Below are 288358 nucleotides of genomic sequence, written 5' to 3' on the forward strand. Positions count from 1 at the left end.
CAAAACTGTTCAGAAAAGCAATTACTAATTTTTAAGGTTTTGTCTTAGGCTTACTTTTCAAACACATAAATCCTATCTTCCTATGGAGGGGTAATTTGAAATAAATAAATAAAACTTCCTTGTCCCTAGGTTTATCTACAATATAAACTGCTTTTGGAGGCGAAAACAAACACAATGCAGAAAATGTCTCCGGAATTTTTTCTAACCTGAGAATTGTTTTCAACTAAGAAAGGACACATAATTGTTGAACTGTGATTCTTTGGTTTTCATCAGAAATGTCACCAGCACAAAGGAGGAAAAGGCCCCTAAGAAGGCTTAATTTCCAGTTTTCTTCAAAATTTAGCTGCATGCCATAGACAAAGCATATCTTTACCAGCATCCTTGTCTGACTTTAGTTGGAATAGATTATGTAATGTTTTATCATTTTTTGTTTGACCTGAAGAGTGTATGATACAGTTTTGTGAAACCATGATATATTCACTTGAGTTAACAACAAAGTAGCTCTTCTATAGCTTCTGTACTAGTTGTCTATTTCAAGCTAGGAGAAGTTTGGCATCCCTGTTCCTGGAATAGCAGAAAGCATAACATGACACGAGAAAATCTGATGCTCTAGTTTCACAACTCCATCTTTCATTTACTCGTCCATTCATTCCTGAGTGCCTATTTTAAGAACTTTAGTATTAAAATCTAAACAATGAGGATTTCTACCATAAAAATGCTTGATTTTTCCAAATTAATCAATCCTAGACTTAAGCATTTATCTGGCAATGTATGGCTAACTTCTAAATCTAACATACCTGCATGTAGGACACAAATCTCCACCTATGTCTCATGCATACAAGTACATTCGCCATATGCATACACATCAACTGGCAGACTTAGATGTTATCTGGTCTTAAGTCATCTGTTCTCTTGGATTTTTATATCTGTTGTCTGGCTTACTCAGGGATTTGTATTCCTTTCTTTAAATAATTTATCTTTTAGAGTTATTTTTCTATTTGGAAAGCTTTCCCCTCTCCCAGGTACAGTGATGTCTGTTATCAGTGAAGGCTGTTCATCATTGCTTCAAAAGTGTGCACTGGGCTGCACCAGACTTTCATCTTTCTATGCATAGATTTTTAAAATAATGCATGCATGTTTCTCTCCTTAAGGTTGCTCTATTAAGCCTTTCCTTGCTGGTAACTTAATTATTTGTGATTTTTTTTTTTTACTTAGTCCTACCAGGATCTTAAAAAACAGAGAAGAAAATGAAAAGGATTATTTATGTATCAGTGCCAACTTTGATGATAAAAAATAGTAATAAACTTTTGGGATAAATTCTAAAAACTATTTTAAGGAAGAAGTGTGCACCTAACATAAATATCTATCCGAGGATCATCATTTGTATAAGTTTTTATTGTAAATTTAATATATATTCCTTTAAAAGTCAAACCATATAGAATTATTGAATGCAAAGTTCTCCGTTTACCATACCCCTCATTTTTCAGGGGTATAACACTGCTAAAGGTTTGGTATATGTCCTTCTAGACAATTTCTACAAATATACGAATAAGTATGTATGCATATGTGTTAATATATGTGTCATTTTTATACCAATAGAATAATAATATTCTTACTGTGCTGTGACTCCTTTTCATTTTATTATATTTTGGTAGATACTTTCCATCAGAGCTTAATAGAGTTACCTCATTCTTTTGTAACTTAGTACATAGTCCATTGTAAGACAACACACTTGCACATCTGTCGAATGGACATCAAGGTCATTTTAACTGCCAGCACTAACCATGCGTCAGTGAAGACCATCTTGGATATACTTTTGTCACCTTGCATAAACACTTCTATAAGCTTTTAAATTTGGTTTTTACAAGATATTTGTACTAAAATTTGTAATGCACTTTCAGGAAATGGGATCATAGAAACAATGCATTTGAGACTTTTTTTGGACAAACTGAAAGATTGTACAGCAGTGCGTAATTTTAGCAAAAGTCTATTTTGAAGGATAATTTCCTCCATGCTTGATTATCCGAATGAATATCCTACCAGACCTTAAAAAAATCTTTTTTCCAATAAAAATAAAATGTGATGTGATATCTCTCAGATAATGTGAGAAAGATGAATCAATTTTGGGATTGCCTGATTTTAAAACCTGAGGTATAAATAACACTCCAGCCAAGCTGGTGATGCCTGCCACAGTTTGGAAATGCTTCCCGTGTTCGTGTGTGTTATTCCCCAAGGAACTTAATTATGCCATTCTGAAAAACAGAAACGATAGCTGGTAAACAAAATCACAAACTCAAGCCATAGAAAAATTAAATCAGATTGTATGGGACTTGGTGGGATGACACAAAATGGAGTCCAGCAGTTCCCTGGGGATTTCGGTGTGTGTGCTGAAAGAAGGAAAAGACTTAAACTTTGGCATCTTTTTGCTGTCGCACTGATCTTCTATTGATAGGTGCTGCTGTCTCTTAAGAGGAGAACAAACAGGAAAAAAATCAAATGTAATTAAACACCAGTCAGGTTTGCTTCAACATATCTTCAGCTGTGCTTTCTCTACTGTAGTGTTAACATTCATTAGTACCTGTGAGGAAATGTGTTGCTATGTACACCAAATCATCCCTTAAATCCTATGGCCCTTTAAGGCTCTTCCATCCTGCCACCCCAATGTATGACCCAGTGCTCTGGTAAAAATACATATAGACTGGTGAGTGTTTCCAGACCCTGGTGTCTATCCTTGGGTTCATTTTTCTTCACAACTCTGCTGTTCTACCTACTTCTCCCACAAAAAGAGAGAGGAGGGAGAGAAGAACCCACTGTCAGGTGCAGAGCCTTAGCACTCTTCCCTGAACTTTGTTAATTCACACAATAGTTCCTGAAATGCGCTTTTTGAAATGTTTAATTATTAGGAAATTAGTGGCCTAAATAAACTCCAATTGAGGTATTTTTTGAAGTAGAAAAAAAATACTAAAAGTCATCTTAGATTTTAGTTTTATAAGCAAGATGCATATATGCCTTAATGTGAATCTTCACATTGAAGTGTATGTTCATACTTCCATATTTGTAACTGAAATTTACCAGGTCTTGAAAATAATTTTGCCTGTGGTTAGCTTTATTTTAAGTTACTATCTGTCATAAATACAGCCTTAAAATTCCATAATGCACTTTGAAATACTTGTGCCATCTAAGTAATTCAACAGCAGAATCAAAGCAGGTGACATACATAAATTTGTATACATGTATTTCAGTGGAGAGAGGACTAACAGTGTTAGCAAATACAAAATACAGTGCTGCACCGCATAATGACATCTGTCTACACCCTACTGAATATGCAATGGTAGCTGCCACATGACAGGTGCATGAAGTGCTTGCTGTACGAGCTACGTTTGTAAAGACAGACTCTGTGCTATCCGCACAGTGACAGAATTGTCTGATGATGCATAGCTTAGAACATACCCCCTTTGTTGAGCAACACATAACCATATGTCATTCTAGATTCAGAGGCAATCAGGAGCTAAAAATTTTAAATACATAAAATATATCTGGAAGATTCAGTGTCTAAAATTATGATACTCTGAAAAATTTCTATAAGAAGCTCAAAAATAGCAAATAATGCTTAAATGCTGTGTTTTAATCTGGACACAATATCCATTTAAAATATTCAGTTAATTTATATTGCATAGTCCATTCATTCTTTAAACTATGGTTCCCTTGCTAGAGACATAAATCAAAATATAAAGTCACATTTTAAAATATATATATATCCACAATGAGTACTCTGATAAAACTGAAATCGTGTTATAGAAGCATTAAAATATGGTCTAAAAAGCTAGGATCCCAAATTTGGGGTAGTAATTAAGATTGTGAAATGTTACCTTTTGAATAGAAACTAATGATATAAACCTTTAAGAAAGAAATACTACAAATAATCTGTAGACAGTCTGGTTTTTGAGAGCAAAGCCAAGTGCTTTGTGGAACTTCTTTTTTATACACTCTTTTAAAGTCAGAACTTTAATTATTACAAGTCCAAGAACTGGAAAGTGACACTATTGTAGTTGTGTACCTAGAAAACGAACTGAAGCCTTAATATAGGACATTCCTTACAGAACGCTAGACACAGTGCTAAATTTAGAAGCAGGTAATTATGCACATTACAGGCCATACTTTTTGCTGAAGAAATGGGGCTGACTGTTTTAAGAAGAACACTATGGACTTAAAGAGCAATAAGTTATTCTTTTAAATATCAAGCATTGCCAATGCCTTTTTCTTTTTCTGTTTTCCATATACTTCATTAAGTATATTTAACTCTGAACCCTTTAAATTATATACATTAATTTGGAAAATGTTTTTCAATTCCATGCCATGTTTTTCTCCCTTGTTTTGTCATCATTATTGTTATTTGTAAAGGGATCCTACATGTTTTAACATTAAATTCTTATTTTCTTAGAGATTTCTGAATTATCACACTTTTTTGCTTCTACAGTCTTTTGGCCTAGTGTAGATAGGTTGCTTCCCCATGTTCTCCTTTGAACTGAAATTTAGGTACTGAAGGAACTCCACCCTTTAGCTCTAGCAATGAGCATACAAGTGACTTAATTACCTTGATTTATTTTATGTGTTGACTGAAACAGATCAGGATTTCCTGCATGCTTTTCCCTCTTGCTAATACCTGGTGGAGAATACTGCCTTATTCTCTGTTTTAAAAAAAAAATGTTCAATGAACATGGAGCTTGGATCCTCTAAAGTCAAGCATCAGAAACTGCTTTACAGATATCATAAGATCAGTACTGTGCTTGCATACAAGTTGATTACAAAGCATGTATGGACATTCATCCAACCTGACCCCAGGTGACTCACCTGGGTTATGGTTAGAGTTTAGGGCCATGGTTAAAGCAAGAAAGAAGCCATGTAGCTTGGACTTTGGGGTGGATTTACAGGAAGTAACATTTGTATATGTGACTCAACGATGGATTCATAGCTGAAAACATTATTAAAGTTTTTTGATATTCTAAGGTAGAACATACTGAATCTAGCAATCTTAAAGAAACCATGTATCATTTGCAAATTTTAACTCTCATTGATACCATTTAGATATAAGCTACACTCAAGATACAATTAGTAAAGGAATAGCCAAACTTCAAACCTGGGTTTTATAGGGCTCAGAACTTTCAGACCCTGCCTTATGGCTTGCAAGCTGTGCTGTCAATTGTTGATTCTCCGTAAATCTCTGATATATGCACATCAAGCCCCTGCAAGAGAAATACTCTCGATAATTCAAATTCTTTTAAAAATGACATTCTTCATTCATATTATTTCCTCTCATCAAAATGTTTTCATGTTTCTTTTAAGCAAATAGTAACTAAATATTTGATATATCTAAAATTTTTAGTCTATAGAATATTAGCATGTTTCATATTTCTTATAAAAAAAATCCAGGATAATGTATCATGACATTTCCATCAAAAGACTACAAAAACTTTTACTAAAGACCTTTTCTAAAAGTTCCATTTGGGCAAGCCCTTAATTGCTTGCTTTTATTATTGATCATTTTTATAACAATCAAAATTTTGTGGATGGTAGTAAGAAACAACAAACCAACTTTATATTTCTTATGAAACCTAGAGGTAGTCATTGATTTGCATATATAAAAAATATATGCACATATATTTTAATGACATCTACCTAATCAAGGACAATATCACACATTTTAAAAAATTAAAGTTTATTCATAATCTTATTGCTTTTGGAAGTAATTATTAACAGCATAATGAATAATAAAGTTCTTTTAAAACAGCCAATAATTTGGGGTAGAGGAAATAAATTCAGTGGCATTAAAATGTTACTAAGTTATATTAATACATTATTAAGACCTGAGAGTTGTGTTGGTTCTACTTTAAACAAAAGTGACTGTAAAACACATGAAACATGTTTGTAACTGTTGCAAAACTACTGGACAAATCATTAGCATTCTTTTTTCAGAATACAGGATGCTAAAAAATTAGATGTGTAAAAATGTTATTTATATTAAGAAATTGTAATTCTAAAGAATAATTTTTACCTTCTACTTAAATATCAAAATATACCCCATGTGTTCTTAATAAGAAATGAAAAGAAAATTCTTAAATTTGGAGTTAAAATGTTTCAGTTTGTACCAGATCTTGCCCATTTCACTGTATTATATATTTTTATTTTCTGTAAAATTTGTAGCTTTTACCAAATAGTATACATCACAATGCCTTTCATGCTTAAAATGAGCCCAGCTGAAAGTTGTTTTTTTTTTTTTACTTTTCAATAAGAGAAAATAATGTAATTTTATTTTAAAATTTTTTCGGTATTTCCTTAGAAATACTGTTAGCTTTGATATTCAGAAAACTATTTGATCATAACCATTTTTAATATATTTTTAACAAGAGGCACATAGAAATAAAATAACAAAATAAATAACTTATGCAGAAATCTGTGAAAAGGAAAAAAGAAAGCAAAATGAAACTGTTGGAAAATAAAGGAATATTTAAGAGACCTAGTTTCCTATATTTTTAGCACAATCAACTTCTTACTCCCAAATCATTATTTCTTGCTGTTGGGACCATGAGTTATGCTTTAACATACTATATAATTTCCTCACGACTTTGGTGTTTATTCACAGATTTACTGAAGAAATTTGTGCATAAAAGCCAGGGAAAGTGGGCCGATTGTCTTTTCCCAAAAGCACTAATATATAGTCCCTTGAACTCTCCATATGGTGCTTTGTGTGATGAGTATATTGCATATGTTATTAGTGCCTTATTTTTTTCACTTGACTTTATTTCTTATTTAAAAAGCCATATTTGTGAGTGTTCTTTGGTCCTTCTATTTAAACTGCTAATGAGACAGTATATCTTTAGGTATGTGTAGAAACTGTATTTGTTACCTTAATCTTATCATACAATGTTTAGAATAGCAGATTAGTCAATGTATTTTTCTGGAATTTGCTTTTAAGCCAAAGTATAAAATATTATACAGCAGAAATTAAAGCCATTGAAATTGAATTGTATTTTTAAAACCACACACGGATGCACATCCCAGGATACCGATTAAATGGGGTACAGGAGTTGGAGTGACATTGGCTCCAGTTGGGATAAATTAGCATTAAAAAGAAAAGTGAGTATGTGGTATTTTAGAAATTTGATCTTCTGGATCTTGTTTTGACAACATCTGATCAGCAGTGTGCTTGCATCCAAATGCTGGATAACCGTGATGATCACTGCGGCTGGTGTGCTGCGTTCATAGTGAACTTCATGGACATCAAGCCATTCTGCGTAATATGTTATTGTGCTCTTATGGGTCTGTGCCTTTGTTCTGCTTTATACAAAATGCTGATTTTGTTGTGTTCTTCATGTGCCATAGTATATACTTCTCCTGATGAACGTATGATGTCCCATTAAAATAAACCAAGTGCTTGGAAAAGGCAATAGACACAGGTTGTATGTGCAAAATATGTGTAAATATTTGACAAGGAAAAAATTGAAAAAGAATCTTCCTGCCAACAAATAGGTCCTGCTGGACGGGACCTAGAACTTAACAGATTTTTTTTTAAGTACTGAAATTTTAAAAAGTTATTACCTCAAAAATTATTGGTGGATATGTGTCAGGGCACTGCTCCTTTGTAGTAACTACAGTCTCACTTGCTGCCGGTGATAAAAACAACCAAAGTTTCAGATCAGACAGATTTGGGGGACAAGTTTTTTTTTTTTAATGGCAACATGGTGATATTTTGGAGTCAATTTTAGGACTTTAAGTAATGTCCCTATGCCCTTTTGTTGTGGTTTGGTTTTTATTTTGATTGGCCACTTTAGAATGGGAGCAGTTTTATTATGCGATCAGATCTCATGAAGAATATAAAGACATTCACTCTACTGGATGAGAACTATAACGGGAATCAAAGTATTTTGGTTATGACCGTCTGAGCTGTTGTATGGATAACTGTGGAGTACTGTTTACCAAATGAGATGTGTGCAATACATCGTGCAACGTCATCTAGCAATGCCTAATAAAAATTTTTAAAAGAGAAGACTCTTGACTTCTGTTCTAAGAGATTTGAAAATTAAATAAATTAAAGGTAAAACTTAACAACACCAAGACCACTGTGCAAAAATCAACATGAAATCTTTAAGGGGACTTCTGCACTGGAACATAGGGGTAGAAAAGCGATATTGAACAAATATTCATTAGTGCACTTTGGGGAACGGAGATGACACAGAAGGGTGAAAGTTAGCCCAAGCACTCTGCATCCAGCATGATACAGAACAAATGGTGAAGAGGAGGGCTGGACCAGGACAGGAAAAATAGAAACCAGTATTGTCACATATATTCCTGCTCTGGAATCCAACAATTATTTTCCTAGTCAATCTCCCGGGCAGGAAAAAAATAACCTTTGTTAACCAAAGGATATGTACAAGAATCACCATGGCAGTGAAATGGCAAAATATATAGTGGATTCATACAATGGAATGCTGTAGAGCAATAATACTGTAGAGCAATAAATCCATTAAAAATGGATTTATAAATTACAGGCTAGTCCATATAAATAGGTGGTTGAATATCATATTATATTTGTATATGATTATTTTTAAAAACAGAACTAATCAGTGTGTGAGAAGTACAAATAGTAGTTACTTTTTTAATTGAAAATTGTTGACTGAGAAAGCAATAAGGAGTTTTTCTGATATAATAAAAATATTGTATCGGTCAGTATGTATACATATACAAGCTTAATGTTACACATGTGAACTTATCTTGACTACACTCTTATACCACTGTTTTGAAACTTAGTGGAGAATCTGACACAGTGGAGAATGACTAAGCCTCTGCCTGCAGGGCTGGCATCCCATGTGGGCACTGGTTTGAGTCCTGGATGGTCCAAGGCCTTGAACTCCTGCACCCACATAAGATTCGAAGGAAGGTCCTGGATCTTGTCTTCAGACTAGCCCTGTTGGCTACTGTGACCATTAAGAGGGTAAACTAGCAGATGAAATATTCCTTCTCTGTCTCTCTCTTTCTCTTCTCTCTCTCCTCTCTAATTCTGCCTTCCCAATAAAAATAAATTTTAAAAAACTTAATGTGGCAAAATATGTAATTTGGTAACTCGGAAAATAAAAATAATCCTAGATGAAAATAAACATATAAATTGAATATGGTATGTACTTGAACTATAAAATTAGCCCTTTTCTTACATTCGTATGCTACCTTTCTTGAATTATTAAAATATTTTGGAAACAATACTTTTCAAATGCTATATATTCTAGCTGTTTGTAGTTTCTTGCTGTTAGTAGACTCACTGAGCATTCTTGAGTATAGATCTTGGCATACATTTTTAGAAATGGAATTGCAGGATCAAAGAATGCAGCAATTCTGAGGCACATACTCATATAACAATACAATTTAAACTTGATACAATTTATATTCACCTTTTAACTTCGATGTTCTGGGTCTCAGGATGGGGCGTCACATGCTGGGATCCCAGACAACAGCCACCAAGTGCACGTGGTGAGCTGTCCCCGGGCCTGCCTGGGCTCCTGGGGCTGCTCCCTTCTGGGTAAGTACACCCAGGGGGGAGGTCTCAGTGACTGGGCAGGTCTGGGGCCCACCCGCCACCCTCATTGGGTGGTGAATGGGATTGGGGAGGGACGCGACCTTGGGCCTGGAAGCTTAAACTTCCAGCAGCCTCCCAGCTGCTGGTGGGTCTCAGGACAGGGTGTCTCATGCCTGGATCCCAGATGACAGCCACCATGTGCACGTGGTGAGCTGTCCGGGGGCGGCCAGTGCACCATTTGGTACCAGGCTAAGCCTGCTGGCCACCCAGCTGGGGAGCTCTAGGGTTTTGGTTCTTTGAATCGCTGCTTAGGTAGTTAGTTTGAACCCACTGTGCTTCCACGATGTGAGGCAATTGTAAAGATCTGCAATGACAGCAACTCTTCCTTGGAAGAACTTGTAATCACTGAAAAATGCTGACCACTAAATACCAGTCCATGCAAAAGCTATGGCTCGGGGCTTGTCCTTCAGAATCATATCCTGTTACCTTACATGATGGTGGATCAGGAGAAGGGTCACATTAAGCAGGGTCATTACATTAACTAGCACGAGACCCATAACCAGGGGCAGATTCTTGAGGGATGTGTGGGCCAAACCCTGAGGAAATTCTAGCCCCACTGGTTAGCTCAAGAGATGGGGTGGTGATGGACTAAACTAGGTGTGACCAAAAACCTGCCCTGAATCACAGGTAAAAGGAACCCCAACAGTCTGGACTGGTCAGGGCAGCAGCAACCAAATGCGCATCCTGAATAGGGTGTGGGGTGGGTCGGGCTGCAATGTTCACCAGCTCATACAAAAGGACAAATGGAAGGCAAGATTGTGCTGGGCACTGGCCTAAAACCCAATGGCATGTATGAGAACTAGGTCTTGGAGTGGATTAAGTGGAAGAACTTGGGAAACTCCCTTGGCAAGTCATAGCTCCCGCTGGTGAACATGTGGTCCAGACCGGGGAGTTGGTCAAGCTAGGCAAAGTAGCTCCAACAGCTGGCTAATGTGTCAATTGGTAATGGAACAGGGTGGACCAGGCACAACTGAGCAAACCTTAGCCCACAAGCAAAACTAGAGACCAGGAGGGAGCACAGGTCATACTGAGCTAGGCTCTTGTACCTACTGGTCTGCATGAGCCAGAAACATTAAGCCACAGTGTCTAAGGCGAGGTCAGGACAGGTGAAGGACTGAACCAAGCTGATTCAGAACAACCACTGTCATGCGCGTGATTTATGGGTGGGAACAGGCCTGGTTGGGGAGCTAAGGAGACAACCCTAGCTGGGTTAAGGTTCCCACCAAGGGGCGTGTGGGCTGGAATGGGGGTTGCGTTCTGAATGGGACACAGTTGTAGTCTCCCTTGGCACAAGTGTGGACTGGGATTGGATGCACCGAGCCGGACCAGACTCCAACACCCTCTGGTGTCCTGGAGGACCAGGGTAGATGTGGGATGGACTAGGCAAGGTCTCAAGCCCTACTGAGCCATGGGTGAGCCATATGTGGGTATGGACGAGCCATGGCTGGGCTGAAACATCCAACAGCAAGGACCAGTTTGAGTTGAAGTTCAGTCAGGAAAAGCCACTGCTCCTGCTAAGACAGGAGGTGAACTGAGTAGGGCTGGCTCACAGACCCACTGGTATGCGCAAAATCTGGCATTGGGAGAGGTTCTGATGGAGGAGCCTGGGCAACTCCTCTGGCAGGACACAGAACTGGCAGGTAAGCGCAAGAAATATGATGGGAAACAGCCCAGAACAGGCCAAGGAAAGTTACTCATGGGCATACATCTGGCAGGGATCAGAAGACGAGGCTGAATCTGTTCACATCATCCACTGGCAAATACAGGCACCAGAACAGTGTGGGTTGAGTTGGGTTTAGTTGCAACAAAAACTAGTGCACAATACGGAATGCCAAGGTGAGGTTGCCTGTGCCAGAAGTGAACACAGCACCCAAGCAGCAAGCGTGAGAACAAGGAAGGGAGGGGGAAGAGCCAGCAGGGGAATAGGGGGTGTGGTTCCATTGCTGGGCAGCTACTCCCTCCTGCTGGAGAGCATGAGCTGGGATGGGGGCAGACCAGACTAGGCAGGGCTACAACACTTGTATGCCTCATGTGGACTAGATCAGGGAAAAGCCAGGCTGGGCTGATTATTCCTACTGGTGCAAACAAAATTAGAGTGGGTGAGGGTGGTTTGGGCTTAGCCACAGCATCAGCTGGCAGAAGCTGGCACTGGGGACTAGTTCTGTCAAGTCAAACCACAGAACTATCTGGAGAGTGCATAATCCAGGAGTGGGAGAGGCCTGGGAGGGAAATAGTGGGCTCCTCCCTCTTGGGTCACCACTTCTACGGGAGGGCATGAAAACCAGGACAGGGGCTGGGGTGGAATGGGGTATGGGACAGACTGGATTACTGCTACACATACTGGCAAACCAGGGTAGGGGGAGGGCTTGGTGGGGGTTATTGTGGGTCGCTCCAACTAGGTTGCAGCTCCCACTGGTTTATGTGAGGGCCAAGAATGTGCTGGGCAGCACCAGGCTGGACTGCAACACCCATTGGTTCCAGTGGAAGTCAGGGCTGAAAACAGAATCAACCTAACAATCGCAACCACTAGCTGATCAGGGCCATGGACTGAGCCGGGCCCTGTACCTGTTAGTACATACAAGAATCTCGTCTGAGAACACCTCAGACAAAGTTTCTTTGGAGATTTCCCAAATCGAAATGCTGGACTCAGAACCCTAACGAAGAAAAGACAGAAGACAGAACAGGTCAATCAACCATCTCAGCTATTTGTTGGAATCAAACGGAGACTCTATGATGGACTATGTCAATCAGTGGATTCTTCAAAGACCTCATAGTGCTTGGAGTGGCAAGATTGGCAGCGATTCATAACTGGTGAACTCTCAAAACCACTTGAGCAAAAACCTCAGAGCATACCCTACATGTGGGACCTTGGGGAGGGTGGGAAATTGGGTGGGGCTTCTCCCTTAATGCCCCCCTTTAAACATGAAGGAAACAATATGGAAATAATAATAGTCTTGCCCACTTTCCTATAGCCCTTGAACCCTTTACCCTAATTAACTATGTAAAAATTGTCAAAAATATAATTTAAAAAATCAATGTTCTACATTTAATCCTCACCAAAGCTATTTATTGAATTTTACTAATTTGACAATCAAAGAATGTTATCCATTCTTCTTTTAATCATGATTATAATTGGCCATAGATGTAGCTAAACTTCTGTTCTCTAAATTTCCATTCAATTCATTTACATTTAGGTCCTTCCATTGTAATAAACTGGCATAGACACACAAGTCCCAAGTATTTATACCCAAATGCAAAAATGGTAAGCATACCTTAATATGGCTGTTGTTGCCCCCCCCACACACACACTATACTAGAGATGCATTTAACTTAAACATTTCAGCACTAATATGTGGCAAGACTTATGCTGCAGCATAAACATGAGCTTGGAATCAGGAATCTTCTGTTTATTCTAGCAATTAGTTTCCAGTGCCTTCCCCACTGAGTAGGCTGAATGTCATCGTGGCATCTGACAATGTTTTGCAAGTTACACATCCCTCATTTTCAACCAATTGAAACGCCTTTTAGATAACTAGAAGAGTCTATTAAAGGTGGGTCAGTTTCCATGGGTACCTGCTGGAGGGATGTGGATTCTTCCTCACCCTTGCCTTATACTCCACATAATATTTTTAAGTATCTATTTCCTCCCTTAAGATTTATTTTTATTTTTATTAGAAATACATATCAGATTCATGCAGAAAAGGAGAGACAGAAAGATCTTCTTTCCACTAGTTCACTACAACAGTGGAGCTGAGCTGATCCAAAGCTAGGAGTCAGTAGCTTCTTCCAGGTCTTCCACACAGGCTCAAGGGTCCCAAGATTTTAGGCCATCTTCTATTGATTTCCCAGGCTACAGTCAGAAGGATAGATGGAAAGTTGAGCAGCCAGGACATGAACTGGCACCCATGTTAGATCCTGGCACTTGCAAGGCGAGGCTTTGGTCATTGAGCCAGGGCTCTAAATTTCTGTTTGAACAATACACTATTAGGAGTCTACAGTTAAAAGTTAAGTGATTAAATTATTAAGGATATAACTTAATACAGGTCAGATTTTGATCCAGATCACAGCTGAGGTGTATGGATAAAGTAGGTCAGAACACAGTGCTGTGGCTATGAGCCCAATCTTTAACTCCAGCTCTGCCCCTTCCAGGGAGTGTAATCCTGGGAAGTTCCTTAATTCCCTGTGACTCAGTGTAGTCAGTGTGTACCTCCAAGGATAGTGGTGAGGGATAACCAAGCTTTAATATATATGTCAGTGCTTGTACTTAAAGCTTTCAGTAAATATTGTCCCTTTGTATTGTCAGTGACCATTTCATTATGAACTTGTTGATTGACACAGAAAGATTCACTGATGTCAGTCAGCATTGCTGGAGAAGCTAGCCTGACAGCTTGTGTATCCAACCTTAAGTCAGGGATGGGATGGGAAACATGCCATAAGAAAAAATTATTTCACTGGTTAGGTTGACCCAGACACTTCAGGATTAGCATGTTGGTTAAATGTAAAAGTTTCCTCCAGAATCCATTACCATGCCACTTAACATCTACTTTGTTTTGTTTTGTTCTCTGAGTAAATCTCTTTTACTCCCCACCTCCATTTATGCAGTTGGAAGTCATCATGTTTTCTCATATCTCACCCCATCAGGAAAACCAATTGGTTGAGAGAACAACACCTGAATTAAGTTAAGCCAATTCAATCATTCCATTCATAGAGATGAGAGAAAGCTTGTCTCTGTCTCCTTATCATGATGTAGGTGTGAAATGGGAGCTCCCAAAAGTTGATGATGACATTGAGAAAAGATGGCTATGTGGCTAGAAAGATGTGTCTACAAGCCAAGGGATGTCACAGAACAGCAGCTAACACCAAGAAACGGAAGAGTCAAGAAAAGTTTCCCCTTCTTTCTGTCAGAAGGAGTATGGCTTTGCCAACACTATGGGTCCAGAAGCAGGAGGCTATAGTTCCTACCTGAATGAAGCTATGTCATACCTGAGGCCCCACTGTAACTCTTTCTGTAGTGAACCAAGAGTTTATTTCCTTTTCTCATCAGCCACACAAGTTTCTGTTTTCCAGAAAGGGCCTAGTCTCACCAATGCAGCCACGGACGGTCACAGCCCACCATGAGACTTCCCCACATCTCCTCACAGCGGGCATCCACTGGCAGAGAATGCTTGCTGTTTTTACATCCAACAAATACATCGTCAGGAAGTACCGTGGGCCAGATATGTTCTATGTCCTGGTGATCTAGAAGTGACAAAAGGACAGAAAATACCTTGGGGAGCTTGGGTGTTAAGGGAGGAAACAGTTAAATAAGCTAAATATGGAAATTATAGAACAAAGGAGAAAAATAGTGCAGGAAGGGTATGTGTAGTGGAGTCGGGAGTTTGGCAATCTGGGCTACTGGAAAGGTGAAAGCTGAGTAAAGTCAGGGAGCCACATGGGGCGGGTTTGATGAGCTGGGATAAGAGCATTTTAGGCCTCTGCAGCCATAAGGGCCCAGAGGTAAGATTCTAAGAGTAGCTGGAATAGAAGGCGAGAGTAGCATGGACACGTAAGGGCTCTGAACAGCACGTGTAGGTGAATAATTGGAGTAACACTCAGCTTGGATGAGATAAGTCCACTGAACGTTATTGGCAAAGGAGCCCCTGTCTGGGTCAGAACAGGATCACTTTGGCTGTGGTAGTGTGATTAGAGTAGGGCAAGTCAGGGTCAGAAGCAGGAGACTAGCGAGGGGCCACTACAAGAATCAAGGGTGATCCTGTGAGGACTTGGAGCAAGGCATTGGTAGTAGGAACAGAAAGAACTTGTTGGATTTAAAGATAGAAACAATGGGGGGGGAGGGGCTGGCATGGTGGCACAGCATGCTAACCCGTCACTTGTGGTGCTGGCATCCTGTTCATGTCCTGGCTGTTCCACTTCTGATTTGGCTCCCTGCTAATGACGCAGGAAGGCAGCAGAAAATTGCACAAGGCTTTGGGCTTATGCACTCATGAAGGAGGGCTGCCAGTGGATGCCCGCTGTGAGGAGACATGGGGAAACCTTATGGTGGGCTATGACCATCCGTGGCTGCATTGGTGAGATTAGGCCATTTCTGGAAAACTCTCGACTCCCAGCTTTGAACCAGCCCAGCTCTGGCCATATCAGCCATGTGGGGAGCAAAGAGCAGATGGAAGAGCTCAAGTTCACTACTGGTTAAACTTGTATCAAATGAGCAAGAGACCAAAGAAAGGTGCCAGAGGACAAACTGAATAATAGTATTATTTCATACAACTGACTTGTAAGGTTCATGTTTGTGTCCAGAACTAGAATTTCAGACAGAATACAGTTCAGTTTGAAACAGGCTTTATTGGGAGCACTCTCAGGCAAGGTTCACTGCTCCAAGACAAACAGTGGGCCAGAGAAATAGTGCTTGGGTTGTGGGGAGGAGATGGCAGAGAGGTGTGTGTGATGTGAGATAGAGATGTGTGTGTGTGTGTGTGTGTGTGTGTGTGTGTGTGTGTGTGTGTGTGTGTGTGATGGACTGCTTCCTGGTGGGAGACAGCCCGGGCTACCTCCACACGGCAGGGTGACCCTGAGGGAAATGGCCACCCAGGGTACACAGCACTGGGCTTTTATACATTTCAGGTGTGAGGGATGGGGAGAGGTGTCAGCACCTCAGTTTGCACACGCTTGTGGCCTTGACACATCATCATGGCAGGTATTGATTTTCTGCATGGACTCGGCATTTGAAACATTTCTGGAGGAGAAGGCTTGACCTCAGCAGACAGCACTGAGGCTGGTGACGCTCCCTTCTGTTGCTGGTGACCGGAGGGAGGCAAAAAGGAGAGACAGCACCAGGACCCAGTCTGCCGCTTGGTGTTCCAATGTCACCAGGTGCTCCTGCCTGTGGTAAGCTTACTTATCCCCTGATGCACTCAGCTCCTTCGGGAGTTGCTTCTGCTTTGGCTAACATGACTCACTCCTCATCTTCTAAAGTGAAACCAAATCATTTCCTTGGTCACAGCCATTATTTTCCTGTGTACTAACTCAACAAATAACTACCAAATACCTAGAAAACTACCAGACGCCCGTTCCAGCATGGGTCCTTGGAAGAGCAAGGGTAAAGTTCAGCCTAGGGACAGGCAGAAAAGGGAAGTGGAGGCACTGAATAAGTTCCTCTAGCCACTGCATGGCTATGCTCAGGATTTAAAAGGGCAAAAAATAGTGGTGCAGAAAAAAGAAATGTTAGTTATTTCTTCATGATCTAAATATTTTAAACGTTTATTTTAACATCTTTTTGAAAGCTAGATTGAGAGATCAGCCTTGATTCATGGGTTTACCCGCCCCGCCTTCCCCTCCCCACCACAGCCTGAGCTGGACCCATCAAAATCTCAGAACCCTTGGGCCCAGCGCGGTGGCGCAAGTGGTTAAAGGTTCTCGCTTTGCACGCCCGGGATCCCATATGGGCGCCGGTTCTAATCCCAGCAGCCCCGCTTCCCTTCCAGCTCCCTGCCTGTGGCCTGGGAAAGCAGTCGAGGACGGCCCAAAGCTTTGGGACCCTGCACCCGCGTGGGAGACCCGGAAGAGGCTCCTGGCTTCGGATCGGCATAGTATCGGCCCATTGATCTCACTTGGGGAGTGAATCATCGGACGGAAGATCTTCCTCTCTGTCTCTCCTCTCTGTATATCCACCTTTCCAATAAAAAAAATAATAAAAATAAATCTTTAAAAAAAAAATATCAGAACCCAGTTTCCCACCTGGTCTCCCCCGTGGGTGTCAGGGCCTTCAAGTACCTGAGCCATCATCTGCTTCCTGCCAGGATGGATGCATTAGCAGAAAGGGCAGAAGCAGAGTAGCTGGGACTTCAACCAGCACTACGATATGTGACGTGGGCATCTGATGCAGTGGTTTAAGCCACTGGACCACAGTGCCTGCTCCTGCTGATCAAAATATGTTAATGGGCTTCTGGCACTTAGATCTTTGTCTCCAGAGAGATGTCTCTGAGCCACTGGCCATCAGAGGGTTGTTGTACCTCATGCCTGCCTTGAGTCCCAATGCAGGAAGTGGGGTGCGACTGTGACACAGCATGAAGTATGCTTTGTGGGCACCCACTGCCCCTCCTTTGCTGCCACACGTCTGTCACTGAACGGCTAGTCAAGTGGTCTTCACTATCTGTGTGCTTCAAAGGCTACAGTTTTTCCTTTTTAACTGAGGAGGTGAATTTCTAATTAAGTTAATTTTGGTGGAGAGGTTCGAAAGTAGTTACCTGAAGTGCCCTTAATTATGTATCGCATGGCCCAGCGCTCATTTCATGGTTCTGGCTGGAACACTTTCAACCACTCCTTAAAGGCAACTGAAAAAAAGGAAAAACAGGAGGAGATAAAAGAGAGGTGAGAAAGAGTAAAATAGAAGAAAGGGAAAGTGAAGCAGATGGGAAAGAGGAATGTGCAGAGACCAGGGAAGGCCCTGAGTGGGGCGGGGACGGAAGGGAGCAGCACGGGTTTGCAGAGGTCCCAGGGGACTGTGTCCCTGCTGTGCCTGAGGAAAAAGAAAATAGTAGGCCAGAGTTGGAAACCACTCTGGTTCGAACCCCAAAGGCAGGTTTCCTTCCACTACCTTGAGGTTTTGGGACCTGCCTTAAACCATTAGAAGGAAGCTGATTCAGCAGCTTCGTCCTTGTGCCACGGGCTGGGAGGGGCAAGGCTGAGCCCCAAGTCGTAAGCCCAGGGTCGTGGGGTTAGATTGCTCCCAAGAGTTGTTCCTCTAATTGACTAGAGGATTATAGGCAAGTTGTAGCCTCTGCAATTTAGACAGGACGTTGAGAATCAGGGAATAAAGACACATGAGGACCTGTTACTGTAATTGAATCATGCAGGGTATCCAAAGGCTCGTATGCAATGCCCGTTATTATTTTCTCCCCAAAATTTCATTTATAGAAATTCACTTCATATTATTTAATGTTAGTTATGCTTTGTGTTTTCTTCCTGTGTAATAAGAAATATCCAACATGAGCACTTACAAGGTCAGATTCCATCCTTGGTCTAGTGGAGAGGGTACTATATAAAGGTCAGGACAAACGGATTCCTGTCCTGAATGCTTCCACTCATTTATTCTGTGATATTGGCTTTGCCACATAACTTCTCAGACCTTAATTTTCGATGAAGGAATGAAAAGACAATCCTTAAATGCCTTCCCAGTTCTTAAATTCAGCTGTGAGTAACATTTTCAAGAGTTAAACTACAAGCTGTAACATTTCTCCTGTTAAACCACACTATTTTTGTGTAAGGTGATCCTCTACCGCCTGCTCCTGCTAACTCCTACTTCTCCTCCATCCTCAGTGTTTCCTGTAGGATGCTTCCCACCTGTACCACCTAGCACACATCACTCTGGCCCTCTGTGATAAGCACTCAACAAATCACTCTTGAGCAGTGTACCTGGATTAGCTTTCTAAGGTTGCCATGGTAATGCATCTCTAACCAGACGACTGAGAAAAAAAGGAGTTTGGTCTACCAATTCTGGAGGGCTGGCGTTTGAAAGTCAAGTGTTCACATGATTGGCTCCTTCCGCAGGCTTTTAAGCAGAAATGATTTTAGGCTTGTCTCCTGGCTTCTTATTGAGTACCAGTGATCCTCGGCATCCCCCAGTGTAAAACTTCATTTTGTTCAGTCCTTGGATTCAAGATTTGCCTTCTTCCACAATATGATCCTTTTGTGGGCTCCCCACATTCACATGCTAACATCCAGAGTCTTACAAGTGGCTGTATTTGAAGGTAGGATCTTCAAACAGGTGACCCAATATGAGCAGTGGCCTTACCACAGAAACACATGGAGGGAAGACTAGGCTAAGACACGGCCAGAAGATGGCTATGTTTAAGCCCAGGAGAGAGGCCTCAGAAGAAAGCAAACCTGCCAGCACCTTGATTTAGAACTTCTAACTTTCAGAACTGAGTGAAAAGACTTCCTAACATTTAACCTTGTAATCTGCACTTCTTGCTTTGTTAGCCTAACTGTAGCAAACCTACATAAAATTTTAAACGTATTTTCAAATAAAATCACATTGTAAGGTACAGATAAAAAGGGTAGGAGACAAACATCATTCACCTTGAGGAGGACTTTTCAGTTTCTTTTTCCAATCTGCCTGTTCCTCCTCCGCAGGGATAATGGCCCTAACTGCCATTGACTATGTGATCTACAAGGGGGAAGACATAAAAACTGAAACAAAAAAAAAAAAAAAAAGCGGGGGGTGGGGGAGAGGAAGGAAACAGTGGGAAAGAAGGAAGGCTTTCTCCTTCCTTAACTTCTTTGTTTTAATAACATCTTTCAACACAAGATACCATTGTTCTCAGCCACAAGGTTTCTTCAAGCTGTCTCTGACTTCCTGCCTGCTTGCATGTGCTTTGGTACACAGAAGGAAGGAACAACACAGGAGAACAACAGGAGGACATCCTGTGGCATCCCACTGGGGTGGAGATTATCACCTTGGAGTACCAGGGTGAATTCAGCACGTGCACTTAAATTCTAATTTCAAATATATGACTGGTAAGTTTTAATTGTCACATACACATACAATACTTCATACTTTATATACTAAACACAATAGAAAGAACACAGACTTTAGAAACTGAACTCATAAAATTCAGTCTGTACTTTTTACTTTTTACCTAACTTCCCAGAAACTCAGATGACTCATCTATAAAGCCAATGAGACTGTGGAGAATTGTGTTTGAAATGCTCCTCTTATGTTGCGCCACAGTGACTAAAACAGTGTCTTGAGCACTGGAAGTCAGTTGAAGAGATGAAAGAACAGTCGCCTGTCCTCTGCAGTTGGAATTCCCAGCAGGATTAGGGCATTTTGCAGCCATCCTTGCATCCTTACGATAGCAGGAGCCACAAAATAGGCCACAGGACACTCCAGGGAACGTGTCACCTGTGTGGGATATCCTACTCCACATACCATGACCCCCGGAAGAACAATTTCCTAGAACTGGAATCAGATTTTCACTTTCATCAGCACAGATTTTTATGAAATCAACTGATGATAGGAAAAAAAAAAACTTATAAATTAACTGGCTTGTGGCTATTGCCTTTAAGATATAAAAATCATTGTAAAAGAGAAGGTATTTTTCTTAATGCTATTTCTGTAACTCGGGATTTCGTTGTTGACATGCATTTGTAATCCAAACGCTGGCATAAATAAGGAGGTTCGGGGTGGTGCAATGACAGTGTTTTGGGAATCTAAGAGCCTGGGTTCAACTGTGTGCTTCTGAGTGCACTGACCTTGAACCAGGTGCTCCACTCGGGGCAGTGAGATTACCTTCCCTGGATGATACATGGAACCAACTCTTCTACACATTGTGAGACACTTTTGAATAGTAACATGCAATATAATCAAATTAGAACAATCTATTTTATAATTTTACTAAAATGGTGCTTTAACAGCTACATACTGGGAATGAATAGATTACAGAGATTGTTCATGTAGTATGCCCAAAGGAATATTCAATGAAGGGAGAGTCCCTGTTTCCCACCCTCAACTTCCTGTTCACTTCCATCAGCTAAATCCCTCTTCTACTATAGAATGCTATTGACAACCACGGGGTCGTCATAGTGACTCCAAATTAATATACTTCCTCGACTGGACATTAATTTAACAGAGAATAAACACATGTTAACCAGCCAACTTAGAAACTTGCGGCCAACTTAGATATTATTTCATATTTGAAGACTTGTTGGGACTTTGTGTTTCTCTTACCTATCTACTACTTAAATTGGGCACAGGAAGAGCTCCTGTGAGCAGGAGGGAGGTAAGATAAGTTTCCCCCCAACCCAGAGGCACAGAGGCCCTTTCACTGCCCTGAAATAGATCTCCCATTGAGCTTCTGTTTATCTCCTCTAGCCATAAAAAGCAGCTGCCTCTGCAGGGAAGCTTGACGGCTGCAATTAACCAAAGGAGGCCAGAAGGCAGAGGCCAGCAAGGCTGCTCCAGGCCTGGGGGAGTCCTGGTGCCAGCTGCTGGCCATGACCACTCAGTCTTCTCCCAGGGAAAGCCTGTGGACTGAACACTGCGCGGTCACTGTGAGCTTCCTTGTAGCCATCAGAGCTCGGGGGATCAGTGTATTGTTCTCAGAGTTGCTTCGTAATAACTATTTACTAAATATCCACCATGTGGCAACACACTGATGACATTTTCTCCAATAAGAGCAGTTTTTAAAAGACTCCAAAGATGCAGTTGTTTTCATCTTGTTATTTTGTGTTCAAACTTTGCTAGCTCTTAGGCTAACATTAATTATAAGAATATGAAGAGTGCAGGATCTGCCTTCTTTTGCTCCACTGGAGGCAATAAGAGGTTTCTGTTGGAACTCTTCACACATTATTGTTAACAATTAGGAGGTCATTAGGAGGCAGCTTCAACTATCTCTCATATTTTAAGTAAGAGCCCTTAAGAACATAACGCTCATTGCTTATCTTCTGTACAGACAAAATAATAAAGGCCTGGAAAGTTGCAATAATCTTACTCATTAGGAATGAATCTAGGAACAGAACTGAAAGTAGAAAGGGCAACCAAGTGAAACATCCATTCAGTGGCCATTTTGACCTAACTCGGTGCTGTTACCTTTAAAGAAATCTTATTCAAAGGCCCCAATCTCCAATCCAAAGCTTTAAAAAAATAATAGTAAATATTTACTTATTTGAGGGAAGAGACAGACAGCCAGGCAGAGAGGTCTTTTATCTACATCCCGAATGCCCTCAATGCTGGGGCTGGGAATTCAATACAGGTTCCTCCCGTGAGTGGCTGCGACCCAAGGACTTGGGGCATTCTGCTGCCCCTCAAGATTCAGCAGGAGATTAGAATCAGGAGTTGGAGCTGGGGCTCAAACCCAGGGACTCCAGAATGGGATGCAGACAACTGAACTGCCATCTGCACGTGAGGTCAAAAACCCACTCATGGCACAAACAGTGCTCTTCGCACAGTACTTTATTCCTTCTACCTAAAAATTGGTTTTATAAGACAAAAATAACTGTCCTTGAGGAATTCAGGCTCTGCAAGGTAGTGTAACTACCACTCTCGTCCCCCAGTCTCACACAGCACATCACCCAGAGTAAACAAACAAACAAAAAGCAAAGGATAAAAAAGGAATGAAAAAAGGAAATCTCAACAGAAAAATTGAAACTACTGAAAAAGCAGCCCATGGGCCAGCATGGTCGTACTGCGGGTTAAGCTACCATCTGTGACACTGGCATCCCACATGAGCACTGGTACAAGTCCCGGCTGTTCCATTTCTGATTTAACTCTCTGCTAGTGTGCCTAGAAAGGCAATGGAAGTCCTTGGGCACCCCTGCACCCCTGCACCCCTGAAGGGGACCCCAATGGAGCTCTGGGCTCTCTGCTTCTGGCCCAGTCCCAACTGTTGCAGCCTTCTGAGGAATGAACCGGTGACTGGAAGATCACTCTGCTCCCTCTCATTCTGTAACTGTTTTTCAAAGAAATACTAAGTACATCCTTGTAATAAGAGCAACCTAATAAAAAAAAATTGAAATTGAAAAACATAAAATCTCTAAAATTAAATTTCCATTGAATGACTCAAGACTGATGGAAATAACAGAGAAACACATCAATAAACTTGAAGACCAATCAATAAAAATTATCCTTTCAGAAGAACAGAAAGAAAAGGTCATAGGAGAATAAATAGAATGTTGAGCGTATTTAGCACTACAAAAGAAATTCTAACATATGGCTAAATCCCAGAGAGAAATCAAGAGAAGGATTAAAAGGGGGCATGAGGGAGCTTTCTGGAAAGATATTCCTTAATTGAAGTAGTGACTTATATGTAAGTGGAAACTCATCCAATTGTACATTTCAAGTTAAACACAACCGTACTTCAATGTGTATTAAAATATTTAGAAATTCACATCATTCACAAAAGGAAAAAATAAGCTTAGCGTGAGTTTGATTTTCTTCTTGAGCCTTTCTGCATTTTCTGAATTGTCACGCGCATGACCTTTCTCGGCTGCTAACCTCTGAATTTTAGGAATGAGTTTATTCCTTTCTGTATGTTTTAAAGGTTCATGCGCAGGGCTTTCCTTTGGTGTTTCAATGCTTTGTTTCAGTTATGGGAGTTTGACACCACAGTTTGAGCCGCCCTCTGAGACCCATGGGCCCAATACTGAATGGGCTCTCACATCCTCTTCCAATCCAGTTTTTTGTTTGTGTGGCTGGGTGGTAGCAGGGGATGGCTTAAATACATGAGCCCCTGCCACCCGTGCAGGAGCCCTGCATGGAGATTCTGGCTCATGTCCTCAGCCTGGCCTCGGTTATTGAGAACATTCGGAAAGCGACGCACCAGGTGGAAGGTCTAGCCCTCCAGCTTTCTTTTGCTGTTGTCCTCACTCTTCCTGCTTTATCATTCTGCATTTCAAACAAATAAAAATAAATTTAAGAAAAATTCTGTTTAAAAATTAGTAAAATTTATGTTTATTTTTCTAAACAAATAACCTAATTAAATGTATTTTTCATTTTATTGTGTATTTTTTAAGATTTATTTTATTTTTATTGGAAAGTCAGATCTACAAAGGGAAGAAAAGACAAAGAGAAAGCTCTTCCATCCCCTGGTTCACTCCCCACGTGGACACAACAGCCAGAGCTGAGCTATCTGAAGCCAGAAGCGTCTTCCAGGTCTCCCACATGGGTGGAGGGTCCCAAGGCTTTGGGCTGTCCTCGACTGCATTCCCAGGCCACAAGCAGGGAGTTGGATGGGAAGTGGGGCAGTTGGGATACGAACCGGTGTCCATGTGGGATTCAGGGGCAGATGCAAGGCGACATTTTAGCCACTAGGCTATAGTGCCAGATCCTTAGTGTGTATTTGACTTTCTATGCTATGGTATACTTTTGTTACTCAATGATTTTCTTATTTTATTTGAAAAAGTGACAGGGAGAGGGACTGACAGAGCAGGAGCTCCTTCACAAGTTGGTTCACTCCTGAAATATCCAAAATGGCTAGAAGCAGGCCAGCTGAAGTCAGGGGTCAGGCACTGCATGCGGTTTCCCCATGCTCGCATGAGGAGTGCAAGGACTTGAACCTGCATCCACTATCTACCCAGGCACACTGGTAGAAAGTTAGAGTCCAAGGAAATTCGAAGCAGAGATGCGAGTGTCCCAAGCAATTGCTTGACTCGCTGTACCACAATGACCAAGCCCAAATTTTCTTCGTTTGATGGAACCCTTTTGAATTTTATCTCTTAACTATCTTTTGCTTTATTAGAAGTTACAACCTAAGCCAATTAATCTTCATTTGGAATTAAACTAAAAGGAGAGCAATTTAAATATTTGTACACAAAAATGTAGCCATGACTCATTCGATGTTGCTGGTAGTAATTCCATTTCATCCAATTGTCGTCATTATGCACTCACAGCAAATGCCTGGCTCCCAGAAGACCAGAACCTAGGATTAGTTCTTACTGAATGTTGATAGTTTATTTGCAGACATGAATCCAAGAAACAGAAATGAGGGTCTGGAACAGTCACACAGCAAATGAGGGCAGGGGCAGACAATGACACAGCAAAAGGGAGACAAAGACAACGCAAAGGGAACAGACCCACCCATGGATGTCTGAATCATGTCAAGGACAGAAAGGGAAGTACTGACCCATCCATCGAGGACTGCTCTAGGGAACACTCAGCCCCTTCAAGGTCCCTCTGTCTACATGAATGCCGAAGGCTTAAAGTCTCCACAGGGCGTGCCATGAAGCCAGGGCAGAGCCAGACATGGGAGGAAACTGCTGCCAGACTGTGCTGCTTGGGCATGCCTGAAGCAGGGGGACAGGTCAAAGAAAAGCGACACAGCTGCGGAGGGGCATCTGTGCAGAGGTGCAGGAATAAGTGTCTCAACAGGAAGTTTCCTAAACATTTTAGGCCAGAAAAAATATGTCAACCTCCTTGGCACAGACACACAGAGACGTACAGGGGCACCATTTCCCCAAGCGCTTCTGAGAGCTGGCTTCCACCTGTTTGCCAGTTACGTTCATCTCTTCCAGACTCTGTGTCCATAAAGTCAAGCGAATAATTGCACATCAGCAAAGACAGTTTCTGTTTTTGCTCCAGAAATTGGCAAACTCCACAAACCATAGGGTTTGGACCTTGGATTCTGGGGAAGGAAGTTGAAGTAACAAAGACCTGATTGGCTGGCACACCATTACGTGAGTGTGTGAATGTGTCTAATGATGCCCGCATGTACCTGCACAGACGTATGTGACCCAGGTGTAACCTACTTACAAATGAAATTTCGCTAAAGTAAGTGATAAAAATAATTAATTTTTTTTCTGAATACCAAACGTAAAATTATCTGTGGGCAACTTTTTTGAAGAAATAGACACAAACTCTGAACACAGTGTTAAAGCTACCTCCTCTCAACTGGTGTATCAGACAGGATGGAAAACAGGGGCTGGTGTTGCGGTGTAACAGGTAAAAGCTGCTGCCCCAGCACTGGCATCGATATGCGTGCTATTTCAAGTCCTGTCTGCTCCGCTTTCAACCCAGCTCCCTGCTACTGCTCCTGAGAGAGCAGCAGAAGGGGGCCCAATCCTTGGGCCTCTACCCTCACCTGGGAGGCCAGAAGAAGCTCCTGACTCCCAGCTTCGGCTCAGCTCTGCTCTGTTTGCGACCATTTGGAAAGTGAGCCAGCGGATGGAATATCTCTCTCTCTGCAACTCTGTATTTCAAATAAATGAAATAAACCTTAAAAAAAACGAGGAAAAGAAACGACAAAGAATTGATTATATTATAATTGTTACCAATTGTGAGAGGGCAAACATCATAACTGATGTTTATGTCAGAATGTGAGCCTACCTGGAGATAGGGTCCTTAAGGAGATGACGCCATCACTAACACCCTAGGGGCAGGGACCTAATAGGGACCTAATCCAATGCGACAGGTGACCTCACGGAAAGGTGCAGAGAGACACACAGGGAAGACCATGTGGAAACGCCAGCCAGGAAGAGGCTGTGTAGTGACCAAGTCAGCTGGGCAAGGCGCTTGCGCCAACTATGGTCACACTTGGGTCACCAGAGTTTGAAATCTGAATGCCTGGGTTTGAGTCCAGCTCGGCTCTGAGTTCCAACTTCCTTTTAACATGCATCTTGAGAGGCTCGGTGATAGCTTGGGCACTGGAGTCTTTGCATGTGGAGAACAGATTCAGTTCCTGACACCTGGCATGTGCCTGGCTTGCCACTGGCTGCTGGGGGCATTTGGAGAGAGGGGCAGTGGGCAGGAAACCTCTCTTGTTGTCTTTCCCCCTTTATGCGTATGCTTTTTTTTTTTCTCTCTCTCTGTCCCTGTCTTTCAAATAACAAAGCATGAATATTTTAAAAACAAAAACAAAGCCTGCACAAAGCTGCCAACATCTTGATCTTGAACCTCTGGTCTCCCACACGGCTAGAAAATAACTTTCTGCTGTTGCAGCCGCATAGACTGTCATACTTTGTTTCAGCAACCTTGGGAACTCCAAAGGCAGTATGGTGGGAGTTAGCATGGAATAGGAAGCCAGGAGGTTTTCTGAGGACTCCAGGCCTGTCCCCACGTCAGGCCTGGGAAGGGACAGCAGCTCTGGGCCACCCTGGTGAGAAGGCTTGGACGCACTGCTGCATCCACAATTGACTGGACACACAAAGGAAACTCAGCAGGCATTTAAAGATGACACCCACAGCGCAAGCAGCCCAGCCTTGCAAATCCCTCATTACACACACACACACACACACTCACACCTTTTACAGTTCAAACAGTGAAAAATTTTGGCCTAAATTCTAACTTAATTGCAATTTAGAACATCCCTCCAATTTGCATGATCTACCCTATAACTTAGGAGCCACGGCTTTGACCAATTGAGGGGACCACCTGGGGGAAGATGGAAGAGTTTGTTCAAGAGCCAAGAACATACTAGAGGGAGGTTCGGCCTGCTGTTGCCACCTCCCTTGTGTAATTACTTCTGCAGTGAGGGGCCATGGCCATTCTCTCTCCCTGAGAACTTACTAGGAATGCGAGTATTCTAATATGTGATTGTTACTGTATTTTATATTGCATGGTATCTCTCCTGTAATACACACTGAACTACAGTCCGCCTGTGGTGAACACTCCAGGGAGACACACTGACAGCTCAACCAGGAAGTTACCTGGGACAGTTGAAGCGCAGTGGCCTAAGCCGCTAACTCAGGCTTCGCATGTAAGTGCCTGGGAAAGCAAGAGAAGATGGCTCAAGCACTTGGCCCTAGGCACCCACATGGTAGACCATGAAGGGGATCCAGGCTTCAGAACAGCTCTGATCATTACTGCCATTTAGGGAGGGAACCAGCAGAGGGCAGATCGTTTTGTATCTGCTTTTTCCTTTCTATTTCTGTGTCACTTTCAATCAACAAACTAACTCATAAAAACAGATATTACTAGATCCATAATAATTTTTAATTGCCCTGAAATCCTTCGTTAGCCATCTTTTTTTGCCATCCTTCCCTCTGTCACCCACTTCTTCTCTCTTGTACCCACTCCCTTTCTTTTATCTTTCAAAGAGCACTGCCATGGTCCTGACAGGAAAAAGTATAATATTTGCCATTTCTGAAATGCCCCAGATCCCTGTAGGCAACAATGGCTTTGTGTTTGAACTTATTCTTAACTATTAGAAGTCAATTCATTATATCATGACAGTAGAATACAGTGGAGAATTTAGGTCTAGTGATTTATTCTCTTCAAGTGTACATAATAAAGAAACTTTACTTACCAGATATAGAGGACATCAACCTTATAGAAAGGAAAGTGTAATGAACTTCCAACATTTCTAACAATACTTTTATGACCTACATGCTATTAGCCTTTCCAACATTAACATCACACTGTTATATGCCTAATGTAATGAATGCGTTAGAAGCTGTATATAATGCACGTGAGGAGTGGCAGGAATAGATAAGGAAAAAGAATTCGAGGTCCTTGAAAGGTTGGTTGTCTTAGGGGCTGGCATGATGGATCAACTGGTTAATCCTTCACCCGTAAGTGCCAGCATCCCATACGGTGTTGGCACGTGTGCCAGCTGCTCCACTTCTGATCCAGCTTACTGCTTATGACCAAGGAAAGCAGAGGAGGATGGTGCAAGTCCTAGGGCCACTGCACCCACATGGAAGGCCTAGAGGAAGCTCCTGGCTCCTAACTTCAGACTGCCTCAGCTCCAGAAGTCGTACAGCCATTTGAGGAGGAAATAAGTGGATGGAAAATCTTTCTGTCTGTCTTCTTCTCTCTGTAAATCTTATCTGCCTTTCCAATAAAAATAAATAGACCTTTAAAAAAAGAGAGAAAAGAAAGGTTGTTTCCATGAAATCATAGGCTTTTGTTTTAGAAAGGATTTTTTTCCATCAATAATTGCCTTACCATGTGGTCTTGAACCAATTAGACAATCTCTCTAAGCCTCAATTTCTCCATCTTCAAATAGGTGATGCAAAACAATCTAATTCTAGGGTTTATACAAATTATAACTGAGATAATCTATAGCAAATCTTTATCACATTGCATGGAACAATGCTAGATGCAAAAAAAAATCAAATCAAAACAAAGCACTAACAGTTATTATCTGAAATAATCTCATATATAATGTGAAGATAATTGCTCATTTTAAGGCATATTGCGAAGAATAAATGAGTTTATGCATGCAAACTGCCTAGCAAAATGCTTAGAACAAAATAGATAATCAAGAAATGACAGCTATTATCATCATTAGATTTAGCACTGGAATAAGGTCATCTTTTTACAGCTTTCTGTTTTCATTGCTTGTGGTTTGGCGCCCTCTAGTGTGCATATTGGATACTGCCGTTCAGTCCTTTCCTGTTACGCCATCTCCAAATGAGCGGTTTTCTATTTCATATCTCCATTAAATGGACTTACTTCTTACGGTAAAGTCATTTTTATTTGTCACGCCAATTTTCCAACTTTCTGATAAATGGAAAATCAGTATTTTAAAATAAACATTAAATTCATATAACTATTCATACAGAAAATCTATGTTGAATATCAACCAGAATCATTTCTCATATAGCACTTTAGTTCACTTATTTTATATCAACAGATTCAGTGTTAGGAAGCATCGAGGAAAGTGCTTTTTTTTTTAAAAAATCATCTTCAAGGGTCACAGGAAATTGATTTGATGTACAAGGGAACAAAAAAACTTTCCCAAAATAAGTTAAGTGACCCATAAATGCAAAGAATGGAAGAAACACTCCCCTCAACAGGGAAGCTCAAAGTTGATCCCAAATGCTGGGACCCAGGGCTGAGCAGAATGGCCTGTGGTCAGTGGGAAGCGGACAGTGCTTCTGCCTGAAAAGTCCATGGGATTTTCATAACTGTCTCTCTTCACTCCAGAAATAGGTATAATTGTGTGATGTTACACCTAAGAGTGTGTGCGACTGTTTGTATGTTTGAGTTTTGGAAATGCTGGTTTAAAATAAGCAAAACCGAGCACGGTGCGATAGTGTAGCAGTTGAAGACCTCGCCTTGCATGCTTCAGGATCCCATATGGTTGCCAGTTCTAACCCCAGCGGCCCTACTTCCCGTCCAGCTCCCTGCCTGTGGCCCGGGAAAGCAGTCGAGGACGGCCCAAAGCTTTGGGACCCTGCACCCGTGCAGGAGACCTGGAAGAGGTTCCTGGCTTCGGATCGGCATAGCACCGGCCGTTGCGCTCACTTGGGGAGTGAATCATCGGATGGAAGATCTTCCTCTCTGTCTCTCCTGTCTGTATATCCGCAAATAATAATAAAATAAAATAAAATAAAATAAAATAAATCTTAAAAAAAAAAGAAATTCCGCAGTCAACAGACTTAAGAAGATAGAGTTAACATAGCTAATCATTATAAAAATTAAAAACATAGATAAAGTAGAGCTGAGTTTCCACCACAGCAGCTGCTATCACACTGGGAAATCCTGAGGCGGAGCAGCAAGCAGATGGCTCAATGTCTTTGATATTGCAACCATTTCCTTTTAAAGCCATGTTGGACTTATTTTCTATATTTATTTCCTTAGTAGTACAAACAATATCAGGCATACAAAATTTTGAGAAATGCTCACCAGGCTACGGAAAGCTCTTGATTTTAATTTACCAAAAAAAAAAGAAACATGATTGGGTTGGGTTTTAGACAGTCCCTGTGTGTTGTGGCGACTTTGTGTAAAGGGAAATGACACCAGAGGGCGCCACGTGTGTCCCACGATGCTCGCTCATCTGGAGTGCAAGGCAGGGAAGGCTCAAAGTCCCTGTGGGCATTGTAGATTTAAAACTATGAGTGCTAAAAATGGAATAAAGGCATTACAAAGGCATCTTTTTTTTTAAAGATTTATTTTTATTATTTTTTCATTGGAAAGGCGGATGTACAGAGAGGAGAGACAGAGACGAAGATCTTCCGTCCAATGATTCACTCCCCAAGTGAGCGCAACGGCCGGTGCTATGCCAATCCGAAGCCAGGAGCCTCTTGCGGGTCTCCCACGCGGGTGAAGGGTCCCAAAGCTTTGGGCCGTCCTCGACTGCTTTCCCGGGCCACAGGCAGGGAGCTGGAAGGGAAGCGGGGCTGCCGGGATTAGAACCGGCGTCCATATGGGATCCCGGGCGTGCAAGGCGAGGACCTTTAACCACTTGCGCCACCGCGCCGGGCCCGTACAAAGGCATCTTTTTAAAGAGACTCCTTAAATCAAGTATGGTCCTTGTAGGAAAAAATAACAGCCCGTGGAACAAAAAGAAGTGACAGACTTCATAGAAAGAGACAGACATGATCCTGTCCCTGGCAGGTAGGTCCCTAGGGGCTTAAGATGCTGCTTGGAGGCCTGCATCCCGTACAGGAGGGCCTGGGTTGGAGTCCCAGCTCCGCTCCTGACCCCCGCTTCCTGCTAATGAGCACCCTGGGAAGCAGTAGCTGACAGTGACCCAAGTATCTCAAATCCTGCCACTCCCCTGGGACACCTGCCAGGGATCTGGTCTCCAAGTTTTGATCTGGTCCACCCCCCTCTATTCTAGTCATCTGGGGAGTGAACCAGAGGTTGAGAGCTCTCTGTCTCTTTAATAAATAAAATGAAAAATACATATAAAAATCACATGCCATGCAAAAATTAGTATAATGTGAAACAAATTTAAGAAAGAAAAAATAATTGCGCAATGATAGAATAAAAAATATAAATGATAAAAATGGTAATACCTAGAATTATGGCAAATACAAGCCAGTGAATAGAGTCTTAAGTTCTCTAATATTCTCCGGCTGCTTTTACTGAAAATGACCAGATCTAGGTGGAGCAGTGTACTTTATGAAAGCGGAAGTCCATTGTGAATCGTGCCATTGTGAGTCATTAAAATCTACGTGTGTGAGCACAGCATAAGCTTCTGGCACACAAGTAGGGACAGGAGGAATGAGCAAAAGATAGAAGAGAAAGGAAAACATCTTGAATACATAGAGGAACAAAAGAGGAAGAAGAAAGGGTTACGGAACACAGACTTGCAAAGGCAGCTTCATGGAGCCTGTGAGCCCAGACTGGTTTTAAGCCTTGGATTTGGCATGCTTGTTACTCTCATTTGACAGCTCTGTGGAATAACTCTGTTTTCTCTTGACTGAAGTGGTTTAAACTGTCACAGCACCGCAGAGTTCCTGCAGATTGTCAGCTTGTCTTTGCTTTCTGCATTTTCCTAGTGACTGCTTTAAATTGTTGACCTAGCTCACCGATGCAACAACTCACTTTTTCTTCTCATTGGAAGAAAAAAACAAAAAACAACAACAACGAAAAAAACAAGGTGATGAGTTATCCAGTATCGTTAGATCTTCAGGTGAAGCATCCTGAGCTGCAAAGTAAATAAGAGAAAGTCTTTTTTAAAAATATTTTTTCAGTTTTTTCTATCTAAATGGTATGTTTTTTTATTTCAGGTGAATGCAGTCCATGAAACACAGTATTAGTTTCTACTTTACTCAGTATTTTGTGGAGTGAGTGAGCTGAAATGGTAATTTTCTAATTTATTTTTAAACTTTTAAAAATTTGTGTTTACAAGATTTTATTTATTTTTATTGGGAAGTCAGATATACAGAGAAGATGTCCCAACTGCTGATTCGATCTGCTAGTGACCACAATGGCCGGAGCTGCGCCGATCCGAAGCCAGGGGCCTCCTCGTGTCTCTCATGCGGGTGCAGGACCCAAGGCTTTGGGCCGTCCTCAACTGCTTCCCCAGGCCACAGGCAGGGAGCTGGAAGGGAAGTGGAGCTGCCAGGAGGATTTTAGCCACTAGGTTACCGTGCCAGGCCCTAATTTATTTTTTATTTTTGATCTGACATTTTTATTTTACATTATGGCAAAAAAACTTAATGCTCAAGTAAACAGTTCAATGAATAAAATGTTAAAATATCATAGCTAAGCAGAGTAACAGGCAAGGGTGTAAGCACTAATGATAACAAAAGGATAATTAGCTTTTAAAGTAATCACAATATCATCAAAACTACCGTATTTCATGATTCTTAGTCATTTGTTTGACAAAGATTTAAAGCAACATTTGAGAAAATACAGTATTTGCAAACCTAATACACACAGACGTTTCTTTTAGTAATTAAGAAGTTTTGGTTCCTACATTGAGGGAGGATTGTGGTATTTGCGCACACACATGCATCTCACATTTTCTTTTTTCGTTGGATTTCTTTATGAACACTTTGATTCCATATTGTAGCTATTGTGAATAGTCTTGCTTTGTAAGTAAGTTGGTACTGATATCTCTTTGATAGAATTTGTTCATGTCTATTGGGTATATACACAAAGATGAGATCACATGACAAGTCTATTTCTAGTCATTCAAAGAAATCTTCATTTTTTTTTCTACAGTGTATGCACAAATTTACATTCTCACTAACAGTATTTATGAGACCCCCTTTTGGGGGTCTGTGCAGTGGCGTTATGGACTAAGCTGCTGCCTATAGTGCTGGTGTGTCATATAAACACTAGTTTGAGTACAGGCACCTTAACTTCTGATCCAGCTCCCTGCTAAAGGCCTGGATGCATGGCCAGGTCTCCCAAGGGTTAACTCCACAGCTTAGCTTGTTTCTCTAGGGTTAACAGGATGGGCAATCTTGGCCTGATACATTTAGCCCCTGGCTTGACCACAAGTTCCCTCTTCCCTGCTTCCCCTTTTTTAAGATGCCCCCAGGGGAGCTTAGGAGTTGCTTGAGCATTGGGAAAGTACCGGGAGGAGCTAAGCAGACTATAAAAATGCAAACCAACTTTGAATAAACGACATTCTCTTTACAAGAATGACCCACTGTGTGTTGTCTTTTTTGTAACCCTAGTCCCTCCGCTTGGCTTGACTTGGGGTACACAGCAACACAAGCATTGCTGACACCTGGGAAAGCAACAGAGGATGGCCCACATCCTTGGGTCCATGCTGCTTGCAGGGATGACCCAGATGTCTCCTGACTGGAGCCTGGCCCAGCCCTAGCAGTTGTGGCAATTTGTGGAGTAAACTAGGAAAGGAAGATCTTTTAAATAAATAACTATTAAAATAAAAAAGAGCTCCCCCCTCTTTTTTTTTTTTACATCTTTATGAGTATTAGTTACTCTCTGTCTTTCGGATAATAGCCATTCTGCTAGGAGTAAGGTGACATCTCATTATGGTTTGCATTTCCTAATTGGTTACTCATAATGAGCTTTTTATCATACATTTGTTAGTTGTATTTCTTCTTTTCAAAATTGCCTGTTGAGATCCTTGGTCCATTTCCTAACTGGACTGGTTGTTTTTAAATCCCCTGCTAGATATGTAGCTTGAAAATATTTATTGACTTCAATTTGATACCTCTTTCATCTTGTTTCCTTCGCTTTGTAGAATCTCCTGAGTTTGACATGGAAAGAGGGAGATGCAAAGTGAGAAATCTTTCATCTGCTGGCTCACTCTCCAATAGCTGCAATGGGTAAGAATGGGCCAGTCTTAAGCCAGGAGCTGGACGTGTCTTCCTAGTGTTCCATGTGGATGTGATGTCCAACCACTTCGGTCATCTTCCACTGCTTTCCCCCATTCCCAGAAAATTAACAGAAAGTTGGATTGGAAATAGAACAACCAGAACTCGAATTGACTCCCATGTGGAGCCAGCATTGCAGACAGGGGCTTTACTCACTCTACCACAATGCCATCCCCAATAGTAATTTTTAACTGTTCTCTGTGATGATGCTCTGGCCTGATTACTAACGGGCTGGGGAGCTTAATCTGGTTCCATCTCCCAGAGTTCTGATTAACCAGTAACCTAAGCTAGTTACTTAACCTGAGCCACTTTCTTTGTTTTTACAAAGAACGTTAATGCCTATCTCCATGGAGATTTCATCAGCGCATATTTCCATCATAAAGCAAGGAGCATCTGTATTTCTTCTGTTTTCCTTGAGTTTTTACTCCCTAGCAACTCCTTCCCTTTTCATTTTAAATTTTTATTTACTTACAGGAAAGGCAGAGTTGCACGTGTGGGAGAGAAACCTTCCATCTGCTGGTTTACTTCCCAAGTGGCTGCAACAATCAGGGCTGGACTAGGCCAAAGACAAGGCCAGGAGCTTCATCCAGTTCTCCCCTATGGGTGTGGGAACCCAACCACGAGGCTTGTCTTCTGTACTTTCCCAGGCACAACAATAGGGAGCTGTCACTCCGAGTGGATGCCTGTCCTCTTTACCCATGATCAGCTCAGCCTAAATCAAGATTTAAATTTGATTACCATTGCTTTTTCCAAAGTCTAGGAAATGCAGAAGAAAAATTAGGAATAAGAAAGCCTTGTATTGATGAGCTTGAGTTTACCAAATGAGATGATATACTAGATTAGAACTAATTAAGAATGTAAATATTTTCAAATTGTTGAAAGTGTTAAGCATACTTTATAAATAAAGAGATGAGACTAACAATAGCAACTGCTGTGGTATGGATATCAGCTTGAGCTCCTTTGTAAGGCCTGTGAGTTAATATGGTCCCCAAAGTATTAGGTTAATGATGGACATGAATTGCCGGAGTCCAGCTCCAGCTGAGCTCGGAGCTCGAGAAGGGTGTGTGGAGTCGGCGATAAAGACACAGACATTGTCACTTGGTGCCTTCTTGCTGCTTTTTTTGCTCAAGAAGAAGCTGTCCTTTTTATTTACTTAGACACATCACAAGCCTCTGCACAAATGTTTGATTTTTTTTTATCTTTAACTTTACAACTAAGACAGCATGCACAGATGTTCAATTAATTTTTACTTCATGGTCAACCAGGTGCTCTTAAAGATAATTCTGTAAGTTATTATAATCAGTTTCTTTAAAGCAAGCTGTTATTTATTCTTCAGAAGTAGCCATTAGGTGACAGCCAGAACTCCAAGGCCAAGGCACAGATGGTTGCCTACTAATCAGTAAAACATTCCTACTACATTTTATTTTCACAACTTATCTATCACTTAACGGGAGAAACACATCAAAAGAGAAAAAACATAAGGATCTAAGACAAAAAGTTGCAAACATTAAATCCCCCTACAACTGCAGGCTCTACAACTTCATAAGCAATCAAACAATAATCAAAAGTATATCTCTGTGATGTTAATAGAATCACCCTATATTTCCTCTAGTTAAAAAAATTATGAAAGTGGCTAAAACAGCTACATTTTCTATGCTCTAAAGAGTTGCAAGGACAGGCTAACCTTTAAGGTCGCTGTAACTATATTTTTTGCCATAGCAGTTTCCACTCATACTCCCATCATTTCCATTATTTTGTAAGATTCTTATCAAGCCGTTTCCCCGAAGGCATGCTGTATGTCTGGGCCAGATTTCAGGGCAATGGGTAGGTACAGAATAAGGTGTCCAGAAACGACTTGAGTTTAATTGTATTCCTGTGCGCAGTTAAAGGCCCAAGACATTATCAATAACATTAACTCTCAAGCACACGTTGGTGGCAAAAGCCATCTCACAGGGGCAAGCAATGCCTCAATAGATTACAGAATTCTTAGTGGGGTGTTTGAGTGTCCATGCAAACAGGGGGCGAGACTGTGTCAAGGTGGTCAGAGAGAAATCTGCCGGGCCCTGCCAAACAACTGGAAGCTTCCCGGGCCCTGCCAAGTAGGGAGCTGTTCTCTTCGCACCTTTGTGTCATCCACACCTACTGCACGGACCCCAGCAATTAGTGACTAGTAGATTACAGGTAGCAACTTTATGCAGTTATTATGTCTAAAAATCGGACTTTTAAGAAATGATTGGATTAGAAAAAATAGAAATTTACAGTGCTATGAAGTTAAATGACATGTTACTAGATATGACAGTCTCCATTACACAGCTACCATACATTCCCTTAAATGAAAAGCCACAAAACAAACTCATTTAAGGGGATGTACAGAAGCTGTGAAATGATGACTAACATCCGGATGTGAGGATGCAGGGTGGTATGCATTTCTGTTTCCAGACAAAGATGGACTTATAATGAAACTGTTTACTATGTCTTGACAATAGGATGCTAGACTCTCTGCCATTGTCCATGCCCGCAAGGATGAACATATGACTGAGTGTGAAGAACTATATGTTAGTAATGATACAGGAACTAGCTGGGGGGGAGGGAGTTGGGGAGGGGATAAAGAAATATGGAACTGTATCACAAAATGATAGCAATAATAATAAAATGTAAAACAAAAAGAAATGATTGGATTGAATTGGATGAGATTGTCAGGGTGAAGTCCCATAATCACACCGCAGACAACAAATGTGCCTCCTTTGCCTTCCGCCTCCTGGCTTCGCATGGGGCCTTTCCTCACTCCCTGACCTCACCAGATGGCCAAGCAATGGAGATCACCAGATCTTGGGCTAGAAAGTTCAAAATTGCAAGCTCAAGTGAACCCCATATCTCATAAGGAGTTTCGTCTTCCGTTTTTGATTGTGGTAATGAAATCTAACACATTAAAGGAAATAGGAAGACAGATGTAAATCATGAGCAGACAGGTAAGGCATTTTAGAAGCACATCCAAGTTCTTATTTTCATTCCAAGAGAAATAAAAAAGAAAAATGCTTAGAACTTCAAAGATGAGATATCAAATGGGAGAAGGTAAAAAGGTATTCAAATAACTGAGCCACAGAAGCAGGCTGTGGGAGGGGCTCAGCTCTGACTCCGGGGTGAGGTTGAAATTATTTTTCCAAGAGTGTACCCACACCAACTGATGACCAGGTGAGCTTGGGGACTGAATTGCCTCCACTGGCATGATTCAAAAATCCACAAGCCTAGATCTAGTTTACAGTGGATATTCAGTTGCCAGATAGAAGGAAGAGCACATTTTTGTAGGATGAATACATTTTTCCTTCCATACCACAGACATGCTACACAAAGAGTTTCTGAAAACTTGAAATCAATGTGGAAAAGTCACATGACATGAAAACGACATTACTTATCAAAAATGAACACAATCAGTAGCTTCTATCAGAATGATCAGACAGAATACAATTATATCTGTACACAATTAAAGAAATTAAAGGAAGAAATAAGTCATGATGTTGGTAGGCAGAATAAAGACCCTTGATAGATATGTGTATCTTAACATCTCTATCAAAGTGCAGCAGACCGTCACGATGGATATGCACAGTCTGAGACGGCATGAGACCCAACTGAGCCCTCTGGAAACAGACTCTCCTAGGGCCTTCTGTGTGCAAGGCGGCTGTGGGCGTGGCTGCAGGCCTCAGGTGCAGGTGTCCTTCTAAGACAATGAGCTCACGGGTGGGTGTGGGCCTGGAGGAATCCTCTTCTTCTCCCTCTGGTGCGTGGTGATGTCCTGGTAGTCTCAGCGGCTAGTCAGCAGTGGCAATAGGGATGTGAATTGATACCCAGACTAAGAAAATAAAAGCTGCTGGGAAGATATCCACAGGGCTCCTCTTCCTTTTGCAGAGAGGAAACCATCCCCCACTCTGCCTTTGTTTTATAATTGTGTATTTTGTGTCTCTGCCCTTTTCCAGTTGCTTATGGTTTCTGGCTTCATCCTGGTTTGTGGTGGGCAGGTCACAGTACAATGGTGCCTTCTATGGGGAAAAGAGAGGAGATTGCACATGGATTAAAATTTTGAAATGACATTGTTTTAGGATTAGTCATGTGGGTCTGAAAGCGTCATAAAAGTGCCACAGAGGGCTTTGACACAGATAGGCAGAAAGGAAGAAAAAGGAAATATGATCACACAGGTCAAAATGTTGAATGCTGGCCTCCACCTGACTCAAGTCAAAGAAAGAATCTTCCAGAAAGCCTCTCGGGGGACTGCAGCTCTATCAACAGCTTGATTGTAGCTTGGTGATGACTTCCAGCTTCTCCCCAAAAGTACTGTTGGAGATTCCTGGTGGGAAAATCCACAAGGTTTGTGCCAACATGCCACGACAGCTAAAGAGAAGTAGCAGAATGAAGAAGCAGAAGACAATGAAAGATTGTCGTCCTGGAGCTGAATAACAAAATGTTCTTTCAGAAGCCAATACAAAAGAAATTTATCAGATATATTTTAATATGGAGTGAAATGTTCAGAGATCTAAGATGCTAAAAAAGTGAGGCTTTTTAAAAAATATGGTTACAAAGCCTTGCATGGTAGCTCAGTGTCTAAAGACCTCACCTTGCATGTGCCAGGATCCCATAGGAACACCAGTTCTAATCCCAGCAGCCCTGCTTCCCATCTAGCTCCCTGCTTGTGGCCTATGGAAAGCAGTTGAGGATAGCCCAAAGCTTTGGGATCCAGTACCCACACAGGAGAACTGGAAGAGGCTTCTGGCTCCTGGCTTTGGATCAGCTCAATGCCGGGCGTTGCAGCATTTGGGGACTGAATCAGCAGAAGATCTTCCTCTTTGTCTCTCTTCCTCTTTGTATATCTGACTTTGCAATAGAAATAAATATGTCTTCTTTTTTAAATACAGTTACAGTGGCCTATGCATTGTGATATAGCAGGTTAAGCCTCTGCCTCTTATGCCAACGTGCCGTATGTATATCAGTTTCTGTCCCAGCTGCTTTTCTTTTGTTCCAGCTCCCTGCTAATTTGTCTAGGAGAATAACAGAAGATGGTCTGCATACTTGGGTCCCTACGACTTAAGTAGGAGACCTGGATGAAGTTCCTGGCTCCTCGCTTTGGCCTGGCTCAACCCTGCCCATTGCTGCCACTTGGGGAGTGAACCAGCAAATTGGAATATCTCTTTTTCTTTCTCTCTCTCTCTCCCAGTCTCTCCATCTCTGTGTAACTTTGCTTTTTAGATAAATAAATAAATTCCTATCTTAACAGTCACTAAGTATGATTGAAGTGAACAATTAGGCATTGTGTTCGTTAATGAGAACCTCAACTTTCCGTAAGTTTATCCATAGATTCTGTGTCATTTTGATAAAAATTCTAGCAATGTTTTGTAGAATTTGTCTTTGTATTGAATATAAAAGGATAAAGAGTTATGTATGGCCAAGACATACTTGAGTAAATGAAGAAGGGGTGATGTCTGTGAGAAAACAGCAGCATTAGTACAGAACTTTGTTGAATAAGACGTTGTAGTATTGACTGATGGGTAAGGAAACTGACATGGAACCGAATTGATATTTCATAAATAAATGAGCATATGCAAATGAGACATGGAACAGTCATTGCAAATCTTTGGCAAAATGTACTACTAATAAAAGTACACTGGGACATTATAGGGGAAAAATGCACTACTTCCTCACAGTGTAAAGTAATAAAATTCAATTAAATTCAAGGAAATTTTTATTGAAACATCAAAGACAAGATATTAAGAACTTCAGATGAAAATTGCCCAAGAATATACTTGTAACTCCAGAGTAATGAATGCCTTGCCTTACACAAAAGCACAAAAATAAATGAAAGCTAAACAGCTTGCCCTATAAAAACTTGAATCCCTTCCTGTCACAAATAGGAGTAAAGAAAAGCCACAAAATGGAAAAAATGTTGGCAGCACACATAACTGACAGAAGGTTAGTATATAGAACATGTAAATAACTCTCAAAAGGCAACCGTCCAATAAAACCGATATAATAGAAAAGTGGCTAACAGAGAGAAAGGGGAAAAGAAGAGAAGCAGAATGGTCAAGAATGCCATAAAAAGACCCTCAGTCTCATAAAATGCTTTTATCTGGACAAGTCTGTGACTTTTCTGTGCAGTCTCTTATTCAAAACTTTAATAACAGTACTTGGCAAATTGAAATTTATAGGGCTTAAACAATTTTCCAGTTTTAAAACATTTCTTTTTTATAGTTATTAGCTATGGCTTTATGTTTCCCTTTTCCACAATATGTTGATCTATTGGGCAATACATAGTCTTTCAAAATCACATTTAAATGAGCTCATTCTACTTTATAGCCTGCAAAAATCTAAAGTTATTGTTATATATTTATTCACATTCCTAGCAAAACTGACTTTCTGAGCCCTAATAAGCCAAAGCTGAACTGCCAGATCCAGTCCTTGAATTTGGGGAACAACCTCACAGTAATACAGTGGTACTGGCCTATGGCTCAGTTTTTATGATTATTTGTATTGTATAGCATGTTTCTGTAAAAATTCTGTAAAAAAAATTCTGTAAAAATTTAGACTACTTCACGGTAGAATTTTTACTTTGACGATTTAGCAAGTGACTATTGCAGCCCCTGAGCAGTTCTTTGCCTCTAACTGTGGATCTTGCAAGAGCCGCCACCAGAATCACTACCACTACATAACACTAAAGTCCATTGAACACAGCAGCCCTCGACTCCCCAAAAAGCCATGCAGGCACTCCAAAACGCATCTCAGAATAAGCAAGTGCAAAATTTTCTAAGGAATGAGGAAAAAAAAGTGATCAGCTGCAAGGGAAGGTCAAGGGAAGAGACCTTGACCTTTTTATTCAGACTCTTTTGCACCGCCCCAGGAGTTGTTTCCATTATCCCTGCCTTATCCTATCCTATTTTGCCCTAACCTTAGTTGATAACATTTGTTTTTCCTTCTTTCCTTAGTGCTAATGAAAGAACAAAACTTTTTTTAAAGGAATGTCACAAAATCTAAGCATCAAAGATATCACAAAATAGACCAGAGACATACAAGCAGCCTGAAAGTGACATTTTGTGAAGGACATGTTTTGGCAGTTTAAAAAAGCAAATGCTAATCATGAAATGGCTGCTGCGGCCCTGGAGTTCCTAATTCCTAGTATATGAGATTATTTGTTTCAAGTCATCATTTCCCAGCCTGAAAGCCTATAAAAAACAACATCTGACAGATCCTCTAGTCAAAAAAGTAATTGGGAAAGACTACTGGCCACTTGAGGTCAAGTGTAGCCCTAGGCGGAACTGTTGTGGTCCCATTCAGTCCCCAAAAGAGACAGTGATGTCTGCCTGCATCCCTTGTTGGGTTTCCTCCTGATGCTTCAAGCCTCCTGTATTTCTTCATCTTGTGTTTCCTTGATGAGTCTGATCAGATCTTCCAAGTTCCTGGTTCCTTAGGAGAGAAGTTCAAGATCAATTGCTCAGGTGCAGAGGGAATGCAGAGCTGAAAACAGCGAGTCATGCAGCAAGCTCTGTTACGAGCAAACCAAAACACAACCTGCACAACCACAGAGGAGAGCATGATCATAGATGCTGACACTCTCCAGAAATGAGGGGTTTGTCTGATGGCAAAATAACTAACTTGAACTGAGCTGCTTATTGCTGGAAGGCCAACTTAGCAGAGATGAGAGCTGATGCGAGGAAACTAGGTTTATGTCAGGAGATTAAGAGAGAAGGCATCTTTGTCTTAAAAAGGCCTCCCCTCATTTCCTGGTTAGCAGAACTTCGTCTCTCCTGTCTCTAAATCTGCCTTTGCAACAAAAATAAATAAATCATTAAAAAAAAAAAAAAAAAAAAGAATTCCAGTCTCTTACGACAATTTGTTAAGATTAGCTTGTGCCCATTTGAGTGGTGGGGCATTGAATCCAACATTTGGCAGTCAGCAGTGTGTGAGTATAATACCTGATCAAGCGATGTTTCCTTCTGCTACAAGTTCAGGCAAATTTCTTCCTTATCAGAGGCCTCAAAATTCTAGCCATTTTTCTGCAGTGAGACACAGGAATTTTTTTTCCTTTAAAATTTATTTATTTTTAATAAATAAATAATTTGGAAAGGCAGAGTTAAAAGAGAGACAAGCAGAAAGATCTTTTTTTTTTTTTTAATATTTTTTTTTTTTTTATTGGAAAGGCGGATATACAGAGAGGAAGATCTTCTGTCCGATGATTCACTCCCCAAGTGAGCGCAACGGCTGGAGCTGAGCCAATCCAAAGTCAGGAGCCTCTTCCAGGTCTCCCACTCGGGTGCAGGGTCCCAAAGCTTTGGGCCATCCTCGACTGCTTTCCCAGGCCACAGGCAGGGAGTTGGATGGGAAGTGGGGCAGTTGGGATACGAACCGGTGTCCATGTGGGATCCCGGGCGTGCAAGGTGAGGACCTTAACCACTACGTTACCATACTGGGCCCAAGCATAAAGATCTTGCAGGCACTGTTTCATTCCCGAAATGGCTGCAATGGCTGGAGCTGAGCTGATCTGAAGCTGGAAGCCTGGAGTGTCTTCTCTGCCGGTTCTCCCAGGCAGGTGAAGGGTCCTAAACTTTTGGGCCATCCTCTACTGTCTTCCCACGCCACAAGCAGGAAGCTGGTTCAGAAGTGGAGCAGCTGGGACACAAGCCGGCACCCATATGGGATCCTAGCACTTGCGATGTGAGCAATTAGCCATTGAGACAGTCACCAACCCCAAGACACTGGAATTGTTAAGAAAGCATTGTCTATTGAGTTAAGCATGGGTCTTAACTAGGCATCAAGTCAGAAGTTAGCTTCTGTTCAGCAAAATGTGAAGAGGAGAGGAAATACATTGACTTTAGTTACCTGTTGACTAAGGAAATGTGGTGCTAGAGTCTCTTACTGAACTTATACTGGTTCTAAGCCTTTCAGAACTTATCTGCAATTTGAGCTTGCCTGCATTCTGTAGCTAAGGACTGCAGTCTGAACAGGCTTTCACCATCCCCTCCCAACTCATGCAAGAAATTTAAATCCTAATGTCTTACTAGATTAATGATTAATAGATTAGAGGTTTAACTCAATTATGAAGTCTGGAGGTGAGGACTTTGGAAAGTGACTGGATTGAATTAAATTGCTAGAGGTCAAACCAGTGATGGAATCTGCAGAGCACTGTTAAGGGGAGACCGCAGGAAGGGTAGGGATGAGGGTCCTCCCTGTGTGTCTCTGTTCCCTGGCTCAGCATGCAACTGTTGGCTGCACAGGTTCCACCATTGCTGGTCTCTGCTACCTGCCAGACTAATGCAGTTACCTGATCTGACTCTGTCATCTTCAAACCCTAAGCAAAGTGGGACTTCTTCCTTCGTGAGTTGCTCTTCTCTGGTCATTTAATTAGCTTAATGGAAAGTTGGCTAACGCACTAACCCATAAAACATTCCCTTGAATCTCCCCAGAGGAGACGGATTTCAACCAAGCCACCTGTTTTGTTTACTGGTCAACCATGCAAAGAAAGCCTTTCTCTTTTCAAAACACCTGTGTCACAGATTAGATTTGGGCAAATCAGCAACACATGTTTTTTATCTGGCAACAGCAGAACTTCTAATACTTTTCCTCGTGCAGAGTTGCAGAGCAATATCCTTGCCTGTCAGTCTCCCTTCCATTGTTTCTCCTCGCTCTCCTCTCTTCCCGCTAAGCAAAGCCCCTCTTGGGCCTTTCTTGGACAATGGCATCTTTCAGGAAACAGATGAGAAAAGACGGATGACAGCAGAAGGAAGAAGAGAGCTCCAAGAAAAGCTCCTTGTGGAAGTGAGGGGAAATCTTTCCAAGCCTGCCTCGCTCACAATACACTCTTACACTCTAGACAGTTCTGTAGCATCAGGAGTATTCATTTCCAGTTCACCTTCCCTTGTCTCTGATCTAGCTTCCCACTAACATACTTGAAAACGCAGGCGATTATGACCTAGTGCTGCTGCCACCACTGGGAGACTCAGATGAGTTCCTGGGCCAACCCTGGCTATTTCAGTCATTTGGGAGATTGAACCAGTACATAGAAGATTCTATCTTTCTCTGTCATTTTGTTTTTCAAACAAATAAAAATTTTCTTACAGAAGAAACTCAGGGACAAGCCTGAAAATCACAAATAGTGAGCAACAAGTATTTTCTGAGAAAGGAAAGACGCATGCTCAACAGAGTGGGGTCTACTAGAAGAGTGAACCCATCTCTGAGTGTGTTTAACGTTGTGTGGCTCCCATAATGAAAGGAAAGCTATGTTCTAATAGGCAGGAAGAATATTCAGGCTTTTTTCTGGGAAGTAGGTGGAGATTTTCTGGAATCTATTTCCTGGTCCTTTTTGCTCCTTGAATGGGCAGATGTTACCAAGCATGGTAGCTGGTTCGTGTGTCACTTAGCCTGCTAACATATGATAATAAGCCATGGGTCAATCTAGTGAGCCTTGCCCTAAGCTGGTGTGAGAATGGCCCTCATGTCAGGTTGGGGGTTGGGGGAGGGGGTCTGTTTATCTTCAGAGCAAGAGTAAGTCTTTTGGTAATAAGGGCTCAAATGCTTCCTCACTGGCTCAACTTCTTTCCCCTCCTTCCTGTCTCAATATTCCTGAACATTCCACGGGATACTATAGCAATAGCAAAATCTAACAAAAACGGTCAATAATGCTGAAATTCTGAAACCCCGCCCTAAAAACCTTAGAAAGCTAATGCATGTCAAGTGCATTTTAGAGAATGATAATTTAAAATTAATATGCTTGTTTATTTAAGGATGCATTTATGTATTTGAAAGGCAGAGTTACAGAGAGAAAAAGAGGGAGATGAGAGAGAGAGGTCTTCCATCTGCTGGTTCACTCTGCAAATGACTGATCCGAGGCCAGGAACCAGGAGCTTCCAGGTCTTCTACATTGGTGCATGTGCCCATGGATTGGAACATATTACACTGCTTTCTCAGGCACAACAGCAGAGAGCTGGATCATAAAATGGACCAGCATGGACTTGAACTAGTATCCTCAGCACTTAGATTTCTATTGTCCACAAGAAGGACCCTGACTGAGTTCTACACACCTAGCTCTGACCTTTCCAAGTCCCACCCATTGCAGGCATTCGAGGAATGAAGCAACAGATAGGAGATCTGTCTCTCTTACTCTGCCTCTCAAATACAATAAATAGACACTTGCACAAAATAATTCACACCAAAACTCACAAAATCTGAAGGAGTAAGCCTGAGTAGATAAAAGCCTGCATATCTGGGAGATACTTTCTCCAAAGAAGGAAATTGTATCCATTTGTGCTTTCCTACAATGTCAGATTTATAAGTACAATACATAGATATAAATCAATGATGGCAAACAAGACAGGGTAGCCAGTGATGTCCATCACTCAGAAGAAGTGATAAGGAGAGGGAGGAATACTAGGGTGGAGTCTACCATCCAGGAATCTCTGGCACTTAGGCAGGTGAATATCAAGGTCTTGGAGGTTGCTGTCCCCTCACACCAACTTATAGACTCAGGGAAAGTGTTTCGCAGCAACTTAAAGATGAGCTCCCACACACCAGTGTTACCTTTATTTTGAGTGGAGTTCTGTGAACTTTTGTGCCATCAGCAATCTCATTTAAGTCGTTCTTTTTTTTTTTTTTAAAGATTTATTTATTTTATTGGAAAGGCAGATATACAGAGAGGAGGAGGAGAGACAGAGAGGGAGATCTTCCATCCAATGGATTTGAGGCCAGGAGCCAGGAGCTTCTGCTGGGTCTCCCACGTGGGTGCAGGGTCCCAAAGTTTTGAGCCGTCCTGGACTGCTTTCCCAGGCCACAAGCAGGGAGCTGGGTGGGAAAGGGGGCCGTTGGGATTAGAGCCAGTGCCCATATGGGAGCCCGGCGTGTTCAAGCTGAGGACTTAAGCCACTGAGCTATCACGCTGGGCCCCCGTTAGGTCATTCTTAATACTGAGTCTAGGTTATGTATGTGCTTGATTGAGAAGATCTTCATTGATGTTATTTCGCTTAGCCAGAGCTACTTCGTTTTATGTTTCAAAATGGAGTCACTTTGGTCAACCTGTAATTATGCTTCTGTAATATGCCTTTTCATACTGAAAAAAGAAAGCACCTTGATGTCTTGAGTCTCTAAACGTTCTGACATCTATGTACAATTCAGTTATTCGGGGAGTACATATAGTGATTTCTGGTAGAACTTACACAGAAAACAGAAAGACCCACACATGTTCACTGAGCCTTGTGACAGCATTTTGTGGGGCATGCGTCATTTTGTCAAAAAGAATGTTTTGAAAAAGACATGAAATGTTTTCATTTCTCCCAGCAGGTGTTTGTCTTGTTTTGTTTTTTTAAGCAGGAGTCATAGTAGTCTTCTTTCAGACAACTCAGCCAGATTCATTTTCATTAGTTGTTGTAATGAGAATAGTGTTAGTTTTATATGTGATCAGTAGGACTTAGACTTCCCAACACCGAAGTAAAGCTCTTTTCCCCTCCTCTCAGTACTGCTTGGACAACGTGTGTGATAGAGGAAGCGTTGTGACTGAACTACCCTGAGTTTTAGAGTGCTAGTACATTCTCTCTCTTTTAAGTAATAGCTACTCTTGGCCAAGCACATGGGGTGGAGGTTGAGAGGAATAAAAACTATTCTGAAAGGCTCCCTGGTATATGGATAAAGTTGAACTTGCTTCCCAAGGCCCTGGTGGATCCTAGCTGCAAATCACTGCTGAAGGCCATTTCATCTTTGGCTTTCTGTTCAGAAGTCTCAAAAGGATTGCAGCTTTCTTGTCTCTCTTGGGCTCCACAACCAATGCTTTGGCTAGTAGACTCTACTTTTCAGTCCTCCAAAGAGCTGGGAATTTATAGGAAGGGCAGATAACTTCTGGTTCTTTGTAACCAAGCAACATCTCTCCATTCCTTTTTGCTCTGCTTAGCAGTTTAATGTGGGCAGGGTTAGGTTTAGTCAGTCCCGTGGCTAGGTAGAGGCCTAGCATAGCCACTAACCCTCCATATGTGTACCCCTATGCTCTCCATGCACAATTCTGTTGCACTGCTTTCTTCCCATGGATTCAGGAGGTACAATCTCCTTCGGCCTTCTAGGGCTGTTGAATCCCTAGCCAGCTTTCTCTAACTTTCATATCTCACATAGGATTCATGGAAATTCCTAGATGTTTTCCTACGCCATTTGAAGAGGGGGGAACCTCAAAGTGACAGTGCACAATAATTCTGTCCCTAATATTTCCAGATCTTATCAAAGTTCCCAATATAACAGCAAGGGCTAGGTCTTTTTTTGCTTTGGCGGATTGGGGAAGAGTGGGAAATAAAGACAGATTCATGTCAAATCTCTCTTTCAATTTTCTCCATTTTCATCATGTCTCTTCTCATCTCAACTCCCCTGCAATTAGGAGCAAAAGTCCAGGTTCTATCATCTCACATTTCTTTTTAATTATTTCCTATTTACTGGGTGACAACTCTTGAATTTAAAAGCTGAGAATTTGGTACTTTTCATCTTTGCTGTAGACAGTTTCTAAATCAGTTATTCTCAGTCTTAGGACCACATCAGTGTTACCTAGTTGACTTTCAACCAAACTAATTAAATTCAAAACTCATTCATGTAGTGATGATGCACCGGGCAGCTAGGAGCCATTGGTGCAAATCCCAACAGGACAGGATGGAAAGAACATCTCAGTTAGCATCTTGTTTAGCATCCTGCTACCAGGAACAGGGATGAGGGGAAGCTTGTTTTAGGTGACATAGCTAATAATTTTTCTAGTGCGAATCTACTGGAGTACCAAAGTCCAAAGCCTCTTCCAAAGTTTCTGTAAGGCCCCATGACCAGAGGGCATACTTTCTGTGTCCTTTCTTATTCCATCCTTTCATTTTTTGCATGCTGGCCAATTCCCAAGGGCTACCCTCAACACAGAACATGACACGTGACCTGGAGCTGCTTTAGACAAAGACTGTAGACAACACTGTTCCTTTAGACACTAAAGGGGTCTAGTGAGTTCTCACCTGTGCAGGAAGATCAGCTTTTGAGTGAATCTGAAGCCACTGATTTGGCCAAACCCAAGCTGCTTGAGGAGGAGCTATAGAGATCAAGAACAGGGGGATAAAGGTGGCTGTTGGAGAACCCTCTAAAGGATTCAAGCTAATTTACCATCGTACGTGGTCAGGGAAAGGAAGGATCCAAAATTTCAAACCTTCCTTTTATAATATGTTTGCTTCAGTATAATCTCCCTTGGCTAAGGCATTGTTGGGAGCCTATCCAAACTGACCTAATTCCTTTATCCTCCCAGATTCAGCAAACATCCTCAAAGATAAAGTCCTTATTTCTTCTAGCCAATCTGAAGGATGCCTTACTCAGTGTGCTCAATGGCTGGGCTTACCTCTGGCATAGCACTGGCCACACTGCTAAACAATCTGTTTCTCATCAGATCATGAGCTTTCCGCATAAAAAAAAAAAATCTCCTTTTAACTGTACCCTTAACATCACGCACAGCCCCTGGGACATAATACACACAGAAGATGTTCATTATCCATGAATGAACACTAGCATCTTATTATTTTAATAATAAAAAAAGGCATTAAAGGGGTTGAGGCTTAATATTTATGAATCAGAAAAATGAGTCAGTGGAGATGAAGGTTAGATGACTCAAACTAGAACGTCATCAACTATTTTTGGTTCATTTCAACAGCCAGGAGTCAGTCCTAACTTGATGTTTAATTTCTGGGCTGGTGATGACCAGAACAACTGCACAGACTGTAAAAATGGTTCACTTATTCATGGGTGACTTTGGACATGCCTGGTCACCACCACTGAAAGTTATCTAAAAGACCTTGGTGTTCTGTAGGGCAACGGATGGCATCTTGAACAGAATTAAAAACAGCAACTTGGTTATACAAGTGCCAGGGAACCATGAGTATTTCTTGTTTTAAGGGAAAGTGTAAGAGTTCACCATTTATTAGTCTATACTTCGACAGTAACTGAAGCATGGATAAAATATAACCTACTGGATAGTTCATTGTTAATTCAATAGATCTTTCCTGTGTTGTGAATTCGTATGAGATCCTTTGATAGAACTTAGAGGAGGCTCAATACAACACCAATAGTCAACTCCAACAAGGTTTATCATCCAGGTTAAGAAAGAAAAAGAAAATAAAAGAATCCACAGAGTGTCAACCTATTTAAGTATATTTAAGCTATTTAAATGTAGACAAATACTACTACATTACAGAATGTTACTTTAAAAAACTGTAGAAAAATAAATCAAATATGCTTAGATTGGTTCAAAAAATACTGAAATGCATGAATGGTTGTTTCAGAATACATATTTCCTATGAGCTTTGTAAAGGTCTCTCATTTTTTTTACAGGTGACATTTGAGCGGATGTTAAGAAAAAGTATGATCTGAAATAGTTACAGAAGGAAAGAAGTGAGTCAGCAGCTGATGATTCTTTTTCCCCCCTATAGATTCTTTATTTAAAAGACAAAGAGAAAAAACAGTGAGAAATATCTTCCATCTGCTAGTCTTGTCCACTCTCTAAATGCTCACAGAAGCCAGTGCTAGACTAGCCCAAAGATAGCAGCCAGGGACTCTATCGTAGACTGCCCCCCATGTGGCAGGGGCCCAAGCAGTTGGGCCATCAAGCAGTGTCTTCCCAGGACACAGGAAGCAGAAGGGCCCTCGTGCAGTGACTTCCCAGGACACAGGAAGCAGAAGGGCCCTCGTGCAGTGACTTCCCAGGACACAGGAAGCAGAAGGGCCCTCGTGCAGTGACTTCCCAGGACACAGGAAGCAGAAGGGCCATCATGCAGTGTCTTCCCAGGACACAGGAAGCAGAAGGGCCCTCTTGCAGTGTCTTCCCAGGACACCAGCACAAAGCTGGATAGGAAGCAGAAGGCTGGAATTGAAGTAGCCCTGTCATCTGGAATTTGACTGTCCTGCATGATGATTTAGCCTGTTGTACCACATTGCCTAGCACTGAACTGGTAATTCTTACTCCTTGCCATGCTTGCCTCATCCTTCAACACTCTCTAAGGCAAACATCCTCAAAGAAACCTTCTTTTATCTCTTGTTGCCAGTCTGAGGTAGGTAAATATAGGGAAGTGTTGGAACAGGGCTGGGGTTTCTCTGAAAACATGACTGCCTCATTAAACCACGAGTATGGCATGAGGGTCCTGAATTTAAAAAATGTATGTATGATAAAAATGTGTGCATATATGTATTAAAACATCATATATTAATATTACTGTTATATACTTACATAAAACTATTGATATGTACTTGTGGAAAGTGGGTGGTATAAAAAAATCTGTCTACATTTTAAAACAACTTTTCACCAAACTTAATTTCTTAATTCCATTTTTTTTCCCACTAACTAATTCATTTTGTTTGTTTGGGTGGTGTTTGAAAAGCAAAGTCAGCCCACTACAGCCGGGCGTGGGCCAGGCCCACAGCAGGGCATGGAGCATAATGGAGGCCTTCTCCATGAGTGATAAGTACCTGACAACTCCTTCAGCATCACCTACAGCCTCCTAAGGTGCATGGAGCAGGCAGTGCAGGAAAAGCAGAGACCAAGTGGCATATTAGCCATGGCGCTGAATGTTTGCCCTACATGAAAATGTGATTGTAACCCCCAAATTAATACTGTGTTTTCATTGTGATTGGAAGATTTGAACCAAGCTCCCAAAGACGCATGAGATTTTGACTAAGTTCCAACACAGTGGCTTTGCCTTCTTGTTTCAGCTTCAATGCTACAAACAAGGACCCCTTTTCCAGCCTATGGACTTTTTGTGTGTGCCTTGGGAATTCTGTGTGTAAAATTTCTCCAACCATAAGGTTGTAGTGCTGTCTGGTGTTCATCGGTGCAAGACGGCTATGATGGGACTCAGAAAATGTGTGTGTTAAATCATCTGAAACTTTAGTATCCGTTCTGGCGCTCAATGTCACTGAATGAAAATATGCACAAAAACGGTGTATTTAAAAGGTTGTATACATAAACCAAGATAAAGTATTGATCACTTGTCAAGTGTTGGGGCAAGGTTTGAAGGAACTCTTTTTCCCCCCCCGAGGAGCAATGGTGCAGCCTTGTAAACTCACGCCTTTCTCCTCTCTCCCAGGGAGTTAATCCCTGTCATGCTCACCTGTGCGCCGCCGACACGCCCTGGGTCGGGCATTTAGAGGGTTGGACCTGGACGCCTTCCGCCTTGCAGAGCGGCCGGCAGGTGGCGTCTTCCAGAGCTGTGCAGGCCAGGTGGACTGGATGAGGAGGAGGTAACCAGAAACTGCCAGCGGTGTCCGCCTCCGGTCGCGCTTGCAGTCCACGCTACCGCGGCAACACGGGCGTCTGGAGAGGGCGCCCGCGGCAGGGCCAGCTGCGTCCCGAGCCTCGGCACTGCTGGCGTCTGCCCCGCGTCCCCGCTGCACTCAGTTCGAAGTCGGCCACCATGGAGGCGCAGGCACAAGGTGAGTGGTCGCCGACCGCCTTGGGAGGGTTGCGTGCTGAGGAGAGCTTTGAGGCGGCTTTCCTGCCTCACCTAATTTAGCTCTCCCAAAGGCAGGCTTGGTTTCCGTCTCGTGCAAAACTCCCGCTACTGTCCGCGCCTTCGGGATTAACGGATGCTCTCCAAACTCAGGGTTTGCTGTAGGATTGGGGATCTGTTAAGTGGAGAGGCCCCTGGGCAAGGCAATGCGCCTGCGGAATGCCCTGGCCCGTTCGGCAGCCAATCACTCTCCCACCCCCTTCAGTTCCCCTTACAATCCTCTCCCCCACGTCACCTCCCCAACCTAGTAGGTGGCACGCAGGACCTGTTGTTCCAGGTCTAAGATCGGTTTCGCTCCCTTTGCCTCCCGGGGTCGGAGGGAGGGAGTGCGACTCCTGTTGTCCGGGGGTCGTGGGGTCTCTGTCCCCATCGCCCAAGTAGGCCGATTAGAGGGACGCACCCAGGTGGTGGCTCAGCTGGAGACCCAGGGGACTCTGGGCCAAGCGAGGGGCTTCCTGCCGGAACTGGCCTTCGGAGGCTCCTGGAGCGTCCCGGGCCCCCTGACCTGCGGCGGATCAACACGTGTGCCTCCCTCTCCTGCGAACCGACCGGGAGTCACCTCTGCCTTCCCTTAAGGCGTGTGGGGGGAAACTTGGCTGTAGTCTGGCTGTCCGGCTCGGCCTTCCGAGGCAGGGGAGCCCCGCGGTGCTTTCAGGAAGGGCAGTCTGCAATGCACGGCTCACACTTTAGTCCAAGGTTTGGGGTAGGAGAGGGGAGAGAACGGGAGCGAATGGATCGAGGAAAGTGGCCTGGGAGGGTGGTGGTGGTGGAGCTGAAGGAGGGTAGGAAAGAAATAATTTCGGGACCACGGGGGCAGCGCCAGGGTTCAGCCTTTAAAGCAACCTCCGCTTCTTAACTGTAGAAAATTCTGCCATGCCATTTGAAGGGAATAAAAGCCTGCTCGAGAGGTTCCCGATCCTTTGCGCTCGCCCTCTAGGGACGGAAATGCCCTTGAATGAGGGGGGGCTCCGAGCCTGCCTGGGCCTGAAGTCACCCAACAGGTTTGACGCCAGAATTGTCTTGATCTGTACAGCGGGAACCCTGTAGTCCAAACTATCAGCCAACATCCTTCCCAGAAAGTTGCTGCTTCCAACATATTTTTCTTTTCCCATTATCGAAATACGGAAGGGAACATTCCAAGGTGGGTGGGTGGGGGGTGTTGAAGAAAAAGTTACTCAATGTTTGTTAAACCTTGGTAAGAAAGACTTGGTTCAGCATCAGCACCAAGAGCCTGGGGACCTGCGCAGATCGGGCTGCCAAGGAGCGGGACGAGGTGACTAGAGGAAAAATTACCAGGAGAAAAGAGCAGGAGAAGGAGCTTTCTGACTTGATCGACCCAGCAGGATTCTACCGAGGACAGGCCTTCAGGAGTCATCTGGGAGGTGGCGGTGGGTGAGGTGCCTGAGGAGCTGCTGGGGATGACGCCAGCTGGCCACATTAACTTTGCGGGCTTCTCTTCTGAGACAGGATTTAGCAGGAGCAGATTGGCCCAAGAGAAGCTTCAAAAACCTGGCTCACCTTGGGCCAAGCGAACTGTCTTGTTCTTGGCCAAGTTCAGAAGCGAAGGTTGGCTTCCATGTGTTTGCGTTTGCACGGAAGCGGGTGTGACCAGCGCTGGAGCTGTCATTCTGGCTTCTGGTTGAGATTTGGAGATTCTTATAGATGGGCCCTAGATGACCCCATTGTACCCATGAAATTGGCCGCTGTGAGGCTTTGGCATGGGCATATTTGAAAGTGTTTTTGGTGATTGTATTACCCAATGCAATCGGAAGAGAATTGTAGCAGACAGGAAACATTCATGCAAATTTCTGAATTCATCCAAAGCTGTAGTTTGCAAACCACTGCTGTCATTGCTCTACTGCTCAGATGTGCTTAACAAATATTCCAGTGTTTTCCTTTGCTGAGTACTGTGCTAGAAGAACAGACTTGATTTTTCCTTGATAAAATTTACCATGGAGGAAAAGAGACGTTTAATTTGGTAGCTCCTTGATGAACAACATTGCTGGTGGCCTTGATATGCATATTGGAGCCTGGAAAGTTTGGGTCACATGGGTGAGAATCACAGTAGCTAAAGTTATTATATTCCTGCCTCTGATTTTTGTGCCATAGATGCATTAGTGTTTCTGGTGCAATTATTTTCTATAGCATTTATTTGTTTGTTTTATATTAAAGACAAAGAGACAAAGACATATAGGCAAGAACTCCCATGCACTGGTTTGTGGCCCAAGTGGCTGCAATGGCCATAGCAAGCCATAGTTGGGAGGCAGGCTCTCAGCCCAGGTTTCCTGTGTGGGCTGGCAGGAACTCCATCCCTCCAGCCATCACTGTCACCTCAGAGGGTTTATTAACAGGAGCCACAGGCAGGGAACCACCCCAGGAGTCCCAGTGTGGCCTTGTGGGTGTGCTAACTAGCGTCTCTTCAAGTGCTAGGTCAATGCCCACCCCCGACTCACATGTGTTGACTCACTTCATTGGCACAGCAGTCTCAGGAATTGGTTAGTGTTCTCTTTCCCATTCTAGAGAGAGGAAACTCGCAAGGAGAGAGTCCTTGTTTACAGCAAAGATAGGCAGTGGCTAGCAGAGCTGTCTGCAGCTACCCCATCGTCAGTCAAGTCCTATTGCTTTCAGACCGAACCCACTTGTCTGCGTGCCTTTCCAGCTGCCCTTGTGCAGGTGCTCCTTCTCTGACTGCAGGGAACTTTGGTGGTGAAAGGAGCAACCACAGACATATGGAAAGAAGAAAAGTGAATGGGCATCAGGGATTTTCAGGTGAAAAACTAACGAATTGTGGATTAGAAAGAAGGAGAGCAGAATCAGGAATGACAGATTCTAAGTTATGTCCTGCCAAATGGAGGACATCTTCATTTTCTAAGTACTTGAAATAATTGATTTTCAAACTTTTTAGTTGTTGTTATTGAGACAGCAGATATATCAAAGAATTTCATGAGAAATCTTTTCCCAAACTGTCTTATGATGAAGGGAAATCTTTCTACTTGGAATGGTCTCTTGGTTAAATGCCTGTTAAGATTCTAAGATAATCCATTGATTTACAAAGTAGAAGCCTCCACTGTTTATGGTGGCTCAGCAGGGGCAGCCATCCACTCAGTTCTGAGGGTCAACACCACTACTACATAATGTACAGTTAACCATGGACTGTGCTGCTAGGCTATGATGTTGGATTAGTTAGCTGCATTAAATGTGTGTTCTCTGTATGATACTTATTATAAGGGTGTGTGTGTGTGTATTTCCATCATAAAACAAAGAACGTCTTGCAAGAGGGAACTTGGTCAGGAGTGCAACATTTTCTTGAAATATATATTTCTTAATGAAATATATTAAGATAAAAATGTCTAGATCCTTTTATGCTTAAACAATATTTACATATTTGAAAAGCAGAGTGACTTCACTCACCAAATGCCTAAAACAACAGGACTGAAACAGGCTGGCACTAGGAACCAGGAATTCCAGCCTGGCCTCCCAGGAGGGTGGCAGAGACTCAAGCACTTTGTTTATCCTCTGTTGCTTTTCCAGGCACGTTGGCAGGAAGCTGGATCAGCAGCAGTGCTGAGAACTCAAACAGGCATCTTTGATATGGGATGCAGGCATTACTCACTGCTGGGGTCCGTGCAGTGGATGCGGGAGACACGGAGGTGTAAAGAGTATTGGTCCACTGCAGGCAGGGCCGCAAGGAATTTCCTACTGTATGGCAGGGCCCGGCGAATGTCTCTACTGCCACCTGAATGCAGCTCCACCTTCCTTTACATGGACACCGGACCACCCTACGGAAGAATTCTATTCCATTCAGGCATTGTTTGCTGCTGTGAAGTTAGCTTTTTACTCAATGTGAGCTTGGAGGTTAATGTCAAAAATGTTAATTTACATTTTATATTTTATATTGTGATTAAGTACAATCATATTTTTAAAAAATACTTATTTTATTTTAGTTGAAAATGCAGATTTACAGAGAGAAGGAGAGACAAAGATCTTCCATCTGAAATTCACTCTCCAAGCGACCACAACAACCAGAACTGAGCCTATCCAAAGCCAGGAGTCAGGAGCTTTTATTAGGTCTCCCACCCAGGTGCAGGGTTCCCAAGGCTTTGGGCCGTCCTCCACTGCTTTCCCAGGCCACAAGCAGGGAACTGGATGGGAAGTGGACCAGGCAGGACACAAACCAGCGCCCATATGGGATCCTGTTGCGTGCAAGGCAAAAACTTAGCCACTGAGCCATTTCACCAGGCCCTTGAGTGTGATCCTAAATCTTAAAATATGGAAGCTATATATTTTAATACATGATTTTAAGAATGTCCATAAGACTTCACACTATTTTATAAACCAACCCTTATACACTCTTGTTTTTCCTCTGAGTAAAAGATTCAAAAGTAGGTAATGGTGTATATATTAGATGAAGTAATCCATTTGCACCAATATCATGTTATTGTTGCAATTAAAATTCATATATAAATGATATACATTATCATATGTTGGAACCTGTTTTGAATTGCCTTCCTTAATATATACCTTGTTTTCATAATTCTCTGCATAGGCGGAATCTGGAAAAATTCTTAAATCCACTAAATTTATTTGTAAAATAAGATTCCACTTCTTTGACCTATGATAAGATTTTCTACTTAGATACAGTAACAAATACTCTAGAAAATATCTACTTGCTAACTATTTCAGCAAATTTTGTTGGTCACTGTGATGGGAGTAAATATTTAATAATCACTTAATATTGGGAGGCAGCAGAGTTTAGTGGTTAAAATTGTAGGATTAAAGTAAATTACCTCATTTTTTTTCATGTATCAGCATTGGTATGACCATTCAGAAGTCATTGATCTCTCTGGGTCTTCGTTTTTCTGTCTATTAAGTAAAGATAACAATAGCTCTAGGGCCCAGCATGGTAGCCTAGTGGCCGAGGTTCTCACCTTGCATCCACTAGGATCCCATATGGCTGCCAGTTCATGTTCCAGCAGCTCCTCTTTCCATTCAGCTCTCTGCTTGTGGCCTGGGAAAGGAGTAGAAGATGGCCCAAAGCCTTGGGACCCTATACCCATGTGGGAGACCTGGAAGAAGCTCCTGGTTCCTGGCTTTGAATCGGTTCAGCTCTGGTTGTTGCAGCTGTTTGGAGAGTGAACTGCAGATTGAAAATTTTTTGTCTCTTCTTGTCTCTGTAAATCTGCCATTCCAATAAATGTAAATAAATCCTTCTTTTACATTTTACTTCTTTTTGTTATTATCACTTTATGATACAGTACCATGGACTGTGGGATTTCCCTTATTATTATTGTATTTTTTTCTCTACCTGGAGTAAGGGGAGAGAAAGAGGAAGAAGCAACACCCAGCGTTCCACCCATCCCAGGTCCCCGATGTGGGACATGCACAGAGGGTCTTATCCTACATTTTTAAAGAAAATTAATTATTTGAAATATGAGTGACAAAGAGGGAAAAACACATTTACAGAGAGAGAGAGAATGAAGCAATGAGAATCTCCCCTCTGCTGATTCACTCTGCAAATGCTTGTAAAAGCTAGATTTAGGCCAGACTGAAGTCCAGAATCAGAAATGCCATATGAATTTCCACTGGATTTCTCACATGGTGTCAAGAACCAAGTGTTTGGACCATCATCTGCTAACTCCCAAGCACATTAGCAGAAAGCTGGATCAAAAGTTGGGAGCAGCTAGGACTTGAACCGAGTACTCTGATGAGGCATATGGGTACAGTGACTCCCATATCTGGAGAAGGATGTAGGCCCAGTGACCCCCATACTGGAGTCACTGGATTGGAGTCCTGATTCTGCTTCCAGACCAGTTTCTGCTAGTGTGTACCCAAGGAGGCATCAAATGATGCGTTCAGTAGCTGAGTCCACACCACGTATGCAGGAGCTATGGTCCTCTGGCTGTTGTTCCAAGCCTTATTAGGTGAATGAGTGGATAAAGGTCTCTCTCAAAAAAAAAAAAATTGTTGGTTTTTCAACAAAAAGAACAATGAGAGACTTGTCCTTAACTTACTGTAACAATTTCAGTTAAATTCTCAGCATTTCTAGTGGCAAATGAAAAAAGAGGATTCCTGCTCATGTGGTGCTGACATAGACGCAAATGCTATTGCTGCTTCTTGGAATGCCCCCAGCAGTACCTTGAAGCCACTATTGAATTAATTGAGTTAATGGTGTGGTAGAGAATATATAAAAGATGGACCCCCATGAATGAATTTGCAAAATGTTATTTTACTTTTCATTGTATACTTAAGATGTAAATTGTACATTATTTAAGAGATGCATGAAATTAAGACTCATTAATCCATGGGGAAAGAAGCAGATCATTTCAATGAATTTGAATTGTTATAAAGAAAACTTTCCATCTTCAAGCACAAATGAAGCCTAGTTTCTTACAATGTGAATCATTTGAAAGTATTGGGTTTTGATACAGAGGAAGTGAAATTCCCAGAATAAAGCCACAACTCTCCAAGAATATTCTTAGTCATCAACATGTTGTTTCTTTCTTAAAAGGCAAAAATCTGGTACTTTGCTCTACTCTGACAATGTATCATAAGCTGAATATGCATGTGGATTACCACATCTCCAAACTTACATGTATTATTGGTATCTTACACAAACTACGTTTTCTGTGATAAGTATCTAAAATACAGAAGTTTTTCAGTCCCTTGGGATGCAGTTCAAAAATAAATAACAAACTTGGATGGGGAGAAATCTAGATCTCTAAGTTTTAAAATTTCTGGCTATTGGATAGCTGAGATTTTCGACTGGCTTTTCTCCCTTACAGCAGCGTGTCTGACTTCTTTAAGAGCTAGGATGGGTCACTAGGTCAGTGTAGTTCTTGGCTCCTGTCGTTCAAAATCTTAATATGCCAGCGCTGTGACTCGGAGTTCCAGGCTTTTAAACTCCCCACGAAGACTGTTTATGGTGAATGCAGGACACTGACATAAGATGGTAACAGTGAGGGAGGCTGGCTGTGAGATACCTGGGAACTCTTTGTTCTACCTCATGATTTTTGTTTTGTAAACTTAAAACTATTAAAAAATGAAACATAAAAAGAAAGATTAGGATCTTATAAGTATTGTGGGAAGAGGAAAACCTTTACCTTTACCCTTTCAGATTAATATCCTAGGGGATTATGAATTAAACGGACAACCAAAGAGATGAAAAGAAGGGGCATACTGATTTATTTATTTTTAAAGTTCACTTGCATGAGGGTATCACAGAAAGAAGTGAACACCCTAAGGAGAAATGAAATTTGAGAGGCTTATGTACCGTTTTAACAGGGAAATGGGAAAGAAAGAAAAGGACAGTCTTGGGAGAGCAAATGACTTTTGCTTTTAAAGATAAATAGGCCTGTAGGAGAACAGATAGGGAGATGAGATATTGTGTAACCCTATCTAGAAGTGAGAGCTGCTCCCTGGAGGGGATTTGTGACAACTGAGTGCTTTGGGAAGGTTCTGCTTTTGGATAGATAAGGGGTTTTTAAAACTCACATGGCCTCAGCTCTGAATAAGTCTTAGAGCAAAGTGACATAATTTGAAGTGGTACATCCTGTCTCTTTTCAGCACTCACTACTGTCTCATACTTCAGCCAGTCTTTGAGGGCATTATTGATGAGAAAAATAGCTCTGTTATCAGTGTCTTCTTGTGGGTCTGGCACAGCATCTATGATCTGTAAGAAGCTACTCCTTGAGGTCCTCAGAGTCTGTTCTTCAATTTTCACTGAGTATTAATATTCAGTAGTGAGGAGCTATTTAGGAAAGAAGAGATGTATTTATTTTGGCTTGTAGTTTTGGAGGCTCACAGTCAAAGATTGGGTGTACCCCTTGGTTCAGCCAGGAAGCAAAGAGGCAGGAACACTCTCTTGTCAGAGTAGTTAGTGAAGTCAGCCCCCAGTGACCTAAGCATCTTTCATGAGACCCACATCCCAGAATGTAAGTGGATCAACCCCCACACTTAATTCATCATTCATCAACATCACTACCTTGGATAAGGTTTGGGGGTTTAAATATCTGCATGAGGGGGAGCTAAATCATGTTCAAACTACACACACTGTGACAATATAGAGTATGTATAGAGATGAACATGCAGAAGTTTTTTTGAAATGTGGTTTTGATGTCTGCAAAAGCAAAACACATGCATGCACAATGTGAGAGGGCTGTCAGCTAAAGACCGATGGCTGCTGACGTCAGGCAGTGCTTGATACAGACACTTCACAGAATGTGTTGGACATAGAAGAGTCCCAGCCTCTGGCTCCTCCTTTCCAGACATTACTTTGGCATCCATGAGCAGAGAAAGCCCTGTACTCAAAAAAAGTAACTTTATACATTTGAAAAGCAAATCTTAACTTAACGAAGATGAAAAGGAAGGAAGAGGGAGGGGTAAAAAGGATAGAGGAAGAAAGAAAGCAAAATGAACACCAGCAATGGGTCAAGTAATAACTTGTTTAGGTCTAATATCTCATATTTTTGATATTTGCTGTTAAATATGCTTGTTTTCAATACCCAAGCATTTATACTAAAATACAAAACAACCATATTATGAAGGTTTGACTGTAGGAAGAGAAAGAACTTGGCGCCACTGTTGTGTTTGACTCTTTACCTGTCACAAGGAACTCAGATCCTCCCATCACATGATACTTTGAGATCCACCATGAGAGGGGGCCCCCTCCAGCACCCTCCTGTTTTCTCTGTTGCCTGCACCTGCACCTGCTTAAGCAGAGATAGCCTCCATTTAGACTTACTTGTTTGTTTGTTTGTTTCCTTATGTCTTTACCATGACTAGACAAAAGTCAATGTTTGGTTCAATGTGCAAGAGCTTGCGATATCTTCTATAGATATGATAGTTCCATGTAAACCCTTCTAATGTGAGCTCCATTGGATCTGGAGGAAGGGACGATTAGCTCTTGCTTGTGTGTTCTCTCTCCCTGTCTCTGTCTTTTTTATATCAAATCCAGTTGTCAGTCCTCATTTTTGTTGACTTGCTGCATTGCTTGATACAGGGGCCCACTGTCTTCTAGAGGCCTTTGCTTACTTGGTTTCCAGGACACAGTACTCTCCATTTTTCCTTCCTCCTCATCATCCTTCACAGTCTCTTCTCGTCATGGCTGGCATGCCCCAGGGAGCAGTCCTTCTCTTGCTTCTGTTTTCTGTGTGTTCCCCCTCTTAGTAATCTTTTTGTGGCTCAGAGTTTTTTATTTGATCCAAGGGCCAGTGACCCACAAATTCACTTTTCTGACATGGAGCTTGTCCCTCAAATTCAGGCTTCCCTGTTGATATGTCTCTACGAGTCTTAGTACACTTTTCTAGGCTAGCAAGTCTAGACCTTGTTTCTCCTAACTCTCGGCTTCATCCCCAGATCGGTCCATGGCAAATCCATTACAAATTCAGACGCCCCAAACCCAATCCCTGAGGCTTTGTTTTGCCCCTTTCCATTATATATATATCTTATTTCTAGTGTATCACAAGAGCTCTATTCTCCATACATATCTAGAGCTGAACAATTTTCCATTGCTTCTGTTGGTAGTTGCTAGGAGCCAGGCTGTTACCATCTCTCACCTGAATTACAGTGGAGATTTACTGACAGCCTTGATCTTGGCCCTGGTCTAACTTCAGTTCAGTTTCCCCCTTTAGTTACTAGACTGACCTCAATGACGATGTGTCATGCCACTGTTCACTATTTGGAATTCTTCAGGCCCTCCTTGGCATGCTCACAATAAAAGGCAATGTCTTTATAAAGGTCTACAAAGACTCCGATCATCTTTTCTCATCCTTCCCCATTGTCCTAATGTAACCTCCCAGTGCTCTCTCCCTCAGTTTCTTCTGCACAGCCTTTGAATTTATTATACCTCTGGTTCACAAACTCTTTCTGTCTTTCTGTTGCTAAAAACCTCCTTTGGTTCTTCACTCATTTTGCTCTTTAGTATTGTTCTTAGACCTGACAACTAGACACCTGTTCAATCATTTTCTCAAGTTTCTGCATGATTTTTCTGTGGCCTCTTTTCTCAAGGATGTTTGTGTAGTGTTTAGTCTTGGAGGAGTGAGACTGTCTAGGAAAATTTGCCTTCTCCCCATGTCTACTACAGATCTTATGTTGGGTAGATTTGCTAGCAGACCCTATACAAATCATTGTTTCCTAATGTCAGTGTATTCTCAAGTGACTCATCCTGTTGCATAAACAGGCAACACTTGGCCCCACCCTTCTTTTTTTTTTTTTTAAAGATTTATTTTTATTATTTTTTTTATTGGAAAGGTGGATATACAGAGAGGAAAGACAGAGAGGAAGATCTTCCGTCCGATGATTCACTCCCCAAGTGAGCGCAACAGCCGATGCTATGCCGATCCGAAGCCAGGAGCCTCTTCCGGGTCTCCCACGCGGGTGCAGGATCCCAAAGCTTTGGGCCGTCCTGGACTGCTTTCCCGGGCCACAGGCAGGGAGCTGGAAGGGAAGCGGGGCTGCTGGGATAGAACTGGCGCCCATATGGGATCCCGGGGTGTGCAAGGCGAGGACCTTAACCACTGAGCCACTGCGCTAGGCCCGGCCCCACCCTTCTTAAGTAGGACTCAGGGAGCTGGAGCAGGAATGTTACTCTGGCTTCTGCTGTTAGTAGCTGTGATAGATGCTGTTCCACCTATAAACCAGGAGCTTCTGTCAGTATCCATGAAATGGACAGGCTAATTTGTTGGCTTCCAAGTAAGTAAAGCCTGTCCCTTTACAATCCCTACCCTTGTCCTGGAATTTTGGCTTTGTGGGCTCCACTGTGGCCTCTTCTGGCTGAACTTTGTTCCCAAGCCCACCTGAAACAGTTCCTGGGGACTTCAAACTCCAGAATTTCTTGCCCAAATAGCCCTGAGGATGTTGCCATGCTTACCTGAGCCTTCCATGAACAGGCCATGCTGCTAAGAATATATTTCTAATTCCAAGAACTGGCTGCTTTGGGGTCAGCAGTGGGAGTTGCTTGAACAGAGCAGCTGTGATGTTAGTTGTTAGCTGCACGAAGCCAGCAGCTTCACACTGCAACTTGATAGAAATGCAAATTCTTAGTCTCCACCCTAGAGCTATCACATCAGAAACACTGGGCATGGGATATGTATATATTTTTTTAAAGATTTATTTTATTTTTATTACAAAGTCAGATATACAGAGAAGAGGAGAGGTAGAGAGGAAGTGGAGCTGCCGGGATTAGAACCGGCAGACCATATGGAATCCCGGCACATTCAAGGCGAGGACCTTAGCCACTAGGCCACACCATCGGGCCCGGGCTATGTGTATTTTAACTTACCTTCCAGATGATTCTGATGTGCATTCATGTTTGTAGATTATGACATCAACTCATGGGCTAGACTGCCTGGGAAATATGCCCATATCATTACTGGTGACAGACACTAAGGTGACCCCCCCAGTGGGTTCTGACTTTTGTTCTTCACCTCTCTCTCTCTAATCCCCTCCCCTAGAGTATGGACAATACTTATAACTTGGTTCCTACCAATTGAATATGACAAATATGACGTGTGTGAGTTCCTTAATTCTGTTACATTAATAAGTTTCCCTGATAGCAGACATAAGCCTCTACAGACCTCTACTATCTGTCTACAGACCTCTGCAGATGGATGAAGGAGGCAGCATGTGGGAGGAGAGGAACCACATGCAGAGGAACCACAAGCAGCTTTTAGAACAAGGGGTGTTGGGTCCCTGGAAAGCAACAACAACAAAAATGTGCTTCAGGCCTGTAGCTGTCAGGGAATGAGTTCTGCCAATCTTCCCCCAGTCAAACCTGTAGATGAGCTTGTTGCCTTGCTGCCTGAGTCCTTGTGAGACCCTGCGTACAGGATCCAGCCAAGCTGGGTATAGATTTGTGACCCAAGGCAGCTCTGATACAATAACATGTGTGTTGCCTTAAGCAGAGAACTTGGTGGCATCTATTATGCAAACAGTGTATTTGGGGGGGCGAACGGATGTCTGTGCAGGAAGAGAGAAGGACTGTATATCTTTGTGTATTTGCTTTGGGTTCTGCAAATGTTAATAAGAGTTGTATCCTGGTGCCTCTATCTGAAATTGTACACTGCTCCCTCTCCAGCACCCAGAGATACTATTTACTTTCCCTGCTTTTTTGTCATTTTTTTTTTAGCAGCCATTGCTTTGATATTTTATGAATATCAACAGATTCTACATTTATAGGCTATGCATTTCCATATCTAACATGCTAATTCATTTTGCTCGGTATCTCTTCTCTTCCTCCTAAATGTAAGTTCTGTGAGACAAATGTGTTGCACACCGGCTTGTTGCCAGCATCTCGGGCAGGGCTTGACCCCTAGTAGGGGTCCAGTCAGTTAGTGGCCTGGTCCTTCTGGGAGCCTGTGGATTCCTGCCTGAGAAATGCTCCACTGAAATGAACAGGCTCTTCCTGCTGTCTTTGCTCAGTATCAGATAATTGCATGAGTAGTAAATATAAATGTGAAAGATTATTAAGGAGTTAAGTAAAAGAAAAAGGAATGATTTCATTTCCTGGTCCTCTTCCATAAAAAGGACTAAGTTGACTCTGGGTTTGCTGTTCTTAGCACAAGTGTTACCGCTGAATGTTAGTAAGTAGTTCTCCTCCAGACCCAGGGCAGCCTGGCTGCTGTTCGTGAGGATGTGCCAGCCCCTGCTCCCAGAGAAACCCAGGAGGAAGAAAGAGTCTGGCTTCCCTGGTCAGCTCTGCCTCATCTGCCTCTTTCATTTCCCTTAGTCATTTAAGCCAAAGAACTTCCACTTTCAATCAGGGCTTTGGGTGTCCTCCCCAAAAGAAATCTGGGTTATTGTTTTTATTGTTCTCCACCATCCCTCAGACCCTTTTTGGAGACAAGATGATGCAGAGCACGTCCTGGCCTGGAAGTGACGAGGCCTGGGTTCTAATCTTGGCCTTTTTCATAGTCTGTCATTTGTCCTCTGGGTACTCCTTTGGCTCCCCTTTGTCACTAACCTCTACCTGAGAGAAGTGGATCACATGACCTTCAAGGTTCTGCCTAGCTCCTTAAGGCGCTTGTTCAAATTCCTCCAACACATGTTGCTTTTTAAATATGCATGTGTGTATTGTACACATTATGAAACTGTGTTTGCTTCCGTTTCCTGTGTGCAAAGTTGGCAGACATCTTGAATCTCTTCATTATCTAATGTAATTCCTGAAATTCCACCTGGGATACTCATCTTCAATTGGAGATGCATAAATAACCACGGAAGTCTTTCTCCCATCCTAGATATCTGGTCATGTGGGAGAAAGGAGGAAGAAAATAGAAGAGAGCAAAATAAAGGTACTGTCCTAGAGGGGAGACTCTTGGCCTAATGGTGACGCATGGCAGTTGTACCAAGATTTGGATTCATTTCCCAGTTTTGTCACTTCCTAGCTATGTGACCTTCACCTTACCTGGGCTTGCTTTTGTTATCTACCAAATCGTGAAAAAGGGTGTTGTGATGATTGAGTGACATGTTATGTGAAGTGCTTATGACAGTGACTAGGAACTCCTATGAGAATGAAAAAGAAAGGTGGGTCATTTATTAATTTCTCACAGAATATGCATTGAGCATACCCTATGCCAGGCTCTGAACTGGGTGTTAGGGGAACAGATACAAAGCAGAGTCCTTCCTTGGTGAGCTTACCACCCTATTGCTGTCAAAGCAGTTATGTGTGAAATTACTGTGCTTTGGACTTGTACATACTACCTAGCACAAGGCTAAAAATGGCTTTCTGGAGCTCAGGGAAGATGAGTAGGTGGAAGATAGAAATAAATGCATAGTAACTTGCTGAAATTTGGACATCTGGCCCACATGCAAAATTTTTTCCTGATGCATAAACTTTACCTACAAGAAGCACACTGAAATCCTGCTAACAAGACGATGGAAGTTTTAAACGGTTGCTGCTTTGATCCATCCTTATTTAGTAGGGTGAAAGGGATAATAATTTGTATATTCAGAAATAGAAAGCAGTGTTCATTGTTGGCTTGAATTTTGAGGAAGGACTGCTCCATGTTTTGCTTGTTTTTCCATTGCATTTCACAATAATTTAATAAAGTGACAGAAGAAAATGACAGCTGTACTTTTCTTTTTAGTTAGCAGATCCAATTTCTTAATATTTCTTATAAATTTCTAAAGTACAGGTTTGCAGAGGAATACAGAGGAATGCAGAGCTAGTGGAAAAAGGCTTGGCATGGCAAACTTTAGACCTCTTGGTGTCTGCCCATTGCTTAGCAGTATTCCAAGTTAGAGTGTTTTGAAAAGCTTCTAATTACAAGTGGAGGTTTCAAGTCTAGCTATTTCAAATATTTTATAGGATAAAGCACAAATGAAAAACTTCCTGTATGTGTGTGGATACATATGTACATGTATAATATAGGTGTGTGTATGTGTTCTTATCACTATCCCCTTTATTCTGTTTTTCTTCATTAAAACTATGGCATTTTATACTCTGCACACTTACTTCTTCTCTTTTTCTTCCAGCTAGCTTTTATGCTACTTGCCAGAAGACAATTACGTGGTACTAATGGGTTCTTATGTTCCACAACATAATATGATGCCCACACTTCCCAATAATGTATTACATGTTGTTTTTAAACACGGAATATAAGACCTAATGGGATCCAAATATTACCCCAAAAAAAAAAAAAAGAGGAAATGGGAAGGCTGATTGCCTGATTTGATCAGTTTATGCCACAGATCTGTTGAAATATTGAATCTACTCCATGAATGTATAAGTAGTTAAGTGGAAATCAAAAATTATTTGAAAAAAAATAGAGAAAGGCAAGAAGAGAAGTGTCCCTGAGGGAACAGACTTAGATTATTTTCTTTATTGTTGTATTCTGAATTTCTAGACCAAAGAGTCATTCATGGAAAAAACTTCATAAATAACCGGGAAAGAATTGGCTAAATGACTAAGTGAATGAGTAGCATTGAATTGATATAGTGTCATAAGTAATTCTGGCAGAGTAATAGGGGAATTACATTTCAATTTTTTATGAGAGATGAATAGTTTCTTACAATTGATTTAAGAATTTCTAAAATTAAAGAATTTGCTAGAATGTTAGCAGGAATTTTCAGTACTCTTCCATCGTAATCAAGATGCCTGGAGGCTGAGGTGAGAAACTTGGGCAAGAGATGCTGGTAATGATGTTTCCCAGGGAAATGCCAGAAACCAGCTCCTGTATCCCTGGTGGTATTTTTAGTAAATTTTCAATACATTTGAAATATTGATGAGCATCAAGGCATTCAGTGACCTTTCTGTGGATATTTTCAGCTTTGTTGAGGATTTTAGGCAGAGAAAATTGCCTAAAGAAATATTAGATTGAGTGGGGATTCTTCTGTTTCATAGAATTCAGGATGGATTCTGTAAAATGATATTTGCGCTATCAGTGGTTTATACGGTGACTGTGGTAATGTCCTTTGACGTAGCTGCATTCCTTCATTCTGCAGACCATTCAGCTTGAACACACTGTATTCCAGGCATCTCTCATGGTTTTTGTTTTGCTTCCTGCAGTTTGGACACAACTTCCCTGTCACTTACCTGATCGATCTTGGCTCCCTAGGAGGGCACTGAACATTGGGAGTGTGACAGGTAGATGGAGCAATAAGTAGGCAGAGTCGCATTATGGGAATGAGGAAAAGGGGGGGTCTCTTTAAAAGAGTACAAAATGGGGTCTGGCATGGTGCTGAAATAGGCACCTAAAAACCACCAGCATCCAATATGGATGCTGGATCATGTCTTGGCTGCTCCACTTCAGAACCACTCCCCTGCCTGGGAAACCAAGGAGGATGGCCGAAGTTCTTGTGACCCTGCGCCCACTAGGGAGACCCAGAAGAAGCTCCTGACTCCTGGCCCTGCATCAAATCGGTTCAGGCCATTGAGGTCATTTGGGGAGTGAACTAGTGGGTGGAAGATCTTTCCTCTCTGTCTCCTTTTCTCTATGAATTTGCCTTCCCAATAAAACTAAGTGTACAAAATGCTTGCTTCTGTGTGGGAGGTACCTTCAGGAAGACAAAATTGCCTTCCCATCCTTCTGAGGTTATAGCTTATCCAAAGAAATGGAACAAGTTATCAGTCACACCCTTCTGATGGCTTTTTGTTTTATCAGGAACAAGCCAGACAGGTTACAGTTCTGGCCCTCTGATAGGCTCTGTCCCCGCCTTCTTGTTGATGGTTAGCTGCTGTTCTGCTCACTGTACCAGTGCTTAAACAACACAACTCCACCATTTTCTCAGGTCTGTTCTCTCTTAGAGCACCCACCTGATACTACAGCAGACTCTTTCTATCTTCAGTGAATCTTTCTTTTCTCACTGTCATTGTTCACATAAAAATTCCTTTGTGTGAGACAAGAATGGAAATCACTTTCTTTTGCCTTGAACTCTCTGTAACAAGAAGTCAAGCAGTGTCTTAGCTCAGATTCTTCATTATCACTGCAGTCTGTAAAGCATGATGGATTACCTAAGGAGATCCTTTTCACATATTGTTTAAGGCAGTATAGTGAGCCTCAAAGACATAACATCAAGTTCTCCCTGCCCCTTGATTGTAGACCAGAGACTGGAGATCTCCAAGCATCATTTTTACTAAGAACCACTATCTGAATACTAGTTTCCCTAACCGGTACTAGTTAAACATTTATTTTACAGATCTCTCAAAAAATAGATGCCTTCCATTTCAATTTAGCTATTCTGGTAATTTGAATTATGCCATGGTTTTATTTTCATAAATGCTAATAATATTAGAGTGCATCTCCTGTTTTCCTAGGATAGTTTTAATGAGGCTGAATGTACTTTATTTCTTTTTTGGGTTGCTGGGACTCACCAACTACTGGCTGTTTCAGTAGGGCTGGCCTTCTATAGTTGGAGGGTTATGGGATGTTTTGTGGGGCGCAAGAATGGGGAGAAATGGAAGAGTGGGATAGCTTCTCCAAAGCATTTTTGACTTTGGTAGGTTCTGCTTTGGGAGAGGGCTGGCCTAGATGGTTGGAAAGGATGCAGTGGGCAGAATAGCGTAGCATGAGGCCCAAGTTGAGCTGGTCTTCAGGAATGCAGGTGCCAGTCCCAGGTACAGGTGGGGATTCTCTATTTACTGTCCCACAATCATAAGGCCAAGGCTTGTGTCCTTACTTCTTCAGAGACAGAGAGAAAAAAAGAGGTAGTTTGTCTCATCCAGTAGGACAGTCAACGGGGTCGCAACCAACCTAGGACAAGAGACATGAAGAACGGATAGCAAGACAGGTTGTCTGATCAAGCTCAGTTTATTGATTTTAATTGAGGGTTTTCATATTCTTCAGTAACTAAGGCTCAGGGAGGAAAGGAGAAACTGGGATGCAAGCCATGATCTCAAGACCGATTGTTCTTGAGCAGCCACCATATCAACAATAGTAACCAACATATCAACAATAGTGTAGGTAACCAGTAACAGGATGTCTGCAGGTACAGCATAAGTCACATTCTGAAACAGTTGCTACAAACAATTGAAGCTAAGTGTGTGATTAGTTTCATAATTTCTTTCCCAAGCGTCTAGCCAGCCGGGGTTTTCCACTGGCCCATAGTTCTATATTCAAAATGGCTTCAGTGTGGCTCTAGTACATAGCTCCTGACAGTAGTTTCCATCTACTTATTCATTCCCCAAATGGCCTCAATGGCCAAGGTTGGGCCAGGCTGAAGCAAGGAGCTGGTGCAGGGCCCAAGGACTTGTGATATTACCTGCTGCTTTCCTTTCCTAGGTGTATTTGCCAGGAACTGGATGGGAAGTGGAGTAGCTGGATCATGAACCAGTGCCCATTTGTGATGCTGGCATCAGAAGTGGCAGCTCAACCCGTTATACTACAATGCTAGCCCCTTAAGTTGTTTCTTGATTAGAAAACAGGGAATGTTAATTTTCCTATTCTAGAAAATTCACCGTACGATTGAAACATGAAGCCTTTTTGGCTTGTTTCCTGGTCCTTCAAAGATATAATCTGTTATCAAGAATGTTTCTTTTCAGTTGCACAGAGTTCTTTAAAATAAAGTAGCAGAATCACACATTTCCTGTTCTGAGGGTTCCAGAAAATTGCATCCAAATGATTTGCTTTTCCTGTAGTCCTTTGCATTTGTAGAATGCCTTTCAGTACTTCTAACAGAGTATTCATAATGCTTTCTGGTAGTGGGAAGGAGGCTGGCAGTGTTCTTGTGCATACTTTAAGGCTAGAACCAAAAAAAAGGAGAAAATGATGGCTTAACATAACCTTAGAAGTTGAATTCAAACCACAATGTGTTTTCTCTTTAGTATCCAGAAAAGTAAAGAATCTGATGGCACTGAAGACAGTAATTAATGTGGTGTTATAATTAACTTATACTGTGTGGTAATGAACTTTCAGTAAGTAGTAAGCCTGTTATTCTAAACTATCAGGAAAGGAAACCATGCCAAACTCAAATCTTAGAAAGACTAAGGTCTAAAAGATGTCTCCTCAGGAGCACATGGAAATAACCATGAGAAATTAGTAAGGTTTAAGAGAACACAGGACATTTAGGCCACAATACAGCAAAAGTCTGAGGCAGTTAGAGAGCTCAGCAGTGTTGAGAGACGAGCAAGCTGATTTACCTTATAACGCACACACTATGTTACTAGAATAGAGAGGGACAAAACTAAAAGAAGTCTCAACCAGCTTCATAATATTTAGATATCAAACTTTGAGCAGGTACAGAGGTTTGGTGTATTATTCAAGGGTTGAGAGCAGATCTAAATAGAAGAACGTGTTTTTGGCTGATGCTATTTATTTACTTACAAACATTTGTTGAGTGTTGTCTGTGTTCTAGGCATCATCTGCCATCCAGGTATACAATGTTGAACCAGAATGGATGCCGAATGTTTGACCCATGCCTCATTAGTCTACCTTGGCATGTGGGAGCCATAGATCATGGGGTGGATTCTCTTTCTCATGGATTGTCAAAGGAAAACTGGGAGTCAGTGTTGGACTTAGCTCTGATTTCAGGGACTAAGGAGTCTCTTAGACATTAGGGTGACTCCAGGGCAGTTGGCTTGGCTTAGGAAAGTTGGCTTTGAACTTCTTTTCCCCAGGTGACTCCTGTCTAGATCACCAGTTTGGGTCAGTACTTATGGGCAAGACGACTCTACGGCCATTTTGGCTTTGAGGAGACACTGATGGTCTCTGAAACTTTACATTTTAGGAATTAGTTAAACATAATCACTACGAGTCATTGGAAAACAGGTAGGCAGAGCTGCTGAGATCAGCCAGGGAACTTTATTAAACTGACTTGGCATTGTACAAACAAAGGCTTATTGGCTAAATCCTCACCTTGCACATGCCAGGATCCTGTATGGGCACGGTTTGTACCCCAGCTTCTCCATTTCCTACCCAGCTTCATTTGTGGCCAGGGAAAGCAATAGAGGATGACCCAAAGCTTTGGGACCCTGAACCCATGTGGGAGATCTGGAAGAAGCTCCTGGCTTCAGATCAGCTCAGACTGGCTCAGCTCTGGCTATGGTGACTACTTGGGGAGTAAATCAGTGGACAAAAGATCTTTCTCCCTGTATCTCCTGCTCTCTGTAAATCCCCCTTTCCAATAAAATACAAATAAATGAGTCTTTAAAAATTAGCAGACCAAAATAGGGAATCTGCCCTCTTTAAGGCAGATGCAAACATAAGAAGCACCTAGAGGACTGGGGGAAATATGCAAACACTGAAGAAGTGCGCAGTGCTATGTCACTGCTCGTCATTGGGACGCACAAGCTGTCTTTGTCAGGAATCGTGAGCTTAAGTCGTGAGCCAAGTGTTGTAGGAGTTGCATTTTTAGGGAAAATGAGGTGGAGGTGAGTTTCTTTCTAATAGACAGGAGAGTTTTTGAGGAGGTGGATTTTGAGAGTTGGATGAAGGTTGAAAGGGAAGGACCTGTCATTAGGATGTGTGATGGCACTGGTACAATGTTTTAAAGTAGGCTTTGCTTCAGGAGTATAGTGACAGAGGGGAATATTAAATTATTGTGGCAGAAAAACTCAAGGGGACAGGATTTGGGGAGCAGGATCTTGGCTGTCAGATGTCATCAACCTAGAGCTTCTTGGCCTTGATCCTGAACAACTGCTAAGCAAGGACTTCTATACAGGATATGTATAATCTCCAAAACATGTAATCTCCAACACAGCTGGGCAATAGCTAACAGCACTGTTACCTTGAAATTGAGCACATGGAGCTTAAAAACTTTAAGCAACTTGTGTGCTGAGTGCTCAAAAATGACTAAATATTTACATACCACATATGGACTCTCAACTGTGTATACAATGGGATTATGGATGCAAAGAATGTGTGTGTAGTTTTGTTTGGGGGTGGAAGGTGCTTCTTGTTGATTACAGTGTTATGGACTATGAGAATAGGCAAACAAACAAACAAACAAACAAAACCCACCTTCTTGCTTCTAAAAAGACTTCCATTATAGTCCGATCTCACATAGTTTAAAGAAAGGAAAAGTGTATTTGGAAAGCAGCATTAAAGTTGGAAAAATAATATTGATGTACTTAGATTTCTGAATGGCCAGCATGAGTAGGGCTTATTTTGTTGGTAACATAAGATCCAAATACAGTTTTGCAGTTGGCTTGAATATTGAATGTCTCCAAGGTCTGTGTGTTAAGGCTTGGTCCCTATGATGGTACTGTAAGATATGGTGGACCTTTTGGGGCATAGAGCCGAATGGGAGCCCCCTAGGGCAAAGGAGGTGTTTCTCTGGAAGGTAGAAAGGTACTCTCCTGAGAAGGGTATAACTGAAGCCTAATGTGAACTCATTCTCACACTGCACTTACCTTCACACTCCTGCTTAACTTCAGACCCTTCCTCCAACCATTCTCAGCCATTGCTATTCTCAGCTCGCACAATGGCTGATGGATTTGGAACCTGAATACCCCAGTGCTGTGTGCTAAATACACCTTTGCCCATTATAAAGTTAGTTTCCTCTCGTTGAAAAACTGACAAATATAGAATATAAATATTTGAAAGCTGCAGAGAGAGTGCCTCCCGAAGGACCTTGAATAGTCAGTGATGCGGTTGTTGTTTCTCTGTATGCCTCCACTGGAAGATCTCAAAAGAAGTGCTTTTGACAGAGACTGCAAACAAAACACCCAACCTCACTGGATTAAATGAGGAAAGAACTGGAAAATCATGAAGTTTGTGAAAGTGGCTGATGAAGAACTGTTAAGGAAGATGGCCACATTGGTTTGGGCTACCTAAAAACAGAGGTGGGAGGCCCTATGTCTCAGGCACATTACCAGCTAAACTTTTGAACTCTGTGGTATCCACAGTTGAACTTCTGAGCTGAACTTTTGAACTGAGCTGTGTGCACATAACCACCTGGGTACATGCCGACCTTGTGAACTGGGCCAAAAGCAATTTCTGGAACAAAATCCAGGCTTTGTAACTTTCATGAGACCATATCCGCCTTGTTTCCTGAGACTGCGTAAGCCCTTTCTTGCAAATTCTTATAAAATAGTCAACATTTTTGATAAACAAAAGATTAATCAGCTCCATGCCATTTATGCAAGAAAAACTGCCACTATCGCATAAAATCTCAAGGTATATATTCAAGATGATCTCTATTTTGTGTCTCCCAAATTGGGATCCTAATAGAGCCCTGTGTCGGTCGACAGAACATGATGGGGCTGAGTTTTAGTAGTAGTCTTTTTTTCCTTAAAATTTCAATTCCCTGGCAGCTTGGTTAACACTCAAATGCAAGTTAAATGTAAACGGGTAATGATAGTGATTAGGAAGGTGTCTTGTAAGCTACATAAGCAGTGGAAAATACAGTCTAAAGCTGAAAGTACTGACGCTTGTAGTCTCCATAAAATCTTGAAGATCTACAGAGGAAAACAAGGAGTATCTGTTGTAAAGGGTTCGGTTGCCAAGGACTGAATCTACATTTGTGGCAGCAAGTGTTTGTGCAGCAGTTAAGATACCACTTAGGAATGCCCACATCCCATGTCCCTCAGCTTCCTGCTAGTGTGTATCATGGGAGACAGCAGGTGATGGCTGAAGTAGCTGTGTCCCTGCCACTAATATGAGAGAAACCAGATTACGTTCCTGGTTCCTGGTTTAGGGCTGAGCCAGCCCCCAGCTGTTACAGGCAATTGAGGGAATGAAACAGCAGGTGAAAGAGTTCCCTTTCTTTCATCTCTATCTCTTGCTCTTTGCTTTTCCAATTGAATGAGAATGAATAAATGAAAAGAAAATTGTGGTCAAAACTTTAAAAATTCTCATGTCTATTTTAAGAAAGGGGTTTGTAATAGAGCCGTGTTCAGTGACCTCAGCATCTTTGTATGGCTGATTTTGACCTCAGCTTTCCTGACCAACTCAGAACTGTGCCTGGGAAGTGAGGCAGCACACTGCTGTTGCTGTAGTTACTTGTTAAAAGCACTTACGATCTGGAAGTCACTGCCATTAGGATAAACTTCTCTAGACTATAGTACACCTGTCCCTGCCTTCATTAACATGGGATGAATCTCACTTTGTTTTTAAGAGCGTTAAAAGCTAATTTTAAAATGTCTTCACCTACTTAAAAGGCAGAGAGATTGACAGAGACTTTCTGCCCATTTGGTTGACTTCCCCAATGCCTGCAACGACTGGGCTGGGCCAGGCAGAAGCCCGGAATCTTCTGGTCTCCAACATAGGTGGCAGGAAGCCGAGTATTTGAACCAGCAACTGCTGCTACCATAGTACGCATTAGCAGGAAGCTGAAATGGAAAGCAGGGCCAGGGTTTGAGTTTGGGCACTTTGGTAAAGGTTGAGGTGTCCAAGTGACACTAACCTGCCAATGCCATCCCTTGTTTTGTTTTCGGTTTTTTTTTTTTTTACACCATGAAATTAATTTTTTTTATTAATAAAATTTATTTTGACATTCTTTACATAGTTAGTTAGAGTAAGAAGGTTCAAGGGCTATAGGAAAGTGGATAATACTAGTATGTTTTCCATATTGTTACCTTCATGTTTAAAGGGGGTATTAAGGGAGAAGGCCCACCCAATTTCCCACCCTCCCCAGGTCCCGGATGTAGGGCATGCTCTGAGGTTCTTGCTCCAGTGGTTTTGATATTGCCACAGTTATGAATCGCTGTCAATCTTGCCACTCCAAGCACTGTGAGGTCTTTGAAAAATCCACTGATTGACTCTGGGACCTCAGCTACAGAAATCGATGGCTCCAAACCTGCTTGGTTGCAGGAGCCAGTGAAGTGGAAGCTGTCTCACAAGTCTCTTGGAAAGGCACCTGACTGACCTCACCAAAGTCACGCTTGACTCCAAGGAGGCAGGTTTCCTGGACCTTGTGGTGGGCAGGCACAGAAAAAAGAAACCCAGGCTTTCATCTTGCAGGCCAAGGGGCAAGGCACATACCAGGAAGGAAGCAAAAGTTGCTATTTGATTTGACTTGATTTGATTTGCTTGGATTGCTAATATGAAGCATTTTGTCTTTAGAAGGCTCTAATATATTTACTTGTGAGAAGAAAGCACTAACTTAAAGGCACTGAAAAAAAAATAGTGGAACTTCAAAAACTAGTAATGAAAGAAAGGAAACAAACTGAAAGTTGGCCACAGCAACAAAATTGTAAGGAGAAAAGGGGGAGAACAACCAAGATGGCTGAGTTGTAAATACAAAATGAGAAAAAATCTTTTAAAAATCAGGCCCATCTATAGTACATTGAATTGAAAAAGGTTCTGTATTCCTATGTAGTGAGCATTTGGGGTAAAAACAAGAACATGGGAATGACTTGCTGACAAGAAATATACAATAAGCAATAATTTTTAATGCTAGGAATTGGAGGGACAGAAACACACACAAGACAAAGAGCAAACAACACCAAAATGGGAGCAGAGTTTATGCTGGAGAAAAAGAAAGGATGAAATAGTAAGAAGTGGTGTCGTTTGTGAAATCAAACCTGCATGCTCATGCAGTACCATATTCACAATGATAACCAAAACCTATCCTAATCACAGGGAGTATTGCTCAATAAGTCAGCCTTGTAACGGTGTGTTTTTAGAGTAAATGGTAGATATTAGGTAAAAACAGAGGGGCTTTGATCATTCATTACCAAATTAACTTAATAGGTATACATTATGGTACTTATGTACAATTTCACATTCTGTTTTTAGCTCAGTGCCATGAAACATTTAGAAGAATCAGGTGTTTGGCCCTGCTAATAACTTAAAAATTCAAAAGAGCTTTTGCAGACCTCATTATTTCATCAATATTCTATGAAGCTAGAAAATCAATATTTAAAATATAACCAATACATTTTAGCCACTTGGAAGCTACGAAGCATATTCAAAACAATCTAGAAAACAATGAAAAGGAGAATATGTCAAAATCTATGAGACAGAGAAACTTCAAGTAATACTTCAAGTAATACTTCAAGTTAATACTTAAGAAATGAGGGAATAAGACCACTATATGTTCAAAGAAGAAGAAATTAAATAAGATTAAGGCAGATATTAATGGAACAGAAAACAGCAACATAAATAAATAGGGTAAGTACATCCAAATTTTAATTTTTGTAGCAATATAAACACCTTGGAGGGCCCGGCGCGGTGGCGCAAGTGGTTGAGTCCTCGCCTTGCATGCCCGGGATCCCATGTGGGCGCCGGTTCTAGTCCCGGCAGCCCCGCTTCCCTTCCAGCTCCCTGCCTGTGGCCCGGGAAAGCAGTCGAGGACGGCCCAAAGCTTTGGGACCCTGCACCCGCGTGGGAGACCCGGAAGAGGCTCCTGGCTTCAGATCGGCATAGCACCGGCCGTTGCGCTCACTTGGGGAGTGAATCATCGGACAGAAGATCTTCCTCTCTGTCTCTCCTCTCTGTATATCCACCTTTCCAATATATAAAAAAAATAAAATAAAATAAAATCTTAAACACCTTGGGAACCTATTTCCAGAAAAAAAATTTTTTTAAAGATTTATTTATTTTTTTTTTATTGGAAAGGCGGATATACAGAGAGGAGAGACAGAGAGGAAGATCTTTTGTCTGATGATTCACTCCCCAAGTGAGCGCAACGACCAGTGCTATGCCGATCTGAAGCCAGGAGTCTCTTCCGGGTCTCCCACATGGGAGCAAGGTCTCAAAGCTTTGGGCCATCCTCAACTGCTTTCCCAGGCCACAGGCAGGGAACTGGAAGGGAAGCAGGGCTGCCAGGATAGAACCGGCACCCATATGGGATCCCAGGCGTGCAGGGCCAGGACCTTAACCACTTGCGCCACTGTGCCTGGCCCCAGAAAAAGAAATTTTAAAAAGAAGCATAAATAACATAATGAAGGAACCTTAGAGGTTAGAGAACAGCAGGTATAACTTTTTGGAAGCTTAATTTTTTTTGAAGAATTATTTATTTTTATTGAAAGGCAGATATACAGAGAGGAGGAGAAACAGAGAGGAAGATCTTCCATCCATTGATTCACTCCCCAAGTGAGCCCAATGGCTGGAGCTGAGCCAATTTCAAAGCCAGGATCCAGGAACTTCCTCCGGGCATCCCACATGGGTGCAGGGTCCCAGGGTTTTGGGCCGTCCTTGACTGTTTTCCCAGACCACAAGCAGGGAGCTGGGTGGGAAGCAGGGCTGCCGGGATTAGGACCGGCGCCCGTATGGGATCCTGGGCATGCAAGGCGAGAACTTTTAACCACTACACCATCATGCCAGGCCCTGGAAGCTTAATTTTAAACTTTTTTCGATAAAGGCCCAGATAGTAAAAGCCTTATGATCCATATAGTTACGATGTCTCTGCTCCGTCTTTTCAATTAAAAGAAGAAACACAGCACTTATGAGCCCAAACAGGCAGTACTGTGATCCAACACAACCTTATTTACAAAGATAAATGAGCTTTGGCTTGTCGACTGCAGCTTGCTAACTCCTCAACTAAAGAAAAACATAGCTACTTGCAAACTACCAAACTGACCCAAGGAGAGCTTAAAACTTCATTACATGAGTTAATAACTATACTTACTATAGTCCCACTTAAAGTCCCAGTATGTTAGAATTGGATAAAGTGCTCTGGAAATACACAGGATATAGTGTGTGAATAGACAAAGCATTATGATAACTACCATGAAGGGGGGTTGTCTTCTGAGCTGTTAGTATATATCATCAAGTTACTTTCATCAAAACAGCATGCTGTTTGACACAGTGAAAAAATGCAATGAAGTAGAGAATCCAGAGTGGATTTTAGAGATTGATAAATTTAGTATGTGTAACTTATTGGAAAATACTATTTGTTATTAATGATCAGAAAAATGATATTTGGCATTTATTATGTACATGACAAAATCAATTTTGTATGGATTAAAATTTAATGATAAAAATAAAAGAGGATAAAAAAATAAAAGATAAGCAGGATGAGTATGTGGTGTATGTAGTGTGCACCTCCTGGCAGGTGCCTGGGTTGAGTCCTGTCTATCCCATTTCCAATCCAGCTCCCTGATTGGGCAAACCCTGAGGCAGCAGATGACAGTACCAGGACTTGGATTTCTGCCAACTATAGGAGAGTGCCGGAATGAGTTCCTAGTTCTTGGCTATGGTCTGGCCCAGCCTTGGCGGTAACAGGCATATGGGGAGTAAACCAATGGATTGAAGATTTCTCTCTGTTCATCTCTCTCTCTCTTTCTCTCTCTCTCTCTCTCTTTCTCTTTCTCTTACTTTCAGATAAAATGGAAAATAAAGGGTCCGGTGTGATAGCCTAGCAGCTAATAGTCCTTGTCTTGCACCTGCTGGGATCCCATATGTGCGCCTGTTTTAATCCCAGTGGTCCTGCTTCCCATCCAGCTCCCTGCTTGTGGCCTGGGAAAGCAGTTGGGGACAATCCAAAGCTTTGGGACCCTGCACCCATGTGGGTACCCTGAGGGGGCTCCAGGCTCTTGCCTTTGGACTGGCTCAGCTCCGGTTGTTGCGGCAGCTTGTGGAGTGAACCATTGGATGGAAGATCTTCTCTGTCTTTCCTCCTCTCTGTATATCTGACATTGTAATAAAAATAAATCTTAAAAAAAATGGAAAATAAAGACATAATAGTAAAAAGTATTTAAATGTGTATATGTAATATAATAACTGAAGAGAATATTTCAACGAAGGTGCAAATGAAAACAACAACAAGCTGTTTTATTCTATGCAAAACTTTTAAACATTTCATGGCAAAATATATCAAATGTAGTGGAAATAAATGGGAGAAAAATTCCATCAGATAGAGTAGTTAATAGGGTGATATTACTGTGTAAAGTCTTCAAAGTTTGTGTGTGATTTGTTGTTACAAATAAATGAGCTTACCTTTTGATTACCTTTTTCTGTTAAGTTTAAAAAAAAAATTTTTTTTATTAGAAAGTTAGAGATACAGAGAGGAGAGACAGAGAGGAAGATCTTCCGTCTGTTGATTCACTTCCAAAGTGGCCACAAAAGCAGGAGTTGAGCTGATCCTAAGTCAGGAGCCAGGAGCTTCTGGGTCTCCCATGTGGGTGCAGGGTCCCAAGGCTTTGGGCCGTCCTTGACTGCTTTCCCAGGCCACAATGAACTGGATGTGAAGCGGGACCACCAGGATTATAACCGGCACCCATATTGGATCCCAGCAATTGCAAGGCAAAGACTTTAGCCGCTAAGCTATCATACCGGGCCCCTCTATTAAGTTTTTAACATACCTTCTTAGCGAGATGGGAAGGGTATACAGAATATGATGCCATGTTTGTCAAATAATGACAAAACGTGTATGTATAATTATATGTTGTATAAATACATATGTAAGCTTGTCCTCCCAAAGTACAAAAATCTTATGTTATATTAAATTCAGAAGCTGTCAGCTGCACCTTACTTTTAATATCACTTCAGGGATAGGGGAATGTGTTCAAGTGCCCTCTTAAAATTAAAGTGAGCTTTTTTTTGTTGCTTATTTTCAATGATATTGAGGAACAAAATGTTTAGCTGGAATATGGGGACAGAAGTAGGGGAACTTATTTACTTTTTTTTTTTTAAGATTTATTTTATTGGAAAGGCAGATATACAGAGAGGAGGAGAGACAGAGAGGAAGATCTTCCATCCAATGACTCAGATGCAAGTTTTGCGTTGCTATTTCTATTAAGCATTATTGGCTTGTTAAGCCAAGTGGAAAGATACATTTGTATCCTTCAGTGGCTCTTTTCTTGTAATAAATGTTGACTCTTCCTCCCATAGCTGAGAGTGTCTCACCACCCCTGTGACCCCATCTTTCCCTGGGTAATTTTATAGCTAGCAGGTGAAAATGTAGATGCAGAGTCGCAAGTCCATTTCCCATCATGCTGTGTGAGTTAGTGTGTATATGCTTACTTATGTGTGTCTATGTATAAAATAACGAGTACATGTGGAACAAAATTTCATGAATTACTTCTTGCATATAGTAATGCACTTCTAATGATTTTTTGCTCCATTCTATTCTACTTTATTGCATTTTATTTCGTTTATAAAAGCATTGTTCACTCTCCACCGAACTTAGTGACTCATGTAATGGAGTAGTGACCTGTAGGCTAAAAGAACACTGCATTGAAGGATTACTGTCCAAATTGAATATATGGCATTTTAGAACCCTTCTGGGCTGCAACACAGCTACACAGTGAGGTCAAAAGCAAACATTGGCTGTGTTTTGTTACATTTTGTATATAGCTATAAGGCTACCCTACCTGGAAAATACTGTGAGTGCATATTCCTTAGGAGCAGTAGTGCTCTAGGCAAAGGAATTGCAATGCTTTTGGAGAATTAGTTTGACACTTAGAGGCAAGTAATTGTTGCTGCTGTGGTCGATGACACAGGTAACAATTTTCCTCTAACAGTTGGAATAACCATGAAAAAGCTGGTCCTCTGAGCATGAATAGAAGCTATCTCAGATTTTACTTCCATCCTAAGTTTTTTTGAATTACCTTTTCCACCTACTCTTTAGAGCAATATGCTCAAAGTGAAAAAAAAAATGTTGAAGCTGTACCGATCAGCCATTGTGTATTTTCCTTTATAAATACCCCAGTTGGGCAGCTTGTTAATCCTTTGAGCTGGTAGAGATCTTTTGAACACTGTGTTCTAAATACAGGATTTGTATCGATCACAAACATAGAAAGGACTTGTGTGCAGGCGTTCAAATCTCAAGCGTTTGAAAACCTGACTCACACTTTGATTGTAAAGGAAAATGAGATGTGTTACTGGATTTGAGAGCCGAGAATTTCACAAAGCCAGGAGAAGATGGACTCTGCCTACGTATGGCATCTTTAGTATGCCTAGTGTAAGCAGTGTATAGGGAGTATTTTTAGATATTCACAAGGAAGGAAAGGCTGCTATATCCCCTTGTTAACTTTCTTTTTTGATCTAACTTTGTTTGTCCTAGTGATTAACATCAGTATCTTTGATTTAGTGATTGTTGTCAAAGACAGTCCATCTCAAGGGAACGAGCAGAAGTGAGTTCTGGCAACTCTTGTGCTTGGTTCGCTTCCATGAATATCCTTTCACTAAATGCATTATTTTTCCTCTGAAGTCGCTCCAAATCTGATATTGCAGGAACTTGACTTTATTTCCTGACCACGTAAGTAACTGAAGTAAATTGAGCCATTTCAGGACTATTTAACATCCACCTCACAGAGAAGGGTGTAAGATAAACTTACTAGCGATAATAATGTCATGGTTGACAAAATACAATATTGATAAGAATAATATATTAAGATGTGGAGTCAAGTTAATATGTATTCCAAAGGTCTGTCTTTGATTTTCCTTGTTTGGCTAGAATTCTCTACCAACATTGATGTGTTGGATGTTAGGATAGAACAGTATAAAGAGAGTTTCGTGCTTCTAAGGTATTTGCCGTGTCTTGTGTAGCTGAAGATAACTTCAAAACACAAAGTTGGAAATGAGTTCTGTGAATTCTACTGTTCATAATTGGGCCCATTTTAAGCAGCTGTGCCTTTTTCAGGCAGCAATTGGTTTGGAGGACTGTCGAGATGTAAGTCACCAAGCTGGCGGATGGCTTTAAGAAAAGCCAGCTGTTGTCTATGGTGCTTCATTTTCTATGCAGGTTCCAGGTTTTTCTCTCTGAAAATAGTACCAATGTAGGCAGCATGTGGGAGTCAGTGCAAAACCAAACTGATGTCAGGAAGCCAACCAAAGACACTGAGTGCTCTCAGTTTGTATCAGCATACTTGAGGCCTTTTGAAACAAGGCAGAATCATCCATTCCTGTGGACTCCACTCTGCATATTGACTATGGGACTGTATCATATGTATATTGTGATATGGAAACATAATGGCAGCTTTTTAGAAATTTTGTGTACTTATTTGAGAGTGTGTGTACACAAAAGAGTGTTGCCATCCATGGTTTAATCTCCGAATGTCTGCAAGAGCTGGGACAGGATTGGGCCAAAGCCAGGGGCTAGGCGTTTAATCCATGTCTTCCATGAAGGTGCAAGAACATAATTCCTTGAGCTATCACTGCTGCCTCTCCAGGCATGCATCAGCAGGAAGGTGGGGTCGGGAGCTAGAGCTAGGGATTGAATCTAGTGTGGGATGTGGGCCTCCTTACTGACCTTTTAACGCCCAGGCCTATCTCCTTAAAATGACTTCAGTTGTCTTCCAAACTGTAATGAACCTTTTTCTCTTAAATGGTATTGTTCATTTTGTTTCTGTGGGGACTTTTGTTGTTGCTCTTTTGCTCAATTACATTTTCTTTATGGTCAATAATCTTCTTAACCTCATTTCCTACCAGATGATTTGGCAGAACAAATTGTCCCCTGACACTTGGAGCACACCCGTTGTTCACTTTGATGTGTTGGCAGCGAGCACAGAGAGCTGCTCCTCCTTTTCTGTGTTAAGATGAGGGAGACCAAATGCCCTTTTCCAGGTCCCATTAATGTATGGACTTAATTCCTTTTCATTCATTCCAAGAGGAAAGGGGGAAGCCATAACATTCAGATCATGTGGATACTATCCGTAGGGCTGAAACAATGAAGAGGAAGCTACGCTGGTGGTGCAGGACACCTGTGGGGCTCAGCGTGGTCCCTGTAGTCAATTCAGAGGCGGACATTCCAGAGCAGAAGACCAAACTTACTTGTCTTCCCATGTCTGAGGAGAGACAGTGCCCTGAACAAAGGAAGAAACCAACAGATGTGGCCCCTGGGTTTCAGAAATCTGTTTTGTTTTTTTTTCCCTCCCTTTCTCTGTTCCTTGAATACCAGCATTCCTCCAAGTGATTTTTTTTTATTGCATTTACTTTTATAACAACATTTCATAGGCTCTGATGTTCCCCCTTCCCCTCCCTTTACCCTCCCCCCATGGTGGATTGCTCCACCTTATTGCAGTATTACAGTTCAAATCTAGTCTTGTTTCTTTCAATGCAAGCATGTGCCTTGCATGGTGTCCAGTATCTTATTGCCCAGCTGAATTCAACCGAGCGATTTTCTTACCTCAGAAAAGTGGACTCAAAGTTGGCTGGCAAGGCCACACAGGGAAAGTAAGAGTTCAAGAGTTCGATGATTATTCTTTAGATATAAAGGTGGGACATGATCCAAGCATTAACTGCACACTTCGCCATTTGTTTTGGTGGAGTTCTGTGTCTGCTCTCAGTCATGTGGCCTTGTGTCTGATCGAGTCCATGCCAGACTAATACATACACTTTTCTAACAAAGCCAGACCTATGTGGCCAGTGACATCTGGATCTATGTCCCACCTGATTTCTTGGAAGGTTTTATTAACATCCTTGTCCTCTTCAAAATACTTAATTAAATTATGAGGGTGTTGATAATGCAATAAAAGCTCTGTTTATAATAAATCATTACTAACATCTGTTCATTATCCACATGTGTTAAACAGTATCCAACAGTTTATATAATTTAATTACATTCATTCCTCCAACAACTATTTTTGATAGCTTTTACTTATTTCTCCATTTTATAGATGAGGAAGGGTGAAGCTTAGAGGAACCAAATGAGATAGCATGGATCAGTGAGGTAATGATTATGTTGTTGGGACTAGATTCAGGCTCTTGGGACTCCACAAGGTGACATCTTGAATCAGTCTGTGATTACCAATAGAATTTAAAAGGAACTTTGGGGTTCGCAGCTAAGAACCCTTTCCCTGGGGGGCACAGCAGAAGGGCCCCAGAGTTTTCTTCCAAACTGCTGTTGTGTATATCCGCTTTGCCTTCTCTCCCTTGCCATTCTGACATGTCTTCCAGGAGAGGGTCAGTGTCTTTTCTCTTCTGTGAAGGTAACTGAGTAGCTGCTTCTGTGACAGCTGTGTTGTCCTAGAAAAATAGCTGAGACCCTGTGAGCTGAAGGATGACTAAAAAATCCCTAAGCCAGTTTCTGCGGCTCCCTAGAGCAAGTGCCCTCTCTGTGGTGGATACTTTCAAGAGGCCCTACGCACATGTGCACGTACACACACACACACACACACGTAAGCATACTGCAAACAGTTCTTGGAAAGATGCAATTAAGAGAAATCAAACACATTTTGAGGTCGATGCGAAGATTTTTTAAAAAATGCTCATCTTCCATGAAATTTCTGAAAACCTCTTGTATATACAGAATATATACATATCTAAAAATGTATATTTTTAAAATACATAGATCACACTCTGGATGTCTGGAAGGGTGCCATTGCATATATTCATGACGCAACATTTTATTGAGAATTGCTAGGTGCCTCACAGGGTGAACTGGGTCTGAGTTAGGGATGAAGACTTTGTCCAGGCTTTCAAAGGGCTCATAGCCTCATGGGCTTTTGTTTTTCGTGAGGGAAATACTGAGTGTAATTTGCAGATAGGTTCTGTTAAAGTCTCTTGATTTAGATAGAGAATTTATTGATAAAGTCTCCTGAAAAATGAAAAAAAGGTCACATACCATCTATGGGTTGGACCAGGTCTGCATTTTTAAGTGCAAGTTTTTGAATCTCATTATGGGATTAATATTAATTGTGAGATTTTTGTTTGGTTCCCTTAGCAACTTCTGGTTTTTAATCAATTAGAAATGGTAGTTGGCAGCAATCCATGAACCCAGACTCAGAAGCTGCAAAAGTGAAAAAGGACTTTATTTTGGTGATTGCAGTTTGGGAGATTTGGGTTCGTACAACTCTGAACCAGTAGTCTAAGGAAGGTAAGAAAGGTGAGTGATTCCATGACTTGTTGGAGACTGAGAAGGAGGAGCAACTGTGGCTGACAGAAGATAAAGACTGCATGAACACAATGGAGCAAAACCTCTTTTTTTTATATATGAATAATACTTAACACTTGTTTGTTCATTTCTTTTTATTTGCTAGGCAGAAATAAGGACTGGGGGTCAGGGAAAAAGGCAGCTCCCATCTGTTTGTTTGCTCCAAAATACAATATCCAGAGGTGGGCCAGGCTCAATCTGGGGACTCAGTGGAGATCCCCCACATGGCTGGCAGGGCCTCACCTCCTTGGACAACAACCACTGCCACCCGGGATGTCCCTTGGCTGGAAGCTGGAATACAGAGCTTGGACCTGGGTTTTGAACTTCGGTGCTCCAAAAGGAGACAAGGGTATCCTAACCCGAGTCTTAAGCACTATGCCGAGGGCTCATCCATCATAACCTCTTGATGTATCTATCTTTTGAGCACTGGGCAGAAGGTGTATGTCCAGTCTTCCTGCTCGTTCTTGATGCCTTCTGTCAAAGGGTTGGGGTGACCAAAGTTCACCCTGCAGGCAGCAGCTGGAAATATGGGGTAAATCCTGGTTCCCAATGGCCTCTGGCCCCATTTTCATAAAGCTCTGTCAGATTTGCTTTCCTTGTAGTTTTGCAGTAGGGAAAGATCTGGAAACACTAACTTACCTTTTCATCTTTTCTGATCTTTTTGTTTAAAGGTAGAAGTGTTCCTTAAAAAATCAGTAGTCCCCAAGTTTACCTGTGGAGTGCCCTATATCAATCATGTTTTCTTTCATAAGCACACCATTCAATTTGTCCTTCTCCAACTCAAAAATCTGTGCTTCCCTGCTGCCTTTAGACTCCATGTGGAAGAATTAAAGCCCTCTAGTTCCCAGACCAAATTTTTTTTATTAGTACTTTGTTTCCATCTTTCCCTGGAGCTTTAATCCCAGTTAATCAAGCAACTCCTCATTCTTTCAGCATATCTGAGATGTTTGGTTCTGATACCTTGCCTCTCTGTACGAGGTCCTTTCCATTTCTGTCGAAATCCTCTTATTTTGTAAAATCAAACTCTGGCAATATTACCTCTGTGAAGACCTTCAGAATCAGCTATTGGAATGAAAAATCCCATTGTGCAATGATGTGCTGTGGCATCTTTTGCTGTTGGATATTTTTGTTGTTGTTTATAGTTCACTGAATAAACACTGAGGATCTCTTAGATCCTTTTGGAAAGTGGAATTCACTGATACCCAGGAGATAAACCAGCATTGTTGTCTATAGTTGCTGTAGTTAACACTTGTACTTATGATCCTTTGGTATTCTGAGCATGTTCTAGAATGTTTGAACTAGCTGTTAGCTTTCCCTAGGAATTGCTTTCCTTTTGGCGTTTTATGAGGCATCCTCTTCTGACCCATTCTTGAGGCTTCTCAAGTCTTAGGTGGAAGCAGCAGCCCTGCCTTCAGCTCCTCTGGACAGTGCCCTCAGCGCGCCGTCAACAGCCAGCTGAGTCATGGCTTATCCACTCTTCAGATGCCTCACTCGGAAGCTTCCGAAGGGCAGAAGCCCTGTCTGCTGTGGTAATTCTCGTGTCTCCTTTATCTGGAACAGTGTTAGACTCATAGTGGTGCCCCATATATCATGGTATCGTTTTAAATTGGTGGTTTGCAGCATTGATTATCCATCAGTAACACCAGCGGGGCTTGGCATACACCCCTCCGACCCCTTCCCCCGCCCAGATATGCAAGGTTGACCTCAAACATTCTAATTCTGGAGGCCTGGAATGATGCTCTTAAATTTATTTTTGAATGTGTGAATCATCGAAGATCCAGGAAAACAAATAATGACAAGTGTTTTAGTTTCCACAATTTGTCATTGTTTTTAGAATGCATTTTGATTTAAATCTTCACTCTGCATTTTTAATCCTTGTGACTGTGGCAGACAAAATAAGATCAAACATGGATTTACATTAATCATAAATATCTGGAGCAATGCCCAAGTCTTAATGACTGCTTCTTTAGTGTAAAGGTTTCCTCATTGTATCAAAGTATAAACAGGCCTTGGCATGTGCCCTGCAGTAAAGGAAGTGTCTGTAATTATCATGTGGGCTTCTGTGTCAGTGCAGGATGGAGCACTACCAAGTTTGAAGAATTGTGCTGCATATTAAGTGGCTTTTGAATTATGTTTTCTCCTAGCTTATAGAAACTGCATAGCATTTACAGCTTAAAAAGATGATGTTTATTTTATTCATAACATAGTCTGTGTGTATCAGATTTTCTTAAAATCATAGAAGTTCCATGAAAACAGAACTTCCTTTTCCCCTTCACGTTTCCTGTTTGGTGTCCATTTTTAGATGCTCTCTCCCACTTGTCACAGTCTCTCAACAGGGTCAGAGCAGGACCTGCTGCCTCCCTGGCATCACTCAGGCAGCCCAGGAGTGAGAGTTAGAATTGTGCTCAGAATCACACAACCCGTTAGTGGCAGACTCGGCTTTCAGACCCGGCCTCCTTGGTGTCACAGGTGTAGCCAGCATCCTAAATCACTGAAGAGAAAGGCAAGAAAAAAAGTCAGGAAAGGAAAAAATATGAAATCCTTTGTCAAGCCCTCTGACCTGGCCTGTGCTTCTTCGTCAGAATAATCCTGTCTTGGAGCTTCGGCTGCTATTGCCAGGAAAAATGTTCCCACCTGTTTCCATACCGTGGGAGCCTTGGGATTATTTCCTTAGACTCCCACACATGCTTGCTGAAATTGCAGTCCTCCCTTGCTGCCAGCTGAGACTGTCCTGCTGCGATCAAGTCCCCAGGGTGTACAGCTCCTTCTTGGAATAAAGCCTGTTGCCATGTGTTATCGCATGGCCTTTGAGCCTTTGAACTCATTTTTTTTCATTTCACCAGGTCTCTTCTCTTCATACTCTCTGATAGAATAGCTCTGAAAGCCACAGTCTTTGTAAGCTCATTCAGACCTGAACAGGTGTGAAGTTAGCTCACAGACTCAGTAGTGCAAAGAATGCAACATTCCTTATTTTTCTGCAGCTCGTTTCTATTTTGGGTCATTTTTTTTTTCTACCAGGGAGACTATTAGGGAAATACACTGCAAATCAAGAGAGAACTGCCTTTTTCCTGCTTGCCAGGCCCAAGCCCAAGACTACTTGGAGAAGTGCAAGGTTCAGAACTTTAAGAGGCACAGCAGTTGAAGGGACTGTTTAAAAGTAAAATCTATTTTCTAGCAAAGGTAGAGTTTAAGTACTAATGAGCTCTATAAATTTGCTTTTACTGAATAGCATAATTTAATACTCTCTGAAGATTAGATCACAATTTGAAAATAACAATGAATGCGTTTTAAATGGCTACTCTTAGCCAAGATATTGGTTAGTTTCTTTCCCTTAGATTTTAGTATTGAGAATTCAAGTGAACAGTGAGTGGCAGAAGCTAAGCAAGAGATGTGTGGAGGTGATAAATGACTGATGCCACTGATTGGTGGGATTAGAAGAAAATAATCCCCTCAGAGGTGAACAATTGCACCATCTAATTTACAGAGCCTAAAAAACAAAAGCATTTGTGTGTCTGTTACTTAGCTGAAACAGTGTGGTCACAAGGATCCCCAGAGAAAGGAACCCAAAAGAGGGAGACAGGGAAGGTCCCAGCTGCCCGTTGCTGAGGGTCCCCTGGGAGCGGCTGGGCAAACGCTGCAGTTCTAGGTCAGCCCGGGGCAGGCCAGGGACCAGCTGGCCCTGGAACCTCTGAGTGAGCCCTTGGCTGTGCTTGAGGAAGGAGAAGCCAGGATCTGAGAAGGTCAGCACAAAGGCCTGTCAGGATAGAACTGTATCCTGGACTCAATGCCAAGAACAAGGCTCTCTGCCACCTCACAGTGTGATCTTGAACTCTGCTCTCCATGAGAAAAAACCCGAGATCTGATCGCCTTCAGAGACTGAGGTCCATGGTGGCTTCCAGCACATCCTGATTGCTGTGGAGGCTGTCCAAGAGATCATACGTTGATGGGAGGCCCCTTACAGGGCTTTAACCTTTTTAAGCAATTTGAGTCTCCTATGCTTATTTTGCAGGTGTCTTGCGTAGTGTTTGAAACTTGTGATGAAATGGTTGATAAATGATGTTAGCGTTTTATTGGAGATAGACAAATTATAAATTTCCTCTCCCTAGTTTGCGTCATCATTCACTGAGTCAGTGGATCGAGTCTTTACCTAATTCTGTCTTTATATATGCTCGAGTGGATGCATGGGGTGGAGGAAATCTGTTTACGTGACTATCAATATGTGGCCAATGCTAAAAGCTAGAAGGGCTCAGGACACCCTGAGATCAGTTGGTTACGTGGATAGAGAAAAAGCAGGAGAACCCAGATCCATCACTTCCTCCTTGCAAACGTCAATTTTCTCATTCATGATAGTAAGACTAGTGATACCAACCCGTGTGAAATAATGCGCATTGAACCTTGGCCCTGAACTTGATATGTTGGGAGCCCTGTGTCAGCTCCCAGGAGCTGTAATTGTAGACATTCAGTTTGCCTCTCTGGCTCTGCAAGATTTCCTCTGGGGTTCTTAGCTGAGCTCAGTTTGGCCCCACAGGGGACATCAAGCGGTGTTTGGAGACTTTTTCGGCTATTAGAACTGAGATGAAGGCACTGCTGGCCAAGTAGTATGCTAAGCATTCTAGAATGCACAGGAAAAATTCTGCACAATAAGGGATTTTATAGTCAAAATGACAGTATTACTGAGATCGAGAAATTTAGAATAAATAATGATAACAAAAAACGCATGCGATTTGCTGAGTTTCCTTCATCTTTAGTAATAAAAACACTTAAAGAGGCCTCTGGCATTTTAAGAAAACACAAGCCCGTGCAATCTAGACACTGCTGTGTAACTAAATCTGAATTTGATAAGAGATAGCTAATCCTTTAGAACTGAAAAGGTGTCTTGAATTCTAAAAACAAAGTAAAAGGCTTTCCTCCCTTAATTTAAATAGACAATTCAAACTGTAGACTGAAGGAGCAAAGGCAAGATTCTGTTGGCTCTAATTTTTACGAGTAATGTAGCCTGAAATGTGTTTCGCTGGGTTTGACTAATTTACTAAGTAATTGTTGATATTTGACTGGCATGTAAGAAAAAGGAAATTCATACACTGAAATTCTGTATGTCAAAAATTTTACTTCAAATTAAAATCTAAGGGAAAAATAGTAAGTGTAGTTTGCCAGAAAATACAAGTAAAATTTGATATAATTAAGCACTTATACACAAAGTATTGGGAATAGGATGTTGATGATAATTTTAAGATGGCATGGGCATAAAGGGCACTGGAATCATGGGGCACTTTTCAAAGCCTGACTCACTGTGCTTCCATGTTTATCCATTATTTTTGGTCATGTCTTCTTAGGGGATTGTTTGCCATGTGCATTTTCTATGCACAGAAAAAGACTAGGTAGAAAACACACAAAATCTTTAATCATGTCTTAATGCCATCACCAAAAAATTGAGATATTGGAAAAGACTCATATTCTTTCTACTTTTGTACACATAAAAACATTTCTTAATTGAGTATGAATAGAGAAAGAAACACAGAGAGAGAGAAAGAAGAAAGCAAAAAGGAAGAAAGTAGAGGTGGGAGGGAGGGAGAAAGGAAGCAAAGAAAGGGAGAGAAGAATGGAAGGAAAGGAGGGAAAACAAAACTTTGGTTTTGAATTTTTTTTAACCTTTTATTTATTTGTTTTATTTGAATGTCAGCTATTCAGAGAGAAGGAGAAACAGAAAGATCTTACATCCTCTGATTCAATCTCCAAGTGATCCCAATGGCTGGAGCTGAGTGAATCTAAAGCCAGGAGCCAGGAGCTTCTTCCCTGTCTCCCATGCATATGCAGAGTCCCAGGCCACAAGTAGGGAGCTGATGGGAAATGGAGCATCTGGGATACAAACAAGGTGAGGGGTTTTCCACTAGGCTACTGTGCTGGCCCTGATTTTGACTTTTGAAGTGCAGCTTTTTTTGTTTTCTAAAGATTTATTTATTTTTATTACAAAGTTAGATATACAGAGAGGACGAGAGACAGAGGAAGATCTTTCTTCCGATGATTCACTCCCTAAGTGACACAACAGCTGGTGCTGTGCCGATCTGGAGCCAGGAGCCAGAAACTTCCTCCAAGTCTCCCACGCGGGTGCAGGGTCCCAAAGCTTTGGGACGTCCTTGACTGCTTTCCCAGGCCACAAGCAGGGAGCTGGATGGGAAGTGGAGCTGCCAGGATTAGAGCCAGTGCCCATATGGAATCCCTACATGTTCAAGGCAAGGACTTTAGCCGCTAGGCCACCGCGCTGGGACCTGAACTGCAGCTTGTAAGATGGCTTTTATAAGCCTTGTGACAGTTTTGCTTAGGGAGAACTCATCAAATAGTCATGTTTCATGTTCTTCCTTGGTGATCTTTGTCTGGAATTTCCAGTACTTCATGCTTTCACAGGACACAACATTGTACTTCATTTTTACTTGAATGTGTGTTCCTTTATTCATTAAAACTTTTCAACACTGAGTATAGGCCAAGACTATTAGGAGCTAGCGTCCAGACTGGTGAAGACTGTCAACTCTGCAAGTGTTTCTAAGTAGGGATTAACAGGGACTCAGCTCAAGTGCCGAAATGGAACCAGTGAGGAAGGATACCTCAGGAAGAGCAGTTGTTTCTAAGGAAAGCTTCACTGTGTAGGAACCATGTGACCTGGGCATTGACAAGGAGCCAGTTTGCTCCATGAAGACCATGGGGAAGGGCATGACTTGTCAGAATACAGCAGAGGAATGTACCTAAAGTACCAGCTGATGTGGCTGGGGAATAGGCTGCGCCCGCAGAGAGGCTGGAAAGAGCTGGTATGGAGAGGCTCCTGGCTTTGTGCTACACCACCTGTGGGCCTCAGGTGAGCTAAATCAGGGAAAAGCCAGGTTGGACTGACTGTTCTGACTGGTGCAAGCAAAAATTAGAGTGAGTAAGGGTTGGTTTGGCTTTGTGCAACATCAGATGGCAGAGGCTGGCACTGGGGGATAAGTCTGTCAAGTTAAGCTGCAGAACCACCTAGAGAGTCCATGATGTGGGAGTGGCCTAGGAGGGAAATAGTGGGCACCTCCCTCTTGGGTTACCACTCCCATTGCAGAGCACAAAAACCAGGACAGGGGAAGGGGTGGTTAGACACAAAGGCACCTGCCAGTAGGTGTGTGGACTGTATAATAGGGTTGGTTGGGTTGAACTAGGCTTCAATGCCCATTGACATGTATGAGAGCTAAATGGGACATGGGACAGACTGAACTAGTCTGCGGTACATACTGGCAAGCATGAGAACCAGGGTAGAGGGCAGACCCTGGTGAGGGTTATGGGGAGTCACCCCAACTAGGCTGCAGCTCCCACTGGTTTGCATGAGGGCCGAGTATGAAGGGGACAGGATCGGGCTGGACTGCAATACCCATCAGTTCATGTGGAAGACAGGGCTGGAAACAGAATTGACCCAGCAAATGCAATGACCGACCGGCATGTGGATAAGCTGAATGCGGCGATGGACTGTGCTGGACACTGTACTGGCAAGCACACACAAGAATTAGGTCTGGGATCTCCTCAGTAGAAGTTTCTTTGGAGATCTCCCCAACTGAACTGCTGATCTCAGAACCCTAACCATGAATGGACTATGTCAGCCAGTAGATTCTGAATAGGTTTCAAAACTGTTGAACTGTCAAAACTGCTTGAGCAGGACCCTTGAAGCACGCCTCACATCAGGGACCTGGGATGGGAGGGAGGCTGGGTGGGACTCCTCCCTTCGTTTCTCTCCTGACCCCAGACACAGGGGGAGGAAAAATGATGATATTAGTGTGGAAACAATGGTCTTACCCACTTTCCTGTAGCTCTTGACCCTTTGTACCCCAATCAAGACTTTCAGCTTCTGTATCCTTTCATTCTGTGTCTTTTTATATCAAAATTTTAATTAAATATACAGGCTTAAGAGATTTTTTAAAAAAAGTCATGTGCTAATGTCAGAGTCCAGTACTAAAGAAGAATGGGGAGCCAAGTTAATCATCTCCATCTCTCTGTCTAGTGTCACATGCATAGTAGCCACGATCCACCACTTGGACCACATCCTTGTCACCTTCCTCTGTGTTTATATAAATGCATGGGCACCCCTGTTTACATAGGAGAGGCATTTTTCTTCCTACTCCAAATGGATCATGTGCAATCATGACTCACCAACTTTTTTTTAGTTCAACAGTATGTAGTGAAAAATTCCTCCTGGTCAATATGTGCTAATCTACTTCATTATTTCTTCCCAATTCTATTACTTGAACTTTAAAAATATTTTTGAATGCAGGTAACTTTTCACTGTTTTTTTAAAAAATATTTTTTATTAGTTAATTTTATTTATTTGAAAGAACGAGACACACTTTCCCTTTGTTTTTTCACTCCCTAAATGCCTAAAACAGTCATGGTTGGGTAAAGCTCAAACCAGGAGCCAGGAAGTCAGCCTGAGTCTCCCACCTGTGTGGCAGGGACCCAAGTATTTGAGCCATTACCTGCTGTCTCCCAGGTCAGCATTAGCAAGAACCTAGAATGGAGGACAGAGCTGACACTTGAACCCAGGCCATCTGAGTAGGGTACAAGAATACTCAGGGGTGGCTTAACTACTCCACCAAACATCTGTCCCTAAATTTTTTATTTTTAAATAACTTTTAATGTCTGAAAACTAGTATGCATTGTGAATGCACACGTACTGTTGCACTATCGGTGGGCATCTGGGTTTTGTAGTTTTCCACTCCAGCAGCAGTGCTACGTAAATGTTTTACACCTGCCTTCTTAGGTTCTTCACCTGTTTTCCAATACCAGTGACTCTCAGGGGTGGAACTGCGGAGTCAAAGACTCTCCCACTCACAGTGCCAAAGCCAAGGATGTGTTGGAGGATCCACTTTTACACAGTCTTGCCAACATAGGCTATTATCTAACTTTTGCATTTTGCTAATCACTTACATGGAAAATGGAATATCTTTTTAATTTTTCACTTGCATTTTTTTTATTGGCTATGATGTCAAGTGTCTTCCTAATCTATTTGGCCACTACATGTTCTTGTCTATGATTTGAACTTTCTCATTCTTTCACACTTTCAATTCCTGATGAATGTTTCATAATTCAGAAACATATTTCGGTCTGTTTTGGTATTTATTTTCTCACCTAGATTTCAGATGGAAAGGGGATTTCTTCCTGAAATTTGACAGTAACAAGCACTGGAAATACTAAACACTGAACCAAAAAAAAAACTAGAGAAAGGTGCATGTTTCTGAATCAGTTTGTTGAATGTTGAGGGAAGACTTAATAGATTTGGTCAATGCTTTTCAAAGAATCAGACCTCAGAGCTTGGCTGTGTTGGCCAGAGGCATGGACCTCTGTTGATGTGTGGGTGAATGGTTTGTGGCATCATGCTAAAGTCCTTCCCTGAGGCCTGAATTTGGGTAAAGACTAGAGGGCTTGAAAAGCTTAAGCCTGCCTGAGATCTTTCTTGCTTTCTATCCCTTTCCTTAAATTTGTCTTGGGTGGAAAGTTGCACTTTATCCCACTTTGTGTTCTTTATGGGTGTCTTCCATTGCCATTGTCAAGGGAATGGATTTACTGTTTTCCTCGAATGAGTTGTGAATGCAGCACTTTATAAATTTGGGTGAGTATCTAACGAACAACCCAGGATCCTGTCCACTGCTGCTGACTGCATGCACAGTTGTGTCTTTCTTACTCCCTCAGGGGCTATGTGGATAAAAAGAGATCAAAGAAAAAGAAGAAAAAAAAGAAAGAGAGATCTCAGAGTCCTTGGGAATAGTTGGGGTGTGGTGTCTCAGGAAGACTCATAATCAAATACTTGTGTTTGAATAGGAAATCCAGTTTTTGAAAGTAGGCTTTTTTTTTTTTTAATGTTTTGTTTTATTTTTAGAGATGAGAGACACATCTATTTGTTGGTTCATTTTCCAAATGGCCACAATGGTGGGAACCGAAGCCAGGAGCCAGGAGTTTCCTCCAGGTCTCCCACATGGCTGCAGGGGTCAAGGACTCAAGCCATCCTCCTTTTCTCATTCTTTCACAAGTGTTAAGGCCATCATGGCAGGGAACTGGATTGGGCTGGATCCAGTTCTCATATGGGGAGCTCTGCCTGCACTGCGCCATCCTGAGAAGAGGCGTTTTAGCACAGCAGTTGACACACTGCCTGAGCGTGTCCCACATGAGAGTAACTGGTTCAATCTTAGATTCCTTGCTTCCATTCTGGCTTCGTGTTCAAGTGCCTCCTGAGAGGGAGCAGATGATGGCTCAAGTAGTTGGGTCTTGCTACCCATATGAGAAACTCAGGCGCATTTCCTGGCTCCTGGCTTTGGTGTGGCTCAATTCTGGCTCTTTCCAGCATTTGGGTTGTTAACCAGCAAATGGAAAAATCTCCCCCTGTCTCTCTGCCTCTCAAATAAAATAAATATTTTCCAGAAAAGAGAGAAACAGATGGATAAAGAATCTACCTTTTCAAAAAAAAAAAAAAAGAAGAAGAAAATTCATTTCTCAAGTCTACTTTGAAAGCGGGGAGGAGGAAAGGAAGAGAAAGGTGAGGAATTGCGTCTTAAATGGAACAGGTGTTGGTTTCTATTAATCATTTTGAAGTTTCCTTTTAGCATAAGTGAGAGCATTTCTCTTTTTGATGTGAATGTGGAAGAAGAGAAGATGATGATTTGAAGGTTTGGATGACCCAGGTCTTTCTGGCTTGTCTACATCTATTCCTGCAGCATTTTTCCTTATTTTTCCCTATGTAGTGGGGGAGTTTATTCAGAGAAGGAAGTTCCTGGAGTCTATACACCAGGAACGTTGAATATTTTTTGTTTTGTCTTAGCCATTTATTTAATTTTCATTCCTAAATTTGGGTCTGTTATGTTTCTATGACTTTATTTTTGGGTTGTTTTTGGGTGACCTATGTCTTACTTGTCAATATGCATCTAGGTTGCATGTGTCAAACTGTGCCTTTTAGGAGCAGCAAATAATGATCAGCAATGGGAACAGTACCCAAAATGCCTTTCTCCTAAGTTTAGAATGTAGGTGTTTGGACAAACAGATGTGTGAAAAACGTTTTGTATCTTCTACTTGAAATTTTAATTGGCATTCTCCTCTGTGGTTTTGAGAGTGGTGACTGGGAGCTAATAATACAACAGCCGAGGTCAGGTGACCTCTTGTCGGAGATAAAAGCTCAGGTCTGAGGCACTCCTTCCTTGGTTCTGTGTCAGGCTGCCCCCAGTGGAGTGAAGGTCTGAAGCTGCCCCTGAAGGAACGCATCAATCACTCCATCTGTAAGGAACTTAAGCTGCTTTATTTCTGGTTTTCATTTATGCTCATTCCTTTGGTCTACTTCTAAAACAGTTTTTACAAATACTCTATATTGTTCACTGTCAAACAAAACTCTCTTTATTGATATGTTTAAACACCAATGTTGAGGTTGGAAACTAAAACACAGTTGTGTACTAGTAACATGAAGACAGACAGCATGGGTACACAAGTCCATGAGTTTTCAACTTGTCTGGATGGTGGACGGGGTCTGTTATCAATGTCTTCAGTTACCAAATGGGATTGGCCTTTCTAGGGTCATCATATCATGAGGAGCCTGATTCATCTTAATCTTTCTCTCTGTACTTACTTGTTGCTTTTCTAAAGAAGTGGAGATTTAGGGTTTGTTTTACCTGAGAATCTTTGATTAATTGAAAGCTAGCTTCTGGCTTATTGTAGTCCTTGAAGGAGTCAAGGTATTAAAAATGGAATAATGGCACGGATAAATTCAAACAGTTACATTTTTTGGTCACATATTATTTCCTGCTCTTATCAATAATAATTGCATTGGTCATGTGTATTGGCCATCTTACCTTCAATGTTGCAAGAAGAGAGATGTCTCCTTGCACAGTATCAGAATCAGTGTATAGACTTACTGTGTAAGGCCATGATGGTTAATTATATTATCACACACTGTTTATTGAGTGTTTACTTAAAGAAAGGCAATGATGATACAAAGAATAAAGCCCCTTGCAATCTAAAAGAAGTTAGTGGCAACAAATCACACAACTAAAACACAGAATTAAAATACAACAGATTAAGTGCTAGAATATTTTGAAGTTTCCAGCTCTCCCTGGTCTTCACAGTGTTTATCACATAATCTGCTGTTCACTAAGTCTGTCAAGTAGATTTCATTCTGATGTTATGAATTTGCTGTGAAGATATTTGGTCTATTGTGCAATTCAGTCTCTCAGGAGACTTGTTAGTAGGAAGTATCATTTGTGTGAACTGGCAAAATAAAGTTTTGGGATGTAAAAACCCATAGCTAATAGCTTTGAATACAACATCCCTCAAATATGCCCACCTTGGGAGCTCAGCCTGAAAGTCCAGTTGGCTTTACACAGTAATTAAAGATGTATCCTGATGCAGTGGCATTTTTGCTAGCTCAATGAAATAATGTGCTGAGGCAAGCTTCTCTCATAGCCCTGGGCTGTTTCCTTGTAACTTCAGGGAACAGGTCCCACTCATCCCTCCAAGTGCCCACAGCTGGCAATACCCTCTGGAGCAGCCCGTGGGCATAGGTTGAGCTTGCGACTAAGAAGCCTTGGGTAATGAGGCTTCTTCAAGCATGTTGGAGTCATGATGAGGTATATAGGAGTCCTGGACAGATCTTTCTTACAAAAATGAAAATTGATCATTTAAGTTTCTATCACCCCATAGATGTTTAACTGATTTGAATTTCTTGAAGATTGAACTATATAATATTTGGTTAACTATCAGGTGCCACATACTTTCTGCTAATTTTGGTATAGGACATTGGTGACTTCTTTAGTGCACAGCTAACCTGAGGGTTGCCAGTATGATTCCTTCTGTGGTAAGCAGTCACATTGTACACACGGAAGAATGATAAGTGGAAGGAAGTGATTCCAAGTGTTTGTTGATGTTTTTATTTAATAGTGCTCCACTTCCCTTTTTAGCCAAAGTTGAAGTTTGGCTAGTCACACACCTTTCTTTAGATTAGAGTCACTTTTAATAATTGTGTAAGAATTTGGACTGTCTTTTTAAAAAAAGTTATTATTATTTTCCATGATACAGTTTTGTAGATATAGAAACTCTCCTCTTTCTCCTTCCTCACCATTCCCCTCCTACTATTAGGGTAGTATAGTCCTTTGATAACAGTTACAGGTTTAACATCCTGCTATTTAAGTACATCATGGCATTGTAGGCATAGGCAAAGCAGAACATCTAGTACTATATTGTCAAGATATATTTACTGTTTCAATGGGAGTCCTCCTTTTATTCAGGAGTAAAGATGCACACTGCACATATCTTCACTTCCCAGTATGGTAGTCTCCATTGTACAACTCTTATTAGAATATATGTATATACTTGGACTATCTTCTAAGTGGCAGATTTTAAAACACCCCAAAAGGCCAAGTATAAGGATTTATTTAATTACAGCTTCAGAAGAATCTTCAGATAAAATTCTTAGCCAAAAATTAAAAAGTATTTATTCAACTGATTAGTAAACTCTCAGACTGAGCATTACAAATGTAATTTTTCTAGCCATGTTATCAAATGAAACTATAGCTTTTAAAACAGTGCTATTGGGCTCTGTGTGGTAGCCTAGCAGCTGGAGTCCTCACTTTGCGTACACTGGGATCCCATATGGGCACTGGTTCTTATCCCACAGGCCCCGCTTTGCATCCACCTCCCACTTTTGGCCTGGGAAAGCAGGTGAGGATGGCCCAAAGCCTTGGGACCCTGCACCCACATGGGAGACCCAGAGGAGGCTGCGGGCTCCTGGCTTCGGATCAGTGCGACTCCAGCTGTTGGGGCTGCTTGGAGAGTGAATCTTCCCTTCTGTCTCTCCTCCTTTCTGCATATCTGACTTTCCAATAGAAATTCAGTAAATCTGATTTAAGCAGTGCTATTAATAGTAATGATTCATGTGTTCTGGACACATTAAGAGGAGCAATACATGTTTACAGGATGGTATTCAAACCATTTTCCTCAGAAACTTCAACTACAATTATATTAATATGTGGTTTGTGGCTCTTAGTTCCATTTATAATGTAATTTTAAGTGAAATTTTTACTATATTCAACATATAGTGATAAGAGTAATGTATATATTAGGTATATGGGGCCAAAAGCCTACATTTAGATAAAACTAAGACACATAGCATGACACCTGTTATTCTGGTGCTATAAGCAACTTGGTGAGGTTCTTAGAAATGAAACTAGGGAGTAAGAAGACAGAGTTTTGGGTGTGACCAAATGACACAAAAAACATGGCTGGTGTTATGCCGATCTGAAGCCAGGAGCCAGGAACTTCTTCCAGGTCTCCCATGTGGGTGCAGAGTCCCAAGGCTTTGGGCTGTCCTCCACTGCTTTCCCAGGCCACAAGCAGGGGGCTGGATGGGAAGTGGAGCTGCCGGGATTAGAACCAGTGTCCATGTGGGATCTCAGAGCGTTCAAGGTGAGGACTTTAGCCACTAGGCCACGCCACTAGGTCCCAAAGTGTTTATATTTCTTGAGGGCATTTTTTTTTGTATGTAATCCCAAACTAGAATGTAGTGATGTTACTAAAAGCATGTAAGTTCATAGGGACTGAAAACCAGGACTTAAAAGCAGTGTTTTGGGACCAGTTTTCTGGCATGGCTAGTAAAGCTGCTATCTCTAATGGTGGCATCCCATATGGTCACCAGTTCAAGTCCTGACGATTCTATTTTTGACCCAGCTCCCTGCCAGTAGCTTGGGAAAGCATGGGATGATGCCCCAATTGTTTGGGCCCCTGCTACCCATGTGGGATACCACATGAAGCTTCAGCCTGATCCAGAACTATTATGGCCATCTGGAGAGTGAACTAACAGATGGAAGCTCTTCCTCTGTCTCTCTATATAATGGATTTTCAATCAATCAATTAACAATCAAGAACTCCTTAAGAAGAAGATGAAAGCAGTATTTTTTTTTTAAAGATTTATTTTATTTTTATTGGAAAGGCAGATATACAGAGAGGAGAGACAGAGAGGAAGGTCTTCCATCCGATGATTCACTCCCCAGGCAGCTGCAATGCCTGGAGCTGAGCCAATCTGAAGCCAGGAGTCTCTTCTGGGTATCCCACATGGGTGCAGGATCCCTAAGCCTTGGGCCGTGCTCGACTGCTTTCCCAAGCCACAAGCAGGGAGCTGGATGGGAAGCGGGGCTTCCGGGTTTAGAACCGGCGCCCATATGGGATCCCAGGGGTGCAAGGTGAGGACCTTAACCACTGCTCCATCGCGCCGGGCCCGAAAGCAGTGTTTTAACCCTTATAAAAAAATTGCCTGCCTCAAGGTACATTGTTCCTGGTTTCAATGCACCATCTTGCAATGACCTGCTGAATCATTCATCAAAATATTGGGGTGAATTTTGCAGGGCAGAGATACTTCTCTTCTCTAAGTCATTAGTCAACTAGAGGAAAAAATATTTAGGGGTACATAATAACTAAATGTGTATGTTGTTGTGAACTGGCTATCAGCTTTGGCCAACCAGCTTTAAATATCTTATGGAACCCTTTGATATGGTTAAATTTTAGACGTAACATGACAAATATGAAAGTCTTCTAAGAAAAAACTATCAAATCACAAAACACTGTGATCTCATTTTCAGTTGCATATGATACATGTCTGTGTTTGTGTGTATCTATATGTAGAAGCAGATATTCATGATATGTAGATCTAGATATTTTAACATAAGCTGCCAAAAGACTTTAACATAGCTATCATATACCATTAAAGAAAGAAAAAAACGTTGCCAGTGAATTGTATATTGTAAGCAGCATCCTGATGTATGGGATGTTAGAACTGGAAGGCAAAAGTGTATATTATACTATTTAAGCAAAGATGGAAAGATGCATGCCTGTGGGAAGGGCCGTTCCTTTGTTTGCTCTGGTGGATTGTTTTTGTATGCAAATGTCCTCCTGCCAGGCCACTGTTTCCCTACAGTCCTTCCATTTCTGTCTCAAGGCTAGAGGCAGGTGACCCCAGCCCCAGAGAACCAGTTTTAGAATAACATGGCATATTGTGCTCTGGGTTCAAGCCATGGGTTTAGGATATGATGATGTAAAGCACCCACTGTGCTGTTCTTGACGTTTGAAATGTCTGCTAGACCTCAAGGACAACAGGGAAAAAACTCACTGAAGATCTTTTCTGTTCTATATGGGATTCAATGGTAACTTAGATGCAAGTCATTAACAATTAAACCCAAAGTAGCTCCTTGATGAAGTTGCATGAGAAGTAATATTTATGACATCATGGTAGATTTATTAAAGAAGGTACGGTTCCAGTGAATAAGCTGTTTATGTCTTTAATTTCCACCCTTCTAGAATTGACACATGCTAGCTTTTTTGTATGCATTTAGAGATAATAATAAATCCAACAGTAATGAGATTAGCTCAATAATTTTTCTTTGGGAGAATAAATGTACATATTTTGAAGTTTATATTAAAAGGATCCTGAGTTATTTTTAATCAAGTATCATGAAGAAATTGTAATTAAGTTATAAATCTAGTGGGTCTCAGGACGGGGCGTCTCATGCCTGGATCCCGGACGGCCGCCATGGGCACATGGTGAGCCGTTCTCCCCGGGCCTGCTGGGTTTCGGGGGCCGCTTCCTTCGGGGTGAGTAGACCGAGGGGGGGAGGCCTCCGGGACTGGGCAGGTCCGGGGCCCACCCGCCGCCTTCATGGGGCGGTGAATGGGATTTGGGAGGGGCGCGACCTTGGGCCTGGGTTATTTAAACCTCCAGCAGCCTCCTGGCAGCTGGTGGGTCTCAGGACGGGGCGTCTCATGCCTGGATCCCAGACGGCCGCCATGGGCACATGGTGAGCCGTTCTCCCCGGTGCGCCATTGGTGCCAGGCTCCGCCTGCTGGCCGCCCGGCCCGGGAGCTCTGGGGATTTGGTTCTTTGAGTTGCTGCTTAATTAGCTCCAGGTTGAACCCATTGTGCTTCTTGGACCTGAAACAGGCAGTAACTCTTCCTTAGCAAAACTTGTAATCACTAATAATGCTGAGCACCAAATACCAGTCATGCAGAAGCTATGGCTTGGGGCTTGTCCTGCACAAGTAGCTCCAACAGCTGGCCAAAGTGTCAACTGGTAATGGAACAGAGTAGATTAGGCACGACTGAGCAAACCTTAGCCCACAAGTAAAACTAGAAACCAGGAGGGAGCAGAGGTCATGCCGAGCTAGGCTCTTGTACCTGCTGGTCTGTGGGAGCCTGGGACGCTAAGCCACAGTGTCTAAGGCAGAGTTCGGGACAGGGGAGGGGCTGTGCCAAGCTGAGTCAGAGCATCCATTGGCAGGCATGTGATCTATGGCTGGGAACAGACCTGGTTGGGGAGCAAAGGGGACAACCCTAGCTGGGCTGAGGTTCCCACCAAGAGGCGCGTGGCCTGGAAGGGGGCTGCGTTCTGATCTGGAAACAGTTGTAGTCTCCCTTGGCACAAGTGTGGACTGGGATTGAATGCACCGAACTGGGCCGGACCCCGACTCCCCCTGGTGTTCTGGAGGACCAGGGCAGATGTGGGATGGACTAGGCAGGGTCTCAAACCCCTACTGAGCCATGTGTGAGCCATACGTGGGTATGGGCAAACCATGTCTGGGCTGGAACATCCAACAGCAAGAACCAGATTGGGTTGAAGGCCAGTCAGGAAAAGCCACAGTTCCTGCTATGACAGGAGGTGGACTGAGTAGGGTTGGCTCATGGACCCACTGGTAAGCGTGAAACCTGGCATTGGGAGAGGTTCTGATGGAGGAGCCTGGGCAACTCCTCTGGCAGGGCACAGACCCAGCAGGTAAACGCAAGAAACATGATAGGAAACAGCCCAGAAAAAGCCATGGAAAACTACCCACTGGCATACAATTGGCAGACGTGGGGGCAAGACCAGGCTGAATCTGTCCACGTCATCCACTGGCAAATCCAGGCACCAGTGTGGGTCGACCCAGGTTCGGTCGCAACAAAGACTAGTGCACATTATGGAATGCCGAGGTGAGGTTGCCTGTACCGGAAGGGACCGCAGCGCCCAACCAGCCTGAGAACAAGAAAGGAAGTGGGCAGAGCTGGCAGGGGAATAAGGGAGGGTTCCTTTGCTGGACAGCTACTTCCACAGGAGAGCATGGGCTGGGATGGGGGCAGACCAGACTAGGCAGAGCTACCACACCTGTGCGCCTCATGTGGACTAGATCAGGGAAAGGCCAGGCTGGGCGGATTATTCCTACTGGTGCAAACAAAATTAAAGTGGGCGAGGTTTGTTTGGGCAGCATCAACTGGAATCTGGGAGTGGGAGAGGCCTGGGAGGGAAATAGTGGGCTCATCCCTCTTGGGTTACCACTTCCATGGGAGGACATAAAACTAAGACAGCGGCTGGGGTGGAATGGGATGTGGGACAGACTGGATTACTGCTACACTTACTGGCAAACCAGGGTAGGGGGTGGGCCTGGTTGGGGTTATTGTGGGTCGCTCCAACCTAGGCTACAGCTCCTGCTGGTTTATGTGAGGGCCAAGTATGTGCTGGGCAGAACCAGGCTGGACTGCAACACCCATTGGTTCCAGTGGAAGTCGGGAGTGAAAACAGAACCAACCCAGCAATTGCAACCACCAGCTGATTGGAGCGATGGACGGTGCCAGGCCCTGTACTTGTTAGCACATACAAGAAGTTTCTTTGGAGATCTTCCTAATCTAAATGCTGGACTCAGAACCCTAACGAAGAAAAGAGAGAAGACAGAACAGGTCAACCAACCATCTCAGCTATGATGGACTATGTCAATCAGTGGATTTTTCAAAGATCTCATAGTGCTTGGAGTGGCAAGAATGACAGTGATTCATAACTGTGGCAATATCAAGACCACTTGAGCAAGAACCTCAGAGCATGCCCTATATCCGGGACCTGGGGAGGGTGGGAAATTGGGTGGGCTTCTCCCTTAAATACCCCCCTTTGAATATGAAGCTAACAATATGGAAAACATACTAGTATTATCCACTTTCCTGTAGCCCTTGAACCTTCTTACCCTAATTAAGTATGTAAAGAATGTCAAAATAAAATTTATTAATAAGAAAAAAAAAGTTATAAATCTTAGTCTTAAATCTATTATTTAATACATAGGAAATTTTAATTTTCTTTCTTAAATTTTTTCTTAAGTCTATTTTTACTTTTTTATTCCTGTTGAAACTATATTTTTGCCTGTGGTTACACAGCCAGATTTGTTTAATTCCTTTAAATAGTACCAGATTAACGTAACCTTTAACAGAAGCCGGATAACTTTTACATATTTGTCACCAATGCAAGATGTGGTTAGTGATCTGAAATCACATTCTGGTCTGGAGTCATTTTAAGTCATGGCTATCAGTGCCATGGAGCCAAGCCTAATCCATGGGAATGATTGACAGCATACACTAAGTGGATATGGATGCTGAATGCCTCTTGAATTCTACTTGCCGACATTGTCTCTACTATTATTAAAATAGCCGTAAGACAGGAAAGACTTTCATGTGTTCCTTTAAGTTCATATGCTGGAAAGTCAAACCCCAGTGCAATAGAACCAGGAGGTGAAACTTTTAAGAGATGATTAAGTCAGGGAGCAGTGGGAGTAGGGCCACGAGCAACAGGGTAGATGAGTTTGCCTCGCCCCTCCCTTCTTCAGACTTGCCTTTCCAATGCCGCTATGAGATGACATAGCAAGAAAGCTGTACCTTCTAGACCTTGGACTTCTCAGCATCCAGAACTACAAGAAGTCAAGATATATTCTGTAAAAATGACCATTTACCATGTGTATTTATATTTATTTATTTAATTAATATTTATTTATGTTTATTGGAAAGTCAGATTTACAGACAAAAGGAGATACAAAGATCTTTTGTCTGATGGTTCACTCCCCAAGTGTCCACAGTGGCTGGAGCTGAGCTGATCTGAAGCCAGGATCCAGGAACTTCCTTGGATCTCCCACATGGGTACAGGGTCCCAAGGCTTTGGATCATCCTCCGCTGCTTTCCCAGGCCATAAGCAGTGAGATGGAAGGGGAGTAGAGCAGCTAGAATACGAACAGGTGCTCATATGGGATTCCAGCACATGTAAGGTGAGGATTTAGCCAGTGCGTAGTGGTACCAGGCCTTTGGTGTTTTTTAATAGATTCCAGAATGGACTAATTGAACATAGGCTTTGTAGCCAGACTAGCCTTAGCTGAAGCCTAGCAACTGGAGGCTGGGTCCCATGTCCTGTGAATGCAGGTCATGAACAAGGCTGGATCCAGTGGGTCAGAGAGTTTCTCAGGTGGATATGGAGCAGTCTGTCATGTGATTCAGCGCTGCATGTGAATTTGAATGGAGTCATCCCTGGCCAAATGTTGGCATAGGCAAGGCAGCCATGAGACTGCATTTGATGAGTAGTTTAACCCATACCTGTAGAGAGCTGCAAAGATCTCACCTGGCCAGAGAGGAAGCACAGTTCCTTCATACTAACCAGACCTGTCATGATTTTTATTTTTTATGCTTATTAACATATTTTCTCCCTTTTTTACTCCTACTATGTCCCAGGGCTAGAAAAGGCACATCTATCCTTGATAAATCCTTGTGCACACTGTACTTAAAGGGTACTGACTGGCCTGGGTGTCCTGTGCTAGGCATTGGAGATGCTACAAGGGAAATAAAGAAATTTACAAAAGCCCCTCCTAAAAATATATCTATTTTACATAACTATTGTCTTGTTGGCAAATCCAACTTCAAACACCAAAAATCTAAATATTAACCTTTTCTTTTACTTTTCTTTCACACTTGAAATAGATGGACACCTTAGACCAGCTGGGGAAAAATTATAATCTTGGAGAGGTAGAAGAGGATATGACACATTATTGTTTTCAGAAATTATTACCCTTCCATTTCAGCAGTGTGCTGAGATATATCAATGAGAACAATGTTCACATATATAATCTAATTGACATTTAATTGTAACAGCAGGTCTCTGTTCTACAGACGAAGTAATTGAAATCAAATGTACTTCACAACTTGGTGCAAACCCATTACTATAATACGAGATCTTGGGAATTCAGATGTAAAGCTCTTCCCTTTATGCCAGCCTTCGGTGGTAGGGGAGGAGCGCAGTTTATGTGACGGAAACAGAACCAAGTTCATGAAGTTGGTTCCTAATACAGTGGAATCTGCTTTACAAAAACTGATTCTTTAGTAATTTTGCTCACTGATAATTGTGTGCATTAAAAGCATGTTATTATTCTTCTCTAATACCTATTTCCATGGTAACTAGGCAATTTGCTTTTATTTTATTACTCTTCTCACATTATCATCTGTCACTTGTAATTTTTAACTTGGTGCTTACCCTACCCCCTTTTGGTGTTGACTTATTTTTGTTGGGGAATATTGGTGAATTACTTTCTTTTCAAATAGATTTATTTATTTCGAAGAGTGACAAAAAAAAAAAAAAAAAAAAACCCAGAGAGAGTGCTTCCTTTACTAGTTCAGTTTCCCAAGGCCCACAGGAGCTGGAGCTGGGCTAGGGGGAAGCCTGGAGCCAGGAGTTCCATCCAGGTCTCCCTCGTGAAGGCAGGGACCCCAGCACTTGGACCATAGTCTGGTGCTTTCCCAAGTGCCTTAGCAGACAGAGTAGGGGACTGGATTAGAAACAGAGCGGTTGGGAGTGAATCAGCCCTCTAGTATGGGAGTGCTGATTTCGGCTGCAGCACCTTAATCCTGGTCTCTGGCTAACTTTTCATCCAACTCCTCTTTTGCTTGCCCCTTGATTCTGAAGTATAAGGTTCTACCTTCTGGCATAAGCACAGTGAAGATCTAGCCTCTAGTACATGAGCCTCAGGGAGAATAGCTTCCAAGCCTTAACACTCCATGATTGTGATGATAAGAAATGAGTGAAATGATCTAATTAGTATTTCTCTGAACAATAAAATTGAGCATGTTTTCTAAGGTTTATTAAATATTTGTGGTTTATATTTACAAAAAGGTCATTTGAAATAATTGGCTTACACTTTCTGTTGGGTTATTTCTGTTTTTAAAATTGGTTTGTGGGGATTCTGCGTATTTTGGGAATGATTCTTCTGGTATTTGTACATGTGACATATACTGCCTTCCAGATAGTGGCTTATCATTTCATTTCCATTTGATTGCTTGATGAAAGGAAAGTCATAATCCTATCATTCTTTCATTCATGATTTGCATCTATTTGAGTGATAAGAAATCTCTTCCCACACAGAGGTTTAAATATAAAGCCCTCTAGATTGTCTTCTAAAATGTTCAAAGTTTTGACCCCATGAAAGGTGTAAAATGCTAATTTAGCTACTTCTATGTGGATAACTATTTTCGGACACTTTATTAAAGGATCTTTTCCTCACAGTTGTTCGAATGCCAGCTTTGCTGCAAGTTGTAACTTACATGACACTGATGCGTGGGCAACTTCATGCATCCTCCAGGGAACAGACAATAGGCCAGATGCCAAGGCTCTTCCAGGCCATGCTTCACATAGTTTCTCATGATATTACAACATGAGCTATTTGACGGTTTTTCTGTTGCATGACAGTGACATCAAGAACCCAGACCTTGCCCATGTCATCCACTTCCAGCACTGTGTATGTAGGATGTTTTTTCAGGCTGTAGCCACTTCATGTCCAAAGTGGCAAAGGCCCTCTTATCTCAGAGTCTGATTTAAAGTGCCTGCGCACCCCCTAAGCAGTGTGTGTTCTGCAGACATGCTCACCTACAGCTCCATTCAGCGCTATGGGTTCTAAGGAGAGAAGTTTTTAAATCTGCTCATTCACTACTGAGTTTCAACATGGGCACTCTTCCTTACAGGTCCCTATGAGGTCCCTATTGTTTTTAAAAATAAACAAAAGCAGGGTCTGGTGTGGTAAACACGTGGCTAAAGTTCTCACTTTGCACATGTCGGAATACCATGTGGGCACCGGTTCGTGTCCCAGCAGCCCCGCTTCCTATCCAGCTTCCTGCCTTTGGGTTGGGAATGCAGTTAAGGACAGCCCAAAGCCTTGGGACCCTGCACCTGTGTGGGAGACTTGGAAGAGGCTCCTGGCTTCGTGTCGGTTCAACTCCAGCAACTGTGGTCATTTGGGGAGTGAATCAACAGCCGAAGGATCTTCCACTCTATCTCTCCTCCTCTCTGTACATCTGACTTTGTAATAAAAATAGATAAATCTTTAAAAAACAAACACAAGCAAAACCACAAGAATCTGTAACATTTACTTGTGAATGGCTTTACTTTTTAAAAAAATCAATTAATTTGACAAGGTTACAGAGAGAGACATAGAAGAGACAGAAACACGTAGAGATGCATACTCACACAGAATAGAGGAGACAAAGATCTTCCATCTGCTGGTTCACTCTGTAGATGGTCATAAAGGCCAGGGATGGGCCAGACCAACCACAGAGACCCAGAGTTCAGATGAGTCTTTCCCTTGAGGGTAACAGGTACCAAACGAACCATCATCTTTTGATATTTTGCTGTTTTTCCTTTCTTTGTTTCTCCTTCTTTCCTCCTTCCCTTGCTTGCTTCTTTCCTTCCTCCCTTTCTTTCTTTCTTTCTTTCTTTCTTCCTTCCTTCCTTCCTTTTCTACTTTTTTTCTATTTCTTTATTTTCAAAGATTTATTTATTTTTATTTGAAATGAGGATTTATCCAGAGAAAAGCAAAGATTGATCTTCATCTGCTGCTTTGCTTCCCAAATGGCTGCAACAAGAAGAACTGAGCTGATCCAAAGCTGAGAGTCAGGAGCTTCTTCCAGATCTCTTACAGACTTGGGCCATCTTCTAGTGCTTTTGCAGGCCATGTGCTGGGAGCTAGATCAGAAGTGGAGCAACCGGTACATGAACCAGCACCCATATGAGGTACAGTGCCACAGGCAGAGGATTAGCCCACTAGGCCATAGCACCAGCTCCATGCTGCTTTTCTCAAATTATTAATAGAAAGCTAGGTTGGAGGTGAATCAGAAAGGACTTGACACAGCACCTATACGGGATGGCAGCATCGCAGGTGATGAGTTTACCTTCTTTACTACAATGCCAGCCCCTGGGCTTATACCTTCACTTTAAAATTAATTAATTGGGCCCGGCGCGGTGGCGCAAGTGGTTAAGGTCCTCGCCTTGCATGCCCGGGATCCCATATGGGCGCCGGTTCTATCCCGGCAGCCCCGCTTCCCTTCCAGCTCCCTGCCTGTGGCCCGAGAAAGCAGTCGATGGCCCAAAGCTTTGGGATCCTGTACCTGTGTGGGAGACCCAGAAGAGGCTCCTGATTTCGGATCGGCATCACTTGGGGAGTGAATCATTGGACGGAAGATCTTCCTCTCTGTCTCTCCTCTCTGTATATCCGCCTTTCCAATAAAAAAAATAATAAAAATCTTTTTAAAAAATTAATTAATTAACATTTAATTATTTTATCATACAATTCCATAGGTTCTCGGATTTCCCTTACCGCTTCCCCAAATCCCCTTTCCACTCCACTGATTTCCCCATACCTTTACAATAGCATAGTCCTTCATTAACAGTTATAAGTCCATCACTCTGCTATTTTAGTGTATCATGGCATTGTAGGGATGGACAATGGCAGAGAGTCCAGCACCATAATGTCAAGATGTAACCAACAGTGTCATTGGAAGTCCATCTTTGATTTGGAAGTGGAGAAGCATGCTACATGATAGCCTCCATTGCATGGTTACTATACATTCTGTTAAAGGAAAAGCCATAAAACAAAGTAAACAACAGAAGAAAAAGAAAATTTACAACGTGAAATTAAATGGCATGCTACTGAATGACCATTGTGTTGCTAAAAATTAAAAATTAAAAACCTTGGAGAAAATGATGCTACTGTATGACTTCTGAGTCAGTGAAGAATTTAGTAAGAGATAGGCTTACATTTTTACAAGGTTATTTCTTTAGTTGAAAGGCAGTTACAGTGACATAAGGGCACACACACACACACACACACACTCACACTCACACTCACACACAGACTAGGAACTGGTGCTCCCATATGGGATGGCAACTTTCAGGCAGAAGCTTAACCACAACCCAGGAACAGGAAAAAAGTATTTACCCTCTCGTTTCCTTGACTCCCAGGTGTAGCCCTGTGCACGGATGCCAAATTCAACTGTTCCCCTTAGTTCTTCTTAAATCCCATAAGAGAGTACAAATTAAATCAGGAATACACCTGTGTGACAGATAGAGAATCATTTGAAAGGTTGTTTTGTTTATGTCTCAGGTGTCCATTTGTCACTTTATTTTTATGGCATGGGGGAGAGACAGAGGGATTACCCCTAAATGCCTGCAATGGTGTGTGGTTACAGCCATAGCTGGGCACAAAGCACTCAGGTCAAACCTCCCATGTGGATGGCAGGGACCTTGTTACTTGAATTATCTCTGACTCTCCTAAGTAAGTCTGCACTAGCAAGAAGCTGAATTGAGGAGCTCATTGGAGCCAGGGATGGCACCCAGCTACCTTGGTAGGGGGTGTGACGTCTTAACCAGCATCTTACCTGTGAAGCCAAAGGCCCACCCACCTGTCACTTGGTTCTTTGACTTCTTGATGTTCCTTCTTGTAGCAACTCACACATTCAGGAAACATTTTGTTTTTACTTTTTATTTTTTCAATGGAGAGTCACTGTGTAAATCAGACTTTTGTTACGGTGTAATACCCAAAAGGAGCTGCTTGGGAAGGAAGAAATGTATTTCAGGTCATGGTTCGAAAGTTGTGGTTGGGTGGCTCCACGAGTGTGGCATCTGATGGAGTCTGTGCCTGGTAGTGTGTGTGTGTGTGTGTGTGTGTGGAGGAAGCATGGCATGGTGAGTAGGGAGCAGAAGGAGCTAGGCCAAACTCAGTTTACATTACTAACCACCTACATCTGCAAAAACTGCCCTCTCAGGGCATGTCCCAAAAACCTAAAGATCTATTGTAGGTCCCTCTACTCAGATGGTATAATTAGACCAAGTGTCCACCCTTAATTACCAACTGCGAACACAGCCCTTCAGAATTTGCACATCTGCATGAGTTTGGGGAGCTAAATTCTGCTTAGTGCAGAAAAGTTTGTCAGTGTATTTAGTCCATGTAGCTTTGAAAGAAATTAGCTAAATTTGTTATAAAAAATGCATCATGTTTTGTATATTTTGCCTTAAGGTTTGTTGGAGACTGATCCATTACAAGGAAGAGATGAAGACACAGTAGCCAGTGCTGACTTCTCTAGCATGCTCTCTGAGGAGGAAAAGGAGGAACTAAAGGCAGAATTAGTCCAGGTATGTTTAGTTAAACTTGATGCTCTTTCCACCTCTGCATCTTGAAGGTTGTTCTTAGTTTGAAATAAGTCACATGATGCAGTTGCATTTAATAAAATTTAATGAATGAGTGCATTGTAGTATGATTCATTTTTTCCAAGGTATTTTTTGTAATGCTAAATATTACTGTTGGCTACAGTGGTAAAATAAGTGCTTGGTCTGCTTAAGCAGTAATTACTAGTAGCTTTCAAGATGTACTATTCATTTTTTTTCTGATATCTGGGAGTAGTAAATTGCTTACACACTTGATGGAGCCCGTTCAAGACCCTGGTATAAAGGCAGGCTCTGTTTAAAGAGTGGTTCATCTTTTATCTCAGCATCTTGGCTCAACAAGCACATTAAAGAGAGTTTAATGAAAAAGCCAATCAGAGAAGCAAATGAGTAAGCCCTTCTGCAGAAGAATTAAGCTCAAGGGTGGAGAGGAAAGTTATGATTAACTGAGGCCTAGTGGATCTTGTGGTGTTGTACACAGGATGTGGACTTGCAAGGAAGCAGATGCAGGACTCAGTCATGAAGGCAGCCCTGTGTTCATGCCTGTTCATGGTGCACACTCTGCCTCTCACACTCAGCCTTATATACACTCAACCTGTGCACACTTAGCCTTGCACACACTCACTCTTGCACATGCTCAATCTTGTGCACACTCAAGCTTTTCATGCTCAACCTGTACACTTAGCCTTGTGCACACACTCAGCCTACTCACTCAGTCTTTTTTTGTAAGATTTACTTATTTTTATTACAAAGTCAGATATACAGAGAGGAGGAGAGACAGAGTGAAAGATCCTTCGTCTGTTGATTCACTCCCCAAGTGACCACAATGGCCAGTGCTGTGCCAATCCAAAGCCAGGAGCCAGGAGTCTCTTCCAAGTCTCCCACGCGGGTGCAGGGTCCCAAAGCTTTGGGCTGTCCTTGGCTGCCTTCCCAGGCCACAAACAGGGAGCTGGATAGGAAGTGGAGCTGCCGGGATTAGAACTGGCGACCATATGGAATCCCAGTGCATTCAAGGGGAGGACTTTAGCCGCTAGGCCACCGTGCCAGATCCCTCACTCAGTCTTGAACACATTCAACCTTATGCACACTCAGCCAACAGCCCTTCACTTTCTCAGGGGAAAGGCTGCCCAAACCAAATGAGACAGCAGGAGCAGGGGAGCAGAGACCAGCCTTTCTTCATTGTGGGTCCCAGCCTACAGGGTAAGCAGCCCCTGTTCCCTCTGGCAGCAAATCTTTTCTGCTCAGGCCTGCCGCAGGCTGCGGAGGACGCAGTTTGTATTCCACGTTAATGCCATATCCTTGTTCAATTTCGACTCAAGTCTAGCGCTTTGAGAGTGTGTTTCTGACAACTCATAACAGTACTAAGATATATTTGATTAAATTGTTTAAAGATTTTTTTTTATTTTAATTGACAAATAACTGTACATTCTTATGTATAGAATATAGTGCAATGTTTTGGTTCATGCATACCTTTTATAGTTATCAAACCAACATACAAAACATCTGTCACCTCATATATTTGTCATTTCTTTATGAGACATTCAAAAATTGTCTTTTCTAGTTGTTTTATTTTTTAATCTTTAAAAGTATGTATTTATTTATTTGAAAGTCAGAGTTACAGACACAAAGAGACACAAACATGGAGAGAAAGATCTTCCATCTGTGGTTCACTTCACAGATTGCCTCAGCAAGTCCTCAGCCTCATTTGAGTCTCCCAAATGGGGGTGTGGCCCAAACACTTAGGTCATTTTCTGCTGTTTTTCTCAGGCTGTTAGCAGGGAGCTGGTTCGGAAGTGGAACTGATGCCTATTTGGGATACCAGCATCATAGGCAGCAGCTTTACCCATTATGCCACAATGCCAACCCTCTTCTAGTTGTTTAAAATATTGAGATTGAATACTGTTGACTATAGTTACCCTGCTGTGCAAATAGAACACCAGGACTTATTCTGATTAGCTATAAACTTGTTCCCAGTTGGCCAGGCGCTCCTCTCTCCTGCCCAGCTCCTGGTATATACTGGTCTGCTTTGTACTTTTATGCAATCAACTTTTTTAGGGTCCCAAAGTAAGTGGGGTAATGGCATATTTGTCTTTCTGTTCTTGGCTTCAAAATAATTCCACTTTCAATAAAAGAGCAGCTTGTTTCCGCAGCACATCCGAAAACAATTTGAGGCATAGTGCCTCAAGTCACATAGCCTGGATTTTTAACTGGATCTTTAGCTGGATTGGCACACATATCAGAATACACTGACCAAAGAGCTTTACCAGATGCTGAAGTAGCTGAATATCCTGCAGCCTGAAATTCTGATTCATGATATAATTGCATCCAAAATCTATGTTCTGTAGACTAATCTAACTAACCAATATAACTCGCTAAGCTAGAATAGTGCTAGTTCAGCGAGTCAAACTGCAATAAAATGCCTTTAAGTTTTCAGGATTTGGGGATGTATGCGTATGCACCAATGCACATTTGCAGGTGGAAGACTAGCATACTGTGCCATCAACCACCCCCATCCTAGGCAATTGTCTTGTTGTTGAATGAAGAACTAGAATAGCTTGGTTCTTCTGTCTCCATTCTACATTCTTTCTGGACCCCAGCTCACAAGCAGCTCCTCTCTGTGTCTCAGGGAAGAGCCTGCTGTGTCTTTCTACCACTTGAATCCCAAGGTACTTCAGGAACCAGCCTATTCCATTGCCGCCTTCGAGTCAGACACATTGATGTGGCCATGAGCCAATGACAAACAGCAAGGCTTTTTGTAAAATAAATAAATAAATAAAAAGCCTTTAAAAAAAAAAGTTTGCTTTGCTGCAAATTGGTCTCAGGTGTGCCAGGTATGGTGTCTCCCCTTTGATTTTTTTTCCTTTTCTTGGTGAGCCCATTGCCTCCCACTTCCCAACTTCCTTCTTATCTGTCACTCTGCCTGCACACCTTGTTCTAGATCATTTGTAGGGCAGGTTTGGAAGAAGCATATTCTTTTACCTTTTCTTTATTGTGGAAGAATTTTATTTAATTTTCAAAGACGAAGGAAAGCTTTGCTAGATACGTTATTCTGGGCCAACTTTTTTTTTTTCTTTTAGAATCTGGAATATATCTCTCCATTCTTTCCTGGTGCGTAGAGATTTCTATCAGAGACCAGCTGTGAATTTAATTGCCATTCTTCTTTATGTCAATTGATTTTTTTTTTCATGAGCACATTTGAGGATCTTTTCCTTATGTTCGATTGACAAGAGCTTGATTATTATGTGTCTTGGTAAAGAACACTTTTGGTCAATCCTGTTGGGAGTTTTGTACCTCTCCTGAATGTTGTTCCCAATTCTTTCTCCAGATTAGAGAAGTTTTCCTTTATTATTTTATTAAATACATTTTTAAACCCAGCTTCTCTTTCTGTGCCTTCTAGAATTCCCATAACTCTTACATTTGGCCTTTTAACAATGTCTCTTAATTCCTGAATACTATTTTTTAGCTTGACCCAGCTCTGCTTCCAACTCATGGATTGTTTCCCCATTGTGACAAGAAGTATCTTCCAATTCTGAGATTCTTTCTTCTGCCTCATTCACTCTATTATTGAAACTTTCCACTGAATTTTTAATTTGCTGTATTGTGTACTTTATTTCCAATAATTCAGCTTGATTTTGTTTCAGTGTTGCTATTTCCTGTGTGACATATTCCTTAAAATTCCTTCATGTGCTTCTCGTTGTTGATAAGAAGCTTTATAAGAAATATTTTGAATTTTGTATCCCCCATTTTCTTGATGTCTTCCTCAGTTTAGTCTGAGGGTGGTAGAGGCTGTTGCTCGTTTGCAGGGAGTCTTCAGTCATATTCACTGTGCCTTTGTTTCTTCTTTTGCTCTTGGTTATTGTATTTTTGGTTAGTAAATTCTTCTCCTTAGACCAGGTTTCTAAGCTGTGTCACCTACAGGTCTACAATTCAATTTTACTGATTGTGGTTGGTACCCGGTTCTTTGCAGCCACTTGTGCCACTCCCTCCACCAAGTTTCAGATCTGGGCTCTCATATTAGACTTCTACAATGATCTCCATAGCCCCAGCTTCTGACTCAGCACTCTACCTGCTGTGATCCCATGCTGTTGTTGCACCATTGTTTGTACATTTCTCCCACTTATGGATCACACGTTCCTAGGATTAGGGAGGCACCAGATGTCCTAAATAGCTAGGTTGTTGGTGGTGCTGATCTTACCAGAACCTGCTGACTGTTAGGTCTGAGGGCAGTACGAACCAATCTTAAATTGTAAGATGCCAAAGTTGACATTTTTTTTCCTGTGGGACTAGGGCAATTGCACCGAGCTTGATAAGTTTGTTCCTTGCTCGGCACATGCACAACTCACTGTTGTCCCTGTAGTCTCAAAGCCTTTGCCACACTGTACAAAATGGCACCTGATATGCCATTGCTGGAGTTCTGGATCTGCTGGTCATTAGGTCTAGATGCTACCCAGATCTATTTTGGGTGGAACCTGTAGGATGCTACGTTGTTGCAATTCACTGAGCACGGAATGAGTTTGCTCCCAGGTTAGTGCATGTGCAGTCCTGTCCCATAGCCTTTGCTTCCCTGCACAAGATGGCACCTGATTCAGCTCTAGGTGAAATCCAGGCAGCTCCAGGCAGTGAAATCCACCCTGTTCCTGCACCATCTGTTTGGTGTATACTGCTCTGTCTTTGCTCCTGGTAAAATCAAACAAACCAGCAGGATGGGCAGTTCTTTGGGTTCACCTCCTGAGATCCTAGTCAACTCCCCATCCCACCTGGTTGCTGATAGAGTTCTGGCCACTGGCTAAATGCTGTTGGAATGTCTGGTCATTGCAACACCACCTCGGTTTTTTTCTGCTGCTTTCCTGTGTCCATCAGTTTCCAGATGCCCCTCTGCTGTTGGTCTGTCCTGTCCTATTTCTTGGAATGTGCTCTCTCTGCTTCACCCTGGCTAATGTTTCGCTGTCTGTTTTAATATGTCCTCATCCTATTCCACTATCTTAATTCTCTCCAAGAGAATATTTTTTGCAAACTTTATTTTATTTATTTGAAAGCAAGAGAGGGAGAAAGGAAAAAGAGAGAGAAATCTATATGCTGGTTCACTCTCCAATAGACTATATCCCTTAGGGTCTGAACTAGGCTGAAGCCAGCATCCAGGAACTCCATCCAGACCTGTCATTTGGTGGCAGGGTCCAAAGTATTTCGGCCATATTCTGCTGCTTTCCGAGGTGCATTAGCAGAGAGAAGGATTGAAAGTAGAGTAGCAGGAACTTAAACTGGTGCTGCAGTATAAGATGCTGGTATATCACAGGTAAAGCTTTAATCTGCTATATCACAATGCCAAACCCACCATGAGAAATACCAGACAGGAGAAAAATGCAGAAGGACACACAAACCAAGATGAAATGTTATAATATGGCATGTTAACAAAAGAATGTTGGGGTTTAATTTGTACTCTCACTTAGCTTTGTTCCTTTGGTGGTTCTGAGTATGCTGTTGCAGTTGCCAGTGTGTGGGGGCCCACTGCTGACTTGGCTTCATCAGGATAAGACAGAGTTCTGCTGATTGTGCCTTGTTAACGCAATGCATAATCCTTCTTATGTTTTAGAAAAATTTCCATGAACATACACAAAATGCTGCAGCAACGTAAACAGACTATGTTAACATGTTAAGAATTTTACAAATAGCAAAACCCCAATTATTGTTCCAATTCAATGTTTCTGCCTGCATTGCCAAAGTGGTTATTGTGGATCTAAAGATTCACCATCAGTAAGGCTTCCTAGAGTTGGTAAAATTATTCTTACGTCGTAACAGAAGACACTTGTCTCAACACTTTCCTAGGAATTTTATCTCTGGTAATGCTAGGAACATATTTGTAAAATGACTAGCAGAGTGAGTGATGGCGTTTTGTGGTCCGAAGTGGGGTGACCCTGGGAGTGTAAATGAGACTCATCTGCTACAGGCTTTTGTTTTGCAATGAGAAATCCAATACATGGCAGATGTTGACAGCCTCCAGGCATGGGAGTCTGAGTGATTTTTTTCAAACTTATCAAGAAAGGTCTCAAATCTTCCATCCATTCTGAAAACGAAGAAGTAAAGTTAAATACTGTTTATAGAACAATACATTCTAAAGTATGACAGTCAGTTAAAATAAAAATTTTGTGGTAATCTAAGCAATTTTCATAGGCTAAAGCGATAATTCATTAAAATCTGGATATTTCACAGAACTTTTTTGTAAGAGAGTGCAAGAATAATTTTGTCTTGCTGAAGAAATGTACTTTTCTGTAGCATGGGAGTAAAAGGAAATATGCCCTTTAAAAGTCTTGCATGTGAATTTCAGTAGCAATTTTTGGAATAGATTTATGTATTTGGAAGTCAAGGTAACAGACAAATGAGGGGAAAAGGAGACAGAGAAAGAGATCATCCACCTGCTGGTTCTCTACCACTACGATATTGCTGAGATTGCACCAGGCTGATTATGGGTACTGGGACCCAGACACAAGGCCTTGATCTGCTGCCTTCACAGGTGCACTAACAGGTAGAATTGGAACCTGAGAAGGAGGACTGCAATGGCCACTCCAATATGGGATGTGGGCATCCCAGGGTGCTGCAATGCCCAGCTCAAGAAGTTTTCTTAACAACAACAACAAATAAGCCAGCAGCTGAAGAGTCACTCCATCTCTCTTGCTCTTCTTCTTTCTCTCTGACTTTCAAATAAATAATAAAATAATAAAACTATAACAAAAAACCTATTTTTGTTCAAATATTGCATCCAACATTTGGAAAACATTTGGACATTTAGTGTCTCCATTCATTTTCTGTTGCTGTCTCCAAAAATACCAGCAACTAGATAAATTATAAACAATAAAAGATGTTTATTTGGTTCATGATTCAGGAAGCTGGCCAGTCTGCCATCCAGGAGCTGCGTCTAGCGAGGGTCTGCTTAGCTGCTGGGGAGAGAAGGAGAGGACAGGCAGAACTCATTCTTGTGTCAGGAACTCACTCCAAGACAACACATTCACTGCCGCAAAAACAGCACTACTCTGTCTTTAATTCATTGATTCCAAGCATCTCTGCAAGATCCTTCCTTAATAAGGTTGCAATGTCAACTAAAATATAGCATGAGCTTTGGAGCAGTCATTCAAACTGTAACAGTTAGAAATAAATTTTTATGAAGTGATCATTTCTTGGGTTACAGGTAATGTTTATTTGGTTTATATTTTGACATATGATTTTTGTTTTAAATAACTACCACTTATTACTCTTATGAGCCATTAAACTAACTGTTCTGTTTAGCTACAATGTTAGCATTGTCTCATCCTGGGCCATGTTTGGTTTAGCCAAACATGTGCTTGTATAAGCTAATGGATGCAGCATGTGCTTTGGGGCACAAAGCGCTCCAGGGGATGGACTTTGCCAGCTGCTCTGACCTGACTTCTCATCATTTTCCCTCCTATGTCTAGCTGGAAGACGAAATCACTACGTTACGACAAGTGTTGTCCGCGAAAGAAAGGCACCTGGTTGAAATAAAACAAAAGCTCGGCATGAATCTGATGAATGAGTTGAAACAGAACTTCAGCAAAAGCTGGCACGACATGCAGACCACCACCGCGTGAGTAGGACTTCCTCAGACGTAAAGCAATATGTACCTAGCCTGGCTTTAGTTTTTTCCTGCAACACTGAGCTGGTATTTGTAGCTGGAAGAAACTATCTTCTCCAGAAGCAAAAATAAATCTGAGTAGCACTAAATATGTTGCATGGGAAGCAGACTGTAACATAACCTCATAAACCAAAACTTATTTCCACTCAGACACCATTTGTGAGATTTATAGTTTAAATATTTTTTCTTTATTTCATCTTTATAGACATTTATTAAATATATATATCTTTTTTTCTCATCAAAATAGCAGATGAGCAGGTATCTTTCTCTGAGAATCGTTAACATTTGCTACATATTTTCAGTTTCTATCAGAAATTGCTGGCAGCTTTAGCACACATTTGTTGGCAATTTATTTAAGAAGAAAACCTTGTACCTCTCGTATCTTAAGGATGCATTTTCTTTTTTTTTAAAAAAGCAATAGTTTATTTTGAAAAGATTTACTTACTGGGCCTGGTGCAATGGCTTAGTGGCTAAGTTCTTGCCTTGGATCTGCTGGGATCCCATATGGATGCCAGTTCATATCCTGGCTGCTCAATTTCCCAGTCAGAGCCCTGCCTGTAGCCAGGGAAAGCAGGTAAAAGATGACCCAAAGCCTTGGGACCCTGCACCTGCATTGAAGAGCCAAAAGAAATTCCTGGTTTCTGGCTTCTGGCTTTGGATCAGCTTAGCTCCCCATCTCTCTGTAAATCTTCCAGAATTACTAAGAGAAAGGGAGAGACAGAGAGGCATCGTCCTTCTACTGGTTTACTTCCGAAGTGGCAACAACAGGCCAAAACTCAGGCTGAACCCAGGAGGCAGGAACTTCACCTGGGTCTCCCACATGAGTGACAAGGATCCAAGTACAAGGGGTATCTTGTGCTTTTCACAGGCCATAGCAGGCTGCTACTTTGGAAGTGGACCAACTAGGTCTCAAACCATTGCCTATATGAGATGCTGGAAGTGCAGGTGGCAGCTTTGCCTGCTACTCCACAGAATTGGTCCCAGGTTGCATTTTTTTATCTTGACAACTCTAAGGGGTATTTAAAGCTGGGTTTACATCATGCACTAATATGTGTCAGTTTCAAATATATCTTTGGAACAATCTCAGGGAAAGAATTTTTTTGGTAATATATTTTAGTAAGTAGAATTTTTAATTATTAATATGTTATTAAAATTCATAATAATGATGAATAAGCTTATCTGTCATAAGTTTGGACCTTTTTTTAAAGATTGATTTTATTTTTATTGGAAAGTCAGATATACAGAGAGGAGGAGAGACAGAGAGAAAGATCTTCAGTCTGATGATTCACTCCCCAAGTGAATGCAATGGCCAGTGCTGTGCCAATCCGAAGCCAGGAACTTCTTCCAGGTCTCCCACACAGGTGCAGGATCTTGTGCTGTCCCCAACTGCTTTCCCAGTCCACAAACAGGGAGCTGGATGGGAAGTGGAGCTGCTGGGATTAGAACCGATATCCATATGGGATCCCAGTGCGTTCAAGGCGAGGACTTTAGCCACTGAACTAGGACACACCATCGGGCCCATGTCCAATAACTTTGATGGCCAATACCAATTTCTGATCATGGAAGAGGACAAACTGGCTCCAGTTCCATGAACCTGGCCATTTCTGCATTGAATTCATGTCTGAAATTTCTTATCACAATAAACTTCCATCTGGGGTGTAAGAGACAGGATGTATCTCTCTGCTTGGCCTGCCCCAATCACGCTGCAGGATCAAGCTAACTCTGTGGAGAGCAGAGCAAGTCTTCTGCTGAATGGGAGTGAAAGGAATGAGGTTGGAGGAAGAGCAGGGAATATGGAACAGAGAGTGTGTCAAGTTTGCCCTGATTCTAAAACTGCAGAGGCAGAGGAATAGCAGGGAAGGGAAGAGGTTCCCATTTGTCCTGGGATGAGGGATTACAACAGGCAAATTCAAGAAAGACTCCTAGGGTTTTTTCACAAGGGAGAATATGTGGTTTGCATTCTCCCATATTTGAAAAACACATTGATTTTATAACCAGGCAGTCGGCTTTATAACAACTTTTGATCAGATACAGAAAGCAGATTTATTCCCTGGGGTGGCAGAGTTTATGCTCTAGTCAGAAAAATTGAGCTTTGTTTTGGTTCCATTTTTTATAAGTTGAGAGAAAGATGAAGTGATGGCCATTGCAGGGTATTGTGGGAATGGAAAGCAAGAGGGGCAGCTTGGATGGGGAAGGTTTGCCAAGGTTTCAGCAGAGCCCTCTAGAATGTGTGGGAGGAGCCCCCTGTGGGATACATAGCCTGGGGAAGGCCCCAGACCTGAGAGAAGGTGTTTTCTGCTGAAGGAGGGCTTCTGGTCAGAGGAGGCAGAGGAGTGGAGGGGTTGAGCTGTGGCATCTGTTAAAAGTGTTATCTTGATGCTCTTGCAGGACAAGGTCATTGAAAAGGCCACTATTGTTCATTTATCCAACAATAATGAGGTATTGTTCCTGGAGTCTGATCCAAAGACCTAGGGATATTGGGTTCCAACACAAATGGAGCAAGGTTCCACTGATTGTGCAATAGGAAGAGAGGGAAGCAAGCAATGAACTAAACATGAGAAGAGATGCCAAGAAGTGCTGTAATGGAAATAGCACTTGGAGATATGCTAGTGAGTGACAGGGAGATGAGCATGGGTGATGCTTGGTGTGAATCCCAGGAGGTTAATTCTGAGCTCAGACATGAATGTCAAGGAAGTTGTCTTCTGATGACCCTGGGGAGAGCCTTGAAGCTGGGGAAACATTTCCATAAAGGTACTGAATTTGTTTTGCAGGTTGAGGGGCCCAAGGCCATTTCTGGAATGAAATGAGAGGAAATGAGTTGGGAGCTTCTGTGGCCTGCCAACCATAGAAAAAAGTAGAGATTTTCTTGGAATGCCATGGAAGGGTTTGAATCAGGAAATGACCCGTTCTGCCACACTTTATAAACAGACCAACCTGCGTACTTTGTGGAGGGCATAAGTGGAAACTGGAAAATCATTTGTGATTTGTTACTGCAGCCACATGGTACCGCACTGATTCTGGCAGATGGTGACACAAGGGAGAGTCATGGATAGGGGTGGGAAGACAGAATTTGGAGCTTGGGCCAACAGGACTTCCGAGTGGTTATTTTTAATTGGAGGTGGAATAGGGACCACATGTGCCTCTTAGGTCTTTGACTTGGTCTAATGGATTATTGTTGGTGCTGTCTACCATGATAGTCTGGCATTGTGCTTAAGCTCATGAGCTGTGGACTGGGGTGCCTGTGGTGCAACCTATGCCCTGCTGCCTCAGTAAGGTAAGGGGCTGTTGCTACTTCTTTGATGGCATGAACAGTCAGTGAGTCGATATTTGTAAAGCATGTAGGACACTGTCTGACATCGTAGTCAGACGGTGATTGTTTACTGTTGTGAGAAAGCTTGAGAAACAGGCCTGGAGGCAAAGCCCAAGGAGTATATTTTGGCACTGTGAGCTCAGGCAGGTTTGAGACTGAGACGACAACTCAGACAAAACATTAAACACAGACATGAATGCTGGGATTCATTAGTATATAGGTTGTTGAAAGCCATAGGACTTGGGCAGGCAAGATGGTGGTATAGAGTACAGACAGGTTAACTCTGATGGGGAATTATTAGCCAGGGTTAAGCACAAAGGGCAGATTCTAAGAAGAGATAAAGGACAGGTCAATGACAGAAGAGTGCCTAGAGACCCTTGAATGTAGGGAAGCAGCAGCGACAGTTGTAGTGACCAGATAACACAGCAGCAGTTGGCAAGCGGTAGTCTGAATTCCACTGGCAGCCAGAGCTCCAGCGGCAGCAGCAGAGCTCAGGAGGTGAACATAGGCAAATAGCTATGCATCTTACTGGCTTGACTGACTCAACCATGAACAGAAAAAGAGCAGCAGATTCCAAAGGGTGGTGTAGGAACAGGGTGGATCTCATGGCCCAGATCCCCACTAGTGCTGCAATATGCACCATTTTATGTAGTGGGGCAAAAACTGTGAGACTGGAGGGATAGCCAGGAGAAGGCTTGCTTCTGGCTCAGCATATCGCACTGATCACACAGCGAAAGCAGTACCAACTTTGCATCTTGCAGGTTCCATACAAGATTGATCAGCATGGCCTCCAAGTCTAATGGCCGGCAGACCCAGAACTCCACCAGCACTACTCCAGGTGCCATTTTGTGTAGTGTGACAAAGGTTGTGGGACAAGACAAGCAACAGTAAGCTGTGCATGTGCTAGACGAGGAGCAAATCAATTCCAGCTCAGTGCACTACACTGGTCCCCCAGAGAAAACAGTTCTGATGAGGCATTATACAAGCTCTACCCAAAACAGATCTGGGTGGCCAGGAGACTTAATGGCCACCAAACTCAGAACTCCACCAGTGCCACGTCAGGTATTTTGTGTAGTGTGATAAAGGCTGTGGGGCTAGAGGGACAGCAGTGAGCTGTGCATGTGCTAAGCTGGGAGCAAAATCATTTCAGACAGAGTATTATACTGGTCCCCCAGGGAAGACAGTATCAACATAGTACCCTGATGATTCCACCCAAGATAGGTCTGGGAGGCCCTCAGACCTAAAGGGTAGCAGGTTTCCAGCAAGATCAACAGCACTGACAGCTCAGTTATTTAGGACAGCAGGTATCTCCCTAATGCTAACCACTAACTTATACCTAACTCCCTATTGACTGTTTGAACTGGAAGAGGGAGAAAGGCTATATAGACTACAGTGTGGCCACAGTGCGGGAGCACAGGAGGTAGATGTTGGTGAGCCAAACGGCTGGGGCTATGGAGGAAGTCTGTGGTAGAAGGTTAGCACAAAAGCCCAGGGCTGAAACTTGCTAGAGAGAGTGGCACAAATTGCTACAAATTAAGAACCGGGTACCAAATTCAATCAATAAAATGAACCTGTAGACCTGTGGATAATACAGCTCAGAAACCTGCCCTAAGAAGAAGAATCTGCTAAACAGAAGTATAATGACAAAGAGAAAAGAAGAGACAGAGTTGTAATGAATATTACTGAGGACTCTTCTGCAAAGGAGCAAAAATCTCAACCAATCTTAGAGTTAACTGAGGAAGATATCAAGAAAATGGGGGATACGGAATTTAAAAAACATGTTATAAAGTTTTTTAATAACAGTGAGAAGCACATACAGGAGTTCAAGGAATTTAAGGAATATGTCACACAGGAAATAGCAACACTGAAATGAAATCAAGCTGAATTATTGGAAATAAAGTACACAATATAGCAAATTAAAAATTCAGTGGAAAGTCTCAATAATAGAGTGAATGAGGCAGAAGAAAGAATCTCAGAATTAGAAGATACTTCTTGTCACAATGGGGAAACAATCCATGAGTTGGAAGCAGAGCTGGGTCAAGCTAAAAAATAGTATTCAGGAATTAAGAGACACTGTTAAAGATTTATTTTTTTTTTTATTATTTTTTCATTGGAAAGGCGGATATACAGAGAGGAGAGACAGAGAGGAAGATCTTCCGTCCGATGATTCACTCCCCAAGTGAGCGCAACGGGCCGATACTATGCCGATCCGAAGCCAGGAGCCTCTTCCGGGTCTCCCATGCGGGTGCAGGTTCCCAAAGCTTTGGGCTGTCCTCGACTGCTTTCCCGGGCCACAGGCAGGGAGCTGGAAGGGAAGCGGGGCTGCCGGGATTAGAACCGGCGCCCATATGGGATCCCGGGCGTGCAAGGCGAGGACCTTTAACCACTTGTGCCACCGCACCGGGCTAGAGACACTGTTAAAAGGCCAAATGTAAGAGTTATGGGAGTACCAGAAGGTATAGAAAAAGAAGCTGGGTTTAAAAATGTATTCAATAAAATAATAAAGAAAAACTTCTCTAATCTGGAGAAAGAATTAGGAAACAACATTCAACTATGTGAAACAAATATGAACAGAATTAAAGGGAGAAATACACTCTAATACAATACTGGACCTTCACATTCACATTAACCTCAAGGCTTAAATCAATGAGACAGAAACTCAGCAAGAAAACAACAGAGCCCACCCAGACACAGACTTAGCAAATATACTTAATTGATATCTGCAGAAACCTTCATCCTACAGAAAATAGACTTTTTAAAAAATAAGTACGTGATGGCCTGGCGGCGTGGCGTAACGGCTAAAGTCCTCGCCTTGAATGGGCCAGGATCCCATATGGGCGCCGGTTCTAATCCCAGCAGCTCCACTTCCCATCCAGCTCCCTGCTGTTGCCTGGGAAAGCAGTCGAGGACAGCCCAAAGCTTTGGGACCCTGCATTCCCATGTGGGATACCCGGAAGAAGTTCCTGGATCTTGGCTTCGGATCGGCATAGCATCGGCCGTTGCGGTCACTTGGGGAGTGAATCATTGGATGGAAGATCTTCCTCTCTGTCTCTCCTCCTCTCTGCATATCTGAGTTTCCAATAAATAAATAAATCTTAAAAAAAAATAAGTACATGGAAGTTTCTCCAGGATTGTTCATATTATACACCACAAAACAAGCTTCAGTAAAATTTTTAAAAGATTTATTTATTTTATTGCAAAATCAGATATATACAGAGAGGAGGAGAAACAGAGAAATATCTTCCATCCTATAATTCACTCCCCAATTGACCATAACTGCCAGTTCTGCACCTATCTTAAGCCAGGAACCCAGATCCTTTTCTGGTCTCCACGCAGGTACATGGTCCCAAAGCTTTGGGCCATCCTCAACTGCTTTCCCAGGCCATAAGCAGGGAGCTGGATGGGAAGCGCGGCTGCTAGGATTAGAACCAGCATCCATATGGGGTCCCGGAGTGTTCAAGATGAGGACTTTAGCTGCTAAGCCACTGCGCCAGATCCACTTCAGCAAATTTTTAAAAATCAAAATTAAACATGTATCTTCTCAGACCATCATGGTGTGAAATTGGAGCCCAACAAGTCAAAATATCCCAGGAGATATGCAAATATTTGGGGACTGAACAATGTGTTGCTAAATGAACAATTAGTTATAGAAGAAATCAAATAGGAAGTTTTAAAATTTCTTGAAACAACGCAACATTTCAAAACTAATGGGACATGATCAAGGCAGCATTAAGAGGAAAGTTCATCTCAATCAAAGCTTATGTCAAGAAACTAGAAAAGCACCAAGAAAATGAGCTAACTGCACATTTCAAGGAGCTGGGAAAACAACAGCAAAACAATCCCAAGATTAGCAAGCAAAAAGGAATATCCAATTAGAAGAAATAAACCAAACAAAGACCAAAAGAACAATACATAAAATCAATGGATCAAAGAGCTGGTTCTTCAAGAAAATCAACAAAATAAATTCTCCACTTAAAAAAAAAGGGAGAAGATACGAACCAATATGAGAAGAAAAAGAAAATACTACAACCTATACCATGGACTTAGGAACTATTATAAGCAATGATATGTCAAAAATCAAAAGACCTAGAAGAAATGGATAGATTTTTCAACACAATCCACCAAAATGGAATCATAAGGCAATTAATAATCTAAATAGACCTATAACATAAACTGAAATCAAATAGGTAATTAAAACCCTCTCAACAAGGAAAAGCCCGGGACCAGGTGGCTTCACTGCTGAATTCTACCATGTTTCAAGAAGAAATTATGCTAATTCTCCACAAGCTTTTTCAAGCAGTAGAAAGGAAGGCGATCTTTCCAAACTCTGTTTATGAAGCCAATATCACTTTAAATACCAAAGCCAGATAGAGACACAACAGAAAAAAAGAACTACATTGATATCCCTGATGAACATAGAAGCAAAGATTCTCAACAAAATTACTAGGCAACAGGATCCAATAGTACGTCATGCAGATCATTCACCTGAACCAGATGTGAGTCATCCTGGCATACAGGATGTTTTAACATTTGCAAAGCAATAAATGTGATACACCACATCAACAAATTAAAAAATAAAAGTTATATGATCAACTCAATAGATGCAGAGAAAGCATTTGATAAAACCAACACCATGCTAAAAACCTTAAGTAAGATAGACATAGAAGAAACATTTTGTAACACAATATATGAAAAACCCAATGCCAACATCATACTAAATTGGGAAAGACTAAAAGCGTTTCTGCAAAGATCTGGAACTAGACAAAGATGTCCACTCTCACCACTGCTTTTCATATAGTATTGGAAGTCCTTGACAGAGCTACTAGGCAAGAAAAACAAATTAAAGAAATTCAAATCAGAATTGAAATTATCCCTGTTTGCAGAAGACATGATTCTCTGGAGAACCAAAAGATTCAGTCAAGAGACTATTGGAAGTCATAAGAGACTTTGACAGGGTAGCAGGATACAAAATTAATGAACACAAATCAATGGCACAAGTGTACACAAAAAAATTCCATGGTTGAGAAACAAATTATAAGTACAGTCCCCTTTAAAATACTGGAGAGGAACCTTAAATACCTAGGATTTAGTCTAATCAAATATGTTGAAGACCTCTATGATGAAAACTATAAAACATTAAAAAGAGAACTAGAAGAAGACATTAGAAGATGGAAAAAAATACCATGTTTCTGGACTGGCAGAATCATCATTATCCAAATGTCCATATTACCAAAAGTAATATACAAATTTAATATGATCCCAATCAGCGTTCAACAAGATTCTTCTCAGAAATAGGAAAGAAGATACAAAAGTTTATCTGGAAACAAAAGTGACCACAAATAACCAAAGCTATCCTGAAGAATAAAAATCAAGCTAGAGCAATCCCAATTCCAGACCTCAAGACATATTACAGAGCATCAAAACAGTCTGGTACTGGTCATCAAAACAGTCTGGTACTGGTCATCAAAACAGTCTGGTACTGGTACAGAAACAGAAGAAGTCAATGGAACAGAATAGAAACCCCAGAAGTGAGCCCACACATGTACCTTCAACAATTCTTTGACAAGAAAACTGAAAACAATCCAGGGGAAAACCATGGTCTCTTCAATAAATGCTGTTCACAGTTGGATAGCAGCCTGCAGAGGTAAGAAACAAGACCCCCATCTTTCACCTTACGCAAAAATCAACACTAAATGGATCTAGGACCTAAAGCTGCACCCAGAATCCAGGAAACCTTTAGAGGAAAGCATAGGAAATAATCTCAGAGAAATAGGGGAATGGAGAAAGACTTCTGAAAAATGACACCAATAGCACAGTCAAAACCAAAATAAACAAATGGGACTACCTCAAACTAAAAAGCTCTGTACAGCAACGGAAACAGTCAACAAAGTGAAGAAGCAACCAACAGAATGGGAGAAAATCTTTATACACTACACAACTTATAGAAGCCTAATATTCAGGATATACAAAAAACTTCAGAAATCCAGTTATACAACAACCTGGTTAAAAAATGGGTGATGAAAATTGAATAGACATTTTTTTCAAAAGAATAAATTCAAATGGCTAACAGCCATATGATAAGATGCTCAAGCTCCCTAGATATTGGGGAGATAGAAATGAAAACCACATTGAGATTTCTTGAGATTGGCCTACAATCAGAACTGTACTAACAACATCTGCTGGCATGGATGTGAGGAGAAATGTACCCTCCTTCACTGTTGGTGGGAATGTAGGCTAGTACAACCACTACGGAAGTCAGTATGGGGAATACTTAGAGAACTGCAGATACACTTGCTGTATGATTCAGTTATTCCACTCCTAGGAATATATCTGAAGGAAATAATATGTGCATATGAAAAAGCTATCTGTGATCCCATATTTACAGCAGCACAATCTACAATAGCAAACACATGGAATGACACTGATGCCTGCCCAAAGAGGAATGGATAACTGTATCTCATGGATAATTATATCTCATGGATTTTGATTTGATTTTTTTGTTAGTTTCATCTCAAAACACTTTATCCTCATTAAACTCTTCAATGACTCATAGATCATACAGTAGCATCATTTTTTTCAAGTTTCCTGATTTTCTTACTCATTTCTTCAGTGACACATTAGTCATTCAGTAGCATGTTATCTAACTTCATGGGGTTGGTAATTTCTTTTTTTTACTTCCTGTTGTTGATTATGTTTTGTGGCTCTTCATTTAAAGGGATTATAGTAACTGTGTAATGAAGACTATCAAATCTAGCAGCATGTTATTTGACTTCATGGCATTGTAAATTTCTATTTTTCTTTCTGTTGTTGATTTTGTGTTGTGGCTTTTCATTAAGGGGATATATAGTAACTGTGTAATGGAGACTATCATATCCAGATGTGAGGATACAATGCAGTATGCATCTCTACTTCCAGACAAAGATGGACTCCTGATGAGACTCTTTACTATATCTTGACAATAGGATGCTGGACTCTGCCATTGTCCATGTCCACAATGATAGACATATGACTATGTATGAAGAGCTATAGTATAGTAATTATATAGGGGAACTCAGTGAGGGAAGAGGGAATTGGATAGGGGATAAGGGAAATCCCATGATCTATGGAACTGCATCATAAAAGAATAATAATAAAAAGAAGTAAAATTTAAAAAAAAAGAAAATGTGGTACATTTACTCCATGGGATACTACTTAGCTATTAAAAGGAATGAAATTCTACCATTTGCAACTAAACGGACCCACCTGGAGACCAGTATGCTCAGTGAAGTAAGTCAAAGAACAGGTACCACATATTCTCTGTGATATAAGGCAAACTTCATGCAAATTATAAGATTAACAACCCTTTCAATACTGTTTGTGCTACATCTGAGGGGTTTTGATGTTTTTGTTTTTATTTTAATTTCTTATTATTTATTTGTATAATCTTACATAGTTGATTAGGGTACAAAGGGTCAAAGGCTACAGGAAAGTGGGTAAGACCATTGTTTCCACACTAATATCATCATTTCCTCCCCACCCCCCATGTGTCTGGGGTCAGGAGAGAAACGAAGGGAGGAGTCCCACCCAGCCTCCCTCCCATCCCAGGTCCCTGATGTGAAGTGTGCTCCAAGGGTCCTGCTCAAGCAGTTTTGAACAGTTTTCAACAGTTCTGACTTGCTGCCATCTAGCTGTTCCAATCGTGATGAAACCTATTCAGAATCTACTGGCTGACATAGTCCCTTCATGGTTAGGGTTCTGAGATCAGCAGTTCAGTTGGGGAGATCTCCAAAGAAACTTCTACTGAGGTGATCCCAGAACTGATTCTTGTGTGTGCTTGCCAGTACAGTGTCCAGCACAGTCCATCGCCGCAATCAGCTTATGCACATGCATTTGCTGGGTCAGTTGCATTTGCTGGGTCAGTTCTGTTTCCAGCCCTGTCTTCCACATGAACTGATGGGTATTGCAGTCTAACTCAGTCCTGTCCCATTCATACTCGGCCCTCACACAAACCAGTAGGAGCTGCAGCCTAGGTTGGGGTGACTCCCCATAACCCTCACCAGGGCCTGTCCCCTACCCTGGTTCTCATGCTTGCCAGTATGTACCGCAGACTTGTTCAGTCTGTCCCACGTCCCATTTAGCTCTCATACATGTCAATGGGCATTGAAGCCTAGTTCAACCCAACCAACCCTATTATACAGTCCACATACCTACTGGCAGGTGCTTTTCTGTCTAACCACCCTTTCCCCTGTCCTGGTTTTTGTGCTCTGCCATGGAAGTGGTAACGCAAGAGGGAGGTGCCCACTATTTCCCTCTTAGGCTACTCCCACATCATGGACTCTCTAGGTGGTTCTGCAGCTTAACTTGACAGACTTATCTCCCAGTGCCAGCCTCTGCCATCTGATGTTGCACAAAGCCAAACCAACCCTTACTCTAATCTTTGCTTGCACCAGTCGGAACAGTCAGTCCAACCTGGCTTTTCCCTGATTTAGCTCACATGAGACCCACAAGTGTTGTAGTCCTGACTGTCCTCATGCCAACTTACACTCTGCAGTGTGAGTGATTGTCCAGCAGGGGAGCCCACTTTCCCCCTGTCGGCTTTGCCCCCTCCCTCCCTGGTTCTCACGTGTGCTGTGTGGGCACTGTGGGCACATCTGCTGTGGCTCTCTTCACCTTCGCATTGCATAAGAGGTTGGGGCAAAAGCAGCTCCCTGCAGTGTGGCAGCTGTGAGGGGTGCCCCAGCTAGGCCAGCCCCAATGCTGGGGCCTCAGGTCAAAAACACTGCTGACAGGCAGTGACTGAGTCCTCAGCTTTCCCCAGACTCAAGAGATCTCTTCCCTCAGGATAATTACACCATAGGGGAAACTTGGGAACTGGATTACAACACTGGCTCTGCCTGCCGCTATCATTTTGCAGCAGGAAGAGTTTGGGCAGTGTTCGGCTGTGGGGTTGGGGCAAAAGCAGCTCCCTGCAGTGTGTTTTTATTTTTATTTCTTCAAAATAAATTCTTTTCTCTTATTAAATTCCCCACAGGCTCATGGATCACACAGTAACAACATTTTCTCCGAGAATGTTTTTTGTTTTCTTTTTCATTTCTTCATCTACCCATTGATTATTCAGCAGTATGTTATTTAACTTCATGGTGTTGTAAAGTTTTTAAACCATATTCCTGTTGCTGATTTTGTTTTACGGTTTTTCATTTAAAGAAACGTATACTAACTGTGTAATAGAGACTGTCATTTCCAGATGTGAAAATACAATGCAGTATGCATCTCTACTTCCAAATTAAAGATAGACTCCAAATAAAACCATTGGATATATTTTGATAACAGGGTGCTGGGCTGTGCCATTGTCTGTAGCAATGCGAGGATACACTTAAATAGCAGAGTGATGGACTTACAACTGGTTATGAAGTACTATATCACTTTAATAACAGGGCGGAAATCAGTTGGGGAAGGAGTTTCAAAAGAGGATAGGGGAATTCTCATAGCTAATGGAATTTTATCATAAAATTAAAGCTAAAATAGACGACTGGGGAAAAAAAAAAAAGAAAAGAAAGCTGTAGGCCTTGATGAAATACAGATGATCATGAACACAGCAGCTTTCAAGAATGAAGTTAACTTTCCTTTTGCTTTTGTGAAAAAATATGTATTTATTAAAAGTCAGAGTTCAGGAGAGAATGAAATCTTTCATCTGTTGGGCTGATGTGCTTCCTAGGGGCCACAATAGCCAGAGCCAAGACTGATGAAAGCCAAGAGTCAGGAGCTTCTTCTGGGTTTCCCACTTGGGTGGCAGGGGTCTGAGACTTGAGCCATCTTCTGCTCTTTTCCCATGCTATTAACAAGGAGCTGGATAGGAAGTGGAGCAGCCAGACATGTATTGGTGCCCATATAGGATGCCCTAACACAGGTGTGGCTTTATTGGCTATGTCACAACACTAGCCTCTCCATCTCCTTTTTAAGCAGAAGGTGTTCAGTTTGTCAAGCATGCCATTTCTGAGCACTTCTTTTCTCAAAATCTTTTTTTTTTCTTGGCTACAGGGAGAAAGGGGGTGGTTTTAATCATATTTTAGAAGTAACAAAATCTGTATTTTTTCCTGCTTTAAGTAAATCCCTGCTGTTAGTGTTTACCATACTCATTCAGGGCCAGATCTACACCTCATCTGATGAGAACTTTGATATGAGGGCTTTATGAACTGTGGTCAGGGTAGGGTGGGTAGAATTAGATTTTAAAGCACTAAATAAAATTTCAGCTGTCAGAGGATGTGTGTGATTCCCAGAGGCAACGCTTTGCATACTGATTAAGCAATCATGACCTATTTAGTTTGATTTATAATGAAAAGAAAATCTATGGTATGTTAATGGAAGCTCTTGACATATTTTTGTCTGCAGCAGGATTCAGATTGGAATAGAACCCAATAAGTAGAAATAATTACCACAAGCCTCAAATTCTATCCTTTATAGAAGATTTCAGGACTGTGGGAGCAGGTCTTGGAACCATCTGTGGCCAGGGCTTGTTGTTGCTGAAGTTCATGTCATGGGTTTTCACATACTTGAGTTTGAACGAATCTAACAATAGGTGAAAATGTGCCTCCTTTGTTTTCTGTTGCCTTTAGACTCCAGTATACTTTCTGGGGGGTGGGGTGAGAGACTGGGTTTGCAGCTGGAGAAAATGGCTTTAGGGTAAAGAATAAGGAGGACTTCAGTCTCCTGTAGACAGAAGCGGTGATTGAAATGCAGCTGTGTGGTGAGTTGCTTGAACTGACATGCTTCACTTATTTAATAAATATTCTGCTTTGCCAACCTGTGGAATCTCCCTAGTAATAAATCCCTCTGACTGATGCCATAGACCAAGCAGTGGGTCTATCAAGGGAAGAAGGTTGTGGGAAGGAATTTAAACTATTCCAAGTTTTAGAGAAGCTTAATACCTTCATCCTCTATAATTTCTGCTCTTAAAAAGTGCACAGTGCTTGAAACTGAAGTTTAGCATATGATTTTCTTTTTGATTGTACACTTTCAAGACCTCAGGCTGTTAGGGTTGGAACTAATGAGTATTTCTTTTTTCCGGGAGTCCATTAGAGACCTGTTGAGTTTGCAAGTGCTGCTAAAGCATAAAGAGCTCATTTGAAAATGTGAACACACCCAATCTCACACACAGTTGCCTAGTCTTCTTCCCTGTAGACTGCCCTTTTACACCAAGCACAAAGATCAATTTTCTGGATTTGGTGGTAAGTTATGTTTTGATAACATGTTTGGAGAGCCTTTCCATGAGAATAAATTTGAATGTTTTTTGCCTATTTGATGAAATCGCCTGTGCAACTAATAGAGGTATGTTCTTCTTTAAATCCCATAACAGAAAAGATACTCATGCTATGATACCTCTTCTTATAAAAACACAGTGGAGTTTTTTCTTAAAGTTGTGCAAAGAAAAATGCAAAAATGCAACATAATAGTTTAGAAGATGACAACATTCTCTTTTTGATTATTTATTGACAATGACTTTGAAGTTAGTAAAATGTGACAAGGAATGTTCATAAAAAATCAATTGAATACTTTTTTAAAGATTATTGTTTATGTTTTATATTCATTTGAAAAGCAAAGACAGAAACAGACAGAGACAGCTAGTTCCCACCCACTAGACCACTCCTCATATGCCCCTAAACAGCTGGTGCAGGTCCAGGCAAAAGCTGAAAGCCTAGAACTCAGTCCAGGTCTACCATCAGTGGTAGAAGCCCCCTACCTCATCCATTCCCTACTGCATATTGCGGTATGTATTGGTAACTGGGTTTCAAATTGAGGCATTCTGATGTGGGATGTGAGTATGCCAAACACTTGCCCAGAGTACTTTTTCTTTGGTTATAGAATGCCCTACTCCTTGTCACTAGAGGTCTCCTGTCAGTAAGTTAACCTGTCTTAACCAATAAGTGCTTTCTACTGCAGCCAAACTGAATCTTTTTTCCTTAAATGGGGCGCTGATACATAGACCTAAATGAGTTAATGCACCTGAAATACCTAGTAAAAGCCACCTGTTACTGTCATCATGCACAAAGTTATTTGTTATGATCATCATGCTCACATTTGTCAAAGAAAGGCTCTTCCCCATGTCAAATGTGAAACTGATGGGGAAGTTCAGATTGGAATGGCTTTTGTGAGCACAAACTTCACCCTGGGACTGCCTGACTGCTCTTCATCAGAAGTCTGGGAACCAAGCTGGATGAGAGTTGGAATTGCTTCCTTCGGATGCTCCTCTGCTTTACTCAAGCATACAGTGAGAATAAAGAAAATGCAACTTCTACCCTCATGAGGTTCAGGCACATGCCACAAACACATTCAAAAATTATAATTAGTGAGATGTTTTCAAAGAGATATGCAAAGAATATTGAGAGAACACAAAAAATGTCACGGAGTACATATTATTTTTTAAATATATTTATTTGAGTAACTGAGACAGAGAGCTCCCATCTGCCGATTCAACCACAAAATGCCTGTAGTCAGAGCTGGGATCCGCTAAAGCTGGAGCTGGAGGCAGGAATCCAATCCCAGGTTCCCATGTGACTGGCAGGCACCCAGGACCTGAGTCATCATCCAGTGCCTACCAGGGCATCCATAAGCAGAACTCTGGGATTAGAAGTAATGCCAGAACTTGAATTCAGACACTTCAGTGAGAACATGGGTGTCTTACCTACCAGGCTGAATGCTTGCCCCGGAACTCAGACTTCTCAAGCAATACTCCCAACTTGTCTGACGCACAAGTAACAAATGAACGTGTTAATATTTTTAACTTCTACTCAAAGACTTATTGTTTTTCTTTATTAAGTAGGTAAGTTAACAGTATAACTGACATTTAGCTTAAGATAAGAGATGTTAGCAATCTATAATGTTAAGTACTACTTCCATTTAAATTTCATTAAATTACAAGATTGGTCAATCAGAAGATTGGTGTTGTTGAATATAGTTATGTATGTTACAGTTGAAAAATGATTTTGACTATAAGCAGCAATAACTATGAGTAAACTGAGTCAAATTCCATGGCATTATAAAGAGGTGAAATACAAATATATCAACGTATTCAGAGGTTATCAGTGGACAGGCAGGTGAATGGTTTTACAAGATTTGGGCTCCTGGTTTCTGGATTGGAGAGGCATCATTAGCTCTCTTTTATGATCAAATTCAATCAGCTTGCAGCATCAGAATACAAGTAGGTTGCAAGTGGTGCTCTGTGGAACTTTCACGTTCTCTGAACCCACTGGTCTGTTCTCATGGGACCCTGATTATTTTCTTTGTGAAATTAATTTCCCCACATACAACGTCCTCTCATTGTAAAGTGAGTTGATATTGTTTAAGCCTATAGAAACAGTTCTGATGACTTCCTTTTATTCTCACAAGGTATGTGCCTTTTGTATCCACTTTGTTAACTCTTAGAAGTTCCTCGGCCCTCTTGGTAGTGCCACTGTCCTTTGGGTCATCATATTCAAAACCTCAGGAATTTTTTTTATTTTATTATTTGACATTTATAGGTTCTTGCCTAGTTATCTGTACTGACTCTGTAATCTGTCACTCTTTGTTCCTGTTGTACAGGATCACAGAGGAGTGTTCTTTCTGATGTCATCCATTCATTTTTCCAGTTCTCTTTGTCCTGGATGCCCTTGCCAGATACTGAAGACATAAAGTTTAATGGAATTGTAAAATAAATCTCACATCATATTCCCAAGACCATTTTTGGGGTGAATGTTGTGACCCAGTGGGTTAAGACCTTGCTTGGGATATCACTGTCCCTTTTTTAAGTACCTGTTTAAATCCTGGCACTTGACTTCCCATGCAGCTTCCTTAGTGCGTCATGGGATGGCTCAAATACTTGGAAGGTTTGAACAGTAAACCAGTAACTGGAAATTCTCCCTCTCCACTGGCTCCCTCTTTCTCTGACTCTTCCAGGTACATTACATTAAAAAAAATATGTCTTTAACAACTATTTTTTAAAAGTCACCATACTCATATTATGCCCTCTTATTATTCCTGGCTATAAATATTACAAGTAAGTTATGTAACTAGTACTATTTTGCCTTTTCTAGTCAATTCTACTCACATTGACAGTACAGGTTATTTCCCTTCACAGCCTACATTTTTAAATTTTTGTGTTCCGTGGGTGGCTGGAGCTTTCACTGACAAGCCTATTTGCTGTAAAAGTATATACTTCCTTTAATCCCTTCAGTCCCTACCCTCTGAACAGTCCCATGATTTGTGGTGACAGACCTGTACACTGTACATGGGATTTCCTCCTGGATTCAGATCAGTGGTGTGACTTCTCGCTAAAGGACAGCATTAGCCCATCTCCTTGAAACCCTGAATGGAAGCAATGCCTTCTGTAGATTCTCTTCTTTCTTAAGGAATTGGGATTTCCGCTGTAAGCAGAGAGAACAAAGATGGATGTCTTATAGAAGATCACTACACAGAAACTGTGATGCTTACTGTGGCTCTGTTCTATTTTTAGCTACAAGAAGACACACGAGACCCTGAGTCAGGCAGGGCAGAAGGCAACTGCAGCTTTCAGCAACGTGGGGACAGCCATCAGCAAGAAATTTGGAGACATGAGGTACCATGGGACAGAGCCTTGGGAACTGGGTCAAGAGAGCATTTTCTATGGGCTGTTCTTGATATTAAAAAAAATATTAATGGGTAAAAATGTTATTTGGCTGCTACTGATGATGACTCAGATTAATTTTCATATTGGGCCTTCTCTGCTTTGAAGGTCAGCTTAGGGGCCTGGTCTCCATTGTATCTTTTTCTAACCATGGGAAATGGAAGAGAGTCAGGGTGATTTCAAGACAACACAGTTCATGCCGCTTATTCCTCATTCTAATTTAAAGGACAAATTCAAGTGTATGTTCAGGGGAATACGCTGTGGTAAATTTTTTAATATATCCATCCAGTATATTTTTTCTGTGTGAAATACTCAAATGCAAGTTATACTTATGCTATAATTCCAAAAAGATGCCATATGGTGTATACTTCTGGTGGGCTTCTTTCTTCACCTTAACAAATTATTGTGGAACTATTACTAAATGTTTACCATACCTTCATTTATAATGGCTATTGCCAAAAAGTACATAGCTATAGCAAAATTTCTAAACAAGTATCCGTGCATATCTTAATTATTTTCTGTATTTCACTACTTTATCAAACTAGATTACTCATCAAGGTAGATTTTCCGTTGAAAACCAAGTCTCCTCACTGGAGGTATTAGAAAAAAGTATAGAGTGGACAATTTTTGTTTTGTTTTATATATATTTATATATTATGTACAAGGAAGTTAAAGAATTATCATTCTCAGATTTTACTGGCTTAAATATCATAGTTCATTAAAAATCTGACTGATATACTGAGAACTACTTCTGAATCATTTTCAATTTAAAATGAATCAAGTTCACACATTTTTAAGTGTCTTTTAAAAAAGTTTTATATATATATGCATATATACACACACATATTATATTTATTTCATTGGATTCTTAAACTCTTACTTTATTATCTTGCACCTTTGCTACCAAAAGGCAAATTTTTATATCTTTGTGCCTTCAAAAGTTGCTGCATTTTGTCAACACGCACCAGCTTATCAACTATGCACTCATGAGACTATAGTTTACAAAAGCAGGAGTGCAGATCTGAGCCCATTGTTTTGTCTTTATTCTTTCTAATAACACATCATCAGACAGGAATGCAAATTCTCCAGGAGCAGCATATAATAAACAGAAAAATCTTCTAGATGATTAATTACTTCTAAGGTTACTACAAATATAATTTGAGGTCAATTCAGTATCATTAAAACATTTATCCAGGGCAATAATCCTTTAAAATATGAAAGATCTTAACACCTGTTATACCCAAAAAAAAGTTTGCCATGTTTATGTTTTTCTCTATACACCTGAAATCTTTTCACTTGAACATTGGCACCTGAGCATTATACTACCTGAAAGTTATCAAAATGCATCTGCCAGGAATGTACCTCAGTAGGGTTTGAGTGGGCCCTAAGAGCTAACTTTTGGAACAAATGCTGGAGTGATTAAGTTGCAGATAGTCAGATTATCAATGTCTCTTAACTCACCTGTACCTGGGTATTCTTATATTGAAAGGGGGGAAGGAGCAATATCACCAAGCTATTTTAAACACAGAAGAGTCTTGCTTTTAGTGTACACCCAATACATGCGTTTTTATCCTTACTCAGCAGTGATCTTGTTAAAAGGTGATCCTGCATGATGGAAATAAAAAGGAATCATTAGCAGGATTGTATTTCTGAAGGCTTCTGCTTATTATTTTTTGAATAGTAAAGAAGGAAGACTGTGCTGCACTATGCAAATGGTGACATATTCATGTTCCCACACTAACTACGTATAGTGTCAAAATTATATTGATTGCTTTTCTTCCTGTTTCTATGTGGCTATTTTAGCACAGTGAATAGCCTGTTTCCAAATAAAGACGAGTTCTAAACATTTTGTTAATTATTGCTCCGTATAGAGGTTAACACTCTCACCATAAACTGGCTAAAAATACTTAAAAATATAGTTCATGTTATTACAGCTTCACATACAGTGCTGAAATACTTTATAGTTTGAAAATCTCATGGTTATATTTTTGTGTAACATTTTCTATTTTTATATTTATTTTAAACCATAAATTGGATAATGATAACTCTCCATGAAAAACAAGTTTTGCAAATAGGTATTAGTTTTGAATTATGCAACTAATACACATAAGAATCATTTTAAAGTTAATTAAGCTTAATTTAATAAAGATTTTCAAATGAGAACAATGAATGTGACAAATATATAATGATAGTGGAGAAATGTCAAAATTTTAATCACAGACATTTGTTTTAATTTCCACTTCAGTTAAAAGTATCTCAATATACTATATTCTTACTAGCTGCACTAAAAAATTCTTTTATATATTCTGGGAACAAATTTATGAGCTTGTTAAAAAAGATTGCCAGAACAAGTTCAGTGTTTACAGAAAAATATTATCTTTCAGTTTTTCTTTGAAATAATTCCAAATACTCAGATACTTTGAAAGCTTACAATTTTGTCCTTTTGAAATGGAATGAAAGCACCATGTTAGGCTTCATGTGTTTTGTAAAAGCATGTTGTATTTCTAGAGCCAAGTAAGAGTCTCATCTTAACCTGATTATCATCAAGTGCTGTCACCTTGACCCAGTCATGGGATCCATCACTCCCCCAACCTCGAAATCTGTTTGTCCAACTGTGGAGTAACTTTACTACTTACCTAATCAAAATATTTCCTGTGAAATTAAAATGAGATCACTCTTTGGAAAGCAACTCAAAAAATATATAGAATTTTTGGAATTGTTTTTATGATAACACTGGCATCTTCTTGGAACTTCTCAGTGAATTTGTCCAAACTGTGACATCGTAGGATGGAACGTTTGAAGGAGGCATTTAATTTAATTTCATTAGCATCCAGCCATTGCTGTGCAGCCATGGGAATAATTTTGAAGTCAAAAAAGTGGGTAAAATAATCTGTTAGACGCATGGAAAAGACAGTACAGCAGTCCCTTATATCCGTGGGGGATCGATTCCAGGACCCCAACAGATTCCAAAATCCATGGATACAATAGTGTTTGCATGTAACCTGAGGATGTCTTCCCTTATACTTTGAATCATCTCTAGATTTTTTTTAAATTCCAGTACAGTATAAGCACTGTATAGATAATCACTACACCATTGTTTAGGGTCTAAAGACAACAAGTCTGTACATTCTTCAGTAAAGAATCAGTGTTCCTGTCCTCACATATTTCCAATCCTCCAATGGTGGAATCCATGAATACACAGAGCTGACGGTATGACTGTATAGTCAAGAACAAGTGGTGGATGGAGGTCCTTTTTCCTTTTTTGGACATTCTTGAAAGAGGATATGGGGGCAATCTGATTGTTTCTTGGCATCTTATCTTTTAATTATGGCTGTGCTCTTCTCTCTTGTGCTGCCTGGCTACAGATCTCACTCCATTGGGTAAGCGCAGTGGGGCATGGGAGTGGGGCAGGGGTGCTCAGCCAGCCTCCAGGTTGGTTGCTTCCTGGCTTCCCAAGCACTATGCCATAGGCAACAGCCTGGATTGTTTTCCAGAAAGTGTTCCTGACCAGGCAAATACAGACTACAGGTCATCCAGTATGTTTGGATTTATTGCCTCATCTCTGAATCACACCAATTTCTCTCACTGAGCAGTTTCTTAGAGTCTTTTTTCTGCATCACTTCTTTCTAGATTTTTCTAGATTATTTTGTTTCTAGGAATTTCTTATAACTTACTTGTACTGATGTTTCATCCATAACTTTCTGTATATTTTGAGGTTGAGAGGAATAAAGGTTACTGGAAAAGTATCTAAGAAGGGCACAATTATCAGTCCCAGGCCTCTGAAAAAGCCTTTTTTTGGATACAAACTTGCTAGAAACTTTTTTGAGATTGTTTCCTAATATTTAAAGGGTGAACAAGTTAGTAACACTACTGAATTTGATTTTTTTTTTAAATGTAACTTCCAAGAAACTATTTTTGACTATAGTTTCTGCATAGAGTGCTTGAGTAAGAACACAGGTATGCCTTAAATTTGTCTTTTTCTTTTTGCATTTTAGTAAAGTGCTAGAATGACACAGTAACAGGGCTGGTAAAACCCTAGTAGTGACCTTAGTGGATAGTGTTGGGGAAGGGTGACAGATTTAACACCGGAAATGTCGGATTCTTGGGGAAGAGGAGAGTAAAGACCACCTTGACAAGGGGATAGGAGAGCTAGCCTAGGAAAATGGGCTGCATTTTCCTTCCTCTGTCCAGCCTGAATGTTGAGTAAAACTTAATTGAAAATGACAGGCGAGCAATCAGAGGAAAGATGAGCCAGCTATTATAGGATTAACAGGAAGAGAAAGCTGTCTTAAAATTCCCAGGAATTTTTATATTTGTGCCAGGTGTTTTCGACAGTTAACAGGAGGGAGAGTAGGAGTATCTGCTCGTGCCTGCTGCTGCGTGAGTGATGCTCGCTAGCATGGCCTATTCGAGTGTTTCTTGCTAATTCTGTGCATTCCTCCGGACAGTTCTCCACAGTGCAATGATTAACCTCTACCTGCCTGCTTGACTGCCTGGTTTCTGCTCTTCACTCTGTACTGTCTTCCTGGGCAGCAGAAGGGAGCCAGGTTGGGTCTGGAGAGGATGCACATGGGTTGCCATGCTGATCTGGGGGCATCAAACCTTCTCAGCTTGCCTGGCAAAGGGAGCCTACAAAGAAATGATTACGCAATGATGAACCGTCAATTCATCTACCTTGGGAAGCTCACCATGGCCCCCAAGAACAACAAATATCTTGGTTGGGTGGGCAGGAAATATTTCAGAAATTTGGAAAGCTGCTGTGAAACTATGAACAGGGAATTGCTCATTAATTATGCTATCTTTTTTTTTTCTCTTAAACTATCTTTGCTCTGAAGGTACTCCATTCGCCATTCCATAAGTATGCCTGCTATGAGGTAATGTGTATAAACTATCTTACATAATGTTAATGCAAAATGTGATTGGATTTATATTTGTTTGCCCCCTCACACTCTTTATGCAAAAGAAAATTGCCTCTTTCTGGCTCATTCTTAATTGCTGATGGTCTTCTGGAGGACAGGCTGCAGTTTCTGTTAGAGTTTAATTTAATAGACATAGCCTTTTGACTGGACCCAGTTTTTCCTATGTTAACTGAGACAAAAGACTTCACTTATTTCTGTCTTCATCTTTTCATTTGAAAATTGGAAGAAATAAAGTTCTCTGATAAAACCCTTAGCACAAGGACTGGGACATTCCAAGCACACTTGCAAAGGTGGGAATACATTTCTAATTTCAGCAGAATTAAATGTAAGCATGGGATAAAGTTTTAGTGGGAGGATAGGAGACTATGCAACCTGTAGTTTTAGAAAGCATATCATGAGGATGTTTATGGAAGATTGATTAAGGTAACGTGTCTGTAGAACAGTGTAGCATCATTAAGATCACTGGCTGGAAGAAAATTAGTGAGAAAACATTCCCAGCTTCAAGTTTACGTGGCATGGTGATAACAGTCAGATCAAACTGGTTTTAATAGAGTCTGAAAGAATGAATGTGAAGAGGCAGGTTGCAGCCCAGCTGAGCTCAAGGTTAGCTTGGAGATTTAGGAAACTTACCTCCATGCTCTCAGTTTCATTTCACCTTAGACAGGAAAGTAGAATTACACTCATTGCTCTATCCAGGAGCTTCTGGCTTCCTCGAACTGCCTTGGCTTCCAGTGGCAGAGGAGGGAGATCAAACCTTGGGCCTCCAATCTCCCCTAAGTCGAATGTAATAACATAAGTGCCTCTTCTGCATCTTCACAGTGCATGTGCTGGTTGGACTACATTAGGTACCTTAGAGTTTGGGGAACCATGGCTTTTCTGGGGTCATTTGTTGTGCTAAGTTTGTTGTTGTAGATGATATTATTAAATCTAATTAAGTCATTTTTCTCCCTTCTCCAACATACAATCTAGGATAATTTAATTAGAGGAGGGTCTGTTCTATTCTGTCAAATAGTCTCTTCCATGCTGGGGTTATGTGGTTAATTGGTTGACTTAGAAATGCAGCCACAGTGTTTATTTTTCTGTATTTGGTGGTAAATAGGGAACATGGAGACAAGACTGCTTCGTTTATCTTTGGATGGCCCCCCCATAGTCCAAAAACAATAAATTAAACAATGCCATTCAAGGCTGTGAGTTCCCTTTACTTGTCATGTTTTAAGCCTGCATCCAAAGATTTACAAGTGAATTCTGGTCACCCAGAAATTCACTTTGTAATTTGTGAGCCAAATGGAAATCTCCATGAACCAGTTGAAATTAACTTCGAAAAAAATGATTTTTACTAATGTACATACCTAGGAACCAATAGGCATAACTTTGCCCACTATGGACCTGGACACTGATGGTTGAGGCTGTCTCATGAGCAGGAGTTTGACTCATGTTTGACTCAAATTTTGAGTCATAGGCAAGGTTTAATGCCACTGCCTAAGTCAGCTGAACTCAGCATTAGCATTAGCTCATGCAGCTGGAATGCCCCAGATACATTTCTGACCAGCAAGAGCATCAAAGTTTAAGGAGACAATTCTCTCCCGTGCTTTATCACGCATCATTCAGTGAAATCTGTATTTTCTAGTCATTCTCCCTTATGAAATTTCTCTAGGCCATTTCTCTTAATTTACTTTCGCTGTACTCAAGACAGAGCTAGCAACTTAACAAATAGAGTAACAGTTAGTTGGAATTATTTGCACTGAAAATGATGGCAATCATTATTGCTGAGATTGGGATACAAGATTTCACATACATCTTTAAGTAGTTGTCATGGCAATGATGGCATAAAATTGTAATATCAAATGATCACATCTGGTACAGAGAACCTAAAGGCACCACATGAACTATCTGCTTAAACCAGAAAGATAGCATACACATTAACACAATAAATGAGCTACAAACAAAATGCCAGTAGATTGTGAAGGTTCCTTCTGGTAAGCGCACAGATAGTTTATCTTCTTTAAAAGGAAAAATAAAATGTGATTGTAATAGCATTGTAATTAGGCATTAGATACATAATGAGTATTTTTCAACTTAAATAGTAAAGGCATTGATTTTCAGAAATACTATGTCCTGTAAGTTGTCAAAAGGAATACTTTTTAAGGTATGGAAAAGAAAAATATATTTCAGCCTTTTCTTTTTCTTTGCAGTGTTTTTGTCTTATCTTACATTTGCTGGATCAATCTACTTTTAGGTTCCAAGTAAGAAAATTCAACATGGTTTTCTTTAGACAGAAACTGATTCAGAAAGCAGAATATTCTGATAGAAACACTTACACAGTAAGTGACAGATTGAGCTAGTACTCCATTGACTCATTGGAAATAATTTACAGTGCGCTGTGAAATTATACAACTATAATAGTTATATCATTGCCAACGGCTATATTATTTGTTCTTCAGTTTAGTATCAGATTGTTTTGCCTAGAAACATTCCACGTCAGGCTATGGTTTCTGGACCTACTCTAGCAGAAGTGAAATGTATTTTAACAGACAGAGGGTGCAGATGGCCAAGTGACAGCCATGGTGCAGTGGTAATGTTTAGAGTCAAGAGGAAAATACCAACTTCATGGTTGCTAAGACAGCTGGGTCTTTGGAGCTGACCTCTTTTCTCTTGTTATTTTAGGAATTCTCCTACTTTCAAATCATTTGAGGAGAGGGTTGAGACAACTGTCACAAGCCTTAAGGTACAGATGAAGTGAATTGTGTGTGATTGGGTTCACTGAATCAGGATAGTGTAGCCATTGTTGACAGTAGTTCACAAGACAAGGTAGGACTGCCAGCATTCAGTGCAGCCAAGAGCGCAGCCAGCTATTAAGTCTGGCCATTTCTCACACTTACAAATCTATAGGGGAACCCGAACTGAATGGTATTACTGTGCTCCTAGGGTTGTTGTGTAAACAAAAAAACAAAGAGAGAGAGAGAGAGAGATGCCCATGGCTGACGTTTCTCTTACTAGAATATCTAGGATGAGAGCAAAATGCTCAAAATCCCCTGGAGTCAGTTTCCTAATACTTGGTTTTCAGCCATAGGCAACCTAAAACAGATGGATTCTGCTGCCTGTTAGATGAGTTCTGACATAGGAGAGGTTGTCTTTCAGGTTGTTTTTAGAAGAAGAAGATTTGAAGAAGTAAAAGAATAAAGACAACCTATTTTCATTTACTTTTAGGAAACTGGTAAACTTGTGGTTTAAGTGTTTGACTTACACTCTGAGCTGATCACTTACAGAATCTAGTTCTTCCTTTAGACACACGTAACTTACTCAGCCCATAGGACACCATCCTCGTCAAGATCTGAAAGTGGATTCTGTGCTCCTATGATTATTCATGGGTTTATCCAGACTCGCATTGCACAAGTCCCCTATCTCATGAACAGTATCTAATTTCTCTTTGCCTGTTCTGGTATTATCTGCATAGCTAATAACCACACTTTTTGTTAACACTTGCTTACCCTTCCTCAGGAGTAACATTTTTCTCATTTCTTTTTTCTTCTCAAGACTAAATAAAGTAAAAGATACAAAGGAACTTTAAGAAGTTCACCAAAAATAGAACTGAAAAATAAGTTTATTTTCATGCAACACATTGTGAAATCCATGAATGCAATATTCAAGAAATTCATGAAAAATGCACATCATGAAAAAATGCATGTTTTCATTTTTTTGAGCCAAAATAAGCTTATTTTTGAATTTTCTTTTCCACAAACTTTGTAATTACTCTCACCACTTAATCCTTCTTAATACCCCTCATTTTCTGCAAAGGTTGCTTTTATTTATTTTCCCCCAGATTTCCATATCGTTCGTTCGTTGGTTATGGATCCTGAGGTTGGTTTCTGTGAAGAGTTGACTCATAAATCATGAGTGGAATCCCTGACAGGTCTCCTCACTGCATTCCTGTGCAGTCTTATTGTAGGCTTGGTTGTTAGATTGTCATTGACAGAGACTGATGGATATGTTTGTTTTCTGTGCGAGTTAATGTTCTACTGTGAAGGGAGGCCCACTCCTGCCATCTGCTCACACATCTTCCATGTACTATGTCACGTTTGTGCCAAATCAGTTGCCCTTCCTTTATACCCAATACTGTGCTTTGATTTTCCATGAAGAACTTTCCAATGTATTGTAGTCCTTTAGAATGTCTCCTGCCCATATCCTTACAATGGATTATTTTGTGTCACTTCAGCTGGTATCACCTGTAAGTAAATGTACATCCTTTGTTTTATCCAAAACAAACAAACAAACAGGTGTAGAATCAATGGTCATGAAGCTGCATTGGTTGTAGTCAACTATGTTCCAGTGAACCATGGGTAATTATATAGAACCATACTTTTAATTTATCTGCATTCCAATGAATGCATTCTATGCTGATATAAACCTTTTAAAAAGGCAAGATATGTTATGATCTATATCACTTTATGTCCTATCAGCCAGCTCTTTTATTCTGAGAGGAGAGGAAATCCAACCTTATAATTCAAATGAAATTTTATGCAAAGAACAAGTATAATTTTGGCAACAGAGTAAAACTCTTGAATGAGAAGCCATTATGAAAGAAAGGGTCCAGAGGAAGTTTATTGCACATATCTTTTCTTAAGCAGGTGAAGTCATGACTGGAATGAGTGTTTGGACTGTTAGTTAAGGTGCCATTTAAGATACCTGGTTAGGATGTCTGCATGCCACTGTAGAGTCCCTGGATCCAATGCCTAGCCCCTCTCCTGACTCTAGTTTTTCTTAATGTAGACCTTGGAAGGGCAACAGTGATGCCCAAGTAATTAGGTTCTTGCCATCCATGTGGGAGACCTGGATTGAGTGCCTAGCTCTTGGCTTCTGCCCAGTTCCAGACACTGTGGGCATTTGGATACTGAACCAGCAGGTGATAGTTTTCTCTCTTGCACTTCTATCCCTCTCTTTCAAACACATTTTAATTTTAAAAATCCACAATTAAGAACTTATTTACTCCATCTTTGACAGGTTGATTTCTTTCAAAGTTACTTCCTTGTTTGTTTATATTAGAATCTAAAAAAATAAAATTAAAAAAAAGAGGAAGAATCGGGAAAAAATAATGAGACATAGCCTGAAAGGAAACGTTTCTAATTAGTATTCATCTTATTCAAAATTGCCTATGATTTCTCTGAAACAGAAGCCAAAGAGAAATATGAATGGAAATTTTTTTAAAAAATGAAAACGGAACTATTAATAGAGTGAATTACATTAAAACCACGTTATTTATGTCTTTGATCAAAGAAATAAGCATTTCTTTGAATAATCACAGTTGAAAGCATTTCTCCCACACTCCACCTCTTTCCAGCATTTAGGGAACACAGTGTAAGAATCAGTGTGTTGTGTTGGAGGGATGACAAACCCGTGGGCCACACCAAGTGGGGCACCTGCTCTTGAATGATCTGTAAGCTACAAATAGTTGTGTATTATTTAATGGTTGAAAAAATCCGAAGTGTTTGTGACATATAATAATTGAGTCGCATGGTAGTATAATTTATTAACTTACACATAAGGTTTAATAATGGAAGCTCAGTCATGTTTATTCACTTACGTCATGCCCCCAGCCATGGGAGTTGATTTGAATATATGTGATGTAGACTAGGTAGCTCCCCGGCCTAAAATGTTTGCTCTTTGGCTCTTAAAGTAAAAGTCTTCTGATCCCAAGCAAAGAAAAGAAATCAATTTAATAATTAATTTAAGGGGCCAGAGAGGACAATTTTAGTGACAATTGGAAATAAGTGCTTTTCATTTTATAATGATGGGACTTCCCTAGTTAAGTTTCCAGAAGCATGGGTCAGGCAGCAGGATTTTTTCCTGGTGGTGTTCACATGCCTGTGAGTGATCATTTTGCAGCAGACATCAGTTTGGTAGTTTCAGTGTTATCTATTTGCAATCTTTCATATCTATTTCCTATCTTCCCTTTTTGCAGTGTTTTTCCACACTGCACGTGGCTAAGGGAACCTACCAAAAACATTGTAAGACATGCACAAAACATTTTGAAGCCTTCTGAAAGGAAAAAATACACTTATCTATATGAAAGGAAGAGAGAGAACTTCCATCCACTGGTTTGCTTACCACATACCCACAGTAGCTCAGGATAGGCAAGGAACCATAGTAGGGACTCCTAAATGGGAGGTAGAACCACAAGTACTTGGGCCATCATTCACTGTTTCCCAAGTGTGTCAGCAAGAAACCAGATTGGAAACAGAGCAACTGGAACTCTGGTCAGGCACCCTGAACTGGAACTCTGGTCAGTCACCTCCAGGTTTCAGCATAACTACTGCATCGCAGCACCTGATCCCTGGAGGGCTTTTGTTAGGTAAATTTTCAGAATACACAGCCATATGTAAATTTTTATACTGGTCTGAGAAGCAGAGGGAAAAAAAAAAGGGATTGTTACCTTTCCTTATATGCACACAGCAGCCAGAGCTGGACCAGCCTGAAGCTAGAAACCAGGGACTGAATCAAGAGCTTCCAGGTGGGTTGCAGGAACCCAACTATTTGGACCATCAACGCTGCACTGGGGGTTCACCCTGGCAGAAAGCTAGAGTTGAGAACAGACCTGTCACCAAAACCCAGTCTTCAGTAGGGCATGGGGGCACCCATCTGGCATCCCAACTTCTGGGCCAAATGCCTACCTTTTTCCTTCTGTCTGCACCATTTCATTACTGTTTAAGGCATTAAATTGGAAAAACACCCACACTCCTGGAAATTTAACTGGAGTGTTGTGGCATAATGAGTAGAGCCTGCCACGTCAGTACTCCAAAAAGGTGTGAGTTCCAATTTTTCCATTTCTGATCCAGTTCTGTGTTATAATGGGAAAGCGGGGGATGATGGCCCTGTTTACTTGGGCTCCTGCACTCACATGGGAAACCCTGATGAAGCTCCTGGCTCCTAGCTTCATCCTGGCACATCAGTCATTTGGCAACCTGGCAATTGCAGTCATTTGTGAAGTGAATCAGCAGACGAAATGTCTCTACAAATCTGTCTTTCCTCCTTGCTCAGTAACTCATGATCTCAAATAAAAACTCATGGATGTTTAATTTAAAAAACAGACAAAACACTGCAAACTGCGAAGACACTAGCGCATAGAATGCTGAGTTATTAGAAGACTAATAGCTCTTGAACCATATTTTTAGGTTGTAAGTTGACTTCTCAGCATTTATAATTTTTGTCAAGGGCAAGAACACAAGGAGAACCTCATAAAATTGTTCTAACATTGCCTTGTAAGGGATGTGACTGAGGAGAACTACCTGCAAATGCCCAGTGCTTGGGACTTGATCCATCCCCAGCGCTCAAAGCAGGGATCATGTTCTCTTGTACCATTTCATGAGATGTTTGCCAGGAATCCGGGTTGCCCTGTTAAATTCCAAATAGAGCACTTAACATATTTATAAAATTATAAAACCTAATACCACTTTGATGAAGTCAGTTCTCTGGCTCTATATTGGGTGGGTGAATGTTGCAAGTCCACAAATTTGAATATGTTCTCAAAGGGATTAGAATCTTACGTATAGAATTAAGAAGGGCATTGACCAGACAGCAGAGTTGAACGGCAGAGTTGAAGGTTGGAATTCTAGCTCTAAATCTGAGATCAAGTATCTTTTCTAGTATTCAACTAAAAGAAACTAACACCTCTACCTCCTTTACTTGGTGTTGAAGAAACAAAGTATTTCTGAATTTGATAGTAATCAATAGATTGGCAATCTGTTATAAATGTTACAAAAATGACAAGCAACTAACCAAGTGTTTGTGTATCTGCCCATTTCAGACGAAAGTAGGCGGGATGAACCACAGCGGAGGCAGTTTTGAGGAGGTGCTCAGCTCCACAGCCCATGCCAGTGCCCAGAGCTTGGCTGGGGGTTCACTGCGGTCTGAAGAGGAGGAACTACAGTGCTAGGTGCAGCCACTTAATCAGTCTGCGGCCACATCCACAAGGAGCCCCCACTGCCCAGCCCATCTCTGTTCATGCAGATCCAGATGCAAAGACCAAAACCCCATGGAGAAAAGCTTGGGTCTTCACATTGTTATTCAGATGGCCTCTGTAGACAATTTAATAAAATGATTTCCATTTGTGTGTGTATAGATGATGAACCACTCCACCTCCATGCTTGAGCATTCATAGTTTGTCATCTTTTAAAATGTCCCAACATTATGCAGGCACACAATTGATCCTAACGCTTGTCTGTGTAACTCCACCTGTATTCTGCAAGCATGTAGCTTCCTAGAGGTTGGCTGGGAGCTTGGAGTGGCCTCCTTTCGGCATGTTCCAGACGGGTAAGGGGACAAGCCCTCTCCGTTCAGCCTCATCAACTGCTCCAGCAAAAGGATGGCTCCCAGCAAACTCTATCTACTGTTTATCATTCCCCTACATCTGTTATGTGTTTATTTAAATGATTAAAATAACTGGTTTTCATGGCGAATTGATAGTTCTTCATTTCTTTATGTGCTCAGGGTTATGGGTTCTATAGGTGCTGATTGAAAAATCTATTAATATGGTGAACATGAAAGGGTATGAAAATAATAGCCATGACTACCAGGGGGTTATATCTGGATAATCCCCACATCCAACAATCTCTGTGGTCTGTATAAAGTTCAGTTACTCAGATCAAGGACAGCTAGAATGAGAACAAGCAGAATCCAGCCACCCTTTCCAGTTTGCATGTTCTCCATGTGGATGGAAACAAGCAGCTTTATTAATAGTTTCAGATTTCTGTGTAACTTTTGCCTTCCACATTATTTGGAGGGGCCTTCAGAAAGTTCATGAAAAATGCCTCTGATTAAAAAAAAAAAAACTATGCATGGATTCAACATTTCTTGCTCCAAGATAAGCTTCCTGGAATGCTTCACTCTTCTGAGTGGCAACAAGCATCTATTACTAGGGAGCAGTGACACAGCCTTAAGGCACATTTAAAAAATACACATATGAACAGACCTACTACCTAGAAATCCCACATACTATGCATATTTCTTAGCATATTTTTAGGTTTTTGCACTTTTACTCAGCATGTATGAAATAGTAAAATAAAGCTAATCTGAAAAATGTCTGTTCAAATTAATGGAGCCTGCCAATCTGTCCAGTCCGTGCATTTAAGTGACAAGCAAGTTCAGGACCATGTCCCATTCATAGGCCTGGCTCTTAGTCTGTATTCCCTTAGAGGGAAGAGGGCTAAGGACTTGAATCAGAGTGGACACATACAGACAAAGAAACTCTTCCAGAAGGAGAGCTGGCATTCTCCCGTTTGTCCTTCCAGCCTGTTGGTTGAAGTCCTGGCCTGCCTCTTGGGCAGGAGACCAGCCCTGTCCAACTGGCTCGCCGGCTGTGCTGGCTCACCCACTGCAGCATGCCGGTACACAGTCTCTCTGTGCCTGGGAATACAATTGATGTGAACCCTTGGCAATTGTTCTTAAAACTGCATTCAGCACTGCATTATATTAGAGTTACAGTATGTAGCTCCATATCTTCATTATCTAGCCAGTTTCTGCACATAATGGTCCCAGCCTTACAATCTGAAAACACAGTGATAACCCTGGAAACAAAGAATTATTACTATCTCACACCATCTAATCCATTTTGGCTGATCATTAACTCACTAAAATTTTAATTTCTTTAATTTGATGAAAATACATTTTTATATCTATTCATCTAAATACCTGGTGTTATTCATGTTGACCACTCATGATTGCCATTATGCGAATAGCCTTTTTAAATTTTTCCATATGATATAGTGGGTAAGGAGCCAGCAATGTGGCACAATGCGTTAAGAGGCTGCTTGAGGTAGCTGCATTTTCTATCAGAGTGCCAGTTCAAGTCCTGGTTACTCCTCTTCTGATCCAACTCTACTAACGCGCTTGGGAAGCAACAGATGACTGCTCAAGTACCTGAGGAACTTGATGGTTCTGCAACTTCTGCATGGAGATCCTGGTCCATGGCTTCTGCCTAGCCCAGTGCCATTTCTTACAGCCATTTTGGGAGTGACCCAGCAAATGGAAGATCTCTCTGGCACTCTTCCTTTCAAATAAATGTATCTTAAAACCTTGGCTCCAGTTTCAGCCTTAGTTGCTCCACTTCTGATTAGTTCCCTGCTGATGTACCTGGGAAAGCAGTGGAGGACAAGCCAAGTACACGGGTCCCTGAACCTCATGGGAGATGAGTAGGAAGCTCCTGCCTCCTGGCTTCAGAACATTGCAGTCATCTGGGAAGTGATCTAGAAGATGCATGATCTCCCTCTGTCTCTCTGACTTCCCAATAAATAAAAGAATCTCTCTCTCTCTCTCTCTCTCTCTCTCACACACACACACACACACACACACACACACACAGTTAAAAACATGAATATGTCAATTCCCATGAATTAGAATCATCAAATCGGTGGGTGAGCAGTCTTAGACTACCACTTGTTGACAGATAAGCAACTCACTAGTAAAGCACCTGAGCCTGAGCTCAGCCTGACCCAAGCTGTCTCCCTCATCACTCCAGAGCTCCGTGCCTGTCACAGACTTGACTTGTGCAAGCTCCTCCTGGTTTGCAAGACTGCCTGATTTCTCAGTCAGGTCTATCCGGGGTCAGTTTCAGTTCACATGCAGTAGTTTTATCAAGCATTTCACAACTACTAAAATAAGTTGCACTCAGTAGACTTAATCTTTTATTAATAAATCAAATTACTGGGCCCAGCACCATGCCTAATGGCTAAAGTCCTCGCCTTGAACGTGCCAGGATCCCATATGGGTGTCGGTTCTAATCCTGGCAGCTCTGCTTCCCATGCAGCTCCCTGCTTGTGGCCTAGGAAAGCAGTCAAGGATGACCCAAAGCCTTGGAACCCAGCACCTGTGTGGGAGATGCAGAGGAGCTCCTGACTCCATCTTGGCACAGCACTGGCCATTGTGGTCACTTGGGGAGTGAATCATTGGATGTAAGATATTTCTCTCTATCTCCTCCTCTCACTATATATCTGACTTTGCAATAAAAATAAATAAATCTTTAAAAAAGTTACTTCAAGTTAACTCCATTGTACATGAAAAATATTTTAACCAAAACCATATTTCAATCATCAAAAATCCCAATGTGAATTATAAGAGTTTGTATTTTGGAACTGACCACTATTTTAATACCACCACTGCTATACAGAAGGTATTGTTAAGTTTACAATGCAACTTTATCTTACCATTCACAACCCCTAAGACTGGTACATGATACCAGCAAACAATCTGCATCTTAGGATAAACTACTTATGTTAAATAGCATACACTACTTATATTAAAGATAACGATCTTTAATGAAAGAAGACGATATGTTTATTTTATTACAGATGTGCCACATTTTAGTGCCATGCAAGCCAAAGTGACCAACAGAGAGACCCAAATCTGGGTACCAAAGCAACTCCCTGTCACTGTTCGTTATCCTAAATCACCTGTCAGCTTGAAAGCAGAATAGCTTTTCTTTGAGGTGATGCCTGTTGCAGTGAATTTCTGACCCACTCTCCTCCTCTTACTCAGGATCAGACTGGAGTGGGAATGGCTCTGTTCAAGGGAGAGGGCAGTAACAGTAACAGGTGTTTAATAATATGAAACAGCCTTTTTTCAAACCTGTAATTCAAATACAATGTCAAGCCAACAGATCTGGCAAATGGTTATTTTTGGTAGTCACTGAAAATGGTTAAAGTATTCATCTATAATTTTACTGACTTTCACCCCAAAATAACATCTTTCACAGGCTTCACACTGAACAGTATTTTTCAAATACAAGGGCATTGGGAGTTATGTAACATGGGTGGAATGCCAGTCTTCAAGGGTAAAGCAGTAACAGAACTTCCTTCTGTTGCACTCAATCCAAGAATTATTTACTATGCTTCAAAAATTATAGGACATGTTACTCAGACATACCATTCTAGGCAAGTAACATGTATCTACTAGGGAGACTACCTTTAAACAGCAGTGTCAAATTATGTAAAGGTATTGCTAGTGGTTTCAGTGGGCATCATTTATTCATCTTCATTTTGCTCTTTTTAAAAATTCTATTTTTGCTTGAAAGGCATAGTCTCTCTCTCTCTCTCTCTCTCTCTCTCTCTCTCTCTCTCTCTCCCTCTCCCTCTCTTTCTCTCTCACACACACATACACACACACACTTCTATCCACTGGTTCATTTCCCCAAATGCCTGCAACAGCCAGTGGTAGCCTAGGCAAAATCCAGCAGCCAGAAACTGCTTCCAGGTCTCTCTTGTGGGAAGCAAAGATCCAAAAACTTGAGGCATCACGACTGCCTCTCAGGATACACATTAGCAGTAAGTTGGACAGGAAATGGAGATAGAATTTGATCTGGGCACTCTGACAGAGGAAACTGGTGTCTCAGGCTTAAACAGCTGTGCCACAACACACATTCTGTTATTTTATTAAGAGTTTTCACACTATTACATTTTTTAAAGTATTACTTGCGAGCAACAGTATGGGACTCTGAACCCCCATCTGGCAGGTAAATAAAAAACAGAGATAACTATGAAGTGACCAGAGAAAATCTGGCTCTGCAGAGGTTTCCAGATAATGTCTTTACCAACAGTGCTGGCTGCTTAGGCAAATGACGGCAGGCAAACATTTAAAATATAATGCTAGGGCCCCAGAAAATCTTTGTATTATAAATATTGAACTTTATCTGGTGTCACTTTGGGTGCATGGTTTCACCCCAAGAGAATGCCTCTTCCCCTACCCCAGTCACTGTTTCTCCACTCACCCTGCCTGGTAACAATCAGATTTTGAACTCTTTCTGCTTTTCAGTGCAGAGCAACTAAGTGTGCCCACATGTGTTGCTTGTGAGACCAGGCACCTTGTTTCCTGCAGACCGGGTATCCATGGATACTGCAGTTTCCAAAGAAACGCTGCCTAGAATTTTCCCCATGTCAGCCTCAAAGGCCTTCTTCAAATGGAAACTGACATGTGAATTAAAGGGACAGGCATCAGTTCTTTGCCATGGCCCTGGGCAAGTTGGCATGGATGGTCTCCCGCCTGCCCTTGTTGACCTTTGTGCGTCATTAGAGCACCAACAGGGGTGGACTGCTTATTTTGACCAAGGGAAGCATGGAAAGGAAACTGGGTTGAGGGATTCTCTAGGACTTAGTGACTTCTGCAGTGCTCTTCCCCTTCTGCATGTCCTACCTGATGACAAATGCTCCTATTACCAAGGTCTTAAGATTTATAATTCAGAAAGGGAAATACACAGAGAACAGTAAACGGCATTGGAAAATGTATACCCTGATTCATGTCCCCAAATGACCACAAGGGAGGGGGGAGGGGCAGGGCCTGTGAGCAGGCTTCCAAGCCCATGATCAGGAACTGAAGCAGGACGCAGTGAAACCCCAAGCCAGGCTGGAGACAGGTCATCGGAGGAAGGTAGCACTTCCTCTGAAGAAAGAATGCATTCCTTGTCTATTTGCTGTTCTGAATCCTTAGCAAATAGTCACCTGAATAATCTTTTCTAAAAAGCAATTATGATTAAATTTTCTCTCATTCTGGCCTTCAGGGATATAAACTGAATAAAACAATTTAAAATTCCCAATAAATTCTGAAGTTCAGGTTCTTTAGTATTTATTTAGTTGGTCCATTATAAAGGCACTGTCATTTCAGTCTTCAGGCAAGGGTTTCTCATGATCACTTTCTCCTTCAAGGTCACTCTTAGTGCCCAAAGAACATCACGCTGCTTGCTGATGTCCATGCCTCTTAAAACATACAGGCTAACATCTGAGAAGATCAATGGACCAACACCAGCTAAACACAACCCCACGAAATGGAAAACAGCGTTTGTCACAGGAGTGCAGCAGTCTCAGGAGGGCAGCTCCCTGCTGGTGGCAGCTATGCTAGCATTTCTCTCCGCCTCCAGTTCAGAAACAATCTGGACGATCTCAGGGTGACTGAATTTTCCTGCAAAGTAATAAGAAACAAACCACATTGAAATCACATTAGCTTCCCCAGCTAACTCTCAGCGCTTAGCAGATGTTCCTCTTGGTGAGCTGACCTACACACGTCTCTCCAAAGCAAAGGATTTCAGGTCCAGTAAGGGACCAAAGAGGACCATTCGGTGTTTTAGCCACCTGCTGTCACTGCAAGTGCCACTCTGGGAGAATGGAAGGCTGAGATGCAGATAAGAAATCATCAGTGCAAGTGGAGCTGGGGGAAAACCACTGGACAGCAAGGCTGAGATAATTCAGGGGGAGCAAGCTCACAGGGCTGAGACAAAACTGTCCAGTTCCTACTTGCAATTAATTAAAGGGGACAAGTAGTAAGACCAGAGCTTCTGGGCCACACTAGAATTTAACCAAGACAGCAGATATCTCTCTTGTAGACACCTCCATTGATGTGTGTGGTCATTCTTGGTCTCTAACTTACCACACACTTCTGCACTGGATGCCCACCAATTTCCAAGCTATTGTAGGAGATGGTGGCTAACACAGGGGACTGTCAAACCCAGCTGACAACTCATCCTCACTGTGGTTTCCTAGCTGTGTCTGGTGTTGCATACTGTTCCTCCCACGTTAAATTCTCTTCCACTCAGTTTCTACCCTAGTATCTCCTCCGAACAATTCTTTGAAAGCTGATACCTTGCTTGCCCTGAGCACCCAGCTTCCCTATGACATAGGTGCCTCACATGGGGCCATACCACAGGCATAGGTCTGACTTCTACTTTCCCGGCTACTGTTTCCAAACTGTAATCAACCTCTCAGTGTAGAGGTCACTCCATCAGGCCATACCACTCACTGCCCTTTCTGTTGGCCATTATTTACGGCACAGCAGGCCACACTTGCCTGCAAACTTGAATGCTGGCTTTGGTGTCAAACTAATACTGCCCAGAAGAATTTTTGGCAACCTCAGTGCCAAGGATAATCCCTCCAAGGATTTGGCCTTTGTGCCCATGACCTACTCTCCTAGAGGGATCTTTGTTCCCTGCCCCCAGCCACCTCCTCCTGCAGCCCCCTCCGAGGACCCAACACAGCCACTAAAGTGGGAAGGATGAACTGCCCCTGTGGCAGACTGTCCTCCCACCCTCCTTCCCCCACATTAGATTCCCACCACCCCCATGCATTATATTTCAGCCAGTAGTTCTTGCCCCTTGACTGTTTCACTTACACAGAAATATGCACACGTAATCTCCCATCTTAACAACAGACACAAAGATGTGGCTACATTTCAGTAAGACTTCACTCTGGGAAATGCACAAAGGCCAATTTTGCCTTCTGACCATGGACTGATGATCCCCGGTTTCTAACATCATTCTGTCTGACTAAAGTTAACATCTGTGAGGACTGCCTACATTTCAATGACTTACTACAGGTGGGGGTGAACAAGCAGGTGTTCGGGAAAAAAGAACTCAAAAAGCACATTGTTAACTGGAATGCAGGTCAGACTAGAGGACAGTGGCTAGCTCCAGATCTGGTGCAGACAGCAAAAGGAAGGGAACACTTCATTCTGACAGGGAGGACTGGGAAAAGGGCACAAGGGAGGTGGGTGGCCTTAGACTCCAAGGCTTTTTAGGCCACCCACGAGCATCAGTATTTTATTTCTTGAGAAAAAGAAAAAGCCACATGAAAGATGGCATGATGCTTCTCTCTCCAAAGTCAGACAAACCCTGAGACACAGAAACACCTTGGCAGAGATTAGAGCAAAGGAACAATGCAGAAACCATAAGGGCTTTAACTAGGGCAGAGGCAGGGGAGCTGCAGAAAGAGAGAGAAGGGAAATTGAATTTAGTTCATTCTCATGCAGATCACATCTTAGAGCACAGTGCATAAGCCAGGGCCTTCCTCTGACAAAGCCACCTGTGGGGTCAGAGAAGGACCAGCACCTCAGGGTTCTTAAGGCCACGGAGCTGAACTGAACCAATCTTGGACTTGAGGATAGTATCATGACGCCTTATTTTCAGATGAGGAAACAAGAGATTGCTCAGGGGTACACAGTGGGCCACTGGCAGCAGTGGGTCTCCCTAATAATACAGCATTAGACACTGCACTCAGTAAACCAAACTAAAACTGGTCCTTGCTGAGAATGGTGTCAAGTACCTGCTGTGGAGTCAAAGAATTCTTGCAATCTCCCAGGTTTGTTCTCAAGCTCTTCATATTCAGATGCCTGAAGAATCATCTCACACTGATCCAGCTGCTTCACAAACTTAGCTTCAGCACTTGCTTGGGTTTCATACTCCTAAGGGAGAAGACAATCACAGCAGCATGATGAGGACAGCCCAACGGGGTACTCCTGCGAGTGGGCACCTGAAATCAGTCACAGCCCAAAAGCACATTCTATATGTAGAGCCTTCTGCCTTGACCCAGTGCCCATGAGGGATGCTAGCCTTGCAGGCAGCAGCTTTCCTTGCCTGCTAGGCCAGAAGGGCAGCCCTAGATCATTAATCTACTTTAGCGGTTCAGATCTTTTACATTTCAGACTGTCATTTCATCCTTTGCTTCTCAAGCACACTCATGTCACTCTCCCTCTGATGTCAGGTTTCCCTTTCCATTGTAGGTGAATTTCTTGCTTTCCCATTTCCTTTTGATCACCACTTAACCTGGGAATCTCTGTCCCCCACAGGGCAGAGTTAGTAAAGGTTCTCTGGGTTGTGAAGCTAGTGAGGATCTGGGAGTCTTCCAGGCACAGGTGTGTATATATGTCTTGGTGACTTGGTGGTGAGGTGGAGTGGCTTTCCTACCTTTCCTTCCCCTTTGGTCTCTCTGTGCTCTCTACAAGCCTGGAAGATACAGCTTCAGGAGATCTGCTCCAAACTGCATGGCACACATCTCATAACTACAAAACCCAACCAATACCTAGGGAGTCACTCCTCCATTTAGACTAAAGCGCTGGGAGCTAATGCTGTCACATGGCATGTGAAGAGGCTTCCTGTGATCCCAAATGAACACTAGTCGAAGTCCCAGCTTTCCCATTTCTGATCCACTTCACTATTCTTGTACCTGGGAAAGTAGCAGAAGATGGCGCAAGTGCCAGAACCCCTGCCACTCACGTGGGAGACCCAGGTGCAGCTGTAGGCTCCTGGCTTCGGCCTCACTCAACCCCCACCAGCCACTGAGGGAGTGAACTAGAGAATATAAGATCTATTTCTTTCTAACTCTGTCTTTCAAATAAGGAAAATAAATCTTAAGGAAGGAAAAAGACTGAAGTGTTCCCAGTGGGTCTCCCTATAGTTTGTAATTCCATCCCAGATGTGCTCAGATCATTTAAATGCCATATTCCTTCAGCAGCACGGCATGATGGCGATCATAGAAAGCTTTCTTGGTTTTTATCAGACACTTTATTCAGACAAAGGTAGCTATCTGAAACTTAAATAACTGAACACTCTGAAGGCGAATCGTTTAAATGTGAAACCAAATACATTTTGTTTTATCTAAAAGGCACTTGAAGCGACTGTATATTTAAGTATTTATCCAAAGTCATGATTATATATTTATAACTGAAAAATTTAAGCTCATGAATGAAACATAGGAAACAGAGTATGCTAAGCATAGCGGTCTAAAACAATGGAAACAGATAAAAAGATTTAAAGACCATTAGGAAATACATTTCACGACAAATCTTGGTGTACTTACAGATTTAAAAAAAAATCTAAGTTTGGAGAAATGACTAAACAACTCCTGAGTCCTACAGGAGGCAAGAGGAGGATGGAGGTAGAGGCAGGAGCCAGCTCCCGCCAGGCCTGGGGTCCAGGCCCCCAACCTATACCTCTTGTCCTATCCTGCAGCTGCTTGTAAGCACTGAAGTTTCAAGCAGGAGGACTCATGTTCAGATATACAAGTCAGAAAGATGACACTAACTACAATATAGATTACTGCTACAACAGAAAAGAAGTCAGGCTTTGAGACTGCCGCCACTAGCAGACAATTTACAAGATCCTAGCAGCAAAATGTGAGCATATGGCAGGTGTTAAGAAATCTCAAGGGTGAAGAAATGAACTGAAATTTGAAAGTGGGGGCAAATATCCAGCAGAAATAATCAAGATGCTAGTTAAGATACCTGAGTCCTGCATTACAGTGTCTGAGTTCAATTCCAGGTTTCATATCCTGATGCCAGCTTCCGGTTAAGGCAGACCCTGAGAGGAAGCAGATGATGGCTCAAATAATTGGTTCCCCGGCCAGTGGGAGACACTAAACTTTTAGCTCCCAAAGTCGGTCCTGTTCCACCACCTCTCACTTGCTGTCAGTTAGCCTGGGAAGTAGTCAAGACATACAAACAACTCTGTACCCATTTGATAGTGAAGGGAAGTGAGGACATGCAGGCTTCAGGGAGGTATGCAAAGGAGGACTGAGTGCACTTACTTAAAAGATTTAACCCCATCCGAAACCCCTTGCTGAAGAAAGAGCAAAGATGATCTGCTTTGAAGTGGCAGGTGTTAGGGGGATGTGTGTGTGGTGGTAGTAAGGCAGATGCTGGAAGTGAGGGACACACAGCTAATGTGGGCCCACTGGAAGGTGCCTGGGAGCTCACACGAAGGTGCTGGCAGCTGTGAGGCGCAGCAGGCCAAGGTTGCAACAGACAGTGACTGCAGGTGCCAAGGATCCTCACCCTAGTACTCCCCAGTCTCCAGGGGTCATTGGACACGACAAATGACTGAGGACTCAGACGTGGGCTTTGGCACAGGAAAGAATCTATGTCCTAAAAGCAGACAACTGAAAAAGAAGAAAAAGAGAAGGGTAGGAAGACTACAAGGTCTGAATGACCCTTCCTATTCCAGAACAAAGACCTACTGTGTCTAAAGTTTATCTTGTGGCTGCCCGACTCTCCTGCCTCCCAGCGGTTCAGCCGCCAAGGTCCTAGAATTCTCAGTTTGCCCTACTCAAACCCAACTCATACACTGAGGGCCAGAGAGGGAGACATTGTTTAAGCAGCCTTTAACCTGATTGCATATCTGAGACTGCAAACTTCTGACAATGCAGAGATCGATACAGGGACACTGGGGTGTGCTGGGCATTAGGGGCTGGGGGAACAGCTCCTCTTTTGCCTTCAGGCTCCAGACTGTTACATCTTTACATCAGATGCAGGTGTTAAGGAAGACAGCATTCCGTGAAACTTTCAGAAAAAAAAAAAAAGAAAACACTTCCTCTTGGATTGTTGAAATTTGATTTCATGTGATGGTAAAAAAGAAATTACGTTCAAGAATGTTTAATCATTTTAAATGGATGCAACCCTTTGGGCTGATTTATAGTATTTACAGTGGTGAATAGCTGTCATGGTCTGTAAAAATTTCAAAACTCAATCAAGTAGCATTTTCTATGTAACTAGGACTATTCTCAGCTCCACAGGATAGAATGATATCATATTTTCTGCAATGAAATTCAGGATGTGCGGGCTGGAGATGGAGAAAAATAAAGCACACTATTTGCCAGGCGGCATTTGAAAAGCTTTATATTTATTAGTTAATTCTCATACCCTCTAACTTGTTTATATTATTGTTACTGCCATTGTATAGTTGAGGAAATCTGGGCATAAGGTAAGTAAGGTGTCCAAGATCACACAGTCAGATACAGAGGAGGCATCATTGGAATCTAGGAAGCCTGACATTTAAAGCTCATGCCCTAACAGTGCACATGCATAGATCATTCTGGGTCTCTGTATTTAAAACAATTCATTCCTACCTTGAAGCTGTGGAATGTGACCTCTGAAGGTGACCTTTGGAAACAGGGTCTCAGCAGAGGTAATTACATGAAAATGTGGCCCTTCTAGATCAACATGGGCTCTGTTCCAACAGAGGGAAAGTAGGACAATACTGACACATGGCAAAATCGAGGTGACTCATGGGCAGGGATTGCAGTGAGGCCAGTGATGTGTCTACGAGCCAAGGAATGCCAGAGACTACAACCATCAAAAGCTAGAAAAAAGACAAAGCAGGAGACTCCCCTCGTGCTTTAGAAGAGAAATTTTCTTTAACAAGTTTTATTATTTCAGCCAGTGACAGTTGTGAGACAATGGCATTGTCACCTGTTAAGGGGGTTATCAAACATTTTAGTTCTTTGTTTTACATTTATTTAAATCCACAGTCTTTCTAAGTAGCCACGGTAGTGTTCTCTTTGCAAAAGTGTCAAAATTTTTTTTAACTTTTCTTTTTTTTAAATTATTTTTTAATAATCTTACTTAGTTGATTAGGGTACAAAGAGCCAAGGGCTACAGGATGAAAGCAGGTAACACCATTGTTTCTACATAAATATAATTTTTCCCTGTATCTGGGGTTAGGAGAGTTACAAAGGGAAAAGCTCCAACCAACCTCCCATCCATCCCAGGTTCCTGATGTGAGGCGTGCTCTGAGGGTCCTGCTCAAACAGTTTTGATAGTTCATCAGTTCTGGATTGCTGCCAGTCTCTTCATGGTTGGGGTTCTAAGATCAGCAGTTCAGTTGGAGGGATCTCCAAAGAAACTTCATCTGAGATGAGTCCAGACCTGATTCTTGCCTTAGTTTGCTAGTACAGAGTCCAACACCGTCCATCACACCAATCAGCTTATGTACATGCTGGTCGTTGCAATTGCTGGGTCAGTTCTGTTTCCAGTCCTGTCTTCCTCGTGAACCAACGGGTGTTGCAGTCCAGCTAGATCCTACCCAGTTCATACTCGGTCCTCATGCAAATCAGTTGGAACTGCAGCCTAGGTTGGAGCGACTCCCCATAACCCCCACCAGTTCTGCCCCCTACCCTGGTTCCCATGCTTGCCAGTATACACCGCAGGCTTGTCCAGTCTGTCCCACATTCCATTTAGCTCTTGCACATGTTAATGGGCATTGAAGCTTAGTTCAACCCAACCATCCTACTATCCAGCCCATATACCTGCTGGCAGGTGCCTTTCTGTCTAGCCACCCCTGTCCCTGTCCTGGTTTTCGTGCTCTCCAGTGAGAGTGGTAACCCCGAGGGAGATGCCCACTATTTCCCTACTAGGCCACACCCACTCCCAGATTATGCACTCTCCATGTGGTTCTGGCATTTGACTTCACAGAATTAGCTCCCAGTGCCAGCCTCTGCCAGCTAATGCTGCGGCTAAGCCCAACCAACCCTCTCCCACTCTAATTTTTGCTTGCACCAGTGAAACAGTCAGCCCACCGTGGCCCTTTCCTTCTCTAGCTCACATGAGGCCCCCAGGTGCTATAGCCCTGCCTAGTCTGATCTGCCCCCATCCTGACTCATGCTTCCCAATGGAAGTAGTTGTCCAGCAAGGGAGCCCACATTCCCCTGCCGGCTTTACCTCCCCCCTCTGATTGTCACATGTGCTGTTTGGGCGCTGCAACCACATCTGGTACAGTTCGTCTCACCTTGGCATTCCTTAATGTGTGCTGGTATGTATCACAACAGAACCTGGCTCAACCTATACTCTGTTCTGGTGCTGGGATTCACCAGCAGGTGATGTGAGCTGATTCAGCCTGGTCTGCCCCTAACCCATGCCATGTGTATGTCAGTGGGATAATTTCCATTGCCTGTTCTAGACTGTTTCCTATTGTGCTTCTTGCGCTTACAGGGATTGTGTCCTGCCAGAGAAGTTGTCCAGGCTCCTCTATCAGAAATTCTCCCAGTGCCAGATTTTGTGCCTACCAGTGGATTCATGGGCCAGCTCTACTCAGTCCACCTCCTGTCCTAGCAGGGGCAGTGGCTTTTCCTGACTGGCCTTCAACCCAATCTGGTTCTTACTGTTGGATGTTTCAACCCAGCCACGGCTCTTCCATACCCCCATACAGCTCACACATGGTTCAGTAAGGGCTGAGACCTAGCCTAGTCAATCACATATCTCCCCTAGTCCTCCAGAGCACCAGATGGTGTTGGAGTCTGGCCCGGCTTGGTGCTTCCAGTCCCAGTCCACATTTGTGCCAAGTGAGATTGCAACCATATCCTGATCAGAATACAGCCCCAATTCCAGCCAATGCACTCCTTGGTGGGAAACTCAACCTAGCTTGGGTGTCCTCTTAGCTCCCCAACTGGGCCTACTGCCAGCCTCAGATCACGTGCAGGCCAGTGGTTGCTCTGACTCAGCTTGGTAGAGCCCCTCACTTGTCCTGGCCCCTTAGATGCTGTGGCTTGGTGTCCCTGTCTCACACAGATCAGTAGGTGCAAGGACCTACTTGGCATGAGCTGTGCTCCAACCTGATTTCTGTTGTTTCTTGTGAGTTAAGGTTTGTTCAGCCCTGCCCATTCTGCCCCCTTCTAGTGGCAACCCGGCCCACCCCACATCCTGTTTTAGGATGCACATTCAGGTGCTGCTGCCTTGACCTGCCCTGACTGTTGTGGGTTCCTCTACCTGTGAATGATGGCAGGTGGCATGGCCACACCTAGCTTAGTCCATTGCAACCCCAGCTTGTGAGCTAACCAGGGGGACTTGTGTTTCCAGTGTTGGGCCCACACAACCCCACAGAGTCTACCCCCAGACCAAGTTCGCTCATGTGCTGGATAGTGTCTTGACCCTGCCAACTGTGACCACTCCACCACTCCACTACCTAGTCGGGTAATGGTACTTAACATTGCCAAAGAGGCTCCCATCCATAGCTTTGGTGTGGCGATCAGTGAAGTTCAATGCTAAAAGCCCATCTCTGGATTCCTAATTGGGCTGGTTAATCTGTCTAATCTAACCTAAATTATCTTCTGGATACTTCCCTCCAAACCAGCAGGTCTCAGTCCCCAAGCATGCCTGAAACTTTCATGACCCTGTCACTGGGAAGCACCCAAAATTCACTTCTTACCTACACTAAAATTAGCATTAGTCATGGGTGACCACAGGCAGCAACCATATATCTTAAAAACCCCAGAGTTCGCTGCCAGGCAGCCAGTAGGCAGAGCCTGGCACCACTTGGTGCACTGGCCGCCCAAGGCCAAGGACTCGGTCACTACCTTCCGGCAGTGTCTTTGGCATGAGTCCCCAGCACTGGGTCCGACCTGGCAGGAGCACGCCCACCACAGCCGCCACACTGCAGGGAGCAGCAGTTGCCCCCAACCCCGAGGGTTGAACCAAAATTTTAATTTAAGTAAAATTTTCAGGGAAATTTTTAGCCACTAACTGATAACTAAGAGCAGTATTTAAGATATGACTGTATTTATACAATTAGAAAACACAAGTTACAAGCTTGAAATTGAATCTTATATTGTAAAAACAGGGCCCAACATCATCATGTCTATTTTCTTTAGCCTAAGATGTCCTTGTCTGTCCTTTATCAAAAAGAATTCAATGACTTGAGGGAGTGGTCCTATTGGCCCTATGAAGTTCTAATTCACCAGACTGGGGAAGTCATTTGCTTCCCCAGTAGATAAGAATCCTGAATGGTCATTCCTGTGCTGGGCAGTTGTGTAGAGGAATTCTACTTCTGGGCAGAATGTAAGTGCTGCCTGCATGTAACCGTCACACCAATGAGAGCCCTCCTGTTCATGATAAATTCCCTAAAGAGCACAGCATTGCTGACCAATCAAAGGAAGGTCATGAGTGTCACCGGCAACCAGGAACTTGGACATGAACAAATCATATACTTCTTAGCCACAATTTCATTCTATAAGAACCTGCACTCTTAATTCCTTGGGGAGCCTGGGAACTAATAACTGCCAGGCCCCTTGGTCTGGACTATGCCATAATACTTATTTTCCTCCACCATCTCAATGTCAGTGATTGACTTTCTGTATGTTGGACAATTAGGTTCGGTTTGCAGGTTCTGTAACACCTTCAATTGGTTTAGGGTGTTTTTTTCAGCAACAAATTCTTGTAAAAGGTTTTCAAATAATGAGGGTTTTTCCTCCTTAAAAGACAATCATGGATCAGTTTCGTAAGCTCCAATGCCTTTTGTTTTCTAACTGTGTATGAGACACAAGCTAATTTCACTCTGCTACTTGCCAATTTATAGGGTGTTCCAAAAGTAGGTAAGAGATCAGCTGGGCCAGCCTCCCAGCCACATACCATGCATACTTTGCCAGATCTGATTGAACTAATCACTCACCCAGTAGTTGCTAAAGGTACACAAAGGGACCAGAATTGTTTCAGGTTTCAGCATTTCTTAAGGAAAATAGTACAGTATCACTATAGAATACCTCTAGCAAAGTCTGGAGCAATACTCAGTTACCACAGGAGCACTTCCCCTCCCATCAAATGATACTTGATTTTCACACCAAGGGGACTGAATGAGGGCATGAGAACTCTCAATAGCCTTCTTGCAAAATAAATGAGTTCAAGTCTCCTAAAAACTGGTTCTCTTAGTGTTCTTAATTTCATGGCCGTGAATAAGGGCATGTGGACCTATGTGACACTTCACTTCTAGATTAACTAGTTTAATTAGAGTTAGGTAACACATCCTTGTACATCATGTAGATAGGATGAGTTTCAAGACCAGGCCTGTCTGGCTGCAAGGCACCAGCGCCTGAAAGGGGTTGCTGTTCCCACAACTGAGCCACGCCCAGAAGTGCCAGTGCACAACCTGCTGCTGTTGAACAAAGCATCCCTAGGAGAGAGATGTGGCAGGGTTTCCACACCAGGCACGTCCCATCTCAGGCTCAGGACAAGAGAAAACCTGACCCAGCACACAGGGCAGCAGGAACGGGCCTCTGCCAGCTGTGAGGCTCAAGGCAGAGGCAAGACAGGGTCGGGGTCTGACAGCGTGAAAAGAGAAGACAGTCACCCCACAGTCGCCCCGGCTCTGAAGACAGGCTGAGTCAATTAGGCTCTGAAGGAAATAATGAGGGTGGGGGAGAGGAGGAGTGCAGGTGGGAGGCAGAGCTACCTCAAAGTAAGGAACCAGGGCAGCTGCAGGGACTTGAGACCTTAAGGTCAGAAGGGAAGATTTTTTTTCTCACAAATAACTCCAAGAGGAAGATGCAATGGGAGCAAATGGCTTAGTCTTCCCTCCCCTGCTAGGGTAAACTCTCCCTTGCTTTCGGCAGTCCTGGGAGGGAAGCAAGGAAGGAAGGACCTCTGCCCTGTGCCTGGCATTTCAGCAGCTCATCTTGGGGCAGCCCCAGCAGCCCTTCAGGGGTTCGCAGACAGGCCGCGGACCCAGCAAGGGGAAAGTGCCCAGGGCAGTGGTGATGTGGAGGCAGACCCTGTTCTGAATTACTTCCTGTTACTGCTCTTTTCACGGATGAGGAATAGGTGGGTGGATGTAGGCAAAGTAGCAGGTAACCTGGGAGTCAAAGTCTGGACAGGCACTTGGGTGGCAAGGGAAATAGAGGACATAAGAGAAGAGAAAAATATCTATCAGTTGTACAAAATTTCTGAAGAAACTGGAGGAGAGAAGACCAAGCAAGAGAATAATGACAGCTTGTTAAACCAGCATGCCAACTGAAATACTGATCAACTACACCAATTTAGCTACAACAAATGCAAATGAACCCATCATGTGTACGTACTTCCCAAAGTTCAAAGAGCTCCTTTCTGAGGTCTTCTGGCAGGAGTTGAGTTATCTGCTTCATGGCTTCCTGAAAGACCAAATCATGGTTTTAATTATGTATTCATTTATCTAAGTTAGCAACCAGCCTACAAAAGCCTAACAACAGGCTCACAGTCTTCAAAAAAATGTTCCGTTTATTTATTTAAAGGCCAGAGTTGCCAGACAGGGAGAGGCTAGAGAGAGATCTTCCAACTGCTGATTCACTCCCCAAATGCCTACAACAGCCAAAGTTGGGCCAGGCTAACGCCAGGAGCCAAGAACTCTGTATATTTCCCAAGCCCATGGCAGGAACTCAAGCACGTGGCCATGATCTACTGCCTTCTAGGCACATTAGCAGGAATCCAGATACACAGAGTGAAAGTTAATCCCAGGCCCTCTGATATGAGACATGGATAGGAAATTCAGGCATCTCCAACAGTGGCTTAACCTGCTGCGCCATGATGCCAACTCTATACGCTGAACCCCTTTAGGCGTAGCAGAATAAACTGAAATATACTGGAAAGCATTGATACCTCGCAAGGAAGCCTGCTGTATATACTGCATAAGTGTATTCATATGATCTGCATTTAGTGCTTACTTTGTGGTCTCAGTATATATACGCAAGATAATGAGGATATCAAACAATTACAGAATATCAGACGCCAAGAATTCTAAATCTCATGGATGAATCTCAATAGGATCCACATCAATGTCAAGCATAAGCATACTGGAGTTCAAAAGAAAGAAGGGCAACATGGCAAAATCACACTAAATTATAAGGCCCCCCAATTTTTTGCTATAGTATAATATTCATCTTTTATTGTAATGTGTTTATTCTGAAATGTAAAACATTACACAAATTGGCAAATAATTGTATTAATATAAAATGGCATGATAGAATTTTCTAGGTCCACTGCCCACAGGCTAAAAGGAATATTAAAAAAAAAAATCACCTATGTAGCACCTGAATGCCTCAACTGCCGCACGAAGCTTCTCTCTTCTCCGCACGAAGTGCCAGCGGCAGGCAACCTAGCATCATCTCCAGAAAGACGATACAGGTTTCAAGTATTACAGAAAGGACTTTCCAGTATCAAGCTGGAAATTGTAATTCTCCCATCATGCTTCACTCCAATCCACCCCCAGCTTTTTCCTCACAAGTGCAAAGACACAAAAGTGGCCAGTGACCCAGATGGGTTGGACCACCTGTGGTCAGAGAGATGCACCTAAGGGCTGGCCCTATAACCCTTCCCACACCACTCAGAGGCCATTTCCAGTAAAGCTGGAAATGTGTGTGTGTGCATATAATATATAATTAACATATATTACTGCTATATATAGTAACATTTATATGTTGTTACTATATATATATATATTACGGAGGGGGAAAATGTTGCTTCCAAAGCAAATTATTTTTGTCAGTGTGGACAATATGCTTCCCCAAATATAATCATCATCTTAATCAGTGTGTAAATGTTTCCTATATTTTCATTTTCTCAGCAGAATTCAGCAGACAGAAGCCAAGAAAAAGGCCTGAGAGTTATCAAAAATGCAGAAATAGGGGCCTAGCACAGTAGCCTAGCAGCTGAAGTCCCCACCTTGAACGCACCAGGATACCATAAGGGTGCTGGTTCAAATTCCGGCAAGCCCCACTTCCCATCCAGCTCCCTGTTTGTGGCCTGGGAAAACAGTTGAGGATGGCCCAAAACCTTGGGACCCCACACCCATATGGGAGACCTGGAAGAGGCTCCGGGCTCCTGGCTTCAGACTGGCTTAGCTCTGACTATTGTAGCTGCTTAGGGAGTGAATCAACAAGCAGAAGATCTTCCTTCATTTCTCCTCCCTCTCTGCATATCTGACTTTCCAATAAATATAAAATAAATATTTTTTAAAATGCAGAAATAAAAGAGCATGACAGCATGGAGAGTGTTCTGGGCTTATTTCTACCATTTTCCCATGTCTTCCTTTGTTTGAGTTGCCCTAGTAGTCTTCTACAATATCGCAAATTTCTCTCCAAGGGCTACAGGTGACTTTCAACGTCCTCTTCGTAGTCTCACTCTTCCAAGGCTTCTAACTGCAGAGGTGATACTGCTCGAAAAGCTCATGCTCTTCTGAATGATTTTTGGCAATATAAAAGGCTTAATTAAAGTAGTCAGGGAAAAGCAAAAAGGATAAAAACAAAGATGAATGTGTGTATGTGTATCCGTTACTGAGACAGGACAAAGCCATTCTGGAGTAAGCCATATTTGCCAGTGCAGTCCCGAGTACCATCACCAGCTTAAACGGCGTGTTCGGTGGTAGAGCCGTGGCATTCTAGGACCCTAAGTAGTATGGAATTCAAGGTGTTCTTAAGCTTAATTCTCCCTTGCTTCACAGTTAACAGACGTTTTTATAGAAAAGATTGTCTTCTCTCCACCATTCAAGTGTGCCCACTCCTTTTGTTTAAGAAAGCACTGAAGACATATAGGTACAGCCACATCAAAATCTAAACACTTAAACATAAAAGCTTGGTGTTGGCATAGGACTGATTTTATTCCCTTTACCATGATGTACCCAGCACTGAACACAGTGATTTCCATGTTGTCTGACCAAAGGGGCACAGAAAGGAATCGTCACCCCATCTTCTACCTTCCCCAGTCACTGCCCTTGCTAGATACCATACCTAAAGATAGTTTGTGGAAAAACAGAATTTGAAGCTGATTTTGGTGAAATATACTATGAAACACAGATAGATGAGAGGTCTTCAAAAAGTTCAAGGAAAATGGAAGAAAGTATGCATGGACTCCCAAAGCGCTTCACCCTGGAAGAAATCTATCTCTAAATTACACATTTCGGCAAACTTTCTGAAGATCCTTCAGCATTGTTATGAATGCAGCCTATGACCAAATCACTGCTGTAGAGACATCTAATTGCTGACTTATTAATAAATTCTCTATTGATCAAAATCCCCACATTCTCTGAAAAACAAAACAAAACAAATCAGATAAAATAATTTTACTCCTTCCTTGAAACTGACTAATGACCTTTTTTGGTTAAGCTTATTAATGCTATTTATTACTGACATTAATTCTTCCAGAACTGAAGTCTGAGACCTCGTAGATAGTCAACAATCCTTGTCTGGTGGCATATGCCACCTAATCATTCTCACTTTTAAAAGGAACCTTCTGAAATCAACCGCACTGAATCCCAAGGCACATAGCTGAGTTCCCGTGCCCAGCAGTAAGCTCTGCCATCCCCATTTCTACACTGTTCCTGCACGGCTTTCCAGCGACAAATTCCCTTGCTCTGTTAGCATGGTGTGTCATGTGCTTGACTGGAGTTCTGAGCTGAGGGACGCTTTCACAGAACACCTGGGGTCCGTTTTGTGAGAAGCATTCGAAATACACTGCTTGTCAGTCACACTGCTCGGGCTAGCACAGTGTAATGCCTTGACCAGATGCAGATCAGGTACGACAATCAGTTCACCAGTTGCTAACTAGCTCTACAGCTCTGGGGAAGTGACTTAGCTTCACCATCTTCCATGTTTCCCCTACAGAAACTGGGACTAGCTAACGGAATATCACAGGGATCAACAGGTGCTCATTCTGGCACAGAATCAGCACTCTGTTTAAATGCTGGATGCATCTTCATTCTCTTCATCTTTCCACGTTCGATCTTATGATAATATTCTCTCCTTCTCCTTTTATTATCCTGAGTTTTAGCAATGCTAAGCCTTGCAGACAGACAGATTCATGATGCCTTGCTCTTCGGAGAATCTTTCCCTTTACAAAGAACTCTAACACTTCAAGTTCCATTCCCTTAGATATTGATGATCTAGGACCCGGCACGATGGTGTAGTGGTTAAAGTCCTTGCCTTGCACGCCTGGGATCCCATATGGGCGCCGGTTCTAATCCCAGTGGCCTCGCTTCCCATTCAGCTCCCTGCTTGTGGCCTGGGAAAGCAGTCCAGGACGGCCCAAAGCCTTGGTACCCTGCACCTGTGTGGGAGACCTGGAAGAACTCCTGGCTCCTGGCTTCAGATTGGCTCAGCTCCAGCCATTGCAGTCACTTGGGGAGTGAATCATCGGATGGAAGATCTTCCCCTCTGTCTCTCCTCTCTGTATATCTGTCTTTCCAATAAAAATAAATAAATCTTTAAAAAAAAAAACCTGATGATCTCTAGCACGTACCATTTACCAATTTAAACTATAATACAGAATTATATTTTTATATATTAAAATATATTATATTAGCAAACCACAAATACTGCTTTGGGTCCTCTGTGTCCTCCTTTTTCTCTTCATCTTAATACCTACTCTCTTTCAAACAATCAGCCTTCTAATTGACCAAGTATTTTTCTCCCTTCCTGCTTCAGTTTACAACCTTGCTGACTCAGTCTGCCAGCCTCTGGCAAACGACACATCCTGCTTCTGTATCCACACTCCACCTTAAGCCAAAAGACCTCATCTAATTATCTTAATGCATGGTTCAGACATCCAAATCTTGTTCATAAATGCCATCTGCATTAAGAACGGACCACCTTCCGCAGAAACAGAAGAACAATAAACTTCGTTCGGGATGAGAGAGAGGAGCTTTCTCTGGTCCTTACTTAGTTCCAATCTTGGATCCCCACCCTCTCTTGCAATGACCATCAGGGTTGCTCTGGAGGGCCCCAGCTCCCCCCCCCCCCCGCAAAATAGAGCAAACGAAAAAAATTAGAATAGATAGAGAACAACAAGGAAAGCTTAGAACCAGACAGGAAATGGTCAGCACAGATCCACATATACCTTACTAGGCAGGACACAAAAATTAGTTATTCCTCACTAGGGTATTGAAGATTTCTCTGCACACCCCTCCTAAGACTGTTCTGCACCTCAACTACTGACAAACGCCTTGTTAGTTATAAGCCAGTTTAGACTATCCTAAAATCTGCCAAGTTCAGCAAAATTATGCTTCAACACTATAAACTGCTAAATACTAAAATGAAAATAGACATGAGACAGCTGAATAGTACCCTATAGCCATTTTAAGGTGTATAGAAGCTGGCTGTATATAAACTAAAATTGAAATGTCAATGAAGTAGTCACAGGATGTGGTTAAGAACTTGCATTTTTTTTTAACATATTGAATACTCAATACCATGTCAATTAATTCCATAATGTTGTAAATTGTTGTTGATGTTGTGTTGGGGCTTTCAATTGATCGAGATAATATTGTGCCAGCCCTACTTTCAGACCAGAGATGGTCTCCCCAAGAAACCATTGAATTTATCTGGACAATAAGATGCTGGACTCTATGCTTGCAAAGAAAGAATCTTGACTGAATTTGAACTGTAATACTGCAACAAGGTGGAGGAATCCCCCATGGGGGGAAGGGCACGGGGAGAGGTTAGGGGAATCCTAGAGCCTATGAAACTATGTCACATAATGCAACGTAATTAATTTAAAAAAAAAAAAAGGGAACAGACCACCTCCCGGATCTTCCTCTCTGACCAACAGCAGTAAGAAGCAATGAAGGATCAGTGCTCTCCAAGCTTCTGGTGTGTTATCCAAGAACCTGTGATCTTTAAAGATGCTTCCCCAGTCCCTTCTGCTTGGCACAGCAGGAATGGGCAACAGCCTGGGGGGTTCAGGACATCAGAAAGGCTTTCATCCCAGCTAGCAAAACAGCAACACCCTTTGGATTGTTCCTATCTGCTTTGGGCCCCTCCCGGTGGTTGGGAGAGCCTTCACACTAACGCTGATTCTTTTCCAGAAGGTTCCATCCTGCATTAAATGAGGCTGAGACAGCCCTATATTTCTACTGTGTTAAGCAAAGCCCAGTACAAGTAAACACTAATTTGCTGCTTGCTTCCTCCAGCAGCTGTACTCACCAGAGACAAGCTGAGACGCCTGATGCCTCCCCACTCCTGAGGGTCAGGTGTCTTAACTCTTCCTCTGTTCTCTGAATGTGTCTGATGATCCGCTAACACTTCAGTCTGTGATTTCTCCTCTACAACGTCTAGGTTCACCCTTGAATGAAACAACCACCTGCAAACGCAACAGAGGCTGACGCAAGTGCCTGGGCCCCTGCCACCCACATGGGAGACCTAGACAAACTTTCAGGCTCCTGGCTTTGGCTTGGTCCAGTCCAGGTTACTGTACCCATTTGAGGAGTGAACCAGCAGGTGGAAGATTTCTCTCTTTCTGTCTCTCCTTTCTTGCTTCTAGAGGAGCAAAAATCCTCTTAGCTACTGATCGCTCCACCTCCTAAGCTCTGAGGACAGCAATTTAGACTCACTTGCTCTGAAAGACCACCTCCTCTATTCAGCCCATTGAGAGTAATCTTTAACATCTATAATGAAAGCAGTTCATCAAAGCCCTGGGCTGGGAACCAACCATTGGTCAACATAAAAAGTGATTTTCCAGGCTCTGCTTCAAATATCCTTGTCTTTGGCCATGGGCTCTGAGCTTAGAGCTCACAGTGACACTGACAAAATACATTACTGATCTACTTATTTCTTATTAATGCAAATATTCTTTATTTCCAACCACTAATTAAAAAAAAAAACCCTTAAATTGTACTAAATGAAAATAATGGTTACATTTGGCATTTACAAAAGTTTTTCCCAAACAGCTTAAAGAATCTGCAAATTCACTTAAGCTATTTCCATTGTTCTAATAATGAAAGCCATACTCCAATATCCACATGCCAAGGAGAACTGAAACTCACATTTTTGTTCCTGTGTTGAACAAGACTGAGAGCAACAGTCATTCCTATTGTGGCAAACAGGCTGAGAACAAGAAAACACCAATTTGCTGTCTACTCCAAGAAATCCCTGCTTCTGAAAGACAATGACTGCAAACCACCCAAAATAGAGCAGTTTATTCTGCAAGCTTCTCATTAAGACCTTCTCTATTCTCACCAATCCGAAGATGTCCTCAACTCATTAAAATCCCATTACCTGTCTATCTTGTAAGATCAACCTTAACTCTGTCCAGGCCATACCCTAAAACACTAAAAATTTGTTGTGTGGACCTCCCTTTTGCTAGGAGCCTTCTAAGACATGCAGGTGGAGTTCTCCCTTACTGCAGTGGGTCTAACACTCTCAGGTTTGCTTCAGCCATTCTGGCAGTCTTCTGCACAGTCAACAGTCAACACTGACCTCTTCTCGCCTATGTTTTTCTTCTTTGGGGATGTTATCTGCTGGTGCTATGTCCCCAACGATGCACTCTGCCATATCGTGAACCAGGGCTAGGCGGATACATCTGACCAAGCAAGAAATGGTGAACAAATTACACAGAATCATATTCACTACATTTCCTTGTCTATAATGTTTTTGATGTTAACATAATACACACTATTTTCTGAAGTAATTACATTCAGCATCTTACACCCCTCTTGAACCAAAACCTCTTGTTGGTATTCAACCCAAGAATGCACAGGGGAGGATGTTTGTATGATTTTTTTAAAAAAAAATAGCTCATTTCTCATTTCTCAAATCTACCTATAAAGGGTTCATGACTTCATGCAAAGCCAGGAGATGGTCTGAGACATTTACTAACTGATATAAAGTTGAGAAACAATCCCTTTCGCCAAACTGCTAGGGAGGTGCCAGAACAAGACTGTTTATAGAGCTGGACAGATTTGGACAAATCTGGTTATGAATCCAGCATCCACTATTTATCAGTTATGTGACCTCTGCCAAATTAGTTCACTTCTTTAAATGTCCAATTTTTTTCTCACCCTTTATTTTACCATCTGCAAAACAGGGCTAGTAACGCTTTATGAGGCTACTGTGAAAATTAAACTTGAAAATTTATGCTCCTGGCACATGTTGCTCACTCAACAAATGACTGTGATTACTAGTGAGGAATGATCAGTGATTATGATAATCATCATCAAAATAGCAAAGGCCACTAATGAGCCATTCTTCTCAGGCAGCCAGTGTGCTTTATAGTCTAACTCTGTACCAGTCTATTACCAACAGTGCCAGGCCGCACAGCCTCCTTTAAGGCTTCTCTACCTCCAGTCTCTCTCTCAACTGTTGCACTCTCAGACTACCCTTAAATTTGCCTCTATTTGATTTCACTTTCACCTTGTACTATTTGCTAAATATTTCCCCACTTCTACTTCCTCAGCTGAGCAAGAGGGCTTCTCAGACACCTTAATGAATCCTTTGTTACAATCAAACTGATGTACTTCTCACTTGTAGAACGTTCCTTCACTTGGCTGCCATTAAGGCTGGCCTCTTCCCTGCATTTTGTGCCTTCCCCCTCTCTCTCTGTCAGCCCAAGAGAGCCTAGTGTGTGGACCCTGCCTCCCTAATAAAATCAACCAGGAGCAGACATCTTCCCCTGCTGCAGAACACCGTGCTAACTCTATACTATTACTTAGTTTGCACTATTTAAATGGAAGCCACTTTTGATCTGTGCAAATCATTTGTGACTGAATTCTGCACTGTGCTCAAAAAGCATCGTAAACACTTGTTGACTGACTTTAACGGGAAGCTCACCCTTTTCAACTTTACCTTGGAGATACACTTCCAAAAAGTCATTTCTTAATTGTGTGATACTATTCCTAAAAGCAGCTAAAAACACAGTGCTTACACAGCATGGCAGGATTTGAACCCAGCCCTCATTGGCTGCCTCTGAGACCAAGGCAGCTTCTACCATTTGCCAGCTGAACACAGGGTAGCTTACAACACCGAAGCAATGAGCACTCAGTGTTCCCTACTGCCACACAGTGAATCCCTATGGTTTTTGTTTTTGAGAAATATTAGCATCCAAGACTGTGACACAGGTCACAGGTCCCAGTCATGGGAAGCGGTGCATGCCAGCCACACTGAAGAGGCCCTCCCAGCACCCAGCTTACCGGTCCTTATTAAGATGTTCATTGTGAGTCACCATGGCCATAACCGCCATCCGGTACATGTGATCAGACACGCTCTCTGGCTTCTCCACATTTCTGTATACCCAGCCAGTCCGTGGGACCCTCTGAAAAACATTAAGAGACATGTAGAAAAACCAAATATTATAAATAAACTGCAACGCTCTCCAAGAGCCATCCAGGAAGGGGCAGGGTCGTGGTAGTCCATGATGATGCTGCCTGCACGACACCATCCCACATCAGAGGGCCAGTGGGGCTCTCTGCTTCTGATCCAGCCATCTGCGAATGAAGCAAAGCAAGCAGCAGATGACGGCCTGGGGCCCTGCTGCTGACTTGGGAGGCCTGAGCACAGGTCCAGGCTCCGATCATCTGGGGAGTGAACTAGACAGTGGAAAAGTATGCTCTTGTTTCTCTGCCTTTCAAATAAATTATATATAGATATAGATATAGATATATTTTTTTTCCACGAGGCAGGTCTAGCAATAGGAAAGAAAAAAGAGAGAGGGAACTAGTGCACAAACACACATGCAAAATCACCACCATCGAGGTCCTGTGTTAGTGGTTCAGTTACATCCAAGACAGAAGTCCTTTATTCGTACACAAAACCTGTCTTTGGCGTTTGTCTGCAATCTCTTCCATACGGGTAGGAAAACACCATGGTGTGAGCTATGAGCTTGATTAAGTGCCAAATATGGAACTTCTAAGCAGAAGGTCTCAGGGCGTTCATTTCTCATTGCTTGAGGCAACCACTGGTCCAGACTCCGCCCCTAGGGGTCTTGGGACACTCACTGCCAGTTCTCAGCAAGCTACACTTCCAAAGGGCCCATGAAGTCACAGAAGATCTCTCAACTACAAAGAAAAGGAGGTGAGGGCGCACGAACACTCCGCGATGCAACTCGATAAAACCCGGGGTGGAGGACCTTGAGATTTCAGGAACTAATTGAAGGGCCGAATTCAAGCTTCCGCTTAACACCTGCAGGGCCGATGGAGGCTGGTCTTCCCCCCCGGCAGCTCGGCAGCGCCGGCTAACAGCGCTCTTGTTGTGGGATCGTAAGCCAGGAACAGCCCAGAGTGCCGCCGCGCACACCTCGGCGCCGGCCGTACCCCGAAGCCTCAGGAACGGCGGCCCCGGACACTGCCCACCCAGGAATGGGACCCCTCCGGGCCGGGCCTTCCGTCTCCGCTGCCCTCTCCCTCCGCCAGTGTGGGCCGCGGGGCCGGGAGGGCGAAGGCAGGTGATACGCCTTCCTCGTATCGCGCGCCGGCCGCGCCCCGGCCCAGCGCCCGCTCACCTTGAGCTGCCCCACCAGCCGCAAGAACTGCAGCAGGGGCCGGGCCCGTCGGGCCGACAAGGCCACAGAGGAGACCGAAGCCATGGGGCAGGACCGCGACAGGAAGCGGAGGGCGGTGCGGGCCACGTGGCCTGGACCCGAAGCTTCTCCCCGCCTCCCCGCTTCCTTTTCTTTCCCTCCCCTCCTCTCCGGCTTCAGAGCATCTCTTCCTCTGGTCTCCCCTCCTCCCTTCTCCGCCCCCTGCCCGTCAGTTTTGCCCTTCCCTCCCTTTCCTCACTCTGATTTTCTGGGGCCCAGCCTTCCACTTCCTGGCATTGGTGCATTTGCTTATCTCAAGCTGGACACCCAATATAGTGCTGGTATTCCAAACTCCATGTTATTTTGTAAAGGATTGCAGTTACAGTGGGAGGGGCCAGTGTGTGGAGGAGGATTAGACAATGCTGAACAAAAACCTTAGGGTTCAGGTCTAATTTTGTCAGATTGAAGAAAGCGGAAGCTCCTCCAACTTCTCTTTTTCTTTTTTTAAAAGATTTATTAATTTATATTGGAAAGGCAGATTTAAAGAGAGATCTTCCATCTGTTGGTTCACTCCTCAGATGTCTGCAACGGCTGGAGTAGATATGATCTGAAGCTGTGTACACCAAGCTGCAAGAAGGTGGTGATACAGAAAGCAACAGAATAGCTTGTGCAGAACCCAAGCTGAGATGGCCAGCCTCTGCTGGCTCCAAGACGTTTTTTCACATTTTGAGAGTGCAGATTTCTTTTTTCTTTTTTTTTTTTTAATGTAAAATTTTATTTTTATTTTGACAATCTTTACATAGTTAATTAGGGTAAGAAGGTTCAAGGGCTACAGGGAAGTGGATAATACTAGTATGTTTTCCATATTGTTAGCTTCATGTTTAAAGGGGGGTATTAAGGGAGAAGGCCCACCCAATTTCCCACCCTCCCCAGGTCCCGGATGTAGGGCATGCTCTGAGGTTCTTGCTCAAGTGGTTTTGATATTGCAATAGTTATGAATCACTGTCAATCTTGCCACTCTAAGCACTATGAGGTCTTTGAAAAATCCACTGATTGACATAGTCCATCATAGCTGGGATGGTTGGTTGACCCATTCTGTCTTCTCTCTTTTCTTCGTTAGGGTTCTGAGTCCAGCATTTAGATTAGGAAGATCTCCAAAGAAACTTCTTGTATGTGCTAACAAGTACAGGGCCTGGCACCGTCCATCGCCCCAATCAGCTGGTGGTTGCAATTGCTGGGTTGGTTCTGTTTTCACTCCCGGCTTCCACTGGAACCAATGGGTGTTGCAGTCCAGCCTGGTTCTGCCCAGCACATACTTGGCCCTCACATAAATCAGTGGGAGCTGCAGCCTAGTTGGAGCGACCCACAATAACCCCCACCAGGCCTTCCCCCTACCCTGGTTTGCCAGTAAGTATAGCAGTAATCCAGTCTGTCCCACACCCCATTCCACCCCAGCCGCTTAGTTTTATGTCCTCCTGTGGAAGTGGTAACCCAAGAGGGATGAGCCCACTATTTCCCTCCCAGGCCTCTCCCAGAGAGTGCAGATTTCTGGCACTATAACTCACTAGCCTGACTTGCAGTACTTAGCTCCCAAGTGTTCAGAATCTCCACTTGTGTTTTTGTTTGTATTCCTTTTGAACAGCTTTCTCATAGAGTACAGTCTCAGGACCTCCCAGAAGACCTGCACAGCTGCTTGGGATGGAAATTATTGCAATCAGTATGCATGCGAAGGTGCTGTCTTTATTTCTTAACCACATCGTTATGGAGTGCTTCTAAAGGCTTATTTCACTTACTCAAGACTTAGCAATGGGAGGGAGGTTATTTGTAAGAGCATGTATTTTTAGGGGAAAGAAGATGCAAATCTTTGGAATGCATAGATATTAAATAAGTAGAATACCAAAAATCTTTTAGACAGGGATCCCTTGATATAATCACTGTGTTTATAAGCATAGCTTGGTGGAATATGTAACTTTCTGAGCAAACAGCGTAGCCTGAGCAGTTGTGTCTGTGCAGCCTACACAATGACATGGCAATCATCAGTGTTAGAATCTTTGGCAACAATCAAATATTCTTCTGGTACTTGCCCACACACCTAGATATTCTCCAATTCACAGTAATTGAAGTTTGATCTGTATGACCATCTAGATCCAGTTAGGACCAGATACAACCCGTTTGATTAGAAATGGGTACAGTTTGGGATCTTAGACTAACCCTTGGCCACAGAACCCTCTAGCCACTGAGACTGTATCTCAGATTTCAGATCTGCACCCAGCCACATAGTGCTGCTTTGTCCTATGCCTACTTGCTTGGATGCAGGAGCCCCTGAGAGATTAGGTTAAGTGATCTTTGACAGGCAGGATCCCAGTCTACCTGTTATTGACAGCATGACCAGTCGATCTGATTTTTGCAATTACAAGATGATAAGAAATGCATTAGATAAATAAGCAGAATAAGATGGTAACAGAAGTGGGATAAATTTTTATACAAGATACTCAGAGAAGGTTCCCACTCTAAAGGTGATATTTGAACCGAGACCTGAAAAAACTGTTATAAGGTGCAGCCAGTTATAGCCAGCTCCCATTGACAGTGGGCAAATGAAATTTGGCTGTGTCCCCTATCTGTCTTGAAGGTAGGTCCTAACAGCAATGGAATAATTCCATCCTCAACTACTTCCCCCACATCCTAATTTAGCCAGGATATTGGATGTAGACAAATTCAATTAGTCTAGGCATTTTTAGCTACAAGCCCAGTTCCTGTTCCTGCCCATCCCAACCAGCACTAATCAACTCTTTAGCCCACAACACTTAGGTATTCGCTCCTGCCCACCTGTGACTCACCTATCAACTGAGAGGGGACGGTATTGTATTGTTGTGTAACCACTCCCCTCACAAGCCCCTTTAAAAGGCCTATGAAGCAGGGGCTCACTCTCTTTCTGGCCAGGTGCTTCCATTACTCTGGCACCTCGACTCTTGGCTGATCCAGGACAGGTAATCCCCTGAGCATGGTCCCTGTGTACTGCTTAGATGAGCCAATTGTTATAATAATGTTGTTTCTGGTTTGTGTACTATCTGGAGTTCCAGGAGGGGTGAGGCCTAGCAGTAGTAAAATGAGGGCAGAGAAGCCAGGGAAAGGTGAATGTCTGCAGCTTTGTCAGTGTGTCCAGGTTCTTTGTGAGTGTGTCCAGGTTATTCGTTGCATGTCTCTTAGGATAACTTACATTGTTGGGGAAGCTGGGACATAGATTTTCAGCTTAATGGATAGACTTAAGGATAATGACCATTTGTTCCCTTGGGAATTATGATTCATTGGATTATGGTTGGTTGGATTGCCATAAGGACTTGTGATCTGTTATTGTATTATCACCAATCTTAGTTAATAAAGACTCCTTAATAAACCTTACACATGTCTGGTATGATCTCGCTCACACACTGCAACAAAACAAGTGTGCCCTGAGGTTACCCAGGGACTGAAGATCAAGTGGAGAAGCTTCTAGGTGGAAGAGCTCAGTACAAATGCGCAGCAGCAGAAGTATACCTAGTGGTTTAGGAGGAGGAAAGGAACTGCTGTGGCCAGAGCCAAGAATGCAAATAGAGGAAGAGATATTGAAGAGTTAAAGACAAAGGCAGCATAAAATAGTTGTTTGGAGGATAGTACACCACTGAGATTAAATGTGACTAAGAACCAAATGATTGCCAAGGACAAAATTATAATGATAAATTTGGAACCACTTTTCTGATGCTAGATCCAAAAAATGGAAAAAGGAGAGGCAAAATAGCCAGTCCATTATAGATGAACAAATAGAAGGTCCAAAAGAACAAAGGAGAGGAGGATGTTTGATTTGCAAAAGGATGTAGTGAGGGACATTCTAAAGCTGGTGCCATGAAGCAATAGAACCACAAGCATGACTGTGAATGTGAAGTGTAACCTGCTGTGTTTGTTCTGAGCGGCTATGTCCATCTTTTGCCACCAGTGCCTTGATTTCTTTGAGCTCCTCCTCGTCTGGGAAGCCTTCCTTTAGTCTTTCTGGGAATCTGGGCATCCCTGTCTGGATTTGCAACTCACCAAATATAGGTGAATTCCCTTAACTTTGCATAGTGAATCTTAGAGGGGTTTTCCAATTAGCTAAGTTAGCAGAAATTGGAAGACATTGAGATGCTGAGAAATTATGAATTGAATATATGTAGTTTTTGAGGGACATTATTATAAAGCTGAGATGAATTTTCTAAGTGCATATTATTTTCAAATTATTACTGGGGAAACTAAAAAAAAAATCTGCTGACTTTGCTTTTCTAAACTGTAAATGTTTGTAATAAGCTTGTAACAGACTTTGTTCCTAACATGTTATCAAAATTTCTGAGAAAACAATGTAGTGTGTAGAAAAATGGCCTCCCATTGAAGTCTGTTTGCTAACCTCCAGACTTTGTGGTATTATTGCTACCTAACATGGTAAAGGGGAATGGTAGCAGATGGAATAAGGTTGTTAACGTATCCTGTGCTGTCCAGTTGAATCAAATGTTATCACAAGACCTTTTAAATGTGGAAGAGGAGGCCGTAGAATGAAAGTCAAAATCGTGGAATATGAAAGGAACTAAGCAGTCCGTTGTTGGTTTTAAAGATGGGAGAATGTCGTAAATCAATGAATGCAGACAAATACTACAAGACAGAAATGACAAGAAAATTAACCTCTCTCTGCTACAGTTTGCCTGTGGCTTGTCCCCGAGCAATTCATGTGTTGCTATTCCATGTGGCAATGTCAGGAAATGTGAAACTTTAAGAGGAAGGGTCTGATGGGATATGTTTTGGTCTTTGGAAGAACTGCTCTTAAAAGATGTTAAAGCTGCTTACATGGGACCTCTGGGTAATTTCCAGAGCCAGTTGTTTCAAAAGCAAACTTGTTGGGTGTTGTGGCACACCAGCTTAAGTGACTGCCTGCAGTGCTGACCTCTTGAAGAGCACCAATTCAAGTCCTTGCTGCTCTACTTCCAATGAAGCTCCCTGCTAATGCATCTGGGAAAGTCCTTTGATTCCTGCCCCTACATCTGAAACTTGAGTGGAGTTTCAGGCTCCAGCAGATGTGGTCATTTGGGGAGTGAACCAGCAAAGAGAAATCTCTTTCTGTCTCTCCCCCCTCTATAACTGACTGTTACATAAATAATATTTTTTAAAGAGCAAGCTTGTCTACTCTCCACTCGCTGGCTTCCTGACTTGCCATGTTCTCTCTTCCTGTCTGTGTGCTCATGTGAGTACTACCTGTTCTAAAGTGGTGAGGGACCCCCACCCCCTTAAGGCTGTTTGGACTCTAAGCCACTACAACTTTGAGTTAAATCATTCTCTCTACAAGTTACCCAGCCTCAGGTATTTTGTTATGGACACAGAGAATGAACTAATACATTTTTCAAAGGCCTTTGGAAAGGCAATGAAGCCTAGCCAATCCCTGCACATTTTGCTCATTGAGGCCCATTCGGACTTCTAGAATTGTAAGGTAACAAATCTGTGCTCTATCACACTACCAAGTTCATGGCAATTTGTTATAGCAGTAATTAAAAAACTAATCACACTGATGGCCCTTTGTTGACAGGTACTTCCTTTGCCTTTCTTGTTGAAAAAGGGAAATTGACCAACCTGGATCCACTTGCCCACCAATGACTTATTTCAAGGACATGGTAGCCAACCCAGTGCTCCTAGCTTCAGTGGAATAGGAATCCTTTTGTTTACACCCAAAGGTGGGAGAGTACCAGTTCAAAGCAAAGAGCAAAGAAGACACTGCTTATTTGAATCATCTGGAGAATGATGTTTGAAATTCAGGGCTCACAAAGGGATTCTTTCATTGGGCTTGTTTCTCACTCTGGGGAGTTTGTGACTATCACAATTGTGTATATAAGTCCTCATTTTCCTGTTTATCAGATCCTGAAAATGGAGACCAGAATAGGAACACAACCTGCTCCATCTGAGAAAGCTGCTTTCATAGGCCACTGCGGTGTGATGGACCAGGTCTGGACTTGGTGTTGCAACTTCGAAAAGCTGTAACTGGCTGAGTCTCTGCTAGTGAGGGGCACCATTCCTCCTCATCTCATCTCATCTCATCTCATCTCATCTCATCTCATCTCATCTCATCTCATCTCATCTCATCTCATCTCATCTCATCTCATCATCATTTCACCTCACCTCATCCCACCTCATCTCAATTCTTACTTCTTCCCTCTACGTCAGTTCTAATGTTCCACTTGAGATGAGGGCGCTGAAGTGCACAGAGGCTGAACAACTGGCTGAGTTCCCAGTTCCTCAGGAGAGGGCACTGCAACGGACAGATCCCACTGCCAATTATTGTGTAGATTAAATGAGATCCTATACAGGAACTGGATTTTGCACATGCTTGTTTATGTGAAGATGAGCAAAGAGAATGGATAGCAATCAATTGCTCTGAGAAAATGGCTCAGAAAACACTTGTCAGTAGGCTTTAGATACTGGCTAAAGAACAGAGATCAACTTTGATCCAAATTCAGTTTTTGTTTTCTCCACCTTTAAGATATCCAAAGGGAGGAAAATGATGCCTCTGCAACTATATGTGCCGTAATACGAGGGGTAATATTTTTGCTTATGTCAATGATTGCCACCATGGAGGGGTTTTGTGCCAAGAGGAGCCTTGCCAGTGTTGGGGGACAGTTTGATTACCACAAAGTGACGACCCAGGAAGGCACATACAGTTGGTGGGCACAGGTTCTGGCTGCTACGCACATTTTTATAAAATGTATGGCAATATCCCCTGACAAAGAGTTACCTGCAATAACATATCAGATGTGCTGAGATGAAGATACTATATTGTATTAATCTATTGTTTATTACTGAACAGAAATATCTGAGTCCAGCTTTAAAAAGAGAAGAGGTCAGGGCCAGTATGGTGGTACAATGGGCTAATTCTCTATTAGTGGTACCAGTGATCCATATGGGCACCAGTTTGAGCCCTGACTGCTCCACTTCCCTTCCAGCTCCCTGTTTATGGCCTGGGAAAGCATCAGGGGATGGCCTAAGGCCCTGGGCCCCTGTACCTGAGACCTTAAAGAAGCTCTTGGCTCCCAGCTTTGGACCAACCCAGTTCTGGCCATTGCAGCCACGTAGGGAGTAAACCGGTGGATGGAAGACTTCTTTCTCTGTGTGTCTGCTTCTCTTTCTGACTGTCTCTGTAATTCTGACTTTCAAGGACAACAAACAAAGAAGTCTTGGAAAAAAAAGAGGTCTACATAGCTGATGTTTCTAGAGATTCGAGGGCACGATGCTGGCATCAGCTCACCTTTGGTGAGGACCTCACAGCACACAGCAGAAGCATGTGCGAGACGGATAGACCACACTGTAGAACAGGAGCCAGTGGGAGACTCGTGGGGCAGCACTGCAGTGATGACAACTTGCTTGTGCACTAACGCAGTCATTCTTTCCCAAAACAAGTGCTCCACCAACCCGATGACTTCCCCCAGCTCTGCTTTTCAGAACTTTCTCGCTGTCATCTCCCAAGTTCACCATCCTGGGGGTCAAGTTCCTGGTAATGCATCCTTGGGGGACAACCAAACCATGCATTCTGTATGTATGAAAAGAAAAGGCTTAAAATTGCATTTTCTGTGTTGTCTGTAACTTATAATCATCAGGGAAAAAAGCCATGCTGTTGCTTGCTTGCATGTAAATGAAGAAGTGAATGAACAAGATTCCCACAGCAGCTCCGATGCTCCCAAGCCTGCCTCCGACAGACTCTAGAGAGATGAGAAAAACTGGGGAATGGCTTTGATCATTTATGTAACTAGGTTAAGGTAGAGCAATTCAGCTCAAAGAAGATAAATGCAGGATATTAAGTCTGAGAATGAAGGAACATTACAGAAGGAATGTTTATTTCATGGGTGGAAATGGGACTTTCTTCTGTTTTACCACTTTGCTCCCTTGTGGTGAATTACAGCAGTGATACCAATAAGGGGTGCACTCCACTCCTCCCTCCACCAGCCAGCACCTGCAGAGCCAAGCCGGGGCTTGCTGTGTAAAGGGGCAGCAGCAGAGGCATCTAAGGAAGCAGAGGGTGACGGTGAAGGCGTCACCAGAGACAAGGTGGACCTTGCTTCCATCTGACCCTGGCCTCCAGGCTACAGGTACAGAGTGGAAGAATTCTGGGCGGGTAAGGATGGTTTCTTTTACCTACCCAAATAATCAAGTGCATAGTCTTCTGGCAAGCCCTCATGCCTTCTCCATAAATAATTATTTTTAGTGACTAAAGACTTGCATCATTACAATTATAGAAGTCTCTATAGCCATCCTACCTCTTCATTTTGCCTGTACTGGATAACCTTGAACTTTTATCCCTCTACAGCTACCAGCACTAGAGTTAATTGCTATTCATCTACATGTAAGGAATAGAACGGGGGTTTCTGGTAAATTTCAGATGCCTCTGGATGCTGCTGTCCTGTGAACCCTTAGGTAGCTTAGAGCTGGTCACACAGTCCTTCTCCAAACACAGAAAAACATGAAACGATGGTATTCTGCAGGGATATTGTCCTTTTAAGTAAGTAAGTAAATAAATACGGCTGCTCCTATAAAACAATAACTGTATTATGTGATAGAACAAGTTATAATAAAGGAAAACAAGGACCAATTTCTGGTATACCTCAGTTTTCATTTAGGATAATACATCCTAACAGTTCTCATCAAGAGATTTGCTGTTCTCATGAACTCTGAACTGTTTTAGAAGTGGACCTAAAACTTCTACAGTGAAACTGTTGTTATTATGAAAACTAAAGTTCTAGTTGTTTTATCCATCTGGGATGGTGTGGATCCCAGAAAATTGAAAGGGGCAAGAAAGTAAAAGTGTGTCTAACAGGAAAGATAAGGAGAGGGGGAGGAGAGAAAGAGAGAGATAAACATCCAATGCCAAAGCCATCAAGCCAAATAAGATGGCATTTAGCTTTTAATGGTCTCTTGATTGGATGTCCTGAAGGAATAGAGTCACTTCAGAACCATGCAAGAGTCATAAGCAGCAAATCATATCAGTGTGGAAGCCAAGTATGATGGAAGGGGAGAAAGCAAGAGATGGGAATGACCAACACTAAAGGCTGCACGTGGCCACAACACACGCTGACCAAAGGAAGAGACCAGCTGGATGGACAATGACTGCAGCTCAGAGCCTTGCCTCCCTAAAAGCACAGGCTGCTTGGGTCATGTCCCTGCAAGGGCAGAAGGTTACACGAGTGGGGAATTTGGCTTCGGGGAGCATGTGCAAGCAGTATTTACATGACGATGACAATTTTTTTTTTCTGAAAAGAACACCTAATTTCTGCCAGGTGTTCAGCTAGAAGCGCTACCCTATTGTTAGACTCATCCAACCTCTTAGAGCATCACAGTGTACCTTCTGTAGGTAAAGAAGTAGAGCCAAAATGGTGAAATACCGTTGGTGAGTGTCCGGGTGAGTGCACTCACCAGTTAAGTGGCTGTACCAGGATCCTCACTGCCTCTTGGGGCTTTCCACAGTCAGAATGTGGGAATGTGGGCAATCACTGGGCTCTCCTGCTTGGGAGCAGACCTTCACTCCGACACTGGGTGTGTCGCAATCTGGGACTGCAAATGCTGAGGGAGGCTCAGGTGGCTCTCTGACCCGCAGCTGAGCATCATCAGCTGCTCACTGACTTGCTGCTGCCTCTCACTCTCTCTTCATTTGCGTGTTACAACGGGCTGCAAAGCAGGAGCAGATTCTTAAATTATCACTCCAAAAACCTGTGAAATAACTGTCCTTTTTCTCTTTATGCAAGATGATTCATTTTTTAGAAACTGATTATAATCTTTCTCAGATTTTTAGTAAATGTAAGTAAGAACATCATCAAAATTGATCTTGTGTTGTACCCTGTAAAATACTGTGTGTTTGTGTGCTTTCAATAACGCTGAAATTTTATTTATTGGGAGACAGTGTCCGATAAGACACATGCTCTTATTAATTAATAAAATCACATTTCACAAACTTGAAAAAAAAGCCAAACAAAAAACAAACAAACAAACAAAAACCCAGGAGCAGTACCCAGCCTCCTGCAGGTGCCTCCAGCTTCAGCTGCCTCTCGCTCTCCCACAGGCCTGCTCTCTCCCCGGACATGACTCATCGTAGGAGGTGTTTTACAACCTGACTCATTCATTGAGCCAGACCTTTGTGTAATAACAGCCAAATGGGCTGTCCAGGTTAAAACAGAGAAGAGCTGAGGTGGAGAAGCACAGAAACCTGCCATACGGAAACAGCACAGCTGGCCCGTCACCTTTTCGGGGCGCATTCTAGCCCTAACATTCTAATTTCTAGAGCGCAGTTGCTCACTGTGGATGGAGATGCAGCTGTACACTAAGGCTTGGGCCTTTCTCCTGCAGGTAGAACCAAGTGAATGGAGGACTTTAAGGTGATCAACCCTCTCTCTTTCCTCTTGTCAGGGAGTCAGAACCGGATCAGGCAGTGTGTGTGGAAGTCTCACTTAGCAGGGCTGAGATGCAAAGACAGTAATTATCCGGAAGTAAGAGGGTGCATGAGATAAAACATTCTTCCTTAGCTTTTATGACAATGAGCACGTTCTTCCTGCTTTTCTGGTGCGAAAAGAGGATGCTACACAGCGACGGAGGCCACAGTTTAATTTGAAGATGTCTAGAAATAAGTCACCGTTCTCTATGATTTCGTGACTAATGAATATACCAGGTGATTGTTGCCTAGTTATTAACAAATTGATTGCACACACAGAGGCTCTGACGGTTAACAGGAAGAACAAGCGAAACTCTGCTGAAGACATCATGGAACTGTCTACAGCTTCTCTCGGAATGAGAGAAACGGGTGTGGGAGCAAGCAATGAGCTTGGAAACACTGTGTTTGCCTCCCCATGTCAAGGCGCTGTGGGCAGTTTCCGCATTGCTTACTAGGTCCTTGCCTGTAGTATTAGTATGTCATCGCTAGGTGGCACCATCTCACTAGTATTCTCCTCCATGAGCCTTGATAAAATGGCTCTCTACTTCTGCGGCATAGAGTACCTTTAGTGTCCTGTCTGCTCTGCCCGTTGTGGTATGGCAAAAAGTTTGTAGTCTTACCATGGCTCTTTCTGGTCTTTTGTTGTTATTGTTTTATTTTTCTTTATTTTCCTGCATGTTTTTCCTTCATTCTTAGTCATCTGAGCCAATACCTAGAAATAGATACAGATGTGAAAATTATGCTGGTAATAATCATGGCAGGCAATATGAGAGAAACAGTGGTGGTGCCATTTGTGGAGGACGCGTCAGAATTCAGCTTCCCTGGCATTACTTCCAAAACTCACCAGCCCTCTCTTAATTTTGTAAGCAAAGAAGCTGCGATTCAAAGAATACCCAGAGATGCCCAGCAAGTAGGTTAATACAGACACAGCATGAATGCAAGTCTAATTTCAACATACTAACAATCTTTGGATCATTCATATAATTTGATCACTGGGGAGAGTGAGTGAGGAAAGGTAGAAAGAATCTAGTCTTCAAGAGGCGTATAACCTTGAAGGAAATAGAGTAAATTAAAATTTTTAAAACGACCATTTATAAGTCCAAAAATTTTATAGAATCTGACGTTGCCAGGGGCACTCCTGAATTATGCGGTCAAGAAGTCATCCTGTAGCCAGGTCTTCTCTTAAAGAAGAATGTGTGAGCGGGACAGAGTTCTGCAAAGGAACATGAACTGAATTAAAAGCAGATATTCTGGGCTTTAGCCTTCTAACGCATGAGTTCTTATAGACGCTGCTTTTGCTTCAAGACACATTACTTTTTTCTGTGGCCTTTGAAGTGAGATCTTTGCTAGAACTCCATAAACTGGTGAGGGAGAGCCAAACAAAATGTCTGGAAGGAGAACCCCAGCTCCCCCAGGCGCTTAACCCTGCAGAATCGTACAAAGAGCAAGGGCCAGGAACCTCACAGTTCCCAGAGAAGCTGGGGGTTGCTGTACTGTAGGCTTGACGTCCCAGTTGGTGCCCCTTGTGCATCACTGTTTATCTTCACACAGCGCAGCAGGCTGTGCACTGTGTGCGTATTCCCGCGGGAGGTCTCACTTAGGCAGCCTCCGTGACTGCCGAGGTCATCCAGCCTGCAAGCGGGGAACTGGGATTCCATCCAACGGGCTGACCAGAGTCCAGCTTTTAACCCTCAACCACACTGCCCCCACTGCGTGCTTCACGGCAGCAAGCAAATGTTCCGGCCAGTGTAGAGCCAACATATTTGGTGACAGTATTTTGGACATCACTGAATTTGATGCTAATAAGAATGTAGTAGAAAGGTAGTTTGGATTTGTGTCTTGTGATCACACTCCTCTCAACACACACACACACACACACACACACACACACACACACACGTGTGTGCACACACACTCCCCTTCACTTTAGTTGAGGTGACTTAAGTTACAGTGGTCAACAAACTGAACTTGGTAATCCTTAGCCAATTGCCTGTGCTTTGCAATCAAAACAACACAGTGTGTGGAAAAATCTCACTTGTGCCATTATCAATTTTTAATCATGTTATTATGAGAAAGACTTATGAATACCAAATAATACAAACAAATGTATTAGATCATTTTAAATCCCCCTTCCAAGGAGAGAACTCTGAAGAGAATTGTCTGTGACTATATCCAGAGCCATCCAGAGCGGTGATTCAAGCGTCAAAAATCAGCACTGGTGCTTTTGTTGTGTTGACAGATTCACGCTTTGCTGGTGCTAGCCGAGTATTTCAGAAGTTTGTAAAGATTGAAAAAAAGGCAGTCTTTCAGATATAATATTGCAATTATTTTCCACGTAGTTCCCTGCTCTCCTCAAGCTGTAAAATTCTGGGAACCGGGTCAGGAAAGCGTTGCCCCAGAAGACGGGGCGGGGGGGGGGGGGGGGCAACAGTCAATGGGGTCAACTGAGGAGCTAGCTCCAGAAAGTCACAAGACCGCCCTGAACCTCAGCCTCCTCAGAAGTGATTGGAGAGCCTTCCAGATCCCTAGGACCCCAAATGCTGCTGTCACCCTAAATAAAGATAAGAAACTTGCTTATTTCATTGAAGATGCAAACTTTTTTAAGATTTATTTTATTTTTTCGGAAAGTCATATATACAGAGAGGAGAATCTTCCATCCAATGATTCACTCTCCAAATGAATTGATTCCCCAAGTAACCTCAATGGCTGGAGCTGAGCTGATCCATAGCCAGGAGCCAGGAGTCTCTTCCAGGTCTCTCACGTGGGTGCAGGGTCTCCCACATGGGTACAGGGTCCCAAGATCTTGGGCTGTCTTTGACTGCTTTCTTAGGCCCCAAGCAGGGAGCTGAATGGGAAGCAGGGCTGCTGGGATTAGAACCAGCACCCATATGGGATCCTGGTGTATTCAAGACGAGGACTTTAGCTGCTAGGCTACTGTGTTGGGCCCGCAAACTTTTAAGAACGCTTCAGACTGAGCAGCAGTACATGAAGAATTTTCAATTGCCCTCTCTGACAATTCATAAATGATAAAAATATTGACATAGAAAATGTGTTGTTATTTTTTTCTCAGAGTCTCCCAGCTCCTGCATTGTTGCATAACACAGGCAAGATGTGCGATCTCAGGGAGCTGACCTGCTGAGTTAGACACGGCAGTTCAAAGCTGGCTGATCTGCCTCTGCCGGGACCCTTCGAGACCACCGAGATGTAACACTGAGAGGTGGCGCTCTTGCCCCAGAGATCGCCAACACCACTGTGATTCTGCCCTGGGTGGGACCTGAGCCTTCCTCTTTATGACTTCCTTTGAATGGGCCACAGATGTTCAGAAATAATTGCATGTGAAATACATGAATAGCTAAAAAAAAAAAAAGTGATTGCCAAAGCGCCACATTCCCCTGGATGATAAACTCTATTCGGGATTAGGAAGAAGAAGGAGCAGGAGGAGGGGGACATCATAAATGACACACAATGTTGAAAGCAATGTTGGAATTCTCTTGTGTGCCATTCTTGAGCACATGTGAAAATCTGAGTTTAAATTACTGTGACGGGAAAGGTGGAGTTAAAGAGCTTTGGTGTCTGTGGGCAGAAAGGACACGGTGCTGCAAGAACTCTGGAGTGGAAACTTCACGGACTTTGGAGCTTGTGCCTGTATTTTCAAGGACGAGCAGAGGTTCACATACATTCAGAAGGACAAATTGCAAATTATCACAAATAGAAAATTGCAATCGAGGATTTAATATATTATCATTCATACCTAACGGGAGCTTTCAGAAAGCTAGCCGCAAGGGCTTGTTTCACTATTCTAACCCGCTGAATCTAAGGAATGGATCTTTTTACACTCTTCAAGAAATGCGTCTCTGTGTGGTCATAAACAGAAAGTATTGCAGTTCTCTCTTTGCAGCCTGACTGGTCCACACTCCAGCTGATGTGCCAGCATCTCTCTCCAGCTGATGTGCCAGCATCTTCAATTTATGCTTGAATTCCACTGAAGATAGATAACTGTCATTCACAGAAGTCCGCCCTGTTCAGTATTTCTTTTTAGATCATTGTGCTTAGGTGAAAATGAAGTTTCTAAAAATCCATCATTAAAATAATAATTCAAGAATGACTTGAGAGCCTGTCACTTGCCAGACCCTGGCCATCCCATGGGAATCACATTAGGGAATTACATGTAGTTCTGCTTATCTTCAGAAATCAATGGTCCAATTCTGTAGGCCTCTCAGTTTTCTCCATGCTGATGTTTCTAAGCAATGGGCCACCCAGCCAAGGATATCAGTGACACCATATTGTAGGCACATGCCTATCTCAGCAGGGAAAGGGATTGTCACCCAAAGGAGACCCCCAAATGGCTCTCCTGCCACATGCCCCTATTTAAGAATCTTAGCCCCAATGGCTTCAGTGCTGTTTCAGTGTGATGGCAGGTCCACTATCTGGGGGCTGTTATAATACAAGATACTGCAAAGCTCATGGAAAATGGAATTAAAATATAAGTTTATTGTGTTGCAAAATCTTTCTGAAACCATGCATATTTTTTCAAAATGCATATTTTTAATGAATTTTTGAAGATCTCTTTTTGGAGTTTTTAAAAAGTATACAAAAATGAATTTACTTTTAAATTTCGTTTCCCCAAAATATCTGAAGTAATTTGTATATCCTCACTTATCTCAAATTGTGATTATTCTAGCTAACCATGATACATACTGAAGCTGTGATAGCTTCATTCTGGGAGAAAATTGGTTCAGAAAAGTTATTGACAACAGTCTTAAATGCATCTACTTTTTTTAAGAAAAAGATTTATTCTTGCTTGAAGAACAGAGTTGCAGATAGAAGAAGACACAGAATGAAAGAAGACTTTCATCAGCCAGTGAATGCACAAAACGGCTGCAACAGCCAGAGCTGGGCCTGTCTGAAACCAGGAGGCAGGAGCATCCTTCAGGTCACCCGTGTGGATTCATGGACCCAAGGTCTTGGGCCATCCTCAGCTGCCTTCCCAGGCCATAACAGGGTGCTGGGAGCTGGATCGAAAGTGGAGCAGGTGGGGCATCAATCAGCGCCCTTATGGACTACCTCTACTTCTGCAGCAAGACAGACTGGACCCCATGAGGCAGAACTAGTGTCTGAGCAAAGGCAGAGTTGATGGGCAGGAAGAAGCTAGAGCTGCAGGCAGTGCTCCATGGATGTCCTTTCCCTCCTAAAAGCCAATCAGAAGTAGGAGAAAGCTGCAGTGAACGGAGAGGTGAATCTCCTGCCAATCTTCCTGTCTTTCTTCCTTACGAGGTTCAACAATAAACTGCTCCTTGATGGGGGTTGGAAGGAAGGAGAAAGCATACTGTGTCTGATTGGTAACACTTCAGATTTAAAGAGAGAGACAGAGGGAAGAAGAAGAAGAAAACAACAGTTAAGATAAAAATCATTCCCGCTTACAGGCCTGGATGTTTATAATACAAAGAGACAGTTGCATTAAAGGATTAGGCCTCATGGTCTGATTAACATCATTTGATCTTTTGCTATTGAAAAGACCCTGTGTGTTTTCAAAGGCAGAAGGCTTTTTAAATAAAACCAGAATCTGGGTTAGCAGAAATCTCTAAGAAGAGAAAGCAACTCATTTTGTGTTTGTTTGTTGAGTGATCTTTATGAACTACCTGCTTTAGAATCTTAAGGTTTCTTCTCTGTGTCAGTAAAGTCTTCATCCAAATCTGAAAAATCTAGGCTTGAGGAGACTGATATGACAAACCAAACAAATCACAAATAATCCTGACCTGGTCTGTTCAGAGCAGACTGTGGAGTATGTATCTTGGAACTCTCTCCCTGAACATCATTGTAAGAGAGATCCTTTTTTTTGTTTTATTTTGTTTCTTCTGGCTTCATTTTTATTTTTAAAATTATATACTGATTTTATCTATGAGAGAGAGAGAGAGATCCCCCATTCACTGATTCACTTTCCAAATACCCGCTGGGGTCAAATTCTCACATGAATGTTGGGGCCCCCCAACTGTCCATTTCAGATGGAACTGATAGGGGACACAGGTCCCCAAACAGCATCTCAAGCACTGTGCGTTAGACCCTGGTTCTGTACTCAGAGCTCTTGCTCCCTCTCTCAGTCATTTCGTCAATAGTCACCATGCAATTTCAGTGGGATAGATTGGGCTATCATTGCAACATGCTATTTTTTACAAGTCACTTTTTAAAAAAAGTTTTATTTATTTTTATTGGAAAGTCGGATATACAGAAAGGAGAGACAGGAAGATCTTCCATCCGATGATTCACAATAGCTGGAGCTGAGCTGATCTGAAGCCAGGAGCTTCCTCTGCGTCTCTTTAGCAGGTGTAGGGTTCCAAAACTTTGGGCCATCCTCGACTGCTTTCCCGGACCAGAAGCAGGGAGCTGGATGGGAAGTGGGCCACTGGGATATGAACCGGTGCCCACATGGGATCCCGGCACATTCAAGGTGAGGACTTCAGCTGCTGGGCCACCGCACCGGGCCTACAAGTCACTTTCTATCATGTTCATTTTCTTTCTTTTCCAAGTTTCCGGTGAGGCTCGTGCTCCTCTCAATTTTGAAAATGAGCATCAGGAAGCCCCAGTTTTCCACTAGGCAACTGCGTGCTACAAGCTGCTGGGGGGTATTGGAGCATCTCTACGTACTTGTGGTCATCTCAGGAGGTGGAGGCCAGGCTGCGTGGCAGAGAGAGCTTCCGCTTGTTGGACAGGACCAAGCAGTCGTCATAACCGTGCGATCTCTGTGGCCCATTCAGCTCCTGGCATCGCTGCCCAGGCAGCCAACAGAGGAGCATTGTAATCCTGATGGTTTCCCAGCAATGACTGGACAGGCACAGACCACCAACCAGCTCATTTAGCTTACATTGTTCACAAGTGAGACCATGAATGGAAACAAGTCACTGGCAGAAATCCCACATCCTGCTCAAGCCGGTGTGTGGATGCTCTCCTCCTGAGGCACTGCGTCTCTGTCAAGCTGCTCAGCCACACATTGCTTCCCTCTGTGTGTTTATATGTATAGTGAGCCTGGATGGAAATGTGTAATCTTCAGAGGAACCCACCACAAAGTGAGGTTTGATTTAAAAAATAAATACACAGCCTATAGGACTTTGGAGAACTGGAAGTAAAATAAAATGAAATACCACAAAGGTAAACAGATAACTTGAGATAAGCTTTGAAGACAAGAAGCAAAAATTCTGGCCAGTGTGAGGCCACTGTGATTGTGAAGGAACTAAATTTGGGTTTTTGGCTATAAAATGGAACCACTTTAATTCAGTCTCAAATTTTGAAATGCAGTGAGAAGTCTTCCCTTTCTGTAGAGCAAAACAGCGATTCTCAACTCTGAGTTAAAAAAAACTAGTACCACATTAAGTACAGTGTTTAAGAACAACGCAGGTCCAGAACCATTTGTCATTGACTGACATTTATGAACACTATTTCTAAGAAACATATAACGATTTTTATATTTCAAAAAGACAAAACCCTTTATTCTAAAATAAGCTTTTATGTTTGTTGCAACAATAATTCTGCTCCCCTAACTCTTGTGGATTGTTTTACCTAAGCACAATTGAAATGAATCAATGCCTAAACCTGCTACCCAGAGACCCTGTGGAGGCAGAGTCTAATTTAATTGATTTCAGGTCCTTTATTTTCCTCTTGATTTACTCCTCAAAGATTAGAATGAGTTAAGTAACCTGGCCTTGACTCTTCTCTCCTGCAATGCCAATGGGCAGGGCTGAGGTGAGTCAGCATGGACACAGTGCTGTGTTGTGCACCGCGGGGAACAGCATCCCCCTGTGGGCTGAGCATCCCCCTGTGGGCTGTGCCATCCTTGTGTTCACTGAACTCCGTCGAGGTTCTCCCATGGCAAGCCCGCTCTAAGTCACAGCAATGGAAATTGCTGATGAGCAGCATCTTTCTGCTCCTTTAGTCCAGTGTGTTTTCAATTTCATTTCAGAGACAATATCTTTCTTAACTCCAAGCAAACAAATACTGTGACTTTCCTGCAATTCAGCTAGCAGTTTACCCACTGAGTTCTCCAGAGCTCATTTGGCCCAGTGGTTAAGAGCGTACACTGCAGAATTAGACCAAGGTAGGCAATGCTAGACTCAGACCAGACGGGATGGCACAGGGGTACCTGCCCAGTGTCCACAGTATATGGAGTTCTGGCCTGGGATCAGAAGATGGACAGTCTCGGGCGGAGCGTCCTCCTGGAGCCTCTGCTCCTTGTTCACTTCCTGGCTTTAACCACAGCCCAAGTGCCAGGAATTTCCTGACCAAATACCTGAAGCCTATTCCTTGGCCTCTGCCCAACTCTGTTCCTCCAGAAATGCCCTTCGCCTCTGAAGACAATTCCTAGTTCAAAAGGGGTCAAGAGCAGGCATTCTGTGGGGTGTGTGGAAGGAGTTTGGCTTTCCTGACGGAGGGGTCCTGATGGCTGGGAACCATATGACAGTGTGTACACACACAGAACACTCAGCAAATACGGCTGCTGATACAGTCCCTTGGTGTGTTAACACATGATGTGTTCTCGTTCATGAAAGAAATAACATCAAGAAAACAAGGTTCTGCACAGGAATACTATCTTAATTCTTATAATCCATAATGGAATCCTTTGGTTTCTGCTTTGTTTTTCAATAATTGTGCTATTATCCTGGCCAAAATCCAATATTCTGTACTCAAGCTAATTACATTCCTCCCCCAGTGGGTAAATTATTCTTCACTTCCCCCATATAAACCATCATGTTATACTTGTGAAACAAAATCGCTTCTGTCTTCCACCGCACACGCAAAAACCAAAAAACAAAAAGTGGTTGTATTTCCCTCCATAGTGTATTTCTCTGTGTGGCTGATCTGAAGGCTGAATTGGGATGTATTAAAGTAGCATGTGAGTTTGAATCAGTGATGCTGCTGAATAATGATAAATTCCCTATAAATGGAGCAGTATCACAGGATACATTCTCTTGCTAACATGAGACTACTCGGGAATCTTTTTTTTTTTAAAGATTTGTTTTCTTTTCTATTGGAAAGGCAGATATACAGAGAGAAAAAGAAACAGAGAGAAAGAAATGGTCACAATGGTTGGAGCTGAGCTGATCCAAAGCCAGGAACCAGGAGCTTCTTCCAAGTATCCCATGCAGATGCAGCACCCCAAGGCTTTGGACCATCTACTACTGCTTTCCTAAGGCACAAGCCGGGAGATGGTTAGGAAGTGGAGCAGCTGGGGTATGAACTGTTACCCATGCGGGATCCTGGCACTCACTAGGCTATTGCATCAGGCCCGTAACTGGAAATCTTATTTGGGATGAGACCAAGCACATATAAGCCTCTGAGCTTGCCTCTACGCCATTGCTTCCCTGAGAAGCCGTTTACTTCATCATGGTGACTTAAATGCCTCATTATTCAGGAAGTGGTTTGTAAAGTGTCCTGCATTCACTCTGATTAACAAAGGAGTGTGATTTTGGCACAAAATTGGAGAGAAGAGGACTGAGTTCTGTTCATAAAGCCCTATCCCTTTTCTCTCCATTTGTCTGAGTTCAATATCGTTTTGATCAAAAGTCCCTTTTTGGTTAATGAAACAGGATTGTGAGTTTTATTTCTTAAATTCACAGGGTTTGGGATGGCGGGTGATGGCTACACAACTATGGCAAATTTGCATGAAGAAATAGCAGCTGAGGGTCCAAGGCATGGCAGGAGTGCTGCTAGCGCCTCCTGGGAAGTCCCACTATGAGGAGGGAAAGCTGAAGGGAAGGGGGAATGTTGATCCAGGAGGTAGTGCTTGTCCTCTGGGGCCTCGAGGACCTTTAATTCCTCTATCAGTTCCCAAGAAATATCATCCCCAATTCCAAACTGCTATAACTCTTAAGTTTTAAAGACTTTAAAGAAGGAACAGCTCTCACCAGGAGGGTCATCCTTGACTGTATCGTCTGGAAGGGTCCTTGTTCTTACCAATGGATGATTCATGCCTCTAGCCTACGTGTGCAGCCGCATGGGTCAGGCCCTGTGCCGTTTATCCATATTCCTTGTATTCGAGGCCTCTCTGAACTACTGTTTTAATTCAAGCTAAAGCAATCCAGGTCTGTGGCTTTCCTCTTCTGGTTTTACTTTCTAAACTTTCAGGGTGAAATATTCTTCATCCTCTAAGTCACCATTGGTAAAGCAGAGCAGGTAATTGAGGCAATTATCTGAGTCATTCAGGCTCACATAATGATTTGGGAAAGGAAGCAATTGAATGATTCATTGAAAAATGGTGGCTTTACCTGTTTCATTCTTTAAAAAAAATCCCAATGACTTATTTGTATGAGGCATAATTTTGTATTTGTAAAAATTTCATTTCCTCAGTCTCTTCATGAATCAGGCATAGAAGACATTTATGTTTGATTATACTCTCGGTTACTGTTATCATTCTTTGTACGAAATGTAGCTTTTCCTCCAAATTTGGTTCAAATTGATGGCTGCAGAGCACCATTCCTCCTCGAAAGGATCTAATTGTATTTTGTAATGATATTTCTGCTTGGTTACAGAGTGCTATGCTTTATTTCTTGAGATGTGAGATGAACTAGGGACATATCTGTCTTTAATTTCTCCAGCAGACTGAAGTGCTTGACACACAGTATGTGTTCAATTGACTGCAGGCTTAAAGCAATTAAGGACTTAGGGCATCGACTGCATTGGTTGATTAGCAGTTCAGCTAAATAATCAGTGAGTTAGGATCTAGCTAAAAGAACACCTGCTAACTTTGTAAAGACTACCTAAGAAGAACCTGTGGTTAAAATCAGATTTACACAGATATTAGGAAAATGAAAGCAAAAGCAATATGTCTATACCATTCGGAATCACAGACAGGACATGTTGCAGTCAGACCTAGAATGGAGGCATGGATAGGGCATTGATTAGCCCTGTGAGGACAAGTGTCTTATTTGAAGTTTCTCAGTGAGTGCCTAGATTCCATTATTATTAAAATGAGGACAATAATAGCTTCCACAGAGCTACTGTATGTATTGCCATAATGTATAAATAGCTTAACAGAGTGCTAGGAATGAGGTGTTCAAGAAATGTAAGCTATACTTTTATCAAGAAACCTGTGTCATTTGCTGCTATATAACACAAAGGACATTGAGTAGATTATATATACATTTTCTCGATGCACCAGTTCTAGTCCAGTTTCCCGAAACTGGCATGGTAAAAGCAACAGATGGTCCACGTGTTTGGGCCTCTAGCATCCATCTGGGAGACCAAGAAAAAGATCTTGTCTCCTAGCCCAGCCATCTGGGAAGTGAATTAGTAAACTGAAGATCCTCTCTCTCTTTCTCTCATTCTCTATGTAACTCTGCCATTCAAATAATTAAATTAGTCTTTTTATATATGTATGTATATGTCTTGCATAATTAAATAAGTATATGTATATATACATGTATATATGCATACATACACACATTCATATATATGCATATATACCTATACATCTATGTATGTGTATGTGTGTATAAGCCTTATGTGAATGTGAAAGGAAACTTGGATATTGAACCATTAGCCTTCAGTAGAGCATTCAGGGTAAGCGTAAGAGATCAAAATTCCAAGAGTTTTACTGTACTGGGCAATCTCTAAGGGAAAAAAAAGAGTAATGTAAGAACAGTCTACTCACAGCGAGTGTCTCTGGTTTCTATAGTCTTCTTGATATTATCAGTTTCATTATTTTGAATCAAAACACCAATTTTTGATGATATGTCGTTCTTTACTTCATAACCTCATAAACGAGTCATTGTGAGTCATCAAATCCTTCCTTTTGTGCCCGTGTCCACCACCTTAGTTAGAATGCTTGCCCTATTGTGATAGTTACCTCTGTCTGCAGAGGTGGCTGGAAGCCCTTCTCTCCCCATCCCCATCCCTGTGGAGTCATGTGATTTGCTTCTCAGGGATGGAGCTGTTACAGGAAAGCATGGAACAGGCCCTTTTCAAGAGCTAATCTACACCCCTTTGTTCTTGCATCCACTGTTTTAACCTCTAGTAACATGATGAGCAACATAATACCATGCTAAGCAATATTTTGAAAGATAAACACTATGCCTGCTCAACTGGTAGTTATAGTGGCAGTGATTGGAAGAAATCAGTTGGGGTGTGAACTATTTTGGGTGCCTCTGACAAAGTGTTACCTGTCAGAGACGCTATCAGAGAGGAGTTTGTTATATGCAGAAATGAAAAGGGAAAAACTAGTCCTGAAATGTGGTGTACTAAAGTGTTGGAAATAAGATGTAGAAACAGCAACCGCAACAAAAAGGATCCGAGAGATAGAGAACCAGTAAAACTTTTTGATTAAACAAAATGACTTAGACTTAACAGGAAAGATCAAATTAAGATGTGGCTTTTCCACCCATTGTTTCAGGTAACCTTGAAAACCTGCCAATGTAGTTTGAAAGACAGAGGGGACAGGAAAACTTGGTAATAAATCAGGCTGGAGGACCATGGCTGAAAGAACCACGGCTGCGCTTAGTTGCACATGGAAATAATTGAAGTATATCAGCAATAAGTTTCTGAGAAAATTAAATTGCTGAAGGAAGCATGGTTCCAGATCAAAAGTCCAAAATTTTGATTGTTTGTTACTTAACATATACTTTGGTTTGCAAATTTGCACCAATAGAAATTAGGATCTAAAAGTCCACCTTTTCCCAAAGAGATCATACTCTCCAACCTCCGGTGTGGCCATGGGGAACAATGACAAGGCGAAACTTGTCAGAAAGGTAAATCGAGAATTGTGATGAACAGTAGTAAAAGCAGTTCTTTCTAGCAAGGAGAATCACTGTACTGCAGTATGGGAAGTTCTCAGTCCCAGAGAAATGGAACGTCATAAAGTACCCGGCAAGACTTAGGGATCTGAATCTTTACTGAGAGATGAGCTACCTGGAAATGCTGCCTGACCAACAACATCCTGTGGTACAACTACACGGGTGAGGAGTAGTACACCTTTGTTTCATCAAGCTATACAAAATTTGATCTTATTATAATAGCAAATGACTTTCTCTAACAAAGTCAAGTGCTAAATAGAAAAAGTCAGAAGCGGGCATTGCTATTTCACATACAATAATTAGGATAGCATATAAAGTAATATTTAGTAATTATGAGATATAAAATAAAGTAATATTTAGGTTTACATCTGATGAGATGAGAGAAAAAGCCTGGGGCTGTTTGCAGGAAGAACATTTCAGATACAAATCAGCAAGGTCAAATTCTTTATCAAATGGACAGGTGTGCTTGGCACATTTGGAGAAGAGCAATGAGTCCATTAGTAGGCTAGGGAAGAGTGGTAGGAAATGGGGTTGGAGAACAGAGGGCACAGAGATACTCAAAGTAGCATGCAGACTTCAGATTTATTCTGAGAGAAGAAGCCATAGAGATTTGAATATCTGATTATATGTGCGTGTAGGTGTGTGTGTGTGTATTTCCCTCTAGCCCCTTTATGGAGGTGAGATGCTGCACTCTCAAGAACAGGCTGCTTCAATAATTCGGTCAAGAGCTGATGGTGGTAGTAGGTAAGAGGTGACTGGTTAGATTCTCCGTGTACTTTAAAGCAGAGTTTACTGAGGGATTGGGTGTTGCTAGAAAGAAAAACATGTCCTGAAATGACTGCAAAGTTTGGAATAAGCAAACAAAAAAAATAATGGAGTTGTCATTACAGAAAGGAGACTAGAAAAGGAGTACCTTCTAAGAAACAAATCAGGAGTTAGTTTTGGACATATTAAGTTTAATGCCTGTCTCCTCAGTTTTGTTACCAACTCATTCTTCCCGCTTCAGCCCTTCAACAATAACTTACTATTATCCGTATATAGCTATCTTTTTTCGTTTATAACTCCCATGTTCATCCTCACTATGATTATTTTGAAGCAAATTCCAGCTATCATGTAAGCCATACTTTAAAGGTTTTTTAAAAGGACTTTTTAAAAATGCTTAATATTCTCAAATCCACAATAAGCAATCACCTTTTTCTCTGTAGCTTCTGTTGTTTAAAAGACACTTATATTAGTGGGGTGTATTTATTGCAATGACTAAATCGGTGCTGATAGCTATTAACTCCAGAGTTTGCACTAAGATCACCCTGGATTTAGGGTTTGAGGACTTTCACAAATGCATAATATCAACCATCATCACAACATAAAAGTTCCATTGTCCTAAATATTATATTTTCTTTCTTTATTCATCTCTATCTACTTGTCCTAGAACCCCTGTCAACCATTATCTCTACGTCTTGTCTTTCTCAGAATTGGAGTTGGTGTCCTGGAGTATGTAGTTTTATTATTTTTAGCAATATACATCTAAAATTTCCATATGTAACTTTTATTGCTCAGTAATTTTGATCATTAAATAATATTCCATTGCATAGAAGTTGGGCTGTTTGTTTTCATTCGCTATTGAGGCACAGTTGGTTGCTTCTAACTTGAGCAGTTATGAATTTCAGAAAACTGTCTCCAATATTGCTGTTCAGGGGCCTACGTGGACATAATTTTTAAAATTTAACTGGGTAGATACTTAGTGTTTTGATCATTTGCTTACAGTATGAGAGTGTTTTTCTTTGTAAGAACTTGGTAGCATGCACCAGTGAGTCCATTTGGGCCTGGAAGTTTCTTTTCTTCAAGTTACTAATTCAATTTCTTTAATGACAACAAACTACAGATTACTTGCATGATCTGTTTTACTTTGGTGAGCTTTGATAGTTTCTGTCTTTGAAGAAATTTTTCTATTTCATCTAAACCATTATGGGCGTACGATCAATGTACTTTTTAGTTTTTCCTTTGTTCATGAAATTGTAGTGATCGTTCTCTCATTTGGATTGTATCTTCCTCATTTATGTACTAAATGAGGCATCCTCTCCTTTTCTATGGTTAGACAGGTCAAGTTTTATCAATTGTACTTCTCTTTTCAAATAAATAATTAAAAAAAATTTATTTTTGATGATGTTCCCATAGTTCATCAGGGTGGAAGTGTCAATTATCAGGAAATAGTGGATGAGACCATTGTTGACACATTTTCTGGCTCTTTTTCCTTTATCTGGGGGAGGGATGGAGACAAGAGAGGAAACCTTACTAGACTCCCTACTGCCTCAACACCTGGGGATGGGGAAAGTCCACTCAAGGTCATCCCAGGGTCCCCAATGTGGAGCAAGTTCTAAGGCTTCTGCTCAAATGGTTTAGATAGTTCTGAGATGGTGTTGAGATCACTGCTCCAAGGATGAGGAAATTCTTCCAACATCAATGGCTGACAGAGTCTACCTCAATCTCCATTCACCCAGAGATTTGCTGTCAAGCTTCACTGGGGTAGTTGATCAATTTGTTCTGCCCTTTTTTCTCTGCAAACCCATGGGTGTTGAGGCTCAGCCCAACCCTGTCCACCACATGCTCAGCTCTCAGGTACACTAGACAGAGCTGCAACTCAGAGTGACCCCTAATAATCCCCCACTGGACCAGTTGCAGCCCTTGCTTTTGTGCCTGCCAGAATGTGCAGTGGACTGGTTGGGTCTGTCCCACATCCCATTCAAATCTCATACACATCATTGGGCATTGAAGCCAATCAACTCCACTCTCCAGCCCACACTTATGCCAGCAGGTGCCACTGCCTGTGCTAGGCCCATCCCCAGTCCTGGTTCTTATGCTTACAAGTGGGAGCTGCAGCCCATCAAAGAAGTGCCCACAGTTTCCCTATTGGACTTAGTCCCTGCCCCAGATCTTGAACCATCCAGTTGGTTCTGCAGTCTAGCTTGAAAGATTTTGCCCCAACTCATAGCACTTACCAAGTGACACTGTGGCAAAGGCCAATCCACCTGCCCTTAATCTGTCTCACACATGCACCAGTGAATGCAAACAGAAATAATTAAGTTTCAATTTGCTGGCTTTCTCCATTGATTTCCTATTTTTCTATTACATTGATTTATTTTCAAAATTTTATCTTTTTAAAAAGATTTATCTATTTTTATTGGAAAGGTGGATATGCAAGGAGGAGGAAAGGCAGAAAGGAAGATCTTCCATCCTATGGTTCACTCCCCAAGTGGCAGCAATGGCTGGAACTGAGCCAATCTGAAGCCAGGAGCCCGGAAATTCTTCTGGGTCTCCCACACGGGTGTAGGGTCCCAATGTTTTGGGCCATCCTCCACTGTTTTCCCAGGCCAGGAGCAGGGAGCTGGATGGGAAGCAGGGCTGCTGGGATTAGAACCAGCACCCATATGGGATCCTGGCATATTCAAGGTGAGGACTTTAGCCACTAAGCCATCATGCCAGGCCCAAAATTTTATCTTTTTATAGGAAAGTATATTACATATCAAATAATATAGAGGGGCATAAAAAGAATTCAATGAATGCACATAAATTAAGCAATTATTACTATTTTGCCACATTTGTTTCATATGTACACATCATATATGCATAAACACAATTTTATTTTTGAAAGCAGTCTGATAACTTTGAATTTTTATCATAAAATAGCCTAAATTCACATTTACAAATTGCCATGTTAGTTTAATTGAAGATTCATATAAAATCTATACTTCAAGATTACAGATTTCTTAATTCACCTTTGACCCCATCACAATTTTTTTTTTCACTCTTGCAATCAACTGATGCCAAGCTGTCTTTTGCCCTATAAAACAAGTTGAAATCTGGATTTTGCTGATCACATTCATGAAACTGGCAAACTTATAAGTTTTCTATATTCTTGATAAACTGATAGTTAAATCTATAGCCTCGTTCAAATTTAAGTTCTGTTTTTTAGTAAGATTACATGGTAGGCATGATCATGTCACTTAGTTAAGTTCCCCATTTTCCCTTTTTGTCTCTCTCCCTTTCAATCTCTCTTTTTACCCACATACATACACTACATCCCACATTAACAACCATTCATGAATTTTTTGGTAGGTCCATTAATGTATTAATGCTAGCTCAAAAACCAGCTGATTCTATCATTTCTTTGCTAAAATGTGATTAGATCCACAATGATGCATAGTTCTCATCATTTGGTCAAAAATGACACCTATTTTATACAGGACAAAGCAGATTAATGTTTCATTTATTGTATTTATTCACTCAGTTTAAAGTTAAGGAATTGTAGCTAAACATTCTTCAGAATTGTTTTCTAATATTTCATATGTTCATGAATATGTGTATATTTGCTATCTTTAAATAATTAGAGATATTATTCATCAATAATGTTTATAATGTTTAAAGACTTAAAAAAAAGATTTGTTTTCATTGAAAAGGCAGATCTAAAGAGAGAAGATGAGAGAGAGAGGAAGATCTTTCATCTACTGGTTCACTTTCCAAGTGGCTGCAATGGCTGGAGCTGAGCTGATCCAAAGCCAGAAGCCAGGAGCTTCTTCGGGGTTTGCCACAAAGGTGCAGGGCCTCAAGGACTTGGGCCATGCTTGACTGCTTTCCCAGGCCAGAAGCAGGGACCTAGATAGAAAGTGGAGTAGCTGGGAAACTAGACAAAATCAGCTCCATAGCATGCAAGGTGGGGGTTTAGCCACTCAGGCATTGCGCCAGGCCCCCGTAAGTATTTTTTCATGTGACCATGATATTGAAGTGACAAGATGTTCCAGGCTTGTTCTACTTTTTCTGTTGCAAGCCCGGATTTAGCAATTTCTAAAGGTGATTAGCTTCCTTCTGCTGATTTCCCAGGCACATCAGCAGGGAATTGGGCAGGATGTGGAGCAGTTGGTCCTCAAATGGTACTCTAACATGGGATACCAGTATTGGAACCAGTTTAACCCACTATATCATACCAGACCCTATGCCTGTCTTTATAAAAAGTGCTATACTGTCTTCATTACTGTAGCTTCACACTGTTTTCTTTCTTTTTTTGTTTTTAAGACTTATGTTTTTTAATTGCTAAGTCAGATATACAGAGAGAGGAGGAGGGACAGAGAGGAAGATCTTCCATCCGGTGATTCACTCCCCAAGTGACCACAATGGCCGGTGGTGTGCTGATCCAAAGCCAGGAGCCAGGAATTTCCTCCAGGTCTCCCAAGTGGGGGAAGTGCCCCAAGGTTTTGGGCCGTCCTCGGCTGCTTTCCCAGGCCAGGAGCAGGGAGCTGGATGGGAAGTGGGGCACTGGGATTAGAACTGGAGCCCATATGGGATCCTGGCGCATTCAAGGTAAAGACTTTAGCTGCTAGGCCACTGCGCTGGGCCCCACCCTATGTCTTAAAATTAGCTTTCTTCTTTCTTGAAATTATTTGTTATTCAAGGTATTTTGTGCTTTCATATAAATTTGAAAAATGTTTTCTATTTCTTTGTAAAGTTTCATGTGATTTTTACATGTAATGTTTTGTTCCTGTGATACTACTGTAAATGGAGTTGTTTTCTCAATTTAATTTTGGATTGTTCATGCAAGTATACAGAAACACAGACTTTGTTTTTGTATGTTTCTTCTCGTCATACAAATTTACTATACTTAATTATTTTAATTTTTAGTGTATTTCTTAGGATTCTCTCTGTATAAAGGTACTTCAGAGATATTTGTGTAAATTTAGCACTCTTTTAATTCAATTTTTCTTTGGAAGTTTTGAAGACTTGTGAAACAATGTGTCTTCTCTAAAGAGAAAGGCTTTTGTTGACTTTGGATGCCTTTTAGTTTATTTTCCTGCCTGATGTGCTTTGCTACAGCCTCTAGGACGGGGCAGAACACCAGAAGTTAAGGCACGTGGTCTTGTATTGTTTCTCTTTTCAGGGGAAAACCATTCTTCACTGGTGAAACATGATGTGAGTGTTTCATACATGCCCTTCATCGGGTCGAGGAATTTCCACTGGCCTCTAGTTTGTTCATTCATGAAATTCCCAAAGTTAGCATCTCCTGTGTTTATTTATGCCTGTAAGCCTTCTTGTTTAGGTTAAATTTATGCTATCATTTTGTTTTATTGCTCTTTCTTTTACATTTTGTCACTCTTCTTTTTAAAATGCTGTCTCCCACTCATCCAAGTTTTTCCTTGTTTTGTTTTATGTCACTCTTTATATCTTCTATCATTTTTAAAAATTTCATTTAGGCCGTTTCTAAGCATTAATTCTACGTTTTATCTTTGTATTACTCCCTGTTTAATTCTTTTTTACTGTTTATATGGATGCTGGTTTGCCACATGGGCTTCAAATCTAATGATGTTGTATTTTAAGGGAAATGCAGGTTCCAGCGTTTCCGGGATGGTGGGGATCGTGCAGGAAACATTTCCGGTGTGATGGGTATAATGTCCCCTCCTTCGTTGATTTCATGACATTTGCCTGGTCTTCTTCTGTCTTCTCTTCCCATCTGTACTGCCTGAGCAGTGTAGTTTCTGTCTCATCCTGGATTTCACCCTGATAGGAAGCGCCTGTGTGTTTCTGACAGTGGAGACCCTGGGGTGCTCTCACTGGGGGCTTAGGCTCAGAGCTGTCCATGTCTGGCTGACTGCCCTCTGTTCCTCTGGTGCTGAAGATGGCCCCTTGGGAGTCTTTTGGCAAAGAGCACTTTGCCTCCTCAGATTTGGGGTTTGTAGGGAAGTCTTTCCCACCTGGCTTACTGCACACGTTGCTCATGGATTTTTGTTTGCTTTTCTATTGTAGTTGTTTGGTTGATTCCACCTTCAGAGATTCAAGTACCACACTGCCATCTCTCCAGGATTCAAGAATGCAAGTCATTTCTGGGCCTGGCGCGGTGGCGCAAGTGGTTAAAGGTCCTCGCCTTGCACGCCCGGGATCCCATATGGGCGCTGGTTCTAATCCCGGCAGCCCCGCTTCCCTTCCAGCTCCCTGCCTGTGGCCTGGGAAAGCAGTCGAGGACGGCCCAAAGCTTTGGGACCCTGCACCCGCGTGGGAGACCCAGAAGAGGCTCCTGGCTTCGGATCGGCATAGTATCAACCCGTTGCGCTCACTTGGGGAGTGAATCATCGGACGGAAGATCTTCCTCTCTGTCTCTCCTCTCTGTATATCCGCCTTTCCAATGAAAAAATAATAAAAATAAATCTTTAAAAAAGAATGCAAGTCATTTCAAATGCTTTGTGATGGAAAGCAATTTACAAAACAAGTGAATCCATACAACATGAAGGTCTCCCTCACAAACTTGATAAGCCTCCAGGTTACAGCAAAGAATTCATATATACAAGCACACTCTAGTCAAAAGAGGGGAGCGAAGCAGTCAAGCTTTTGCATTCCCTGACAAGTGGCTTGCTTACTCATTAGCTCTTTAGAGTCAGCGCTGTGGCCTTTGCTCCTCTTTGTTCCTAGAAAAGAACTGAGCCACACGCATTTCACAAAGATGAGACATGGATCTGGTCACAACTCGGAAAGGCAGCTTCGCTTCTTGTCTGATTCTTCTGCCTATGTGTTCCCAAGGCTGTCCTCAGTGCAGCTGGGGAATGATTGGTTTGGAGTCCTGCTGGGAAACTACTCAGGGACTGGTTAGAGGCATTCATCATACAAATACAGATGTGCCTGTGGCTCTTCTGTGAGCTTTTCAGTATCTATGCCAGCTAAGTGGTGCACTTTAGTGATACTGTGTGTGAGCATCCAGCAAGAATTACCTATAGACTCCTATAATCTTTGATGTTCCCCCTGAAAGGAAAAAAAAATACTATTCTGTATCATTATGTATTCATTGTGAAAGTGAAACTGAGTGATGCATTTGTGATTCGATCACATAAAAAACATCCTCAATTATCTTATTTATAAAATGTACTTCCTACTTCTAAATTAACATGCAACTTTTTTCATTGCATTAATCTGTTTTCATCTGACGTTTCTAGTTATCATAATCCTTTGAAATTCAGAACTTATCATCCAGGTTAGAGGAAAATAATTTTGGCCTCTAAGCAGCCAGGTTTCTGTTCAATCATTTATCCTATTACTGAAATTATTACTGATGTTGAAAAAGGGATCCAACGTTTTCCAATTTTGGCAATGTGTACTTGCAATCTATTACCACAATCATGAAGCAGTACAACAGAATAAGCAGAACTTATTTTAAAGCACTTGATTAATATAAACAGAAGATTTTGTGCATTTTGTAGATACAGTTCAAGAGGACAACCACAATTTTTCCTCTTTCTCGTGCTCTTTCTCAATACCCTGTCCCTCTTTGGCTCTCATAATCAGTTTTTGCAAAGACTTAATCTTATCTACTTTAAATTTGCAAGCTTGATTCATCACTGAGTATAATTTTCAATAGATAGAAAATAGCAAGATGATAGTTCCATTGGAGTATAAACACATGCTAAAAATGACAGTAGTATCCTGAAGTAACCACTGCATTCTTCTGCATTTGTTTGGTATTCCATATTAGCTGCTACATATCAGAGACAGTCTATCATTTTTGTCTTTTTGAGACTGGCTTATTTCATTAAGCATAATAATTTCCAGTTGCATCCATTTTTTTGCAATAGTCAGTATTTCATTTTTTTTATTGCCGAGTAGTATTTCACAGTATATCATTACCACATTTTCTTTACCCATGACTTAGTATTTAGGCTACCTTTCAATCTATGTAGCTGTCTGTTGGACCATCGTGCAATTGTTAGTGATCAATACTGCTAAGGGAAGAGAGAAGAGAAGGAAGGATGGGGTGGGCATTGATTGCTAAGCAATATGTAGGTGTTTGATAATACAGTAGTCTGGCAAAATGGCCTCAGTCAGAAAAACAAAATCTAATTTTTCTTCTTTCCTAAGAAGATATTGAGTAAAGGCAAACACTATGTGAACCAGTTACATAAGATCCCATGTCACACAAACCAATACCAAGTTGGGAGATGGGAAAAACACCCACTAAGAAAAGTAGACGTTTAGAAAGAAAATCTCAAGGGTTAAAATTTTGCTTTGTGGCTATTGTCTTTTTTAAAAAATAATTTACCTTATAATACAGTTCCATAGGGTCAGGAATTTCCTCTTCCTCCTCCCCAATTCCATTCCACTCCCCCAAACTGATATCTCCTATATTAACACAATAGTATGATCCTTCCAAAAGACGTCATAAGTCCATCATTCTGCTATTTAAGTGTGTCATGATATTGTAGATATACACAGTGATAGAAAGTCCTGCATCCTAATGTCAGGATATATTTAACAGTTTCATTGGGAGTGTGTCTTTGATTCAAGAGTAGAGATGCATGCTGCAATATATCTTCACTTCTCGGTATGATAGTCTCTATTATCTAATCCTTTAGACGACTATATGACCATGCATGTATGATATTTGTCCTTCTGTGATTAGCTTATTTCACCTGAGCATAATAGTCTCTATTTGGGACCATTCTATTGCAAATGGTAAAATTTTATTCCAAAGTACAAATTTAAATGTCTATTAGACCTATGAAAAAATTGGGCTCCCTAGTTATCAGGGAAATACAGATAAAAATCACACTGAGGTTCTACCTAACTCAAGTAAGATTGTCCTACATGCAGAACTCTACTAACAATATCGACTGGCATGGATGTGGAGAGAAAAGTATCCTACTTCACTGTTGGTGGGAGTGTAGGCTAGTATAACCACTGTGGAAGTCAACATGGAGTGTGCTAAGACAAGTGAAAATTGATCTGCCATATGACCCAAGTATCCCACTTCTGGGAATATATCCAAAGGAAATGAAATCTGCATATGAAAAAGTGATTTGTAATTCTTGATTTACAGCAGCACAATCCACAATAGAGAAGACATGGAAACAACTCAGATGCCCATCATGAAAAGAGTGGATAAAGAAACTGTGGCACATCTACTCTATGGAATACTACTCAGCCATTAAAAGACTGCTATTTTAATGGAATTACTTTGTGAAGTGCTATTATACACCCACATTATTCAATATTTCCTTTGAAAGTGGATTGTATATATGTTCTTGAAGTTAATACACGATCAGTTTAAAAAATTCCTTCTGATTCTTATATTTTATTACTTATCCTTGAAGCTAAAGTAAGTGGTAATTACTGTGTCATGTGTCTGTCAAAAGTTAATTAAAAGGTAAGAGTCTTTCCTTAATTATTTCAAGATTTATTTATTTTTATTGGAAAGGCAGATTTAGAGAGAAGAGACAATTCTCTGTCCACGGGTTCATTTCCCAAGTGTTTACAATGGCCAGAGCTGAACCGATCCGAAGTCAGGAGCCAGAAGCGTCTTCTAGGTCTCCCACACCAATGGAGGGTCACAGGGCTTTGGGCCATTCTTGACTGCATTCCTATGTCATGAGAAGGGAGCTGGATGGGAAGTGGAGCAGCCAGGTCACAAACCAGTACTCATATGGAATCTCGGTGTGTGCAAGGTGAGGATTCAGCCAGTGAGGCATTGCACCAGGTACATCCTTAATTTTTCCTTTTAAGATGTATTTATTGTTATAAGAAAGGTAGATTTTGCAGAGATAAGGAGAAACAGAGAGAGGAAGAGCTTTCATGTGTGAGTTCACCCCTCAAATATCTGTAACAGCCAGAGCTGAGCCGATCTGCAGGCAGAGCCAGGTCCCTCTTCCATAGCTCCCTCATGGGTAGAGTCCCAAGGAGTTGGGCCATCCTCTACTGGCTTCCCAAATCACAAACAGGGAGCTGGATGGGAAGTGGAGCATCCGGGACATAAACTGGTGCCCATATGAGATGCTGGAACATGTAGAGAGAACACTGGCTCATTCAGCCATGGTGCCAGCCCCTTTCCATGACTTTTATTAAAATTGTAGAAGGAAAGTAAAATTTCATTATATAATGATTTTATTTTTATGTAGATGTGTATGTGTACTAGAGTTCAAAGAATTTTATTTTATATTTTTACTTTGTAAATTGGAATGTTGTATTTGTTGCTATCCCAAACATTAGCATTGGATACACAGTTCCACTATGAATATATGTGAGTTTCTCAAGGTTTCTCAAAATGGAGAGTTTCATATAAGCTTATAGATTTTCAACTTGCTATGACATCATTTCTGGGCCAATTTCTTGCTAATTAATCACAAAAATTTCAGTACTATTTAGCAAATTATTCCTGTAATTCTTTGTGCTTCTTTGGTTGTATATGCTGAATCCAAAGCATTGTAGACAAATGTAAGTACCGCAGGCGGTCCAGGGCAACTTGCTTGTCTCTATTATGGCTCTTCTCACCCTAAATTAGAAATGTGATTACTGGTTTGTCTTCCCTTCCAGGGTCTTACCTTCTTGCGACCTGAGAACTGATTTATTCCATTCTATATCCTTTAGTCTATGACTACTCAAGGTAGAAAGAAGACCCTCAATAAATATTTATCAACTGAAAGTAGATTTATACTTTGTGGAGCATCTAAGAACTTTTCCTGTTTTTCGATCTTGGCTTTCATTATCTAATAAAAGATTAAGAACGTGTTATTTCTCCTGAATGGTGGGAGATACTTAATTACGATAAAAATATTGAGGTGAAAGAAAATGAGTTTTGGCTATTTGTGGACACAATTTTTGATGATTTCTGCTCAGTACTCCTTGTAAACTCCTGTGCAGCATTTTTTTTGTCATATAATTCATCTTCTGTAATGACAAGTCACTGACATCAGGAGGATAATTAGGCCAGAAGAATGACTCAAAACTGAAAAATAGAAATCTCTGCGGAGATTCTTCATTTTGTCAACCTACAAAATGTCACAAATGTGTGAAAGTCTTGGTTTTTGTTTCTGGTTTTGGTTTTATTGTGTTTGGTCAGAACAGTTTACAAAGGTTTCAGAGCACTAGGTTTGGGTTGTTAATGAACCAGAATAATCAGATTTATATCTGGTCTATTACGTATCTTTTCTTTGGTCACATATAGTGAAATGTCACTAGCATAGTTTTTCTTTTTTTTCATTTCTTTCTCTTTTTCTTCTTTTTCACTAGTACCATAATTTTGAAAATTAACTCCACTTAGTTGAAGAATGAGGAATAATTTAAATATGTCAACCTTAACAAGTATAGCTGCCCATGACTACAATGGGTTATTTGTTGTGCAGTATAGAGACATGTTCTTAGCAAACATCAAGCAACAATGTCATTAGTATGGCCTGATAATGCGCATAGGGAAATACATATTGGGCTTTTACATTTTCTATTGGTTGAATTTTCATAGGGCTTTACAAATTCTATGCAATCTTTTCTTCCTAGGAGTAATTCAAAGTGTGATATAAATATTCTGACCCAGCAGTCTCGGTCTAGAGAATCTTTATCTCAGAAATAAACATACCTTTGCATAAAGTCTCTTGATGAATATAAAGTATCCCAGAGGAAGAAATTGCAATTATTCTGACTGCATGTGTAAGAAGTTGTGTTTGAATGAAACATGGTACATATTTTATATATAAATCAATACATGTAGAGACAAATTCAGATAGAAGGTCAAAGTGTACACACCATCCTCATTTTTAATTTAAAACGTATCTGGGCATCCATCCAGGATAATAGATTTGACTATTTACTATTCTTTAGCATATACCCACTAGTTCATGAGAGTGAGATTGGATTAAGAGTGCAGTGATTTTATGTTCCATGCATACCTTTTTGTTTTACTTACTATGAGAAGTATCAATTTCACTACTGAGAATATCTAATAAAGTGAAAAAAGTAATGTAAAGGTTTGTTTGGAGAGGATTTGCTTTATATTTGGAAACAAGAAGAACCACACTTAGAACCACTGTGGATAATGATTATTCCAAGATGATCAAACAATTTGATGAAAAATTCAAGATGTGACCACAAAGTGATAAGGCTACTTTTGTTTATAGCTTTCCAAACTCTACATCAAAGATTTCAAAAGGGACAGTTCCACAATGCTTCTAGACAAAGGTAGTGGCATTGGGATAGTCCCTGTTCCTAGGACTGAAGACTATAATAATTTGAATATTCAAATCCTGAAACTTAAAAGAAACAGTTATGGTAGCTTATAATCACATTAGCTATGTTTTGTGCATATGCATATATGCAGACAATGATCTTAGTCTATTTGAACAGGATAACAGAAAGAAAGAATGAATCCACTTTGCAGATCCATCAATGGCACCCAGCACTGAGGAGCTAAAATTCGTTCTAATGAACATTATTATAATCTGTAATTTTGTACTGCTTGTATATCTTTTACACTCTCATTGTTCTTTATTACTTTGGCTAGACAGTCTTGTGATTTTTTAATATTTATATATTTTGAAATCATATTGACATACTTTTGTCTGTCACACTGCCCTTCCAAGACATGCATTTTAAGTGTTGCAAGGAGGTGCTGTTACCATTACAAAGGTTACTATGAGAAGGATAAAAGGACTTGGTTGGAAATAGTAGCTCCACACAGTAGGAAAAAATGTCACACAGTTCCTGAAGCATTGTAACAAAAGTGGAAGGGTCATAAATGATCTCAGACCACCAGATTAGCTCAGATAATAGAAAGCAACATGTGAACCCAATCTCCCTCCATGGATATAAACTGAGAAATACAGAGGAATCCACAGCACTGTGTGCTAGGGATAGAACAGGGTGCAAACACATCCGGTGACTGGTTATCTAGAGAGCACTGGTTTTCCATCCAACCACTCTGATCCTCTAGATAAGCAAGATGGCTTTGCTGTGTGAAGCTAATTTGGTAAAGTTCACAGGGAGTACAGAGCTGGGTGCAAAGGTGGGCTGCCTTGGAGATCTCACTGCAGGGGAAACAAACGGCTTTCCCAAACAGAAATCCTGTACAGAGGTTTGATTTTTTTTTTTCTTTCTTACATGCAGTTTGGTCACTGTCAGAATAATTCTAAGGAAGATAATAAAAAGAATCCATTGTGCTACGATCTGCTGGTGGATACAGGCAGTAATCTTCCTTGATACAGTTGTCTCGTGTGTTCCCTTGCAGAAGGTGCTGTGGATGGAAATCTTTACAGCACTCCACTGGAAGCACTTGAGTGTGATGCATCATTACGCCAAGGCCCAGGGAGCTGTGGAACCTATTACCTTACTGAGGAAGGCCTGCCTTGCATGGCTTTGGCACTTACCAAAATGGTCTTCACAGTGCAAGTCCCAGAGTGTGCCTTACACAGCAATAAATTACATTCCCAACAGCCGTTATGACCTCAGTGAGAGACGTGTGCAGCCAAGAGCGGCTACATGTTACTGACAGTTAATTAGTGTTGGTATTCATTAAAAGTGAGAGTGAAAGCCCGGAAACGATCCATTACTCATTGTGAATGGAGTCATGGGACGGCGTAAAAGCTGTCCAAGCAATGACTGTGAGCGAGAACCAGGAAGCAGGATACAGGTCAACAAATCGGTGAATCGATTACAGGTCTTTACACTGTTCAAGAGTACCCATACAACATCTCACACATGGAGCCCACACTTGCAGGTCCACACACTCATTTCCGCCACCTCCCAGCAGCTCATAGCATAGGTTGAGTTGCAGCCTGCTACCCTACTCCCACTTGCCTACAGAATATTTGTTGAAATTTTAATCCCTAGTACCTGTGAATATGAATTCTGGGGGAAATAGGATCTTGGCAGATGTAATAAATCATCTATGAGGCCATGCTCAATTAGAATGGCTCTTAAGCCAATGTGAATGGTAGCATTATAAGAAAATAGATGCAGATTGAGTAAAATGCTATGTGAAGAAAGAAACACACAGACACAGCTATATAACAAAGAAAGAAGACCCTGGGGAATTAGAATGCCACAAGACAACAAATGATCGGGGCTACAAGAGGTAGGAGAGATCCTTGCTGTTGAAGGCAACTGCCTAAGTGTTAAACTGCTGGGAGAAAGCAGCCAAGGCAGACCAACATTCTGGGCCTGGATAATGCCAAATTTGTTGTTAATTATATCAGTGTGCTAACGTAATTGCCTCTTCTATTCTATTTTTCTAGATCATGGAGTAGGGACATGCCACCCCAGCCCCTGAGGTGAGGTGCTACAGACTGCCTGGGAGTGATGGTCTTGAGACATGTCGGAGGGGCAGCAGCTAAGGGTGTGTCTGACAGGGGAGGAATGACTTCTAGTAGCGTCCATGGACCTAGTCACTGTACTCACAGGTAGGTCAGGAAGTCGAGATGGAGTGGTGTAGATGGGGGAAGCACGAGTGCATATCTAGATAAAGCTAAGTCTCCCATTCATGTGGAAGACCTGGGCTGGGCTAAGTAGCATTGCCTGCAGCCTGCTGGTACATATAAAAGCTGGAGTTGAGGGAATTTCTGACTGGGCTAGGCTGTAGTGCCCACCTGCAAGTGTCAGAGCATTGGGTATATCAGAATATATGTGGTCCAATCTTGGAGTATAGGTATTTAGACTGAGCGTCCCTCAGTTGCTGAAGCTAGCACAGCATTCAGCATGCCCATATGCACATGGAGCTGTAGCTGTACAACCAACTCATCTAGGCCAATGGAGAACTTTGAATGCCTCGTCAGAGGATGGAAATCAGAACAAGTTGGATCACTCTGCTGGCCAAGGTTGGCAACAAGTTCCTGGGAATGTGGATGCACTAAAGTAGAATTGATCAGCTAACACACCTTAGAAATATTTTCTCAACCCTGGTGCAATGAAGCTGACAATGTCTCATAACTATCATGACCACTCAAGTAACATCCTTGAAACATTCTTCCCCATACCGGGATCTCTAATGCATCATCAAAAGACTGTTACCTATCCCCAGATATTGATGTAGTTTGACAGCAAAGAGTGGACCCCACCTCTACCCTCTCTGGGGACACAGAAGAAGAAAATTGAAACATTTGTCTTACCCACCTTCATCTATACCTTGACCCCCCTGCCCTAATCGAAGACCCACATGGGTGTGCTTCACTCTCAATTTTATAAACAATGTTAAAAATAAAATAAAGACATAGGAAAGGATTCTGTTCTAAGGAATTTTAAATAACAGCTAACACCTCAATTTTAGACGTCAAGCCTCGGAGAACTGTGAGCTGATAAATTTTACTCTCCCCCTTGAATGCTCACCACTCAGGATTTCATCTACACGTATTTTGTTAGGAGAGTCCCGTTAGTCTAGAACAGATCAATACCCCTGGTTTTATATTTGTTGCTCCTCTAATTTATTCAACCATTATTGAACATGATTTCACACTGGACACATCACTGGACATAAAGATAACGTCTCTGCTCACATAAGCTTAGGAGTGATTGAAGGGAAGAGGTAATAAGCAAGGACATGAATCAGAAATCACCAGGCAATGATAAATTCTAGGATAGAAATAGACTTGATAAAAAGCATTGGGTCTCTCTGACAGAGTGACATTTAGGCCCGATTATCAGAGAGATAAGATATGAAATTTCACAGGAAGCACATTCTGTGAAGTTTTAGTGGGGAAGGAAAGCTCCAGAGAAGAGAAAGATCATTAGCATGCATGAGTAAAAGGTGTTGGATTATGCAGAAAAGATACTAATGGGCAACATTAATCAGGTCAAAGTAGCTGTTTAGATTTTATTCTGAGTGTGATGGAAGCCGGCAAAGGGCTTTGAGAAAGGAAGCAATAGGCTCCCATTTATAATTTTCTTTTTTTAATAAATTACTTTATTTTAGATGGTGTTTACAAAATTGCTCAGGGTGAAGGGGATCTGGGGTTAAAGTGGGTGTGATCATTGTTTCTGGATTTCCTATTTCTTCTTCCTGTTTCTAGGGGGAGAGGTGAGAGAAAGGGAGAAGCCATACCCAGACTTCTGACTGCTCCAGTACCCAGGGATGGGGAATGGCATCCTGATATCAACCTGTGGTCCCAATGTGCCACATGCTCTGAGGGTTTTGCCCACATGGTTGCAATAGTTCTGAAATGTTGTCAATCTCGCTGATCCAGGGATGTGGGAATACTTTCAGTGTCCATTGCCTCACATAGTTCTTCTTAGAGTCTCCATTTGCCAGGATACTTGCTGTCATCTTTGGGCCAGGATAATTGTCTGATTTGTTCTGTTCCTTCTCTACTGTGGTACCAAATGACCTCTGTGGGCCTCAATGGGCTGCCATATCCTCCATGTGCATCTGGGCCTGCCATCCACTGCTCTATCTTTTCCACAGAGAAGGACCAGTTCTTGTGAGCAGGCCCAAGGCAATCCAGAACCTACTGGTACTCCACTTCTGGGGCTCATGGACCCGACACCCACTGTGCACGCAGGCCTAAGGACCTGGGCCTTACCAGACACTCCATCCCTATGGGTCATGGAGCTGGCACTCACTGTGCAGGTGGGCCTGAGGAGCCAAGCCAGGCAATCCCGGACCCACCAGACCTCCTGTCCTAGGGACTCATGGGTCCAGCACCCACCATGCAGTGGGTCTTACTACCCAGGCCCTGCCTGACTTCCCATACATAGGACTCAAGGGCCCGGAATCCACTAGACTGACATGGCTCGGCTCACCTCAGCATCCACCAGCTGGCATTTCAACCTGACTCAGTCCAGCCTGCTTCCAGTTCCAGCTCTTGCTGGTGAGTGATGCAGCCTATCCTGGCCCAGCCAGCCCTCAGTCCCAGCCTCAGTGTGAACTGGCTAATGTTGCACCCCATCCTGGTCCCTTCTGCATCCTATCCTGGCTCTCAGATCTGCCAGTGGATATTATAAACTAGACCAACCTGGCCCTCCCTCCTGATCTGACCCACATATATGCCAGTGGGTACTGTAACCTGCCTGACCTGGACTGCGCCTTGCCCTGGTTCTTGAGCTCAGCTGTATGATCTGTGTCCTGACAAAGGAGTTTCCAAAGCTCCTCGTTCAGATCTCCTCCCTGTGGTAGATTTATGCATCCTTGGCCCAGGCTGACTTTGTCCACCACTTGTGACAAAAACCGTGGTCATGCCCAACTGGTTCATACCCAATCCTGTTCTTACTGTTGGGTGTTACAGCCCAGTCACACCTGATCCATACCCAGACATGGTTCAGCAAGTGTCAAGACCTAGCCCAGCCCATTCTACAGCCACACTGGCTCTCACAAGTATCACTGGGTGTCATAGTTCAGCCCAGTCAGGGGTTCCCCAGACCCAATCCACACCCATGCCAAGGGCAATTGCAATCATGTCTAGCCCAGGCCACTGTCCCCATTCAGGCTCTTGTGCTCATGAGTGAAAATCCCTTCCCAGCTGGTATGTCCCTTTAGCTCTTCAATAAGATCTGTTCCCAGCCACAGATCTTGTGTATGCCAACAGAGATTGATATTTCACAGGGGTGCACCCACGTATCATCTCACAGATTATTCCTCCAGACCTAATTGACTCCCTTGCTGGTTATTGTCTTATCTCAGCCTCATCTTACCCACTCTCTGCTGTGATTCTCACTGGTAGGCTCCATGATCTAGCCCTGAGAGTACAGTAGACTTGTCCATGCGGGTCCTCCAGAAGTCATTCCTCACCTGGACATGAACCTCAGGTCCCCATTCACCCCTTCAGTGCCATCCCACACTAGCCCCCATAAGTCCACACCCCCAAGAACCCAGAGCCTGCCACCACGTGGCTTGAGGGCTTTGCCCAGTACCATTGGCACAAGGGCTGCCTGGGTGCATGGCAGCTGTTAATGCATGAGCTCTTTAGCAGTATCTGGGCTTCCATGCATTGCCAAAGCTTGGGTGCGAGGCCTCTCAGGCTTCTGCACAGTTTTGCCTTAGATGTGATCTAAGGTCGTCTGTATATGCATCCACTGCTAATGCATGAGCACTAGAGGCGTCCAGGCTTCTGCCCATTGCTAAGGCTTGGGCGGACCTAGGTTTCTCTCTATTTACATTTTTCAAAACCACTCTAGCTGCTGGGTAGAAAGGATTACAGCTATGCAAGCAAACAAATGGCTGGGGTATATGGCAGCAGTCCAATTGAAAGAGAAAGGTGGCTTGGACATAGTAGCAGTGGAGTTGGAGAGAAACAGAGGATGTAGGTTTGAAGCAGCAAACAAAATGTGGGAAATGAGGAGAAAAGAGCAGGAGTGATTCTCTAAGCAACTAGTTGAAGTTTCTGAAATAGGGATGTTGAGGAACAGCAGTTTTGGGGCTGGGGGAAAATCCTGTGTTAGTTTTAGGTTGTTTGGGTTAGATTAGATGGTGAAATGGATGTATCAGGTGGATTGTGGCTTCTAATAATCTGGAATTCAGATGGCAATTAATGCCTGGAGGCACAAACTGGAAATCTGCACAGACATAATTAAAGTCATAAGGAAATAGCGAGGCAAGACCAGGATTGAGCTTTAGGACATATTATCATTTGAAAGTGGAGCAGGAGATCAGGCAGCCACAAAGAGTGCCATAAAGTTTACCAACCCTTTTTTCTTAGCATTATGTGACAGAAACATGAATCCTGCTTCTACTAGCAAGTTTATTTGCTTTCTCGGTAAAAGCTAATCACTCCCTCTGAATAATGAATCTCATTCGCATTTTAGTAGCTCCAATAGGAAGTTTTCTTCTGGCTCCCAATTCAACAATCCTGGTGCACTTCTTGTTTCCTGTCTTTGCAGATGGAAAATACCAATCAGGTAATAGATGAATGTAAAACATTTAAAAATAACAAATCTATCTCTAATGACCATGATCAAATATATTCCCAGCAACATGTGATCACACCAATACACTGACAGTAGGAGACAGGAATCTCAGGATGTAGTGAGCAACTTCATAGCTTTTTATTGAATCTGTAAGCAGTTCTGTACACTTTTAAAGGCCGCAAAATATTCCAAAGAAATGAAGTTCAGGCAAAACAGTGAACAGGGAAAATAATTAAAGAGAACAGCAAATGATTTGCACTATCAAGACATTTTCTACCCTGGGGCGAGTGTTTGAACAAACTGGTGTGTGAGTTTTAGGGTCAAGATGCAGCATGCTCACTTGGGGTGGGTGAGTCTTGTATCAAAGCATTCATCAAAATACAGACTTCATTCCTTTTCCACATCCCAATGTCAGGATTTTCCAGAATCAGACATCCCATGCAAACTACCAAGGCTTTCAACTTTCCTTGGGGACCCCGTGGGAGGAATTTCTGCTGAGAGTCGGCAACTCAGGCTTGATGCCTGTCAGGAATGAGCTGTGGTGCAAGTTTCAGGGAGGGCTTCCGTTGTCAAAACAATAATAGCTGTAATTTTCTCTCCCTTTATTTACAGGAAACAAACTCTTCCTTCCTGTCCTCTGCCTGTAGCAGAAAATAGGCAAGCCAAGCAGATGTCCAGGGTTGGTGGAGGAGGGATGGCTGCAGCTTTTGGGAGAGAAATCAGCTCAAAGGGAGCCTTTGCTGTTGGAATTTGGAGTGGCAGTGTCTGGGAATGCAGGGTAGTGATGCCATTCGTCCTGGCTCCTAGCTCTGGTAGCTGAACCCCTTGCCATCTCTCTCTTCCTCCACGTTCCTTTGTCTCTTTGCAACAACTGTGAGGCAAGTGAACTAAATCTGGCCAGGGAACGCTTGAGGAGGGAAGTATTTTTAAATGTTTGGAGCCTCCTGTTTGCAAGCTCCTGTGACGCAGATGAACCAGATCCCGGGAGTTTCTCATGGGAATCCAGGATGCTGCTGGCTTTGGTTGCAGGCAGTTTTGGCCCTTATTAATGCAGCCCTTGGGGTTCAGTTCACATCTTGAGAACCTGGGAAGCTAAAGACTCCCTGAATGTGCCCAAAGTGCGTCAGAGAAGCCATCTTCATTGTCTTCATCATACCTCTTTCCAGGCTGGTGGCCCCCAGGGACCCAAGAAGACTTGACAGCCTGTGTAGCTAGAGGCTAAAGCGCTGGGCTTCTGAGTGTAGACCTGAGGGATAAAGAGGGAGAGTCCACTCGCAGAGCATTCCAAGGATCCTTCATGGTCGGACACCTGGTTTTGTTGTCGTCTGTGTGAGATTTATTTTCTTTTCTTGTTTTGTTTTTGTGCATTATCTAATTTTTGTCAGACTATTTGATGAATACATGCCCCTGCCCCCTCCCTTCAGCATTTGTATTTCCAGCAACAAGGCTACTTCTCCTGAGTCTCTTCCTGACCTTCCCTGACCCCCTCTTTTTTTTTTTTACCTGCAGGAAAAAAGTTTCAAAATGCTTTACTTATGAGGCATATTGATGTTCTAGTAATTTTTTCTTAAGAGTAAAACTGCCTTTGAGGATGCATTGAAGATAGGGAAACTCACTGACTGGGAGAAATTACTTATGAAATAAAAGTGTTTAACAAACAAAAAGTGACACTTGTTTCTCTGGATTAGTTTCCTTTAGGAACACTAAGCATAGTTAGTTGCCCAATTTACACATTGCTTTTTGCGTCACAGTTAACTTAGTGCAGCACTTGTCTGTAGGTGAAGTGCATTCAGAGAGGTGTGTTTCTTCCCATTTTATACACAGTACCATATGCATTAGTAGCAATCAACAATCTCAAATATAAAGAATTCATCTTAGCACCACCACCATTATAATTTTGTTATTGTCATGAACACTATTTATAGGGAACTAACTTTCAGAGCTTGTTTGGAAGTTCTACCCAGGGAACATAGTTGTTCATACACTCTTGATGGAAAACTAGTCCCTCCTGTAGCAGGAGGAAAAAGTGGGAAAGTGATCCTCTCCAACTGAGTCTGCAGTTTTGGGAGGGATGCATACAGAGCAAAGAGAGAGAGAACATTGCCAACCAACCAGCCAGATCAGCTGAACCAACCCTGCCCATCCAAAGGACCAAGCTTATAACATAAGCAAGCTTGGCAGAGGCGGTATTGTACTGATAAGCTGGTCAAGGAATGAGGAGGATGGCCAGAAGGAGAATTACAGCAAGAAGCAGAGGCCAGTGAATCTTTTTCTCTAGAGACACCAGGGACATCATGGCCCTGCCAGCAAGTTAATTTAAGATCTTTAGCTTCCAGAATAGTGAGACAGTAAGTTTGTCTTATTTTAAGCAGCAGGATTTATGGTATTTGTTAGGGAAACCCTAGGAAACTCCTACAGGGAACTTCATGAAGAAGCTAAATGAAAGAAACTTCATATAGTAGCTACTTCCCCACTGACTAAAACTTCACTTCTGTTGAAAATGTGTGTATGATGCTCATCACTGTTGTCCCTTGACATTCTCCTCAGAAGCTCTGCTTGGATCTGTTCAGGCCCCAGGCCTGTCCCTAAACTGACTGAAATAGCTTCTACTTCATTAAGTGCATTCTGGAATTTATATGCTTTCCTGTCAAGAAAATCACTTGAGAAAGCAATAAGCTTAAACCAGTTGCATTTCATATTGTAAATGCACCTACAAATTACAGTGCATTGAAATAAATATTTATGAATGAATGGATAAGGAATAAATTCATGTGCTGCTTTCATCCATTCATTTGGAGCTTGCATTAGTGTTAACAACTCTTTTTAAGGCTGAATATGATTTTGAGAAACAGTCACAAATCAAAGTCAGAGGTGATGTGAAATTAAAATGGATTCCATTAATGTTTGCCATAACTAATAAATTGTTTCTTAGGTTCTTTCCCAAACAGAACAACTAAGAACATTTTCAGCAACACCAATAGAGTTAAAATACTTGTACACAAACATCTCATAGGCGACAGCGTTGGGGGTCAACAGTTTTCAATGTGTAAAGGAACTTTCCCTGATCACACTGCTTCTCCTGATCATGCACATAGATAGGAAACTATCTCAAACACTCTAAATACAGAGTCTGTTCTTCATAGTATGGATTCTCAGTACTTCATGTATTTACTCAACACTTCATGTAACAGGAAGTGTTTTACCCAGATAACCCCCTAATAAAGGGTTAATTTAGAACTAATCAAAACCAAACCCCTCACATACTCTTCAAAATTTCAGTTTGACTGCACACCTTCTAGGTGCCATCCCTAAATTTAATAACATGTTGACGGAAGGCCAAGAGCAACAGTAAGTTGCTAGGCCAGGCTCGAGTAGGTGCACCTCCTTTCTAAGTATGCTTAGTGATGTCAAGAGACTGAGCACCCTTCCCTTTGAGAACCCAGGCCAGAATCCTCGAGACCTGACCTGCATTGCAGTGATCTGAGTCCCTTTTCTCTATGTGAGACTCTTGGGACTCATTCACTATGTCTGGAAGAAATTTAAGTAGCAGGACTATGGAAGGAATGCTACTTTATATGTGAAAATACAGGAGGATTTCAAAAATTCACAGAAAATCCATCTATCTTTTAGTTTTATTTTCTACAAACTTTTAAAAGACCCATTGTATGCTGAGGTTATACATATGACCTGGTAATTATCTCTCTTTTTCTTTTTTATTTTTTAATTCAGAAGACAAAATTATGAAACATTTTATTTAAAAAAAAAGAAGGAATAACAAAAGCCTTTCAACTGAATTTTTTCCATATTTGATTTCTATCTTATTTGCTTCAGAAACATGGCACATCGTGGGGATGATGCAAAAAACATTTAGACATATTTCAAATTAAATTATCTTCATTCTTTTTATCTGAATACATCATGAGAAAATTGAGCCCCAGAATGTTCCTCCTGGTTATGCCTGACAAAGAGTGTTCTTGTTTCCTTGTAGCCAAGAGGACTGTGAGAAAGGGCAAGAAGCGCCTGCTCTATTTTCAGGAGGAGTGCTCCACTGCAAAAGTGGGTTTTCTCATAGCTGTCAGTTTTAAATGGAATTCCACGGGTCAAGCATATAGTTAAATCAATTGCATGCCTATATGGGAAAAACTCAGTCTTATCAAATGTTGCAGTGTAAATACTTGAGTCTGGACTCTTTCACACACATTCAGGTATTCAAATTATTTCAAAACATATTTTAAGCTTGTGACTTCAAAATATTTTGAAAGCTGTTAAGGATAAATCTGTTGTAGGCTTTTCCAAGACCATTAAGAAGTGGTCACCACCCAGAGAACATCTCTACCTGCTGTGCTCAACACCTTCTAGATTCGCGATTCTTCCTCCTTTCATTTTCATCATTTCAGTTCACTAAGGGGAACTGATATCCCACTTCATTTTCATGACAGGATCCCGGGGTGATGAAACATCCTCTTTTGTGCAGTTTTATTTGGTCTTAGAACTATCAACTTACAAAAATCCAGCTCAAGATTTATTTGAAAAAGGTTTTGTTATCTGGACTGGATTAGTTGATATATTTAGTCCAATCCGTTGTTTTTGAAAATTCATTTTTGGCCTAATCTATCCACTCTTTTTTTTCTTTATTTTTGATAATCTTTACAGTTGATTAGAGCAGAAAGGGTCAAGAGCTACAGGTAAGTGGGTGAGACTATTGTTTCTACATTTTTTTCCTGTATCTGGGGTAAAGGGGGAGACGAAGAGAGAAGCCCCACCCAACCTCCCACACATCCCAGGTCCCCAATGTAGGGCATTCTCCGAGGGTCCTGTTCAAAATGGTTTTAATAATTCAACAGTTCGGAATTGCTTCCAATCTCGCCTTTCCAAGCATGATGAAATCACTGTAGAGCCCATTGGTTGACACAGCCCACCTTAAGAGTCTCTGTTTGCCCAGATTTTCACTGCGAACTCATGGCTGGGGTTGTTGATTGATTTGTTCTGTCCTCCATCCTTTGTTGTGGTACCAGGTGTCCTCAGCAGGCGCCAGTGTCCTGCCAAATCCTCCATTTGCACCTAGATATGCTCTCCACTACTCCATCTGAGCCTCTGAGGAGGCTCAGCTTTGACACTTGCATCCTGTGGCAGACCATGGAACCTGCTAATTTTCCCTGTGGTTGGGGTTCTGAGTCCAGCAGTTCAGTTGGGGAGATCCCCAAAGAAACTTTGTCTGACGTGATCCCTGACCTGATTCTTGTGTGTACTTGTCAGTGCAGGGCCCGGCACAGTCTATCGCCCCCAATCAGCTGCTGTTTGCAATTGCTGGGTCAGTTCTGTTTCAAGCCCTGTCTTCCACTAGAACCAATGGGTGTTGCAGTCCAGCCTGATTCTGCCCAGCACACACTTCACCCTTCACAAAAACCAGTGGGAGCTACAGCCTAGTCGGAGTGACCCACAATAACCCCCACCAGTATATAGCACCTGTATATAGTACAGACTTTTCCGATCTGTCCCACATTCCATTCAGCTATTCTACATGTCAATAGGCATTGAAGCCTAGTTCAATCAACCAGGCCTATTATCCAGCCCATGCTGGTGGGTGCTGTTCTGTCCGCACGTCTTCCCCAATCCTGGTTTTCATGCTTTGCAGTGGGAGTGATAGCCCAAGAGGGAGATGCCCACTATTTCCCTCCTGTGTCCACTCTCGGATCATGCACATTCCCGGTGGTTCTACCATTTAACTTGACAGAATTAGCCCCCAGTGTCAGCATCTGCCATCTGATGCTGTGGCAAAGCCCAACCAACTCTCACCCATTCTGATTTTTGCTTGAACCAGTAGGGATAGTCAACCAAGCCTGGATCTTTCTTGATCTGGCTCACATGAGGCCCACAGGCCTTGTAGCCCTGCCCAGTCTGGTCTGCCCCCATCCTGACTCATGCTCTAGAGTGGACAAGGTGTTCCAACAGGGGGACCCTCCACATCCCCCCTACCAGCTTTACCCCTTCCCTGCCTGGGTCCTATTTGTGCTGGTTGAGTGCCTTGGCCCAGTTTGGCATGGCCTCGCTTCAGCATTTGCCAATGGGTGCTGTAGCCTGGCCCAGTCCAGCCCTCCCCCAATTCCAGCTGGTAAGGGTTATAGTCTATCCACTCTGTTTTCTACTCAATGATCCCTTCAAAAATTGGTGTCTGGATAAAAATCATGCATTTTCATCTGCTAAAATTGCCACTTTGCTCCTACCAGAGCCCCTGGATATCAACAAAACTACTGTTCTCTGTGCTTTACTCAAATGTACTGTACTGCCCCTGACCACTCCTCCTACCAAACCCACCACACCCCTTCCCTGTTCAATCCCATCCCAACCCCAGACTCATAATCCCCAGAGGCAAGGAGTTAGAGAACAGCTCCAGAGCTGAGGTGCACTAACCTATGATAAGTGTTTTTTTTTAATGTGTATAAATTAAGATTAAATACATCTGCTAGTAATAATATCCATCAAGCATGAGCTAAATAGTTTAAAGACCTATTTTTATATTTTAAATACCAGTGGTATTTCATACAGGACTGTGCTGATATGGTCAGCCTATATCTTGATCCATTGCATGCTGCTGTAATAAAATATAGAACACTGGGTAACTCATAAAGAACAGAAATTTAATGAGTTATGGTAGGGGGATCAAAAGTTTCCTATGGAAGGGCTGGCCTCTGGCAAAGGTCTTGATGTGACATTCCCATGATCAAGGGGCAGAGGTGGCCAGAGAAAGGGGAAGCTGAATTTGTTCTTTTGAAAGAAACCCACTCTGGAGAAAATGAAACCACAACCAGCAATGACAGCACGGATAGGTTCACAAGGATGTGGCTTCATCATTTCTTCAGGGGGCCTACCTTTTAATACTATCAGAATAACAATTAAATTTGAGCATCAATAGGAGATAACTTAAGCTCACATCGTAATACTACATAGAGATATCAGGGACCCAGACTCCTTTATTGATGCCCTGTCATATCTTCTCAAGATTGTGAGATGGCTGAGAGTCGTACAACCAATCACTTTGTTTGAAGATATTTATTCATGCAGTGTATTTATTTGAAAGATAGAGAAAAAGAGAGAGATTGAAAGAGAGAGCTCTTCTATTAATTGAGTTACTTTCCCAAATGTCTCCAACTTTCACGGGTGGACAGTAGGGAACTAGGAACTTTCATCTAAGTCTCCCACACAAATGGAAGGAATTCAGGTACTTGGTCCATCACTGCTACAAGGGTATGCATTGGCAGGAAGCTAGAGTAAGCAGTTGGGGCCAGGTGTTGAGCCCAGGGACTCAGTTGTAGCATGTAATGCCTTAACCAATGTCTTAGCCACTAGACTAACTGCATATCCAAGAGAGATATGTTTAAGGATAGGAAAAGTGTGAGGGTACTTCAATTCTGCAGGAAAGTACTAAGATAGAAATACAAGTAGATACAGATATAGAGATGTGGGAGAAAATTCACACACTTTTTCTTTTCTTTTTTTCACACTTTTTCTTCTGCAGTGGAAGGCATGGAAATAAAATGCCATGATAGATGATGTTTAGGAAAATTTTCATGAAGTTGGCTTTGTGGTATAGCACGCAAGCCATCACTTGCAATACCAATATCATATGTAAGTGTTAGTGTAGGCCCTTGCTGCTCTACTTCTAATACCTATGACCAAAGAAAATCAGCAGAAGGTGGCTCAGTTCCTTGGGTCATTATACCCATGTGGGACACCTATAAGAAGCTACTGGCTCCAGGCTTTGGCCTGGTCCAGACCTAATTATTGTGGCTATTAAAGGAATGAAACTGCACATGGAAGTTCTCTCTTTCCTTCCATCTTTGTAACTGTGGTTTTCAAATAAATAATTTTAAAAAATAGGAAAATGGTCACAAAACCTAGAAACCTGGGATGAAGTTACTGCTTGGACTTCCACATGCCATATCAGAGTTCATTGTTCAAGCCTGGATACTGTGCTTCCAAACCAGCTTCCTACTAATGAATATCTTGGGTGGCAACAGATTATGGTGGAAGTAAATCAGCCCTTGCTATCCATGTGGGAGATAGAGAACAATAACCACGGAGAAGACAAATACATTTGAAAATAGCTAAAATTAGCAATGAGAAATATGTCTGGAAAACAGGAGGGAGAACAAAAGAGCTTCCTTTGAGGATCTCTTTCCTTGCCCTTGCCCCCAGCAACCAAGATCTCTAAGTCAGAAATGCTACCTTCATTAATTATAGCACATTTTAAAGAGATATTACATAAAAACACAAGAAATAATTATATTTATGCATCCCTCTCCAACTTTTACCCAATGCTTCATACAATACACACTTATTTTTTGGAAAACTGAAATATAGATTAGTAGCTTATTACTTTTGAAATGCCAAGGAGCTATCATTGGCCCCTTCCTGTCTACCTACAAATTCCAGAGTAATTATCTTTCTCAAACTCTGTAATAGCAAAACTGAAAAGTGAATTCAATTGTTCTGCATGTATCATGAATTTGATATTAAATTTGCAACTGTTCTTCTAACCAGAATTTTTTGTTGTTGTTGTTTTGTTTGTTTTGTTTTATTTTTTGTTTTTGCTAATGGGTCACTGTTACACAAGAGTGATCTATGTCTGTTTCTTTTTTTTTTTTAATAATCTTAGTTTATTAGGGTACAAAGGGTCAAGGGATACAGGGTGAAAGTGGGTAATATCATTGTTTCCACACTAATATAATCATTTTGCCCTGTATCTGGGGTTAGAGGAGTAACAAAGGGAAAAGCCCCACCCTACCTCCCACCCATCCCCAATCCCCAACATGAGGCGCTCTCCAAGGGTCCTGCTCAAACAGTTTTGATAGTTCATCAGTTCTGGATTGCGGCCAATCTCACCGTCCCAACCGCAATGAAACCTATTCAGAGTCCACTGGCTGACAGTTTCTTGATGGTTGGGGTTCCAAGATCAGCAGTTCAGTTGGAGAGATATCCAAAGAAACTTCATCTGAGTTGATCCCAGATCTGATTCTTGAGTGAGTTTGCTAGAACAGACTCCAACACTGTTTGTCAAACAAATCAGCTTATGCATATGCTGGTCCTTGCAATTGCTGGGTCCGTTCGGCTTCCAGCCCTGTCTTCCTTGTGAACCAACGGGTGTTGTAGTCCAGCTCAATTCTACCCACTTCATACTCGGTCTTCATGCAAACCAGTTGGAGCTGCAGCCTAGTTGGGGCGACTCCCCAAAACCCCTACCAGTTCTGCCCCCTACCCTGGTTCCCATGCTTGCCAGTATGCACCGCAAGCTTGTCCAGTCCCACATCCCATTTATCTCTCGCACACGTCAATGGACATTGAAGCCTAGTTCAACCCAACCAACCTATAATCCAGCCCATACACCTACTGGCAGGTGCCTTTCTGTCTAGCCCCCCTGCTCCTAGCCTGGGTTCGTGCTGTCCAGTGAGGGTGGTAACCCTGAGGGAGGTGCCCACTATTTCCCTACTAGGCCACACCCACTCCCAGAGTATGCAGTCTCCAGGTGGTTTTGGCATTTGACTTGACAGAATTAGCTCCCAGTGCCAGCCTCTGCCAGCTAATGCTGTGGCTAAGCCCAAACACCCCTCAACCCACTCTAATTTTACCTCGCACCAGTCAGAACAGTCAGCTCACTGTGAGGCCCACAGGTGCTATAGCCCTGCCTAGTCTGAACTGCCCCCATCCGTATTCACATTTTCCAATGGAAGTAGTTGTCCAGCAGGGGTGCCCACGTTCCCCTGTTGGCTTTGCCTTCTCCCCGATTGTCACCTGTGCTGTTTGTGTGCTGCAACCACATCTGGTACAGTTCGTCTCACCTTGGCATTACTTGTTGTGTACTGGTATGTGTTGCAACCAAACCTGGCTCGACCCACACTCTGTTCTGCTGCTCGGATTCACCAGAAGGTAATGTGAACAGATTCAGGCTGGTCTGCCCCAACCCATGCCATGTGTATGCCAGTGGGATAATTTTCATTGCCTGTTGTGGGTCGTTCCCTATTGTGCTTCTTGCGCTTACCTGCATGGGACTGTGTCCTGCCAGAGACGTTGCCCAGGCTCCTCCACCAGAACCTCTCCCAATGCCAGTTTTCGCGCATACCAATGGGTCCATGAGCCAGCTCTACTCAGTTCGCCTCCTATCCTAGGAGGAACAGTGGCTTTTCCTGACTGGCCTTCAACCCAAGCTGGTTCTTGTTGTTGGATATTTCAACCCAGCCATGGCTCTTCCATACCCCCATACAGCTCACACATGGTTCAGTAAGGGCTGAGACCTAGCCTAGTCTGTCACACATCTCTCCCCTAGTCCTCCAGAACACCAGATGGTGTCGGAATCTGGTCTGGCTTGGTGCTTCCCATCCCAGTCCACAATTGTGCCAAGTGAGATTACAATCGTATCCTGATCAGAATGCAGCCTCAGTTCCAGCCCATGTGCTCCTTGGTGGGAAACTCAACCCAGCTAGGGTGTCCCGTTATTTCCCCAACTGGGCCTCTTCCCTGCCATAGAGCAGGTGTAGGCCAGTGGTCGTTCTGTCTCCACTTGGCAGAGCCCCTCACTTGTCCTGGCCCCTTGGATGCTGTGGCTTAGTGCCTCTGCCTCATGCAGATCAGTATATGCAAGGACCTACATGGCATGAGCTGTGCTCCAACCTGATTTCTGTTTTTTCTTGTGAGTTGAGGTTTGTTCAGCCCTGCCCATTCTGCCCCCTTCCAGTGGCAGCCCGGCCCACCCCACATCCTGTTTAAAGATGCACATTTGGGCCCAGCGCGGTGGCGCAAGTGGTTAAAGTCCTCACCTTGCACGCCCGGGATCCCACATGGGCACCGGTTCTAATCCCGGCAGCCCCGGTTCCCTTCCAGCTCCCTGCCTGTGGCCTGGGAAAGCAGTTGAGGACGGCCCAAAGCTTTGGGACCCTGCACCCGTGTGGGAGACCCGGAAGAGGCTCCTGGCTTCGGATCGGCATAGCATTGGCAGTTGCGATCACTTGGGGAGTGAAACATCGGATGGAAGATCTTCCTCTCTGTGTCTCCTCTCTGTATATCCACCTTTCCAATAAAAAATAATAAAAATAAATCTTTTAAAAAAAAAAGATGCACATTTGGGTGCTGCTGCCTTGACCTGCCCTGACTGTTGTGGGATCCTTTACCCATGAGTGATGGCAGGTGGCATGGTCACACCTAGCTTAGCCCATTGCAACCCCAGCTTGCGAGCTAACCTGGGGGACTTGTGTTTCCAGTGTTGGGCCCACACAACCCCACAGAGTCTACCCCCTGCCCCGGTTCTTTTGCGTGCTGGATAGTGTCTTGATCCTGCGAAATGTGACCACTCTACAACTCCAACACTCAGTCGGGCAATGGTACCCAACACTGCCAAAGAGGCCCCCATCCATAGATTCGGTGTGGGCTAGTGTGTGGCGACCAGTGATGTTCTACACTAATATCCCATCTCTGTATTCATAATTGAGCTGTTGCATCTGTCTTACTGAAATTATCTTCTGGATACTTCCCTAAAACCACTAGGTCTTGGTTCCCTTGCATGCTTAAATCTTTCATGACCCTGTCATTGAGAATACCCAAAAATTCACTTTGCACTTACACTCAACCTAGTCTTAGTCATGAGTGACCCCAGGCAGCAACTACATATCTTGAAAACCCCAGAGTTCGCCCTGTCGCGCGGCCAGCAGGCAAAGCCTGGCACCCCTTTGTGCACTGGCCGCCCTGGGGGAGGCCGAGGACTTGTTCACTGCCTTGTGGCAGTGCCTTTGGCGTGAGTCCCCCGCCTTGGGTCCGACCCGGCAGAGGCACCCCCCACAGTCGCCACACTGCAGGGAGCATCCCTAACCAGAATTTAAATCTCAGGGGAAAATGTACTCAGTAGTTTGACAACAAAATGAATGAAATAAATGATTCTACTATTATCATCATAAAATATCCTAGTTCTGCATTCTATTCTTATTTCAAGACTGGATGATGAATTAATTGGTAGTTAGCACAATTAGAGGATTCTAGTTATGTCTGAGAAGACAATTTTCTTGTGATTCTCTAAGAATTTCTCTTCAATTTAATCTGAGACACAATGGTCCTGTCTGCCCATTTTCAGTCATGTCTTCCCTCTAATTTTCATTTCAGTTTGCTTACCTACCCTAATGGCCAACAATCCTTAAACAGCTATAAGACCTACTTTGAGGTTCTAGGCTTTTGTACTCTACTTGGAACTGCCGCTAACACTGCTTCATTTGGTGCTATGGTTGGACATAATTTGACTTTGTCCTCCTAAGGTTCCTGGGTTGGAAGCTTGGTCTCCATTGCAGCAACTGAGGTGGCTGAATTTTTAATGGGCGGAGCCCAGTGGAAGGAAACTAGGTCCCTGGTGTGCCACTATCAGAGAGAAATGATACAGGTCTCATGAAACCTCAGGCAGTTTCCTCAATAGGAAGTTACTGTAAGAGTATGAGTCTGACCTTTGAATCTCTTTGGCTTCCTGTATAAGCATGTGATTTCTTCTACATGCCCTCCCATGATGATGTCCTCAGCCTTTTGTAATGCAGTTGTAAGTGCCTTTGCCAGAGCCAGTGTTATGCTGTATGGATTATCAACCTTCATAACTGATCTATATAAACCTCATTTATTTATCAAGTGCTTAGACTTAGGTTTTTATTACACAAACAGAGAATCAAATAAGACCCTTGGGTAACTTCTTTATAATCCAAACCTATTGTTAGGTTTTAACAGGATATCACTTCCAAACTTGTGAAGATATTTAAATCTCAAAATAAGTGAATGGTTAATGATCTTGAGTCAATCAGGGAGGTGGGTGGGAGTTGGTTCCTGTGGGTTTTCTTTAGGTTACTAGGGGAAGGTAGTTTTGCAAGAGGGCTAATTGTGTGAACAGAATTCTGCTTAGTCCCTCTCAGCATCCCAACTTACCTCTGGGATGTTCCTCTGCGTGCACTTAGCCATCTACCACCCTGTTTGATTCCATGGTCAACCTCTAAAATTATAAGCAGGCGTAGGTCTTCTTTTATAAATAGTTGATCTTACGTATTTGTTACAAGTGATGAAGAGCTATTTAATACACTTGGATAAATTCATTTGCTTATCTGATAAATACATGTCAAGTGACTGTGTGATTCAGAACATGTCACCCTATAAGTTGATACAAGATGGTAAAGGGATCTTCTAAGGACGGATCTTCTAAGGACTGATGACCTACAGTGGGAAGCAGTTGATAAAAAGATAAATTTATCCAAATTTCTTGGGGAGGGGTTCTATGAAACAAATAAAACAAGGCGCTAGAACAAAGCCTTGTAAAGGGGACCTCTTTCAGATCATTAGGGAGAAATGATAATTAGTTTAAAATATCAAAGGTACAGAAAGCCAACCCCTGAATTCTAGGAAAATACTGTTTCACAGAGGAAAATTACTACAGCCCTGAAATAGAAAATAGACTTGAGTTTCCTGACAAAACGCATTGTCATTATTGCTTGAGCAGAAAGACATGAGAGGAGTGGGAAAGAAAAAGGCTGGAGAGGCGCACAAGATTTAGCTCAACAATGGCACTGGGGCTATTCTAAAGGTACGGAAGGTCTGAAAGGTTTTATGCAGATTACCAAAATGATGTATACAATTCTTGATTTATTTATTTTTAAACAGTAACAGCTACTTTATAGAGAGTAATTTAGAGAAGATAAGTAAAAAAACTCGAGATTTTGGTGCAGAGATGCGTGGCAGTCTGCATAACAGATGATGGCAGCATGAATAGGCTGGTGCCATGGAGATGGTGTGGAATCAGCAGAAGTTGCTAGTGAATGTGGCAGATGCAAAGGCGGAGCCTGGCTTCCCATCCTTGGTTATTGGGCATATGGCATATGTCTGTCACTTGCCCACAGACATCCTCTATTGCGATATAATTGGTGCCTATATTGGACATATATGGCCCTTTGGGTGTTCATCCTTTTGGCCAGACGATGTCTTTGACAAAATAAGAGTCTCATTTTCATCCGGGCAGAAGCAATAAACTTCGCTCTAGGTCACAGAATCCACCAAAGAATTCAGATTCCACTTCTGTCCCACTACAAGCCACCGTCTTTAACGTTATACCCTGTGTGACCCTGATATTATGTTTTTGAGGCAGCCACTGCAATGAGGGAAACTGAAGTGGTATGGATGTGATACCAGAGACAGAGTATAGAGGAAAAATCAAGAGTTCCATTTTGTCCATCTAACATTTGAATTGCCCAGTGAGTAACAAATAAGTGTTTTTAGGTCAACAGAGTTTAGGTTTGTCAAGTAAAATTAGGAAAGGACTGATATCTATGGTGAGTATGGTTGGAGTTTTTAGGATTCATATATTAGAAGTCATAAAAGTGAATAGAATCTCACCTAGGGAGGGAAAGAAAGAAACCTAAATAGAGATCTCAGTAGAACATTCAATTGCAAGACAAACTGGCAAGAAAGAGGCATGGAGTAGCAGACAAACTAGTGAAGAACAATGGCCCAAATGCCTAGGGAGCAGTGTTTCACAAAGATTATGGTCAATGGGCCAAATGCTGTAGAGTTAGACGAGGCCAGAACAGGATCCACTCGATCTGATACCTGGTAGGTCATCAGTGACGTTTGGCAGAGTAGATACAGTAGATTGTTGAGGGCATAAAGCAAACAAAAGGAAGTAGTAACATAGTCAGGTGAGGAATAGAGTCACCAGAGATAGAACATTCTAGAAATATTGCTCTGCAGACGATTGGAGAAATACTGGCAGTACCTGAAAGAATGGGTAGAGCGAATAAGGATGATTCATCCAAAAACTGGAGTTGCCTAAGCCCCTTTGTATGTGATAGGCTTTCTCCCAAGTTTCTATTAGGAAGGGTGAACGGTAACATGAGACTCTGTGTCAGAGTTAAGCATCTTTGCAACTCAAGCCAAAATCCCTCCAGAATGTGTTATGCAACACTGTGACTGAATGGATATAGCGTCATTCTTACACATCTTCCACTCAGCAGTCCCACCTTGCTATGTTGTAGGGAGCCACAAGTTAGGCTTCTTACATCCACATCAACTCCATACACAGAGCTTTCAGTATGTGTCCTTTTTGAGATTATTTGTGTCAAAAGGTTAAAAAAAAAAAAAGCAACTGGCAATTTATCTGAAGTAGACTGACAGCACCCATCCCGCAGCCCAAACACACACACACACTTGATGTGACTCACTGTGAAAAACAAAAACATCCTCTTGGAAATGACTCTTCAAAATAGAAAACACTGTTGTGGCTGAAAGGTGACGTTGTTGCCATACACACCACACTTTGCATTACATTTCAATATGTACAGGATGTGGTTGCAAAGAACAAGTTTGTCATTGGACAGACTTGAACAAGTGTGTGTGTGTTTAACTCCACGGGCTCCCGGAATTCTCAATGTTGCTTTTCTACTGGTTTGGTTAGTGCTGAGAATGGGTCCTGTCCTGACTGTTCATGTAGTTAGGTCGCCAGGAAGGGAAGCACCCACACAGCCCTGACTCTGTTTCTGGGACAACGCGTGGACTAAGTACACTGACCCAGTCTGGCCTTCTCCCAGCTGTGTGCACTCAGTGTCAGAGTACACGGTGGCTCCAGAGTGATTTCAGAAAGAAGAGCTGCCTGTCAGCTTTGAGGAAGTGGTATCAAGCAAACAAACTGCTCCCAGGCGCCCTGGGTCAGCCCAGTATGTCAGGTCACCACTCCAACAGCTAATTCGTCTGGCCTCTTTTGCCTTTGATTGACAAGATTAACGTGCAGAGCAGGTGAGAGAAGACATGGCAACAGAGGGGCTATGTGTTGACAAGGAAAGTGTGAGAGAGCTACAAGTACCTCTCTATCCTTGCAGCTCCAATAAAATGACTTCCTCCTGTGGGGCTAAAGACAGGTCATGAAGGATAAAATTATCAACCCAGGAAAGAGAAGATGTTTATAGCTTCTGCTACTTTTACAAAAATAGATGAAAGGCAAGATTGTTTTTTCCACTGTTAGCAGGCTGTGAACTTCCTTAGCTGTTTGCATAACTTGCTCAGTTCCTTAGCAATAGAGTTCTGGTTGTTGAGTCCATTGTGTATAAGTTGCTTTCACCTTCCTCCTGTCCCTGTTTTTGTTTCTTTTTTTCATCTGTCTCACTCGTGTGTGTGTGTGTGTGTGTGTGTGTGTGTGTATCTGTGTGTTTTCTTCTGTCTTTCAGCTTAATATATTAGAGCTTGTATAGTATAAATCCACTTGTTTTACAAATGTACTTGCAGATCATCACTAAATTTATAGGATTGGGCCGCTATCACCATGCTCCAATTGCAGTACATTTCCTTCACCCCCATAAAGACTCTCATATCTACTGACAGCACTTGCTAGTCTTAGCTTCAGGCAGCTACCAATCTACTTCCTGTCCTTGGATTTATCTTTAGCAGACATTTCATATTAATGGAACCATAATATATGTGTGTGGTTGGCTTCTTTTGTTTAGCATAATTGTAGGCATTGTGTAGCATAATTGTGATTACCATTTTTTAAAAATTGCTGGTTAGTATTGCTAAGTGTAGATATACCACATTTTTGGTAATCAGTTAGTTTGTATTGGACTTGGTTACACATTGTGAAAGTGTCAACAGTGCAGCTATGAACCTACACATAAGTTTAGAGGGAGTCTATACATACTTACAGATTGTCATTGGTTTGCTACTCCACCTCACTACAAAGTGGCATGTGTTAGGTTATGTCCCACTTGTAGTCAATACATGTGGTAGCAATAATGAGATGTTCTGATCCAAGCAGACACTGCAAAGACCATCCTGCTCCTCTTCCAAACAGGCAGGCAATGAAGCTCTGGAAAATGGATCAAAGGCAAACATGTTTTTCTTTTTTTTTTTTTTAAATTGTTGCTTACATTGTATTATGTAGTACAGTTTTATAGGCACTAGGGATTCCCCCAACCCCCCCCATACCCCTCCCCCCATGGTGGATTCCTCCACCTTGTTGCATAACCATAGTTCAAGTTCAGTTGAGATTCATTGCTGGCAAACACATGCCTAGCATAAAGTTCAGCGTCTTATTGTCCAGATAAGTTCAGTGGCCTCTTGGAACATGTTTTTCAAAAACACAGTTGGGAGATTGATAACTTGGTGAAGTTTTGAATAAATCTAATTTCTGTTTTTTCACATTTTCATGTTTTCACCCCATGAATATTACATGCCTTTTGGGTTATTAATGTAAACAATAGGGTGTTTTGGTTATTTTTGTGTCCTCAGGGGGAGTTCTTAATCTCTCATACTCTTTTCAGAATTTTTATTAAATAAGTAACAGCTATTTTCACCCAATTCTATTTTCCTTGTTTATAAAATTAGGTTTTATAAAATTACCACCATGGTAGCCTAGTGTCTAAAGTCCTTGCCTTGCATGCGACCAGATTCCATATGGGTGCCAGTTCTAATTCTATCGGCCTCGGTTCCCATCCAGCTCTCTGCTTGTGGCCTGGGAAAGCAGTTGAGGACAGCCCAAACCCTTGGGACCCTGCACCTGCGTGGGAGACCTAGAAGAAGCACCGGACTCCTGGTTTTGGATCGGCTCAGCTCTGGCCATTGTGGCCGCTTGGGGAGTGATTCATTGGACAGAAGATCTTTCTGTCTTTCCTCTTCTCTGTATATCTGATTTTTCAGTAGAAATAAAAAATAAATCTAAAAAAAATTAGCTTTTTTCTACTGAGTAAATTGTATGAAGATTCACTGGTTAAAGATGAATATTTATCATCTTTAGTTCACATATTTTTGAATGTATATCCTGATATGGTTGTTAATTAACTTTTAAAAACTATAAATTCACTTCTGGATGTTGGTGTTTATGCTACCAGTTCAGCACTACTCTAAATTGTTTTCAAATATCTATAGTTTTATTCTTTTTATCTTTTATGGATGAAATGAAAAATACAAACTCCTGGAGGAATGAAAAGCTGATAATTTTTACTGTGGTTCCTCATGAATATTACTGAAAAAGCAGGCAAATGGTAGTTATTTCTCCAATGCTAAAAACAAGCACCTGGAGAGATGCTATTTTAGTGTTCAACTAAATGAGTTATAGTACTTTCATTCAACACAATTCATTCCCTTGCTTTTTAACAGTCATCACGGGTAGGCGTACAAAGTTGTTCCCAGTATTTTAGAAGTGTGAAGTGGCAGAGCTATGCATGTAGTGTGACTTTAATCACATGCAAACAGCATATGTACTTATTTATGTCTTTGCTTATGTAATGAAGAGCTGGAGGCATAAAAACTTGCTCATAGTAGCAATCCTGGACACAGAATGAAATACTTTAACAGATGTGTTTGCCTACATTTTGTCACATCTGTTCCATTCACCTGTTTCTTCACACATTTGGTATTAATGTTCATCATCTGTGGTGTCTATGTGATTACGTCTTTTTCAGCAGCGTTTATTATTGCTTAACCATTCTTTTTAGGGCCTTCCATTTATTTGACCAATGTCTCGCATTTCCACACTCAAAGTCACACATCCTTCTAGAGGACCTGATACATGCTTTGAATAGATTTCTTGATTTCTTTTGACTCAAAAGTAGTCCTACCTTTCCTTTAAAGTGTTGCTTATAGCTGCTTCTCTCCATGGAACATTCCCCAGGAACAGCACTGAGACCACAGTCATTTCTGAGGTCCTCTAGTCTGCCTTGCTTGTTTCATCTACACAGCAGCTTCTACCATGGGAAACTTTGGGAGACAAGTGCCATCTGAACCTTAGTCAGGGTCCTCTTGGTCTCGTAGAATTCCTTCACTAAAAACACATTTTGAGGAAAGGCTTTCAGATTTTATCTTTTCTCATACTTCAAATAAGCAAATAAGCAAAGCTCAGAAGAGCATTTTGGGAAAAACTTCTAGTTTTTGAAATGTGGCTTGACTAATTAATATTGTGGAATGTGTTTTACGTTGTTTCAAATGAAATCAAGTAGCTGAAGAGACTTTTTAATATTATCTTTAGATTTCCTTGTAGACCAAAGAAGAACCTCTTGTTACTGGGGGATATTTAGTTCATTTGGGTTCTGCTTGGCACTGCAAAGCCCAGCATTTCAGTAAGAGTTATGCTCCTCAGTTCTTCCATGGCTATATGACTGTGTGCCCCTGGTCAGAGGTAGGTATGGTAGAATAAACACCAAGACCAGAACTGATGCGGCTGTTTGAAAATGTCCTTTAGATGGCTATAAACATGCATGACTAAAACTTCAAAATTGTTGGGCACATACTAGCAACTTTCAAGGCCACATCCATTAAACAACAAACAAATCTGTCTTAGCCAGGTATGTCACAGGAGACAGAGATGAGATGTCTGGACAAACTACTAACAAAGAATGATAATCACTCAAGAATGATACAAGAATGCATTTGTTGTTTTCAGGAAGGAAATGTTTCTTTCACCAAGAAGTAGGAAAAATATTCACAGTAAATGGGACTCTTGGCTTGGAATTTGGAGGATTGGCAAGGTTGCAGTCAAGTGGTGAATGTTGTTTGAGATGAGGCATATAGTACAAAATGAGACTTTTCCAAGGGATTTTCGAGATTGCTTTGATTGAAGCCAGGAATGCTAACGTAAAGGCTTGAGTGTCAGAGAGTTGCAGGTTTTACTAGGAGGAGGAGAGAAGGAAGAGGAGAGGAGGAACTCAGGCCATATCGTGTTGATGGTCAGCCTGTGACAATATGATGGCAACCGCAGTGCTGGACTGGCTGGCGTGACATTTGGCCAGTGGGACAGCCAATGGAGGAGGGAGAGAGATTATTACCCCAGCTCGACCGGGTCCGAGAGGACATGGGGGAAAGACCACAGTGAAAGCCAGAGTCAAGGATAAAGGAGAGAATTCACAGCCAGTAGAAGATGCCAGGCAGGATAGACTATGCCAGGCAGGGCAGAAGGCAACAGTGAGAGGAGCTGAGCTGGCTGAGTGGGTGGCTATGCTGATGCTTTTGGCTATACTTTTGGTAAGTTAATTGCACAGACAACTATGCGGAGGGAAGATAAACACGATGCTGGTTTTTGACATGTCTTGTCTAAGAAGAGGGAGAGGAAATTTTAGCCGACATTGAGGAAGGCATTTGCCTAACGTCATCTAAGCCCCCTTCAAAAAGAAAAACTTTAGCTGCATCTGGTCTTTTCAGGGTCCTTCCCGCTCAGCAGAAGCAAGCTTGAGTCACAGAACGAACTCCTGCCTGAAGGTAATTCCTGGCGGATCCCGATTCTGTGGGGCCCCTGGTTTCCTTGCACTATGACAAACGAGGTAATCTAAAGCTCCCTCCGACAATGGCGTGGCCTTTGTTTTGCTTGCCAGGTAGGAGGAGGGCTGCACGTCACGCGCCGCCTGGGACCGCGGTCATGGCGCCGGGCAGCGCCGGGCAGCGCTGGGCTTTATCTGGGGCTGCACTCGCTTCTCCCGCCCGCAGACATTCCTGCTGCTTTCCGGTCCCACGGGACAGCTCCCAGGCTCCCTCCTCATGGCAATAAATATAAAAGCCTCCCTGCACAGCCGGCCAGCTTCATTCAATCACGCGCCTGACAGACTCCCTTGCAGCCGCGTGGTTAACGTTCAGGGAGCGCCCAGGACCAAGCCAAGCCCTCCTGGCCGTCCTGCGCTGCTGGGACGCGCAGGCCCGCGCTTAGGGGCCAGAGCGTGGGGGGTCGGCATGTCGCGTCCAGCTGCCGGCCTCGCCCTGAGAACAATGCATCTGTCACTCAGTGACAGATAGAGCCGCAGGCTGAAAGGGAGGCGCACGTCTGTCCTGTCTTCCCACCAGGCGGGCTGGTGCACTTCCCACTGCTGCTGGGCGAAGAGCCAGCCAGGGTGGCTTTGGGAGGGTCTTGACTACAAGGTGCAGCCATTGCTTGCTGAGCCCTGGAGCACCTCATCCCCGACCTGATGGAGAGGATGAGGACTGACAGATTTTCCGGCTATTAAGGGAAGCCTGCTTAGGGCTCCTGTTGCCTGATAATCACACAAGAGTCCTCCTAAGGACTATTCCTGGCTCTAGCCCTAACCACCTCTCTAACCTCAGGCCGTTCCCCCTTGATTGCTCTGCCTCTCAATTTCCCCCATTCAGCAATACCCAGCTGCCCTCTCTGACATTAACCAGGAGCCCTGCAAAGGCATTTCCACAGGACTCCTGTCACCTGGAAGTGGACTGGTGTTTAGAGGATCCATCTGAAAGAACCAAATCCTGCTAATCACTTTCCAATGTTGATAGAAGCATCACACACTATTCCGATTTGTGTATATTCTGTTCATTTCATATCTACATAAATTGGCTATTACTAGACATATAGACATCCCTTTTATTTAAGATTACTTATCTTTTTAAAGCATTGCCACTCTACTCTCGTTTCCAACTTACTTGTTTAATGGTCTATGGATTGATGCATTTTAATTCTCGTGAACCCAATTGGAACAGAAACATTTTTTATTTCTCAGATGTTGACTGGGTTACATAATCTGGAAAGGCTCCACAACAGTCAGATTCGGAATGCTCCTTAGCTTGATTTAGCACACTCCATAGCTTATTTATGATCTGGTTCCACAATGAAGCTATAATTTTCTAGAAAGCAATATCACATCTCACATCGCAAGTCTTAAGAACTGTGCCTTGCAGAACACACTCAGCTAGTTCAAAAGTTTGTGGGAAAATATAACTAAAGAGCAATGTATTTTTCTGCAAAACATTTTGGAAATACATGCATGCTTTTCTTATGATGCTCCTGTTTTGTGAACTCTGAAGACTCTTCACATGCATGGATCTCAAGAATTTTTGCCACACAATAAGCATACATTTTAATTATATTTGTCCTAAACACTTATGGGTGCCCTAACAAGTACTCAATAACTGCTACCATTGAAAGCACTGATTCCTCTAATATCCGCCCCCCCCAAAAATGAAATGAACACGAAGTAATAAGGGTCTATGTAGCATCACAAAGATAATATGAACTGGAATAACCTCGAGCGTTTAAGAGAAGCAACAACAACAACAACAACAAAACAGGTAGGCAACACCTATACATAGATAGAAATGTAGCAAATCTTGATTCTCTGTTACTTAAAAAATTCCTGAGAGACATTTCATGACCACAAAAGGCCATGAGTAAGTACATCTGAAGTAAGTTTTTGGAGAAGGGTAATTAATGATGGTTTTCCAAAATAAATAAATAAATACAGCGTTCTGGGTCAGAAAAAACTTCTGGCTTGATTTTCAGGACAAGTCATAGATAAAAGTTTCTTGTGTACAGAAGTCAAGTAACTGCAAGACAGGCTTATGAAATGCTGACAAGTTGCAAATCACAGAAGTGAGACATGGGTGGTTTTTATCAGGAAAGTATGACAGTGAAGGAGACATGTGTTAGAAATGGATGGACTTGGATGATAAAGTCATCAACAAAATAAGCTGGTCCAAGAAAGACAAATACTTTGGGATCTCAGTCATACTCTTATGTGGAACCTAAAAAAAGCTTTCTCATAGAACAGAACAATGGTGGTTGCCAAGAGTTGGAAACGGAGAAAATGGAGAAGTGTCGTTCAGGAGGTACAAAGTTTAAACAAAATAAGAGGAAAAGGGAGGAAAGCGGAGAGGATCAAGAAAAGACTTTTGCCAAATGTCTATCTGGAGTGGAGAGAGTCAGCCTCTCCAGTATCTGTGGACTTGAAGGAAGTGAATATGTTAGTAAAAGGTAAACAATCACCCAAAGCATATTTCATCAGGTAAGGAATGGGAGGGTACAGTATGGAGAATCAAAAGTAAAGGAGAAAAAAAGAGACCAGTGGTTTGGCATAGCAGGTAAAGATGTTGCCTGCTACAGCAGCTTTCAATATAGGTGTCAGTTCAACTCCTGCCTATTCCACTTCTCATCCAGCTCCCTATTATTGGCCTGGGCACAGTGTGAGATAGCCTATGTGCTTGGTCCTTGCCACCCACATGGGCAACCCAGATAAAACTCCCAGCTCCTGACTCCTGGCTTTGGCTTGGGGCAGTGCTGTTGTGGCTACCTTGGGAGTGAACTAGTAAATAGAAGAGTTCTCTCTGTGTCCTTCCCCTTTTCTGACTTTCAAAATAAATAAATAAATGACTCTTAGAAAAACAGAAAGGGAATAAAAAGAACAGCCACATTGAAACTCTTTAGGATGATTGCTGGAAACACTCTAATCCTTTCACACCTGTAGCCTATGGATCTAGCACATATGGTGTAGCAGGTGTTTGTGGAACCAAGCTTTAACATACTTCCCAAGGGGCAGGTATTTGTTACAGAAGGTTAAGTCATTGCATTGGGTGCTGACATCGCATATTGAAGTGTCTGCTTCAAGATAAAGTTTCCTACTAATGCTAACCTGGAAGCAGCAGATAATGGCTCAAAAACTTGGATCCCTGCTGTCCATGAAGAAGATTCACATGGGGTTTCTGGCTCTTGGCTTTGAGCTGATCTGGCCTCAGCGATAGCAGGCATTTGGAAAGTGAACCAGAAGTAAAAGACCAGCCTCTTTTTCAAATATAATGTAAATGCATAAATATTATATAGATTCTTTAAAATAAAAGCGAAAGATCCTCAGCTACATCTAAGTGAAAATAGAACAGAGAAAAGAAAGATAAAACAATAACAGAATTTGTAAAACAGACTAGAAATGAATAATTAATAAAAATATAATTGAGACTAGATGATAAAAGTTACTGGGAGTCATACATAGACAATCAATCCTATTGTATTTATGATTTTGAAAGTCAAATGAAGCAGAGAAAGTACTAAGAGTATCTCATAACTGTATCAGGCAGGAAAGTGAATGGGAGCAAGATTATGTATCATTCCAAAGTATAAACAGCTGATTAGTGGAAAAGTAAGTACTTCACTTGATCTTAGCCAAAAGGCCGAGAAGCGATAAAAAGTAAGTACTTAAATAGGAATATTTATTTAAAACTTGAGCATTACCTAACAGGCCAATAGCCTACTTTAGTCTCTAACTGAAGAAAGCCTTGGCTTAGTTTATAAGACCTTGTTCAGGATTCAGCTCTGTCAACTGCTCTGTGGCACAGAGAAGGTTCCGCGGGGGTCAAGCTTATTGTATTGTCTACAATATTTGGAAGATAGTTGCAACAACTTCCACTCTACCCTGAGCTTATGAAGAAGACCTGTGAGTTCACATGTCAAGAGATTATTACAATGAAAAACTGACAAAGATATTTACTTATCATCACTGTCTTCTAGCTTTTGGTTTAAAAAGTCTCACTTTTATGATGCATCTTTTATTTTCCTACAAAAATCTGTGTCAGAACACAGAGACTTTTAAAGGTGTATATTGGCAAATTCCAAGTAAGTGACAAAAGACATGTGGTCTATACACACTCATTAAAAACAACAAACAAACAACAATAAAACCTCTGTAGAGGAAAATGTCTGACTGCATAGATGGAATTTAACTTTTTCTCTTTTGTTCTATATAAATGATCTCACATTAATCTATGGCTATGATATCTTCAGTTGCAAGAATTAGAAGGGTGGCATCTTGAGCAATCTTGTTGCCTTCTAGAAAGGTAGAGTGGAAGGATTTGCAAGGATCCTGGTCATTTTCCTTCCTAGCAGAGTGAGAAATACAGTCATGAGTTTTGGCAACCGGAGCAGCCCTTCTCAGGGATTTTCAGTTACTACTGCCATTGCTATCATTTGAATTAGGAGAGAGAAAGGACACAGGGACTAAAAGTATTTCTCTCAGCTTTCTTACTTGAAATGATAATAGGAGAATTGATTCTGCTTCAAAAACGAAGAATGTGGGAAAAGGACAATATTCAAATAAGATTGGTTAGGGAAGAGACAACATTACAAATATGAACGTGGCAAATGACCAGGCAGCTACTCTGAAATAATCTTATAAAAATAACCTTGAATTTGAAAGAGAACAATTTGAAAAAAAAAATGAGAAAACCTGACAAAATACAAATCTCCAGAAAATGTGATCATAAGATCACTTATGGATTACAAATAGCAGAATAAAACACAACCCATGGGGCCAATATTGTGCCACAGTGGGTTGAGCTGCCACCTTACAATGCTGCATCTCTCAAATGCCCATGGAAGTCTTCACTGTTCCATGTCAGATCAGCTGCCTACTAGTGTGACTGGCAGCAGATGACTCAAGTATTGGACCCCTACCACACTTGTGGAAAACCTGCCTGAAACTCCTGGCTTTGATACAGTCCAGCTCTTTGGTGGGGGGTGGGGCGTGGAAGGGGAGGTTTCAGCCATTTGTGGAGTGAACCAGTGAATAGAAGATTCTCTCCTCTCTCTCCTTTCTTTCTCTCTCTCTCTGTAACTCTGCCCTTTGAACAAACACATAAATCAAAGTTAAAAACAAATGTTACAAACACACAAAGTACAGCTTTCTGATTATCAAAGACTATGCTAAGAGTTCGGGGAGAGGCCATCATTTGAGGAATATAGAAATGTTAGAAAGGCATGGGTGAGAGAACAGGTCAGGGGGAATGTAATGAAGAGCTGCTACTACTAGACTGACTCTCAAAAGGCAAGGGTTTAAGAAGACGGATACTATCAGGATTCTTAGGAAAAATAATGGAATCAGAAAAATATTAACAAGGAAAAAAGAGTAGACAGGTAAGCAAAGAAGGTATATAAGTCAGAGAATGGAGAAATAATGAAAGAAATTAAGTGGGGAAAATTACCCATTATGGATTGTTGGTTGGACTGGTTTTGTTTGGCGGTAGGTTTATATTTCATACATTAAAATAAAGAAAGCAAATAGCTGATCACCATCATGGTAGAGACAATGGCAAAACCAAACACAAAGAGTTAACAAAACATTTTTTTAAATAAATCTAAACAATATCCAAGAAGTTTCTAAAGATTTAAGAAGGTACTCTCCTGTAACTTCATCTGTTTCTATGCAAAAAGAGGACGAAGGCCGCTCTGTTTGAAGCACAGGCACTTTCTTAGTTTAAATCTATAAAGAGAATCAGATGACCACAAATTATAAGTTTTTAAAAGTGGCAGGATATAAAAGGAGGAAGCCAAAGTAACTTGTGACTGATGGTTTTAATTTCTAATACTTACCACATGTTAAGTGCATCTCTGCTCCCAGGAGTCTTAAAATATTAAAATAGAAGAGTATCAACTAAGACAGTTGTTTTACTCTCCATGTTTTTTATTTAAATAATCACATTTCTGTCAGTATTGATATTTCAGTTACCAAATATTGATGTTTATATCGTGGGGAAAACGTTGCTGGAACCTCAGATGTTAGTTTTAGGAAGCTATCATCAGAACTTCATGAACTATCAAGGGAAATAATGGTAAATTACAAATTTTCGTGAACCTGGTTTTCATTTGTGCATCAATACTCACACCACGATGTCAATTGACACGGTTCTGTCAGATTAGGTGCTTCACAGATCAGTGACGAAGTCTAACTGAACCCTGTTTTCCTGAAGCACCATGGACTTTTTTGGAAAATCCAGTGAGTCTACAGGAACAGGTGTACCTGTTTTCTGCCTGCTCTGAGAACATGGCCAATCTCTCCATGTGACAGGATCACGCCACAGCTCACAAGCGCTCTCTGCAATAATCTGCAAGTGATAAAGACTATACAGGGCAGACTCACATGTGTACTTGCAGAAAGGCCTCTGTCAGAGCCAGCAGGTGCCAGTGATATCTGAGAGTGGCTTAGTAGAACTGACACGCTCAGCAGCTCACATAGCCCGTTCGAAGGCAGGCACATGGTCCTGTGTGACTATGATAGAGCAGGTGGTCTGGGAGAATGCTCTTTAGCCACAGATCCTCCTGGAGGTTTAAGAACAACAGTTACTGGACAAAAAAGTAAACCGTTTCGAAAACATCAGTGGAAAGAGCTTTGCACTCACAGGGGAACTGTTGTCACTTGGAATAAAATGAATAAGTGAATTTGGTGAATAGGTCTCCGGTGTGGAGTATTCACATCTCTTTTAAATTGGAATTCTTTAGACATGACACATGTGACTCCCTCATCAATACTGAAGATATGGGGAGGAATTCTCTCAGCTGGAATAAATTGCATTCATTTTCACAAAATGAACTACTAGAGCCCATGATTGTATGTAGATGAAAATATGAAGTAACTTCTTACATAAACCTGGCACTGGAACATTTAACCAGATAAATAAATTTCTTCCACTTTAAACCTCTGAATTCTATTTTATTTTAGAAAAGACAACTGGATTTATTAATTTCAAATAGATGAACTACTAAAATTCCCAGGAAACTTGAGATTTCATAGGTGTTCTTTTTTTTTAAAGATTTATTTTTATTATTTTTTCATTGGAAAGGCGGATATACAGAGAGGAGAGACAGAGAGGAAGATCTTCCGTCTGATGATTCACTACCCAAGTGAGCGCAACGGCCGATGCTATGCCTATCCGAAGCCAGGAGCCTCTTCCGGGTCTCCCACGCGGGTGCAGGGTCCCAAAGCCTTGGGCCGTCCTTGACTGCTTTCCCGGGCCACAGGCAGGGAGCTGGAAGGGAAGCGGGGCTGCCGGGATTAGAACCGGTGCCCATATGGGATCCTGGGCGTGCAAGGCGAGGACCTTAACCACTGCGCCACCACTCCGGGCCCAAGATTTCATAGGTGTTCTTAACTTAATGTGTACATTTTATAAATAGAAAAAAGCAATATATAGCACTTTATGTTTGATTAAAGTTATGCTAAAAAGTTCATCTTGGGCCTGGTGTGGTAGCCTCGTAGCCAAATCCTCACCTTGAAAGTACCAGGATCCCATATGAGTGCCGGTTCTAATCCTGGCAGCCCTGCTTCCCATCCAGCTCCCTGCTTGTGGCCTGGGAAAGCAGTTGAGGATGTCCCAAACCCTTGGGATCCTGTACCTCTGTGGGAGACCTGAAAGAGGTTTGGGGCTCCTGGCTTCAGATTGGCTCAGCTCAGGCCATTGAGGCTGCTTGGGGAGTGAATCATCAGACAGAAGATCTTCCTTTCTGTCTCTCTTCCTCTCTGTATATAAAAATAATTCCTCTCTGTATATAAAAATAATTCCTCTCTGCAATAAAAATAAATGCATCTTTTTAAAAGTTCATATTGTTTGTATTTAGCTGTGGAAATTTTCTTTAAAAATGTATGAGTGAGCTATTTAAGAAAACTAGCTTCTTTAATTAGGAGATATAGCTTATTTTAATCAAACACAAGATTTGTGGGACAGGGTGGGACTTGTGTGGTAGTGTTGCAGGCTAATTTTCTACCTACAGAGCCAGCATCTATGTGGGTGCCGGGTTTGAGTCCCAGTGGCTCCACCTCTGAGCCAGCTCCCTGTTGATGGCCTGAGAAAGTAGTGGAGGACGGCCCAAATCCTTGGGCTCCTGTACCACATGGAAGACTTGGAAGAAGCTTCTGCTCTCCACCTTGGGTTGGCCCAGCTTTGGCTATTGCAGCCATTTGGAAGATCTCTCTCTTCTCTCACTCTTTCTCACACTGTAACTCCAGCTCTCAACTATAATTTTAAAATACGTAAGAATTCCATTTAACAAGACTTTGGAAGGAAGGATTTTGTATGTATCTTTGTGATTATTTATATAATTTTACCCTTTTAAAAATAATTTTACCTGTTTTTGTTCATTAACTTCATTCCAAAATAACTTCAGGCTTATTTAAAAAATCAAAATCACATTTCAGATTTGATTGTCTGTCACCATTGAGTACATTTAAATCACAGGCATTCGAAAACAACGAGTAAGAAGAGAAAAAGCAGATTTGCTACAATAAATAACATCAACACGAGGCAACTTCCACATAAGAACTACTTCATAATTTAACTTCTGACTTCCCCAAACCATCTAAACTGGACACATCAATGGCAGGCAATGAGCCTTCCGTCCTTCCACCCTTTGCTAGTGCAGCGGGATTGCTTTCACTGCAACTGGACTCCATTCCAAAGATAAACCATTACTCACATTGAGGATAGTTTCAATATCACAATAGTTACTATTTACTGGGCTCTTACCATAATATTTCAAGCCTCTAAAATTAACAGCTACCTTCCCTACAATGACAAGGCATCAAAGTATGTTTTCATAGTTGTATGTAAAGTAAGGGTGCATCTTATAATTGATGACATCTTAGAATGGAAGGTACATATCTTTTTTTTTTTTTTTTTTTTTTTAGTTTTAAATTCAAGTGAGCACAGTTGAGGTTCCTGTCTAGGGTCATATAATCAGAAAGATCCAGGCCGACTGCAGTGGAGTGCTGCTGGAAGCTGTGGTTGCTTTCCAACGCCTTGGCCCCAAACACTCACCATGAGCCATTCCTAGAGGTATACCTAACAAAATCATTAACCCTCTCACAAGAATGAAGAAGTTCATAAATCTGCATTTAAACTCATCTCGTATTTATATGAAAACAAACAACGTTAAGACTCTATGATCAGAAAAGACTGATTAAAAATTTTTTTTTGTTTAAAATAACTAACATTGAAAAGAAAGAAAAACAGGCAAACTGTCACGTTTGACTTTATGCTGCTTTATTCCAATTCAATCACACACAAAAAATAAGACATTTAGACTAGATAATAAGGTTTGCTAATCAGGGAAAAAAGACATTCATTTATATAATCAAGTCCCAAATGCTAATTCGTGTTTGATATTGTACCCAATGACCAAAAAGAAGCAGAATATAGATTGTTTTCATTTATCTTTCCCTTAACCATAAATTTAAGTTGATCAGAAAGAATTTTCTGTGGTTTTGAGTTAAATTTAGAATAAAAGCATTGAGAACACAGCCACTATATTGTGGAAAGAGTGTGACTACCCACATTATCTTCGTGAGCTTGCTTTGTTGTTCCATTTTTGCTAAATGCCTTCATTCAGTTTGTCAGATGATGTATAATATTATATCACCAACAAGTAATTGACAACATACTCATGTTTAACATTCTTAAAATTTAAAGTGAAGAACTCATCAAGTTGGTTAGATTTTTTAGTGATCATGCTAAAATGATTTAAATGGAAATACTTATGCTTTGTGATACATTGGTTGCAAAGTGCATAAATAAGCCTTGCTACAGTTTCAGAAAACATTTTTACTGTAAGAAAGGTATGGATGGCTTACCAAGAGGAATGTAGTGGGACAGTATGCGGACACTCCAGCATCCTTGCGTTAGAAAGCATTCTCTTCTCAAAGCTGGTCATAATGTTGCTGTGGTGCTTTCAGTTGAGCTGGTAGTAATGGGCTTTTAATCTTCTGCCATGCAGCAGTGTTTCAGCTGGTGTCCACAAGTGATGAGAACAGAGATCCTGCCCTCTGGGGATCATGGAGCTTCCACATGCTTTGAGGAAACATGACACTGCACGACACTCCCATGTGTGACCAAAACACTAGAAGTGAAGTGGATCCCACTTACACTCACTTGCAAATAGAGCAGATACTGTGCTGCTGTTCAGCCTCTCTTCCCATTGCTTCCGGTTGCTACCTCTTCTGAGATCTCGAAAACCTCTGATGTGTTGCCTTCTTCACAGCAATGCTGTCACTGCCTCAATTTACCAGGATCTTCGCTGACTCATTGCCTTTACTATTTGCCTACCCAGGCTGAACTGTAAGGATAGCCATTTGCAGCTGCTTCTGTGAAAATTCAGCATATTCATTCTTCAGTAAATACTGGCAGTGTACTCACCAAGATGAAAGAGAAAAACAACATCCTCGTTCTGTGTTAGACTAAATGTCACGACCTAATCCTGGCCTTCCAGAGTGAACCGGGAAAATACAGCAATTCTATCACACTGTATTAGAATAGGCAGTATATTCATTCGGACTAAAAAAGAATCAAAAGATATAAAACCTTCCATAATACTAAAAAAAAAAAAATCACAAAGCACACGCAACAGCTGCCAGTTGCTGTTACATGAGGCGCAGTTTTCAGAGAGCTATATTATGCATATGCAAGAAAATGTCTTTTCTTCCTTTTTTTCTTTCTCCTCTCCCTGCTTTTCTCAAATTTTCCCCTTTCCTTTCCTCCTGTCCTTGCTCCATTCCTTTCTTATCTTAAATTTATACAGTACTATTATTTCATTGTTCTTTTCTTTGACTTTTTATTTTCATTTAGGAACACATCTTGAAGATCTTGCCACACCATAACACAAGAAGCTTTGTCATTTTTGAAAATGTTTGCATGCTGGTCCTTCAAATAGAGGTATCAAAATACATTGAGCAGTCCTCACTTATAAGTGACCTTGTAATCTTTTATTTCATAATGTATAACTACATGTACTTGGGACTGATGCTTAAAGAACGACATGTTGAACTGAAGTTGGGAGTGTAGTAGATATCAACAACCACCCAAAGATTTAATATTGGGTTTGATCATTATAAAGAGTGCTTTGAGAGTGCAGTTAAAAAAAAAAAACTAGAAAGATTTCCACAGTAACAGAAGCATATGGCTTTTAGTTAATTTGCTGCTATCCTTGTTTTATGTTTTTCTATCTTCTCTTTGCAGAGATGCTAATGCATATGTGTTGAGCACAAAAAAACGGAATGAAACCTAGGGACTATGGAGATGTCTCACAACAATGGCTTAAGCACAGACTTCAAGTCTGTAGAAACATGTATGAATTCTATTCCACCTCTATCTTCTCTCTTCTCCATCGTTTTGGCCACTGAAATTCAAAGCAAGTCTGTCTTTAATACAGCTACTAAACTCTGTAGGATTTGGGTAATCTTCTTGCATGTTTTTATAAACTGGAATTAGAGACAGTAACACAATTCAGCCTCTTGCTGTGGAAACCACAGACTTCTAAAGGGCACTCTGCCTGGACATCACTTCACAGAGAATACGCTCTGTCCCCTGGGTGCCTTGGAGACTGCCTGCATGGCTTGTTGAATCATGTGACCTTTGCTGTACACTTAAGAGTAAACCAAAGATGAAACAAGAAGGATTTCACCTCTTCACAGCTGAAATCCTTCCAATTTCTATGAACACTTCCTTCCCAATACGCTCTATATCTCAGTCTATCATTAAGCATTCTGGGTTTGAAAATCCTGTGAAAGGCTCCGTTTATCCCAGAAGATGATTTAACATGGCCAAGAGGCACAAAGAATTAACACTTATTACCTTAAGGAGGAAGGAAAAGGGAAAGAGTGTTGCTTAGGTCTGTCTTTAGTATTCTATCTAGTTCTGTCTGAGTTCTGTCTTCTGTATTACCTAGCATGCAGAGGTCATGGGAAACCTCTTGTTGACTTTCTAGGGCTATTTATTTAGGCAAGAGACTCCCCTGGTTAAGATGGTTTTGTTTGGTGTGGTGTGGTAAGATGCTGTGTTGTTGTGTTGTGTGTTGAAAATGCTGCCCAGTGTTTTCATGAACTGTCTTCAGGGAATTGGGGCAACAAGAATGTTTATGGGCTAAATGCATGGGTTGTTGTTCTGTCTTTGGTTAGATTGGCAAGAGAGAGCTTCTTCACCAAGGGAGACCAGTCTGTGAAGCTTACTCAACAGCATCCTTCTACTTGTACCATGGCAGTGTGCTCCATGACTCACTGAACAAGAATAAACCTTCTCACCATCTGACTCTCAACACATTGCTTTGTTTTCTGACCACCAAAGAAAGGCCTCCTTCAGGGAGACAGCTAATAACCACCAAATAGCTAGGAGAACCACACTGTTTTAAATAAAAGATGACAAGACATGAAGGCACATGGCTTAGCCAACATTTTGTTGGTCAACTCTCATAGCAGTGCTGACTTGGAAAATGAGAATGCAGCTCAGTCAAGGTTTCAAGTCCTCTGGCTGACAGAAGAGCTAAGGAAAAGGTGCTCAAGGATAGGTGGGATAACAGAGGAAATCTCATTTCTAATCAGTGTTGAGCTGTGTAGAGTAGGAGAGAAGGTGAATAATGAATAATGGGTATGGTCAAGGGAACCATGGAAACTGACAAATGAGAGAGTCAATAGTAATTCTGAAAAACAATGGAAATGAAAATAGTGGGAAAGCACCAAGAAGAAGTGATGCAGCTAAAACACTTTATCACGGAGGAAGAATGGAAGGAACTACTTGTCATTTGACCAAGTGGTGAGATTAATGAGATGATGAAAAAATTGTAAAAGGAGTTGTTGAGAATAGTCTGAGAAGGAGGTCTTGAAAAAGCTTTTAAATATCAAGCAGTAAAGTTAGTGTCTTCGTATGAAGATATGTTTTAAAAAAAAGAAAATAATATTTGTCCTAATGTACAGCCTGATACCCAGAGGATCTCATGGGCAAAGTGTCATCCTACTGAAAATACCACAGCAGCCTGGAAGCTCCTGCTCTCTAGAGAGCATGGCTACTGACAATTAAATACCTCCCCCACCACCAACACAACAAACTCACAAGGCTGCAGGCCGAGGGCATGGGGATGTGTAACTGCTCCTATGAAAGAGAAATGTTTGTGACCCCACATATCATCGCTCTATTTTCCCTCTCCTTTTTGGACAAAGCCAAGGGTGACTGAATTTTATCCCATATTTTATTTCTTTTTAGGGATACATGAGCCCTTGCTGCTCAAAGTAACTTCTCAATGTAAACTAGGCTGATTTCTCATTCCTTAGAAAGTCACATATGGTTTCATTTCCCAGGACATCTGGAAACCCCAGAATCAGATAGTATCTTGTGGAGATGGCCTTCCCTCCACACTCTTTGGGAAACGAGCAGAGAGTGACAGTCAGAGCTTGATGTGGATGGAATTTAAGTGAGAAGTTTGAATAATGTTTCTTTTTCTTGACTCTCCTGCTCTGATTACCTTGAGAAGGACAGGGAAGGAGCAAGGAAAACAGAAGAAGGCTAGAAAGAGCATCTGGAGCAAGTATAAGAATTTAAATAAATTCAAATAAAATCACAACTCTCCAAACCTCACTTAAATACTTACCTCATGCAGCATCTCGGGGTAGATTTTCATGAATATTTTAGATTTGCATAATTTAAAATATTTACTGAAATTTGGTTTTTAAGACCAAATGATTTTAATTTATTTTCACAAGATACAACAACATAGATCCTGTCACATTTACACAAAAGTATAGCAAGGAAGAGCACAGAGTCTTGCTGTAGCAGAAACAATTTATGAGCAATGCCTTTCCCTTCCTAAAATTGCCACTGAGAAACCTGATAGCACAAGGGGAAGATGGGGCAGAAAGCAGCCCTCCCCTCAACATCTAACAAGTTCCCTCAAGTCTAATCCCCCCAGCAAGGAATCCCACATTTTTCATTAATACAATGCAAAAACATATGGCAAAGAAAAGAAAAGGAACATAAAGAAATGAGCAGAAGAGCTGCAGAATTCAAAGAAAACACATTCCCTACTTCATACCCACATCTAACTGCCTAAGAAATCTCAATGAAAATCAGATGTGATTTTCAACATGTATTTTGCTCAAATAAAATATGAGCAGCATACAGGGATTCTTCTATGGAGGGGGAGCAATATTATCTTTACGTGCATTGAGCTGTAATTATATAGGGCTATTGGAAAAATTAAAATGAGATAATTTTTATAAACTGTAAAAGAATTAAATAAATGCATAGTCCCAAGTTATGAAATGTATTCTATTCAAGAAGTATGGCTATAGTTATAGGAAGAGAAGAAAAGATACATTTTTTGGCCTAAATATGTACCAACCTTTGTACATAAATTTGAAGTTATTTTTTGAGAGAAAGAAATTCTGCTATCACTTTTGCTATTATTTTGTTTATACAATTTATTCCTTTTACCTAAAAGAAGACTCCAGAGAAAAGTAACTAGTAACCTTGTATGTGTGTGTGTTTTCCAGTATGAACAACATGTGGGAAGAAAGGCTTGCTCAACAGGTTCTAATTTTCTCAGAAAATCCTGAGATCAGGATGAAAGAGCGAAATGGGAGAGGAGAGGGGAAAAGATAAGAGAGAAGAGGAGAGGGAAAGTTGGAAAAGAAGGTAAGATGCAGCAAGCAAATGGGTCTTAGCTCCTGAAGCGCAGCCTGCCAGATTTCTGGCTATGCCCTCTGCAGCGCCTTGCTCCTCTGTGGGAGTTGGGTCGGCATCTGTTCACCTGAGGTGTGGACCTCCTTGCCTTTCATCTTTCTGAATCTGATCTGGTTTATCTTTGGAAGGTGCTTAAGGGACTGAGGACTACAAAGTCTTACTCACCAGAAGATTAAGGCAAATAATAACGTTGGGGAAGAATTTTTTTCTTCCATTTGACTTCAGGCCTGTGAGAATATTCTCACCTTTATTTCTATTTTAGGGAAATATAGTTCCTTTGCTGGAGTTGAAAGCCCAAATTTTAACATCAGCAAGAAATAATATCCCTTTTGCATTCATCAACATGGGATGGCAGGGTGTGTGAATAAGAATGTCAACAAAATCCAAACTCAGTTCCTCCAACGTGCATGGTCACATGGTCATTCCTCCCACCAACATCCATTTTTACTGAATGCCTACTTTGTGGTGTGTATTGCCCCTCGGGCCCTGTGAATACAGCGAGGAACAAAGCAGAAAAAAATCATTATTCTCAAGGAGCTAGCATTCTGGGGATGTTTTTGTTGCTGTGGTGGTGTTTTTTTTTTTTTTTTTAATTGTAGAGTACTCTCATGGTAATTCTAAGAGTAACAGAAATTTTGAAATTCTAGAGCTAGGTAACAAATGTTCTTAAAATCCTAGAAAAATTGAGAAAATTGGAGTATATAGAAAATACAATAGTAATTTTAAAACAAACTTAGAATTATTTTGCCAGTTTGAAGAACAGCTTTTATAATTTTAAAAATTTCTCAAATTTATAAACTAATGGCCTGAGTGAAATAGGACCAATCAAGGAGAAAAAATATTTTCCAGCCTACTTCACAGAACGAGAGGTGCTGGCGGGAAAGGTTCTTTAAAATATATCTCTTGTTGTCAAGTTTCACTTTTGCTGTGTTACCAAAAAAACATACCCAACGTTGTACATTTCATAGCTTTTCAGTGAACATGTGTCATTTTGCTTGAGAATATACGGAGAATTCTTGATTTAGAGATACCTTCAGTTCATTTTAGAAAAAAATACTTCATGAGTTTGAAACTAAAAAAAAAAAATCACCTTATTATGTGGTTAACAATTAATTCAAGCCCTTTGTTCTTGAAAAACCCAAACTTTGCTTTTGGAAATGGGCCCTACTGGTTGTTCAAAATTTATTGGCAATGATGACATTGTCTTACTTTTTAATCCATTTAAGAAAGATAGCTTTAATAAAATTGCTTTCATTATTTCCAGAAGTTTTACTTATGAAATTGCTTCAAATGTTCATCATTCTTTGCATAGGTAGAGGACTAAATGGCTTGCTTTATCAGCAGGTACAGGACAGATAGATAATGTGACAGCAGGCATAATTGCATGGGATGCTGGCACTGCCAGCAGAGAATTAGAATACTATGACACCATGTCATATACTGCCTAACATTTGTCCACTACAAGTAACGTATTTTACTTTGTGGAATAAGTATACATTTTTCCCAAAGAACTGTCATTGGATTCAAGGATCAATCATTATTTTTATCATTAGTTCTTCACTGCTGCATGACAAAGTAATCTAAAACTTAGTAGCTTAAAACAGCAAGCATTCATCTTACAGTTTTGGTGGGCCAGGAATCCAGGTGTACCATAACTTCTCTCTGACTTAGGATTTCTCTCAACTCACCATCAAAGTGTCAGCTGGAGGAGCAGTCATCTCAAAGGGTAGAATCAGAGAAGACCTACTTCTGGGATCACACATCTGGCTGTGGGATGAAGATCTATTTTTTGCCACAAAGGCCTAATGGCAAGACAACTCATAATGACAGCCAGGCTTCCTTTGGTGCAAGTGGACAAGAGAGTCAGCATGAGCAAGGGAGCAAGAGGGAAGTGGCCATCTATCACTTGTACCCTTGTCTATGTGTGAGAGCGAGTTTGCAATGTTCAGTGCAGAGATTACATGCAGGCAGGAAAAACAGACAGTGGAATTCATTGTGAATCATTTTGGAGTTTGCTTTACCAAGCACTACACAAAGATATTTATATCACTATATATCTTACACACACATTTGTGAAATTTTTATTTATTTTAAAGGGAATGCAGGGTGGGAATAAGGGGGTCAAGAGAAAGAGAGACAGAGTGAGCCCTTCCATCCTTTGATTCACTATCAAAAACCCAACAGTGTGGCGGAAGCAGGAAGTAAGGATTCAGTTCCAGTCTCCCTACCAGCACATGGGTTATAGGGACTCAGGTGCAGGAACCTTCACTTGCTGCCTCCCAAGCGCAAGTAGCTAGGAAGCTGGAAGCTGCAGTGCAACCGGAACTTGAACTCTGGTGCTATAACAGAACACAGTTATCCCAAGCAGCATCTTCACCAGTACACCAGATGGTGGTTCTTCCCCTTAAACAGTTTAGAACAGAAGAAAAAACTATGACTCATGTAAAGGATAGGTATTCACCTGCCTGAAAGTAGAAATGATGTTTTCTCAAAGTACTTTTCACCTCTATGATTATTTTTTCTGTAGTATAATGGTTCCCTTCTACTGATCAGCTCTATCAAGCACACTATGATAGTTGAATCGTTGTATGAGGGCCAGTCTCTTATTTTATGACTTCTTGAAGGAAAAGATTGCACACGAGCCTTCAAGATGTTCATGCACAAACAGGTAATCTAGCCTAGTGGTCAGGATGCTATAGCCACATGGAAGTGCCTGCGTTTGATTCTTCTTTTGGCTCTTAATTTCAGCTTTCTGTTAACTCAGTCCATGGGAGGCAATGGTGATGGCTCAAGTGACTGATTCCTGATATCGACATGCAAGATTTGCATTGTGTTCTCAGTTCCTGACTCTGATCCTGGCCCATCCCTGGTCACTGCTTACATTGGAATCTATGAATGCAAACTCTGTCTTCTGTTTGTCTAACTTTATCTCAAAAAATGAAAATTTTTAAACAGTGACCAAAAAAAAGTATATTATGAAAAAAAATGGATTTCTAAAATTTTCTGCATGATATTAACTTGTTACAGTTTTTAACAGAATCTCATTTGAAATACTGAGAAAGATAAAATATCATTTTAAAAAGTGATCCTGCTACTATCATAAATGTTGTTATAATGGAAACAAGAACAAACATCAAATTTATGGTGATGCTTGGGTTAAAGAATGATGAAATCACCAATGCTTTCTGAAAAGTGCATTGAAATAATACCTCAAAGAAATAAACAGGTACAAATAGATAATTCATTTTAAGTAGGGCCAAGATTACACTGTAGGTGAAAAGTTTGCAGTAGCAGACCATAATGCTAATTTTTGCAGAAAAAAATAATCTTGTTTATGACCTAATTGAAGATGATTGATGGCCAACAACAGAAATAACAGCACAATCAACATCTCAACTAGTTCCTCTTACATAAGTGTGACTGAAAAATTAAAAATAACTTTGTTTGATGCATCCCAGAGATGTTGTTCCCAGATCAGTTGCAGAGATGTGCAGAACTTTTAATGCAGATTTTAAACAAATGCTATCAACATCCTGAAGCATTTGTTGTAACAACTGTCACAGGACATGAAACATGACTGTACCTGCATGAGCCGATGAAAAAGCACAATCAAAGCAACGACTAATCACGGATGGAAGTGTTCCAGGTAAAGCAGAGACTGATCATGGACAAATAGAGGACAGGAGTTTTTTGGGGGGATGCACAAGAATGTGTGTGTGTGTGTGTGTGTGTGTGTGTGGCCAACAAGGACGACATTTGCCTATTAAGAGCATGTTTTAAGAAAGTTAGTGAAACCTTTGGCATTACTAGAAAAACACCCAGGACAGTTCCAGGCTTCTTTCTTCACCTGGTCCTTCTTCAACAAAACAATGCTCCTGCTCCTTTTTCTCAACAAGCAGGGCATACACCAAACGTGAGGCACTTACCTGCAAGACCTGTTTTGTCTGCTTTTGACTTATTTCGGTTTTCTAATCTTAAAGCACCTTTAAAGGACAGCATTGTGGAGCACTAAGTTAGCCTACTGCCAGAACATGTTACCAATATCCCATTTGAGTGCCAGTTTGAGTCCTAATTTTTCTACTTCTGAACCTTTCTTATGCATTTGGGAAAGCAGTTGCATGGCTTTGATCCCTGAACCTCCATGGCAGATCTGGGGAATTCCAGACTCCTGGCTTTGGCTTGGCCCAGCCCCAACCATTGCAGCCATCTGGGAAGTGAACTAGGAGATGGAATATTTCTCTCTCTCTTAAAAAAGAAAAATGAAGAAACAAAGAAATGATAAAGAGTGAAAGAGAAAATGAAAATGAAAAAGGAGAGGAGAGGAGAGAAAGGGAGGGGAGAAGAGACGAGAGGAAGGACATACTTTTTCTTCAGTAATGATGGAAAAAAGAATTTGTGATATGATTAATTTCCAAGGCTATCACTTAACAAAGTTGTTGAATTTGATGACACTTACATGGGGGTATAAAGTTTTTATTTGTATCTTTTGATTCCATTTTCAATGGACTTTTGGAATCACCTTATGTTATTATTGTGTTTTTTTTTAACATGATAACATGAGTTTGAAATTTCCCTCTATGCACTGCTATGCTTACATCTCCCATATTTTGCTATATTGTATTATTATTATTATACCAAATATTTACTACTTTCTTTTGGGGATTTCTTCTTTGAGCTACAAATGTTTAATTTCCAAATGTTTTAAGATTATCTAATGTGTCACTTTATTGTCAGCAGTTGATTCAAAATTAATAATATGCATATTTATTATACCAAAATCTACTCTCCAAAATATTAAACTAAGCTCTATATATGAATCTTGGAAATGTGTAACTCCTGCATCCTTGTGTGACTCCTAGAGGAAGCTTCTGGCTCCTGGCTTCAGACTTACTCAGTTCTGGCTGGCTGGAGAATAAACCAGTGGGTCTGTCCTTCTCTCTCCAACTCTACCTTTCAAACAAATAAATAAATAAATAAGGAGGAGTAATGAGATGAGGCAGAAAGGAGACAACCACAAAGTGGTGGAAGGGCATGGATTCTGTTCAAAAGCATGCACAGACATAGAAAGGGAGACATTTATGTAGATTACAAAGTAAGTACAAGTGAGAGGCTCAAAAGCTTGGAGCAATTGAGGGATCTCATTGTGAGTGACTTAATAAAATCAACATTGGATCTGTGGCAGAATATGAAGTAGAAAGTTTTCTAGGGATAAAAGCAAAACAGAATTATTTTTCTTATACTTAAGACCAGATGTTCTTTAACAGAGAAGCAATTGATTATTGAGATTTTTAACAAAGCAGCAGAGATACTTTTGCATAATTCCAATGAGATCCAAAAACACAGAAGCTCTCAGAACAACTGAATCAGAAAAGCCTCAGCTTGGGTCAGCATACCTCCAGGGAGAACAACCCAGCCTCTTAGTGTCTTCCTGCAGGAAAGCTGTGTAGCATGATGCCATGACAGCCTGCTTACTTCTCTGTTAAAAGATGCAGTTAGAAGTTTGGGTTATAATCTGCTTTTGCTTCTGCAATGTGTTCTGCAGGATTTTTTACAGACAAGACAATTCCTTAAAGAAACTTGTGTGGATGACATAAGAAAGCTGGAAGAGTTGTTGTTTGTTTTTGCAACTTTGATTAGCAGATGCATGTCCATTACCTGGTTGCAGCATTCCTAAGTACCTCAGGTTTCAATGAGTAGTATAGTAATCTGGAAAGTTCATTACGGATCTCAGCAAGGCAGCTTCTTTCTGCAAATGAAACAATGGCAGAGCTTGCTGTTTACAGATGTTAAGTGAGTGAGAAAAATGCCACACAAGCAATGGCCAGGGCAGCCAACCAGTGAATGACAGAGCCAGGATTCAAAATCTGACTCTATCTGCTTCTTTTGTATCCTAAAGTTACAGTCGTTTTTGTTTTGCCCCATTTCTTCTGAGCTTCTTGCCCATTGTTTCCTTGGTAACAATGAGAGCCTGCACAGACCTGTCAGAAGATCATTGATAGGCAGTAGAAAAACAAAGGTGCAAGACCTTTAGATCTGACCACACCGTTGAACTTCAGAGTTTGATCCCAGGAAATACAATGCTCCTGAGGAAAACAGAGGTTTTCCTCCTTGGTGGCTTTGCAATCCTACACTTCCGCTTTCTCTCAGTCAACACTGTCCGGAAGAATTACACATCTGGGCTAAACATGGACACAATGCACCAGATTGAAATCTCTTCCCACTCATAAATGCTCTCCCAAAAGACTAGTGTTTTTCTGAGGACCGTGACCCGATAGTGCACCACGAAATTAATTCAGTGGGTCATGACTAATGTCTTTTTTTAATTAAATAAAATAGAGTGCATTCTTTTTGATGCTATTCAACTCTCACTAATATTTTAGGCTTAAAGGAGATTAGTCTGATTCATATTGGGTGGCCTTGGGTAGAGGTAGTTTCTTTTCATTTTAAGTTTTCCTAACATTCATTCCATATTTAGTTTACTGGAATCAGAATAAATCCTGACCAAGAAGTCTCTTGCTGAGGCTCCTTATAAGAAGAGACCCTGTTTTCTCACAACTGTTTACATAGTAATTAACTCAGGGTGGTAGTCTTTCCAGCTTTCTCCTTGCCTGGGGCTTTGGAATTTTCTCCAGGTTAATTGTACCCATTCTAATTCCTGCCTCCCCTGTGTCAGTGAGTCTCCTTGGGCAGCCCAGAGGGCTCTTTGAAGCTCCAGCTGCCCCCATAACAGGGGGCCAGCTGCTGGGATTCAGCTGGAGGTTGAATTAGTCCCATTCCCTCCCCAAATGCAAAACCACATTGAAATATTTCTCCTCTGTGCTTTGTTCCTAAAACAAACAATATTTAGTTAACTATGGTGTAAGGGGTTACCATTTGCCACAGTGATAAATAAACTGGGAACCGCAATGATGAGGGAGAAGTGGAGCATTCTGTGCTCTAGGGAGGAATTGGAAGTTCTATTGCACTGAAGGTTGGCTGCGAAGGACAAAAACCATCACCATGAAGAAATGGGTCTGTTTCTTAGAACAGAAGCTCTGCTGGCGGCAGTGGGTGAGCATGCTTTTATATCTAGGTGATTGCTGCTTAACAGGTGGAGGGCTCTGTCAAAAGATGACTAAGTGTAGAGGTACAGGTCAAATTTCATTTTAACTGTATTGTTTTCATTTTAAAAACATTTCCTTTAAATCCTACATTTGAGGACTGATAAAAATCTGAAAAAATTAATCAGACCAGTTAATTTTGCTGGTCACCATAAATTTAATGAGGGTAAAATTTTAAAAGGCAATATTAAAATTTTAGATATAAGTAATATTTCAAGGTAACTCACAAGTTTATCTTTCCTATCATGATACTGCAAATATTTATTATTTACAGGAGCATTTGGTTTTAAGGAGATTTACTGAAACTGGCACTATTTTGGCTCCTGGAATGCCATACCATGTCTACTAACCATGGACATGACTATATTTACATTTGCTTTTCTAAAAGATAAAAATATAGCGTTGCCAATATTATCTGTTTTTGCATCTTATTTATAGATACTAGACATTTTCAAAGAAATAAGAACACTGGGGGGAAATTCTTGAAGTTTAATTTGTTCTAATAGGTTTTCTTATCTGTACAGAGTAAGATAATTATTAAAGAGTTTTCTCAAGGTAGATTCTATCTCTAATAGCACTAGAAACGCACATAATCTAAAGTTGTCCTGGATTCTTTTTCTACACATAGAATGTTCTGAGTTTAGAAATTCTTCCAAAATTCCAAGATTTAAGAAAAGTTGGTGTTCATTTTGTGCATAAATATCCTTAAGAATTTTACAGGCTCCATTTAGCCCTTCTTAATAGATTTAAAATTCTGATACTTTTGCTCCCTATGAAAATGTGTTTCTATCATTTCAGGGTGTATCTTTGAAGTCATTTTGCACATGCAATATCAACATTTACAGATGGATTATCTGTACTTTGATCACAATGAATATGTAAGTTTTTTTTAAGATTGTTTTTATTTGAAATGTAGATTGGTACAGACAGCAGAAGAAAAAGAGAGAGAATCTTCCATCCACTGGTTCATGTTCCAAATGGCTGCAATGGTCAGAGCTGGGCCAGCCCAAAGCCAAAAGCCTAGATTCTCTTCCCAGTCTCCCATGTGACTGTAGGGTCGCAAAGATATGGAACATCCTTCATTGCTTTCCCAGGCCATAAACAGTGAGCTGAATTGGAAGTGGAGCAGCCAGGACTCCAACTGGAGTCCATATAAGATGCTAACATCACAAGTAGAGGCTTAATGTACCATGGCGCTGGATCTAGAATATGTAAATTTCTTAAAATCTAACTATTTATTTATCTCAGCAAAAATGATTTTTAAATGGTTACATAATAGTTCATCATATAACTCTTGTTATAGTTTAACTGTTTTTCTATGTGACATGAAAAATTATTATTTCTATTTGCTATTTTAAATAATATTGTGACTAATGTATTTGTTCAGAAATATTTGAGTTTCTTTTTTGTTAACAGTATTCAGTTAGTGACTGAATGAAATTCAGTTAGTGAAAACACTTGTTGAAAATATGCTCCCACAAAGAAAAAAAATAAAAATCAAAACAAAACGAAAAACAAAAATAAATAAATTTTTAAAACAAAATATGCTCGCTATTGACTTCAAACACTTCTACTATCATCTATTAGATTCTTGTAATTATTATTAACATCTGGCCTCTACACTCTGCTTCATTAACTTTATCTAAAACTTAATTATAATATACAGTTTTATATAGTTTTGATATCTAATAAAATAAGTTTCTCCTTAGCTACTCCTTTCAAGCTTGTTTAAAACTTTTTGCCCCTAAGTATTTCTGACTAGCTTTGACTCTGTTATTCTAAATAAAGTTCAAAATTCTTCTTTTTAAAAATTACAAGAAGATCTTATTTATTATAGAAACAGAGAAAGAGTTGGATAAGCACAGGCACATAAGGGGAAAGGGAGAGGAGAAAGCTGGAGAGTGGGAGAGAGAGTTTGCTATGATTCATCTCCCAGATCCCCCACTGAACATGGCGGTGCGAGAGCAGACTCTGCAGTCTGTGTCTACCACAGCCATCATTGTTGCCTCCCAGGATCTGCAGTAGCAGGAACCTGGAGCCAGGAGCCAGATATAGTATTGAACCCATAAACTTTGAAAATGGACATGAGCATCTTAAGCAGCATCTTAATTGCTGAAGTAAATGTTCACTCTAAATTTTTTTTCCCTTAACTTTATTTATTTTGCTTTGTTTTCCATTATATTGTGTTCTAGGTAGAGGGCTATCTTCCCATCTTTCCTTCCTAATTATTTTTTAACCTTCTAAAAATGATGGCTTTTTGGAGTCTAAGGCCTTGAGGTAACATATTATTGGGGGGGACACTGGTAGGGTGGGTGGGGGAGGGGGGGGTATAGGTGTGGGGGGAGTGGGTGTGGGAAACGTATATACTTAAGTATTTACTGAGTGAGGAAATGAGGGAAGGATATTGGTGGGGGTTAAGGAAAAATTTCACTGCTTGCATTTGTATTGGCTTTAGATAAAATATAAATGTGTTTGTGAAGGACTAACTTACATACCATATTCTACATTTTTTGAAATATGGTACATTTCTATGTAATTAAACTTTCTTTTATATATCAGTAAACAATTTCTTAGTATAGAACTCACAAATCTCTTTATAAATATTATTTGAGATTTTTACAATGAGTATTCAATCTTTACCAAGATTAATTCACTATCTGTATTTTATAGTATCTTAGTATGAACATATAGCTACCTTTATTAATTACTTAGTTGATTATTATAAGCTTCCTCATAAGGCAAATCATATTTTTTATAGTTTTTGTCATTCATTCAATAACCAATAGGTATCTAATACTTCCTACAGTATTGAAAAAGTAAAAACAAAGCAAAGCTAAAAGATATTGAAGCATATTATGGAGTTATGTTTCCAACAGGAGGGAAGAAAATACACCAAATTTTACAAAAATAATGTGTTGATTAAAATGGATAGTACCAGGAGAAGTAATTGAGCAAAGAATAAATTTATAAAATAGAGTGTTCAAATTATAGAGAAATCCTCATAGAAAATATGAATTCTGAAGAAACAAATTACATCAAACCAAAAAGAAAGTAGTAGTAAATGTGATTTTATATATAGTATAGTAGTAAATGTTATATATAAACACATACACATACACACACACACACACACATAATTGAAAAGGTAGAGCAAGAGAGAGAGAGAGAGAGAGAGAGAGAGAGAGATATTGGGCCAGGCCAAAGCTAGGTGCCCAGAGATTCTGGGTTTCTTATGCAGACTCAAGCACTTGAACCATCTTCTGCCTTTCCAGACATATAATCAGGGAGCTGGATCAGAAATAGAGCAGCTGGGACTCAAACTAGTGTCTCTATGGGATGTTGGTACTATACGCAGTGGCTCTACCTACTACAGTGCCAGTGACTAACCGAAATTTTGAGAAATGCAGTGAAGGACCATCTTGTAGTAGGAGCTTTTAGTTGAAATGATTTTGGGAGACACTGGATATTTTGGAGCAAATATAAAAGAAAAAAAAAGTTAAAATACTCTAGATTCTTGATTCTGACAGTTATTTTGTGAATTAGCATGCCTTGTCTAGAGGAAAAAAGCCAGAGGACCAATTGGGATGTAGAGGAGAAGTTGTGGTTCTCCTACCCATACAGCTTTGGGTCACTATGGTTGGTACCTCTAGACAATTTCCATATATATTGACTGTCTCCTGTTTCTTTGCTTGGAAAACAGTTGAAGCCAATCTTCCTAGGCCTTATAGCTAGAATTATTCTCAACAAAAGTTAAAAGGAACTGTAGAATACAGACCAGTTTGCTCTAGTGAGGAAATTCTGTAGCATGTTCTATATCACAACACTGAGCTCTGGTAGCCCACAGCTGTACCTCACTCTTTTGAATTCAGTTCATCACCTTGCGCAGTTGCACTCTGCCATGCTGCCTGGAATGACTCGCTTAAAGTGAGAGTTTGCTGAAACCCAGCTAAGGCTGGAGATGACTGTGGTGATCCAGGCAAGACAAGATTACTCATGAGTCTCCTTAAAGGGATAATGAATATGATTGTAGATGTACATTAGAGGGAAGTTGGAGAAATTGCTGATGTACTTGGTGTGAAACATTTATTAAAAAAAGCAGCAATGGGGATGACTTCAGGATTTTAGGTGTGAGTACCAGGGGGATAAATTGTCCATTCACTTAAATGAGCAAGTCCCACCCTCTGGAAGAGAATTCACATATGATGTAAAGTAGGAATCATTTAAAAAATATATGAACATTCTGTTGATCCAGCCCCATTTATAGAACAGTAGTGTAATTCCTCCCAGTCTGTTTTACTGATTGAGGCTATCCTCAGTCCTGTACAATTTCATAACATAAGAAGGTGTTTTTCACTTTACACGCATAAAGCATACATTCACACAGTATTTATTTTGAACAGTTTGTGGAGAATTTTGATGAACATTGATAAATTGATGGTTGATACAGATTGGTACATTTGGATCCATTGGGGGAAGAAATAAGATCTTTAGAGTATTGAATTTCCTGATCAAGATCATTTTTAAAGGTTTATTTATTTATTTGCAAGTCACAGTTACAGAGAGAAGGGGAGAGATGGCTCTTCTATTCACTGGTTCATTCCCCAGATGGTCTTGACAGCTAGCACTGTGTCAAACTGGATTCAGGATTTAGGAGCTTCATCTGAGTCCTCCACATGCGTGGCAGAGCCCCAATGACTTCAGCTATCTTCCACTGTTTCCCCGGATCCTTCTAGGGAGGTGCACATGGAGTGGCTGGGACATGGGTTGATATATTTATGGAACATCACAGGCAGCTGCTTTACCCACTATGCCACATAGGGAGGTGCACATGGAGTGGCTGGGACATGGGTTGATATATTTATGGGACATCACAGGCAGCTGCTTTACCCACTATGCCACATAGGGAGGTGCACATGGAGTGGCTGGGACATGGGTTGATATATTTATGGGACATCACAGGCAGCTGCTTTACCCACTATGCTACAATGCTGGCTCCTAAGCAAGACAGTTTTTTACCGGGGAAATAACATATATATATATGTTATTATAATGAATATATATATATATTATAATTATATAATTATATATATATTAATGAATATATATATTCATTATAATAATTTTAGCAAGTAGTGGGAAATGATATGAGTAAATAATTGTAGAAAATGTCTGAAATGGAAAAGAATGGATAGCTTTAATGCCCAAGTACTGGGAAATTAATGATGTATGGAGCCTGGCACAGTAGCTTAGTGGCTAAAGTCCTGACCTTGCATGTGCCAGAATCCCATATAGGCACTGTTTCTAATATCAATGTTCCCATCCAGCTCCCTGCTTGTGGCCTGGGAAAGCAGCCAAGGATGGCCCAGAGCCTTGGGACCCTGTACCCACATGGGAGACCAGGAAGAGTCTCTAGGCTCCTGGCTTCGGGTCAGCTTAACTCTGGCCATTGTGGCAACTTGGGGAGTGAATCATCGAACAGAAGATCTTCCTCTCTGTCTCTCCTCTGCTCTGTATATCTGACTTTCCAATAAAAATAAATAAAATCTAAATAAAAAATACTATGCATAGATTTCAAAATTTTTTGGTAGCAAAATAAACTGATCTTTCATTCCATATCCTATGAAGTTTCTGAAATGCTCTTATATGTGAGAGCCATGGTAATGGTGGTGGTATGATCCTGTGTCTCATGCATATTAGGGATGATGCTTGGCATGTTTGCCATTCTTTTTTTTTTCCCCTTTGGTACTGGTTGGAATCATCTACAATTATGTCTCAGCTGCTAGCTTAGCATTTCTTTAGTGGACCAAGGTAACAAATGATAGAGAGTAACTTTTAGAATTTTTTTTTTAATTAATAAGAAAAAACCTTATGATTGCTCACATTTAAATTTCCTTGCCACATTCTTATTAATTGCATGCTTTTATTTTTCTCCTAAAACATGAGCTTTCGTTTCCAAGAAATTTGCTTAAGTTGCCAACTTGCTTAACAGGATTCTTTATCTGTAATATTTAGTAGAGATTAGAGAAAGATGTAAAAGCTGATTTCCACCAAATGTTAATTTTTACCTTTTATCTAAAACCCAACTTTGTATGGCAATGACTTTCTTCTGCCTATAATCCAATTTCTACTTCAAAATAATATTTTCCCCAATTCCTGTATCAGACATAGATAAATATCAGCACTTAAGGGTCATATGCAGATTGTCAAGTTTTTAATCAGTGATGATAGTGGGTCATACTAACAAGATAAGCAAAATAAAGCATAGCTAAGCTCACAAGTTCACATATCTTTAACAGGCAGGCTGAACTGTGGCATTGATCTTCAGATTAAAGATCCTACGACTGAAGCAAGGCCACGGGTGTGGATGAGGGAGGAGTATATGGGATAAGAGTTGATACCATAAAACTTTCGGTGGAGAATAGTGCTGTCGTATAGCCAGTTCTTCCTCTGCCTGTGGAGTTGGCACACCATAAGGAGCAAGTTCCAGTCTCAGCAGCTCCACTTCTGGTCCAACTCCCTGCTAGTGTGCTTGGGAAAGTAGCAGAGAACGGTCAGGTGCTTGGGCCCTGCACTCATGCTGTAGACCCAGAAGAGGCTCCTGGTTCCCAGCATTGGACCAGCCCAACTCCGGCAGGTGCAGTAATTTGAGCTATGGACCAGTGGATGGACACTTCCTGTCTCTTTCTCCCTTTCTCTGTAACTCTGCTTTTCCAATAGGGTGTGATGCATTTTGTTGATCAGTCCATGATGTAGAAATAAATGACTTCCTGCTTTCAATAGGTTCCATAAGTAGACTGTTTCCAATGACTATGTTTCTTCCATGAAATAAAGCAGCTCTTTTTCTCTAATGATCTTTAATCACACCACCCAATTTAATAGAAGCTACCAATTTCTGTTTTTGTTTCATTGTATAACCTGAAATATGAGATAAACATCTAATATGAAGTATGGAGAGAAAAGATCTTTCCTATATAATTTTCTTAGATGGCATTATTTTTATAAACAATGAAAGAAAAAAAATGTCACCTTAATGTCAACAAATACTTTTCCTTTTGTTTTTCGCCATTTATGATCCATCATATCTAGACCAGATGAATTCCACGGTAGGCATACTTTAACATACATGTTTTTCAGCAGTTACCTTGCCCACTTGGAGACACCCCTCAGTGCCACTCTGGCATGGGAGTTACACCAGCCACCTCCCCTTATTGGAGAGGAAGCTTCAAAGAAGAATCACTTCTAAAGCAACTCATGTGAGATGTGGAATGAGTAGATGAATTTGACACTCATTATTGTTTTCCAACCAGAACATGACATTCTGCACAGAGTTTAGCTAATAAATCCCTCTTCAATATACACACATGATACATGTAAGTCAACACATATATAAATTCTCAGGTGCACATGATGGTTTGCATTCTTTAACCTGAAAATACTTATATAAACAATTGTAAAAACCTGCACAAATAATTAAAAGTCACTCTTGTCAAAGCTGTTGGAATTTCAAGGAAATAAAGCACTATTGCTATTTCCAAAACCCAACTGTTATTAAAAAAAAAAAAGTAAACTCTTATTTCACAATTTAACCATACGAATAGGCAACTGCTAGAGAAAGTAAATAAAATAAATATAAATTGCTTAGAAATAAATAGATATGTGAAGATAGGCCTTTATCTTTGGAGTAATAAAATACAAAATAAGAGGAATTTTGTCTGACTTAAACAATTGAAAGGGTTAAATCACAGTACAAGTGACCTCATATTTTCAAAGCAGAATGTCTCTGTTTCGTGAAGGTTTAAAGTCACACAATTTGCCCAGAAAGTAGCCCTATTTCTGACATCATCCATGATGTCTTGCAGATTTCCATCTGAACCAGAAGTCCATCCTGCTCTTAGGCATCTCTCTAGCACTGGTGTTCTTATCCTTAAAGTGTCTTGTTTACACCAGCATTGTCTTCTTTTTAAAGTCAAGGAGTTTCATTTTACTCTACTTTCATACTAACAAGTTAGCTAGTCACAGTTTCTTCGTATTGAAGAAGGCATAAACAATGGGTAGTTTATTACTCAGAAATATTAGGAGCAACAGTATCAGCATTTTGCTCTGGTTCCTTAAGCCCTAATTCTTCACAAAGCAATAGTCAGTAAATGATACCTATACAAGCAATGAATACTCTAGAGAAGAAAAATCCAGAGCTTGGGGAACCTGGATATTTTGTAAAAATGGGCTGTAACTTTGCCTATCTTTTGCTATGAAGTAAGATGCTATCATTACTATATTGAATTATAAACAAACCCATGCCTTGCTCTGGAAGGAACACTGTATCTAACTGCAAAGGCTGTTTTCCGTGCAAACCTGATGAGATAATTTTGAATAAGGGTGGTTTGCATTTTTATGTTTTCTCTAACTTGCTCAAAGGAATGACATAAGAATTTTCATTGCAAAAATAAATTGTAGAAGGCATTCGAAGAACGGATCAGACCAGGCAAATTACATCAATAGAATTAAAGGCACTGGTAGAGGAAACAGCCCCCTTTTAGTCCATTTTTTAATTAAGCACCTTTAAATTCGACAATTATTTCTTATTCTGAGGTCTATGTTTTTTTTTAATATTTTTCCAGTCTCATCTACTCTCTGCAGTTCTTTATTTTCATGTGGACCCGCAAGCCTTTTTTCTCTTTCTTTTATGCATAATTCTGGAAGGCAAGGGTCATATCTAACGGTTGAGTTTTTCTAACTCTCACACTCCAGGACACAAGTGGCTCATCAAATTTCCTCAGTAGTATTTCTTGAATGAAAATTTTCTCTTTTGTGCAAATATAAACCAGAGGTTTTAAAGCTGAACATGCCTTTGGACTTGAAGACCAGGAAACACTGAACGACCTGGAGTCACTTTAAGTATCAGTGCACTTGCTTGCAAGACTTCTTCCCTCAGTGACTGTTTCTAGGACCACCCTTCTTGATTATCCAATATCTAGAATCTCATGAAATGCTTCTAAGGCATGTCACTGCCTATAGCAATTTTGTCTTTGGTGGAACCAGTTTATATATTTAAAAATCTGCATTTTGATCTGAGTCTGGTTAATTCCTTCTAAGACCACTTTTTGGCAATTGCATAGACACAGACATAAACAAATTCAGCCCAGAGGGTCACCAGGAGTTTCTCCCAGATGCCAGTTTGCCAATTTGCACTTTAGAACTAATGACATAGAGTTCTTGTGCTAATTCTATTAGCAATTCAGATAATGACAAGAATCACAAACTAAAAGTAAACATTGCCCAAAGAGCGAATAAAATTTTCTGCAGAACTAGTTTGGGTACATTTGTAGCAGCCTTACCAGAAGGCACGCTTCATGGGCGACTGTGATGCCCTGAGGGCTCTAGTATGATACTAGGAAACATGGGGAGGATGTTTGGAACAGACATCAGGATCCCACTTGGGAGGCCTGCATCCTGTATCAGCAGAATACTCAATCTTAGTTGACAGCTAATGTGAACCCTCAGAGTTAGCAAGTGGTAGCTGGGGATGGTGAGAAACCTAAATTCATTTTCCAGTTTCAGACTCTTGACTTTAGGAAGTCTCTCTGCCCCAGCTATGGCAGACATCTAGGAGTGAGCCACTGGGTGAGCTACCTCTCTGTTTGGAATTCTTTCTCTTTTGGTCTCTCAAAAAAAAAAAAAAAGTGCTTCCTTTGCAAAGTGATTCTCACCATGGATTTACTAGCTGGGCCTGATAAATCTTAAATCTCAAGGCGCTTATGCATTCACCTGGCGCTCATCAAGACTCACAGCTCTACTGAATTCCCTTTCAACAGTTGATCTTTATAAATTATTGGACTGCTTTCATTAGTTCATATGTTTTTAAAAAGTGGAGAGAGGGAGCATGACATTGATCCTTTGCCCACATCCCTGAGTTCTTTCTTTATTTCTGTTTACTCACCCAAATTTTAATGTACAGTATTACTTGCGATTTGTACGTACAAAAACACAGAGACTATTTTGTCAAGAATTTTGTAAATGGTACATAAAGCATGAAAGTATATTCAGACACCTCAGTCTGACCGTATTATCTTTGCCAGGAGCTTTTCCTTTTTGTAATTTTAGCATTTATCATCTGCCTAAGGGCTCTACAGACAGAAAAAAAAAGATGTTTTTGATTATACTTCCAGTTCTTCCACACACAAAAAAATTAACACACTGAAGTCTGTATTTTAAACCATGTTCAAACGAAGAATCATTAATGATACTGAGCTATAGAGTAAATTTTTCCCAAGCACCTGTACATAGATTAGTTTAATTAAACAAAATAGGAAAGCATTAGGAAAATTTATTCACTGACTATATTTAAATTTTTCAAATTCTTACAAAATTCTCTTCCATCTACTCTGACAAGTTTTCTGAACTTATGTTTCTATAGTTTAATAGTCTTTGAAATGTTCAACTTCAAGGTCAATGTTTCAGCATACTAAGTAAAGCCATCACTTGAAGCGCTGGCACTCCAAATGCGTGCTAGTTGAATCCTGGATGTTCCATTTCCCATTCAGCTCCCTGATAATTTCCTGGGAAGACAGTGGTAAAAGGCCCAAGTGTCTGAGCCCCTTCCACTCATGTGGTAGAACTGGGAGAAATTCCTTGTTCCTGGCTGGCTTTTGCCCAGGCCATCCTCAGCCACTGTTGCCACATAGGAGAATGAAACAGCGAATGGACGTCACCACTCCCTCTTTCTCTCAGACTTTCAAATAAAAGTATCTTTTTCAAAAATGTTCAACTGGAAGCAAATGATTTAGCTTTTGATCAGTATTTACTGTTCACTTTAAAGGTGTAGCAACTTGAGTCATTTATTCCTGTTGATATGAACTGTCATAATCCATTGTCATGTGATAGAATAAAACCTAAGTAGCATCAACTCATCATCTAGAATCCAAGTAGGTTCTACGCATGATAGTTATGCAGTCAGCAACGGGAGTAACCAGGAAAGGCATTTAATAGGAGCCAAAAATAATTTAGCTATTAAATTCAAGTATTTGTGTTTACTCCTGCATAAGCTGCATGATTGAACCACAAAGACATTTGGTTTGCACAGTTCAAGAGACTGAAGATTTCAAGACCAAGGTGCTGACAGCATCGAACCCTGGTGGCAACCTGTTTCAGGATGTCTTCTTGCCGTTGCCTCTCTGGCAGAGAGAACTGTGATGTGTCTTCCTCTTTTCAAGAGGGCACTAATCACATCACAGGGCTCCACTTTGTTGATATTGACCTTGTGTGTATCTAGTTATCGCCCAAAGGCTCAACCTCCTAATGTCACCCTCACATTGAGGGATATGGTTCTGCATACACATTTTAGGGGAGACACAGGCATTTGGCCCATAGCCTAGGTATAAATGAATAATTCTAATTATTAAATATTATTTATACTTAGCTATTATGTGATTATTTATAAATTTCTTTCATTTGTCAATGTGATTTAAATCCCACAAAGTCCTTCAAAAATTCCAAACTATATTACTTTAATTTACATTTTGTACTGAAAACAGCAGCTTGAAGGCCAAAGCTTAAAGATGTGAGGAAATCTCAGAGCCGGGGCTTGCTTCCAAGTTTCAACTCCTTATTCCTTGCTTTTGGTACATTTCGTTTGTGATGAGAAACAATAATCTTATGCATGTTTGTGAAGACTCTGTGGCTTTTAAGATATTGCAAAATTTAACTATAAAAACTGAAACCCACAAAAGCACTAGAGTTTTCAAAATATTCATAATCATGAAGTGGAGCAAAAATTTCCTCAATATGATATAAAACCAAAAAAAAAAAACCAAAATGAAAAAGACATGTCTGCTCAGAAATGCTGAAGTTCCATATAATACATAAATAAATGCAAGTTTGAAAAGTAGAGCAGAGACTGAAAAAGAATTTAAGACACATTTTCCAGATTGGGACTAATTTTTAAGATCCTGTTGCTATAAAGTTTTTTTCAAAGATTAATTTATTTGAAAGACAGTGTTAGAAATAGAGATGGAAAGACATCAAAAGAAAAAGGGAAGGGTACTGGAAAGGAGAGAATGTTCCAGATGGTGGTTTACTTTCAAATGGCCATGACAGTTCAAAGTTGGGAGCCAGAAACTCCATCCAGGTCTTACACACGGCAACAGGAGCCCAGTTACCTGCCCTGTGCCATCCTGCCTTCTCAGGTACAGTAACAGTAAGCTGGACTAGAGGCAGAACACCAGGATTCAAATCAGCAGTCAAATATGAAAGGCCAGCCTTGCAAGCTGAGGCTGAACTGAAAGTGCCTCAATGCTGGTGTGGGGGACTAACTTTCACAGCGTACAAAGAGCTTTTATAAATCGTGAGCTAAAACAAAACCAAACAAAACCATATATTCAAAAATGAGTAAAAGACATGAACAGCAGTTGGCACTTGGCATGGCAATAAGGATGCTCTTTGGGATGCCTGCATCACATACAGAATTACCTATATTTAAGGACACTGGCTCCACTTGTGAATTCATCTAATGTGAGCCTGGATGTTAGCAAGTGATGGTCGAAATACTTAAATTCTTGCTACCTGCATTGAAGACCAAGACTGAGTTCTAGACTACCAGCTAAGCCCTAACTTTTGTGGACATCTGAAGAGTGAACCAATGAATTCACTCAGTCTCATAATAGCAATGACAATATGCTTATAAAAAATGCATCATCGGGGGTTCATAGGAAAAAAAACCTCAAACGAACAAGAAGTATATTAAAACAGTGGGATTTCTCTTGTTAATGAAGGGAAATAGTTAAAATGACAACAGGACACATACCATTTCTACTGATCACAGTGAAAGAGATGAAAACTGTTATTGGTCAGGGTATAGAGTAGTTACACTACTGATGAAAATATAAATCAGAGAAATTTTATTAAAGATAATATGACGGTGTTCATGAAAGTTAAAGTGCAGCACCTTTAATGCAGCATTTCTACGTCTGGGAAATTAAATTCCATAAATAATTATACACAGAAGACAACTATAGATAGAAAATGTCAAGAGTAATATTGTTTGTATATTAGTTTGCTAGATCTGTTGTAAGAAAATACCGCAGTGTGGCTTTAGCAACAAAATACATTTCTTCATAATTTGGGGGGGTGGTGCTACATGTCTAAAATGAACATTAGACACTTTCCCCTGCGACCCTTCGTCTTGGCTTGTAGATGAGTTTTTTGTTTGTTTGTTTTCCATGCCCTTACCATGTTCTGCACACATACCTGATATTCCTGATCCCTCTTTCCATAGAACCCAGTCACATGGATTAAAACATACCTGAGCACTCTCATTTAAGTTTGTTGCCTCTTCAAAGGTCTTGTTTCCAAATGCAGTCACATTCTGAGGTCTTGGAGATTAGATTTCAAAATGCTAATTTGTAAATGAGGTGGTGGAAAGGCATGGAGGACAAAATATCCATAACATTTGCAGTAGTGAAGGGAAAAGAAGACAAACTGACAACTTACAAATCCACCATTAATAGAGATGGTAAAATAAATCACATGGTATCCATCAGGGTAATTATACATCAATATTTGGAAACACATAAGTCATATCTATATGTAATATTAGGAAAATACAACCAAAATTCACTATTGAGAAAGCAAGTGTATATGATATCTCATTTGTGAAAGGGGAAAGTTTTATATGTATAAGATTTGTAAGAAAGAACAATGTTAAGCTGAATAACAGAAGATGTTCTTCTGAATTATAAAATCCATATTGGAGGGCCAGTTGGAATCCCAGCTATTCCATTTCTGACCCAGCATCCTGCTAATGTGCCTGCAAAAGCATTGGATAATAACCTCAGATTTTGGGTTCTTGCTTCCCACATGGCAAATTGGATGGAGATCTGGCTTCTGACCTTGACCTGACTGAGCCCAAGCTGTTTTGGGCATTTGGAGAATGAGCCATCAGATGGAAGATTCTCTGTCTTGTCTTCTCTGTCTTTTAAATACATAAAAATGGGACCAGCATGATGGCTCTTATGGCTAATTCTCTGCCTGCAAGTACTGGCATCCAATATGAGTGTCACTTTGTGTCCCAAATGCTCCACTTGCATCTAGCTCTCTGCCTGGTTTCTGGGAAAGCTCAAAGCCTTGAGAACCTGCACCTATGTGGGAGACATGGAGGAAGTTCTAGACCCCTGGCTTTTTGGATCAGCTCAGCTCTGGCATTGTGACCATCTGGGGAGTGAACCAGCATAGGGAAAATCTTTCACTTTGTCTCGTTCCCTGTAAATCTACCTTTATAATAAGCATAAATATATCTTTGTAAAAAAAAGTGTTAAAAACACCAAAACTTTTATTATAATCATCTATTATTTAAAAATTTTTCCAACCACTTGGCAGCTGACTGCAATTACCCTCATCCCTACCTGCAATCACCTTTGCAACTGGACTGGGCAGGTCCTCCCTCCAGCAGGGAAGTCATACTGCACTGTCATTATCCTGCGTGTGCTCAGCTCCAGTAATAGGGCAGCATGCTCCAGTGAATCCAATCTAAACCTAAAGAACCAAATGACACAGTCCAGCCCAAGTTGCCAACCCACAGGCTGCTGAACTTAAAAGTGGTTTCTATTTAACATTCCCAAATGTTAGGTAGTAACTGGTAATTGATGCACTAGTTAATAAAATAGCTAAAACACAAGGAAGTCAATGGCTATCTTAATATTTTGAATCTCCAGTTCCTTTTTTTGAATTTTACTAAATTGAATTCTGTGGCCCTTGATAAGTGCTTTTTCTTTTTAATTTTACTCCTTATTATTATTTTCATTATATGACACAATTCCATAGACCCTGGGATTTCCCTTATCCTCTCTCAAGGTCCCTCCCCACTTCACTAAGTTCCCCCATATCCTTACTATAGTATAGTTTGTCCTATACTATAGTATAGTATAGTCTTATGTCCCTCACTGTGGGCATGGACAATGGCAGAGAGTCCAGTATCCTATTGTCAAGATATAGCAAACAGTTTCATTGGGAGTCCATCTTTGTCTGGAAGTAGAGATGTATACTGCATTATATCCTCACATCTGGCTATGACAGTCTCCATTACACAGTTCCTATACATCCCCTTAAATGAAAAGACACAATATAGAATCAACAACAGGAAGAAAAATAGAAATCTACAATGCCATGAAGTTAAATAACATGCTGCATTAACCCTGAATGTAAACAGCTTAAACTCATCAATCAAATGTCATAGATTAGTAGATTGGATTAAAAAACAAAACTCATCTATTTGTTAACTGCAGGAGACACATTTCACCAACAATGATCAGTGGACACTGCATCTCAAAGATTTTGATGTTTTTTGTTAGTTTCATCTCTTCAAAACACTTTCTTCTGATTAAATTCTTCAATGACTCATAGATCATACAGAAGCATCATTTTCTTCAAGAAGGTTCTTAATTTTCTTTTTCATTTCTTCAGCGACACATTAGTCATTCAGTAGCATGTTATTTAACTTCTGGGTGTTGTTAATTTCTTTTTTTCTTCCCGCTGTTGGTTTTGTTTTGTGGCTTTTCATTTAAACAGATGCATAGCAACTGTGTCATAGAGACTATCATATCTAGCAGCATGTTATTTAACTTCATGGCACTGATAAGTTTTTTTTGAAACAAATCAGCACATGGGATAAAAGATACATGAAACAAAAGTTGGTCATTTGATTTCAAAAACTACATCTCATGCATGTAAGTAATAGTATATCTGTATTAGACTTTTCCTTTCTTTTAAAAATACATATTTATTTATTCATTATTTATTTATTTATTTGAAAGGCAGGATACACAGAGAAAGAGAAGTCTTCCATTCTTTTTCTCCATACCCAAATGACTGTACTGGGCAGGACTGGGACAGAGCTAAGTCAGGAGCTAGCAAACTCATCTAAGACCTCAATGTGGGTGCCGGGACCCGAGTATTTGGGCCATATTCCACTGTTTTACAAGGTACATTAGCAGGGAGCTAACTTGGAAGTGGGCAAACAGGGACCATAGAGGTGTCCACAGAGGCTGCTGGCACTGCAGGTGGTAGCTTAACCTCTTGTTACAACTTCATCACAGATCCGTCGTTAAAGATACTCCTCAGTTATTCTATTTTACACAGTATTGTCAACAAGTTTAAAATGTGGATAGCTTAATCAAAACCACTTACACAAAGCCACAAAGTGTAGAGAAAATCAAGCCAGAGGGGAGAAAATAATTTAGATTCAAATGTTTACCTAAAGATATTTGGCCAGTAGGGTGTATTTAGAACTACTCTGAAATGTTTAAATAGATAGATAGAGATACCAGAACATGTACAAATGTACCAGTAGAGTCATACTTCATGAAGTAATGGGCATGAGTGTTGAAGAAAGCTCAGCAGGTAACTGAGTGGATTAGAGGCCAACATGGTTGTATTTTCATATCAAAACTGAGGTGTTCATTGCACTGACCTCATGGTATTCCCGCATTTATTGATATCTCCTATACCTTGCAACCTGCTCACCCCATTGAAATTTTATCTACCCACAATCTTTTAGTCATAGCTGTTTTGACTGGAACAATACAAGTTGTTCCATGTAGCAAACATACAGAGAATTTCCCCATAGATAACATGCATGAAGATGGAATTCCTATTCATTCAAACACCCACAGACTGTGTTGCACAGCGCCCATGGACCGATTGTCCTGGTTCTCAGTAATGGAGATCAGACCTGAGTTTATATTCTTGGCTGACAAACAACCTCTGTCATGTCCTATTAATGAACCATGATCTATCTCCAGAATGGTGGGCTTTCTGGGTAGAGAGACTATTGTTGATTATAAACACTGTGTTTCAGCTTTTTCCTTATAGACAAAGCAATGACCTGAGGATTATTACAATTAGTTTTAGGCTGGCTCTTAATACTGTTTATAAAAGGCTTGATTGATGTCTTTTTTAAAAGTGGCTCCTTTGGAAGAAATTTGTGTGAATTCTGTTATGTACATATATCCAGCACTCAGCCTTTCTGGCTCCAAGGACTTACACAGCCATCACCAGGATCTCACAGCCCTTAGTTAAAATAGTTGTAGGAACCATGTGCCAGATGGAAAGGCTCTTAGGAAAGAAGAGCTAAGTAAGACCTGCATGGGGAGTATATTCATCAGCAGTAATTGACAGTGTAATATTTATAATTTAGATCCAGGATTTGTGAGCTAGTACCTGAGAAGCAAGGAGACTTATAAAGAATTCATCATCTTTTATAATTTTATCAACCCCTTTTCCAATTTATGGACCCCTTATCTCATTCTATACATATTCATAATTTAAAAAACCCACTTAATTAAGTTCATTTTAGCACCTATATTGTTATAATTAGATAACCCCCTAGAAATTTAAGTGCAAAAATATGACACCATAACCTAAAAAAACCTTTAGGGAGTATTCATTGAACTATACTTTCCCAAGAATATAATGTCTTTATTCTCTCAAAACTTCCTTTATATTAGATTGTATTCTTTTCCATTTTTTCAGTCTTAAGTTGTTTTTCATTTGCCACTATAGTCCTTGTATAGTCTTTGTAATTATACTTATTTTAATTTCCTTCTAATTTACTTCTGAAAGAAATGTTCTAATTTGCACATGAAAGAAATGATCCTGTAGAACATCACGTGTTTGGAATTGTGTTATTGAGGTGGGATAATTGTGACCGTTTTGACTAAGAAATTGCCTCACAGATTAAATGAATATGATTGTCCAATTATTTTGAGTCAACACCAATTAGACTCATAGCTTACTTCATTAAATGCATCAGGAATAAAATATAAACAGAACTAAGACACTTTTAGCTATAAAACACCTTGAAAATATAAGTCAATCTATTATTATCTTAGTAAGCAGGCAAAAAGAACTTCTTTTTAATTCTGTTTCTAAATGGCATATAGCTGGAAGAAATCCTAGGAAGTTATCAATTCAGTCTTTTTCTTTCCATCAGGATCTGCTCTCAATATCTCTAAATAATAGAGATGCTATTCCATAATTATGTATTCATTATTTTTAATCATTAATTTTATTTGACAGAAAAAAAGGTTTACAACCCTAATTGGCAAATATTCTATGACAAAGGAAACATGGTGTTTATGCACAGGGAAATGGCTTAGTTAGAAAAGATTTGAATTTACTGATGTGAAAAGTAAGAAAAGGCACACATCAGAAGGAGAACAAAAAGGTGATTTCAAGGATGAGTGTGACACTCACGAAGAAGCCAGTGAAAACTAAATTTGTGGGCACAGAGAAATTCAGATGGACAGATGTGGCTATTGAGGTCATTGTCATGGGAACTATTGAAAGGCAAGAGTAGACAAACCAACCACCGACTGCATCCATATAGAGTGAAAACTGGAGAGATGCTAATTCAAAACTCAGCTCAGCATTCTCGTAATTCCAATTGTCAAATGACCTACCCCAGTCTATCATCACTCTTAGTTTAAGACTCTTTAGATCTGATGAAACAGCACTTTGAGTGTAGATTTGTCATTTGAAATGTCCAGGTTAGACTCCCTTGATGCTTGGCTACATTCAAGCATTGCAATACGTTGCATCACCCTTCAGTTCTTCTGGACTCCCCTGTAGTTTCCTCCCAAACAAGTGTCTCCCTACAGATTTCACTATCAATTTCAAACCTGTATCAAACCACAAACAAACCCCAAAGAGTTTTCAATTCTCTTACTTTCCAACTGAAATATGAAGATTGATCCACTTGAATTGTCTATTGGTTCTAAACCCATTATTGTGGAACGGTGCAAGGAATGTTCTGATCAGCGAGCTCCCCTTGACCCCTCAGAACTGTGCTTCATAAAGTCAGTTTAGCCACACCATATGGACCAAGACAGGAAAAAAGTGGCGCCTGGAAGACTATACAAGATAGGGAAAAGGAGCTTGGATAGGCAAAAAAGCCCAGAGTACTCTTAATCCCTTCTAAGTGCAAGGAATAAGATGAATGGAACACAGAGGGAAAGATAAGGAGTGAGACACAGATAAAATGATGAATACCGTGGGAAAAAGAAGTATAAAGTATCGGAGACTACAACCAGGGAAAGCCATGGTTATTTATGGCTATTTCTTTTGTGTTTTGTAATCTTCAGTAGAAATAAAATAATGGAAATAGAAGATTTGCATTTATCTTATTTACTCTCATTTGTTTAGTTTACTCTGCTTGATACACCTGGAGGTCATTTTCCATTCAGTTTGTGGAGTTTATTCTTTTGGCTACGTAATCCCAATGACTTCATTCTTAATCAGGGGTTCAGTTTTTATAATTTTTAATATTGTGCATTATCCTGATTTGACAATAAAATTTTCAGATCCCTAAACTGTTTATTATAGGGCTAGTTTGCTAAAGATGTGAATGGTAATATGCAATGTGTTATAATTCCACACTTGAGTTTTAGAAATATGCTTTTAATAACAATTGCTGTGCTGAATTCTAACAGACAGAAATGTCTTCTAGTATCCAACCAGACAGCTTTAATTTCCCATTTCTGGTTTTAGTTTTTGGTCTAGCAGATATTAAAATGATTTTAAATGTTTAAATTACAGTACCTAAAGACAAAGAATATTGTTAATAAGAAAATGAGCATTGACCTAGGAGTCCAAAGCTCTAGGAAAACTTTGCTAAAATGTTAGGTCTAACTAAAAATTTCAACTGAATTTGAATTTGTAACTTTTTAGTTTGGCATTTTGTTCTCCAGTATGTATTTGCTATTGCTTTGGGTATTTGAGTTGGATTTGTCAATGAACACAAAACTGACTTGGTAATTTCAATGTGCTGAGTGGGGTGATAAAAATAGAAGTAGACCAAAAATGAGGGCAATCATTGAAGCCCATATAATCTTATAGGACTTTGTTGACTTTCTGAAATTTAGTTAGACTCTGTAAAATGGAGTCCATAGCCATTAGCTATGTTGTGGCCTGGTATAACGGCTCAATGGCTAAATCCTCACTTTGCAAGCACCAGGATCCCATGTGGGTAATAGTTCATGTCCTGCCTGCTTCATGTCCTATCCAGCTCCCTGATTATGGCCTGGGAAAGCAGCATAGCATGGCCTAAAGCCGTGTGACCATACTCCACATGGGAAACTTGAAAGACGCTCCTGGTTCCTGGCTTCAGATCAGTTCAGCTCTGCTACTTGTGGCCACTTGGGGAGTGAACCAGTGGATGGAAGATCTTTCTCTTTGTTTCTATTTCTCCCTATAAATCTGACTTTCCAATAAAAATAAATAAATCCTTTTAAAAATGAAAACATTTGATAAATTGCTCCTGGTTATCCAATAATACTTACTCTCTTTCATACTTTCAAGCACCATTGTAATATATAGCAAGAGAATATGACCTCATCCTTCAAGAAATATATAATCCAATTGAAAAAAACTAAAAATCTCAAGTGCTCTCTTACATGACTTAGGAAATATTTAGAAACAAGAACAAAAATGTAAGTGTGAATGTCAAATATGGAAGATGTGGTAGATTTTGATGTGAGATAGTCAATTAGCTATATGGGTGTGCCGAGTTGAAAGTCTCAAGCCTCCATTTAATTCTATCATCCTAGTTATCAATTAAAATGCCCTCTTACCCAGGATGTGCCTGCTTCATCTAAGACCTAATGAGCAGTCACCATGAAATTTGGATTTGAAGCTTGTAGTGGTGCCATGGGATTCCTAGGTGGCTTTATGCCTGGAGTGGTACCACCCCAGCCTCATACAGGAGGCAGCACCTGTGTGAGAATCTCTCTTTCTCTCCTTTTGGCAATAGATTACAGTTAGAGGTGTTGCACAGGTACCCTTGCTGTTTCCCCTCCTCTACCCTTTCTCACTTGGAACAGTCTTCTGATCCACTGCCCACTTGGAAGGTGGCAGGTATGTATCTTCACTTTCTCACATGTTAAATAAAATTTGCTCCACCTTTTTGAAACTTACATATGTCTGTACTTGAAATGCTGTCTGTGTGCAAGGCAAGAGCCTGGAGTAAAAATTAGTTCAGCCATGCCAACATCACTTTGCAAATGGAAAGTTTGCATCATAGCCAAGCAAATAGGTGGAAGGAAGACAGAAGGGCAGAGAGCTTACCACCAGGTGCTTCCAGGAGGAAAACCTGATGTTTTCCTAGTATCTTTAGCAAACAGCAAGTAAAGCATAAAAATTATTTTCATTGACTCACATCATAGCTCACCAAATCATGATTCCCTCAAAGGTTATCCTTTCCTTCCAGGGCAAGTTATTAGAAAAAAGAAACACTCAATACATTTCCTCATTAAGCTTCGTGAGGGAGATTAAGGTGAACACCCTGAGGTCATGGTTGCATAGAAAGTTTCATGAGTGATACTTCGAAATTTAGAGACACAGAGGTAGTTGAAACACGAGGATCATCTAACCTAAACTTGATTTGATTTACAGCTTGAGAGAAATAGTAGCCAGATACACCAAGTGATTTTTCCATGGTCACAAATCAGATGCTTAAGGCTATAAAGTAAAAGATTACCTTGTTTCCTTCATTTCCTGCTCAGGAAAAGATAACTCTAATCCAGAAATGGATTGATGTGTTCTAATTCATTCATTCAATTGTTCTTCCCGGAATGTTTAGTGTAAAATGCTAGACACTTTCCCAAGTACCAGGGATAATGTCCTGTGGAAATAAACAAAGACATGACAACTGAGAACAAACAAGCTTCTTATTCAGCTATAGTAAGAGAGTCAACTACCATCACTTGCATTTGGTAAATACTCAAAGGGAGAAAACAGCACAGCATTCTAATAAGACAAAGGAAAGTCTTTAAATGTGTTCTGGTGCGAGCCAGTTGGCAGGAGGAATCTTTGTGGGGCATGATGTCAACTAGATGGTAGTGAGGCACATTGCAATTGGCTTAGAGACCATATTTTGCCTTCCCTAGCTGGTCCAGAGTTGGAAATAGAGAGAAATTAAGGAAGGCAGCTGCCATTGACCAAGTTCAGACCACTCTGCTAGGCACTCTAGACCAATAGGTTACAATTTAGCTCTGAAGGTAGTTACAGAGGACACACTGATATGGTATAAAGTAGGTAGCTATATTAAGGCCAGGAGCTGGAAGTCACACCTTCTCCACCTATGTAATCCTATCTCTTGCCAGTTGATTAAACAATCCCTTTTCCAGGATCTCCCTTCATCTGGATAATGGGGGTGGTACCATTCCCCTTTCTCATAAGAAGTAAAAGTGGCTCCCTTCCCTCCCAAGCAGATGAAGACAAGATAGGGTGCTGAGGCACCATCTCTATCTCCCTTCCCATCAATTTCCCTTCCTGGCCTATTCTATTCCCGAACAATGCCTCTCTCTGTGTGTATGCATGCACATGCATTTTCCTTACCTTTTTGAATGAACTTAACCACTTTGTGCACTGTATTTGTGCCTACACTTAGAATGCTTTCATAGGTAAAGGGCAAGTAATATACCAAGATCCCTCCTTGCTTACAAAACAAGGATCAGAGTTCTATTCTCATATGTGGTGTGTCCAGGGGCAAGAGAAACTGTGCCTCTTCCCATGGAGCAGATAGTTTAGTAGAGAATGCACTGCTGAATAAATAATGGCTTAACCATATCCTGAAAAATGCTAGAGGGAACAAAGAAATAAATACAGAAGGGGGCTAGCTATTATCTGTGGACTTGTATCCCTAATATTAATCTGAAATTATTTAGTAGCAAGCAGTAAAAACATCATTATTGAAAGTATTTTCAATGTCTTCACAAGTATAGCATGTTATGTTTCACCCAGAATGCATTAGCTCCCTTCTCTAGCGCTGATCAGAACCAAACAATCCTACACATTTTGCTACTTTGTGTGTCTCACACCATAGCAACAAAATCAGAAGGGCTCTCATTGTGCATGCCTATTGTGTCTTAAAACAAAACAAAAGGGAACCAGAAAGAGCTGCATTTAACATGAAAATAGTATCCTGACCCTCCTTGGACTAAATGTTGTTAATCAAGTTTAAATTTAGCTCCCACGCAGTCTCAAAAGAAAAGGAGACAGCCAGACCCAGTGAGGAAAAACTTGGGAGGGCCTCTAAGGCAAGGAAAACAAGCCTCAAGTCAACAAAGGGCAGCCTGTAAAAACAAATGGGCCTGATGAGAAGGCAAGGCCACCAGAAAGCTCATTAGTAATCAGATGCAGCCATGGGGCTGTCTCCCTGGCTTCCAGGGGCCAGCAGCACGGCAGAGCCTCTGACTGGTGGCCCACCTGCCCAGCCCAAGTCAGTGCACCCGTGAGATATCTCACTACTCAGACACTTAAGATCCTGAAGGATCAGAATAGAGAAGGGAAGTGGGGGCAGGAAGCCAGGGAACACCACAAGGCAAAGTGAAGAAAAGCAAAGACACTGTCCTTGTCTGCCCACTGATAACCAACCATGAGGGATGGGAAAGGCAGCTGCTGCCTGGGATTCTGGAGACATGATTTATAGTGATGGGCAGTTCATTGTGGTGGCACTTTTGTTTCCAGCCTTAAGAATCCCAAAACTTTTCCCACCTTGGAAGTCGAAGGAACTCTTCCAGCAGCTGCCTGGATTCTTGGGAAAAAAGTAGATGTACATAATTTGCAAGCAGTGGCACAGTCTTTCTTCATCTCTGCCCCATCCCTTTACACTCCACTTGGGAAATACTGTGTTTTACAATTGTATACCAAAGAACGAAAAGGAGAAAATAGCTTTGATTGAGTACCACTATTTCTCATTTTGGATTTACAAGGTATTGTTTGTTACAGCTCTTTTGTGGAATAAAATATTACTAACTAGCATAAATTATGATATCTGATTTAAGCCCTATGACTGGTAGATCAGACAATAAGAACCTTTTTTTAATGAGCACTTTCCACTTCCTCAAATTCCTTCCTTAATCAGATCAGCTGCACTTGGGATAGATCAGGAGCAGGTTGACAGGCTTTCAGGCACATTTGAGGAGTCTCATACCTTGTTAACAAGTGGGACTTTCACTCTTTTATGTCCTATAGGCCATGTGATTGGGGGGGTGCAGTATGGAAAATGAAGGAAAAATATACTTAAAAAGGAATTGAGAAACCATTAAACTGAAACAACCCCATTGCCTTGGGTTCCTGTGAACAAATCAACACCTAACTCATCGTGAAGGGTAAAATGAAGCATTATAATTTTTTTTACCCATCAGAAACAACCAACTAACCTCTAACTAGGGACTTGCCACTTTAACCAATCAAAATTTCAGGCATGTAATTAGATAAAAGTGGCTGGGAGGGAGCCCTACCTACCACTCTCCTCCAGGAATGACCGTGATGGGAACCATGTTATGCTGTCCTCTTTGTAGCTTGTGGTTAAAGCATACTGCTATTTAGCTCAGTTAAATGGAACAAGTCTAATCTATAACCTCATATACAGAGAGCCCAACATTCTGCAACTTCCAGCTGTCAATCACCACTGCCAATCATGAGCCTCATGGCCACATCACTTGGATTCAATGCTTTGCACACGTTAGGACTAAAATCCTCAAACCAGAAAGCAAGAGAGCCACACACTCTCTCTACTGGCCTTGGAATTTATTTCAATAAACTTTTGTTTTACTGGCCCTACTTTCCTCTCTGTGAACTACAATTCATTACTCCATTGGCAGAAAGGAACTAAAGCAAGCAGGCTGTCATGGATGACAAAATGTTTTCTTTGTCTTCCTCTGTGAACACCTTATAAAAGTTTTCCTTTTGTGCAAGCTCAGTGGAGCCCAAACCATCTGGGTTCATGAAATGTGTCTCTTCAAGCAGAGTCTAAAATTTTTAACTTTCCTAAGTTTATCTTTTAACAAAGGGTTTAGGGCTTCTTGAAGATTGAAGGTCACAATGGTTATTTGAACAGGATGTCTTACAGAAACTTTGAATATAATGGTAGATTAAGCCTTAAAATAGGAAGGATTTGAAATATGACCTATAAGCCCAAAAATATCTTTTACAGGAAAAAGAATGAGAAGTTTACATGTGCATCCTTATCCCCAAACACCTTTTCACCAAGAGTATTGAATTTCAAGTGTGCTCATGTTCATTTGAGGATTTCCACAGGGTTTGTTTGAGAAGTAATGGTCAATCTGAGGCCCAAGGTACCTGTTTTTATAAAAGGTGCTTCATGTCAGTTTCGTTTAATGTGGGACTGTCTTGAAAGTTTGTGTGCAAGGGGCTGGCACTGTGGCAGAGTGGGTGATGCTGATGCCTGTGATGTCAGATCCTGTATGAGCATTGATTTAGATCAGGTCCTGGCTGCCTACCTCTGATTCAACGTCTTCCTGTTTCTCCTGGAAAAGCAGCAGAGGATGATCCAGGTTCTTGGGACCTTGTTCCCATGTGGCAAAACTGAAAGAGATGCCTGGCTCCAGGTTCCTGGTTCCTGCTTGGTCTAACCCCTGGCTGTTGCTGCTATTTGGTGAGTGGAGGATTTATCTAATAGAGGATTTATCTCTCTGTGTGTTTCTCCTTCCCTCTCTCTCTCTGAAGCTCTGTCTTTAAAATATACGTCTTAAAAAACAAAGATTAAAAAATCTTGCTTTTACCTTTAAAAAAGCTTAATGTGTTATTTCATTTTTTTTGTTTTGTTTTTGCTGTAACAGAATATTTGAGATTGGGTAATTGATAGAGAAGTGGGGCTTATGGGCTCATATTTCTGGAGGCGAAGTCCCAGGCTGACAGCCTGCATCTGCTCACTTTCTGGTCCGCTACATTGATGGCAGGAGTCCAAGAATCTGGGCCATCTTCTACCACTTACTCAGGTACATTACAAGGAAGCTGGATCAGAAACAGAGCAACCTGGGTTCAAGCAGGTGCTTTGGGA

The 288358-nt window shown here is 41.5% G+C and overlaps 2 protein-coding genes across 5 annotated transcripts; one reads left to right on the forward strand and one right to left on the reverse strand.

Annotated features, from left to right (window-relative positions):
* Nucleotides 1-51916: 51916 nt before the first annotated feature.
* Nucleotides 51917-150447, forward strand: TPD52L1 (TPD52 like 1). 4 transcript variants are annotated; one of them, XM_040965323.1, is made up of 7 exons: nt 51917-52027; nt 111373-111488; nt 118964-119112; nt 136935-137036; nt 141920-141958; nt 144668-144728; nt 149802-150447. In XM_040965323.1, the coding sequence occupies exons 1-7, from the start codon at nt 52009-52011 to the stop codon at nt 149928-149930; spliced, it is 615 nt and encodes a 204-aa protein (XP_040821257.1). In that variant the 5' UTR covers nt 51917-52008; the 3' UTR covers nt 149931-150447. The 4 variants fall into 4 exon arrangements, with proteins under 4 accessions (XP_040821257.1, XP_040821258.1, XP_040821260.1 ...); XM_040965324.1 differs by lacking the exon at nt 51917-52027 and adding an exon at nt 140450-140464; XM_040965326.1 differs by lacking the exons at nt 51917-52027; nt 141920-141958 and having other exon boundaries at nt 111376-111488.
* Nucleotides 150448-155583: 5136 nt separating this feature from the next.
* On the reverse strand, nt 155584-177640 carry HDDC2 (HD domain containing 2). Its single transcript, XM_040965319.1, has 6 exons — nt 177518-177640; nt 176211-176332; nt 174502-174604; nt 167362-167430; nt 158071-158209; nt 155584-155938 (listed from the first exon to the last, which is right to left on the reverse strand). Exons 1-6 carry the CDS (start codon nt 177599-177601, stop codon nt 155841-155843), a joined length of 615 nt encoding a protein of 204 aa, XP_040821253.1. The 5' UTR covers nt 177602-177640; the 3' UTR covers nt 155584-155840.
* Between the last annotated feature and the right edge of the window lie 110718 nt (nt 177641-288358).

Source organism: Ochotona curzoniae, unplaced genomic scaffold (assembly GCF_017591425.1).
Source record: "Ochotona curzoniae isolate NIBS_2020 unplaced genomic scaffold, NIBS_Ocur_1.0 scaffold_3890, whole genome shotgun sequence".
NCBI classification, from domain to species: Eukaryota; Metazoa; Chordata; class Mammalia; order Lagomorpha; family Ochotonidae; genus Ochotona; species Ochotona curzoniae.

Bases quoted from the DNA above. Each gene is read 5' to 3' on its own strand.
- HDDC2 (XM_040965319.1), bottom strand. From the start codon at position 177,601: ATGGCTTCGGTCTCCTCTGTGGCCTTGTCGGCCCGACGGGCCCGGCCC. The intron at 174,605-176,210 runs GTAAGCTGGGTG...TTGCTTGGTCAG, and splicing joins GAACATCTTAATAAGGACCG to ATGTATCCGCCTAGCCCTGG. The intron at 155,939-158,070 runs GTACTTGACACC...ATTACTTTGCAG, and splicing joins ATTCTTTGACTCCACAGCAG to GAAAATTCAGTCACCCTGAG.
- TPD52L1 (XM_040965323.1), top strand. The intron at 141,959-144,667 runs GTAATGTGTATA...TTGTTATTTTAG, and splicing joins ATAAGTATGCCTGCTATGAG to GAATTCTCCTACTTTCAAAT. The intron at 144,729-149,801 runs GTACAGATGAAG...TGCCCATTTCAG, and splicing joins CAACTGTCACAAGCCTTAAG to ACGAAAGTAGGCGGGATGAA.